The following is a 279,279-nucleotide window of genomic DNA, read 5'->3' as shown; positions in this document are numbered from 1 at the left end:
AACTCCACTATGGCCAAGACCAAAGAGCTGTCAAAGGACACCAGAAACAAAATTGTAGACCTGCACCAGGCTGGGAAGACTGAATCTGCAATAGGTAAGCAGCTTGGTTTGAAGAAATCAACTGTGGGAGCAATTATTAGGAAATGGAAGACAAACAAGACCACTGATAATCTCCCTCGATCTGGGGCTCCACGCAAGATCTTACCCCGTGGGGTCAAAATGATCACAAGAACGGTGAGCAAATATCCCAGAACCACACGTGGGGACCTAGTGAATGACCTGCAGAGAGCTGGGACCAAAGTAACAAAGCCTACCATCAGTAACACACTACGCCACCAGAGACTCAAATCCTGCAGTGCCAGACGTGTCCCCCTGCTTAAGCCAGTACATGTCCAGGCCCATCTGAAGATTGCTAGAGAGCATTTGGATGATCCAGAAGAAGATTGGGAGAATGTCATATGGTCAGATGAAACCAAAATATAACTTTTTGGTAAAAACTCAACTCGTCATGTTTGGAGGACAAAGAATGCTGAGTTGCATCCAAAGAACACCATACCTACTGTGAAGCATGGGGGTGGAAACAATATGCTTTGGGGCTGTTTTTCTACAAAGGGACCGACTGATCCGTGTAAAGGAAAGAATGAATGGGGCCGTGTATCGTGAGATTTTGAGTGAAAACCTTCCATCAGCAAGGACATTGAAGATGAAACATGGCTGGGTCTTTCAGCATGACAATGATCCCAAACACACGGCCCGGTCAACGAAGGAGTGGCTTCGTAAGAAGCATTTCAAGATCCTGGAGTGGCCTAGCCAGTCTCCAGATCTCAACCCCATAGAAAATCTTTGGAGGGAGTTGAAAGTCCGTGTTGCCCAGCAACAGCCCCAAAACATCACTGCTCTAGAGGAGATCAGCAACAGTGTGTGAAAACCTTGTGAAGACTTACAGTAAACGTTTGACCTCTGTCATTGCAAACAAAGGGTATATAACAAAGTATTGAGATAAACTTTTGTTATTGACCAAATACTTATTTTCCACCATACTTTGCAAATAAATTCATTAAAAAATCCTACAATGTGATTTTCTGGATTTTTTTTCTCATTTTGTCTGTCATAGTTGAAGTATACCTATGATGAACAGACCTCTCTCATCTTTTTAAGTGGGAGAACTTGCACAATTGGTGGCTGACTAAATACACTGCTCAAAAAAATAAAGGGAACACTAAAAATAACACATCCTAGATCTGAATGAATGAAATATTCGTATTAAATACTTTTTTATTTTCATAGTTGAATGTGCTGACAACAAAATCACACAAAAAGTATCAATGGAAATCAAATTTATCAACCCATGGAGGTCTGGATTTGGAGTCACACTCAAAATTAAAGTGGAAAACCACACTACAGGCTGATCCAACTTTGATGTAATGTCCTTAAAACAAGTCAAAATGAGGCTCAGTAGTGTGTGTGGCCTCCACGTGCCTGTATGACCTCCCTACAACGCCTGGGCATGCTCCTGATGAGGTGGCGGATGGTCTCCTGAGGGATCTCCTCCCAGACCTGGACTAAAGCATCCGCCAACTCCTGGACAGTCTGTGGTGCAACGTGGCGTTGGTGGATGGAGTGAGACATGATGTCCCAGATGTGCTCAATTGGATTCAGGTCTGGGGAACGGGCGGGCCAGTCCATAGCATCAATTCCTTCCTCTTGCAGGAACTGCTGACACACTCCAAACATATGAGGTCTAGCATTGTCATGCATTAGGAGGAACCCAGGGCCAACCGCACCAGCATATGGTCTCGCAAGGGGTCTGAGGATCTCCTCTCGGTACCTAATGGCAGTCAGGCTACCTCTGGCGAGCACATGGAGGGCTGTGCGGCCCCCCACAGAAATGCCACTCCACACCATGACTGACCCATCGCCAAACCGGTTATGCTGGAGGATGTTGCAGGCAGCAGAACGTTGTCCACGGCGCTGATCTGTGAAGAGCACAGGGCACCAGTGACGAATTTGCCAATCTTGGTGTTCTTTGGCAAATGCCAAACGTCCTGCACGGTGTTGGGCTGTAAGCAGAACCCCCACCTGTGGACGTCGGGCCCTCATACCACCCTGCTGGAGTCTGTTTCTGACCGTTTGAGCAGACACATGCACATTTGTGGCCTGCTGGAGGTCATTTTGCAGGGCTCTGGCAGTGCTCCTCCTGCTCCTCCTTGCACAAAGGCGGAGGTATCGGTCCTGCTGCTGGGTTGTTGCCCTCCTACGGCCTCCTCCACGTCTCCTGATGTACTGGCCTGTCTCCTGGTAGCGCCTCCATGCTCTGGACACTACGCTGACAGACACAGCAAACCTTCTTGCCACAGCTCGCAATGATGTGCCATCCTGGATGAGCTGCACTACCTGAGCCACTTGTGTGGGTTGTAGACTCCGTCTCATGCTACCACTAGAGTGAAAGCACCGCCAGCATTCAAAAGTGACAGGAACATCAGCCAGGAAGCATAGGAACTGAGAAGTGGTCTGTGGTCCCCACCTGCAGAACCACTCCTTTATTGGGGGTGTCTTGCTAATTGCCTATAATTTCCACCTGTTGCCTATTCCATTTGCACAACAGCATGTGACATTTATGGTCAATCAGTGTTGCTTCCTAAGTGAACAGTTTGATTTCACAGAAGTGTGATTGACTTGGAGTTACATTGTGTTGTTTAAGTGTTCCCTTTATTTTTTTGAGCAGTGTACTTTTTTGCCCCACTGTATAAATACACCAAGATGGTGCAGCAGTAAGACGTGTTTGTTTTTGTACCATGTAAATATTGTCTATCATTTTTTAAGTATACATTTCATTATATTTAAATTAATTTTTTCCATGTTCGAATTAAATATTCCTTCCTGCAACCCGCCTCACGGATATTCTATTTTTTTAGACCTTATAATTGGAATCTACATCGACAGCTGGCCAGCTAATTAGCTACTTGCTATTTAGTTATTGTTAGCCACTGCTAGCGGTCTTTACCTTTAGCTCAGACACCAGACGCTTTAGCCCGGATAGCCTGGATAACCTACTACCTACCTCATCGCCATATTTGTTTAGGTTTTTCTGCTCTTTTGCACATCGGTACTTCTACTTGCCCATCCTCATCTGTACATATATTACTCCAGTATAAATTGCTAAATTATAATTACTTTGCCACTATTGGCCTATTTATAGCCTTACCTCCTTACTATATTTGCACACACTGTATACAGATTTTTCTATTGTGTTATTGACTGTACGTTTGTTTATCCCATGTGTAACTCTGTTGTTTTTGTCGCACTGCCTTGCTTTATCTTAGCCAGGTCACAGTTGTAAATGAGAACTTGTTCTCAACTGGCCTACCTGATTAAATAAAGGTAAAATAAATAAAATAGCAAGCCACCCCGGGCGGCCTAAGCGGCACACAGCAATTTACCGCGTGCTAGTGAACACGAGCTGTAATCTTACATCTGATATCTAATCTTAAACATAAACATTAGCGACTAGTTAGGGGTTTTCTGGGACAAGCGACCACAAAAAATCTGCCTAGTATGTTGTGTCTCAAAATCTGCCACGTATGTTTTATGGCTACTTTTATGATACGATCTGTAAAACATTTGAGCAACAATATACATTTTGACCACACATTCATCCAGTCACAATTTACGACTTTGAGGAGGAAACGGCAACGGTGTTTGAATCCGAAAGTGTGGCAAGTGAAGTGTGTGATAATGAATGTAACATAGTGAAATCAAAGAACGGAACAAAACAAGCGAAAGTTGTAGTAGAAGACACGGACTAGTCCGAATAATGCATTTCTTCTTGGGCTGTGTTTTTTGTCAAGGAGATTAATTTGGGAAATCCATTTGTAATATCGAGGACTTGAAGAAAGCAGCGGGAAACTAGAAGAGGCGTTATTTTGGTTAAATATATTGATGAAGAACAGAAGAAGCGTGCACTGGATCTGGCAAAATTGTCCATGTCACAAGTAACATTTATTGATCTTTGGAACAGGCAAAGGAGTTAAAGCTTGAGTTTCGTTGGATATAGATGATGAGTAGCTTAGTCAGAAAATCTCAGGAGTGGTCCGTGTACGTTGTCTGACCTGTATGGTAAATGGAAGGAAGGTATTATATTATTGTTGAGGAGACTCTACCTGAATATGTGAAGCGTGGATGTGTGAGGCATGCGGTGAGAGCATGTGTCCAAAACATTACAGTAATGAAATGGTAAATTATATGGTCACTTGTCAAATGTTTGCAGATGGGAGAAGTATGATATTGAAGTATGTATGAATGGAAAATTCAGCTGATCTCCTATGTTGAGGTGGCGAAGAGAGTCGAAGGGGCAAGAGGCAACAATATTGAAGATATGGAAGTGGATGCATTGCAACCAGTTGCTAGTGTTTTAAGTCAATCGGGTGATCTGGATACACTCATGATGGATTTTGTTGCATTTATAGGCACATTGATTAATTTTACAGCACAAGTGTCTAAGAAGTCCAATAAGCTGGATATCATTATATCTGCTGGTGAGAAGTTTTTGGGAAAGACTTCATTCATGGCAAAAGCACTACAAAGCCTTTTGTTGCTAGGAAATGTCCCGCCCTCACAGGATACTTCTGAGCTTGTTTAGGGACCTGATTAGAATATGTTTTACAGAAAAGCAGGTTGATTTTGTTTAGTTAATTTATTTTTTGGTAGTTTATACAAATCTTTTATTTAGTTTTAGCCAAATGTTTTCCTTTTTTGGGATCCTTATATCCACCTGCACAGTTGGTGGTGGAATGCACATTTACATTTTGAGAATGGCATTATACCATAGAAGAAGAAGATTAGCAACTCCCAGAATGCATGTACTTTCCACCACATGCAGGTAGAGCAGAGCAGAGTCGTCATGGCGGGGGGGGGGGGGGGGGGGGGCAATGCGAATAGTCTGGGTAGCCATTTGACAAGATGTTCATGAGTTTTTTGGCTTGGGGGAAGAAGCTGCTTAGAAGCCTCTTGGTCCTAGACTTGGCGCGCCGGTACTGCTTGCCGTGTGGTAGCAGAGAGAACAGTTTATGATTAGGGTGGCTGAAGTCTTTGACAATTTGTAGGGCCTTTCTCTGACACTGCCTGGTATAAAGGCAGTGATGCAACCAGTCAGGATGCTCTCGATGGTGCAGCTGTAGAACCTTTTGAGGATCTGAGGACCCATGCCAAATCTTTTCAGTCTACTGAGGGGGAATAGGTTTTGTCATGCCCCATTCACGACTGTCACGGTGTGCTTCGACCATGTTAGTTTGTTGGTGATGTGGATACCAAGGAACTTGAGCGCTCAACCTGCTCCACTGCAGCCCCGTCGATGAGAATGGCGGTGTGCTCGGTCCTCTTTTTACTGTAGTCCACAATCATCTCCTTTGTCTTCATCACGTTGATGGAGAGGTTGTTGTCCTTGCACCACACGGCCAGGTCTCTGACCTCCTCCCTATAGGCTGTGTCGTTGTTGTCGTTGACCAGGCCTACCACTGTTGTGTCATAGGCAAATGTAATGATGGTGTTGGAGTCGTGCCTGGCAGTGCAGTCATGAGTGAACAGGGAGTACAGGAGAGGGCTGAGCACGCACCCGAGGGGCCCATGTTGAGGATCAGCGTGGCGTGTGTGTTGTTACCTACCCTTACCACCTGGAGGTGGCCCGTCAGGAGGTCCAGGATCCAGTTGCAGAGGGAGGTGTTAAGTCCCCGAGTCCTTAGCTTAGTGATGAGCTTTGAGGGCACTATGGTGTTGAACGCTGAGCTGTAGTCAATTAACAGCATTCTCACATTGGTGTTCCTTTTGTCCATGTGGGAAAGGGCAGTGTGGAGTGCAATAGAGACTGCATCGTCTGTGGATCTGTTGGGGCGGTATGCAAATTGGAGTGGGTCTAGGGTTTCTGGGATGATGGTGTTGATATGAGCCATGACCAGCCTTTCAAAGCACTTTATGGCTACAGACGTGAGTACTACAAGTCAGTAGTCATTTAGGAAAGTTAGCTTAGTGTTCTTGGTCACAGGCACTTTGGGGGTCTGCTTAAAACTTCTTTGGGATAGGGGGTGTGCCCAAAAGCATGCCCAAAATAAACTGCCTGTCACTCAGGCCCAGAAGCTAGGATATGCATATAATTGGTAGATTTAGATAGAAACTTTGGAATGTTTTCTAAAACTGTTAAAATTATGTCTGTGAGTATAACATAACTGATGTGGCAGGCAACACCCCGAGGACAAACCATCCCCCCCAAAAAACAATTTCACCTTACCACTGTTTTCAATGGCTAGTACTATAATTATAAGGCCAAGTTCTCCAAAATTGCAGTTCCTAGGGCTTCCACTAGATGTCAACAGTCTTTAGAAAGAGTTTCAGGCAGTTTTTTTGAAAAATTACCCATAAATTGTAGTTTTTGTAGGTGACTCCCATTTTGGCTGTAGTGTTTCCAAGCGAGTGGAGGAAAGAGCGTTCTTTCTTATTTTACTTCGGTGTCATGAAGTTGCCCTCTTTGGGTACAGCGAGTACCATCCCCCTCTCTCTGTCTCCTACAACTAGGCTGCTGTGGTCAGAGAGGTCGTAAATTCCGGGAGGAGATTATCTCCTCATGGCCACAGTATAGAGACATAGTGAATTTTCATAGAGAACAAAGGAATTTCTTCCACCTCACAGAACTTCAGGTCCGAATCACATTTATGTTCTGGAGAAGGTATAAAAGATCGGTGAAGAATCCAGCTACGAAATGGTCCGTTTGGTGTAATTTTGGGGGGCTCATGGAAGTAGGTGCGGCCACATTACCATAACGCTGTTTATATAATAGGCTCAGATATGAGGTTTACATCTAATTGTTGTATAAGATGAATGAGTGAGGATGATACTGTTTGTAAAATTGTGCAATGTGATTTTGGACTGTTTAATGAAGGAAACTCCAATTCCCTTTTGAGGTTAACTAAATCAGAGGACCACCAATGAGCCCAGTTAGGGCCGGGCATCCTGGGACAGGCCCTTTTCTGCAGCCCCCGAATAAAACCCCAACTTTGAGAATTTCTCAACAGACCACGTTTCCCTCAATTACGAGAGGACAAAGGTTGCAGACCAGACTGCTGAATCTTTGAACCATACCACATGGTTAAACTTTTAGTCTATCGATACCGACAGAATAAGAACAAGTCTTTGATATTAATTACTAGTCTGCAGCTAGGAATTCGGTATCATTGAACGCAAAGAACGACAACCGCCTAAACATCTATCCATAACGACATGAATGAATGTCACTCTGAACTATCTATTCTAACCAGAGAGAGAGATGGACAATTCTACAAAAGAAACAAACTTTTCAGCAGAGATCCCAATGACACACTGAGCGTAAATATATATATTGATTGCAATTGTTCCCAAATAAGTGAGCGTTCATGTGCAAAGGATTAGCATTTCAATGGTTATAATTATCAACTGTGTGTTGTCTTATCTCAGTCGACCCCCACTTCCCTTTTGTCTAACAAGCCGCCATGCCGGTTTAGCCCACTAGGGCACATTCTCCTACAATTTCTTGCAACCATATTTACTTTGTTTGTGTGTGCACTTCTGTGATTGTTTAGTTAGTTAATAAATAATTTAAGAAAATGGATGTATGGCTGACTCATAGTGAAGACTGGGTTTGTGCAGATAACCAACGATTGACGACGTTTGGAATGAGACTAATGTGAGGTAAAATAAATAAATCATTAATTCAGAAGACTATTGATCAGATATGAAAATATCTGAAAAGTTATATTAGGAAAATTATAACTTTGTAATCAGAATATTTTCCTTGGTGCCCCGACTTCCTAGTTAATTAGTTACATGATTAATCAGTTTAATGGTGTAATACTAATTACAGAGAATCTTTGATAAAAACTAAAAGTCTTCAGTTAATGATAGTAAAGACACGACACCGGTATAATTTGCGTATTAGGATACCTAAAGTTTGATGATAAACGTTGATGATAAACGACTTGTTTTTTTAAAGGTTTATTAGTAATGTTTGGGATTCATTTGGTATGCATTTTGAGGGAGGAAACTGGATGGAATATTGACTACAGAAGTAGAAGCTATTTATTCCCAAAGTTTTTCAATGTCTTTGAAATGGACATTTTTGAAATGCCTTCAATTGAAATTGACCCCAGCCCTGTTTCAAATGCTTACAGTAGGAAAGCTAGTATTTTCTTTGCCAAACATTCAGAGTGGGTTAGTAAGACAGACTCAAGCTGAGTAGAGAACAGATAAATAATCATTTCAAACAGAACCAATGAAGCAGGCAAAAACACAGGAAATGATATAGTGTTAATTTACATTATAATGCTAATTCAGTAATACATTCATCTAATCTAACATATGACAAGTCTACGCAGCAAAACACTATAGAAACTGTCAGCCATAAAGCTTAGTAGTGAGAGGGTAGTGTAGGGATTGCATGCTATCAGAGGACATAAGTGTTAGGAGTGTTTTAGGGGAGAGTTGAACTTACCGACTGAAGACAGTGAGTCAGCAGCGCCACATCAGTGGAGCCAAAGCAATATAGAAGCAAGAGGATACAGCACAGTAGCTTGGTTTGCTTACTGGGTTAGATAATACATGGCATGCAACATTGACATGTTGAACTTGCCAATAATGTAATAAAATATTAAATTCCAATGTTTTTAATCCATTAAAAATGATATTTTCAAAGGAAATATTGTAGTAACTAAGCGAAAGGTCCTTTGCCAATAGCTTTTCATAGACCTTGTCCTCATAGGATTGTATACCCACAGGTCATAAATGGTCAGTCCACACATAGTAGTCAGCCATAAAATAAAGGCCCTCCACACAGCCTTTTAGAGCTAATCACCTCTCTACTCTCAACAAGATAGCTTAAGATAGAGGCATCAAACTGATAGATTGAGTTGTAGTCTCAGGATGTGTTCCCATTGTAGGTTTCCGAGCACCGTAAGTCCACCTGCTGTTGCGTTGTGATCGCATAGCCTATAGACCAGGGGTATTCAAATCTTACCCTACGAGGTTTGGAGGCTGCAGGTTCTGTTCTACCGGATAATGAATTCCACCCACCCGGTGTCCCAAGTCAAAATAAGTCCCTGATTAGAGGGGAACAATGAACAAATGCAGTTGAACTTGGTTTGAGGTCCAGAGTGTAGTTTGTGAGCTCTGGACTATGGGCCTTCTGTGTACATGTATGTGTTGGTTTCTCTTTAATCGTGTCATCTTCAGCTTGACTGTCAGTGTATTTGATACAGGTCAAATAGTTGACAGAAAATAATTTTGGGTTACAGCATCAGCTCACCCAAACTCTCACTGATGATGAGAGTACTCTGTGCTTTTGCAGCCTTAACAGTAATTATGTTAACAGAGCGAGTCTCTCTGCACTGTCTCGTCTACTGAAACGCAATTGAGTTAAGATGAAGCAGCTGTACAGAGTCCATTACGAAAGAAACTCTGACTGTGTAAAAAAACGGAGATATGAAGCTATACTATCCTATCATTGGTACTGGATCTGGAAGTGTACGGTGCTACATTATATTGAATGATCCCTGTCTACTGTGCTACATAGTTTTGCCTGGTCTCTTTCAGAGAGTCATGGAGCTAGAAGCAAGATGCAGTGCATCATGAGCCAATATATGTTGACAAGGCAGGTTAGAAAAACAAGGTGCGGTGGCAAAAACATAATCTGACACCATGTTATCATCAATGTCCCGTGATAACATGGTGGCAACATAATGTGTGTGGCTATTAGTTAAAATGGCATTCTTCACCATCATGGAATCCTAAACCCTTACAATGGGTAATGAAGAAATATTTTCTGTATGGCGTTGGAAGGTGTACGATTGCCAGCCCCACCAGCGCATGCCCCTTCTACAGGCAATAGAGGAGGCTTGTGTAGATATCGATTAGGTGTAATGCCAGGGCTAGATACGACACTTCAGGTGATATTTTCCACAATGCATCGCTCCAGACATCGCATGTGAAGTGATGAAGTCTTCTTGTCGGACTGACAAAGGTGGCGAGATGTATGAAAAGATATGTAACTTATTTGTTTGATAGCACAAATGTTTTGGTTTTTTTCCTATTGCGGTTGTTGTTTTAGGATTGTTAGAACACTGGGGAAATTATTGGTATTGAGTGTGTTATGTTTGGAATTTACACATTTTGATACCTGTGTTTATTTCGGTTTGCAACATGTATTAGAAAACTCCCTTTCAAACTGCTATGCCCTGCACACAGGAAAAACCTGTGTTTGTAAATTTATATGATCAGTGCGTAGGTGGTGCTTTGTGTGCTGATTCAAATGATGGTTTGTGTTTACTGTATGGATGCAAAAACACTTTTTTGTGAAGAGGTTGAAGAGTTTAGCAAGAATGGATTGTTTTAGCAAGAGATGTATAATGTTTTGGTTGTTAGTGTGTAGAGATGAAAAAAGAAATAGCCTATAGTTTCAAAGATTGTGCCTGAGCAAGCCAGAAAAGAAACGGTAATATACTGTTTCGCAAGAGTGGTGGGGAAGCTAATTTGAAGTATACATTTGTTTATGTAATATACTTTTGCAACTACAATATGATTGATATTGACTGCATTAACGTGTCATTTATCCTTCATGTAGTATATTGACACTAGCATGTGACTGATTTTTGGGTAACACTCCACTTGCTACACCAAAGCCTACTGTGAACCTCTTGTACCCACATATCAATTGTTAGGCAGTTTGAAGACTGTTAAAGTGCCTTGTTGGCATGGTCAGTATTATGATCTATCATAAATTAGGCAACTGTGTTTTAAAGGCCATAATAGGCACAAGTTATAGTTCAGGCTACTTGAATACAAGCCATATCAAGCTTATATGAAGTAGTGAGTAAATAAGAATGATAAATACATGAAAGGTCACATTGGGCTCATGCTATTTCAAAAGCCTATAACTTACCATACTGGGATAAAGTTACCCAGTGAAGTGTGCTGGTTGTTGAGAAGGCATTTTATGAAGAAGTGCACTTGTGAAGTTACGTCCAGGTCTTTCAGGCAAATTACTTGCAGGTGTTCACACCACTGTGTGTAGTTGTGTGAATAGATTAGAAATGGTAATCTGGTTGGGTGAAAAAGGATGCTATCAGGTCTTCACTGACTGGACTGTAAAAGTAAAGGTGAAATCTTAACTGAGCTTTCAAGCATTTGCGCTCTAGAGCTGCATTTACACAGACAGGGTAAAATGTCCCCTCACCCCACTAATTGGTATTGTCTTCAATCAGCTCAGGTTTGTATTAATGCCATATTGAGGTTTTCAGGTGGTGTGGAAATAGACTTTCAAGCAAAAGAGGCAACTGTTTCAGGCTGGCAGGTGTTCACCATGTGGAGGTAATGAATGTGAAATGGTAGGTTAATCATGCTTAGAAAAGGTGTATATGTGATGGTGTGTAAACAGAAAAGTATTCCATCAAATGTGAAAGGAAAGTAAAGGAGTGTTAGCCCACTATTTACTAAGCATTTGTTCGGTTCCCCAGGTAGGATAGGATGGGAAATCTTCTATGAGAGTTTCATGGGGACGGTGAGAAGTAATTTAAGTTGGTATAGATACGGTGGTTATTTGTCATGGGAAATTATCTCAAGTGATTGAAGGCAGATCAGGCAAAGAGTAGTAAACTCTTCCATCCTGGGGATCTCCCTACTCTTGCTGTAACTATTATTGAAAAGTTAAAATAAATAGGGTATTGATGTCTCAATAATATTTGGTGGCATTGATCTGTAGCTTAGTAGTATAGAATCAATAAAATACTTTACGAAGCATCAAGGTATTCTCAAACAGACAAAGGGAGATGTAGCCATTTTATGTAGTATAATCAGACAGTACTACTTACAACAGCATCTAGGGTTAGATGTTAACCAGGCATTGGCAAAAGCGCTAGGACATGGGTGAAAAGTTAAACATTCAGTGTGTAAATAGCAAAAAAGCTAGGTTTTAATGCCCCCAAAACCAAAAAGTTAATAGTAAGAGAAAATATGTCAGGGGTAAGAAATGGTTAACCCAAGAGATTGGGAGGCAACAGAATGTTTAGCTCTACCTGATAATTAATTACACCCACCTGTTGTGTCACACCTAAACGATTCCATGATTAGAGAGGGATAATGAGCAAATGCAGGTGAAACGGGTTGGTGCTCCAGAGGTGAGTTACAGGGTAGGAGTTAGTGAAATGGTGAACTAATCCATGGGAGACATACGTGTTGAAAAAGGAAAAGACATAAAACCACTGCAAAGAAGTCTATACAGTCTAGTAGAGGTGTCTTTGGTGGATGGTGTAGCTCAGAAGTGGTTCCACCTGTAGTGGTGTTAAGTCATAGGCATAGAGGAGTTAGAAAAGCGGCACGTACTTTGACGTGAAGGGCCAAAGTAGTTGAGCTCACCTTGTCTCTGAGCAGGCAGAGAGAGAGAGAGAGAGAGATCGCAGTCCTTCCTCGCTTGACTCCGCAGCGTGACTCACTCGTGCCGGTCTTTGTGTCTGTGGGTCTTGGTGTCTGGCTGTGCGGCCGGCGCTATGGAGGCTAGCGCCCCATGTGCTTGTCCGCCCTGATATAGGCCTAGAGAGAGAGAGATTTGGAGCCTCTTCTTCTCTCTCCTCCTCCCTCTTGTACAGGTGTGTGTAAGGGATGTGAAACGGCTAGTTTCAATCGGTGACGTCACTTGCTCTGAGACTGTTGTTGATGATGTGTGCAGAGGGTCCCTGGTTCGGCCTAAAGTTATACTGTTACACAGGCTCCAGTCATCGGAGCACGAGTGGAATCCCACTCACTGCGTTATACTGCCATGCACACATTCCTACCCTGTTCATGTCAGCATCATTTATTCCCTCTCCCCCCTTTTTGACATGTCCTCCACACACACACACACACATATGGATTTGCTTTTTTCACTGACAGGTTGGGTGGCTCTTAAAAGAGCCTTTGGGTTACTACAGCACTCCAAATGGGCTGTTTACTTGGAGCTGGTGTACTTGGTCACGGCCTTGGTGCCCTCGGACACTGCGTGCTTGGCCAGCTCTCCGGGGAGCAGCAGGCGCACTGCGGTCTGGATCTCCCTGGAGGTGATGGTGGAACGCTTGTTGTAGTGGGCCAGGCGAGACGACTCTCCGGCGATACGCTCGAAGATGTCGTTCACGAACGAGTTCATGATTCCCATGGCCTTGGAGGAGATGCCGGTATCGGGGTGGACCTGCTTCAGGACTTTGTACACGTAAATGGCGTAGCTCTCCTTCCTCGACTTTCGGCGTTTCTTGCCGCCTTTCCCTGCGGTCTTGGTGACGGCTTTCTTGGAGCCCTTCTTGGGCGCGGACTTTGCTGGCTCGGGCATGATGCTGATGTCTCGCTGCTTCTCACAAACGAATGAGGGGGTGGAGAGCCCTTTCCCTCTTATGAAGACGAAGCTAAGCTAATTCGCCGGCCGTGGACACACCCCTGCTTTCTCATAGGCGCCCCTGCCATTTGCCCAGTGGAGCTGAGAGCGCATAAGAGCCTTCCACTCAGAGGCTTGCTTCCCTAACAAAGACCATAGCCTATGCTCTGTCACTGGTGGGGAATGGTGTGTTTCCAAAAAAGTCCTACAATGGCTAGAAATAAGGCCCCCCTTTTTGGTACTTGGTGGGGATTTCCCAGCCGTGGTGCCTCAGTAATACGACTGTACGCAAAGCCTGCACTGAACATAGCCTCCTGTCACGAATACTCCCTCCCTGTCCACTCAAGAGTGGCTCATGGTTTAATACGACTGTACGCAAAGCCTGCACTGAACATAGCCTCCTGTCACGAATACTCCCTCCCTGTCCACTCAAGAGTGGCTCATGGTTTCCTACGATAATGGATTTGACCCTTTTGAAGCGGATGTGGGTGGCTCTTAAAAGAGCCTTTGGGTTCAAGTCGGGATGTTGACGTTCCGAGAAGAGTGCGTTTAACCGCCGAAACCGTACAGGGTGCGTCCCTGGCGTTTCAGAGCGTAGACCACGTCCATGGCCGTAACGGTCTTCCTCTTGGCGTGCTCGGTGTAGGTGACGGCGTCACGGATCACGTTCTCAAGGAACACCTTCAGGACACCGCGGGTCTCCTCGTAGATCAGCCCGGAGATACGCTTCACGCCGCCACGGCGAGCCAGACGGCGAATGGCGGGCTTGGTGATTCCCTGGATGTTATCGCGGAGAACCTTACGGTGACGCTTGGCGCCTCCTTTTCCGAGTCCCTTGCCGCCTTTACCTCTTCCAGACATCGTGTGTTCACTAGCTGAGTTCAAGTGAATTAATGACGTAATTTTCGGTGCTCGGTGCTCTTATTATCTGCGTTTGGTGGACCTGATTGAAGCCAGTGGCACAGAAAGCGCGCGCTTTTGCCTGGCCTCTGCTGCAAAGGGGAGGGCGTTCGTTCTAGGGAACTATGGAGGAAGAAGAAATCAAAGCTACTTGCATGCGCGGGAAACACACTCAAATACTGAGCTATGTTGAACACAAGGCCCAACTGTGATGTCCCACTCTTCACATTGATTGGTGTTGTTCTTCTTGTTGTTGTTGTTGTTGCGCCTGATTCAACTCTTTCAATCAGCTGTGCCTCTCCAGGGCTTCAACAAAAATGCCTACTCTACCCCTGCCTGGAGTTGGGAAACACTGAACTAGTAGGATTCAACCCACTGCAGTTGCCAGTCACACCTAATAGAGATAGGCGTTAAAAACCTCAAATAGTGTCACAAGTACAAAGGAGAAACGAAGTGGCACAAACGGGAAACAAATACACAAGGAATGCCACAAATCCTAAGGGGTCCGTAATGTCACCTCAGCAGTCATGTAGCTCTTGAAGGCCATGTAATAACGTCATTCTTCTTTTTCTTCCCTAGACATGATCCAGGTGGCCATGGGACGGGTGGTGATACCTCTGCAAGCTGAAATGCAGTAAAACATTCCTCAGACACCCACCCAACACACACACAATAAAGGGATCATTTTCCTATGCGTACAGAGGTGATAGGGATGTGCAAATATTGTATGGTACTTTTTTCAAAAAACAATAACATAGCCTTATATTACGGAAATAGTGGTATGAGGTGGATCCTTTATAGGCCAGAGAGCCTCAGATGTTGCATTGAATGATCTCAACAGGTCATTTCAAAGGGGACAAATGAGGCCCAAGGGCACATACTGGCGATTGACCAATCGGTGCAGTTGATTCACATCTCAGATGTGACTAGGTATCATCTTACAACTTATTGTTGCCACAATTGTCTCTTACATGTACTTAGTGGCTGCCGGCCCTCGGTTTAGTACATCGAGCAACAGAGGTTGCCTTTTAGGAGAACGACTGACAAGCGTTCAACTAGCTGGGATGCAACTAGTGTCATCAAAGCACTTTGTCATAGCAAGTTAGAAGAAATAGGTTAAGGTTACGAAAAGGCTTAGGCTTACCCCAAATGCCACGTCCGTTCGTAGCTGTACTCCGTGTAGGCACAACAAGTCATCACACAGAGAGCACACTTGAAGCACAACTGCACTGCCTGGAAGGCCGCAACGGACTGAATTGGAATCCCTCAAACAGCACGCTAACTACATTCCGCTTTATGATGTCACAGTCAGCCCCTCGGAACACTGGTCCTCAACAATCTCAAACACCTTGGATACCCAAGCCAAACATTCTCGAATCACTCACATTCACAAATCAACCAGGGAGAAGAAGGCTGCCAGGAATTGAATGCTGAAAAGCTAACCTCCTTCACAGAGCAACATCATAGGACTGGGAGTTTGTGTTCAACAGCTTACGTTCCCCTATTATCAAGGGCTTAGTTCCTCTATAGGCTGCAGTGCAGATACTTCACATGCAGAGTACAACAACAAATAACAGAGGGCCTGTTACCACACCCTATAGGCTAGGAGTTGAACTTGGACCACAATGACATTGGTAGTAATTAGCCTGCAGCATAAATGACAGCTCCCTAACGGGGACATAAAGTGGAAATGGAAGTGCGACACATAGAGGAAAAGTCCTAATCCTAATCAAATAGACACATTTATTTGTTTATTCTTTTTTTTATTTCACCTTTATTTAACCAGGTAGGCAAGTTGAGAACAAGTTCTCATTTACAATTGCGACCTGGCCAAGATAAAGCAAAGCACTTCGACACATACAACGACACAGACTTACACATGGAGTAAAACAAACATACAGTCAATAATACAGTATAAACAAGTCTATATACGATGTGAGCAAATGAGGTGAGGTAAAGGCAAAAAAAGGCCATGGTGGCAAAGTAAATACAATATAGCAAGTAAAACACCGGAATGGTACATTTGCAATGGAAGAAATGTGCAAAGTAGAAATAAAAATAATGGGGTGCAAAGGAGCAAAATAAATAAATTCATTAAATACAGTAGGGAAAGAGGTAGTTGTTTGGCCTAAATTATAGGTGGGCTATGTACAGGTGCAGTAATCTGTGAGCTGCTCTGACAGTTGGTGCTTAAAGCTAGTGAGGGAGATAAGTGTTTCCAGTTTCAGAGATTTTTGTAGTTCGTTCCAGTCATTGGCAGCAGAGAACTGGAAGGAGAGGCGGCCAAAGAAAGAATTGGTTTTGGGGGTGACTAGAGAGATATACATACACCTGTTTAGCAGATGTCGGAAATGCTTGTGTTACTAGCTCCAACAGCACAGTCAAGTCTAACAAGTAATATCTAACCATGTTCCAACATTCCACACAATACACCCAAATGCAATTGGAATACATCAATATATGGACGAGCAATGTCAGACCGTCCGTAGACTAACATACCTTACAATACAATACTTTATATATCCACATGACATGAGCTATGCAAACCACCTCCACGTTAGGAATGTGCCCAGTGATATCTAACAAAAACACACACCTCCGTGGAACCCACATGGCAAGACAGGAAGGAAGACATGCAGGAGTGCTCATGAAGAAGACCGGAATCATCTCCAATCAAGTGAACAATGTCAAAGGAATAGGGCAAGTCATATAGATAGGGAGGCATTTCACCGCCACCCGCTGGACCACAAGTCATTTTGCCAACACTGGCTCATCATTCAAAGCCACATAGGGAGGGATCTTAACACCACCTGCTGGATCAGAAGTGCCACTCACAATGGCCACACAGACCATTTCTCCCTCAACCTGATGCAATTGTCACAACAAGTATGTGCTCAAAATCAAACATTAACTACAACAGATCATCAAATAGGCAAACACATGCTCATGTAGAGTACCTCAAATTATACAGTTACTTTGTCACCAAACCTAATCTGTCATTCATCTACAAATACATGCTCTTCTAAAGCCACAATGCAATGTTCACATGGTACATTTCATTTCTTACAATCTATGTCACTATTACTTCATTTGACTGCTCTTAAATCATATTCACTTAACCCTTTTCTTCACCTGCTGATTTTCTGCTGCTTTTGTCTCTTGCAGATTTGGACGTCATGTGAATCTATGTTTCTCAAGTATCAAAAGAGAGAAAATGAAAAACGGAATGCTACTTTTCTCTCTAGCCTAGTGCACTCTTTATCTGTAAGCTCCCCTACTGGTGTAGGTAGCTCCAAAAAAAGGTACAGATGCCATAGAACCTGATCTCGACGACCACATTTTACACCAATGCACCCCGACAATCGGTTGGTGGTCGGGAATCAAGTGGATGATTCTGGGACCAATTACAGGATAGGGGTGAGGGGTGTACTGAACTGTGCCTATAGCATGTCAAAAATCCCTCCAACGGGAAATAGGCCTTGGCAAATGGCCAGGGGCGCTGTCCTTTTCAGCACCACGGAGCTCCCCTATTACCTGTCTCATGAGTGAAGATGCAACAGCAGACAATTCCTGCTCTTTTGTCCTGCAATGACACACTTTAGCCGTGTCATTGCTGCATTTAACTGGCAGCCTGTATTTAGGGCCTTTACTTTGTCGTATCATTTGGTCAAGGGGTTTCGATTCGTCAGCAAATCTTCTTTGAAAAATGAACTAAATCCCACATCAGAAGTCGACTTCAAATCACGCCAAAGACACACGACTCTACTCAACCGGAGTCAATAGTATCAAATATTCTGCACTGTGAAGGTGTCATGTGCTGAGCCATTTAGTTCCTATGAAGCCTATTTACGAAGCCAATGCAGCAATCACCACGTACCTGCCTGCATTGGTGATTGCTATTCTGTAATTGGTCAACTACTAATAGGGCAATCATCCCGGCAGCTTCGTAACAGCTGTTTTGCAAGCCCTTGACGATTACATCTATTGATTCCTGCTGTCCTGATACCTTTTCTCTTAAGGGATCTCGGATCTAGTCTAAAGGCCTATCAATGGGTATGGCATTGGAATATTCAATCGCACACTGAATTCATCCCACTAAATACATTCCTTTCATTTCTCCATTTATTCCACCATATCGAAACAACTTACCTATGCACGCACACAAACAAGCACAGAAGGGCGACTTAATAATATCACGTCTAATTTGGTGGCCTACAACATTTCCTGTACCTTCAACCACAACGTTGGTAACAATTTTTTTCGACCACCTTTCACTTGCGCCGGACAGAGATATATCATTTTACTTTCAATAGCTTAGTCAGTCGCATGAATTATGGGGTGCACACAGCTAACGTTGTAATGATCGGATCAAAACATGGATTTTTGGGGCCATCGAGGAATGTCACATGGCCCAGAAATCATTGAATGGCCATTTTCACAAAGGAATAGACAGACTCTAGCATGTTACATTCCAAGAGCAATTGGAATCGAAAAAACACAACGTGCCCCACTTGGGGACCCGAGGACCGAGTTTGGGAAACGCTGGCCTGAAGATCAAATACCAATAGGGAGCCACTATGACGTGCTCACACGCTGACAGTACCCGCGTTTAACCACTAGATGGCCTCCGTGCTCCACGGTAAACTTTTCCCCTCTCATCAGCGGCACTGCAACATGGGACTTTCAAAGTCAGTTGTTCTTAGCTACATAGTGACCATTTTTGACACTTTTTGCCCTATATCATTACTATCACTCATTACTGCTAGTGTATTTTTCCCCTCTTCTACTCTAGGCATACATCTAATCACATATAGAGAGCGTTATTGAAACGACTCAAGTCAGTTAAGAACCAACTCTTATTTACAATCACGGCCGGTGGTGATACAGCCTGGAATCGAACCACGGTCTGTAGTGACTCGAGAACAGGGAACATACACGGTGGGAAAGGGGCGTGTACAAATGGAACAATTGTGCCTTTTTGACTGAAATATGGACGTGGCTCTTAAAAGAGCCTTTGGGGGATTTTGGAGATCAGGTCATCGTTTATGCGCGCTCTCCGCGAATACGACGGGCCAGCTGGATGTCCTTGGGCATGATGGTCACCCTCTTGGCGTGGATGGCGCACAGGTTGGTGTCCTCGAACAGGCCGACCAGGTAAGCCTCGCTTGCCTCCTGCAGGGCCATCACTGCGGAACTCTGGAAGCGCAGGTCGGTCTTAAAGTCCTGGGCAATTTCTCGCACCAGGCGCTGGAAAGGCAGTTTGCGGATCAGCAGCTCAGTGGACTTCTGGTAACGACGGATCTCTCTAAGAGCCACGGTGCCGGGCCTGTAACGGTGAGGCTTCTTCACGCCGCCGGTGGCCGGGGCGCTCTTGCGCGCAGCCTTGGTGGCGAGCTGCTTCCTGGGTGCTTTGCCACCGGTGGATTTGCGAGCGGTTTGCTTGGTTCTGGCCATGGCGCTAGCTAGCTAGCTTCCTTCTTTCACAGTCGGAGTATAGCCTCAAAATGCCTATGTGAAGTTTATAAAGCCGGCAGCGGCGTCTGCTCATTGGTCACCATCTCCGCACCGCCCTGATTGGCCCGTTGCGGAGGCCTCCTCCGCCGCCCATTGGACGGGAGGCTCGGCCTCTCCGTGCCGCCCCAAAATGCAACCCCCACCCTCGCCGAGGCGCGCTTGGGTCTTTTGTTAGGGCCGCGAGCAACGTTACACTTGACGCGCAATAATGCTCTCATTCTAGCCTACTAGTTGTTATCCTTCATTTAGGCCTCATGTGGGCACTTGATACGGTGCCGTCTATATGTGTGTGTATCTAACACGCCAAATAATTGGCCAGGCATAGAAAGGACACTTTGCGCTTTTGTTGAGCTAGGTGGTTGGCTCTTAAAAGAGCCTTTGGGGGTTGAGTAGTCAAGTTGCAGCCGCACCAGCGATTTTACTTGGCTTTGACGACCTTCTCAGTCTTCTTGGGGAGCAGCACTGCCTGGATGTTGGGCAGAACACCACCCTGCGCGATGGTCACGCCGCCAAGCAGTTTGTTCAGCTCCTCGTCGTTACGGACTGCCAGCTGCAGGTGACGGGGGATGATACGAGTCTTCTTGTTGTCACGGGCAGCGTTTCCGGCCAACTCCAGGATCTCAGCAGTCAGGTACTCGAGCACTGCGGCCAGGTACACTGGTGCGCCAGCGCCCACACGCTCGGCGTAGTTGCCTTTACGCAGCAGCCTGTGCACACGGCCCACGGGGAACTGGAGCCCGGCACGGGATGAACGTGTCTTTGCCTTCGCCCTGGCCTTGCCTCCGGTTTTGCCTCTTCCGCTCATATTGGTAGCTTCAGTATGTCACAGAAAGTCTGAATGAGCCGCTGGCCACCTCGAGAGTCTTACTTATACCTCGCCACAAAAGCCATCGATTGGCCACCGGACCGGTGTGGCCTTATCCAATTGGAGTGAGGGAGGGACAGACAGACAGGCAGTCAGCCCTAAGCCCGCCCCCACCCACCCGCCCGCAGGCAGGCAGGCAGCAGAGTGACGAGGGCTAGGCTACTCTGTTTCCCTCCGACTTTTGTTACTTTTTCACGTTGGCGGGAGCGCCAAAGTGACAACTCAAATCACTGAAACATGTATCAATCAATTCGAGAGTGGCTCATAATACAAATGGCTGCTGTCCAACCCACTATAGTATGTATGCTTATTATTATCAGGATCAATGTGACATGCCAATTCTAACACATCACAACAATGTTGACTGGTGAGGGTGCTGCACTCTTGAGTGACAAATGTAAAGCCATTTAGCCACTCCAAAATGTGGTGCGTAAAAGTCATTCATTTCATTTCTTTTGCACCACGGGTAGGTAGGTGGAATGGAATGACATGCGCTTTTATGGAAAGAGGTGGGTGGCTCTTAAAAGAGCCTTTTGTGGTAACAACATGTGTCGAGTAGAAAGAACACTGTTTGTAATAGGTTTACTTCTTCTTGGGGGCTGCCTTCTTGGCCTTGGCCGCCTTGGGCTTGGCGGCTTTGGGCTTCGCTGCCTTGGTAGCCTTCTTGGGGCTCTTGGCCGCTTTCTTGGCCGCTGCGGCGGGCTTCTTCACCTTCTTTGGGCTCTTGGCGGCCTTTTTGGGTGTAGCGGGCTTCTTGGCCTTCTTGGGGGACTTCTTTGCGGCCACGGCCTTCTTGGCTGCTACCTTCTTGGGCTTCTTGGCGGCCACCTTCTTAGCTTTGGGGGCTGCGGCTTTCTTGGCGGGCTTCTTTGCCTCGACGGCCTTCTTGTTGAGCTTGAAGGAGCCGGAAGCACCGGTGCCCTTGGTCTGGACCAGGGTGCCCTTGGTGACGAGGCTCTTGACGGCGATCTTGACACGGGAGTTGTTCTTCTCCACGTCGTAGCCGCCTGCCGCCAGAGACTTCTTGAGCGCGGCCAGGGACACGCCGCTCCTCTCCTTGGAGGCGGACACCGCCTTGACGATGACCTCGCCTACGCGGCCAGGGACACGCCGCTCCTCTCCTTGGAGGCGGACACCGCCTTGACGATGACCTCGCCTACGCTGGGTCCCGCTTTCTTGGGCTTGGCTGCTGCCTTCTTCTTGGGTGCCTTGGCCGGCGCGGCGGCGGCGGGTGCTGGTGCGACTTCTGCCATGTCTGTCGTTCGGTCCGGTAAACACACACACTTACAACACTACGGTAGTCTGTGAGGAGGAGTACTTTGCTGTAGACGCTGCTCTGCGCTATTGAAGCTCCACACCGTGCAGGGGGCTGGCCTTAAACGCGACATGAGAACCATGTAGACTCAAGCCACCCAGCTCGGCTTCTCCGGGCTGGCCAAATGCTCTTTCACTTGTGTTTTCTGGTCGCCAATATCGGGCCAAAAGTCACCGACGGAGCCGTGTTTTTGGCCCAAAAGCGAACGGCCCAGCGAGCAGACTTGTGTCCGTTCAGAATAAAGTCATGTGGGCTGCAGAAGCCCCGTGCATTTTGCTGCGACTCGCTCAAAACCTCACCGTTCGACTGTCGGGTGGAGCGGTGCGCACTGCTTTTCCTGTGCTATTTGTCTCCTAAATGGCCTAAAAGTGCATCCGATTGCGAGCACCATTGATTGTGGAGTGAGCCGAGATGTCTGGCAAGGGAATCAAATGGTTTGGCGTCCCCTGATGTGCTCCTTGGTGTTTTAAAGGAGAGCTCTTTTGGGGACCTTAAAACACATGCACTTGTGAGGCCTGGCTGAGACTAGTTTCACGTTGTATTCGTCATGTGTCCAGGAGGCAAACGAAATAATACACTGTCCAACGACATGCTTACTTGCACTGTGTGTGTGTGTGATGTTTTATTAGCATGAGTTTATTAGTTGGATTTGGAGCCTGTGTGTTTTCTTGTGCTAGGTAGTCTCTCTCTCTGTCTGTGTGTCTCTTTCAAAAGCGTGTCAGAGAGAGAGAGAGAGAGAGAGAGAGAGATAGGCTTGTGGCCTTCCTCGCTTGACTCCGCAGCGTGACTCACTCGTGCCGGTCTTTGTGTCTGTGGGTCTTGGTGTCTGGCTGTGCGGCCGGCGCTATGGAGGCTGGCGCCCCATGTGCTTGTCCGCCCTGATATAGGCCTAGAGAGAGAGAGATTTGGAGCCTCTTCTTCTCTAAGGGATGTGAAACGGCTAGTTTCAATCGGTGACGTCACTTGCTCTGAGACTGTTGTTGATGATGTGTGCAGAGGGTCCCTGGTTCGGCCTAAAGTTATACTGTTACACAGGCTCCAGACATCGGAGCACGAGTGGAATCCCACTCACTGTGTTATACTGCCATGCACACATTCCTACCCTGTTCATGTCAGCATCATTTATTCCCTCTCCCCCCTTTTTGACATGTCCTCCACACACACACACACATATGGATTTGCTTTTTTCACTGACAGGTTGGGTGGCTCTTAAAAGAGCCTTTGGGTTACTACAGCACTCCAGGAAGGAAGAAGGAAGAAGAAATCAAAGCTACTTACTTACATGCGCGGGAAACACACTCAAATACTGAGCTATGTTGAACACAAGGCCCAACTGTGATGTCCCACTCTTCACATTGATTGGTGTTGTTCTACTTGTTGTTGTTGTTGCACCTGATTCAACTCTTTCAATCAGCTGTGCCTCTCCAGGGCTACCACAAAAAATGGCTACTCTACCCCTGCCTGGAGTTGGGAAACACTGAACTAGTAGGATTTAACCCACTGCAGTTGCCAGTCACACCTAATAGAGATAGGCGTTAAAACCTCAAATAGTGTCACAAGTACAAAGGAGAAACGAAGTGCAACATACGGGAAACAAATACACAAGGAATGCCACAAACCCTATAAGGGGTCCGTAATGTCACCTCAGCAGTCATGTAGCTCTTGAAGGCCATGTAATAACGTCATTCTTCTTTTTCTTCCCTAGACAGGATCCAGGTGGCCATGGGAAGGGTGGTGATACCTCTGCAAGCTGAAACGCAGTAAAACATTCCTCAGACACCCACCCAACACACACACAATAAAGGGATCATTTTCCTATGCGTACAGAGAATATTGTATGGTACTTTTTTCAAAAAACAATAACATAGCCTTATATTACGGAAATAGTGGTATGAGGTGGATCCTTTATAGGCCTTAGAGCCTCAGATGTTGCATTGAATGATCTCAACAGGTCATTTCAAAGGGGACAAATGAGGCCCAAGGGCACATACTGGCGATTGACCAATCGGTGCAGTTGATTCACATCTCAGATGTGACTAGGTATCATCTTACAACTTATTGTTGCCATAATTGTCTCTTACGTGCACTTAGTGGCTGCCGGCCCTCGGTTTAGTACATCGAGCAACAGAGGTTGCCTTTTAGGAGAATGACTGACAAGCGTTCAACTAGCTGGGATGCAGCTAGTGTCATCAAAGCACTTTGTCATAGCAAGTTAGAAGAAATAGGTTAAGGTTACGAAAAGGCTTAGGCTTACCCCAAATGTCACGTCCGTTCGTAGCTGTACTCCGTGTAGACACAACAAGTCATCACACAGAGAGCACACTTGAAGCACAACTGCACTGCCTGGAAGGCCGCAACGGACTGAATTGGAATCCCTCAAACAGCACGCTAACTACATTCCGCTTTATGATGTCACAGTCAGCCCCTCGGAACACTGGTCCTCAACAATCTCAAACACCTTGGATACCCAAGCCAAACATTCTCGAATCACTCACATTCACAAATCAACCAGGGCGAAGAAGGCTGCCAGGAATTGAATGCTGAAAAGCTAACCTCCTTCACAGAGCAACATCATAGGACTGGGAGTTTGTGTTCAACAGCTTGCGTTCCCCTATTATCAAGGGCTTAGTTCCTCTATAGGCTACAGTGCAGATACTTCACATGCAGAGTACAACAACAAATAACAGAGGGCCTGTTACCACACCCTATAGGCTAGGAGTTGAACTTGGACCACAATGACATTGGTAGTAATTAGCCTGCAGCATAAATGACAGCTCCCTAACGGGGACATAAAGTGGAAATGGAAGTGCGACACATAGAGGAAAAGTCCTAATCCTAATCAAATAGACACATTTTTTAAATTTTTATTTTTATTTATTTCACCAGGTAGGCAAGTTGAGAACAAGTTCTCATTTACAATTGCGACCTGGCCAAGATTAAGCAAAGCAGTTCGACACATACAACGACACAGACTTACACATGGAGTAAAACAAACATACAGTCAATAATACAGTATAAACAAGTCTATATACGATGTGAGCAAATGAGGTGAGATAAGGGAGGTAAAGGCAAAAAAAGCCCATGGTGGCAAAGTAAATACAATATAGCAAGTAAAACACTGGAATGGTACATTTGCAATGGAAGACATGTGCAAAGTAGAAATAAAAATAATGGGGTGCAAAGGAGCAAAATAAATAAATTCATTAAATACAGTAGGGAAAGAGGTAGTTGTTTGGCCTAAATTATAAGTGGGCTATGTACAGGTGCAGTAATCTGTGAGCTGCTCTGACAGTTGGTGCTTAAAGCTAGTGAGGGAGATAAGTGTTTCCAGTTTCAGAGATTTTTGTAGTTCGTTCCAGTCATTGGCAGCAGAGAACTGGAAGGAGAGGCGGCCAAAGAAAGAATTGGTTTTGGGGGTGACTAGAGAGATATACATACACCTGTTTAGCAGATGTCGGGAAATGCTTGTGTTACTAGCTCCAACAGCACAGTAAGATCTAACCATGTTCCAACATTCCACACAATACACCCAAATGCAATTGGAATACATCAATATATGGACGAGCAATGTCAGACCGTCCGTAGACTAACATACCTTACAATACAATACTTTATATATCCACATGACATGAGCTATGCAAACCACCTCCACGTTAGGAATGTGCCCAGTGATATCTAACAAAAACACACACCTCCGTGGAACCCACATGGCAAGACAGGAAGGAAGACATGCAGGAGTGCTCATGAAGAAGACCGGAATCATCTCCAATCAAGTGAACAATGTCAAAGGAATAGGGCAAGTCATATAGATAGGGAGGCATTTCACCGCCACCCGCTGGACCACAAGTCATTTTGCCAACACTGGCTCATCATTCAAAGCCACATAGGGAGGGATCTTAACACCACCTGCTGGATCAGAAGTGCCACTCACAATGGCCACACAGACCATTTCTCCCTCAACCTGATGCAATTGTCACAACAAGTATGTGCTCAAAATCAAACATTAACTACAACAGATCATCAAATAGGCAAACACATGCTCATGTAGAGTACCTCAAATTATACAGTTACTTTGTCACCAAAGCTAATCTGTCATTCATCTACAAATACATGCTCTTCTAAAGCCACAATGCAATGTTCACATGGTACATTTCATTTCTTACAATCTATGTCACTATTACTTCATTTGACTGCTCTTAAATCATATTCACTTAACCCTTTTCTTCACCTGCTGATTTTCTGCTGCTTTTGTCTCTTGCAGATTTGGACGTCATGTGAATCTATGTTTCTCAAGTATCAAAAGAGAGTAAGTTACATTGACCTACTTTATGAAAAACGGAATGGTACTTTTCTCTCTAGCCTAGTGCACTCTTTATCTGTAAGCTCCCCTACTGGTGTAGGTAGCTCAAAAAAAAAAGGTACAGATGCCAGTACCCCATGTAGCCTATAGAACTTGATCTCGACGACCACATTTTACACCAATGCACCCCGACAATCGGTTGGTGGTCGGGAATCAAGTGGATGATTCTGGGACCAATTACAGGATGAGGGGTGTACTGAACTGTGCCTATAGCATGTCAAAAATCCCTCCAACGGGAAATAGGCCTTGGCAAATGGCCAGGGGCGCTGTCTTTTTCAGCACCACGGAGCTCCGCTATTACCTGTCTCATGAGTGAAGATGCAACAGCAGACAATTCCTGCTCTTTTGTCCTGAGATGACACACTTTAGCCGTGTCATTGCTGCATTTAACTGGCAGCCTGTATTTAGGGCCTTTACTTTGTCGTATCATTTGGTCAAGGGGTTTCGATTCCTCAGCAAATCTTCTTGGAAAAATGAACTAAATCCCACATCAGAAGTCGACTTCAAATCACGCCAAAGACACACGACTCTACTCTACTTTTTTTCGACCACCTTTCACTTGCGCCGGACAGAGATATATCATTTTACTTTCAATAGCTTAGTCAGTCGCATGAATTATGGGGTGCACACAGCTAACGTTGTAATGATCGGATCAAAACATGGATTTTTGGGGCCATCGAGGAATGTCACATGGGCCAGAAATCATTGAATGGCCATTTTCACAAAGGAATACAGACAGACTCTAGCATGTTACATTCCAAGAGCAATTGGAATCGAAAAAACACAACGTGCCCCACTTGGGGACCCGAGGACCGAGTTTGGGAAACGCTGGCCTGAAGATCAAATACCAATAGGGAGCCACTATGACGTGCTCACACGCTGACAGTACCAGCGTTTAACCACTAGATGGCCTCCGTGCTCCACGGTAAACTTTTCCCATCTCATCAGCGGCACTTTCAAAGTCAGTTGTTCTTAGCTACATAGTGACCATTTTTGACACTTTTTGCCCTATATCATTACTATCACTCATTACTGCTAGTGTATTTTTCCCCTCTTCTACTCTAGGCATACATCTAATCACATATAGAGAGCGTTATTGAAACGACTCAAGTCAGTTAAGAACCAACTCTTATTTACAATCACGGCCGGTGGTGATACAGCCTGGAATCGAACCACGGTCTGTAGTGACTCGAGAACAGGGAACATACACGGTGGGAAAGGGGCGTGTACAAATGGAACAATTGTGCCTTTTTGACTGAAATATGGAGGTGGCTCTTAAAAGAGCCTTTGGGGGATTTTGGAGATCAGGTCATCGTTTATGCGCGCTCTCCGCGAATACGACGGGCCAGCTGGATGTCCTTGGGCATGATGGTCACCCTCTTGGCGTGGATGGCGCACAGGTTGGTGTCCTCGAACAGGCCGACCAGGTAAGCCTCGCTTGCCTCCTGCAGGGCCATCACTGCGGAACTCTGGAAGCGCAGGTCGGTCTTAAAGTCCTGGGCAATTTCTCGCACCAGGTGCTGGAAAGGCAGTTTGCGGATCAGCAGCTCAGTGGACTTCTGGTAACGATGGCTCTCTCTAAGAGCCACGGTGCCGGGCCTGTAACGGTGAGGCTTCTTCACGCCGCCGGTGGCCGGAGCGCTCTTGCGCGCAGCCTTGGTGGCGAGCTGCTTCCTGGGTGCTTTGCCACCGGTGGATTTGCAAGCGGTTTGCTTGGTTCTGGCCATGGCGCTAGCTAGCTTCCTTCTTTCACAGTCGGAGTATAGCCTCAAAATGCCTAAGTTTATAAAGCCGGCAGCGGCGTCTGCTCATTGGTCACCATCTCCGCACCGCCCTGATTGGCCCGTTGCGGAGGCCTCCTCCGCCGCCCATTGGACGGGAGGCTCGGCCTCTCCGTGCCGCCCCAAAATGCAACCCCCACCCTCGCCGAGGCGCGCTTGGGTCTTTTGTTAGGGCCGCGAGCAACGTTACACTTTACGCGCAATAATGCTCTCATTCTAGCCTACTAGTTGTTATCCTTCATTTAGGCCTCATGTGGGCACTTGACACGGTGCCGTCTATATGTGTGTGTATCTAACACGCCAAATAATTGGCCAGGCATAGAAAGGACACTTTGCGCTTTTGTTGAGCTAGGTGGTTGGCTCTTAAAAGAGCCTTTGGGGGTTGAGTAGTCAAGTTGCAGCCGCACCAGCGATTTTACTTGGCTTTGACGGCCTTCTCAGTCTTCTTGGGGAGCAGCACTGCCTGGATGTTGGGCAGAACACCACCCTGAGCGATGGTCACGCCGCCAAGCAGTTTGTTCAGCTCCTCGTCGTTACGGACTGCCAGCTGCAGGTGACGGGGGATGGATGATACGAGTCTTCTTGTTGTCACGGGCAGCGTTTCCGGCCAACTCCAGGATCTCAGCAGTCAGGTACTCGAGCACTGCGGCCAGGTACACTGGTGCGCCAGCGCCCACACGCTCGGCGTAGTTGCCTTTACGCAGCAGCCTGTGCACACGGCCCACGGGGAACTGGAGCCCGGCACGGGATGAACGTGTCTTTGCCTTCGCCCTGGCCTTGCCTCCGGTTTTGCCTCTTCCGCTCATATTGGTAGCTTCAGTATGTCACAGAAAGTCTGAATGAGCCGCTGGCCACCTCGAGAGTCTTACTTATACCTCGCCACAAAAGCCATCGATTGGCCACCGGACCGGTGTGGCCTTATCCAATTGGAGTGAGGGAGGGACAGACAGACAGGCAGTCAGCCCTAAGCCCGCTCCCCCACCCACCCGCCCGCAGGCAGGCAGGCAGCAGAGTGATGAGGGCTAGGCTACTCTGTTTCCCTCCGACTTTTGTTACTTTTTCACGTTGGCGGGAGCGCCAAAGTGACAACTCAAATCACTGAAACATGTATCAATCAATTCGAGAGTGGCTCATAATACAAATGGCTGCTGTCCAACCCACTATAGTATGTATGCTTCTTATTATCAGGATCAATGTGACATGCGAATTCTAACACATCACAACAATGTTGACTGGTGAGGGTGCTGCACTCTTGAGTGACAAATGTAAAGCCATTTAGCCACTCCAAAATGTGGTGCGTAAAAGGCATTCATTTCATTTCTTTTGCACCACGGGTAGGGAGGTAGGACGTACATGGAATGACATGCGCTTTTATGGAAAGAGGTGGGTGGCTCTTAAAAGAGCCTTTTGTGGTAACAACATGTGTCGAGTAGAAAGAACACTGTTTGTAATCGCTTTACTTCTTCTTGGGGGCTGCCTTCTTGGCCTTGGCCGCCTTGGGCTTGGCGGCTTTGGGCTTCGCTGCCTTGGTAGCCTTCTTGGGGCTCTTGGCCGCTTTCTTGGCCGCTGCGGCGGGCTTCTTCACCTTCTTTGGGCTCTTGGCGGCCTTTTTGGGTGTAGCGGGCTTCTTGGCCTTCTTGGGGGACTTCTTTGCGGCCACGGCCTTCTTGGCTGCTACCTTCTTGGGCTTCTTGGCGGCGGCGGGCTTCTTGGCGGCCACCTTCTTAGCTTTGGGGGCTGCGGCTTTCTTGGCGGGCTTCTTTGCCTCGACGGCCTTCTTGTTGAGCTTGAAGGAGCCGGAGGCACCGGTGCCCTTGGTCTGGACCAGGGTGCCCTTGGTGACGAGGCGCTTGACGGCGATCTTGACACGGGAGTTGATCTTCTCCACGTCGTAGCCGCCTGCCGCCAGAGACTTCTTGTGAGCGGCCAGGGACACACCGCTCTTCTCCTTGGAGGCGGACACCGCCTTGACGATGAGCTCGCCTACGCTGGGTCCCGCTTTCTTGGGCTTGGCTGCTGCCTTCTTCTTGGGTGCCTTGGCCGGCGCGGCGGCGGCGGGTGCTGGTGAGACTTCTGCCATGTCTGTCGTTCGGTCCGGTAAACACACACACTTACAACACTACGGTAGTCTGTGAGGAGGAGTACTTTGCTGTAGACGCTGCTTTGCGCTATTGAAGCTCCACACCGTGCAGGGGGCTGGCCTTAAACGTGACATGAGAACCATGTAGACTCAAGCCACCCAGCTCGGCTTCTCCGGGCTGGCCAAATGCTCTTTCACTTGTGTTTTCTGGTCGCCAATTTCGGGCCAAAAGTCACCGACGGAGCCGTGTTTTTGGCCCAAAAGCGAACGGCCCAGCGAGCAGACTTGTGTCCGTTCAGAATAAAGTCATGTGGGCTGCAGGAGCCCCGTGCATTTTGCTGCGACTCGCTCAAAACCTCACCGTTCGACTGTCGGGTGGAGCGGTGCGCACTGCTTTTCCTGTGCTATTTGTCTCCTAAATGGCCTAAAAGTGCATCCGATTGCGAGCACCATTGATTGTGGAGTGAGCCGAGATGTCTGGCAAGGGAATCAAATGGTTTGGCGTCCCCTGATGTGCTCCTTGGTGTTTTAAAGGAGAGCTCTTTTGGGGACCTTAAAACACATGCACTTGTGAGGCCTGGCTGAGACTAGTTTCACGTTGTATTCGTCATGTGTCCAGGAGGCAAACAAAATAATACACTGTCCAACGACATGCTTACTTGCACTGTGTGTGTGTGTGATGTTTTATTAGTCCTTTAGTTGGATTTGGAGCCTGCTCTTTGTGCACAGTGTGTGTTTCCTTGTGTTTTTTCTTCTGCTAGGTAGTCTCTCTCTCTCTGTGTCTCTTTCAAAAGCGTGTCATCCAGATGAGGTGAGGGCCAAAGTAGTTGAGCAGGCAGAGAGAGATAGGCTTGTGCCCTTCTCGCAGTCCTTCCTCGCTTGACTCCGCAGCGTGACTCACTCGTGACGGTCTTTGTGTCTGTGGGTCTTGGTGTCTGGCTGTGCGGCCGGCGCTATCCACACACACACATGGATTAGCTTTTTTCAATGACAGGGTGGGTAGCTCTTAAAAGAGCCTTTGGGGCCTCCCGGGTGGCGCAGTGGTTAAGGGTGCTGTACTGCAGCTGTTCGCGCCCAGGCTCTGTCGTAACCGGCCGCGACCGGGAAGTCCATGGGGCGACGCACAATTGGCCTAGCGTCGCCCGGGTTAGGGAGGGCTTGGTCGGTAGGGGTGTCCTTGTCTCATCGCGCACCAGCGACTCCTGTGGCGGGCTGGGCGCAGTGTGCGCTAACCAAGGTGGCCAGGTGCACGGTGTTTCCTCCGGCGCATTAGTGCGGCTGGCTTCCGGGTTGGATGCGTGCTGTGTTAAGAAGCAGTGCGGCTTGGTTGTGGTTGTGTATCGGAGGACGCATGACTTTCAACCTTCGTCTCTCCCGAGCCCGTACGGGAGTTGTAGCGATGAGACAAGATAGTAGCTACTACAACAATTGGATACCACGAAATTGGGGAGAAAAAGGGCTAAAATAAAAAAAAAAAAAAAAAAAAAAAAAGAGCCTTTGGGTTACTACAGCACTCCAAATGGGCTGTTTACTTGGAGCTGATGTACTTAGTAACGGCCTTGGTGCCCTCGGACACTGCGTGCTTGGACAGCTCTCCGGGGAGCAGCAGGCGCACTGCGGTCTGGATCTCCCTGGAGGTGATGGTGGAACGCTTGTTGTAGTGGGCCAGGCGAGACGACTCTCCGGCGATACGCTCGAAGATGTCGTTCACGAACGAGTTCATGATTCCCATGGCCTTGGAGGAGATGCCGGTATCGGGGTGGACCTGCTTCAGGACTTTGTACACAGCGTTTCTTGCCGCCTTTCCCTGCGGTCTTGGTGACGGCTTTCTTGGAGCCCTTCTTGGGCGCGGACTTTGCTGTCTCGGGCATGATGCTGATGTCTCGTTGCTTCTCACAAACGAATGAGGGGGCGGAGAGCCCTTTCCCTCTTATGAAGACGAAGCTAAGCTAATTCTCCGGCCGTGGACACAGCCCTGCTTTCTCATAGGCGCCCCTGCCATTTGCCCAGTGGAGCTGAGCGCGCATAAGAGCCTTCCACTCAGAGGCTTGCTTCCCTAACAAAGACCTGTCCCCCTTTTTCCATAGCCTATGCTCTGTCACTGGTGGGGAATGGTGTGTTTCAAAAAAAGTCCTACAATGGCCAGACATAAGGCCCCCCTTTTTGGACTTGGTGGGGATTTCCCAGCCGTGGTGCCTTTATTTCGGGTGTCTCGTAATACGACTGTACGTTAGTGTTTAAATACTGGAGAGTTGAGACCAAATCACGGACGCTGGACAGAGTGGATTTCAGTTGTAACAAAAGACAGTTTTAATGAGTCAAAGATATCTTGTCCCGCAGTTTTACGTGCACGGATCTAGTTCATATAACTCAGCAAGGAGTCAGGTGAAAAAGAGGCCTTATACAACGGTTACATTCATTTTTATACATAAAATAAAGTAGGTGGAGTCTTGTCGTTTTGGTCTTCTGACTGGTCACAAAGGGTTGGAGGCGGGCCTTGCTCTAGCCAGAGCGGGCCCCATTGGTGCACAGCAAAGTCCTTTGCTCTTGGCACCCGACCAGTAGGGGGGGTGAGATGTGTTTATACTAGGAGATGTTTGTGTCAGGGGTTCGTGAGGTAGAGGGGCAGTTTTTATGGGTGGGTGTATGTGTTCATGCGATGGAGTGTCTTTGTTTCCTGGGGTCGGGAGGCAACAAAGCTGAGGGGATAGTGTTAGGGGGGTAGTTTTATTGCTGACTGTGTGAGCTAGTTCCTGTTTTAGCAAGGGTACGTAAGATGACTTGAGTCAGGCGGTTTAGCTTAGCGCTGTATAATATATGAGCTATGTGTATGAATATTTATATAACACTCTTAAAAGAGCCTTTGGGTTCAAGTCGGGATGTTGACGTTCCGAGAAGAGTGCGTTTAACCGCCGAAACCGTACAGGGACGCACCGTCCCTGGCGTTTCAGAGCGTCCATGGCCGTAACGGTCTTCCTCTTGGCGTGCTCGGTGTAGGTGAAGGAACACCTTCAGGACACCGCGGGTCTCCTCGTTGATCAGCCCGGAGATACGCTTCACGCCGCCACGGCGAGCCAGACTGCGAATGGCGGGCTTGGTGATTCCCTGGATGTTATCGCGGAGAACCTTACGGTGACGCTTGGCGCCTCCTTTTCCGAGTCCCTTGCCGCCTTTACCTCTTCCAGACATCGTGTGTTCGCTAGCTGAGTTCAAGTGAATTAATGACGTAATTTTCGGTGCTTGGTGCTCTTATTATCTGCGTTTGGTGGACCTGATTGAAGCCAGTGGCACAGAAAGCGCACACTTTTGCCTAACTTCTGCTGCAAAGGGGAGGGCGTTCGTTCTAGGGAACTATGGAGGAAGAAGAAATCAAAGCTACTTGCATGCGCGGGAAACACACTCAAATACTGAGCTATGTTGAACACAAGGCCCAACTGTGATGTCCCACTCTTCACATTGATTGGTGTTGTTCTTCTTGTTGTTGTTGTTGCACCTGATTCAACTCTTTCAATCAGCTGTGCCTCTCCAGGGCTACAACAAAAATGGCTACTCTACCCCTGCCTGGAGTTGGGAAACACTGAACTAGTAGGATTCAACCCACTGCAGTTGCCAGTCACACCTAATAGAGATAGGCGTTAAAACCTCAAATAGTGTCACAAGTACAAAGGAGAAACGAAGTGGCACAAACGGGAAACAAATACACAAGGAATGCCACAAATCCTAAGGGGTCCATAATGTCACCTCAGCAGTCATGTAGCTCTTGAAGGCCATGTAATAACATCATTCTTCTTTTTCTTCCCTAGACAGGATCCAGGTGGCCATGGGAAGAGTGGTGATACCTCTGCAAGCTGAAACGCAGTAAAACATTCCTCAGACACCCACCCAACACACACACACACACACACAATAAAGGGATCATTTTCCTATGCGTACAGAGGTGATAGGGATGTGCACATATTGTATGGTACTTTTTTCAAAAACCAATAACATAGCCTTATATTATGGAAATAGTGGTATGAGGTGGATCCTTTATAGGCCAGATAGCCTCAGATGTTGCATCGAATGATCTCAACAGGTAATTTCAAAGGGGACAAATGAGGCCCAAGGGCACATACTGGCGATTGACCAATCGGTGCAGTTGATTCACATCTCAGATGTGACTAGGTATCATCTTACAACTTATTGTTGCCATAATTGTCTCTTACGTGTACTTAGTGGCTGCCGGCCCTCGGTTTAGTACATCGAGCAACAGAGGTTGCCTTTTAGGAGAACGACTGACAAGCGTTCAACTAGCTGGGATGCAGCTAGTGTCATCAAAGCACTTTGTCATAGCAGGTTAGAAGAAATAGGTTAAGCTTACGAAAAGGCTTAGGCTTATACCAAATGTCACGTCCGTTCGTAGCTCACCTCACATTAAAGTCAGCTACCTGTATACAGTTCTTTAAGTTGTGAAACATTTCCCTCCTTTCAGATTCAATGTTCGAAGCATAAACATGAATTAAACGAAAAATAACATTTTGAACTTCAAATTCAATTACAATAAGTCTGCCATGATTATCAGCATGTATTTGTTTCACATTTTGAACCACATCGATTTTGGTTTAAATAGCCACACCACACATTTTGTCGCTTCCTTGACTACAAAAAATGTCATCAGACCATTTACTCTTGATCTCCTGTATTTTGGAGTCCGTCCAATTGATCTCTTGAAAACAAAACATGTCTTCTTTAACGGACACTAAAACTTGCTCAAATCTGTTTTTGTTTCTCAAACTGTTACCGTTTAGGGATGTGACTGTAATCCTTATTGTGTGCAGAAGTATAATCAGAGTATAAACAAGCTCACTTCAGTTTGATTGAACATTTTGTACAATATTGATCTCACAGGAGTTTATCATAGAGACTTCCTAGGTGTGGTAATGACTGGACAGCAAACAGTCTTAACTATTATCTGGGGATTGACTGACATGAGATAAAGTTATGATGACAAGTAATTTTGAAACCCACTTTTTATTTTTTCCAAATCCCATCATATCTCTAGCTTTCAACAACGACCTCTTATTCTTTGCATACAATTGAGGATCCTCACTATCTATTTAATCATCAGCCTCCGGATTTAGATTTTTTGGGGCGAGCAGCTGGAAAGCATTTAACAGTGACCCAGCTCTCTCTTTAGCGTACCTTTCACACACGCTTCAGACTGGCTCAGGCACCTAAGAAGTACCTTGCACCAGCTCTACCTATGTATCTAATTCACCCACCATGTGCTGCTGTTCCACCTTATCAGCAGCAGAGACTAACACTGCGTCTCGTCTTTTGCCAGAAAACATCACAGACTCTCCAAGCGTATCTGCCACTGTCTCTGGAGTCACCTGTAGCTGCAAAACAATCTCCATGTCACTCTAGTCTTCTCTCTCCATAGGCATACTCCCCTAATCGTCCTCAGAAGTGAGGTCCATTGTTTGCAAAAGTAAGTGATCACTTTCTTTTTCCTTATTAGAGCTTCATCTATATTTTGGTCTGCACACATTACCTACGTTCAAACATTCTCTGGCATAGTGCCCTTGTTCACTACATTTATGGCATGGGAATTCCGGACATTCCTTAAGAATGTGCCCCGGCTGAATACAAAGCCTACATTCCTTCACTTGATGTCATGTGTAACAGTATAATTTTAGACCATCCCCTCGCCCATACCCGGGCGCGAACCAGGGACCTTCTGCACACATCAACAACTGACACCCACGAAGCGTCGTTACCCATCGCTCCACAAAAGCCGCAGCTCTTGCAGAGCAAGGGGAACTACTACTTCAAGGTCTCAGAGCAAATGACGTCACTGATTGAAACGCTATCCGTTAGCCGTTTCACATCCGTTACACATGGACCACATGGACATATTAAAATCCCTCGACAGTGATACATTTTGTGGAATACAGCAATGATTGCACATTGTCCCATTACCTTCACATTGCAAAATCGCATCCCGTCTACAATGTCGGTTCTTGGCCACATCCTCCTCTTGATCGGAGTGGTCACCTTCACTTTTTAGCATTTTTTTATATATCTCACCATTCGTAATGCATGCGGTTAAGTTCAAAAAGGACACCACAAGTTTCCATTGCTCATTCATATATTTTTATGTACATATTCTTATTCATTCCTTTACACGTGTGTGTATAAGGTAGTTGTTGTGAAATTGTTAGGTTAGATTACTTGTTAGATATTACTGCATGGTCTGAACTAGAAGCATAAGCATTTTGCTACACTCGCATTAACATCTGCTAACCATATATGTATGTTACTATAGTAACGTATGTTACTATTAAAATTTGATTTGAAGTTCGTCGTTCCCCAGTTCTTTAGCGATGATTTGACAGTTTTTTAAATCTTTAGCCCATCACCTAGTCTTTCTTTTCCATTTACATGTGACATTTTCACTTCAAATTTCTTTTGATCTTTCGTTCTACATCCAAGTATCGTTCCACAAACTTCCTTTATTCCTCTCAGCAATTCCATCGTTGTTATTTTTTCTTCCCCAATCATTTCCACATTCACCGTCAGTACTTTCTCATATCTTATTTTTTTCAATTCTGTATTTTTTTTTAAATATATACGCAGGATCCCCCAAACAGCTGTTGAGGGATAATAACACAATTGTTTAAAAAAAAATAAACTACATTCACACACAAACTTTCAAACTTAAGAATCAAATAAACCTAAAGAAAGCGGTATCCTTCTCTCTCTTGAACGCTCAGCCACCTGCTGCTTATCCACTTCCTGAAACTCCAAAAAGGGGAGTATTCAGGCTGGTATGGCCATAAAGTGAGTATTTAAAGTTACTGTACACCGAAATAGTTGAAAGACTAATTGTAGTCATTTCAAAATGGCCTTAATATTATTAATGTTATAAATAAAATAGCTTTTAAAACAGTACACTCTACTGGACAAAAGCTTACAGCACTTGTTATTCCAAGGAGGTCTCTCATCCAAATACTAACCAGACGCAAGCCTGTTTAGCTTCCGAGATCAGACGATTGGTAGTTACAGTCTTGTCCCATCGCAGCAACTCCCGATTGGGAAGGTCGAGAGCCATGCGTCCTCTGAACCACAATCCTGCCAAGCCACACTGCTTCTTGAGACACTGCTCCCTTAACCCGGAAGCCAGCCCCACCAATGTGTTTGAGGAAACACTGTTTAACCTTTCTGATCTCCCCATCCCGGATCCGGGTTCGTGAATACAGACTCAAGCTCATTACCATAACGCAACGTTAACTATTCATGAAAATCGCAAATGAAATGAAATAAATATGCTAGCTCTCAAGCTTAGCCTTTTGTTAACAACACTGTCATCTCAGATTTTCAAAATATGCTTCTCAACCATAGGAAAACAATCATTTGTGTAAAAGTAGCTAGCTAGAGTTAGCATTTCGCGTTAGCATTTAGCGTTAGCATTAGCGTTAGCATCCAGCACGCAACATTAACAAAAACATAAAAGCCTTCAAATAAAATCATTTACCTTTGAAGAACTTCTGATGTTTTCAATGAGGATACTCTCAGTTAGATAGCAGATGCTCAGTTTTTCCAAAAAGATTCCTTGTGTATTAGAAATAGCTCCGTTTTATACATCACATTTGGCTACCAAAAAAAATCCATAAATTCAGTCCTCAAAACGCAAACTTTTTTCCAAATTAACTCCATAATATCGACTGAAAACATGGCAAACGTTGTTTAGAATCAATCCTCAAGGTGTTTTTCACATATCTCTTCATTGATACATCGTTCTTGGAAACATGCTTTCTCTCCTGAATCCCAGGAGAAAATGCCTGCACCTGAAGATTACGCACAAATTTAGACAAAGGACACCGGGCGGACCTCTGGAAAATGTAGTCTCTTATGGCCAATCTTCCAATGATATGCCTACAAATACGTCACAATGCTGCTAAGACCTTGGGCGAACGACAGAAAGTGTAGGCTCATTCCTTGCGCAATCACAGCCATATAAGGAGAGAATGGAAAACAGAGCTTCAGAAATTCTGCTAATTCCTGGGTGATGCATCATCTTGGTTTCGCCTGTAGAATGAGTTCTGGGGCACTTACAGACAAAATCTTTGCAGATTCTGAAACTTCAGAGTGTTTTCTTTCCAAAACTGTCAAGAATATGCATAGTCGAGCATCTTTTCGTGACAAAATATCGCGCTTAAAACGGGAACGTTTTTTATCCAAAAATGAAATAGCGCCCCTAGAGCTCTAAGAGGTTAACCGGCAACCGTGTCAGCGTGCATGCGCCCGACGCGCCATAGGAGTCACAAAAACGCAATGGGACAAGGACATCCCGGCTGGCCAGACCCTCCCCTAACCCAGAAAACGCTGGTTCAATTGTGCACCACCTCATGGGTCTCCCGGTCGCCTCACAGCACTGGTTATTCCCAGGCGGTCTCTCATCCAAGTACTAACAATATGCAAGCCTGCTCAGCTTCCGAGATCAGATTACATCAGGCGTATTCAGGCTGGTATGGCCGTAAGCTATAGAATGAGATTTGGATAGACTATTTAGAGTTAATGTACACCGAAATAGTCGAAAGACTAGAATAATAATTCCATTTTAAAATGGCCTTTATATTATTACTGTTATAAATAAAAGCGCATTCACAACAGTACTGGGCAAGAAGCTTACAGCACCTGGTGTTCCCAGGTGGTCTCCAATCCAAGTACTAACCAGGCCCGAGCCTGCTTAGCTTCAGAGATCAGACGATATCAGGCGAATTCCGGCTGGTATGGGTTGTGAATTCTAACCAGAAATGAAGAGAGAGTGTAGACTCTTCAAACAACAAGCATTTATTATAATAATTGCAATTCTGGAACAGTTAATAAATCACTCAAAAGGTGCAGTGTTAAGAGCCCAACGAACAAGAGTTGGGTCTCAGCTTTTATAACCTTTGTCTATGTTGCAGTTTAGCAGGTGTGTGAGATCATGATGGGAACTTAGTGTAAACAAGTGATAATGCCAGTTTTGTTACTCCTTTTTGTTGATAGAATTGTCATTGCTGCTCAAGTTAGCCTCTGTTCTCTTCATATCTCCACACAGCTGTGCGCTTGAAAGATACAAAAAGAACAGGATGGATTCAAAAACTGTGGTCACTCTCCGAGGCTATTTGTCTTTGGCCGCGTGACCAAGTGACACAGACAAGACAGGAAAAATACTAGATTATTTTTACATGAAACAAACATACAATGGAAATGTACCAGCTTAAGGCTTATACAGCACATGTGCATAACAGAGTTTGACATTGTTACCACCATGTAAGCTACAGAACAAGAGTTGGATAGACGATTTAAAGTTAAAAACTAGAATAGCCACTAAATTTGAAAATGCACTTTATATTATTACTGTTATAAATAAAAGAGTGTTTACAACGTACACTCTGCTGGCCAAAAGCTAACAGCACTTGTTATTCCCAGGTGGTCTCCTATCACAGCAGTGACCAGGGGTGGCAGGTAGCCTAGTGGTTAGTGTTGGGCCAGTAACTGAAAGGTTGCTGGATCAAATCCCTGAGCTGTCATTCTGCCCCTGAACAAGGCACTGTTCCCCGGTAGGCTGTCATTGTAAGTAAGAATTTGTTCTCAACTGACTTGCCTAGTTAAATAAAGGTATAAAAAAAAGACCAGGCAAAAGCTTCTGGGGTATTCAGCCTGGTAAGGTATGAAAATAGAGTTGGATAGACTATTTCAAGTTTGTGTACACCAAAATAGTCGGGAGGCTAGAATAGCCATTCCATTTTAAAATGGCCTTTATATTATTAATGTTATAAATAGAAGAGCGTTTACAACAGTAACTACTGGGCAAAAAAGTTTAAAGCACCTGGTATTCCCAGGTGTCCTCCCATCAAAGTACTAACCAGGCCCGATCCTGGCAAATATGGGCTGGTATGGGCCATAAGCTATTGACAGACTATTTAAAGTTTATGTATGTAACTCAAAAACGTAGATGGACTAGAATAGCTATTACATTTAAAATGCCCATTGAAACAGACTACAAACCACCATGTATTCCTTAATCTTTTGGTATATAGCCTGAAGATTATTTCCCTGGAATACTGAGAACTTCACATAAAGATTCCAGCTCTAAAAAATTAGAAGGAAAATGAATCTGACCAACACATTTATCAGAACCACCTTTAAAGACAGTGACCAAATTGACCATAAACGCTCTATTTAATAAAACCATATTCTCACCGTTCTAAATAATACAAAGTTTACAACAGTACTATCTACTGGGCAGAAAGTTTACAGCAGCTGGTATTCCCAGGAGTCTCCCATACAGCGCTCCACATTGGAGGTGTCATAATACCCATAGCATCAACGTCGACATTATGCAAAACTACAAATCCTTGCAAGCTCCTGCACGTCCTTTACTAACAGGCATTGTGTCAATTTAAAACTTGCACTAGTGTACATAATTGTCCATTTAAATACATATTTACGCCAATTCATTGATGACTATATTTAGCAAATATTAGATAATATATCCAGTGATTGGAAAGCTGCCGCAGTCATCCCCCTCTTCAAAGGGGGAGACACCCTGGACCCAAACTGTTACAGACCTATATCCATCCTGCCCTGCCTATCTAAGGTCTTCGAAAGCCAAGTCAACAAACAGGTCACTGACCATCTAGAATCCCACCGTACCTTCGCCGCTGTGCAATCTGGTTTCCGAGCCGGTCACGGGTGCACCTCAGCCACGCTCAAGGTACTAAACGATATCATAACCGCCATCGATAAAAGACAGTACTGTGCAGCCGTCTTCATCGACCTTGCCAAGGCTTTCGACTCTGTCAATCACCATATTCTTATCGGCAGACTCAGTAGCCTCAGTTTTTCTGATGACTGCCTTGCCTGGTTCACCAACTACTTTGCAGACAGAGTTCAGTGTGTCAAATCGGAGGGCATGCTGTCCGGTCCTCTGGCAGTCTCTATGGGGGTGCCACAGGGTTCAATTCTCAGGCTGACTCTTTTCTCTGTATATATCAATGATGTTGCTCTTGCTGCGGGCGATTCCCTGATCCACATCTACGCAGATGACACCATTCTGTATACTTCCGGCCCGTCCTTGGACACTGTGCTATCTAACCTCCAAACGAGCTTCAATGTCATACAACACTCCTTCCGTGGCCTCCAACTGCTCTTAAACGCTAGTAAAAGCAAATGCATGCTTTTCAACCGTTCGCTGCCTGCACCCGCACGCCCGACTAGCATCACCACCCTGGATGGTTCCGACCTAGAATATGTGGACATCTATAAGTACATAGGTGTCTGGCTAGACTGTAAACTCTCCTTCCAGACTCATATCAAACATCCCCAATCTAAAATCAAATCTAGAGTCGGCTTTCTATTCCGCAACAAAGCCTCCTTCACTCACGCCGCCAAACTTACCTTAGTAAAACTGACTATCCTACCGATCCTCGACTTCGGCGATGTCATCTACAAAATGGCTTCCAATACTCTACTCAGCAAACTGGATGCAGTTTATCACAGTGCCATTCGTTTTGTTACTAAAGCACCTTATACCACCCACCACTGTGACCTTTATGCTCTAGTCGGCTGGCCCTCGCTACATATTCGTCGCCAGACCCACTGGCTCCAGGTTATCTACAAGTCCATGCTAGGTAAAGCTCCGCCTTATCTCAGTTCACTGGTCACGATGGCAACACTCACCCATAGCACGCGCTCCAGCAGGTGTATCTCACTGATTATCCCTAAAGTCAACACCTCATTTGGCAGCCTTTCGTTCCAGTTCTCTGCTGCCTGTGACTGGAACGAATTGCAAAAATAGCTGAAGTTGGAGACTTATCTCCCTCACCAACTTCAAACATCTGCTATCTGAGCAGCTAACCAATCGCTGCAGCTGTACATAGTCTATCGGTAAATAGCCCACCCAATTTTACCTACCTCTTCCCCATACTGTTTATATTTATTTACTTTTCTGCTCTTTTGCACACCAATATCTCTACCTGTACATGACCATCTGATCATTTATCACTCCAGTGTTAATCTGCAAAATTGTAATTATTCGCCTACCTCCTCATGCCTTTTGCACACAATGTATATAGACTCTCTTTTTTTTCTACTGTGTTATTGACTTGTTAATTGTTTACTCCATGTGTAACTCTGTGTTGTTGTCTGTTCACACTGCTATGCTTTATCTTGGCCAGGTCGCAGTTGAAAATGAGAACGTGTTCTCTACTAGCCTACCTGGTTAAATAAAGGTGAAATAAAATAAAATAAAATAAAAATTCTTACCTTTGCCTCGGTTCGGCAGTCTCGTCCAGATCATAGCATTTGTAACTCTTTATGATAGCCACATTAGCAGCTAACTAGCGTTTCATTTTTCGGGAGTAAATACAGGCGAATATGTTGATAAAAGTCACCTTGTCCTACCTAGAGAGATTTACACGTTTATCAAAACGTCCCGCCAGGTAAACCTACGTGAAACACAGTTTGTATATGGCCTATTGTTCACACACGTATCTGCCCTCTCATTGGCTAGAATGGTGCCACCTGACCTCGCCTCCTCCCGCCTGCCTTCCATCTATGAGGACATGTATTTCCATTGTTAAAGTGGTCACTCGAATATCTTTTCATTAGAATAGACAATCTTTGAATATAGTGAGCCTGGAACGCGACCACGGATTCTTTACAGCATGCGCCATTAGATGAGCGCGGGGAACAAGACGCAGCAACAGTATTTTCGAACTCGCGTACATTTTTCTCAGCACATCAAGGTTATTTAAATTGTCTGTTTACACAGTTTCTACTGCTTTGGGGTATCAAAACCCACATTTGAAGTTACATGTAGCTATTGTTTGTTTGCTATTAGCAACGCGGAAGGAAAACAACTAGAGGCCTACTAGCTAACGTTAGCTATCCTGTTAGCTAGTTTGTGGCAACAAGACACCCTCAGGAGTCCGTCTTGTTTGAGAAGAAACAACACATTTTTCAGGTACATTTAATACCTGAACATTTTCTTTCTTAATACGTTGTATAGTAATTGCTAGCCAGCTAGTTTTCTTGCATAACATTATAGTTGCTTAGCTAGCTTGCTACTGCGTGTGTGGCCATAGCTAGCTAGGTAACGTTCGATAGCTAGCGTTAGTTGGCTCGCTACCTCCGGTGTTCATCTATGTGCTAGCTAACGTGGTCAAGTGAACATGTTACCTAACCAATCATCTAATATGGACAAGCCGGTACGGTAGACACACAGACCGCTCATATTTAGCGGGGGGAACTGAAGCTTACCTGTTAACTAACATTCCGTTAACAAGCATGTGTTGGCTAGTTAGCAGGTTGTGGTACAATTAATGCAAAAAAAACTCTTGCATCACCGGTGTGGATATACACGGTTCTCGTATGACGTGTTGTAGCTAACGTTAATGATGTGTTCACATTATGTCTATCTTCCCCTTTAGTGCTCCATCATGGCTGATGACTTTGATATAGAAGCAATGCTTGAGGCTCCGTATAGAAAGGTGGGTTTTGGCCTAAGGTATTGTTTGTGGTTTGTAATGCACTGTATTGTAAATACTGTGTCCATATCGCAACAAAACCATTCCTTTTAACTCCAGGGGCGTTTTCCAAATGACCCCACGATGAACGCTGGAATAAAATATTTTAGTATTTTGCTGTTTCAAAAAATATTTTTGTCAGTGTCAAATGTCAGACAGGCCCAGGCAATACGTTTGTGATTTTAATGCACCTTATTGTAAGTACTGTGGTGGCCTATGTCACCACTTTGCCCCAGACCCTATATTTCTAGTAGCTTATTCTGTGTTTCTGATGTGATGCTGCAGTTCCTTTTGAGACTATGAATAAACGCCCATCTATCTCTTTTTGTAGACTTGCCTAACGATATCTCACCTCTACTTCCATGAATTCCAGTGTGATCTGTCAAAAAATGAAGGTAGTAATTGCCCAATGTATTGCTGTACTGTGGTCCCCTTGGTAACATAATTGTGGTCATCGAATGGCCAGTCTACAAGGCGAATGCAGTGGATGCAAAATAACATTTAATTTAGGAACTGGGTTCTTGATCAGGCCCAATTGGCATTCTCCTATATTTTATCAACTGGGTTAACACTTTGTGCATGGGCTATGCGAAACCCATTGCTAATGCGCTATACCTTTCATTTGGGTGAATCTTATGCTCATGTGGGTGGTAACCCAAGAATTTGACAGCTGTCAAACCATTCTTGTCACATGTCTGAGGAGTTTGTCACAAAGTAGAATCCAGGGCGGTATGTGAGGTGTTCAGAATAGATTCCCTATTTTAGCCTAAATTACAGACAATTGTAATGTTAGTTCAACTCTTCTGACTGTTTCACCTCACATATAGCCATTATGCTGCTTTGTGACAGATTGCAGAACGTTAGTCCGGTTGATTAGGAAAAACACAAATGCTGACTGGGCCTGGTTGAGAAGACAGTTCCTTTAATTTAAAAGACATACCATGGGAGACGGTATTAAATTATTTGTATGCATGTTGTGGTTGTTCCACATGGTTGACTTGGTCTGCCTCTGTAATGATGAAGGTTTGGTAAGCTGACACATTATTGAAATACATGATTGTATGTCCTTCAGTAAATGAGGTGTGTGGTTAAGTAGAGGAAGCAGGTCCGTTCACAATGTTCACTCTTTCATTCTAGTGAGAGAGAATGTGTGGATTTTGTTATTATGCTGCTTTCACCAAGTTATTTTACATAACGCTATTTTGTGTTAAACAGGTTTTCTCCATGGTTGACCAGAATGTAATTATTTTTGCATGCTCATTCACAAATGTTTATTTCCCCATAAGTCCATTATATTTGTCACTGTTTTATGTAAAGGCTAAATTTGATAGAACTAAGTACAAACTGTAGGAAACATGGAACTCTTCTATGCTGCTGGCTACAGCACCAACTAAGGAATTTTGTGTACCTCATCTTATAATTTAATCATAGCTTTCCTTGGTAGTCAATATTGCTAAGCAGTGTGAATCCCTGTTTGCTTCAGGGCGAGCTCTTACAGTCCACAAAATTAAACTGGGTGGAGATCACTAGAATGGCATCCCCCCCACTGGAAATCGATCTGTCTCGCTGCTAGCATGGGCACATTGGTCTTACATGCTGACCAAACCGGACACATGCATGTGATTTTGTACCTCCACACCAAACACGATCAGGACACGCAGGTTGAAATATCAAAACAAACTGAACCAATCATATTCATTTTGGAACAGGTCAAAAAGCATTGAACATCTATGGCAATTTAGCTAGCTTGCTGTTGCTAGCTAATTTGTCCTGGGATATAAACATTGGGTTGTTTTACCTGAAATGCACAAGGTCCTCTACTCAGACAATTAATCCACAGATAAGATCTCTCCTTCCTCTGGCTTTTTATTTTATCTTTCGGCTTAATATGGCGTTTGCAACCAGCTTTACGGTGCATTATTACAACCGGCTGGCGTGTGGACGTTAGTTAATCTTTCAATCACCCATGTGGGTATATGCTCCTAAACACCAATGAGGACTTGGGACGTGGGTATATGCTCTTAAAAACCAATGAGGAGATGGGAGAAGCTGGACTTGCAGCGTGTTGAGCATCACAAATAGAACCTGTTTCTATTTTAGCACCTGGCCACAATGATTGAATATGTACATTTATTTTGCAACGCTCGTGCACGCAACCTGAGCGGTGTGGTCAGCATGTTAGGCAAAGAATAGCCTTGGTAATGATCCTGATGGGGCTGCTGAAGACAAATGCACCTGAGATGTAGGTTATGTATTAGTACTCATAGTACTCATTGATTTTTATGCAAAATGAGTAATCAACATTTATGATAGGGGGCTGATAGACACTCATTAAAATAACTTAACTGTAGATCTGTCCCTATGTTAACTTTTGTATGAATACTATTTTTAAACTATATTTTCTCTTGTTCCCACACACCTTGATCCTGACAACTTGAAATGTTGCCTCTTCGTCCTTATGCTGTTCTTCTGTTGGCCCTGCTTAGGATGAGATCAAGCCCAGTAGTCCCAATGGCCATGAGGAGCGCAGCAAGAAGTAAGTGAAACATGCATGCAAACTCACCCAAATGTATTTATTCTATGTATTTATTATTGTTTATTGGTCTCTCCTTAACTGCCTTACATTGAGTAATTCTCTTTCTGCAGGAAAAAGAAGAGCAGGAGCCGAAGCAAAGACCGGAAGAGAAGCAAGAGCCGTGATCGCAAGAAGAGCCATGACCACAAGAGGAGCCGCAGCCGCGAGCGAAAGCGGAGCCGCAGCAAGGAGAGGCGCCGGAGCCGCACCCGGAGCAGGGAGCGCAGCGGCCGCTACAGGGACCACAAGACTACCTTGTATGTATGCCTCATCTGGTGTCAGCATCTCCCTTGAGTCTGCATCACTCCAGTCTGTATAGGAAAATGTGAGCGTCTCTTTCGCATTCAGCTCCAGTTCAAATGGACAATTAAGGCATTGCTTTTTATCAGTAGTTGAGAAAAGATGAGGAACGTTTAGGCTTTCAGGTTAAAGGGTTTTGTTCAAGTGAAGTGTTTAGAAAGGCAAGTGCCATCACATGGACCCCAAAACCACTGTTTATTTTGGACCCCGGGAAGAGTAGTTTCTGCAAAAGCTAATGGGAATCCAAATAAACAAATAACAACCCTCCCACTCCTGCCTGCAGTGTCTTGACTGGCACAATTTAATTCCTGGAGTGCCTTATCCCCCTTATGAGATCAGTAGTAGTGGCCTTAGGTACTGAGATAAACCTTGTTTTCAATCGCAGCTCTGGGCCGAAATTTAACGGTGGTTCCAGAGGGAAGATTGGCCCTCCACCTGTCATCAAGCTAAGGTTTCTATTACACTATTTTCTGCTGTTTGTGTGGGTAGTTTTGTGCTGTGTGACCCTGCAATGAATCAACTCATATAGATTCTAATAGAGCCCTTTCTTTCAGCCGAAGGCGTTCCAGAAGCCGAAGCCCTTTCAAGAAAGAGAAGAGTCCTGTGAGGTAAGTGTTTAAACAACCTTACTGTTGCACTATACTCGCTTTGTCTAGGGGACTTACTCTTGCCTATTTCCTCTGCAACCTGACAGTGTGCATTAACATGAAAGTATAATTGTGTGGACAGTGTTTGGGGTGTGTGCCTGCGGACAGCAGGTTTGCATTCCAGGGGGACAGCTCTGATGTGACTCCGTGGTCAGCCAGCCCAAGCGCGTCATTTATGTTCAGTTGGTAACAAACTAATAACAATCAAACTCCAAAAGGGTGTCAAACAAAAGACACAATATCAAAAGCCCCGTGGGTCGGGAGATCACTTGTTCAGCTGATTAGCTTGTTAATCTCCCTTGCCTGTGCATCCCACAGAGCTTCTTTTCCTGTCCTTGGCAGCCATTTCCCTCTAGGTGTAGGATGTGTATCATGCTAGTGTGCGATCTGTGGCCCTACCACTCTTACCTACCTACTTTAGAGAAGACTCATCATAGCTCAATCAGGTTGACATTCCACTTTTAAAGCTTGTGTACCCTTGCTCGACAAAGTAGGCTTACCGTTTTAAATATACTTTGTGGACAGCGTTATGTAACATATGGTATCTTAACACATGTCGCCAGACTGCGATTCAAAAGGGGAGGGAACATTTGACCCATAGTGGACTTGCCGGAAACTTGCAGATTAGCTGGCACGTGATTTTTGTTCTGGATTGCCAAGATTACCATTTTGATGGCAAAATATAGTAAAATACAAGTGCTTTTCTCAAAGATTGAGGCCACTGTGAAAGACTAAAAAAGGGTTTACCTCATAAGAGTAATTCAATGTTTTGTTTCTACAGGCAGCCAATTGACAACCTGACTCCAGAGGAAAGGGATGCTCGCACTGTGTTTTGCATGCAGCTGGCAGCCAGAATCCGTCCACGAGACCTGGAAGAGTTCTTCTCTGCAGTGGGAAAAGTGAGTATCTCTGCTTGTAATGTCATTGTCATTCCTGCTGAAAAAAGTTTGGTGTGTGCGCCAGGTGTGGCGCGTGCAATATTTCACTTTATTTTGAGAAGATGGGTGCTGCACCTGTTGCAAATTCTTATTTTTCACTTATCACAGCCACCAAGACTGATGGGTTTAGCAATGACTTTTCCTCTTATGCCTAAACCATCCATTCGAAAAAATATTATTTTTGTTCTTTTTCAAGGTGAGAGATGTGCGCATGATCTCTGACAGAAATTCGAGGAGGTCGAAGGGAATAGCTTACATTGAGTTTGTGGAGGCCAACTCTGTGCCGCTGGCTATAGGATTGTCTGGTCAGCGACTTCTGGGGGTGCCAATCATTGTTCAGGCCTCGCAGGTAATGGTCAGTAATCATCTCACATGCATTTTACATTTTCTATTTATTTTAACTAGAGCTGTCAAACTGAATTCATGAAATGTAGTTAACTTTTGAAATGTTCATGCCTTAAAATGTTTATTTAATCGCGGCAAATTTTTCTATTCTTTTTTTTTTTTTCTCGATCACCCCCTTTTGAGCGCAACAAGCTCTCGGCAGCTGCAGTAGAGCTGTCAGTCTTTCTTGTGGTAGGATGTCCATTCAAAAACGCATCTTTTGACCAATGGGTAAAATAATGTTAATTGTGTAGATACTCCTTTAAGAAAACCAATGGTCCCAACAGTATGTCTCTATCATAATCCGTTCAAAAGTTATTGGAGTTCTTACCCTTGTAGGATGGTCAGAATTAGGGCTACTGAATTAATGGAGGCCAGAGACAAAATGTGGTCAAAATCTGATTAAAAATGTGGGAAAAAATAATCACGTCTTCAAGGCTGGATTCTGTGTAAGAATTAAGTTTGCAGTGTTTTCCACAAGCACGTGGAGTAGCCAGCCAGCGTCCTATGGGCTAAGATTGTTTGGCAAAAAAATATCTCTATTTTGGTCTCTGGTACATTCTAATGCATCGATTCCATCCGAAATACACCGTGAAATTGAATACTTTGAGTTTACCTTCCAGATTGAGAGATTGTTGTGCTGTTTACAATTTAAATGATAGAACACACTGAATTCATAAATTCTATTTTGGGTGGATATCGCCTATATATATGATCAGGACAATTTAATTAAGAACATTACCTTTTTTTAACCTTAACTTGTCTCTTAAAGCATTTTACTGCAATATATGAATTGTTAGTTTGTTCTTCAAATTATATATTTTATTAAAACAGAAATTAAGTTTAAAAAAAGCCCAAATATCTCAAAATAAATGGATGGTTAAATATAAAATCAAACACATTTTGTGATTTAGCACTTTTTTTTCACATGGAAAAATGTCTCTAAAATAAACAGAATAGGTGCTCAATTAAGTTCTGGGTCCATACATGTTAAGAGAAGAAATGGAACAACATCAGGTAAATTTGTTAAAGAATTAAGTGTTTGCAAATATGTGAATTGCAGTATGTCATTTATAAAAATGAAAAAATACTTCTTTAACAACTGACTTGTTTTTTAAATGTTTTTTTTTTACCCCCCTCTCCCCAAATTTGTGGTATCCAATTGGTAGTTAGTCTTGTCCCATTGCTGCAACTCCCGTACGGACTCGAGAGGCAAAGGTCAAGAGCTGTGCGTCCTCCGAGAAACAACCCGGCCAAGCCTGATTTGACACAATGCCCGCTTAACCCGGAAGCCAGCCGCACCAATGTGTCGGAGGAAACACTACATCTGGCGACTGTGTCAGCGTGCATTGCGCCCGGCACAGGACATCCCTGCCGGGTAAACCCTCCCCTAACCCAGTCGACACTGGGCCAATTGTGCGCCGCCCCATGGGTCTCCCCAGGCTGCGACAGAGCCTGTACTCGAACCAGTATCTGTAGGTTGCATCACTAGCACTTTGAAGCAGTGTCTTACACCACAGTGCCTCTTCGGGAGGCCCTAGATTTCTTCTTGTAATCTTGTAAGAGTCTGCTGATTTCCACAGGCACATATGCCACTGGGTGAGATAAATTATCATTATTTTGGGGCAGAATTTAGGTTTTTATGTGGTGTTGGTCAGTCATTTTAGCTAAAAATGCCATCCCTGCCTAATTGGCGGGCTGACCCTGAATCGACTCCTAAGATTCAGTATTTTTGGAACGAAGGAGACTGATTTAGTTGCCATACTTATGAGAACAAACACTTGCATCTTTCATAGCGAGCTAGCGAGGGACGGAGAGAGGGGCACCGTATAGGCAGGTCGGCCACCAGACTGCCGGAGTGAGAACACTTCACTCATCCTATTAGAAATCAAAAGCTCTATCTTGCAATGGAATGCTGTATTTAGCCATTTCTTGTCTTGCAACTTCAGCAAATCAGGGCATATCGTTAATGAATAGGCTAGGATATTCTACACGCAACCGACTGAACACACACTTGTATCATTAGCGATGAGAAAGAGCAGACAAACCAGCTGCACTGATTTTAATTTTGTGGGGGAAAACCCACCAAATATAATTTTTCCGTTAGGGATTTTTCTTATCGTCAGGATCCCAATTTTGTTTAAGTGCTCACATCCCTAATATAGAGGTGATATCAATTTTGAGACATGATGTAGTGTTTTCATATTTTAGTATACACTTTAGATACTGATTAGAAATGCTGGTTATTCCTCAAAGATTTCTCACAATAACAAGCGTACCTCTGAAATGTCAATGGACACAAGCCTTTTAATTTTCACCGCCTTCTACATTTAATTAGCTCGTGTTATGCTAAATATGACTTTTTGGATATAATGTTAACGTTTGAGAAAGGCCCCTCGAACGTTTCAGAACATGAATAATCATGTTTGTCTCGGTAAAATGTATTTTCTAACATAAGTGAAATTTCATAACTAACGTGAGTTTTCACCAACTCTGGGCAGAGTGGGTGGACACCCTACTTGTGGTGCTAAAACCATCCACTATGCGTGCACCTCAGCCACAAATTTGAAGGAAAACGTACAGAAAGTTCAACCATAAACACTTTCCCTGGCAGCAGAAACTTGATTTGCTCCGAAGTAGCTAGTCAGTTATGCTAACATTCGCTAGCGATCCAAATGAGAATGTTTAGAATGCCTTGGCTGAATGCCTCTAGATTCAACACTAATTTCCGACAATGATTTTAATCAAAACAGAACTTCTATTCCGTTTAGTTACAGTTTTTGTTGTAGTTCTCAGGTCAAAATATTTTGAAATGATCCCAGTTCTAATGCATTAGCAGCTTGTGGTTAGTTTATCTTGAACATGGATACGAAGTAGCCTAGGCTAGATCTAACTATGATATTTTACATGAACTTTTATATCAGACTTGGCTTAGATGTCTTAGAATAGGTTATGTTTTAAATTGCAACATTTTTGATTAGGGTCAAATTGGGAAAATGTAAATTATCCATAGTTAACTATAGAAATCCATGTGCTTAACTTTACCTAATTATTTAAATCATTCGACAGCCTTTATTTTAACAGCCTAAGGCGATTTGCACCATTTCCCTACGGTCACTTTGTGTGTGTTCTTTCTAGGCTGAAAAAAACAGGGCTGCTGCCATGGCCAACAACCTGCAGAAGGGCAACGCTGGACCGATGAGGCTCTACGTCGGATCCTTACACTTTAACATCACAGAGGAGATGCTGAGAGGAATTTTTGAGCCTTTTGGAAGGGTGAGAGCTGTTGTACAATGTACCCATAGGTGGCACATTTGTTTCAAGTTTGGGGAAGCTGGTTCTCCACACACTAATAAATCACCTTTTATAATAAATCATTCCATGCGTCTATCACATTTGCAGACTAACATAAGGTTAAAATCATAGTGTAATGAGTAGATTCAAACATGCCAACCTGCATGCATTTTGCGTACCATGCATGCAGTTTCAGGTCAAAGCACGCTGATATAAAAAAATACCCTAAAATACGCACAAATGGGCTTTTAGTTGGCACATTGTGGTTTTTGACTCAACCGTCTGAAGATGGTGCTGAGCCAATCAGTAGCGCTCTGCTTCGAACTGTAGTCATAGTATTACTTTCCTCCCTCAAGCTTGGATGGCAGCTCTCCACTTTGTCCGTTGATAACACTGTGACGAAAAATGTAGAACAAACTGTTTAAGTGTTAGTCAAGCACACAACCACTTTTGTAGTTAGCTCCTTAGCTACTAAGGCGTCGTTACGGACAAGGTAGTTAGCGACAGAGTTTAGTCAACTAAGCGAGAACACTTTCTTGCCCGCACATGCTTTGATTGCCACCGGTAGTAGGTGCAAGCGCATTGAAGAGCAAGGAAATATGCTGTATTGAGGTATAATCAGATATGTCTATGTATTTTCTTGTTACTTACAATTTGGAATATGAAACTGAACTAAGCCTATTTGAGCTTGTTTCAGAGAGCCACCCCTGACCTAATAATCCAAGTTGGGTCTGATTACTAGGCTACCATTCATTCATGTTTTGTTGTCATTGGTGATCTGACTATTATCATATAATTTGAAGCCTACTGTTGACATACAGCTAAACCAAGAGAGATCAAGAACTGATTCGTTAACAGACAAAGATTAGTAGGCCTAAAATAACTTTGAAGGACGCTATTAGCGGAACAGCTCCCGCGGCCACATCTGTTTCCATCCATGGATTCCAAATAGCCTACGGTAAATTAAAACCTCTTAAAGCTAGGGGGCAGAATTTTCACTTTTGGATAAATAGCGTGCCCAATTTCAACTTCCTGCTACTCATGCCAAGAATATAAGAGATGCATATTATTCATAGATTTGGATAGAAAACACTCACGTTTCTAAAACTGTTTGAATCATGTCTGTGAGTATAACATAACTTATGTAGCAGGCAAAACCCCGAGGACTATCTGTTCAGATTATTATTTTTTTTTTTCCCCATCTCTCTTCCCTATATTGTCTTTGCCATTGGAAATTTAATAGGAACCTACTTTCAGTTCCTGCCGCTTCCACACGATGTCGCCAGTGTTTGGAATATGGCTGAGGTTATTCCTTTGTCTTATCGGGAAGTAGGCCAACTCTGAACAGGGGACACTTTTGTGAGTTGCACAAGACGTGAAGAGCAGAACTTTTTTCTTTTCGTTCATGTATTGAATACAGATTGCCCCGTCTACAATTTGATCGATTATTAACGTTTAAAAATACCTAACGTTGTATTACAAAAGTAGTTTGGAATATTTTGGCAAAGTTTATAGGCAACCTTTGAAATATCTTGTAGTGACTTTGCGTTTCTAAGCTGTTTTTTTTATGGATCAAACGCGCTTTATAAATGGGCATTTTCGATATACACTGCTCAAAATAATAAAGGGAACACTTAAACAACACAATGTAACTCCAAGTCAATCACACTTCTGTGAAATCAAACTGTCCACTTAGGAAGCAACACTGATTGACAATAAATTTCACGTGCTGTTGTGCAAATGGAATAGACAACAGGTGGAAATTATAGGCAATTAGCAAGACACCCCCGATAAAGGAGTGGTTCTGCAGGTGGGGACCACAGACCACTTCTCAGTTCCTATGCTTCCTGGCTGATGTTTTGGTCACTTTTGAATGCTGGCGGTGCTTTCACTCTAGTGGTAGCATGAGACGGAGTCCATAACCCACACAAGTGGCTCAGGTAGTGCAGCTCATGCAGGATGGTACATCAATGCGAGCTGTGGCAAGAAAGTTTGCTGTGTCTGTCAGCGTAGTGTCCAGAGGATGGAGGCGCTACCAGGAGACAGGCCAGTACATCAGGAGATGTGGAGGAGGCCGTAGGAGGGCAACAACCCAGCAGCAGGACCGCTACCTCCGCCTTTGTGCAAGGAGGAGCACTGCCAGAGCCCTGCAAAATGACCTCCAGCAGGCCACAAATGTGCATGTGTCTGCTCAAATGGTCAGAAACAGACTCTGAGGGCCCGACGTCCACAGGTGGGGGTTGTGCTTTTACAGCCCAACACCGTGCAGGACGTTTGGCATTTGCCAGAGAACACCAAGATTGGCAAATTCGCCACTGGCACCCTGTGCTCTTCACAGATGAAAGCAGGTTCACACTGAGCACGTGACAGACGTGACAGAGTCTGGAGACGCCGTGGAGAAAGTTCTGCTGCCTGCAACGTCCTCCAGCATGACCGGTTTGGCGGTGGGTCAGACAAGGTGTTGGGTGGCATTTCTTTGGGGGGCCGCACAGCCCTCCATGTGCTCGCCAGAGGTAGCCTGACTGCCATTAGGTACCGAGATGAGATCCTCAGACGCCTTGTTAGACCATATGCTGGTGCGGTTGGCCCTGGGTTCCTCCTAATGCAAGACCATGCTAGACCTCATGTGGCTGGAGTGTGTCAGCAGTTCCTGCAAGAGGAAGGCATTGATGCTATGGACTGGCCCGCCCGTTCCCCAGACCTGAATCAAATTGAGCACATCTGGGACATCATGTCTCGCTCCATCCACCAACGCCACGTTGCACCACAGACTGTCCAGGAGTTGGCGGATGCTTTAGTCCAGGTCTGGGAGGAGATCCCTCAGGAGACCATCCGCCACCTCATCAGGAGCATGCTCAGGTGTTGTAGGGAGGTCATACAGGCGCGTGGAGGCCACACACACTACTGAGCCTCATTTTGACTTGTTTTAAGGACATTACATCAAAGTTGGATCAACCTATGGTGTGGTTTTCCACTTTTAATTTTGAGTGTGACTCCAAATCCAGACCTCCATGGGTTGATGAATTTGATTTCCTTTGATAATTTTTGTGATTTTGTTGTCAGCACATTCAACTATGTAAAGAAAAAAAGTATTTAATAAGAATATTTCATTCATTCAGATCTAGGATGTTATTTTAGTGTTCCCTTTATTTTTTGGAGCAGTGTATATGGATGGAATTAATCGTACAAAAGGACCAATTGTGATGTTTATGGGACATATTGGAGTGCCAACAAAAGAAGCTCGTCAAAGGTAATGCATATTTTATTTCAGCGTTTTGTGTAGCGCCTGCTATGCTAGCTCCTATGTTTACTGCTGGTGAGGATGGCTGCAGGCTATCAGATAATAATAGCTTCATATGCTTTCGCCGAAAAGCATTTTAAAAATCTTACATGTTGGCTGGATTCACAACGAGTGTAGCTTTAATTGAGTACCTTACATGTGTAATTTAATGAAAGTTTGAATTTTATTTGAATCTGGCGCTCTGCATATCCCCTGGCAATTGGCCAGTTGAGACGCTAGCATCTCCCCTATCCTCAAGAGGTTTTAAGGATCGGACCCTTTTTTAAATTGTTTATTTTTGCCTAAAATAACACCCAAATCTAACTGCCTGTAGCTCAGGACCTGAAGCAAGGATATGCATATTCTTGATACCATTTGAAAGGAAACACTTTGAAGTTTGTGGAAATGTGAAACTAATGTAGGAGGATATAACACGTTAGATCTAGTAAAAGATAATACAAAGAAAGAAACATGCGTCATTTATTTTCTTATCTTTGAAATGCAAGACAAAGATCGCAATGTATTCCAGTTTAGGCGCGATTTAGATTTTGCCAGTAGATGGCAGCAATGTATGCAAATTCTTAGACTGATCCAATGAACCATTGTGTTCTGTTCTTAACCTCTTGGATTTAAGGGGCGCTATTTTAATTTTTGGATGAAAAACTTTCCCGTTTTAAACAAGATATTTTGTCACGATGCTCGACTATGCATATAATTGACAGCTTTGTAAAGAAGACACTCTGACGTTTCCAAAACTGCAAAGATATTGTCTGTGAGTGCCACAGAACTGATGTTACAGGCGAAACCCAGATAACAATCCAACCAGAAAGTGCCGCATTTTTTGAAACCGCCTCATGCCAATGACTCCTTATATGGCTGTGAATGAGCTACTAATGAGCTTACGTTTTCCACGTATTCCCCAAGGTGTTGTGACGTCTTTTTAGGCATTTCCATTGAAGAATGGCTGTAAGGGACCATATATAGCATGTGGTCAAATGGTGTCTCCCGCAGAAAATCTTGCGTAAAATACTGAGGTAGCCATTTTTCCAATCGCTTCTTATGAGAAACCAATTGCCTCGACGGATATATTATCGAATATATATGTTAAAAACACCTTGAGGATGGATCCTAAACAACGTTTGCCGTGTTTCTGTCGATATTATGGAGCAAATTTTGAAAAAAGTTTGTCGTTATAGCATTTTCCGGTCTATTTCTCAGCCATGCATGATGAAGAAACGGGAGCTATTTCGCCTACAAAAAATAATGTTTTGGGAAAAAATGAACATTTGCTATCTAACTGGGAGTCTCCTGAGTGAAAGCATCTGAAGTTCTTCAAAGGTAAATAATTTAATTTGGTTGCTTTTCTTATTTTCGTGAAAATGTTGCCTGCTGCCAGCAGAGCATAGCATTATGCCATGATAAACTTACACAAATGCTTGTTTAGCGTTGGCTGTAACGCATATTTTGAAAATCTGAGATGACAGTGTTAACAAAAGGCTAAGCTTGTTTGAATATTTATTCCATTTCATTTGCGCTTTTCATTAATAGGAAAAGTTTCTAGGGGTATTTATGTCCGCTGCGTTATGCTAATGCATTTGAGGCTATGATTACGCTCCCGGATACGGGATTGCTCGTCGCAAGAGGTTAGTGTTGTATCATGTCTGCCCAAATGTTCCTAATTTGTTTATTAATACATTTTCAAGTTCATAACTGTGCACTCTCCTCAAACAATAGCATGGTATTTTTTCACTAATGTCTACTGTAAATTGGACAGTACAGTTAGCTAAAAATTCTTGTTAATCTTTCTGCTGAAATCAGATGTCTATGTCCTGGCAAATTTTCTTGTTCCTTACAACCTCATGCTAATCACATTAGTGCAAGTTAGCTAAACTGTCCCGTGGGGCCGGGGACACCGATCCTGTAGAGGCTGGACTACTCCATTGCATCTGGTAATTTAATTATTCAGTATTTTCTCCCCAAACATAGTTAAGAAGCCAATGTACAATTTTGCTTGACTTTCCACATAAAAACACCTATGTGTTGGAATGATTAACCGTAAATGTAACCTATAAAATGCAAAGTGTCATTAAGACCACCTCAATTTAATTTTTGATCAAACACGACTGTGTTCATTCGTTTGATATAATTTCAGACGGATTCAGGAAATGGCAGTTACAGGTTAAAAAAAAAAGTTAAATGTTAAACCTGGGGGGAAAGTTCACGGACCCTTTCCTGACCTCCCCTCTAACCTAACCGTAGGCCTACATCAGCACCATCTTGTCAGAAAATCCTAGGGAGAGCCCTGATTGTACATTTAACTTCTCTGGGATAGGTGGGATGGTCGCATCACAAGCTACACTTGTTAACTTCTCTGGGATAGGGGGACGCAAATGTCCCACTTGGCCAATTGCCAGGGAAAATGTAGAGCGCCAGATTAAAATAATATACTATAAAATTCCAACTTTCAATCACACATGCAAGATAGCAAATTAAAGCTACACTCGTGAATCCAGCCAACATGTCAGATTTCAAAAATGCTTTTCGGCGAAAGCATAACAAGCTATCTGATGATGGCACAGCAGTAAACAAAGATAAATAATATTTCAACCCTGCAGGCGCTACACAAAACGCAGAAATAAAATATAAAACATGCCTAACCTTTTGACAAGCGTCTTTTGTTGGCACTCCAATATGACCCATAATCATCACAAATGGTCCTTTTGTTCAATTAATTCTGTCCATATATATCCAAAATGTCAATTTATTTGGCGCGTTTGATCCAGAAAAAAGCAGCTTCCGATTTGTGCAAAGTCACTACAAAATTCTCAAGTTACCTGTAAACTTTGCCAAAACATTTCAAAATACTTTTGGAATACAACTTTAGGTAATTTTTAACGTTAATAATCGATAAAATTGAAGTCGGGTCTATCTGTTTTCAATAGAGGACGAGAGGAAACTAACGCTACTTTTCAAGTCTTGCCAACTCTCAACAGCGTTACCAATTTCCAGGATGGCCGTACTTCATTTGCACAAAGGAATAACCTCAACCAAATTCCAAAGACTGGTAACATCCAGTGGAAGCGGTAGGAACTGCAAACAAGTGCCTAAGAAATATCGGTTCCCCATGAGAACCCATTGAACAGAGACTGACCTCAAAAATAAATAATTCTGAATGGTTAGTCCTCTGGGTTTTGCCTGCTACATAAGTTCTGTTATACTCAGACGTGATTCAAACAATTTTAGAAACTTAAGTGTTTTCTATCCAAATCTACTAATAATATGCATGTCTTAGCTTCTGGGCCTGAGAAGCAGGTAGTTTACTTTGTACACGCTTTTCATCCGGATGTGAAAATACTGCCCCCTATCCCAAAGAAGTTTTAAACATATTTCTAGTTAGCTACTGAAGAGCAGCCAAGGACCCATAAGTCCCATAAGCCTACCATTCCTACTGGCCAACATGACATCAATAGGCAAAAAAAAAATGCATTTTCCTATGATTTGAGCAGTGTGGGTGTCGCATGTGTGCCGTCATGGCGTCCAGTGCTAAAGTGGTACTGATAAAAATTATTTAAGGTTGGCCGGTGTGTAGATTTGTTAACAGTAGGCCAAGTCATTGTTGTAAGTTAATATAACTCACGTACTGTTAGCAAAAATAACAGTTCTGAACAGAGAGCAGATGAGCAGGCCTAGAGCTGAGCATAAGCGTTTATTAGGGTATGCATTTTTTAAATTTTATTTAACTAGGCGTGAAAAAATATGGCCCTATATAAAACCATTTCATGTCATTATGTCATTTCATATGACTGGAGACATTAGCAGCATCTTTTTAATATCAAAATGACAGGCCACTCATACGCCAAAAAAGAGGTCAATAAAAACAACCTTGTCTTGAATGCAACCAAAAGCCTAAGCCTATGAAAAGAGTGGACACACAGATTGTAGGGCTACAGTATATCAAGTGCTATGCAGATTTTAATCTGTTATCCATTTCTTTCCACCAGATTGAGAGTATTCAGCTCATGATGGACAGTGAGACTGGAAGATCTAAAGGATATGGCTTCATCACTGTAAGTATCACACTAAATCCAGTCAATCTAATCTTTTCCTCTATTATGAACTTAAATCCCCTCGTTTACATGCACACCGGGTTTTCCGTTAGTCGGTAATATCTGGCTTTTGGACGATAAAATATATGTAAAGCAGATTAATCAAGTTGCCTATTGTTCCCAAAAAAGAAAAAATCCCATTGCGAAGTAATGTATTTTTGCATATTCATTGATATGAAATGTCAGTGATGTAGCGTGAGAGCTGCTGATAGTTCAAACTGCTGTTTGTTGCTGGTGGAGTGAAACGTGCTTTAATAAGCCCAATCATTGGGCAACAATTCTGAAGGCAATCGAGTGTAAAATAATAATGCTAAAAAAAATTCTCGGCTGGCAATTGAAGTGCGCTTCTCTTTCACTAGTCAAGTGCTTAGGCAGCTAGACAGGCTTCAGCACGTCACATTACTTTTAAATGAGCTGGAGGCAGTATGCATTTTTAACATATATTTAATTGTTTGAAACCTAAATGTTTTAAGACATGACTCATATGTAGTATCTTGCTTCAACGTAGCCTAGCCAAAATCCAACCAAATGTCTAGGCAATTATTTTGTATAGATTTCCATATACCATTAAGTCTTTCTCTCCTGTTCTATTGGTTTTCAAATCAACTTTCTTTTGTTGTCCAGTAGCCAAAGGCACAATCCTATTCATATTAGCAACCCATGCTAGTTGTTGCATATATTCATCTGTCACGTGAAACCTTTCACAATGGTGTTTCCCTGCTAATTGAATTATGGAACAAACAACCGCGTGTAGCCTAATGCCGTGTGCATTGCTGCGCATATAATGTGAAGAAATCGTTTATCAACGTGACCCCTCTTTTTTTCAGGCAGCTTTGACTAACTAGGCTAGAACTGATAGAACCCAGGTCTCAGGTGGGGGTGTGTGTGTTGTTATTTATTTATTTATTTATTTATTACACACACGGTACCTGTCAAAAGTTTGGACACCTCCTCAATCAAGGTTTTTTTCTACATTGTAGAATAATAGTGAAGACATCAAAACAATTACATAACACATGAATCATGTAGCAACCAAAGAAGTGTTAAACAAATCAATATATATATTTTCAGTTCTTCAAAGTAGCCACCCTTTGCCTTGTTGACAGCTTTGCACACTTGGCATTCTCTCAAACATTTTCATGAGGTAGTCACCTAGAATGTATTTAGATTAACAGCTGTGGAATTTCTTTAATGTTTTTGAGCCAATCCGTTGTTATGACATGGTAGGGGTGTTATACAGAAGATTTCCCTATTTGGTAAAAGACCAAGTCCATATTATGGCAAGAACAGCTCTACTAAGCAAATATAAAAGACGGTAAAATCTTAATTTAAATCAAATAAAATTGTTTGTCACGTGCTGAATACAACAAATTTCACTAAGGTAAAGTCCATGGAGAATAAGTGCACCACCTCCTAGCTGCCCACTGCACTGCGGCTAGGAAACAGTGTCACCACCGATAAATCCATGATCATTGAAAATTTCAATAAGCATTTTTCTACGGCTGGCCTTCCTTTCCACCTGGCTACCCCTACCCCGGTCAACAGCCCTGCGCCCCTTCAGCAACTTGCCCAGGACTCTCTTTCACCCAAATCCAGATAGCTGATCTGAAAGAGCTGCAAAATCTGGACCCTCTTTCTAAAATTAACTGCCAAATTCTGCCTGTTCAACCTCTCTTTCCTATGGTCTGAGATCCCCAAAGATTGGAAAGCTGCTGCGGTCATCCCCCTCTTCAAAGGGGGAGACACTCTAGACCCAAATTGCTACAGACCTATATCTTACCCTGCCTTTCTACGTTCTTCGAAAGCCTCAGTTTACAAACAGATCACCGACCATTTCGAATCCCACCGTACCTTCTCCGCTATGCAATCTGGTTTTCGAGCTGGTCGTGGGTGCACTTTAGCCCCGCTTAAGGTCCTAAACGATATCATAACCGCCATCGATAAGAGACATTACTGTGCAGCTGTATTCATCGACCTGGCCAAGGCTTTCGACTCTGTCAATCACTACATTCTTATCGGCAGACTTTTATTTCACCTTTATTTAACCAAGTAGGCTAGTTGAGAACAATACATACATGTAAAGTTTTAACATGGTCATACCATGGATCATTTAGCTGTTTGATTTTGGATTTTAGGTATATTAAAATAATAATTTGGCCTTTACTATAGCCCATAGAAACACATTGAATGACATTCATACATTCACAAGCCACCGGGGTCTGACAATCAGGATGGAAAATTACTGAGGATAACAGCAGACGATTTGCCACATCTTCAATCTAAGCCTACTAGAGAGTGTGTGCTCTCAGGCCTAGAGGGAAGCTAAAGTCATTTCTCTACCCAAGAATAGTAAAGCCCCCTTTACTGGCTCAGATAGCCAATCAATCAGCCTGTTACCAACCCTTAGTAAACTTCTGGAAAAAATGGTTTGAACAGATACAATGTTATTTTATAGTAAACAAATTGACAACAGAATTGCAGCATGCTTATATAGGGAAGGACACTCAACAAGCACAGCACTTACACAAATGTAATTGATTGGCTGAGAGAAATTGATGATGAAATGATTTTTGGAGCGGTTTTGTTATACTTCAGTGCAGCTTTTGACATTATTGATCATAGTCTGCTGCTTGAAAAACATATGTTATGGCTTTACACCCCCTGCTATAATGTGGATAAAGAGTTACTTGTCTAGCAGAACACTGAGGGTGTTCTTTAATGGAAGCCTCAAATATAATCCAATTAAAGTCAGGAATTCCCCAGTGTAGATGTTTAGGCCCTTTTTTTCAATTTTTACAAATGACATGCCACTGTCTTTGAGTAAAGCCAGAGTTTCTATGTATGCGGATGACTTAACACTATACACGTCAACTACTATACCGAATGAAATGAGTGCAACACTCAACGAAGAGCTGCAGTTAGTTTCAGAACAACCTCTGTCTGCAAGGAATAAGTTAGCCCTAAATATTTCAAACTTTAAGCTTTGTATTTGGAACAAAACACTCCCTAAACCCTAAACCTTAACCAAGTCTCTTAATAAATCATGTGGAAATTGAGCAAGTTGAGATGACTAAACTGCTTGGAGTAACACTAGATTGTAAACTGTCATGGTCGAAACATATTGATGCAGTAGTAGCTAAGATGGGGAGAAGTCTATCTAATAAAGCGATGCCCTGCCTTAACACTATCAACAAGGCAGGTCCTACAGGCCCTGGTTTTGTTGCACCTTGACTACTGTTCAGTCGTGTGGTCTGGTGCCACATAAAAGGACTTAAGAAAATTGCAATTTGCTCAGAAGAGGGCAGCACGGACACCCATGCATACCCCACAAGACATGCCACGAGGTCTCTTCAGTCTCCAAGTCCTGAACAGGCTATGGGAGGCACACAGTACTACATAGAGTCATGACTACATGGAACTCTATTCCACATCAAGTACCTGATGCAAGCAGTGAAATTAGATTTTTTTTTAAATTTAAAAAAACACCTTATGGAACAGTGGGGACTGTGAAGCAACACACACATTGGCACACACACACACATGGATTTAGTACTGTAGTGGTTGAGTAGGGTCCTGCGGACACACCGTGTGCTGTGTAATGTAATATTGTAATGTTTTAAAATGGTATAAACTGCCTTAATTTTGCTGGACCCCAGGAAGTGTAGCTGCTGCTTTGGCAAGATCCATGATAAATGCAATACTTGGCAAAAAAAACAGTCAAAATATAAATCAAAGGAATCAGGTTTTGAAGTCTAGGATATATAAGAATGCAAAAAAAAAAAGTTTTTTTTTGACACATCTTTATTATTTTGGTCATAAACTCCCCCCCATACTTCCATTTGTTTGTATGGGTTACCTTCAGACAAATCAGAAACAAAACGGAGAACGATGCAGGCTGTGTATTTTCAGTGACAACTTTATTTTGACTTTTTTAGAATGTTATAATTTAAAATGTCAATGCATAATGCTTTATTCTTAGCAGTTTAGTTGGACTTTTCTCTTACACAACCATTTTCAAGGACCTCAATTTTATAATTAAGTGCTTGAGAAAGTCCTTCAATTTGTCTGTCTATTTGTGAAAAAATCACCCTGATTAACTCTTTAGTTATGTCAGTTTCCCTATTTTCTTATGGTTTGTCCTACACCTAGTGACCTGCTTTTCAAATGATATGAACAAAAAACCCTCCATTTTATTTGGAATGGCAAGCCAGACAAAATTAAAAGGCCCTATTTATAAAACGAATATTAATTCAGAGGCCAGAAATGATTACATATTAAAGCATTTAGACCTCTCACTAAAGGCATCAGTCATACAAAAGTCATACTTAAATCCAAACTGGTTCTCTAGTAAATAGTGTTCAAGAATGGCTTTTTTCCCTTTATTCAGATTACACCTGCTCACTTTCCGTTGTTTGAAAAGGAAATGATCTCTAATATCGTAATTTTTTTAAACAAACCTTAAAGTTGGTTGCAATTTCAGTTTAATCCACCTGAAAAGAGAACAAATAATACAACAAATATTGTGATTAAACTCAAATATATTAGTTGCTAAAAAAATAATGTATTTTTCTGAAGAAATGTTACAAAAAAAATAACACTCAAAGATTCCTCAAACAAAAAATCTTTCACTTTTTCACTTTCACTTTAGACTGACTCTGCTTTTCCTGATTTCTTCCATGATATCTTCAATGAAATCGTGGAAAATACAACTTTCCGAAATACTGCTGCGCGTAACAAGCGTCACAGCAAGTCCTCTGATAGTCAAGGCGAGAATGGAGTTTCTTAAGCGTGCATTTACAAACAAGGAATGGTGTTCCAACCCAAAACCATTACATACTGGAGTTTACCTCAGCTCATTGGCTATCTACCCAGCTCGATTTCAAGAAGATCAGTGGTCATTGGGCAGAAATACAGTCAATCAATGAAGCTTCGCTAAAATTATTGGTGCGCAAGGAAGTAGGCTATAAAAATGGATTTTATCAAAGAAAACGGCTCTTAATTTGATCACTGGGACCCTCAAGAGAAATAAGGGCAAGATATCAGAATGTAAGTCATAATTTTACCTTCAGATGTGAATGTGTAAAAACTGTCATGGCGGAAAATGTTTCTGTTGATTGCTCCTTCTCAAACAAAAGCATAGCATTTGTTCTCTGAAATTTCTATTTTAAATTGGAAAACGTAGTTTGACTATCAAGATTCTAATCTTTTGAATTTATTTTTTTATTTTTTTTATTTCACCTTTATTTAACCAGGTAGGCTAGTTGAGAACAAGTTCTCATTTGCAACTGCGACCTGGCCAAGATAAAGCATAGCAGTATGAGCAGACAACACAGAGTTACACATGGAGTAAACAATTAACAAGTCAATAACACAGTAGAAAAACAAAGGGGGGAGTCTATATACAATGTGTGCAAAAGGCATGAGGTAGGCGAATAATTACAATTTTGCAGATTAACACTGGAGTGATAAATGATCAGATGGTCATGTACAGGTAGAGATATTGGTGTGCAAAAGAGCAGAAAAATAAATAAATAAAAACAGTATGGGGATGAGGTAGGTGAAAATGGGTGGGCTATTTACCAATAGACTATGTACAGCTGCAGCGATCGGTTAGCTGCTCAGATAGCTGATGTTTGAAGTTGGTGAGGGAGATAAAAGTCTCCAACTTCAGCGATTTTTGCAATTCGTTCCAGTCACAGGCAGCAGAGTACTGGAACGAAAGGCGGCCAAATGAGGTGTTGGCTTTAGGGATGATCAGTGAGATACACCTGCTGGAGCGCGTGCTACGGATGGGTGTTGCCATCGTGACCAGTGAGCTGAGATAAGGCGGAGCTTTACCTAGCATGGACTTGTAGATGACCTGGAGCCAGTGGGTCTGGCGACGAATATGTAGCGAGGGCCAGCCGACTAGAGCATACAAGTCGCAGTGGTGGGTGGTATAAGGTGCTTTAGTGACAAAACGGATGGCACTGTGATAGACTGCATCCAGTTTGCTGAGTAGAGTGTTGGAAGCCATTTTGTAGATGACATCGCCGAAGTCGAGGATCGGTAGGATAGTCAGTTTTACTAGGGTAAGCTTGGCGGCGTGAGTGAAGGAGGCTTTGTTGCGGAATAGAAAGCCGACTCTTGATTTGATTTTCGATTGGAGATGTTTGATATGAGTCTGGAAGGAGAGTTTGCAGTCTAGCCAGACACCTAGGTACTTATAGATGTCCACATATTCTAGGTCGGAACCATCCAGGGTGGTGATGCTAGGCGGGGATGCGGGTGCAGGCAGCGATCGGTTGAAAAGCATGCATTTGGTTTTACTAGCGTTTAAGAGCAGTCGGAGGCCACGGAAGGAGTGTTGTATGGCATTGAAGCTTGTTTGGAGGTTAGATAGCACAGTGTCCAATGACGGGCCGAAAGTATATAGAATGGTGTCGTCTGCGTAGAGGTGGATCAGGGAATCGCCCGCAGCAAGAGCAACATCATTGATGTATACAGAGAAAAGAGTCGGCCCGAGAATTGAACCCTGTGGCACCCCCATAGAGACTGCCAGAGGACCGGACAGCATGCCCTCCGATTTGACACACTGAACTCTGTCTGCAAAGTAATTGGTGAACCAGGCAAGGCAGTCATCCGAAAAACCGAGGCTACTGAGTCTGCCGATAAGAATATGGTGATTGACAGAGTCGAAAGCCTTGGCAAGGTCGATGAAGACGGCTGCACAGTACTGTCTTTTATCAATGGCGGTTATGATATCGTTTAGTACCTTGAGTGTGGCTGAGGTGCACCCGTGACCGGCTCGGAAACCAGATTGCACAGCGGAGAAGGTACAGTGGGATTCGAGATGGTCAGTGACCTGTTTGTTGACTTGGCTTTCGAAGACCTTAGATAGGCAGGGCAGGATGGATATAGGTCTGTAACAGTTTGGGTCCAGGGTGTCTCCCCCTTTGAAGAGGGGGATAACTGCGGCAGCTTTCCAATCCTTGGGGATCTCAGACGATATGAAAGAGAGGTTGAACAGGCTGGTAATAGGGGTTGCGACAATGGTGGCGGATAGTTTCAGAAATAGAGGGTCCAGATTGTCAAGCCCAGCTGATTTGTACGGGTCCAGGTTTTGCAGCTCTTTCAGAACATCTGCTATCTGGATTTGGGTAAAGGAGAACCTGGAGAGGCTTGGGCGAGGAGCAGCGGGGGGGGCGGGGCTGTTGGCCGAGGTTGAAGTAGCCAGGCGGAAGGCATGGCCAGCTGTTGAGAAATGCTCATTGAAGTTTTCGATAATCATGGATTTATCGGTGGTGACCGTGTTACCTAGCCTCAGTGCAGTGGGCAGCTGGGAGGAGGTGCTCTTGTTCTCCATTGACTTCACAGTGTCCCAGAACTTTTTGGAGTTGGAGCTACAGGATGCAAACTTCTGCCTGAAGAAGCTGGCCTTAGCTTTCCTGACTGACTGCGTGTATTGGTTCCGGACTTCCCTGAACAGTTGCAGATCACGGGGACTATTCGATGCTATTGCAGTCCGCCACAGGATGTTTTTGTGCTGGTCGAGGGCAGTCAGGTCTGGGGTGAACCAAGGGCTGTATCTGTTCTTAGTTCTGCATTTTTTGAACGGAGCATGCTTATCTAAAATGGTAAGGAAGTTACTTTTAAAGAATGACCAGGCATCCTCAACTGACGGGATGAGGTCAATGTCCTTCCAGGATACCCGGGCCAGGTCGATTAGGAAGGCCTGCTCACAGAAGTGTTTTAGGGAGCGTTTGACAGTGATGAGGGGTGGTCGTTTGACTGCGGCTCCGTAGCGGATACAGGCAATGAGGCAGTGATCGCTGAGATCCTGGTTGAAGACAGCGGAGGTGTATTTGAAGGGCCAGTTGGTCAGGATGACGTCTATGAGGGTGCCCTTGTTTACAGAGTTAGGGTTGTACCTGGTGGGTTCCTTGATGATTTGTGTGAGATTGAGGGCATCTAGCTTAGATTGTAGGACTGCCGGGGTGTTAAGCATATCCCAGTTTAGGTCACCTAACAGAACAAACTCTGAAGCTAGATGGGGGGCGATCAATTCACAAATGGTGTCCAGGGCACAGCTGGGAGCTGAGGGAGGTCGGTAGCAGGCGGCAACAGTGAGAGACTTATTTCTGGAGAGAGTAATTTTCAAAATTAGTAGTTCGAACTGTTTGGGTATGGACCTGGAAAGTATGACATTACTTTGCAGGCTAGACACTTGCATTTTCAAGAATGTTTAATGTTACGACGTTGTATTTTTAGTTGTCACTCTGAAATTTCCCCTGATGTTGATTCCTGTACAGGCTCCTCTGTCCTCCACTCGTTACCTGTATTAATGGCACCTGTTTGAACTTGTTATCAGTATAAAAGACACCTGTCCACAACCTCAGTCACACTCCAAACTCCACTATGGCCAAGACCAAAGGACACCAGAAACAAAATTGTAGACCTGCACCAGGCTGGGAAGACTGCAATAGGTAAGCGGCTTGGTTTGAAGAAATCGACTGTGGGAGCAATTATTAGGAAATGGAAGACATACAAGACCACTGATAATCTCCCTCGATCTGGGGCTCCACGCAAGATCTCACCCCGTGGGGTCAAAATGATCACAAGAACGGTGAGCAAAAATCCCAGAACCACACGGGAGGACCTAGTGAATGACCTGCAGAGAGCTGGGACCAAAGTAACAAAGCCTACCATCAGTGACACACTACGCCGCCAGGGACTCAAATCCTGCAGTGCCAGACGTGTCCCCCTGCTTAAGCCAGTACATGTCTAGGCCTGTCTGAAGTTTGCTAGAGAGCATTTGGATGATCCAGAAGAGGGGCGGCAGGTGGTTAGAGCGTTGGACTAGTAACCGGAAGGTTGCAAGTTCAAATCCCCGAGCTGACAAGGTACAAATCTGTCATTCTGCCCCTGAACAAGGCAGTTAACCCACTGTTCCTAGGCCGTCATTGAAAATAAGAATTTGTTCTTAACTGACTTGCCTAGTTAAATAAAGGTAAAAAAAAGATTGGGAGAATGTCATATGGTCAGATGAAACCAAAATATAACTTTTTGGTAACTCAACTCATCGTGTTTGGAGGACATAGAGTTGCATCCAAAGAACACCATGGGGGTGGAAACATCATGCTTTGGGGCTGTTTTTCTGCAAAGGGACCAGGACGACTGATCCGTGTAAAGGAAAGAATTAATGGGGCCATGAGCTTTTGAGTGAAAACGTCCATCCATCAGCAAGGGCATTGAATATGAAACGTGGCTGGGTCTTTCAGCATGACAATGATCCCAAACACACCGCCCTGGCAACGAAGGAGTGGCTTCGTAAGGAGTGGCTTCGTAAGAAGCATTTCAAGGTCCTGGAGTGGCCTAGCCAGTCTCCAGATCTCAACCCCATAGAAAATCTTTGGAGGGAGTTGAAAGTCCGTGTTGCCCAGCAACAGCCCCAAAACATCACTGCTCTAGAGGAGATCTGCATGGAGGAATGGGCCAAAATACCAGCAACAGTGTGTGAAAACCTTGTGAAGACTTACAGAAAACGTTTGACCTCTGTCATTACCAACGAAGAGTATATAACAAAGAGAAACTTTTGTTTTTGACCAAATACTTATTTTCCACCATAATTTGCAAATAAATTCATTAAAAATCCTACAATGTGATTTTCTGGATTTTTTTTCTTCTCATTTTGTCTGTCATAGTTGAAGTGTACCTATGATAAATTACAGGCCTCATCTTTTTAAGTGGGAGAACTTGCATAATTGGTGGCTGACTAAATACCTTTTTGCCCCACTGTATATATCATTATTTATTTACCCCCCAAAATATATGGGGGGGATTGACAATTACATTGATGGAAGCAACAATCGTTCCGCAATATTAAGCCGATCCACCCCTAAAAAAAAAAAATTGTCTGTACAAACCCTGATTTGGTGTTTATGTAAGTCATTTAAGTGGCATTTGTGTCCTAGTTCTCGGACGCAGAGTGTGCCAAGAAGGCCCTGGAGCAGTTGAACGGGTTTGAGCTGGCCGGCCGGCCCATGAAGGTGGGCCATGTCACGGAGCGCACAGATGCCTCCACCGCCAGTTCATTCCTGGACAGTGACGAGCTGGAGAGGACGGGCATTGACCTAGGCACCACCGGGCGCCTGCAGCTCATGGCCAGACTGGCTGAAGGTAAAGCCTGAGAGCCCAGGCCCTGTATTCACAGAATCTTGAAATAATACTTAAATCATGTACTATACATGATTCTATAGTTTCACTTCAGAACAGATTTATAAAGTGTGAACAAGTACAAATGTCGAGCCCAATATCTTTCAGGCACGGGACTGCAAATTCCTCCAGCCGCACAGCAAGCCCTACAGATGAGTGGGGCCATTGCTATTGGTGCCATGGCTGCTGTATCAGGTAATAAAAGGATGTACAAGCCCATCTGACTGCCATGGCTCTTTTTCTCTGAGCTATTTGGAAATGGCATGTTTTATCCGGCATTGATTGAATCTGTTGATTTTGCCAGTGAGACGCTATGATTGGTTGATATGATGCGAGGAGCTGGTCTGTGAGAATCGCTTCAGAACTGGGCTGGCTTGACATGCACATTAAACACGAATAAAGTTCAGTTAGTTTAGTGTGATATGATGTATTTTTACTTTTTTTTTTTAGCTGCCATGAATCCTGCTATGAACATGAACATGAATATGAACATGAATACAGCTATGAACTTGCCATCCCAGCCACTTGCTACACACTGTTTCCAGCTGTCTAACATGTTCAACCCTCAGTCGTAAGTATTGAACTATTAATCTAGTTGTTCAATGCAGCATCTTTGTAACCCAAGTGGGGCCAGCTGCTGAAAGTACACAAACCATACACTTCTTTGACCGTAAGATGATATTTGTTCCCAAATACTGGTCCCAATCACTAGTCCCTTGTGGGTGATGAATTCCCATCTGGTTTTACAGTGAAGATGACCCAGGCTGGGATGTTGACATTCAGCATGATGTCATTGAGGAATGCAACAAACATGGAGGAGTTGTGCACATATACGTCGATAAGAATTCCACTGAAGTAAGACTTAAGTGTAGTTGAATGGTTTCGAAATGGTTGCAATCTTAAATAGAAATTAAAGTTATTGTTTTTATTTTTAGGGCAACGTGTATGTGAAATGTCCAACCATTCCTGCTGCCATGGCTGCAGTAAACGCATTACATGGTCGATATTTTGCAGGTAAGAGAACTGACTGACTGGTACTCGTTATACACTCACCGGACAGTTTTTTTTTGGTACACCCATCTAGTATTGTGTCGCATCTCCCTTTGTCTCCAGAACAGCCAGAATTTTGGGGGGCATTGTACAAGGTGTCGGAAACCTTCCACATGGATGTTTGTCTATGCTGCCGCGATGGCATCAGTTTCTGCAGATTGGATGGTGGTACATTCATGCTGCAAACAGTCTGTTCTATCTCATTCCAAAGAGGCTCTATTGGGTTGAGGTCTGGGAACTGTGCAGGCCACTGAAGTAAACTGAACTTGCTGTCATATTCCAAGCAGTGTTTTCCCGCCCAATTGTCCAGTTTTTGTGAACGTGTGCATTTTAGCTGATAGGAGGGGAACCCGGTGTGGTCTTCTGCTGCAATAGCCCAAGCAAGGATCGACGAGTTGTGTGTATCGAGATGCCTTTCTGCACACCACTGTTGTACTGCGCTGTTATTTGTCCAATTGTGGCCCGCCTGTTAGCTCACACGGTTCTTGCCATTCTCCTTCGTCCTCTCATCGAGCTGTTTTCACCCACAGGACTGCCGTCGACAATGTCTTTTGTCGTGTGTGAAAATCCCAGGAGGCTGGTCGTTTCTGAGATATTGGGTCCGGTACGCCTGGCACCGACGATACCACACGCTCAGTCTCTTAGGCCCTCGTTTTATCCATTTCTAACTTTCAAACAAAAGTAACTGGATGCCTGTCTGATTGCCACGGCAATGTGACTCACTGTAGGAGCGATCAGTTTTTGGGACCGACGTGGTGTACTTAATGAACTGGCTGGTGACTGTAAATTGTCAGTGATGCAGTCATTGTTTATGAAGATGTTTTGTCTGAACTGTAATTTTCTTCACAGGTAAAATGATCACAGCGGCATACGTCCCTCTCCCGACATATCACAACCTTTTTCCTGATTCTGTGACGGCTACCCAGCTCCTGATCCCTCCTGCTCGCCGATGATCTCACAGCGAGACACAAACTGATTTGTTGGACACTGTATAATTGATTATTTTCTCTTTTTAAAAGTTTGACATTTTATTGTCGATGGTCTGTTTTTCATTCCTGCAAGTTATGGCAGTTAGTTTTTCTTTTGTTAGTAGATGAAGTAAGATTTTATTTTTTTCAGTGCATTTCTTTTTTGTCGAGACTTTCCTTACGTTGGTGGCGAAAAGAATCAAAGCTTTATTTGCGTAGCCACATCCAACAGTGTTGGTGGAGTTTCAGCCAGTCTAATAAAGGGATTATAGTCCCTGAAGAGTTTGTTGGTGGAGTTTCAGCCAGTCTAATAAAGGGATTATAGTCCCTGAAGAGTTTATTGGTGGATCTGGACAATTTACCATTTTATCTTTTGTAAAATGTATTCTTGTTCATACAATGTCTTGTGTTTGATCGCTTTGATGGGCATGTTTTCCCTGAAGTGTACAATTTAAGACACCCAGACACAAGAAAAGAGGATATTGATTATTTTTGGAGAAAAAATACAATTCGAACATTGCAGTTTCAATTATACATCAGAATATTATTCAATGTTTTAAGCTCCATGAGCTCTGAAAACGTAATGACTGATTTCAGTTGTGCTCATTTAGAGACATTTGGTTTTTCAGTATCTGTTTTCTAATCAAGATTTGATTTTGTAAAGACCTTGATTAAAATGTATTTTAAAGTCATCCAGTTTCTTTACTTGCTCAATACTGTTCGTAGCACACTTCTATTCTCCTCCCATTTGGTATACACACAAATATTTAAGAATATTAAACTGAGTAATATTTGTTCTTGCTGGAATATCCACTTGCCTCCTTGCAGAGGCAACCAGGTTCTGGGCAAAAATGTCATGGTGCCTCAATTATAACCATTCAATTTCTGAATGTCTGCTTGTTCCATTTCTGAAGTCTACGCATGTACAAAATTATTGAGATTTATTTACTTGGCGCATGGTATGTTTCCTGTTATCAGACCTTTCATAAAACTGCACGGGTGTGAAAGTCTGCCTGGGATAAGCCCTCCATTCACCTTTTTATGGTGACGACAACCCCTTTTTATTTGCTGTATAATTTGGAAGTATTGGCTTCAGGCCACGGCAGGCAAACATTTACTTTATTAATAGATTATTTGGTTTACCGTGCATTCTGAAAGTATTCAGACCCCTTGACCTTTTCCACTAACGCCTTTTTCTAAAATTGATAAAATGGTTTATTTCCCTCCAATCTACACTAAAAAGGAAAGGGCCTGCCCAAGCTGTTGCCACAAAGTTGGAAGCACAGAATCGTCTAGAATGTCATTACTGTTAAGATTTCCCTTAACTGGAACTAAGGGGCCTAGCCCGAAACATGAAAAGCAGCCCCAGACCATTATTTATCCTCCACCAAACCCTACAGTTGGCACTATGCATTCGGGCAGGTAGAGTTCTGGCATCCGCCAAACCCAGATTTGTCCGTTGGACTGCCAGATGGTGTTGAAGCATGATTCATTACTCCAGAGAACACATTTCCACTGCTCCGGAGTCCAATGGCGGCGAGCTTTTACACCGTGATGCGCATGGTGATCTTAAGCTTTTGTGTGGCTGCTCGGCCATGGAAACCCATTTCATCAACCTCCCGACGAACAGTTCTTCTGACTTTGCTTCCAGAGGCAGTTTGGAACTCAATAGTGAGTGTCGCAACTGAGGACAGATGCTCTTCGCACTTCAGCCCTCTGCGGTCCCATTCTGTGAGCTTGTGTGGCCTACCACTTTGTGGCTGAGCCTTTGTTGCTCCTAGATGTTTTCCATGTCACAATAACAACACTTACAGTTGACCGGGACAGCTCTAGTAATGCAGAAATTTGACGAACTGACTTGTTGGAAAGGTGGCATCCTATGACAGTGCCATGTTAAAAGTCACAGCTCTTCAGTAAGGCTATTCTACTGCCAATGTTTTTCTTTGGAGATTGCATGACTGTGTGCTCAATTTTTATACACCTGTCAGCAACGGGTGTGGCTGAAATAGCCGAATCCACTAATTCGAAGGGGTGTTCACATACATTTGAAGTCATTAAAACCTTGTTTTTCAACCACTCCATACATTTATTTTTAACAAACTATAGTTTTGGCAAGTTGGTTAGGAGATCTGCTTTGTGCATGACACAAGTAATATTTCCAACAATTATTTACAGACAGATTATTTCACTTATTTCACTGTATCACAATTCCAGTGGGTCAGAAGTTCACATACACTAAGTTGACTGTGCCTTTAAACAGCTTGGAAAATTCCAGAAAATGATGTCATGGCTTTAGAAGCTTCTGATAGGCTAATTTACATAATTTGAGTCAATTAGAGATGTACCTGTGGATGTATTTCTAGGCCTACCTTCAAACTCAGTGCCTTGCTTGACATTGGAAAATCAAAAGAAATCAGCCAAGACTTCAGAAAAAAAATTGTAGACCTCCACAAGTCTGGTTCATCCTTGGGAGCAACTTAGAAACGCCTGAAGGTACCACGTTCATCTGTACAAATAATAGTACATAAGTATAAACACCATGGGACCAAGCAGCCATCATACTGCTCAGGAAGGAGACGCGTTCTGTCTCCTAGAGATGAATGTACTTTGGTGCAAAAAGTGCAAATCTATCCCAGAACAACAGCAAAGGACCTTGTGAAGATGCTGGAGGAAACAGGCACAAAAGTATCTATATCCACAGTAAAACGAGTTCCATATCGACATAACCTGAAAGGCTGTTGAGCAAGGAAGAAGCCACTGCTACAAAACCGCCATAAAAAGCGAGACTACAGTTTGCACATGGGGACAAAGATCGTACTTTTTGGAGAAATGTCCTCTGGTCTGATGAAACAAAAATAGAACTGTTTGGCCATAATGACCATCGTTATGCTTGGAGGAAAAAGGGGGAGGCTTGCAAGCCGAAGAACACTATCCCAACCGTGAAGCACAGGGGTGGCAGCATCATGTTTTGGGGGTGCTTTGCTGCAGGAGTGACTGGTGCACTTCACAAAATAGATGGCATCATGAGGTAGGAAAATTATGTGGCTATATTGACGCAACATCTCAAGACATCAGTCTTGAAGTTAAAGCTTGGTCGCAAAATGGGTCTTCCAAATGGACAAGCATACTTCCAAAGTTGTGGCAAAATGGCTTAAGGACAACAAAGTCAAGGTGGAGTGGCCATCACAAAGCCCTGAGCTTAATTCCATAGAAAATTTGTGGGCAGATCTGAAAAAGTATGTGAAAGCAAGGAGGCCTATACAAACCTGACTCAGTTACACCAGCTCTGTCAGGAGGAATGGGCCAAAATTCACCCAACTTATTGTGGGAAGTTTGTGGAAGGCTCACCAAAACGTTTGACCCAAGTTCAACAATTTAAAGGCAATGCTACCAAATACTAATTGAGTGTATGTAAACTTCTGACCCACTGGGAATGTGATTAAAGAAATAAAATATTAAATAAATCATTCTCTCTACTATTGTTCTGACATTTTACATTTTTAAAGTAAAGTGGTGATCCTAACTGATCTAAGACGGAATTTTTACTAGGATTAAATGTCAGGAATTGTGAAATTGGCTAAGGTATATGTAAACTTCTGACTTCAACTGTACTTTTGGCCATGTAGTGTATGTAGCTGATCTGTGTATGGTATAAAAAAAATTGGTATAAATATTAGTTCAGAACCTAGCTATGAACCTCAGCTATCATAGTCGGTTGTTTCAACTTAAAAACAGTCTGAATGGCACCAATGAAGCCATGTTTTAAAAGTGTATAAGCTGCCTTTATTTTGATGGACCCCAGGAAGAGTAGCTTCTGCTTTGGTAGCAGCTAATGGGGATCCATAATAAATACAAAAATAGAAAAACTGGTAAGTCCGAACCACACATGAACAAGGGAATCTAGATTTGGAGAGCCTGTTTCTATCCTGCTCTTGACTTTGGTGCAGAGCATGTGATGTCCATAGCCTTTCGTCGCAAAACTCCCTGATCTTCTAGCTGTGTCAAGTCCAGGTGGTGCTTTTACAGGCAGACTGTCTATGGAAGGTAGGATGTCAGCGTTGCGCAGCAACAACACCAGGCTTCAGAGCATCGAAGCTGTAAAACAGTGAATAACAACAACAAAAATCAGAAGACATTACAACCCTGAACAACATCAACTGACCTCCCGAGTTTAGATAAGAAGAATAACCTCATGCAATGAAAATGATTTTCACCTAAAGTGCTTGCACTGCTTGATCTGTGGCAGCACCGTACCATCCTCCAGTCCAACCAGCTGTGGGATGTTGCCCCCTGTCACAGTGCTGTCCTAAACAACACCAGCAATCTCAGACAAAGTGTTCACTCTGGTCTTTCTGAAGCGCTGCTTGGTGTTGCCTGTGATCCTGAAGTGAAGGTCCAGACTGTGGTGCAGCTTGTGCATGGTCCCCCAGGCAAATACCAGAGCACAAACTTGTTCTTGTTTTGGCCACTGCAGTTATCACAATTCAGGTCAACACGTGTTTCCCCAATTCCGTAGTTGGTGAAGAAATGGTCCATGTAGTTGATGACTGCACTGCTGCCTTTGCTTTCTTGGGCCAGCTCTCTTTTTGATGGGAGCCATTAGACCATTCTCCTTGTATGACCAGTGCAGGAGAATCAGGCGTGTTCTACTGATGCTGAAAGACAAATTCCAGATACAAATATTTTAGCATTATTATACAATAGATGTGAAATGGCATTCTGACATAACATCACTACACACACTTCATACATGTAATGTTAGCTAGCCAGCCATCTAACGTCAGCAACAAGCTTTAAATAGCAATACAAACCGATTGTCATACTGACCTAAAGTTAACCAAATAGGTTCAATGTTAGTTAGCTAACATTAGGCTATGACTAGCAATGCGAAATGACAGTCTTAGACAACATCATTAACGTTACACATAATTCGTACACTTAAATTAATGTTAGCTAGCAAGCCAGCCATCTAACCTCATCTAACATTAGCTATCTAACAGCAAGCTTTAAATTGGGGTATTGTGTTTAGACATGTCACATTAACATTAGCTATCTAAAAAATGAACTATAATCCCAAGCCATATAGTAACACTACTAGCAATACAAACCTATTGTCATGGCTAAAGTTAACCAAATAAATTAGGTTCAATGTTAATGTTAGCTAGCAAGCCAGCCATCGAACTCCAGCTGGCTAGCTAACAGCAAGCCTTAACATGCAATGAAAACAACTTTCTGACTAAATTTGAAACGTATAATATCTGAAACTGTAGCTAGATTCTTACCATTTACATGAATGAAAGCTTCACGGCAGACTGCAACCCCTTTCATTAAATAAGACGTCCTGTGTTGTTTCCGTTAAGTTTGCACAGCTTGTTTGGCCCGGTGTGTTCCACTAATTTCAAAACTCGGTCAACTTCTTCCTTGACAACAACACTGTTGATTGTCGTTTCTTCCCCACCACCATCATCACAGAAGAGCATACAATGTCTTTTTTTTTTTTACCTACATCAGGGATTTCCTCATCGTCTGATTCATTTTCAGAGTCAGAGAGAGTCAGCATGGCACGATCATCCTCCAGAAAGTAGTCCACCACAACTTATTCACACTGACCTTTGTCGATAGCGCCTGATAAATTCAGGGCAGCAATTTTATTGAGAAGCAACATATTTGCAGTTCTCTATGGTGTTGGATTCAACATTTTGAACATTTAGATATTAAATAAATGATAGGAAAGAAGCATAGAATCAAAGGAGAAAGAGGCTCGGCCTCTGTAGAAAGACAGATAGCTGTGGAATGTGTTGGAATGTGTTGGGGACGGGAGCAGAGAACTGTCTTGATACAGGAAAGACAGATGGACATCTGTGGATTAGGTGAAGGAGGGGTTGAGGTCAGGAGGTGAGGACAGGTCACCTGAAGGGAGTAATAAGGGTTTGGGATTTGTTACTATTTTCCTGTTAAACCATAAGATGTAAGGATTGGAGAGAAGAAGGAGTGTTTTAAGTGGGATATATATCTGAGTGGGACAAATGTTGAAGTGTCTGAATTACAGCTGTACAGAACCTTTGGAAATAATTAAACTTGGTTAAAGCTTGTCGTGGTAGAATTAGAATTAGTTGGGTAACATAGATAATATGTTTAATTTTCATAATATGCTTGTGAGATATTTGTCATTTAGAATGTATTTTGTTGTACTATAGTGTTGGCCGTTTGCAGTTATCTGTTCTCTGTCAGGGTTCAGTTACTTGGGCCACAGAAACGTATCTTTTAAACCATGTGAATGGATGATTGAGGGGGAACCAATTATCTCTTGGCTCCACAATGTCTGTGTGCCAGTCACTGTCTCTCTGTGATCTTGTCCAGGAGGGGGTGTATTTGATATATGCCATTGGGTGAGGTAATGGTGTTGGTCCTGAGTGGTACCAAGAGCGAGATAAGAACATAGTTTAGGAGACAAAGCTGAACTATAATTTATGGCCAATGCTGTCTGGCTATGTGTGTCTTTGCTATAAAGGATCTCAGTTGCAATGTGTAAGCACTCTCAGAGAATTCATTTATAGACACTGAATTGATCTGAGAGTCACAGGGTTGTGATGGAGGTCATATAAAATTAAAGATGGACTTTATGATAACTCTGTCTGGTGTGTGGTTTGCTTCTCATGATTTGGTAATACAGGAAATTTCCACTACAAGCTTCTCTAGTGTCCATGGGTTATTTTCTCAGAAAAATAAGAACCAAACAATGGCTAACGTTATATCTTAAAACAAACTGTAGTAGAAGGATTATCTATGCATAACGAGCAGCTCATTTTAGAGACACAAGGTGCTACACCACAGAACAATCTGAAACTCGTCTCTCAGCATGTCCAGCCCACTCATTATCTCAGCCAATCATGGCCAGCGGGAAGGTTCCTGACTTTTTCTTTGGCTAAACCAAATAGGCTCTTAATTTAAAGTAGTTTGCAATATCAGTGGGCTTTGTGATGAATGAGCTATCTGATTCAATAAATGAAGGAGCCTAGTTGGCTTTTTTTCCCCAAATTTCATTTAACTTCTCATGACTCTCAAACCCGCATGCGGGAGCGTAACCATAGCCTCAAACTAATTAGCATAACGCAGCGGACATAAATCTTCCTAGAAAATCTTCCTATTCATTAAAATCACAAATGAAATATATTGAGACACAGCTTGGCCTTTTGTTAATCACACTGTCATCTCAGATTTTCAAAATATACTTTACAGCCAACGCTAGACAAGCATTTGTGTAAGTTTATCATGGCATAATGCTATGGCTAGGCTTTGCTACCAGCAGGCAACATTTTCACGAAAATAAGAAAAGCAATCAAATTAAATCATTTACCTTTGAAGAACTTCGAACGTTTTCACTCAGGAGACTCCCAGTTAGATAGCAAATGTTCCTTTTTTTCCAAAAATATTATTTTTGTAGCTGAAATAGCTCCGTTTGTTCTTCACGTTTGGCTGAGAAATCGACCGGAAAATGCAGTCACTACAACGCCAAACTTTTTTCCAAATTAGCTCCATAATATCGACAGAAACATGGCAAACGTTGTTTAGAATCAATCCTCAAGGTGTTTTTCACATAACAATTCGATAATATATCCGTCGGGACAATTGGTTTCTCATAAGAAGTGATTGGAAAAATGGCTACTTGTGTACTTTACACAAGATTTTCTGCGGGAGCCATCATGCTAAATGTGCTAAATGTGATCACTTACAGGGCTATTCTTCAACATAAATGCGTAAAAAGACGTCACAATGCTGTAGACACCTTGGGGAATACGCAGAAAACGTAAGCTCATTCGTAGCTCATTCACAGCCATATAAGGAGTCATTGGCATGAGGCGGTTTCAAAAAATGCGGCACTTCCTGATTGGATTTTTATCTGGGTTTCGCCTGTAACATCAGTTCTGTTGCACTCACAGACAATATCTTTGCAGTTTTGGAAACGTCAGACTGTTTTCTATCCAAAGCTGTCAATTATATGCATCTTGTCGTGACAAAATATCCTGTTTAAAACGGGAACATTTTTTATCCAAAAATGAAAATACTGCCCCCTAGTTATAAAAGGTTAAGGTGCCCTAAAGCTTTTTACTGTCATTCTTTATATAAGTTATCTTTGTTTCATAGTGTAGTTTATTTTTATTTCGTTTAGTCACACGATTTCTTAATTTGCAGTACGTTTGCCAATCAGTTTGGCTGCCAGACTTAATTGCCATACCTTTTGCCTCATCCCTCTCAACCATACCATTTTTCAATTCCTCATCAATCCAAGGAGATTTACAAGTTTTTACAGTAATTTTCTTAAAGGGTGCGTGCTTTCTAGTAACTTGAATATGTAGTTTCATAAACGTGTCAAGTGCAGCGTCTGGTTGCTCCTTATTACACACCACAGACCAGAAAATATTCTTACATCATCAACATATGAATCACTACTAAACTTCTTGTGTGACCTCTTCTACACTGTATTAGGCCCAGCCTTTGGAACTTTGGCTTTCCTAGATATGGCTATTATATTGTGATCACTACATCCTATGGATTTGGATACTGCTTTAAAGCAAATATTTGCAGCCTTGGTAAAAATGTGATTAATACATGTTGATGATTTCATTCCTGTGCTGTTTGTAACTATCCTAGTAGGTTGACTGACAGCCTGATCCAAGGTTGCAGGCACTGTTTAAAGTTTAAAACTTTTTTTTGAGTGGGCAGCTTGATGAAAGCCAGTCAATATTTAAATCACCCAGAAAATATACTTCTCTGTTGATATCACATACATTATCAAGCATTGTTGAATTTTTTTTATTTCACCTTTATTTAATCAGGTTGGCTAGTTGAGAACAAGTTCTCATTTGCAACTGCGACCTGGCCAAGATAAAGCGTAGCAATTCGACACATACAACAACACAAGAGTTGCACATGGAATAACAAAACATACAGTCAATAATGCAGTAGAACAAAAGAAAACAAAAAGTCTATATACAGTGAGTGCAAATGAGGTAAGATAAGGAAATAAATAGGCCATGGTTGCGAAGTAATTACAATATAGCAATTAAACACTGTAATGGTAGATCGGCAGAAGATGAACGTGCAGGTAGAGATACTGGGGTGCAAAGGAGCAAAATAAATAAATAAATGCCAGTATGGGGATGAGGTAGGTAGATAGCTGTTTACAGATGGGCTATGTACAGGTGCAGTGATCTGTAAGCTGCTCTGACAGCTGGTGCTTAAAGCTAGTGAGGGAGATGTGAGTCTCCAGCTTCAGAGATTTTTGCAATTCGTTCCAGTCATGTGCAGCAGAGAACTGGAAGGAAAGACGACCAAAGGAGGAATTGGCTTTGGGGGTGACCAGTGAGAAATACCTGCTGGAGCGCGTGCTACGAGTGGGTGCTGCTATGCTGACCAGTGAGCTGAGATAAGGCGGGGCTTACCTAGCAGAGACTTGTAGATAACCTGTAGCCAGTGGGTTTGGCGACGAGTATGAAGCGAGGGCCAACCAACGAGAGCATACAGGTCGCAATGGTGGGTAGTGTATGGGGCTTTGGTGACAAAACGGATGGCACTGTGATAGACTGCATCCAGTTTGTTGAGTAGAGTGTTGGAGGCTATTTAATAGATGACATCACAGAAGTCGAGGATCGGTAGATGGTCAGTTTTACGAGGGTATGTTTGGCAGCATGAGTGAAGGATGTTTTGTTGCGATATAGGAAGCCGATTCTAGATTTAATTTTGGTTTGGAGATGCTTAATGTGAGTCGAAGGAGAGCTTACAGTCTAACCAGACACTCAGGTACAGTGGGGCAAAAAATTATTTAGTCAGCCACCAATTGTGCAAGTTCTCCCACTTAAAAAGATGAGAGGCCAGTAACTTTCATCATAGGTACACTTCATCTATGACAGACAAAATGAGAGAAAAAAATCACTAAATCACACACAAAAAAAAAATCACATTGTAGGATTTTTTATAAATTTATTGCAAATTATGGTGGAAAATAAGTATTTGGTCAATAACAAAAGTTTATCTCAATACTTTGTTATATACCCTTTGTTGGCAATGACAGAGGTCAAACGTTTTCTGTAAGTCTTCACAAGGTTTTCACACACTGTTGCTGGTATTTTGGCCTGGCGAAGGCTCCATGCAGATCTCCTCTAGAGCAGTGATGTTTTGGGGCTGTTGCTGGGCAACACGGACTTTCAACTCGAGTGTCCCTGGTCACACTCGCAACAATGCACCCAACCATGCAGTGTTATTCCATGTGCAACTCTGTGTTGTAACTGTAGGCAATCGTTTTGAAAGAATCTCAAGGTATCTGTAGGAATATGGAAGATAATGTCATCATTACATTTTTATCATCACCAGGTCATTGTGGATTACTAAAATAATCATATATCGTATAACATTGGATAGATAGATGCACATGACAACAGCAGGGTCATATCACGGATAGCATCACAAATGAATGCATAGATACCAGTTGAAGCTTGATGAGTTGATAATTTGATTCAGCTGTGTTTTTTATAATGTTTTATATTATTTCACCTTTATTTAACCAGGTAGGCTAGTTGAGAACAAGTTTCATTTACAACTGCGACCTGGCCAAGATAAAGCATAGCAATGTGAACAGACAGCAACACAGAGTTACACATGGAGTAAACAATAAACAAGTCAATAACACAGTAGAAAAAAAAACATTTAAAAAAGAGAGTCTATATACATTGTGTGCAAAAGGCATGAGGAGGTAGGCGAATAAGTACAATTTTGCAGATTAACGCTGGAGTGATAAATTATCAGATGGTCATGTGCAGGTAGAGATACTGGTGTGTAAAAGAGCAGAAAAGTAAATAAATAAAAACAGTATGGGGATGCGGTAGTTCCAGGTTTTGCAGCTCTTTCAGAACATCTGCTATCTGGATATGGGTAAAGGAGAAGCTGGGGAGGCTCGGGCGATTAGCTGCGGAGGGAGGGGGGGGGGGGGGGGGGGGGGGGGTGGAGCTGTTGGCCGAGGTTGGAGTAGCCAGGAGGAAGGCATGGCCAGCCGTTGAGAAATGCTTGTTGAAGTTTTCGATAATCATGGATTTATCGGTGGTGACCGTGTTACCTAGCCTTTGTGCAGTGGGCAGCTGGGAGGAGGTGCTCTTGTTCTCCATGGACTTTACAGTGTCCCAGATCTTTTTGGAGTTAGAGCTACAGAATGCAAATTCCTGCTTGAAAAAGCTGGCCTTTGCTTTCCTGACTGACTTTGTGTATTGGTTCCTGACTTCCCTGAACAGTTGCATATCGCGGGGACTATTAGTGTAGTGCTAAGGCAAAAACAAAAATGTGCACCCCTTTGAGACCCCAGGACCAGGACTGAGAACCACTGCTCTTCATTGGGACCTCTTCATCTGCAGGCAGGCTTTCTGTAATCTGATGAAAGAAAACATCACAAGAAACAAGCTTCAGTATTCTCGTATTAGACAGCACTGAATATTATGTTGCTATTATCTCTGTCCTCAGTTTTTTTTCTAGGGACTGGAACTACACAAAAGTACCTGTCCTATCCAGAAAAGCCTTCTCTCCCTTCTTTGACAGTTGGAGCTGCTATCCTTTCACCCTCTTCCATGGCTGTTAGGTAACTACCTACAAATGCATTTGGAGTTTGTGTTTTTAATTTACAATAATAAATACATCAAGATAGCTAGCTAATATGAAGTTAGGTAGCTGGTGATATTTAATTCACTTAGCTAGCTATCTATATAGTATGTAACATTGCCTAGCTAGCTACGTTAGCAGCTCATTCGATTTGGCCTGCACTGTACCGAGCTAGCTAATAATGTATACGTTTTTTTACATTTTCAAAATGTATTTGCTTTCTTGAATAGGTTCTCCCATCCACACGGATGATTGGAGACAGGACAACAAAGTCTGTTTGTCGACAGAGCAGTTTAGAGTGTACTACTATTTACCTGTGAATAAATTAATTAAACGGAGAATGGATTAAACTATTTGCCCCGTTTAATAACCAGACACTTGCTAAGCTGAATTCTTGACGCACAATCGAACGTGCTGCTATATGCTGTCAGCACACCCACAAGCGAGCCACTCATGGCGGCCGGAGCGGCACGCAGAAATGTACTTCTGGTTTTATTTTGTTGGCTATTTTATGGAGCCATCCAAAGTATTATATTACTGCTGCTTTTGATTAAAAAGATTAACAAAAGAAAACAACATTTTAATACATCTTGGAGCCTACTACTGAACACTACTAATATTTCTCTGTCTCATCATTTCACCCTGTTAATTCAGGCGTATTATCTGCTGACCATGTTCCAGTCCGAGGTGTGTAAACACAGGCTACAAACAACGCAATTACAATACTTAGTAGCATACATAGGACTACTTCAATGTAAAATATCAACTGTTCACCTGTTAAATGTGTCAGTATAACGGTATTATAAACCGCGCTGCCTATGATATTGCAAAACTTGAAATACATATAGACTATCCATTTACTCGGCTACTAGGTCAAATTAAATGAGAGATGCACATGCTAATTTTTTGTAGGCTATGACTCCTTTGGGAATAGGAACCCATCAAGGCCAGAAAAGGTAAGGAATTTATTCTGCAATAGTTATGCAAGAAAAATATGTTTAATTATTTAATTATTAATTATTTTTCTAAAAATAAAACACAGATTTTCACTCTCTGGCAAATGGCTGCATTCTTAATGTGTTTTCCTGTTTTTAGTTTTTTATTAATAAGCTTTTGCACACAATAGGACTATTTACTTGCCAGCTTGCAAATGCAATACAATATTTAAACTAGCAGCAGATGTACATTCTCATGTCAATTCTCATTTTATAAATGGCAACTTTTGCATGAAAACTGGCACAAGCACATTTTGTACAGTAGGCTACAATACTGTAAAGTAGGCCTAATAATGCTAAAAATAATGTTTAAATAAATCGACTGCTGGTATTTACTGTATGCTTTACATTTTTACATGGTATTCCGTTTCCAGCAAGACTATTTAAGTGATCGACTCACTAATGGATGAAGATGATGAGCGCTCAGCAAAGGCCATCTGTAATCTGCTGGCAATAACAGCACATCGACATCGCTCTGACCACAGTCAGAAGACAGTTGAAGAAACTTGTGTGGACTTATGGAAAGGTTTGGGAAGATATTTTATGTATATATACACTACTGTTCAAAAGTTTGGGGTCACTTAGAAATGTCCTTGTTTTTGAAAGAAAAGCACATTTTCTTGTCCATTAAAATAACATTGAATTGATCATAAATACAGTGTAGACATTGTTAATGTTGTAAATGACTATTGTTGCTAGAAACGACAGATTTTTAATGGAATATCTACATATGCGTACAGACATATGCGTAGAAATACATCTATAACATGTTCTGTTCCATCCTGTATTTCTATCTGATATGACACCTAATGGCCATTCAGATTATCACAGGTCTCTGCAATTATCTCTGCCTCGCAATGTGGCCTTATCTGTCCCACTGTTGGTTGTGGAGATATGCCCTGTTGAAGGTCGACTGACCGAAAGCGCAGCTATATTAAAATTAATTTGCATCTGACTGGAAGTGTGTGGAGACTTTTTTCTGTCTTGACACACTAAAATCAGTGCGCCTGGCACCTGCTCCCATACCCTGTTCAAAGGCACTTAAATATTTTGTCTTTCCCATTCACCCTCTGAATAGCACACATACACAATCCATGTCTCAATTGAATCAAGGCTTAAAAAGAAATCCTTCTTTAACCTGTCTCATCCTCACTGATTACAGTGGATTTAACAAGTGACATCACTTTCACCTGGATTCATCTGTTTAGTATATGTCGTGTAAAGAACAGGTGTTCCTAATGTTTTGTATACTCAGTGTATACTTATAAAAAAAAAGTACAAAGTGCTATCCACCCAGATTTTGAGAGGAGTAAGAAGGTATTTTCCCTGCCTTTGAGAGGAGTAAGCTAGATGTTCCTGGAGACTTCCAGTCATTTATCAATGGCTTAGACGTGCACTTTGGGACATACAAAGGGCATCCATGAGTTAATCTGGTTCTGGGTTAGTAAAAAAAAGGGCTTAGTTGCCAAAATGTTGCACTATTTCTTTGATGTATTTTAACTTAGTGAAACAGTTAACAAATTCAGAAATTCAAAAACTTTTAGGTCTCATTTTGTAAGTGGTTACTGGTGGTAAGGTTATACATGTGTTTTTTTCTGGGTTAATTGGGAGGTTTCAAAAAATGCTAACAGGTAACCATTTTCATATTCTTTACTTTGTACTCTCATTGTAAAAAATTATGTAGAAGCATGGTTCCTTCATTATTCCTTTCTAAGATGCCTTTGCTCACATTTTGGCTCTCCCATCAATCGGGTTCCTGCCTATAAATATCTGTCTGGGATTTTGGATTGACAAGGATTTAACATTTGAAAAACGTTATAAATTGGCCTTCCCTGAACAGCAGGAATCAGATTGTACAGTCAACTTTCCTGCCAGTTAGGGTTAGCCCTTACCCTAACCAAATGAAGGAAAATCACTTTTAGTTGTACTGCTCCTCACTGCTGAAACAATTTGCAGAACAATTGGATGTTTGGGTGCCGCTTGGGCAGTTTAGGAAAGTAACTGTTTTTCTTAAATGCTGTGTTTTGTATTGATTGCGGTTTTGTTTTACATTGTATTGGTTGTTGTGTTGCTGTGATCCGGGCACACTTAGGAATGAGACCCTGGTCTCAATGGATTTCCCCCCTGAATAAATAAAGAATAATAAAATATAAAAGGGCCAATCCTCAGTTGAAACAATAACAAAGTGACACCCTGCCTCTGTTTTGGTAAAAAGCTGTGATGGGCCAAGACCTATGCTATGGATGCAAGGACTGACCATCCATGATATCAAAAATATAGTTTTTACCATGTTTTGAGGCTGTACAGTGTTTGTTTACATTTGCAATGTTTACAAACATTTGAGTAAAACAAGCTTATATTTGGGGTTCTGATGGGGTACGACAGTTGAACAAAGCTCATGAGGCATTTGTAAGTTATATTATTCAAGAATCAATGTGTGCATATCATTAATTAATAAATCTAAAAATGGTATATAGTAACTGCACATTACCCCTTTAAGAGTCCAAATAGTAGAGGAAACATGGCTTCATTGGGCTTCTGTATACCCTCTTGGTAATATAATGGAGTTTCTTCATATTTTCACCAACAAAAAAAAACAGACATAAAAACAATTACGTTAAGACTTCAACAAAAGATAGTCAGGTGCGTCAAAGCAATTGGTTATTTTGTCCTTGACTTCTGGGGGAAGACACTAGTACAGCTGGGATTGAGCATTTTCAAATGGAGCAAATCCACCAGAAAGATGATTACATTTTCCATGCAACAAGTTCCAAAATAATACAAATGAAATTAAAACACAGGGCAGCGTGCACACAAAAGCCCTCATTGTTGTGCGGGAAAGGAATGTCTCTGACTGTGTCAGAGGTTGTATGGAATTTGGTTTTTGAATGGAGACAAAAGGCTGCCAATGACTGTGGGAGAACTGCAGTCAGTACCCAGGCAACCTGCCCCCAACACTGGGAGGAAAGGATAGCTATAGCTCACACATTTTAGCCATGTGGATCCCATTTGTTTAATTGCCATTAGACCAGCTGATGCACTGCTTACCTGCTGCCCAATGTTTTTTGGAGCTCTAGTAAATAAAAAAGGACTATTGGTGTATCATCCCCTTCGCCCCACTACAGTTGGTTGTTGTCATGGAAACTAAACCACCCTAAATCCAAAATAGCTCTGGCAGCATATGGGAACTGGAGGCAAACCAGAACTCAAATGTATGCTGTGATACCCCATGGCATGAGCTCACTATAGATAGTTAATGCAGTCAGTGAGTGACTACATTGAAACTAATCGTGTTTAGTTCAATGAGCGACTGTGGCGACCCTAGATTACGAATCCGTTGAACTTCATTTGAGAATGCAATCCCCACAAAGAGCTCCAACTTCAGTGTAATTTCCTGGAATCCATCTTCATTTGCCCTTTGACTCTGGGGGGGGGGGAGCTCTCATCTTTTATCCCGGACTTCCTGTTCATATATCAGACAGCACCAGCTTACAGAATAAATTCTGGCCTGGGTGAGAAAAATCAAGAACAGCTTGTGAAACGTAATAAGAACGAAGCTGTACTTGAGTCAAGACAAAGCCTGTCTACCTCAATGTTTCAAGTTCAACACTTTGGGAAAGATGTTGAAACACTCTTATACAATTATATTCTAATATAATGGTTCAGTGAGTAGACCTGATTGATTTGGTCAAAGTGTGCCTGGCAGTATTGCGTTTTCCCCGCCCAAAAATATCCACGTCGAATGCAGTGCGTCCCCAAAACTCTCAAAACAAATCTAAAACGAGAAATCCAGACAGGTTGAATGAGGCAATGACCAAATTAGAGGGACACGATCCAAGAAACGCAGCATGATAATTTTTTAGATGAACGATCCTGAATTATTTGCCAAAACATCCCACAATAAGGATTTTCATTAAATGGTCTTACTATTTGAAAGGGTGATTACATGAAACATCTTCAACCAGCGCTTTCCCCCGCAGCACAGCATCAGAAACAGGTACCAGCATGCTTCCCCATTCTGTCTGGGTGTCAATAACACAGCTACTCACAGTCAGCTGTGCTGGGAGTGTCATACAAAACCATCCCAGCAGCAAGGTAAGAACATGTGCTGTTTCAGAGGTTAGGTCTATCTATAGACTAACCGTAAAACAGCTACTGTCCTGTGGTGGAAGTACATCAGGTTCACAACACCTGTCCTACTCTCAAAGATTGTGACAAAAAAAAATATCAAGTCGTATCACAGGGATGGGCAACTGGCCCTCGTATCAATTCCCCCAAACTCAGTCGGGTCTCAACTGACTGTTAGAATAATAGAATACACAAGGTGCAATTTCAACATTTGGTTGTGGTTCAGCAGTTTCTCTTATGTCAGTTACATGTTCGTAGATTGCAAATGAGTCTAGCGGCCAGCCATCTAAACGTAGTAATCATGGTCGAAATACCATCTGTGAGGCCTCCCTCCCATTGATCTTGTTAATCAGTCTCACTCCGATAAACATTTCTCTCCATCGTATTGCAAAATGTGTAGAATTACACAAACAAAAATAATTTTCTGCTGTCAAGAGGCGAGTCAAGGACATAGTGTTTTTGGTTATTGAAATGGTTCACTATGTACTATGCATTAAGTCCACTCTTGATGAGATCAGTCTCGCCCCCAAATTGGCACATGCTCTTTCCAGCAGCATAGTCTGTAAAGAGACCTCACTACCCAGAGACCCGTGAGCAACTGCAGCCCCTCCCCACCTTCATAGTTGCCCAGAGGTCTCTTTACAGACTATGCTGATGGAAAGAGCATGTGCCAATTTGGGGGCGAGACTGATCTCATCAAGAGTGGACTCAAAACAGCTAGTGTTCTACAGTACACCAGTCCTGTACTCAAACATTAGGACAAGTACAGGGAATAATCATGTTGGGGATGTCTTATGTCAGGGTACAGGCCATCCCAGGGTGCTCAGTCGTTCCAGTAGGGTGCTTGCAACACCGGTGTTGTGGGTATGTCGCTCTGGATAAGAGAATCTGCTAAATGACGTACCTTGTGTACACCATAAGCTCCGGTGTTATAGCTCCTATTAAGTTGTTGGGTTAATAAACAGGTGAACTGCCCTGGCAACAACAAGAGTAATGTATACAGGAAAACTCACAAATCTTTGTGCAGCATTGAGAATTGAAAACCTCTGGAATACTGAGAGACTGAGCCAACCATTCATGTGCATAAAAATAGCTTTATTTCCAAATATAATCAGAACCTGCGTGCAGAAATCAATGATTTATTGACTTCTACACTCAATTGAGCGTCACATCTCGTTGTGACAAAGCAGCATATTTTTTTCCCCCATGCAAATGACATGGCTCAATTCAGTTCCCCTGAACAATTACATAGCAATCCTTCTACAAAACATAAACGGCTTAAAATTGTTTACAAGAAATCAAACCCTTACAAAATAAAAAAACCTGCTTCTAGTGTACATAAAAATGTTAACACATACAACAACTTAGAAAGGGGAAGTGCCAACCTGAAAGACAAAATATTTTGACAGTTAAATACCAATTGTTTTTAACAAGTAATCTACTAAAGACATAGTTAGTACTAGCATTGGTAATTAAAAAAAAACATTTCCCACTATAGGCTTCTTAGGCATGAAGAAACCAATTATTCCAAACATTTACAGTAATGTTAACCTGAAAGTATTGGGAAGATGATTTTTTCATTTGGCATTTTAAAATATTTGGTAAATAAACATCTGACAAGAAATGGCTAAGTACCAAGTTTAACATTTATTCAAAATGGCTATATTACAGATCCCCGGAAGCGTATAGTCCATGTGCAGTGACAAGTCTTGTTGTTTTCTGTCAACAGCGATAAACCATAACCTGTTCAAATAGCTTAGTTTACAAGCATGGTCATCACTGAGATAAGGCCTGACATAAAAAAATGAGATCACCAGTCATGCATGTATGATATAATTGAGTGGGTGGAATGCGGGTGTTATCACACAGCGAGTTGTCCGAGAGGAATAACATCATGCCGATTTGTGCACCGTCCAAATTAAATCATAAAACACCTTGGAGGATCAAGCTTGGCCACTGCTAGTGACATGGTAGCATGTATCAAGGTATTTTCATCAATGTGGGATTCACTTCAGACAATCTGTTCTTGACAAAATACATTTGAATCAAAACGTAACCAATCATGATACCACACAAACACGGAAAGTATTCAGACGCCTTTCCCTCTACAGCCTTATTCTCAATTGGGTAAAATAACCCCCCCCCCCCATCTAAAAATATAAAAACCTTGAGTATTCAGACTCTTTGCTATGAGACTTGAAATTGAGCTCAGGTGCATCCTGTTTCCATTGATTCTCCTTAAGATGTTCCTACAACTTGATTAGAGTCCACTTGTGGTAAATTCAATTGACTGGACAGGATTTGAAAACACACCCCACACAGTGCACATCAGAGCAAAAACCAAGCCATGAGGTCGAAGGAATTGTCCGCAGAGCTCCGAGATAGGATTGTGTCACAGAACTGGTGAAGGGTACCAAAAAAATATTCTGCAGCATTGAAGGTCCTCAAGAACACCATTTTTAAATGGAAGAAGTTTGGAACCATCAAGACTCTTCCTATAACTGGCGGCCCGGCCAAACTGAGCAATCGGAGGAGAAGGGCAGTGGGTACGGCCCAGTACATCACTGGGGCTAAGCTGCCTGCCATCAAAGACCTCTACACCAGGCTGTCCTAAAAAAATTTAAAGATCCCAGCCACCCCAGTCATAGACTGTTCTCTCTACTACCGCATGGCAAGTGATACCGGAGTGCCAAGTCTAGGAGAAAAAGGCTTCAACAGTTTTTACCCCCAAGCCATAAGACTCCTGAACAGGTAACCAAATGGCTACCCGGACTATTTACATTGTGTGTGTGTGTCCCCCTTCTACGCTGCTGCTACTCTGTTTATCATATATGCATAGGCACTTTAACTATACATTCATGTACATACTACCTCAATTGGCCCGACCAACCAGTGTCCCCACACTGGCTAACCGGGCTATCACCCACCAGCCACTCTTTTACACTGCTGCTACTCTGTTCATCATATACATAGTCACTTTAACCATATCTACATACTACCTCAATGTTTTTATTTCTTTACATACCCATTGTTCACCCTAATACCTTTTTTGCACTGTTGGCCTGTAAGTAAGCATTTCACTACACCTGTTGTATTCAGCGCATGTGACAAATAAACGTTGATTTGATCATGCTGTGGGAATGTTCAGCTGCAGGGACTGGGAGACTAGTCAGGATCAAGGGAAAGATCCTTGAAGTCCTGAGCGCTCTGGAACAGGTTCTCAGACTGGGAGGTTCACCAAGGTAACGCAGGAGTGGCTTCGTGACCTCTGAATGTCCTTGACTGGCCTAGCCAGAGCCCGGACTTGAACCCAATCGAACATCTCTAGAGAGACCTGAAAATAGCTGTGCAGTCAATCTGAGAGCTCGAGAGGATCTGCAGAGAAGAATGTGAGAAACTTCAAATACAAGTTTACCAAGCTTGCAGCGTCATACCCAAGAAGATTCAAGGCTATAGTCGCGGCCAAAAGGTACTTCAACAAAGTACTGAGTAAAGGTGCTGATTACTTATGCAAATGTGGTATTTCAGTATTATTTTTGGTTTGTCATTATGGTGTGGGTATTAGGTGTAGTAGATTGAGGAGAACCCTCCCCCCAATTCAATACATTTTAGAATAAGGCTGTATAACAAAATGTGGAAAATGCGGTCTGAATACTTTACGAATGCACTGCAAATATAAAATGCAATAGTGACAGACTTCTGTAATAGCAGTATTAACACAAGAATGGGTCCAAGGTTAGAGGGGGAGGAAAATAAATAGCTGTACCAATATTTGTACCATGTCACCTCACTGAGTGTGAAGTTCTCATTCACCTTGTTAGTGTCATTAAAGAGAAGGTGGGAGGGAAATGTCAAGATTTTGCTGCAGTGACGCTGCAGAATGTACACTTTTGTTTTTACATGGGCAAGAAAAAACATCAAAATATCTTGCACTGCATTGTTTGGCAGCTGAAATGGTCCTCTTCCTATTAACGGACAGTTAATAAAGTGTTGTTTCCGATTTTTTATTTATTTAAATGAACCATTGTAGAACTCATGGTAGAAGAGAAGCAGTTTTTTGATTGTGATCGTTTCTCCCTCTGGGACTTCCCGGCTGTACAGACAAGAGGAGAGGTTTGCTTTCAAGAGGCAAGCGGCCCCGGCGAAGGTGGGCTTTATGCGTAGACCTCTGTGGTGGGAGCCTTCTTGTAGATGGGATTCTTTCCCAGGTCGTAGCTGCCTTCATCCTTCTTCTTCATGTGGTAGACAAGCAGGAGGATGAGGAGGACAGCAAAGAACAGCCCCACTGCTCCACCAGCAATAAGAGCTGAAACAAAACACAGTGGAATTACAATTAACGTTCTTGCATTGCTTTAATTTGACATGCTGCAAATCAAGCCACATTTCTGACGAAGCGAAATTTAACTTCCATACCTTTTTTCAAAGTTACATAAACTCAGATTTAACTTCTACAAATGAACTAGCACAAATAAAAAAATAAAAAAGTGCCATTGCCTCACCTGCTAGGATCTCAGTCTTGTTGAAGATGCTCTCCTCCCCTGCATGGGCCATCAGTACGTTCGATGGGTGCTCCTCAGGCTTGGGAGAAACCCATACTGACACTTCATTGTTCTTCTGGACCAATTGAATCTCGTTCACTGTGGGTTTGAGCCTCAGGTCTGGAATCTTGTTGTTCATAGAAGGCTATGGACAAAAAGCAGTGAGAATTATGCCTATAAGTCATTAAACTAAAAAGAGGAAACAAAACATTAGCAATTTGTGGGCTCCCATTTGGAACATGATAGTCAATTATGAGAAACTTTACCTTTGATTTCATGGTATTGTCATTTTTGATTGTAATAGTTGGTACTGTAGAGAAAAGAATTCACAATTATATTCTATCAGCTAGCAAAAGCAAAGTAATTTTTTGCTAAATCCAACCTCCGTCGCCAGAGCCAGAGAAGTTGTCATAATCCTCATTGTCCTCGTTGTCAATTGTGTCATGCTCCTCATCGGGGAAGCCAAAGTCTGAGCCATTGGCGGAGTCTCCAGACGAGATGAGCTCGTCATGAGAAATAGCTTGGGTCGTCTTCATGGGCATCCATGTCTCAGTCTCCCATACCTGCTGGCACAAACACAGCACTTAAGAGGCAGAATGCTAATCCAAGATCAGCAAGTAGAAACAAATCCTAGCTGGCATATGGCTTTCTCCCCAAAACCACTTTAACAGTGGAGAACTACATCAAGTCGAAGCCGACATCTAGTAGCCTGTGAAATGTTGCCCCACTTCTTCAAAATGGAAGTGGGAAGTTGCAAGATATTGGCGGGAACTGGAACACTTGTATTTGTCGATCTAGAGCAACCCGAAAATGCTCAATGGGTGACAGGTCTGAGTATGCAGGCCATGGAAGAACTGGGACATTTTCAGCTTCCAGGAATTGTGTACAGAACCTTGTGACATTGTTATGCTGAAACATGGGCCTCAGGATCTTGTCACGGTATCTTTGTGCATTCAAATTGCCATCGATAAAAAACAATTGTGTTCATTGTCCGTAGCGTATGCCCGTCCATACCAGAACCCCACCATGGGAACTCTGTTCACAACATTGACATCAGCAAACCAGTCGCCCACATGACGCCATGTGGTTTGCCATCTGCCCAGTACAGTTGAAGAACAATTTGCAGAAATTGTCTGGGTGACTGATCTCTGATAAACCCACAGTTAAAGAAGATGGGTGTGGCGGTCCTGTGGTGGAGTGGTTACACAGTCTGCAGTTGGACACACTGCCAAATACTCTAAAACATCATTGGGAGGTAACTTCTGTTAAAGAAATTAACATTCAATTCTCTAGCAACCTTGTGGACATTCCTGCAGTCAGCATGCCAATTGCAAACTCCCTCAAAACGTGGGACATCTGTGGCAATGTGTTGTGACAAAACAGCACATTTTAGCGTGGCTCTAAAAACTACATTGAAAGGTGTGTTTCATCCAATGCCACATCCAACGTTGCCTCCAAGCTGCACATGGGCGCGCACCTCCCCCAGGACTGCCGTGCAAAATAATTATTAGCACACACAGAGAAGCACGAGATTGAACGTCAACTTTCTACAGATTTACCCATTAGTTAAAACTATAAACTTTAATTTTACTGTTGGAATTGTGATTGAAGCAACACAATTAGCCACTTTCAATACAACATCCTGAAACAAAAACTATGCAAGACTTTTAGTAAGCAGAACTATAGACTTTATTGTAGCCAGAGCGCGTTGGAGTAGGATTCTACTGCATGGACAGGCACGTACTCTAGACAAACCGGTGCACCATAACCAAGCAAAGACTCACTAGACCTATATGCAAATCTGTGCCATTCACTTTGAACTGTGTTTACAGCATGTAGCCAGCCACATGTGCACATTTGTTCATATTCTTCACTAGTTAGTGCCACCCTCAGGAGAGCCCTGCGGTTGTGGACGGTGCAGTTGCCATACCAGGCTGTGAGCCAGGATGCTATCGATAGTGCATCTGTAAAAGTTTCAGGGTTTTGGGTGACAAGCCAAATTTCTTTAGCCTCCTGAGCATTACTTCACCTGTTTCCATACATTTCATTTTAAAAACATTTATATCTTACAAAATGAGTTGCTTAATCTAACTTGCAGCGTGTATGCTTGAAGGTCATACACGCCACAGCATACATGTTGGACCCCAAGTATGCTGGCAAGAGCATTCTGTCTGGTGCAGAGATCAACAAGGCCTATGGTGTCATCACTCCCGTGTCTCGCCACCTTGGCCTGGATGAGGGCAAGGTTCTTGGCAGTCTGGCGAAGTACACTTCCAAGCAAGGGCTTTGGGATGGAGATGCAATATGGCAGTTGTGCCAACATCTCATCAGCCACCTGGTGGAAGGGACTTTGAATCTGAGGCTCTTTCCCCCTGTTGCCTCCATCATCCTCCAAACTTTTTGAGCCTGACAACGAGCCATCCTCAACAAGGTTGGAAGGTTTGAATCATTTGCAATTATGTCTACTTATGATAAAGTAAAAAGTTGTGTTTGTCGTATATGATGTGGTAAATATATCAATGCAAAAAATATCTACATTTAAAATGGTATTAATATTAATTCCCATTGAAAATTTCCACCTCAATATTCCCCAAAATGTGCAACCCTCATCTGAAGTAAACTGCCTCCATTTTATATTTCCTACTAGCAAAGAGTTACTGAAGCCCCAACATGCCTCCCCCTCCTCACTAGACCAAAGGCAGTCCTCAGTCTTTCAAACCCAACAATGCTGCTGGGTGCCTGAAGAGCATATACATTAACATGGTCGCTAAGCATGGCTTTACCAAGGGCTGACTGGCCAGGGGAACAAAATCCCTCCATCTGCTAACAAAATGCAGAGCATCTGTTCCATTGAAACAAGTATCTATAATGTGTGTGGGGCTACTTTTCTAGAACCAATTTTACAAATTGGGAAGTATTTGAATCTCCCATCTTCTCAGCCATTTGATGGACTCATTTAAAACCATAAGCCAATTACTCAGAAGGGCATATTAGGAATGTTAGCTGCACAGTGGTCAATGCAGTAGCCTAATCCTTAACCAAGCAGCATATTAACCTAGATTGCGGCATGTGTCCAGCAATTTAACTGTCCTCATCAAGAAGACAATGTAAATGCCATATTCAGGGACCCTTACAATTCTGATGTCCTCAAAGAGGGGAGGAAAAAAAACAATGTGGTGTCCTTTTGGGTCACAGCAAATTACATCTTAACCTCCCTTGTCCCCCTGCTGCTGCCACTTGAACCAAAACTGATTTCAGATGCGTATTGCGGCTGGCTGATCTCACGAGAATCTCTGCCGAGGGACACACCTTGTGCATGTGACAGAGCACCTTTTCCAAACCAACTGTGTGAACCGTACTCTACAACGGTCATAGAGGCACTCAGAAACAACACATCTATTTGTGTGTGTGTGTGTGTTTGTGTGTGTGTGGGGGGGGGGGGGGCTGAAACAAGCATAAAAAAATAAAAAAAATGGGAGTAGTGTCAGTGCAGTTAAAGCCAGGCTTCAAACTAATATAAATGGTGTGCTGCTCTTAGCATTGCTGAAGATTTAGCTCACTTCCTTGGTAAATGCAGTGTATCGTAAGGGGCTGAATGGTCACATTTGGGGGAAGTGACCAATGTTGATGCAATGAATGGATGATTCAAGGCATTACAATTCCTTGACAGATTGTGCGCAAGACCCTTGTTATGTCTGTTCTGAGCGCACTTCTCCAGAGACATTGATTAGGCCAAAAGGAAGTAACCTATTAAACTCGAGTCTAAAGATAAGGAATTTTACAACCCAACGTAAGATATCCCTTCTAATGTAATGGCTACTGAACCACTGTTGCATGGTACAATATTTATCTTACATTGTGGGGTTAAGGCTTAACCTCTCTGGGATACGCTAGCGTCCCACCTGGCCAATAGCCAGGGAAAATGCAGAGCTCCAAATTCAAATAAATTACTATAAAAATCTAACTTTCATTAAATCACATGCAAGATAGCAAATTAAAGCTACACTTGTGAATCCAGCCAACAGGTCAGATTTCAAAAAGGCTTTTCGGCAAAAGCAAAAGATGCCATTATCTGATGATAGCACAACAGTAAACAAAGAGAGAGTAGCATATTTCAACCCTGCAGGCATGACACAAAACGCAGAAATAAAAATATAATTAATGCCTCACCTTTGACAAGCTTCTTTTGTTGGCACTCCAATATGTCCCATAAACATCACAAATGGTCCTTTTGTTCGATTAACTCAGTTGATATATATCCAAAAATGTCAGTTTATTTGGCGCGTTTGATCCAGAAAAACACTGGTTCCAACTTGTGACTACAAAATCTCTAAAGTTACCTGTACTTTGCCAAAACATTTCAAACTACTTTTGTAATACAACTTTAGGTATTTAACGTAAATAATCTATAAAATTGAAGACGGATGATCTGTGTTCAATACAGGAGGAAAACAAACCGTAGCCTCTAACAGTACACTACAAGTGACCCTCGTTCTGAACAGGGATACTTCATTACAAAAAATGAAAAACCTCAACCAATTTCTAAAGACTGTTGACATCCAGTGGAAGCGGTAGGAACTGCAAGAAGGTCCCTTAGAAATCTGGATTCCCAATGAAAACCCATTGAAAAGAGTGACCAAAATCTTAATGGTTTGTCCTCAGGGTTTCGCCTGCTAAATAAGTTATGTTATACTCACAGACATGATTCAAACAGTTTGAAACTTCAGAGTGTTTTCTATCAAAATCTACTAATAATATGCATATCTTATCTTCTGGGGATGAGTAGCAAGCAGTTGAATTTGGGCATGCATTTCATCCGGATGTGAAAATACTGCCTTCTGTTACCAAGTTAAACATTGACCACACTTACTGAGGTTAATCCATTCAATTTAAAACAATCCCCGAATCTAGTATTGACTTAATCTAGGTACCATAGACCAGCATAGGGTCATTCAGTTTGATTTCAATCACTTTGGCTGCACCCGATGATTTGAACTAAACCATTCATACGTTTGCCCATGGTGGAACTGATGAGAAAGTGACTTAGGGACCTGAATGGCAAAACATTGAAAAGGAGATCAAAGTTCACAGATTTTGTATACCCCACCCTAGCATGAGACTCATGTAGAGATCTTCATGGCTCCACCTGTACCCAAATCAAATTGAATGAAACGTGCGCCAAATACAGGCCTTAGTGAAACGCTTACTTAGAAGCCCTTAACCAACAATGCAGTTAAGAAAAATAGTTAATTAATGAGAAGCAGTAAAATAACAATAGTGAGGCTATATACAGGCGGTACAGATACAGAGTCAATGTGCAGGGGCACCGGTTAGTCAAGGTACATGTAGGTAGAGTTAACTTCTTCGGGCTAGGGGGCAGTATTCAGAAGTTTGGATGAATGAGGTGCCCAAAGTAAACTGCCTGTTACTCAGGCCCAGAAGCTAGGATATGCATAGAATTGGTAGTATTGGATAGAAAAACACAAACGTTTCTAAAACTGTTCAAATAATGTCTGTGTATAACAGAACTGATATGGCAGACGAAAACCTGAGACAAATCCAACCAGGAAGTGGGAAATCTGAGGTTTATAGTTTCATTTAAGTGATTGGCTATCCAATATACTGTGTCTATGGGGCCAGATTGCACTTCAAGGCTTCCAGCAGATGTCAACGGTCCTTAGAAAGTTGTTTGAGGCATCTATTGTGGAAGGGTGTCGAATAAGAGCTGTTTCAACAAGTGGACTAGGCTAAGGCCAATCAGTTGTTTACTGCACGGTCACGCCATTCCTTCTTTTTCCTCTAATGAATACGCTATTGTCCGGTTTAAATATTATTGAAGATTGATTATAAAAAGACCCTAAGGATTGTAAACATTGTTTGACATGTTTCTACAAACTGTAATGGAACTCTTGACTTTGGATTTTGCGCTCACGCATTGTGCCTATGGAATAGTGAACTAAACGCGCAAACAAGAAAGGTATTTGGACATAATCGAACAAAATTAACATTTCTTGTGGAAGTAGGAGTCCTGGGAGTGCATTCCGACAAAGATCAGCAAAGTAAAGTGAAGAGTCATAATGTTATTTATGACTTCTGTTGACTCCATAATTTTGCAGGTAACTATGGCTTACTTTTGTGGCTGAAAGCTGTTCTCAGAATATTGAATATTGTGCTTTTGCCATAAAGCTTTTTTGAAATCTGACACAGCGTTTGCATTAAGAAACAGTTTCTTTAATTCTATGCAAAACATATCTTTCATCAACGTTTATGAGTATTTATGATATTTGATGTGGCTCTCTGCAATTTCTCTGGATGTTGGGAGGCATTTCTGAACATGGCGCCAATGTAAACTGAGGTTTTTGGCTATAAATATGAACTTGATCGAACAAAACATACATGTATTGTGTAACATTGAGTCCTGGGAGTGTCATCTGATGATCGTTAAAGTTGAATGATTTTATCTATACGTCTGCTTTTTGTGACACCTCTCTTGGAAAATGGCTGAATGCTTTATGTGACTAGTTGCTGACCTAACAATGATATGTTCTGCTTTCGCCGAAAAGCCTTTTTGAAATCGGACACTGTGGTTGGATTAACGAGAAGTGCATCTTTAAAAATGGTGTAAAATACTTGTATGGTTGAGGAATTCTCATTATGAGATTCCTGTTTTGGCACCCTGCAATTTCACTGGCTGTTGGCGAGGTGGGACGCTAGCGACTCCAACGATCCCAGAGAGGTTAATCAGCTTCTTGATATGACACACTTGTCAGGTGGATGGATTATCTTGGCAAATGAGAAATGCTGACTAACTGGGATGGAAGCAATATGAACAAAATTGAGAAATCTGCATGTGCGACACGTTTCAGGAAACTACGCATTTGTCACAAGTCACGACTTCACAGGAAAGCCATTTCAACTGTGTTTTTTTTTTACAAAATGTGTTTGTTTTTTTGGCAGAAATGCCTTGGGGAACATCTGCGCTTTCATGTGCCTCAACTTGTATGCCATCTGTTAATATGACAAATTGTTCAATTACGAGCCTTGTTGGTTAAGCCACAGAAGACGGCAACCTTCCCACGATTGGCTGAGAATGTGTGGGCTGGACATGACAAGAGCATGGCAGTTGTGCCAACATCTCATCAGCCACCTGGTGGAAGGGACTTTGAATCGGAGGCTCTTTCCCCCGGTTGCCTCCATCATCCTCCAAATCCCACCAACATCAGCCGTCTCAGAGCGCAACTGGTCCTTGTTTGGGAACACAAACCAAAGAACACAACAGGATGACCAATACAAGGGTTGAAAAATTGGTTGCCATCTGGGCAAATTTGAAGCTTTTTGAGCCTGATGTAACAGTATAACTTTAGAACGTCCCCTCGCCCATACCCAGGCGCGAACCAGGGACCCTCTGCACATATCAACAACTGACACTCACGAAGCATCGTTACCCATCGCTCCACAAAAGCCACGGCCCTTGCAGAGCAAGGGGAACTACTACTTCAAGGTCTCAGAGCAAGTGACGTCACCGATTGAAACGCTATTTAGCGCGCACCGCTAACTAAGCTAGCCGTTTCACATCCGTTACACTGACAGCGAGCCATCCTCAACAAAGTTGGAAAGTCACAGTGAAGACGAGGCTTCAGTCTGATGTTCAAGAGGTGGACATTGAGGAGTTCCAGGGAGAAGACATGGAAGCCCGGGTCTAGAAAGTTCAAGTTTTGGTTGTCTTCCTCTATCATTTTACAGATGTATGTTGAAAACGTTTTTTGGGAGATGCGATGGATCATTGAATATTCCCTTTTGTTCAGTGAAATCATCCCATGTGAAGAGTCAACTCAATTAAAGTTCAAATCATAACTAAAATGTTATTTTATCTATTTGGAAGGATTTAATAATTTGCAATTATGTCTACTTATGATAAAGTAAAATGTATGTTTGTCCCGCCTATGATAAATATCAATGCAAAAAACATCTACATTTAAAGTATTAATTTGCATATATTCCCATTAATTCCCACCTTCAAATGTCTACACTTCCTGATCAATGTGTTATTTTAATGCTAAAAAAAAGTGTTTCTTTCAAACAAGGAAATCTCTAAGTGGAGCCAAACTTTTGAACAGTAGTTAGGTATGGACAATGAGGTGGAGAGTGAGTCACACCAGACCAAGGTCAGTAGCAATCTCTGTATTCAGAAGACAAGGATCTGGGGACCATCTGCAATGAGCACCTATCCTCAGGGTGCAGAGCACTGCATTAGCATATTGCCAAGCGGGTCTCTCTCTGGGTGGCATTTAGATAGCCTATTACCATTCCATTTTAGCCCACTTCCCACTGCATGGACATCTGCACATGGCAATTATTTCCAAATAAGATGGCATAACAGTATGCAGTCATGCCATTCAGGTGTTTTGTCAACAGATTACATAAAATAGCACATTGAGGTATTCCTAAATCCTGGCATGTGCAGGTTTGATTTATATCCATTTCCAAACCAACTGCACGAAACTGCATTAGGCATACTGAATTGAGAACTAGGCTAAACAATAGAAAATGTTGTGCCATGTTAAACAAGAGCAGTTAAATGTCAGTGTCCCGAGATAGAATATTTTAACCGGTCAAAGTATTTAGGCTAACTATTTCAAAAATCTAATTTCACTTGCATGAAAAACACTCCACCTCCCAAACAATTTAATCTAGCTAGAACAAGTTATTGCTAGTTACCACAATTAAAACGCCATTGCTTTCTCTTATCGGGTGGGAGGCCAGGGGCCTCAAACCGTATGCCTAAACTAATTTTAGAAAAGTATTTTGCATTTTTAAAATTTGATTCCACTGGCCAAGCTAACGTCGTGTTGACAAATACAATAGGTAGCTAACTGGCTAGCTAAACAAACACTGCTAAATGTGTAGTTTGTTAACGTTAGACAAAAAGTACTTTGTAAACATTCAGGTTTAGTAAATCTGTACCCCAATAGCCATTACATTAGCCATGTCTTAAACACTGGTCAAGATGAAGTGCTGCCAGCTAACTAATGTTCCAGTGGCTAACAGTAGGCTAGCTAGTTAACAGATTAGCAATCACAGCAACGTCCTGGTTTAAACCAACAGAAGTAGTAAAGCTAACTGCCCCCCCCAAAAAAGTGGTAACGGTAGCTAGCTGCTCAGTAAATTGAAAGGAACACAAAAATATTTCAGTTAGTGAGTATTGCGCAAGCTAATTAATGTCTACGGTAAAAGTTACATTATTAACCAGTGAATATTACTTACCGACTCAGAGTAGACGGAAGCAAATAAAAACAAAACGAGGCACACTTTGTGCATGTTTCTATTGACCGTTTCTTCAACAAAGTGTATTGTTAACTGGCATACAATAGTGAGTTCTTTTGAAGGTCCTATTTCCACAAAATCCACGTTGCCAACTTGATCGCCTTGATAGTGCTCAACTTGTATTGCTGGCCACTTATTTCACTCCAGTCACTGACCAAATACAAACAACGTGTCCGATCAATCTACCTTTACCGCACGTTACACTCCACCCCCTCTGTAACCAACCACTAAAACCTACGCAAGGTCCTCTCCCGTCGTCATAATTCACTGTAAACTCGTTCAGACCCCCCTCCACCAAGACTCAACATATTTTTTAATAGAAAATCTTTGCTTATTCGATTTACACATTCTTGAATGGTTAAAATGTAGAATCATATAGCTAGGATATCATTAATGTGCTTGCAATAATTCATCTTGAGTGGGGACACTTAAAAAAAAATCCACTAGCGGGAATAAAGAAAATTCAATATTTAATAGTATTATTATTCATTTGAGAAGTCGATTTCATTCGACACTCAATTGAAAACGGTTTCATGACTGAAAAGTGAAATTGAAATGCATGGTTTACAGTCTTCCCCTCACGCATTTTCTCCATAATGACAAAAATAAAACAAAAATAACATGTACTGTAATATGTGCGCCACTCATGGAAAGTCAGTTAATGGAATTGCTTTTCTGACGTAATCTCCTGGTAAACTCTTTATGTGGTTTCAGGCCAACTGGGAACTCGGAAAACACGAGGCCTTATCATAACCTCGGTAAATCTTCAATTCGGAAAGTCGAAGCTCTGTAAGGGAATACCCCCCTGATTTGGACAAAAATTAATGGCGGAATATTGGCATTGGACAAACCATATACACGATGGCCAATACCACCCAATTTGGCGTTGATTCATGCAAAGTATATTGCAAATGCCATATGGCAATTGCCAATTGTAACACTTCAAAATTCCATTTTGTGCGTTCCACCGGGGCTTTTCATAGAATTTAAAAAAAACAACTTAAAAACCCTTTAAAAAAGTGCTTTCTGGACCTTTTTTCGAAATTCTTTCGATTTTTTTGTCAATTACACATGTGTAAGAACTGTATGAGTATACTTTTGTCATCATATATATATATTTTTTTAAGTACATGTGCATAAGGCATATGTTTTGTCCATTTGCAATATGATTTCATAGGAAGTCAAAAGTCAAAAGTCAAAAATGTCAAAATTTGGTAAAAAACTTCACACATCCTTAAAAAAGTGCTTTCTGGACCGTTTTTCAAAATTATTTCAAATTTTGTGTCAATTACACATGTATAAGAACTTTATCAACATACTTTAGTCATACTTTATTATCATATTTTTTATTTTTTTTTACTTGTACTTTACTTTACTTTTGTACTTGTACTTTACTTTTACTTCCTCCGTGCAACTGATGATCTAAAATGTGCAACAAAAATTGTTTGATTTTTTTTGTTTATGTTTCCTTACTTTTTCAAAGTCACTGTGCATTTGCAATATGTTTTAATGGGCAGGTACCATCACGAATTTGTCATGCTCAAAATTCAAACTTTACTTTGCTCAAACTATACCTTTGTCATCTTGTGATCTAAAATATGCAACTGGTTACCCAAAAAAATTGTTGATGTTTTTTTGTTTATGTTTCCTTACTTTTTCAAAGTCACTGTGCATTTGCAATATGTTTTAATGGGCAGGTACCATCACGAATTTGTCATGCTCAAAATTCAAGTTTGTGATCTAAAATATGCAACTGGTTACCCAAAAATGTTTTGGATGTTTTTTTGTTTATGTTTCCTTACTTTTTCAAAGTCACTGTGCATTTGCAATATGTTTTAATGGGCAGGTACCATCACGAATTTGTCATGCTCAAATTTTTTTAGATGTATTTTTGTTTGTTTCCTTACTTTTTCAAAGTCACTGTGCATTTGCAATATGTTTTAATGGGCAGGTACCATCACGAATTTGTCATGCTCAAAATTCAAGCTTTACTTTGCTCAAACTATACCTTTGTCATCTTGTGATCTAAAATATGCAACTGGTTACCCAAAAAATTTGTTGATGTTTTTTTGTTTATGTTTCCTTACTTTTTCAAAGTCACTGTGCATTTGCAATATGTTTCAATGGGCAGGTACCATCACGAATTTGTCATGCTCAAAATTTTTTAGATGTATTTTTTTTTGTTTCCTTACTTTTTCAAAGTCACTGTGCATTTGCAATATGTTTTAATGGGCAGGTACCATCACAAATTTGTCATGCTCAAAATTCAAGCTTTACTTTGCTGAAACTATACCTTTGTCATCTTGTGATCTAAAATATGCAACTGGTTACCCAAAAAATTTGTTGATGTTTTTTTGTTTATGTTTCCTTACTTTTTCAAAGTCACTGTGCATTTGCAATATGTTTCAATGGGCAGGTACCATCACGAATTTGTCATGCTCAAAATTTTTTAGATGTATTTTTGTTTGTTTCCTTACTTTTTCAAAGTCACTGTGCATTTGCAATATGTTTTAATGGGCAGGTACCATCACAAATTTGTCATGCTCAAAATTCAAGCTTTACTTTGCTCAAACTATATCTTTGTCATCTTGTGATCTAAAATATGCAACTGGTTACCCAAAAAATTTGTTGATGTTTTTTTGTTTATGTTTCCTTACTTTTTCAAAGTCACTGTGCATTTGCAATATGTTTCAATGGGCAGGTACCATCACGAATTTGTCATGCTCAAAATTTTTTAGATGTATTTTTGTTTGTTTCCTTACTTTTTCAAAGTCACTGTGCATTTGCAATATGTTTTAATGGGCAGGTACCATCACGAATTTGTCATGCTCAAAATTCAAGCTTTACTTTGCTCAAACTATACCTTTGTCATCTTGTGATCTAAAATATGCAACTGGTTACCCCAAAAATTAGTTGATGTTTTTTTGTTTATGTTTCCTTACTTTTTCAAAGTCACTGTGCATTTGCAATATGTTTCAATGGGCAGGTACCATCACGAATTTGTCATGCTCAAAATTTTTTAGATGTATTTTTGTTTGTTTCCTTACTTTTTCAAAGTCACTGTGCATTTGCAATATGTTTTAATGGGCAGGTACCATCACGAATTTGTCATGCTCAAAATTCAAGCTTTACTTTGCTCAAACTATACCTTTGTCATCTTGTGATCTAAAATATGCAACTGGTTACCCAAAAAATTTGTTGATGTTTTTTTGTTTATGTTTCCTTACTTTTTCAAAGTCACTGTGCATTTGCAATATGTTTCAATGGGCAGGTACCATCACGAATTTGTCATGCTCAAAATTTTTTAGATGTATTTTTGTTTGTTTCCTTACTTTTTCAAAGTCACTGTGCATTTGCAATATGTTTTAATGGGCAGGTACCATCACGAATTTGTCATGCTATAAAAATCCTGCAGGAATGTGAAATTGACTGGCCCGATGAACTCGGGATGGCTTTGCAGTGATTCTGGGTCATCTCAATCGCTCGTTTGGGTTGATTTCAGAATGTCGCTTTTGGTGATGTTTTTTCACTATAGAATCATATTGCAAATGTACAAGAGTCAAGTGGACAAGAGTCCATCAGTCAATTAAATATCATTCTGACCACCAAACTGATACAAACTGACACCAAACCCACTTTTTCCAACTCGTTTAGTAGCCAACTATTACATACTTCAGAGCTGGCCCAAAATTCACAACGCCTTCGGTTCAAACCATAAAAAAAACATAAAACACGTAGTTACGTTCTAGCTGCGGGTCCATTTCTTATGTTATGTGTTGGCCTAGCTGAGGCGACCCCGAATCCCAAGTTTCGGCTCGATAGGTCATTTGGTGTCCGAGAAAAACCCTAATTGGTGCTGAAAATCCACTATTTTCCATGACTTGCTACGGGGTCCTTGAATGAGCTATCGGACAGAAACGTTGGGGTCTGTCTATATGGGCCGAGACGTTCGCAATGCACCTAGTCTTGCGACTCTGGGACATTTCTAAATGTCGTCATTTTCGTGATGCAAAAATGAATTGAAGTTATTGCAAATGTACGAGGCTGTTTCTCGGTCCGAGAACCTTCTAGAGCCACGTAACTCACCACGCACCATCGACGGGAGGTCTAGAACAGGTTTCTAAAGTTTCGGAACTCTAGGTCCGACCGTTCTTTTTTAGCTCCAACAAAGCTAACTATTGCAGCCACTGTCTGTCTCTACGCACCCCAATACGTCCCTCCTTCCAAGTTGTGTTTTAGTGCAATTTTTTTTTCCTTAGATTTTTTTGGGGAAAAATGACTGATTTACAGTTCATGGGGGTTGCCTAATCACACATATGAAGTTTTGGAAAGATCAGACTTTTTTAACCCTTCGAAACAGCCCCTGAGACACCAATTATGGCACTTCCGGTTGGCACAGGAAGTTATAAATCAACACATATCCTCATTGGGGTATGCTGTTACAGAATCCTGAGTTTTAAGTCCTTACGTTAAGAATTGACTGATCTACACAGGGTTGAATGCACTATGTCTATCAAACTGCATGCAGTGTATGGGTAAACACTTTTAGGGGCATTTTAACCACTTCCGGTTGCTCCAGGAAGCTTAGATTAGACACAGGTAGACCTCATAGTGGCCTGATGGACTGGTACCGAAGACAGGTTCATACGGCATTCATAACCCATATAGGCTTCAGGTTGAATTTTGTGGTGCAGGCTATGTATTCCTATGGGGAGAGATGTCACTGTAATCTGTGAGATCAAAAAAACCCTGTTTTACTGTGAAGGGTTAATGCCACACGGTCAAAGTTAGGCTTGTTCAGATCGGGAGGACCTTAGGAACATTCATGTGGTGGAATTGTGCTTCTCACCCTAACGGTTCTCTCACTGCCACCCAAAATCAAATGACATTGTGGTGCAGGCTTCATTTTGGGCCTTCTTTTTTTCAAGTTTGCTGCACTCAGAACGAGCTACGGTCAAGCGGGGCGTCTCATTGAACTCGGCACAGTCTGGAGACTATGGTGATGCCATTTTTTGTGTTGATTTCAGAATGCCATTTTGGTGATGGTCCCTCTCCGTTTAAACATATTGCAAATGTACAAAAGTCAACTAGCAAGTCAGTGTCCATCAGTCAATTAGATGTCATTATGACACCAAATGCATATCAATTGACACCAAACCCACTTTTTCCTACTCATTTAGTAGCCAACTATCACATATGTCAGAGCAGGCCCATAATTCACAGCGCCTTCAGTTGAAAACATAATAAAAAGGTAAAACACATAGTTACGTTCTAGCTGCGGGTCCAGTTCAGACATTATGCAAAGGCCTATGTGAGGCGACCCCGAATCCCGAGTTTCGGCTCGATAGGTCATTTGGTGTCAGAGAAAAACCCTAATTGGTGCTGAAAATCCACTTATTTCCATGCCTTGCTACGGGGTCCTTGAACAAGCTATCGGACAGAAACGTTGGGGTCCGTCTCTATGGGCCGAGCCGGTTTCAACGCACCTAGCCTTGCGTCTCTGAGACTTTTCTAAACGTCGTCATTTTCGTGATGCAAAAATGAATTGAAATTATTGCAAATGTACGAGGCTGTTTCTCGGTCCGAGAACCGTCTAGAGCCACGTAACTCACCACACACCATCGACCGGAGGTCTAGAACAGGTTTCTAAAGTTTCGGAACTCTAGGTCCGACCGTTCTTTTTTAGCTCCAACAAAGCTAACTATTGCAGCCACTGTCTGTCTCTACGCACCCCAATACGTCCCTCCATCCAAGTTGTGTTTTAGTGCAATTTTTTTTTCCTTTGATTTTTTGGGGGAAAAATGACTGATTTACAGTTCATGGGGGTTTCCTAATCACATATATGAAGTTTTGGACAGATCTGACTTTTTTAACCCTTCGAAACAGCCCCTGAGACACCAATTATGGCACTTCCGTTTGGCACAGGAAGCTATAAATCACCACATGTCTTGATTGACATGGCCACTTACAGAATCCTGAGTTTTAAGTCTTTACGTTAAGAATTGACTGATCTACACAGAGTTGAATGCACTATGTCTATCAAACTGCAGGCAGTGTATGGGTAAACACTTTTAGGGTGATTTGAACCACTTCCGGTTGGTCCAGGAAGCTTAGAATCAACACAGGTAGACCTCATAGTGGCCTGATGGACTGGTGCCGAAGACAGGTTCATACGGCATTCATAACCCACATAGGCCTCAGGTTGAATTTTGTGGTGCAGGCTATGTATTCCTATGGGGAGAGATGACACTGTAATCTGTGAGATCAAAAAACACTGTTTTACTGTTAAGGGTTAATGCCACACGGTCAAGGTTAGGCTTGTTCAGATCGGGAGGACCTTAGGAACATTCCTATGGTGGAATTTTTCTTCTCACCCTAACGGTTCTCTCACTGTCACTCAAAAGCAAATGACATTGTGGTGCAGGCTTCATTTTGGGCCTACTATTCTAATGGTTGCTGCGCCTAGACCGAGCGAGCTACGGTCAAGCGGGATAGCTCGTTGAACTCAGCACAGTCTGGAGACTATGGTGATGCCATTTTTTTGTTGATTTCAGAATGCCATTTTGGTGATGGTCCCTCTCTGTTTAAACATATTGCAAATGTACAAAAGTCAACTAGCAAGTCAGTGTCCATCAGTCAATTAGATGTCATTATGACACCAAACCCACTTTTTCCTACTCATTTAGATGCCAACTATCATATATGTCAGAGCAGTCCCATAATTCACAACGCCTCTAGTTTAAAACATAATAAAAAGGTAAAACACATAGTTACGTTCTAGCTGCGGGTCCAGTTCGGACATTATGTGAAGTCCTATGTGAGGCGACCCCGAATCCCGAGTTTCGGCTCGATAGGTCATTTGGTGTCAGAGAAAAACCCTAATTGGTGCTGAAAATCCACTTATTTCCATGCCTTGCTACGGGGTCCTTGAACGAGCTATCGGACAGAAACGCTGGGGTCCGTCTCTATGGGCCGAGCCGGTTTCAACGCACCTAGCCTTGTGTCTCTGAGACTTTTCTAAACGTCGTCATTTTCGTGATGCAAAAATGAATTGAAGTTATTGCAAATGTACGAGGCTGTTTCTCGGTCCGAGAACCGTCTAGAGCCACGTAACTCACCACGCACCATCGACCGGAGGTCTAGAACAGGTTTCTAAAGTTTCGGAACTCTAGGTCCGACCGTTCTTTTTTAGCTCCAACAAAGCTAACTATTGCAGCCACTGTCTGTCTCTACGCACCCCAATACGTCCCTCCATCCAAGTTGTGTTTTAGTGCAATTTTTTTTTCCTTTGATTTTTTGGGGGAAAAATGACTGATTTACAGTTCATGGGGGTTTCCTAATCACATATATGAAGTTTTGGACAGATCTGACTTTTTTAACCCTTCGAAACAGCCCCTGAGACACCAATTATGGCACTTCCGTTTGGCACAGGAAGCTATAAATCACCACATGTCTTGATTGACATGGCCACTTACAGAATCCTGAGTTTTAAGTCTTTACGTTAAGAATTGACTGATCTACACAGGGTTGAATGCACTATGTCTATCAAACTGCAGGCAGTGTATGGGTAAACACTTTTAGGGTGATTTGAACCACTTCCGGTTGGTCCAGGAAGCTTAGAATCAACACAGGTAGACCTCATAGTGGCCTGATGGACTGGTGCCGAAGACAGGTTCATACGGCATTCATAACCCACATAGGCCTCAGGTTGAATTTTGTGGTGCAGGCTATGTATTCCTATGGGGAGAGATGACACTGTAATCTGTGAGATCAAAAAACACTGTTTTACTGTTAAGGGTTAATGCCACACGGTCAAGGTTAGGCTTGTTCAGATCGGGAGGACCTTAGGAACATTCCTATGGTGGAATTTTTCTTCTCACCCTAACGGTTCTCTCACTGTCACTCAAAAGCAAATGACATTGTGGTGCAGGCTTCATTTTGGGCCTACTATTCTAATGGTTGCTGCGCCTAGACCGAGCGAGCTACGGTCAAGCGGGATAGCTCGTTGAACTCAGCACAGTCTGGAGACTATGGTGATGCCATTTTTTTGTTGATTTCAGAATGCCATTTTGGTGATGGTCCCTCTCTGTTTAAACATATTGCAAATGTACAAAAGTCAACTAGCAAGTCAGTGTCCATCAGTCAATTAGATGTCATTATGACACCAAACCCACTTTTTCCTACTCATTTAGATGCCAACTATCATATATGTCAGAGCAGTCCCATAATTCACAACGCCTCTAGTTTAAAACATAATAAAAAGGTAAAACACATAGTTACGTTCTAGCTGCGGGTCCAGTTCGGACATTATGTGAAGTCCTATGTGAGGCGACCCCGAATCCCGAGTTTCGGCTCGATAGGTCATTTGGTGTCAGAGAAAAACCCTAATTGGTGCTGAAAATCCACTTATTTCCATGCCTTGCTACGGGGTCCTTGAACGAGCTATCGGACAGAAACGCTGGGGTCCGTCTCTATGGGCCGAGCCGGTTTCAACGCACCTAGCCTTGTGTCTCTGAGACTTTTCTAAACGTCGTCATTTTCGTGATGCAAAAATGAATTGAAGTTATTGCAAATGTACGAGGCTGTTTCTCGGTCCGAGAACCGTCTAGAGCCACGTAACTCACCACGCACCATCGACCGGAGGTCTAGAACAGGTTTCTAAAGTTTCGGAACTCTAGGTCCGACCGTTCTTTTTTAGCTCCAACAAAGCTAACTATTGCAGCCACTGTCTGTCTCTACGCACCCCAATACGTCCCTCCATCCAAGTTGTGTTTTAGTGCAATTTTTTTTTCCTTTGATTTTTTGGGGGAAAAATGACTGATTTACAGTTCATGGGGGTTTCCTAATCACATATATGAAGTTTTGGACAGATCTGACTTTTTTAACCCTTCGAAACAGCCCCTGAGACACCAATTATGGCACTTCCGTTTGGCACAGGAAGCTATAAATCACCACATGTCTTGATTGACATGGCCACTTACAGAATCCTGAGTTTTAAGTCTTTACGTTAAGAATTGACTGATCTACACAGGGTTGAATGCACTATGTCTATCAAACTGCAGGCAGTGTATGGGTAAACACTTTTAGGGTGATTTGAACCACTTCCGGTTGGTCCAGGAAGCTTAGAATCAACACAGGTAGACCTCATAGTGGCCTGATGGACTGGTGCCGAAGACAGGTTCATACGGCATTCATAACCCACATAGGCCTCAGGTTGAATTTTGTGGTGCAGGCTATGTATTCCTATGGGGAGAGATGACACTGTAATCTGTGAGATCAAAAAACACTGTTTTACTGTTAAGGGTTAATGCCACACGGTCAAGGTTAGGCTTGTTCAGATCGGGAGGACCTTAGGAACATTCCTATGGTGGAATTTTTCTTCTCACCCTAACGGTTCTCTCACTGTCACTCAAAAGCAAATGACATTGTGGTGCAGGCTTCATTTTGGGCCTACTATTCTAATGGTTGCTGCGCCTAGACCGAGCGAGCTACGGTCAAGCGGGATAGCTCGTTGAACTCAGCACAGTCTGGAGACTATGGTGATGCCATTTTTTTGTTGATTTCAGAATGCCATTTTGGTGATGGTCCCTCTCTGTTTAAACATATTGCAAATGTACAAAAGTCAACTAGCAAGTCAGTGTCCATCAGTCAATTAGATGTCATTATGACACCAAACCCACTTTTTCCTACTCATTTAGATGCCAACTATCATATATGTCAGAGCAGTCCCATAATTCACAACGCCTCTAGTTTAAAACATAATAAAAAGGTAAAACACATAGTTACGTTCTAGCTGCGGGTCCAGTTCGGACATTATGTGAAGTCCTATGTGAGGCGACCCCGAATCCCGAGTTTCGGCTCGATAGGTCATTTGGTGTCAGAGAAAAACCCTAATTGGTGCTGAAAATCCACTTATTTCCATGCCTTGCTACGGGGTCCTTGAACGAGCTATCGGACAGAAACGTTGGGGTCCGTCTCTATGGGCCGAGCCGGTTTCAACGCACCTAGCCTTGTGTCTCTGAGACTTTTCTAAACGTCGTCATTTTCGTGATGCAAAAATGAATTGAAGTTATTGCAAATGTACGAGGCTGTTTCTCGGTCCGAGAACCGTCTAGAGCCACGTAACTCACCACGCACCATCGACCGGAGGTCTAGAACAGGTTTCTAAAGTTTCGGAACTCTAGGTCCGACCGTTCTTTTTTAGCTCCAACAAAGCTAACTATTGCAGCCACTGTCTGTCTCTACGCACCCCAATACGTCCCTCCATCCAAGTTGTGTTTTAGTGCGATTTTTTTTTCCTTTGATTTTTTTTGGGAAAAATGACTGATTTACAGTTCATGGGGGTTGCCTAATCACATATATGAAGTTTTGGACAGATCTGAATTTTTTAACCCTTCGAAACAGCCCCTGAGACACCAATTATGGCACTTCCGGTTGGCACAGGAAGCTATAAGTCACCACATATCCTCATTGGGGTATGCTTTTACAGAATCCTGAGTCTTAAGTCTTTACGTTAAGAATTGACTGATTTACACAGGCCTGAATGCACTATGTCTGTCAAACTGCAGGCAGGGTATGGATATATATGTAATATATATATAATGTAATAATGTAATGTAATATATATGTAATCTGTGAGATCAAAAAACACTGTTTTACTGTTAAGGGTTAATGCCACACGGTCAAGGTTAGGCTTGTTCAGATCGGGAGGACCTTAGGAACATTCATGTGGTGGAATTGTGCTTCTCACCCTAACGGTTCTCTCACTGTCACTCAAAAGCAAATTACATTGTGGGGCAGGCTTCATTTTGGGCCTACTATTCTAATGGTCGCTGCGCCTAGACCGAGCGAGCTACGGTCAAGCGGGATATCTCATTGAACTCGGCACGGCCTAGGGATTATGGTAATGCATTGCATTGCCTGCTCTCTGTGTCTTTAAGCACCGCACTTTGTCACTCCATCCTTGCTGTGTGTGTGTGTGTGTGAGAGCTTTTCTTTGACATCTGTTGGGAGAAATGACTGACTTACAGTTTATGGGGGTTGCCTAATCACACATATGAAGTTTTGAAAAGATCTGACCTTTTTAACCCTTGGAAACAGCCACTATGACACCATTTAAGGCACTTCTGGTTGGCACAGGAAGCTATAAATAAACTCATATCCTGATTGGGGTATGCCTTTACATAATCCTGAGTTTTAAGTCTTTACGTTAAGAACTGAGTTATTGTGTTATTTCAGAAAATCATAGAAAATCACAGAAATGTCGCAGAGCTCCGCAGCACACTTTAAAAAGATTCGTATGAACACCCTGCAACTGGATCTGTAATCGTTGAAAAAAAAAAAACCCTATTTGTGACCATCACCAATTTGTCATTGTTCCGTTTCTCTTAAATGACGATAGATAAATGGCTGGTTCTTTTTTTATTGACACCGGAGGCTCCTTGGCTTTGACCTGAAGTGGAAAAATAATTTCTCTACTTCCATTTTAAGCCTTTAATCCCAGAAAAATGGCCGTAACTCAAAAACCGTCGAGGCCTAGACGCCATCCCGTTCGGGGCCAACTGCCCGTTACGCCAAACCTACGCTCACCAAGTTTCGGCTTCGAAATATTTTCAGTTTTTGAGATAAGGCCCCGTCGTGATTCGTGATGTTTTGCCAAATTGCCATAAGATTCGGTATGCCATCTGGTGGGAATTTCCGGGACGGCGGAAAAAACGGTCCAAAACTTGTTTTTTTTTTTAAACGGAAACCGAACGTCCGACAAAGTTCATTCGATGACTTCCCGGTAGGTCCGGCCCTACCGCACGGCCCGACGCCGACCGCGAATTTTACAAACGATTTCGGACGTCTGGTAAGGGACCGTACATTTGCAATATGGACTTTCTCACTGATCATACACAAAATGCCGAAATGTTCCCTTAAGGTATGGAAAGATGTCAGAGGTTCCGACTTGGAATTCCGAGTTGGGTGACCATTCAAAGGATATGTTTTTTCCCCGAGTTACACCAGTTGTCGTGAACGCACTGAATAGGGAGTTGGATATTTCCTAGATCAGAGTTCTGAGTTCCCAGTTGTTATGAACGCGGGATTAAAACCCTCCTCTTGCCAGCATAAAAGCACAAATAGAACGAGACAGAGATTTTACCGGAGGTATAAATATGAAGCATCCGGTTAGCGTTTTCTCTCACGACCAAATAAAATATGCCCAGTGACCGGCAGTGAGAGAAGATGGAGCTAGCTGGATTTTGGCCGACATGATGCACATTTTTTCATCAAATGGAACATTGCTCTCCATACAGTTTTCTGTTTCCAAAACTAGAATCTGTAACAAACAGAGTGCACTACGTTTGGAAGACTTGATTTACCTAATTGTTTATAGAGATTCGTTTTTTTTTTAGGACGAGTGCATTAGATAGTGGACATTTTCCTAATGAATTTTATGCACTTTCAGTAAGGCACAAATGGTCTTCATCCTCTGCTTGGCAGCTTGTCCTAAGTAGATATCTAGCTGGCTAGCTAATTCGTTGTCTGTATAATCAGTAGTGTGCTGTATCCATGACTTGTCATCGAATCAATCACCAAAGCAATGATCACTGATAGATAAAACATGCTACAGTAGCTACCAGTAATGGAACAAAACTATAGCTGGGTTTAACACAACTAGCACGATGCAGCATGGCTAGTTAACGTTAGTTTACCAATGTGTCCAGCTATACTACAGCCAAGGCTATCCCAGGGTATGCTGCACAATTAATAGAAGCCATCATTTGTGACACTGGGTCATTGCAAAGTAATTTATCGAGTTGTAGAACACCGTTAATTACCTCTTAACTTATGGTAGAGGTCTGTAAAACATTGTATAGGCAACTACTTATGTTCTGTTGCCCTATAATCAGATTACCATAAAATATAGTCTACTATAATTATATACATCTTCAGAAAATAGACAATTCACAGGTTGTACATTTATTAAATGCCCGTTAACTTGGTGAAAAATATAGAACATATAGAAACCATGATCACAACCTGGAAGACATTGCACATGCAATACTAAATTAAACTACTAAATTAACATTAAAACAGGAGACCTTAAGCATAGACCAACATCCAGCAGATGATGCCAAATGTAGTTCAGGTGGTCTGGTCTGCAGGAGCTTCAGGTGACAGGTGTCCTCAGACTCACGAGCATCTAAAGGACTATTAAAGACTTCAGTGTAGTGCGTATAGGTATACGAGAATAAGGATGGAGAACACAACCATGAACTTACTTTGATTTATTAGAATCCCCATTAGACGATGCCAATTTGTAATTGTATTCATTATGGATCCCCATTAGCGTCTGCCAAAGCAGCAGCTACTCTTCCTGGGGTCCAGCAAAATTAAGGCAGTTTAAACAATTTAAAAAACATTACAATACATTCACAGATTACACAACACACTGTGTGCCCTCAGCCCCCTACCACTACCACATATCTACAGTACTAAATCCATGTGTATGTGTGTGGATAGTGAGTATGTTATGTGTGTATGCATCAAATCAAATGTTATTGGTCACATACACATGATTAGCAGATGTTAATGCGAGTGTAGCGAAACGCTTGTGCTTCTAGTTCCGACCGTACAGTAATATCTAACAATTATACACAAGTAAAGGAATAAAGAAGAATATGTACATATAAATGTATGGATTAGCAATGGCCGAACTGCATAGGCAAGATGCAGTAGATGGTATAGAGTACAGTATATACATATGAGATGAGTAATGTAGGGTATGTAAACATTATATAAAGTGGCATTGTTTAAAGTGGCAAGTGATACATTTATTACCTACATTTTTCATTATTAAAGTGGCTAGAGATGAGTCAGTATGTTGGCAGCAGCCACTCAATGTTAGTGATGGCTGTTTAACAGTCTGATGGCCTTGAGATAGAAGCTGTTTTTTAGTCTCTCGGTCCCAGCTTTGATGCACCTGTGCTGACCTCGCCTTCTGGATGATAATGGGGTGGTTGTAAGGCAGTTGCTCGGGTGGTTGTTGTCCTTGATGATCTTTTTTGACCTTCCTGTGACATCGGGTGGTGTAAGTGTCTTGGAGGGCAGGTAGTTTTCCCCCGGTGATGCGTTGTGCAGACCTCACTACCCTCTGGAGAGCCTTGCGGTTGTGGGCGGAGCAGTTGCCATACCAGGCGGTGATACAGCCCGACAGGATGCTCTCGATTGTGCATCTGTAAAAGTTTGAGTGTTTTTGGTGACAAGCCACATTTCTTCAGCCTCCTGAGGTTGAGGAGGCGCTGCTGCGCCTTCTTCACCACGCTGTCTGTGTGGGTGGACCATTTCAGTTTATCCGTGATGTGTACGCCGAGGAACTTAAAACTTTCCACCTTCTCCACTACTGTCCCGTCGATGTGGATAGGGGGGTGCTCCCTCTGCTGTTTCCTGAAGTCCACGATCATCTCCTTTGTTTTGTTGACGTTGAGTGTGGGGTTGTTTTCCTGACATCACACTCCGAGGACCCTCACCTCCTCCCTGTAGGAGGCGTGCATGGGTGAACAGGAAGTACAGGAGAGGGCTGAGAACGCACCCATGTCACCACAAGGGTGCGTTCTCAGCCCTCTCCTGTACTCCCTGTTCACCCATGCACGCCTCCTACGGGGAGGAGATGAGGGCCCTGGTCAGATTTGCCTCAGTGTTGAGGATCAGCGGGTGGAGAGGTTGTTTCCTACTCTCACCACCTGGGGGCGCCCCGTCAGAAAGTCCAGGACCCAGTTGCACAGGGCGGGGTTGAGACCTAGGGTATCGAGCTTAACTTCTTGGATATAGGGGGCGCTATTTTCATTTTTGGATGAAATACGTTCCTGTTTTAAACAAGATATTTTGTCATGAAAAGATGCTCGACTATGCATATAATTGACAGCTTTGGAAAGAAAACACTCTGACGTTTCCAAAACTGCAAAGATATTGTCTGAGTGCCACAGAACTGATGTTACAGGCGAAACCCAGATAAAAATCCAATCAGGAAGTGCCGCATTTTTTGAAACCGCCTCATGCCAATGACTCCTTATATGGCTGTGAATGGGCCACGAATGAGCTTAGGCTTTCTGTCGCTTCCCCAAGGTGTCGACAGCATTGTGACGTATTTGTAGGCATATCATTGGAAGATTGACCATAAGAGACTACATCTACCAGGTGGTCGCTTGGTGTCCTCCGTTGCAATTATTGCGTAATCTCCAGCTGCAGAATTTTTCCGTTTGCTTCTGATGAGAAACCAACTGTCACGACTGATATATTATCGAATAGATATGTGAAAAACACCTTGAGTATTGATTCTAAACAACGTTTGCCATGTTTCTGTCGATATTATGGAGCTAATTTGGAAAAAAGTTTGCCGTTGTAGTGACTGTATTTTCCGGTCTTTTTCTGAGCCAAACGTGATGAACAAAACAGAGCTATTTCGCCAACACAAATAATATTTTAGGAAAAAATGAACATTTGCTATCTAACTGAGAGTCTCGTCATTGAAATCATCCGAAGTTCTTCAAAGGTAAATTATTTTATTTGAATGCTTCTTGTTTTTGTGAAAATGTTGCCTGCTGAATGCTAGGCTTAATGCTATGCTAGGCTATCAATACTCTTACACAAATGCTTGTGTAGCTTTGGTTGAAAAGCTTATTTTGAAAATCTGAGATGACAGTGTTGTTAACAAAAGGCTAAGCTTGTGTTTGAATATATTTATTTCATTTCATTTGCGATTTTCATGAATAGGAAACGTTGCGTTATGGTAATGCACTTGAGGCTATGATTACGCTCCCGGATACGGGATTGCTCGTCGCTAGAGGTTAATGACGAATTTGGAGGGTACAATGGTGTTAAATGCTGAGCTGTAGTCGATGAACAGCATTCTTACATCGGTATTCTTCTTGTCCAGATGGGTTAGGGCAGTGTGCAGTGTGAGTGCGTCATCTGTGGACTTCCGGCGCCGACAGAGATGGCCGCCTCGCTTCGCGTTCCTAGGAAACTATGCAGTTTTTTGTTTTTTTACGTGTTATTTCTTACATTGGTACCCCAGGTCATCTTATGTTTCATTACATACAGTCGAGAAGAACTACTGAATATAAGAGCAGCGTCAACTCACCATCAGTACGGCCAAGAATATGACTTTCGCGAAGCGGATCCTGTGTTCTGCCTTTAATCCAGGACAACGGAATGGATCCCAGCCGGCGACCCCAAAAAACGACTTCGTAAAAGGGGGAAACGAAGCAGTCTTCTGGTCAGACTCCGGAGACGGGCACATCGTGCACCACTCCCTAGCATTCTTCTCGCCAATGTCCAGTCTCTTGACAACAAGGTTGATGAAATCCGAGCAAGGGTAGCATTCCAGAGGGACATCAGAGACTGTAACGTTCTTTGCGGAAACATGGCTCACTGGAGAGACGCTATCGGAGTCGGTGCAGCCAGCTGGTTTCTCCACGCATCGCGCCGACAGAAACAAACATCTTTCTGGTAAGAACAGGGGCGGGGGCTTCATGGTTAACGAGACGTGGTGTGGCCACAACAACATACAGGAACTCAAGTCCTTCTGTTCACCTGATTTAGAATTCCTCACAATCAAATGTCGACCGCATTATCTACCAAGGGAATTCTCTTCGATTATAATCACAGCCGTATATATTCCCCCCCAAACATCGATGGCTCTGAACAAACTTTATTTGACTATTTGCAAACTGGAATCCATATATCCTGATGCTGCATTCATTGTAGCTGGGGATTTTAACAAGGCTAATCTGAAAACAAGACTCCCTAAATTGTATCAGCACATCGATTGTGCAACCAGGGCTGGAAAAACCTTGGATCATTGCTATTTTAACTTCCGCGACGCATATAAGGCCCTGCCCCGCTCTCCTTTCGGAAAAGCTGACCACGACTCCATTTTGTTGATCCCTGCCTACAGACAGAAACTAAAACAAGAAGCTCCCGCGCTGAGGTCTGTTCAACGCTGGTCCGACCAATCTGATTCCACACTCCAAGACTGTTTCCATCACGTGGACTGGGTTATGTTTCGTATTGCATCAAACAACAACATTGACGAATACGCTGATTCGGTGAGCGAGTTCATTAGAACGTGCATTGAAGATGTCGTTCCCATAGCAACGATTAAAACATTCCCAAACCAGAAACCGTGGATTGATGGCAGCAAACGCGTGAAACTGAAAGCGCGAACCACTGCTTTTAATCAGGGCAAGGTGACCGGAAACATGACCGAATACAAACAGTGTAGCTATTCCCTCCGCAAGGCAATCAAACAAGCTAAGCGTCAGTATAGAGACAAAGTAGAATCTCAATTCAACGGCTCAGACACAAGAGGTATGTGGCAGGGTCTACAGTCAATCACGGATTACAAAAAGAAAACCAGCCCCGTCACGGACCAGGATGTCTTTCTCCCAGGCAGACTAAATAACTTTTTTGCCCGCTTTGAGGACAATACAGTGCCACTGACACGGCCCGCAACCAAAACATGCGGATTCTCCTTCACTGCAGCCGACATGAGGAAAACATTTAAACGTGTCAACCCTCGCAAGGCTGCAGGCCCAGACGGCATCCCCAGCCGCGCCCTTAGAGCATGCGCAGACCAGCTGGCTGGTGTGTTTACGGACATATTCAATCAATCCCTATCCCAGTCTGTTGTTCCCACATGCTTCAAGAGGGCCACCATTGTACCTGTTCCCAAGAAAGCTAAGGTAACTGAGCTAATGAAGTGCTTTGAGAGACTAGTCAAGGACCATATCACCTCCACCCTACCTGACACCCTAGACCCACTCCAATTTGCTTACTGCCCAAATAGGTCCACAGACGATGCAATCTCAACCACACTGCACACTGCCCTAACCCATCTGGACAAGAGGAATACCTATGTGAGAATGCTGTTCATCGACTACAGCTCGGCATTTAACACCATAGTGCCCTCCAAGCTCGAGACCCTGGGTCTCGACCCCCGCCCTGTGCAACTGGGTACTGGACTTCCTGACGGGCCGCCCCCAGGTGGTGAGGGTAGGCAACAACATCTCCACCCCGCTGATCCTCAACACTGGGGCCCCACAAGGGTGCGTTCTGAGCCCTCTCCTGTACTCCCTGTTCACCCACGACTGCGTGGCCACGCACGCCTCCAACTCAATCATCAAGTTTGCGGGCGACACAACAGTGGTAGGCTTGATTACCAACGACGACGAGACGGCCTACAGGGAGGAGGTGAGGGCCCTCGGAGTGTGGTGTCAGGAAAATAACCTCACACTCAACGTCAACAAAACTAAGGAGATGATTGTGGACTTCAGGAAACAGCAGAGGGAACACCCCCCTATCCACATCGATGGAACAGTAGTGGAGAGGGTAGTAAGTTTTAAGTTCCTCGGCGTACACATCACAGACAAACTGAATTGGTCCACCCACACAGACAGCATCGTGAAGAAGGCGCAGCAGCGCCTCTTCAACCTCAGGAGGCTGAAGAAATTCGGCTTGTCACCAAAAGCACTCACAAACTTCTACAGATGCACAATCGAGAGCATCCTGTCGGGCTGTATCACCGTCTGGTACGGCAACAGCTCTGCCCACAACCGTAAGGCTCTCCAGAGGGTAGTGAGGTCTGCACAACGCATCACCGGGGGCAAACTACCTGCCCTCCAGGACACCTACACCACCCGATGTCACAGGAAGGCCATAAAGATCATCAAGGACAACAACCACCCGAGCCACTGCCTGTTCACCCCGCTATCATCCAGAAGGGGAGGTCAGTACAGGTGCATCAAAGCTGGGACCGAGAGACTGAAAAACAGCTTCTATCTCAAGGCCATGAGACTGTTAAACAGCCACCACTAACATTGAGTGGCTGCTGCCAACACACTGACTCAACTCCAGCCACTTTAATAATGGGAATTGATGGGAAATGATGTAAAATATATCACTAGCCACTTTAAACAATGCTACCTAATATAATGTTTACATACCCTACATTATTAATCTCATATGTATACGTATATACACTGTACTCTATATCATCTACTGCATCTTTATGTAATACATGTATCACTAGCCACTTTAACAATGCCACTTTGTTTACATACTCATCTCATATGTATATACTGTACTCAATACCATCTACTGTATCTTGCCTATGCCGCTCTGTACCATCACTCATATATCTTTATGTACATATTCTTTATCCCCTTACACTTGTGTCTATAAGGTAGTAGTTTTGGAATTGTTAGCTAGATTACTTGTTGGTTATTACTGCATTGTCGGAACTAGAAGCACAAGCATTTTGCTACACTCGCATTAACATCTGCTAACCATGTGTATGTGACAAATAAAATTTGATTTGATATGAAATACAGGCTGCCAGTTAAATGCAGCAATGACACGGCTAAAGTGTGTCATTGCAGGACCAAAGAGCAGGAATTGTATGCTGTTGCATCTTCACTCATGAGACAGGTAATAGTGGAGCTCCGTGGTACTGAAAAGGACAGCGCCCCTGGCCATTTGCCAAGGCCTATTTCCCATTGGAGGAATTCTTGACATGCTATAGGCACAGTTCAGTACACCCCTCATCCAACAGACCCCCTCCTGTAATTGGTCCCAGAATCATCCACTTGATTCCCGACCACCAACCGATTGTCGGGGTGCATTGGTGTAAAATGTGGTCGTCGAGATAAAGTTCTATAGGCTACATGGGGTAATGGCATCTGGACCTTTTTTTGGAGCTACCTACACCAGTAGGGGAGCTTACAGATAAAGAGTGCACTAGGCTAGAGAGAAAAGTAGCATTCCGTTTTTCATAAAGTAGGTCAATGTAACTTACCCTCTTTTGATACTTGAGAAACATAGATTCACATGACGTCCAAATCTGCAAGAGACAAAATCAGCAGAAAATCAGCAGGTGAACAAAGGGTTAAGTGAATATGATTTAAGAGCAGTCAAATGAAGTAATAGTGACATAGATTGTAAGAAATGAAATCTACCATCTGAACATTGCATTGTGGCTTTAGAAGAGCATGTATTTGTAGATGAATGACAGATTAGGTTTGGTGACAAAGTAACTGTATAATTTGAGGTACTCTACATGAGCATATGTTTGCCTATTTGATGATCTGTTGTAGTTAATGTTTGATTTTGACCACATACTTGTTGTGACAATTGCATCAGGTTGAGAGAGAAATGGTCTGTGTGGCCATTGTGAGTGGCACTTCTGATCCAGCTGGTGGTGTTAAGATCCCTCCCTATGTGGCTTTGAATGATGAGCCAGTGTTGGCAAAATGACTTGTGGTCCAGCGGGTGGTGGTGAAATGCCTCCCTATCTATATGACTTGACCTATTCCTTTGACATTGTTCACTTGATTGGAGATGATTCCGGTCTTCTTCATGTCCTCTTCATGAGCACTTCTGCATGTCTTCCTTCCTGTCTTGCCATGTGGGTTCCACGGAGGTGTGTGTTTTTGTTAGATATCCCTGGGCACATTCCTAACTTGGAGGTGGTTTGCATAGCTCATGTCATGTGGATATATAAAGTATTGTATTGTAAGGTATGTTAGTCTACGGACGGTCTGACATTGCTCGTCCATATATTGATGTATTTCAAATCCATTTGGGTGTATTGTGTGGAATGTTGGAACATGGTTAGATCTTACTTGTTTGACTTGACTGTGCTGTTGGAGCTAGTAACACAAGCATTTCCCGGCATCTGCTAAACAGGTGTATGTATATCTCTCTAGTCACCCCCAAAACCAATTATTTCTTTGGCCGCCTCTCCTTCCAGTTCTCTGCTGCCAATGACTGGAACGAACTACAAAAAAATCTCTGAAACTGGAAACACTTATCTCCCTCACTAGCTTTAAACACCAACTGTCAGAGCAGCTCACATATTACTGCACCTGTACATAGCCCACCTATAATTTAGCCCAAACAACTACCTCTTTCCCTACTGTATTTTATTCATTTATTTATTTTGCTCCTTTGCACCCCATTATTTTGATTTCTACTTTGCACATTTCTTCCATTGCAAATCTACCATTCCAGTGTTTTACTTGCTATATTGTATTTACTTTGCCACCATGGCCTTTTTTTGCCTTTACCTCCCTTATCTCACCTCATTTGCTCACATCGTATATATACTTGTTTATAGTGTATTATTGACTGTATGTTTGTTTTACTCCATGTGTAAGTCTGTGTCGTTGTATGTGTTGAAGTGCTTTGCTTTATCTTGGCCAGGTTGCAATTGTAAATGAGAACTTGTTCTCAACTTGCCTACCTGGTTAAATAAAGGTGAAATAAAAAAATTAAATAAAAATGTGGCTATTTGATTAGGACTTTTCCTCTGTGTCGTACTTCCATTTCCACTATACAGTGCCTTGCGAAAGTATTCGGCCCCCTTGAACTTTGCGACCTATTGCCACATTTCAGGCTTCAAACATAAAGATATAAAACTGTATTTTTTTGTGAAGAATCAACAACAAGTGGGACACAATCATGAAGTGGAACGACATTTATTGGATTTTTCAAACTTTTTTAACAAATCAAAAACTGAAAAATTGGGCGTGCAAAATTATTCAGCCCCTTTACTTTCAGTGCAGCAAACTCTCTCCAGAAGTTCAGTAAGGATCTCTGAATGATCCATTGTTGACCTAAATGACTAATGATGATAAATACAATCCACCTGTGTGTAATCAAGTCTCCGTATAAATGCACCTGCACTGTGATAGTCTCAGAGGTCCGTTAAAAGCGCAGAGAGGATCAGGAAGAACAAGGAACACACCAGGCAGGTCCGAGATACTGTTGTGAAGAAGTGTAAAGCCGGATTTGTATACAAAAATATTTCCCAAGCTTTAAACATCCCAAGGAGCACTGTGCAAGCGATAATATTGAACTGGAAGGAGTATCAGACCACTGCAAATCTACCAAGACCTGGCCGCTCCTCTAAACTTTCAGCTCATACAAGGAGAAGACTGATCAGAGATGCAGCCAAGAGGCCCATGATCACTCTGGATGAACTGCAGAGATCTACAGCTGAGGTGGGAGACTCTGTCCATAGGACAACAATCAGTTGTATATTGCACAAATCTGGCCTTTATGGAAGAGTGGCAAGAAGAAAGCCATTTCTTAAAGATATCCATAAAAAGTGTTGTTTAAAGTTTGCCAAAAGCCACCTGGGAGACACACCAAACATGTGGAAGAAGGTGCTCTGGTCAGATGAAACCAAAATTGAACTTTTTGGCAACAATGCAAAACGTTATGTTTGGCGTAAAAGCAACACAGCTCATCACCGTGAACACACCATCCCCACTGTCAAACATGGTGGTGGCAGCATCATGGTTTGGGCCTGCTTTTCTTCAGCAGGGACAGGGAAGATAGTTAAAATTGATGGGAAGATGGATGGAGCCAAATACAGGACCATTCTGGAAGAAAACCTGATGGAGTCTGCAAAAGACCTGAGACTGGGACGGAGATTTGTCTTCCAACAAGACAATGATCCAAAACATAAAGCAAAATCTACAATGGAATGGTTCAAAAATAAACATATCCAGGTGTTAGAATGGCCAAGTCAAAGTCCAGACCAGAATCCAATCGAGAATCTATGGAAAGAACTGAAAACTGCTGTTCACAAATGCTCTCCATCCAACCTCACTGAGCTCGAGCTGTTTTGCAAGGAGGAATGGGAAAAAAATTCAGTCTCTCGATGTGCAAAACTGATAGAGACATACCCCAAGCGACTTACAGCTGTAATCGCAGCAAAAGGTGGCGCTACAAAGTATTAACTTAAGGGGGCTGAATAATTTTGCACGCCCAATTTTTCCGTTTTTGATTTGTTAAAAAAGTTTGAAATATCCAATAAATGTCGTTCCACTTCATGATTGTGTCCCACTTGTTGTTGATTCTTTACAAAAAAATACAGTTTTATAACTTTATGTTTGAAGCCTGAAATGTGGCAAAAGGTCGCAAAGTTCAAGGGGGCCGAATACACTGTATGTCCCCGTTAGGGAGCTGTCATTTATGCTGCAGGCTAATTACTACCAATGTCATTGTGGTCCAAGTTCAACTCCTAGCCTATAGGGTGTGGTAACAGGCCCTCTGTTATTTGTTGTTGTACTCTGCATGTGAAGTATCTGCACTGCAGCCTATAGAGGAACTAAGCCCTTGATAATAGGGGAACGTAAGCTGTTGAACACAAACTCCCAGTCCTATGATGTTGCTCTGTGAAGGAGGTTAGCTTTTCAGCATTCAATTCCTGGCAGCCTTCTTCTCCCTGGTTGATTTGTGAATGTGAGTGATTCGAGAATGTTTGGCTTGGGTATCCAAGGTGTTTGAGATTGTTGAGGACCAGTGTTCCGAGGGGCTGACTGTGACATCATAAAGCGGAATGTAGTTAGCGTGCTGTTTGAGGGATTCCAATTCAGTCCGTTGCGGCCTTCCAGGCAGTGCAGTTGTGCTTCAAGTGTGCTCTCTGTGTGATGACTTGTTGTGCCTACACGGAGTACAGCTACGAACGGACGTGGCATTTGGGGTAAGCCTAAGCCTTTTCGTAACCTTAACCTATTTCTTCTAACTTGCTATGACAAAGTGCTTTGATGACACTAGTTGCATCCCAGCTAGTTGAACGCTTGTCAGTCGTTCTCCTAAAAGGCAACCTCTGTTGCTCGATGTACTAAACCGAGGGCCGGCAGCCACTAAGTACATGTAAGAGACAATTGTGGCAACAATAAGTTGTAAGATGATACCTAGTCACATCTGAGATGTGAATCAACTGCACCGATTGGTCAATCGCCAGTATGTGCCCTTGGGCCTCATTTGTCCCCTTTGAAATGACCTGTTGAGATCATTCAATGCAACATCTGAGGCTCTCTGGCCTATAAAGGATCCACCTCATACCACTATTTCCGTAATATAAGGCTATGTTATTGTTTTTTGAAAAAAGTACCATACAATATTTGCACATCCCTATCACCTCTGTACGCATAGGAAAATGATCCCTTTATTGTGTGTGTGTTGGGTGGGTGTCTGAGGAATGTTTTACTGCATTTCAGCTTGCAGAGGTATCACCACCCGTCCCATGGCCACCTGGATCATGTCTAGTGAAGAAAAAGAAGAATGACGTTATTACATGGCCTTCAAGAGCTACATGACTGCTGAGGTGACATTACGGACCCCTTAGGATTTGTGGCATTCCTTGTGTATTTGTTTCCCGTTTGTGCCACTTCGTTTCTCCTTTGTACTTGTGACACTATTTGAGGTTTTTAACGCCTATCTCTATTAGGTGTGACTGGCAACTGCAGTGGGTTGAATCCTACTAGTTCAGTGTTTCCCAACTCCAGGCAGGGGTAGAGTAGGCATTTTTGTTGAAGCCCTGGAGAGGCACAGCTGATTGAAAGAGTTGAATCAGGCGCAACAACAACAACAACAACAAGAAGAACAACACCAATCAATGTGAAGAGTGGGACATCACAGTTGGGCCTTGTGTTCAACATAGCTCAGTATTTGAGTGTGTTTCCCGCGCATGCAAGTAGCTTTGATTTCTTCTTCCTCCATAGTTCCCTAGAACGAACGCCCTCCCCTTTGCAGCAGAGGCCAGGCAAAAGCGCGCGCTTTCTGTGCCAATGGCTTCAATCAGGTCCACCAAACGCAGATAATAAGAGCACCGAGCACCGAAAATTACGTTCTCTCTCCAACTCCAACAAGCACCTGAAAAGCAAAGATACAACTACAAGAAAGCAGACTGGGAAAAATACAGAAATTGCATTACAGACAAGATAACAAATATTGCAGCAACAACGCAGAACCCCAAAGATCTGGACCAGCTGGCGGAGAGAATAGGGAGTATCCTCATCCAGGCCCGGGAAGAGACCATCCCACTTACCACCACCAGACCACCACAACAACTCCCACCACATATCCTCAGTCTCATCAAGCAGAAAAGAAAGATCCGGAGAGACTTTATTAGAACAAGAGCACCCAACCTGAAAACAGAAGTTAATCGGTTGCAAAATCACATCAGACACCAACTCACCCTCCACAAACAGAAACAGTGGACTGCCTTCTATCACCAGCTAGATACAGACACCAACCCCCGGACCTTCTGGCAAAAAATCAAAACAATCAACGGAGACAAAACCAATAACATCATACCTGTGCTAAAGTCTCAAAACCAACTCATCGAAGACAACAAAACAAAAGCAACATTATTCAGAAACCACCTACAAAATGTTCATTCTTGTCCCGACGACCCTCTCTTTGACAAAGACTGGAAAACCATCGTCGACAGAGAAATGCAGAAAACAGTGTACACCTCAAATCCGACACCAGTAGACCATCCCCTCACCCGCTCTGTGAGCATTGAAGAAATCAAGACCCACCTGAAAAAAACAAAAAACAAAGCACCAGGGGAAGACAACATTGACAGCACACTCATCAAACAAGCACCTGACGAATACCTGCACCTTCTTTCCAACCTCTTCACAGCATGTCTCACGGAAGGCTACTTTCCCCTACCCTGGAAATCTGCAGTTGTCACGATGATCCACAAACCTGACAAAGACCCATACAACGTCACAAGCTACAGACCAATCAGCCTCCTCAGTCATGTCGGGAAGCTGTTTGAGCGAGTACTCACCCAAAGACTGAGCGGCCACACCGAGGAAATGGGCCTCCTTGGAATCCACCAAGCTGGCTTCAGGAAAGCAAGATCAACCACCGATAACATTCTAAGACTGTCAGAGGACATCCTTCGGAACTTCAAGAAAAAAGAACTTACCCTGGCGGTTTTCTTTGACATAGAGAAAGCATTTGACAAGATGTGGCACAATGGACTGTGTTACCGGCTCGCAGATTCCAATCTCAAACTACCGCTCTCCATCAGAAACATCATCACCAGCTTTCTCCACAACCGTACAATTAAAGTGAAGGTCTCCACAGCAATATCCTCACCTTTCACCCCGGAGGCAGGTGTCCCACAGGGGGCAGTTCTAAGCCCGCTACTTTTTCTACTCTACATATCAGATATCTACTACCCTCCACCCACCGTAGGTCAAGTCTCACAGTTTGCCGATGACCTCTGCTACTGGTCCAGCTCCAAATGTCCTCAACTTGCTGCAAAAAAACTCCAGAAGTCTATTGAAATGATCGAGTCGTGGTCCAACATGTGGCGAGTAAAATTGAACCCACAAAAGACCCAATGTGTCCTCTTCACAAAAAGCACAGGGAAAAGAACCAGGAAACCCATAGATCTCAAACTCTACGGTGAAACAATAAAAGTAGAAAAAGAAGCAAAATTCCTTGGAGTCACCTTCCAGAAGAACATGCGCTGGACAACCCATATAGCGAACATAGAGAGAGAGGGACGAAAAAGACTAAACCACCTAAAAACGCTGTGCGGAAGAAAATATGGAGCCTCACCTCAGACAGTGCTGAAAGTCTACATCAGCTACATCCGACCCCTCTTTGAATACGCCCTGCCAGCCTGGATAACAGCTTCACCGCAGCAGATGAATCGGCTACAGATAGTCCAAAACATGGCAGCAAAAATGGCTTACAGACTACCAAGATACATCAGCAACCACTACGTTAACAGCATATCTGGACTGACATCAATCAACAACAGACAGTCAGTCATTGGCCAGAAGTTCATCAACAGAGCCACTCACAACCCATCATTGAAGGAAGCCGTAGGACAGGCCAAATGGACCACAGATACACCCATGTCCATAATGCTGAAGCTGACCTAGAAGAGAGGAAGAAAAAAAAGAAAGAAAAGAAAAAAGAAAGGAAAAAAAATATAAAAAAAAATAAGTGTGTATGAAAATGTGTAGATATTTGTGAAAATGTGTAGATACATGTGAATGCACTCCTTAGCACCCTGACCCCTCTCCCCATGCACAGCTGTGAGCTACAATTTTAATGAAGTCCTTTTATCCCTCTTTTATTCCTCCTTTTTCTCCTCTTATTTTTTATATTTTTTTTATTTTTATTTTTTTATTTTTATTAATTTTTTACCTCTATTTTTAAAACAAAACACCACGAATTAATGTCGGGAAAAGCAAAAAGGCGAAACTAACCGTTCTGATAAAAACCTTAGGGCATTCAGCCTCGGGTGATGCCATGCTGACCACACCCTTCTTCCTTGTTCCTGGCCTGCCCTGCCTCTTCCACTAATCCAATTGTTTCTTATGGACAGAAAAGAGCAGAGGCTCTGAGCTGTCCGATCAGGTCCATTGTCTACTACTAAAATTACGTCATTAATTCACTTGAACTCAGCTAGCGAACACACGATGTCTGGAAGAGGTAAAGGCGGCAAGGGACTCGGAAAAGGAGGCGCCAAGCGTCACCGTAAGGTTCTCCGCGATAACATCCAGGGAATCACCAAGCCCGCCATTCGCCGTCTGGCTCGCCGTGGCGGCGTGAAGCGTATCTCCGGGCTGATCTACGAGGAGACCCGCGGTGTCCTGAAGGTGTTCCTTGAGAACGTGATCCGTGACGCCGTCACCTACACCGAGCACGCCAAGAGGAAGACCGTTACGGCCATGGACGTGGTCTACGCTCTGAAACGCCAGGGACGCACCCTGTACGGTTTCGGCGGTTAAACGCACTCTTCTCGGAACGTCAACATCCCGACTTGAACCCAAAGGCTCTTTTAAGAGCCACCCACATCCGCTTCAAAAGGGTCAAATCCATTATCGTAGGAAACCATGAGCCACTCTTGAGTGGACAGGGAGGGAGTATTCGTGACAGGAGGCTATGTTCAGTGCAGGCTTTGCGTACAGTCGTATTAAACCATGAGCCACTCTTGAGTGGACAGGGAGGGAGTATTCGTGACAGGAGGCTATGTTCAGTGCAGGCTTTGCGTACAGTCGTATTACTGAGGCACCACGGCTGGGAAATCCCCACCAAGTACCAAAAAGGGGGGCCTTATTTCTGGCCATTGTAGGACTTTTTTGGAAACACACCATTCCCCACCAGTGACAGAGCATAGGCTATGGTCTTTGTTAGGGAAGCAAGCCTCTGAGTGGAAGGCTCTTATGCGCGCTCAGCTCCACTGGGCAAATGGCAGGGGCGCCTATGAGAAAGCAGGGGTGTGTCCACGGCCGGCGAATTAGCTTAGCTTCGTCTTCATAAGAGGGAAAGGGCTCTCCACCCCCTCATTCGTTTGTGAGAAGCAGCGAGACATCAGCATCATGCCCGAGCCAGCAAAGTCCGCGCCCAAGAAGGGCTCCAAGAAAGCCGTCACCAAGACCGCAGGGAAAGGCGGCAAGAAACGCCGAAAGTCGAGGAAGGAGAGCTACGCCATTTACGTGTACAAAGTCCTGAAGCAGGTCCACCCCGATACCGGCATCTCCTCCAAGGCCATGGGAATCATGAACTCGTTCGTGAACGACATCTTCGAGCGTATCGCCGGAGAGTCGTCTCGCCTGGCCCACTACAACAAGCGTTCCACCATCACCTCCAGGGAGATCCAGACCGCAGTGCGCCTGCTGCTCCCCGGAGAGCTGGCCAAGCACGCAGTGTCCGAGGGCACCAAGGCCGTGACCAAGTACACCAGCTCCAAGTAAACAGCCCATTTGGAGTGCTGTAGTAACCCAAAGGCTCTTTTAAGAGCCACCCAACCTGTCAGTGAAAAAAGCAAATCCATATGTGTGTGTGTGTGTGTGGAGGACATGTCAAAAAGGGGGGAGAGGGAATAAATGATGCTGACATGAACAGGGTAGGAATGTGTGCATGGCAGTATAACACAGTGAGTGGGATTCCACTCGTGCTCCGATGACTGGAGCCTGTGTAACAGTATAACTTTAGGCCGAACCAGGGACCCTCTGCACACATCATCAACAACAGTCTCAGAGCAAGTGACGTCACCGATTGAAACTAGCCGTTTCACATCCCTTACACACACCTGTACAAGAGGGAGGAGGAAAGAGAAGAAGAGGCTCCAAATCTCTCTCTCTCTAGGCCTATATCAGGGCGGACAAGCACATGGGGCGCCAGCCTCCATAGCGCCGGCCGCACAGCCAGACACCAAGACCCAAAGACACAAAGACCGGCACGAGTGAGTCACGCTGCGGAGTCAAGCGAGGAAGGACTGCGAGAAGGCCACAAGCCTATCTCTCTCTCTCTCTCTCTGACACGCTTTTGAAAGAGACACACAGACAGAGAGAGAGACTACCTAGCACAAGAAAACACACAGGCTCCAAATCCAACTAATAAACTCATACTAATAAAACATCACACACACAGTGCAAGTAAGCATGTCGTTGGACAGTGTATTATTTCGTTTGCCTCCTGGACACATGACGAATACAACGTGAAACTAGTCTCAGCCAGGCCTCACAAGTGCATGTGTTTTAAGGTCCCCAAAAGAGCTCTCCTTTAAAACACCAAGGAGCACATCAGGGGACGCCAAACCATTTGATTCCCTTGCCAGACATCTCGGCTCACTCCACAATCAATGGTGCTCGCAATCGGATGCACTTTTAGGCCATTTAGGAGACAAATAGCACAGGAAAAGCAGTGCGCACCGCTCCACCCGACAGTCGAACTGTGAGGTTTTGAGCGAGTCGCAGCAAAATGCACAGGGCTTCTGCAGCCCACATGACTTTATTCTGAACGGACACAAGTCTGCTCGCTGGGCCGTTCGCTTTTGGGCCAAAAACACGGCTCCGTCGGTGACTTTTGGCCCGATATTGGCGACCAGAAAACACAAGTGAAAGAGCATTTGGCCAGCCCGGAGAAGCCGAGCTGGGTGGCTTGAGTCTACATGGTTCTCATGTCGCGTTTAAGGCCAGCCCCCTGCACGGTGTGGAGCTTCAATAGCGCAGAGCAGCGTCTACAGCAAAGTACTCCTCCTCACAGACTACCGTAGTGTTGTAAGTGTGTGTGTTTACCGGACCGAACGACAGACATGGCAGAAGTCGCACCAGCACCCGCCGCCGCCGCGCCGGCCAAGGCACCCAAGAAGAAGGCAGCAGCCAAGCCCAAGAAAGCGGGACCCAGCGTAGGCGAGCTCATCGTCAAGGCGGTGTCCGCCTCCAAGGAGAGGAGCGGCGTGTCCCTGGCCGCGCTCAAGAAGTCTCTGGCGGCAGGCGGCTACGACGTGGAGAAGAACAACTCCTGTGTCAAGATCGCCGTCAAGAGCCTCGTCACTAAGGGCACCCTGGTCCAGACCAAGGGCACCGGTGCTTCCGGCTCCTTCAAGCTCAACAAGAAGGCCGTCGAGGCAAAGAAGCCCGCCAAGAAAGCCGCAGCCCCCAAAGCTAAGAAGGTGGCCGCCAAGAAGCCCGCCGCCGCCAAGAAGCCCAAGAAGGTAGCAGCCAAGAAGGCCGTGGCCGCAAAGAAGTCCCCCAAGAAGGCCAAGAAGCCCGCTACACCCAAAAAGGCCGCCAAGAGCCCAAAGAAGGTGAAGAAGCCCGCCGCAGCGGCCAAGAGCCCCAAGAAGGCTACCAAGGCAGCGAAGCCCAAAGCCGCCAAGCCCAAGGCGGCCAAGGCCAAGAAGGCAGCCCCCAAGAAGAAGTAAACCTATTACAAACAGTGTTCTTTCTACTCGACACATGTTGTTACCACAAAAGGCTCTTTTAAGAGCCACCCACCTCTTTCCATAAAAGCGCATGTCATTCCATTCCACCTACCTACCCGTGGTGCAAAAGAAATGAAATGAATGACTTTTACGCACCACATTTTCGAGTGGCTAAATGACTTTACATTTGTCACTCAAGAGTGCAGCACCCTCACCAGTCAACATTGTTGTGATGTGTTAGAATTGGCATGTCACATTGATCCTGATAATAAGAAGCATACATACTATAGTGGGTTGGACAGCAGCCATTGGTATTATGAGCCACTCTCGAATTGATTGATACATGTTTCAGTGATTTGAGTAGTCACTTTGGCGCTCCCGCCAACGTGAAAAAGTCACAAAAGTCGGAGGGAAACAGAGTAGCCTAGCCCTCGTCACTCTGCTGCCTGCCTGCCTGCCTGCGGGCGGGTGGGTGGGGGCGGGCTTAGGGCTGACTGCCTGTCTGTCTGTCCCTCCCTCACTCCAATTGGATAAGGCCACACCGGTCCGGTGGCCAATCGATGGCTTTTGTGGCGAGGTATAAGTAAGGCTCTCGAGGTGGCCAGCGGCTCATTCAGACTTTCTGTGACATACTGAAGCTACCAATATGAGCGGAAGAGGCAAAACCGGAGGCAAGGCCAGGGCGAAGGCAAAGACACGTTCATCCCGTGCCGGGCTCCAGTTCCCCGTGGGCCGTGTGCACAGGCTGCTGCGTAAAGGCAACTACGCCGAGCGTGTGGGCGCTGGCGCACCAGTGTACCTGGCCGCAGTGCTCGAGTACCTGACTGCTGAGATCCTGGAGTTGGCCGGAAACGCTGCGCGTGACAACAAGAAGACTCGTATCATCCCCCGTCACCTGCAGCTGGCAGTCCGTAACGACGAGGAGCTGAACAAACTGCTTGGCGGCGTGACCATCGCTCAGGGTGGTGTTCTGCCCAACATCCAGGCAGTGCTGCTCCCCAAGAAGACTGAGAAGGCCGTCAAAGCCAAGTAAAATCGCTGGTGCGGCTGCAACTTGACTACTCAACCCCCAAAGGCTCTTTTAAGAGCCAACCACCTAGCTCAACAAAAGCGCAAAGTGTCCTTTCTATGCCTGGCCAATTATTTGGCGTGTTAGATACACACACATATAGACGGCACCGTATCAAGTGCCCACATGAGGCCTAAATGAAGGATAACAACTAGTAGGCTAGAATGAGAGCATTATTGCGCGTCAAGTGTAACGTTGCTCGCGGCCCTAACAAAAGACCCAAGCGCGCCTCGGCGAGGGTGGGGGTTGCATTTTGGGGCGGCACGGAGAGGCCGAGCCTCCCGTCCAATGGGCGGCGGAGGAGGCCTCCGCAACGGGCCAATCAGGGCGGTGCGGAGATGGTGACCAATGAGCAGACGCCGCTGCCGGCTTTATAAACTTCACATAGGCATTTTGAGGCTATACTCCGACTGTGAAAGAAGGAAGCTAGCTAGCTAGCGCCATGGCCAGAACCAAGCAAACCGCTCGCAAATCCACCGGTGGCAAAGCACCCAGGAAGCAGCTCGCCACCAAGGCTGCGCGCAAGAGCGCCCCGGCCACCGGCGGCGTGAAGAAGCCTCACCGTTACAGGCCCGGCACCGTGGCTCTTAGAGAGATCCGTCGTTACCAGAAGTCCACTGAGCTGCTGATCCGCAAACTGCCTTTCCAGCGCCTGGTGCGAGAAATTGCCCAGGACTTTAAGACCGACCTGCGCTTCCAGAGTTCCGCAGTGATGGCCCTGCAGGAGGCAAGCGAGGCTTACCTGGTCGGCCTGTTCGAGGACACCAACCTGTGCGCCATCCACGCCAAGAGGGTGACCATCATGCCCAAGGACATCCAGCTGGCCCGTCGTATTCGCGGAGAGCGCGCATAAACGATGACCTGATCTCCAAAATCCCCCAAAGGCTCTTTTAAGAGCCACCTCCATATTTCAGTCAAAAAGGCACAATTGTTCCATTTGTACACGCCCCTTTCCCACCGTGTATGTTCCCTGTTCTCGAGTCACTACAGACCGTGGTTCGATTCCAGGCTGTATCACCACCGGCCGTGATTGTAAATAAGAGTTGGTTCTTAACTGACTTGAGTCGTTTCAATAACGCTCTCTATATGTGATTAGATGTATGCCTAGAGTAGAAGAGGGGAAAAATACACTAGCAGTAATGAGTGATAGTAATGATATTGGGGCAAAAAGTGTCAAATGGTCACTATGTAGCTAAGAACAACTGACTTTGAAAGTCCCATGTTGCAGTGCCGCTGATGAGAGGGGAAAAGTTTACCGTGGAGCACGGAGGCCATCTAGTGGTTAAACGCGGGTACTGTCAGCGTGTGAGCACGTCATAGTGGCTCCCTATTGGTATTTGATCTTCAGGCCAGCGTTTCCCAAACTCGGTCCTCGGGTCCCCAAGTGGGGCACGTTGTGTTTTTTCGATTCCAATTGCTCTTGGAATGAGTCTGTCTATTCCTTTGTGAAAATGGCCATTCAATGATTTCTGGGCCATGTGACATTCCTCGATGGCCCCAAAAATCCATGTTTTGATCCGATCATTACAACGTTAGCTGTGTGCACCCCATAATTCATGCGACTGACTAAGCTATTGAAAGTAAAATGATATATCTCTGTCCGGCGCAAGTGAAAGGTGGTCGAAAAAAATTGTTACCAACGTTGTGGTTGAAGGTACAGGAAATGTTGTAGGCCACCAAATTAGACGTGATATTATTAAGTCGCCCTTCTGTGCTTGTTTGTGTGCGTGCATAGGTAAGTTGTTTCGATATGGTGGAATAAATGGAGAAATGAAAGGAATGTATTTAGTGGGATGAATTCAGTGTGCGATTGAATATTCCAATGCCATACCCATTGATAGGCCTTTAGACTAGATCCGAGATCCCTTAAGAGAAAAGGTATCAGGACAGCAGGAATCAATAGATGTAATCGTCAAGGGCTTGCAAAACAGCTGTTACGAAGCTGCCGGGATGATTGCCCTATTAGTAGTTGACCAATTACAGAATAGCAATCACCAATGCAGGCAGGTACGTGGTGATTGCTGCATTGGCTTCGTAAATAGGCTTCATAGGAACTAAATGGCTCAGCACATGACACCTTCACAGTGCAGAATATTTGATACTATTGACTCCGGTTGAGTAGAGTCGTGTGTCTTTGGCGTGATTTGAAGTCGACTTCTGATGTGGGATTTAGTTCATTTTTCAAAGAAGATTTGCTGACGAATCGAAACCCCTTGACCAAATGATACGACAAAGTAAAGGCCCTAAATACAGGCTGCCAGTTAAATGCAGCAATGACACGGCTAAAGTGTGTCATTGCAGGACAAAAGAGCAGGAATTGTCTGCTGTTGCATCTTCACTCATGAGACAGGTAATAGGGGAGCTCCGTGGTGCTGAAAAGGACAGCGCCCCTGGCCATTTGCCAAGGCCTATTTCCCGTTGGAGGGATTTTTGACATGCTATAGGCACAGTTCAGTACACCCCTCACCCCTATCCTGTAATTGGTCCCAGAATCATCCACTTGATTCCCGACCACCAACCGATTGTCGTGGGTGCATTGGTGTAAAATGTGGTCGTCGAGATCAGGTTCTATGGCATCTGTACCTTTTTTTGGAGCTACCTACACCAGTAGGGGAGCTTACAGATAAAGAGTGCACTAGGCTAGAGAGAAAAGTAGCATTCCGTTTTTCATTTTCTCTCTTTTGATACTTGAGAAACATAGATTCACATGACGTCCAAATCTGCAAGAGACAAAAGCAGCAGAAAATCAGCAGGTGAAGAAAAGGGTTAAGTGAATATGATTTAAGAGCAGTCAAATGAAGTAATAGTGACATAGATTGTAAGAAATGAAATGTACCATGTGAACATTGCATTGTGGCTTTAGAAGAGCATGTATTTGTAGATGAATGACAGATTAGGTTTGGTGACAAAGTAACTGTATAATTTGAGGTACTCTACATGAGCATGTGTTTGCCTATTTGATGATCTGTTGTAGTTAATGTTTGATTTTGAGCACATACTTGTTGTGACAATTGCATCAGGTTGAGGGAGAAATGGTCTGTGTGGCCATTGTGAGTGGCACTTCTGATCCAGCAGGTGGTGTTAAGATCCCTCCCTATGTGGCTTTGAATGATGAGCCAGTGTTGGCAAAATGACTTGTGGTCCAGCGGGTGGCGGTGAAATGCCTCCCTATCTATATGACTTGCCCTATTCCTTTGACATTGTTCACTTGATTGGAGATGATTCCGGTCTTCTTCATGAGCACTCCTGCATGTCTTCCTTCCTGTCTTGCCATGTGGGTTCCACGGAGGTGTGTGTTTTTGTTAGATATCACTGGGCACATTCCTAACGTGGAGGTGGTTTGCATAGCTCATGTCATGTGGATATATAAAGTATTGTATTGTAAGGTATGTTAGTCTACGGACGGTCTGACATTGCTCGTCCATATATTGATGTATTCCAATTGCATTTGGGTGTATTGTGTGGAATGTTGGAACATGGTTAGATATTACTTGTTAGACTTGACTGTGCTGTTGGAGCTAGTAACACAAGCATTTCCGACATCTGCTAAACAGGTGTATGTATATCTCTCTAGTCACCCCCAAAACCAATTCTTTCTTTGGCCGCCTCTCCTTCCAGTTCTCTGCTGCCAATGACTGGAACGAACTACAAAAATCTCTGAAACTGGAAACACTTATCTCCCTCACTAGCTTTAAGCACCAACTGTCAGAGCAGCTCACAGATTACTGCACCTGTACATAGCCCACCTATAATTTAGGCCAAACAACTACCTCTTTCCCTACTGTATTTAATGAATTTATTTATTTTGCTCCTTTGCACCCCATTATTTTTATTTCTACTTTGCACATTTCTTCCATTGCAAATGTACCATTCCGGTGTTTTACTTGCTATATTGTATTTACTTTGCCACCATGGCCTTTTTTTGCCTTTACCTCCCTTATCTCACCTCATTTGCTCACATCGTATATAGACTTGTTTATACTGTATTATTGACTGTATGTTTGTTTTACTCCATGTGTAAGTCTGTGTCGTTGTATGTGTCGAAGTGCTTTGCTTTATCTTGGCCAGGTCGCAATTGTAAATGAGAACTTGTTCTCAACTTGCCTACCTGGTTAAATAAAGGTGAAATAAAAAAAAGAATAAACAAATAAATGTGTCTATTTGATTAGGATTAGGACTTTTCCTCTATGTGTCGCACTTCCATTTCCACTTTATGTCCCCGTTAGGGAGCTGTCATTTATGCTGCAGGCTAATTACTACCAATGTCATTGTGGTCCAAGTTCAACTCCTAGCCTATAGGGTGTGGTAACAGGCCCTCTTTTATTTGTTGTTGTACTCTGCATGTGAAGTATCTGCACTGCAGCCTATAGAGGAACTAAGCCCTTGATAATAGGGGAACGTAAGCTGTTGAACACAAACTCCCAGTCCTATGATGTTGCTCTGTGAAGGAGGTTAGCTTTTCAGCATTCAATTCCTGGCAGCCTTCTTCTCCCTGGTTGATTTGTGAATGTGAGTGATTCGAGAATGTTTGGCTTGGGTATCCAAGGTGTTTGAGATTGTTGAGGACCAGTGTTCCGAGGGGCTGACTGTGACATCATAAAGCGGAATGTAGTTAGCGTGCTGTTTGAGGGATTCCAATTCAGTCCGTTGCGGCCTTCCAGGCAGTGCAGTTGTGCTTCAAGTGTGCTCTCTGTGTGATGACTTGTTGTGCCTACACGGAGTACAGCTACGAACGGACGTGGCATTTGGGGTAAGCCTAAGCCTTTTCGTAACCTTAACCTATTTCTTCTAACTTGCTATGACAAAGTGCTTTGATGACACTAGTTGCATCCCAGCTAGTTGAACGCTTGTCAGTCGTTCTCCTAAAAGGCAACCTCTGTTGCTCGATGTACTAAACCGAGGGCCGGCAGCCACTAAGTACATGTAAGAGACAATTGTGGCAACAATAAGTTGTAAGATGATACCTAGTCACATCTGAGATGTGAATCAACTGCACCGATTGGTCAATCGCCAGTATGTGCCCTTGGGCCTCATTTGTCCCCTTTAAAATGACCTGTTGAGATCATTCAATGCAACATCTGAGGCTCTCTGGCCTATAAAGGATCCACCTCATACCACTATTTCCGTAATATAAGGCTATGTTATTGTTTTTTGAAAAAAGTACCATACAATATTTGCACATCCCTATCACCTCTGTACGCATAGGAAAATGATCCCTTTATTGTGTGTGTGTTGGGTGGGTGTCTGAGGAATGTTTTACTGCATTTCAGCTTGCAGAGGTATCACCACCCGTCCCATGGCCACCTGGATCATGTCTAGGGAAGAAAAAGAAGAATGACGTTATTACATGGCCTTCAAGAGCTACATGACTGCTGAGGTGACATTACGGACCCCTTAGGATTTGTGGCATTCCTTGTGTATTTGTTTCCCGTTTGTGCCACTTCGTTTCTCCTTTGTACTTGTGACACTATTTGAGGTTTTTAACGCCTATCTCTATTAGGTGTGACTGGCAACTGCAGTGGGTTGAATCCTACTAGTTCAGTGTTTCCCAACTCCAGGCAGGGGTAGAGTAGGCATTTTTGTTGAAGCCCTGGAGAGGCACAGCTGATTGAAAGAGTTGAATCAGGCGCAACAACAACAACAACAACAAGAAGAACAACACCAATCAATGTGAAGAGTGGGACATCACAGTTGGGCCTTGTGTTCAACATAGCTCAGTATTTGAGTGTGTTTCCCGCGCATGCAAGTAGCTTTGATTTCTTCTTCCTCCATAGTTCCCTAGAACGAACGCCCTCCCCTTTGCAGCAGAGGCCAGGCAAAAGCGCGCGCTTTCTGTGCCACTGGCTTCAATCAGGTCCACCAAACGCAGATAATAAGAGCACCGAGCACCGAAAATTACGTCAATACCTCAAATCCGACACCAGTAGACCATCCCCTCACCCGCTCTGTGAGCATTGAAGAAATCAAGACCCACCTGAAAAAAACAAAAAACAAAGCACCAGGGGAAGACAACATTGACAGCACACTCATCAAACAAGCACCTGACGAATACCTGCACCTTCTTTCCAACCTCTTCACAGCATGTCTCACGGAAGGCTACTTTCCCCTACCCTGGAAATCTGCAGTTGTCACGATGATCCACAAACCTGGCAAAGACCCATACAACGTCACAAGCTACAGACCAATCAGCCTCCTCAGTCATGTCGGGAAGCTGTTTGAGCGAGTACTCACCCAAAGACTGAGCGGCCACACCGAGGAAATGGGCCTCCTTGGAATCCACCAAGCTGGCTTCAGGAAAGCAAGATCAACCACCGATAACATTCTAAGACTGTCAGAGGACATCCTTCGGAACTTCAAGAAAAAAGAACTTACCCTGGCGGTTTTCTTTGACATAGAGAAAGCATTTGACAAGATGTGGCACAATGGACTGTGTTACCGGCTCGCAGATTCCAATCTCAAACTACCGCTCTCCATCAGAAACATCATCACCAGCTTTCTCCACAACCGTACAATTAAAGTGAAGGTCTCCACAGCAATATCCTCACCTTTCACCCCGGAGGCAGGTGTCCCACAGGGGGCAGTTCTAAGCCCGCTACTTTTTCTACTCTACATATCAGATATCTACTACCCTCCACCCACCGTAGGTCAAGTCTCACAGTTTGCCGATGACCTCTGCTACTGGTCCAGCTCCAAATGTCCTCAACTTGCTGCAAAAAAACTCCAGAAGTCTATTGAAATGATCGAGTCGTGGTCCAACATGTGGCGAGTAAAATTGAACCCACAAAAGACCCAATGTGTCCTCTTCACAAAAAGCACAGGGAAAAGAACCAGGAAACCCATAGATCTCAAACTCTACGGTGAAACAATAAAAGTAGAAAAAGAAGCAAAATTCCTTGGAGTCACCTTCCAGAAGAACATGCGCTGGACAACCCATATAGCGAACATAGAGAGAGAGGGACGAAAAAGACTAAACCACCTAAAAACGCTGTGCGGAAGAAAATATGGAGCCTCACCTCAGACAGTGCTGAAAGTCTACATCAGCTACATCCGACCCCTCTTTGAATACGCCCTGCCAGCCTGGATAACAGCTTCACCGCAGCAGATGAATCGGCTACAGATAGTCCAAAACATGGCAGCAAAAATGGCTTACAGACTACCAAGATACATCAGCAACCACTACGTTAACAGCATATCTGGACTGACATCAATCAACAACAGACAGTCAGTCATTGGCCAGAAGTTCATCAACAGAGCCACTCACAACCCATCATTGAAGGAAGCCGTAGGACAGGCCAAATGGACCACAGATACACCCATGTCCATAATGCTGAAGCTGACCTAGAAGAGAGGAAGAAAAAAAAGAAAGAAAAGAAAAAAGAAAGGAAAAAAATACAAAAAAAAATAAAATAAATAAAAATACAAAAAATAAGTGTGTATGAAAATGTGTAGATATTTGTGAAAATGTGTAGATACATGTGAATGCACTCCTTAGCACCCTGACCCCTCTCCCCATGCACAGCTGTGAGCTACAATTTTAATGAAGTCCTTTTATCCCTCTTTTATTCCTCCTTTTTCTCCTCTTATTTTTAAAAAAAAATTTTTTATTTTTATTTATTTATTTTTATTTATTTATTTTTATTTATTTTTTACCTCTATTTTTAAAACAAAACACCACGAATTAATGTCGGGAAAAGCAAAAAGGCGAAACTAACCGTTCTGATAAAAACCTTAGGGCATTCAGCCTCGGGTGATGCCATGCTGACCACACCCTTCTTCCTTGTTCCTGGCCTGCCCTGCCTCTTCCACTAATCCAATTGTTTTTTATGGACAGAAAAGAGCAGAGGCTCTGAGCTGTCCGATCAGGTCCATTGTCTACTACTAAAAAAAAAATTAAAAAAAATTACGTCATTAATTCACTTGAACTCAGCTAGCGAACACACGATGTCTGGAAGAGGTAAAGGCGGCAAGGGACTCGGAAAAGGAGGCGCCAAGCGTCACCGTAAGGTTCTCCGCGATAACATCCAGGGAATCACCAAGCCCGCCATTCGCCGTCTGGCTCGCCGTGGCGGCGTGAAGCGTATCTCCGGGCTGATCTACGAGGAGACCCGCGGTGTCCTGAAGGTGTTCCTTGAGAACGTGATCCGTGACGCCGTCACCTACACCGAGCACGCCAAGAGGAAGACCGTTACGGCCATGGACGTGGTCTACGCTCTGAAACGCCAGGGACGCACCCTGTACGGTTTCGGCGGTTAAACGCACTCTTCTCGGAACGTCAACATCCCGACTTGAACCCAAAGGCTCTTTTAAGAGCCACCCACATCCGCTTCAAAAGGGTCAAATCCATTATCGTAGGAAACCATGAGCCACTCTTGAGTGGACAGGGAGGGAGTATTCGTGACAGGAGGCTATGTTCAGTGCAGGCTTTGCGTACAGTCGTATTAAACCATGAGCCACTCTTGAGTGGACAGGGAGGGAGTATTCGTGACAGGAGGCTATGTTCAGTGCAGGCTTTGCGTACAGTCGTATTACTGAGGCACCACGGCTGGGAAATCCCCACCAAGTACCAAAAAGGGGGGCCTTATTTCTGGCCATTGTAGGACTTTTTTGGAAACACACCATTCCCCACCAGTGACAGAGCATAGGCTATGGTCTTTGTTAGGGAAGCAAGCCTCTGAGTGGAAGGCTCTTATGCGCGCTCAGCTCCACTGGGCAAATGGCAGGGGCGCCTATGAGAAAGCAGGGGTGTGTCCACGGCCGGCGAATTAGCTTAGCTTCGTCTTCATAAGAGGGAAAGGGCTCTCCACCCCCTCATTCGTTTGTGAGAAGCAGCGAGACATCAGCATCATGCCCGAGCCAGCAAAGTCCGCGCCCAAGAAGGGCTCCAAGAAAGCCGTCACCAAGACCGCAGGGAAAGGCGGCAAGAAACGCCGAAAGTCGAGGAAGGAGAGCTACGCCATTTACGTGTACAAAGTCCTGAAGCAGGTCCACCCCGATACCGGCATCTCCTCCAAGGCCATGGGAATCATGAACTCGTTCGTGAACGACATCTTCGAGCGTATCGCCGGAGAGTCGTCTCGCCTGGCCCACTACAACAAGCGTTCCACCATCACCTCCAGGGAGATCCAGACCGCAGTGCGCCTGCTGCTCCCCGGGGAGCTGGCCAAGCACGCAGTGTCCGAGGGCACCAAGGCCGTGACCAAGTACACCAGCTCCAAGTAAACAGCCCATTTGGAGTGCTGTAGTAACCCAAAGGCTCTTTTAAGAGCCACCCAACCTGTCAGTGAAAAAAGCAAATCCATATGTGTGTGTGGAGGACATGTCAAAAAGGGGGGAGAGGGAATAAATGATGCTGACATGAACAGGGTAGGAATGTGTGCATGGTAGTATAACACAGTGAGTGGGATTCCACTCGTGCTCCGATGACTGGAGCCTGTGTAACAGTATAACTTTAGGCCGAACCAGGGACCCTCTGCACACATCATCAACAACAGTCTCAGAGCAAGTGACGTCACCGATTGAAACTAGCCGTTTCACACACCTGTACAAGAGGGAGGAGGAGAGAGAAGAAGAGGCTCCAAATCTCTCTCTCTCTAGGCCTATATCAGGGCGGACAAGCACATGGGGCGCCAGCCTCCATAGCGCCGGCCGCACAGCCAGACACCAAGACCCACAGACACAAAGACCGGCACGAGTGAGTCACGCTGCGGAGTCAAGCGAGGAAGGACTGCGAGAAGGCCACAAGCCTATCTCTCTCTCTCTCTCTCTCTCTCTCTGACACGCTTTTGAAAGAGACACACAGACAGAGAGAGAGACTACCTAGCACAAGAAAACACACAGGCTCCAAATCCAACTAATAAACTCATACTAATAAAACATCACACACACACACACACACAGTGCAAGTAAGCATGTCGTTGGACAGTGTATTATTTCGTTTGCCTCCTGGACACATGACGAATACAACGTGAAACTAGTCTCAGCCAGGCCTCACAAGTGCATGTGTTTTAAGGTCCCCAAAAGAGCTCTCCTTTAAAACACCAAGGAGCACATCAGGGGACGCCAAACCATTTGATTCCCTTGCCAGACATCTCGGCTCACTCCACAATCAATGGTGCTCGCAATCGGATGCACTTTTAGGCCATTTAGGAGACAAATAGCACAGGAAAAGCAGTGCGCACCGCTCCACCCGACAGTCGAACGGTGAGGTTTTGAGCGAGTCGCAGCAAAATGCACGGGGCTTCTGCAGCCCACATGACTTTATTCTGAACGGACACAAGTCTGCTCGCTGGGCCGTTCGCTTTTGGGCCAAAAACACGGCTCCGTCGGTGACTTTTGGCCCGATATTGGCGACCAGAAAACACAAGTGAAAGAGCATTTGGCCAGCCCGGAGAAGCCGAGCTGGGTGGCTTGAGTCTACATGGTTCTCATGTCGCGTTTAAGGCCAGCCCCCTGCACGGTGTGGAGCTTCAATAGCGCAGAGCAGCGTCTACAGCAAAGTACTCCTCCTCACAGACTACCGTAGTGTTGTAAGTGTGTGTGTTTACCGGACCGAACGACAGACATGGCAGAAGTCGCACCAGCACCCGCCGCCGCCGCGCCGGCCAAGGCACCCAAGAAGAAGGCAGCAGCCAAGCCCAAGAAAGCAGGACCCAGCGTAGGCGAGCTCATCGTCAAGGCGGTGTCCGCCTCCAAGGAGAGGAGCGGCGTGTCCCTGGCCGCGCTCAAGAAGTCTCTGGCGGCAGGCGGCTACGACGTGGAGAAGAACAACTCCCGTGTCAAGATCGCCGTCAAGAGCCTCGTCACCAAGGGCACCCTGGTCCAGACCAAGGGCACCGGTGCTTCCGGCTCCTTCAAGCTCAACAAGAAGGCCGTCGAGGCAAAGAAGCCCGCCAAGAAAGCCGCAGCCCCCAAAGCTAAGAAGGTGGCCGCCAAGAAGCCCGCCGCCGCCAAGAAGCCCAAGAAGGTAGCAGCCAAGAAGGCCGTGGCCGCAAAGAAGTCCCCCAAGAAGGCCAAGAAGCCCGCTACACCCAAAAAGGCCGCCAAGAGCCCAAAGAAGGTGAAGAAGCCCGCCGCAGCGGCCAAGAAAGCGGCCAAGAGCCCCAAGAAGGCTACCAAGGCAGCGAAGCCCAAAGCCGCCAAGCCCAAGGCGGCCAAGGCCAAGAAGGCAGCCCCCAAGAAGAAGTAAACCTATTACAAACAGTGTTCTTTCTACTCGACACATGTTGTTACCACAAAAGGCTCTTTTAAGAGCCACCCACCTCTTTCCATAAAAGCGCATGTCATTCCATTCCACCTACCTACCCGTGGTGCAAAAGAAATGAAATGAATGACTTTTACGCACCACATTTTCGAGTGGCTAAATGGCTTTACATTTGTCACTCAAGAGTGCAGCACCCTCACCAGTCAACATTGTTGTGATGTGTTAGAATTGGCATGTCACATTGATCCTGATAATAAGAAGCATACATACTATAGTGGGTTGGACAGCAGCCATTGGTATTATGAGCCACTCTCGAATTGATTGATACATGTTTCAGTGATTTGAGTAGTCACTTTGGCGCTCCCGCCAACGTGAAAAAGTCACAAAAGTCGGAGGGAAACAGAGTAGCCTAGCCCTCGTCACTCTGCTGCCTGCCTGCCTGCCTGCGGGCGGGTGGGTGGGGGCGGGCTTAGGGCTGACTGCCTGTCTGTCTGTCCCTCCCTCACTCCAATTGGATAAGGCCACACCGGTCCGGTGGCCAATCGATGGCTTTTGTGGCGAGGTATAAGTAAGGCTCTCGAGGTGGCCAGCGGCTCATTCAGACTTTCTGTGACATACTGAAGCTACCAATATGAGCGGAAGAGGCAAAACCGGAGGCAAGGCCAGGGCGAAGGCAAAGACACGTTCATCCCGTGCCGGGCTCCAGTTCCCCGTGGGCCGTGTGCACAGGCTGCTGCGTAAAGGCAACTACGCCGAGCGTGTGGGCGCTGGCGCACCAGTGTACCTGGCCGCAGTGCTCGAGTACCTGACTGCTGAGATCCTGGAGTTGGCCGGAAACGCTGCGCGTGACAACAAGAAGACTCGTATCATCCCCCGTCACCTGCAGCTGGCAGTCCGTAACGACGAGGAGCTGAACAAACTGCTTGGCGGCGTGACCATCGCTCAGGGTGGTGTTCTGCCCAACATCCAGGCAGTGCTGCTCCCCAAGAAGACTGAGAAGGCCGTCAAAGCCAAGTAAAATCGCTGGTGCGGCTGCAACTTGACTACTCAACCCCCAAAGGCTCTTTTAAGAGCCAACCACCTAGCTCAACAAAAGCGCAAAGTGTCCTTTCTATGCCTGGCCAATTATTTGGCGTGTTAGATACACACACACATATACACGGCACCGTATCAAGTGCCCACATGAGGCCTAAATGAAGGATAACAACTAGTAGGCTAGAATGAGAGCATTATTGCGCGTAAAGTGTAACGTTGCTCGCGGCCCTAACAAAAGACCCAAGCGCGCCTCGGCGAGGGTGGGGGTTGCATTTTGGGGCGGCACGGAGAGGCCGAGCCTCCCGTCCAATGGGCGGCGGAGGAGGCCTCCGCAACGGGCCAATCAGGGCGGTGCGGAGATGGTGACCAATGAGCAGACGCCGCTGCCGGCTTTATAAACTTCACATAGGCATTTTGAGGCTATACTCCGACTGTGAAAGAAGGAAGCTAGCTAGCGCCATGGCCAGAACCAAGCAAACCGCTCGCAAATCCACCGGTGGCAAAGCACCCAGGAAGCAGCTCGCCACCAAGGCTGCGCGCAAGAGCGCCCCGGCCACCGGCGGCGTGAAGAAGCCTCACCGTTACAGGCCCGGCACCGTGGCTCTTAGAGAGATCCGTCGTTACCAGAAGTCCACTGAGCTGCTGATCCGCAAACTGCCTTTCCAGCGCCTGGTGCGAGAAATTGCCCAGGACTTTAAGACCGACCTGCGCTTCCAGAGTTCCGCAGTGATGGCCCTGCAGGAGGCAAGCGAGGCTTACCTGGTCGGCCTGTTCGAGGACACCAACCTGTGCGCCATCCACGCCAAGAGGGTGACCATCATGCCCAAGGACATCCAGCTGGCCCGTCGTATTCGCGGAGAGCGCGCATAAACGATGACCTGATCTCCAAAATCCCCCAAAGGCTCTTTTAAGAGCCACCTCCATATTTCAGTCAAAAAGGCACAATTGTTCCATTTGTACACGCCCCTTTCCCACCGTGTATGTTCCCTGTTCTCGAGTCACTACAGACCGTGGTTCGATTCCAGGCTGTATCACCACCGGCCGTGATTGTAAATAAGAGTTGGTTCTTAACTGACTTGAGTCGTTTCAATAACGCTCTCTATATGTGATTAGATGTATGCCTAGAGTAGAAGAGGGGAAAAATACACTAGCAGTAATGAGTGATAGTAATGATATAGGGCAAAAAGTGTCAAAAATGGTCACTATGTAGCTAAGAACAACTGACTTTGAAAGTCCCATGTTGCAGTGCCGCTGATGAGAGGGGAAAAGTTTACCGTGGAGCACGGAGGCCATCTAGTGGTTAAACGCGGGTACTGTCAGCGTGTGAGCACGTCATAGTGGCTCCCTATTGGTATTTGATCTTCAGGCCAGCGTTTCCCAAACTCGGTCCTCGGGTCCCCAAGTGGGGCACGTTGTGTTTTTTCGATTCCAATTGCTCTTGGAATGAGTCTGTCTATTCCTTTGTGAAAATGGCCATTCAATGATTTCTGGGCCATGTGACATTCCTCGATGGCCCCAAAAATCCATGTTTTGATCCGATCATTACAACGTTAGCTGTGTGCACCCCATAATTCATGCGACTGACTAAGCTATTGAAAGTAAAATGATATATCTCTGTCCGGCGCAAGTGAAAGGTGGTCGAAAAAAATTGTTACCAACGTTGTGGTTGAAGGTACAGGAAATGTTGTAGGCCACCAAATTAGACGTGATATTATTAAGTCGCCCTTCTGTGCTTGTTTGTGTGCGTGCATAGGTAAGTTGTTTCGATATGGTGGAATAAATGGAGAAATGAAAGGAATGTATTTAGTGGGATGAATTCAGTGTGCGATTGAATATTCCAATGCCATACCCATTGATAGGCCTTTAGACTAGATCCGAGATCCCTTAAGAGAAAAGGTATCAGGACAGCAGGAATCAATAGATGTAATCGTCAAGGGCTTGCAAAACAGCTGTTACGAAGCTGCCGGGATGATTGCCCTATTAGTAGTTGACCAATTACAGAATAGCAATCACCAATGCAGGCAGGTACGTGGTGATTGCTGCATTGGCTTCGTAAATAGGCTTCATAGGAACTAAATGGCTCAGCACATGACACCTTCACAGTGCAGAATATTTGATACTATTGACTCCGGTTGAGTAGAGTCGTGTGTCTTTGGCGTGATTTGAAGTCGACTTCTGATGTGGGATTTAGTTCATTTTTCAAAGAAGATTTGCTGACGAATCGAAACCCCTTGACCAAATGATACGACAAAGTAAAGGCCCTAAATACAGGCTGCCAGTTAAATGCAGCAATGACACGGCTAAAGTGTGTCATTGCAGGACAAAAGAGCAGGAATTGTCTGCTGTTGCATCTTCACTCATGAGACAGGTAATAGGGGAGCTCCGTGGTGCTGAAAAGGACAGCGCCCCTGGCCATTTGCCAAGGCCTATTTCCCGTTGGAGGGATTTTTGACATGCTATAGGCACAGTTCAGTACACTCCTCACCCCTATCCTGTAATTGGTCCCAGAATCATCCACTTGATTCCCGACCACCAACCGATTGTCGGGGTGCATTGGTGTAAAATGTGGTCGTCGAGATCAGGTTCTATGGCATCTGTACCTTTTTTTGGAGCTACCTACACCAGTAGGGGAGCTTACAGATAAAGAGTGCACTAGGCTAGAGAGAAAAGTAGCATTCCGTTTTTCATTTTCTCTCTTTTGATACTTGAGAAACATAGATTCACATGACGTCCAAATCTGCAAGAGACAAAAGCAGCAGAAAATCAGCAGGTGAAGAAAAGGGTTAAGTGAATATGATTTAAGAGCAGTCAAATGAAGTAATAGTGACATAGATTGTAAGAAATGAAATGTACCATGTGAACATTGCATTGTGGCTTTAGAAGAGCATGTATTTGTAGATGAATGACAGATTAGGTTTGGTGACAAAGTAACTGTATAATTTGAGGTACTCTACGTGAGCATGTGTTTGCCTATTTGATGATCTGTTGTAGTTAATGTTTGATTTTGAGCACATACTTGTTGTGACAATTGCATCAGGTTGAGGGAGAAATGGTCTGTGTGGCCATTGTGAGTGGCACTTCTGATCCAGCAGGTGGTGTTAAGATCCCTCCCTATGTGGCTTTGAATGATGAGCCAGTGTTGGCAAAATGACTTGTGGTCCAGCGGGTGGCGGTGAAATGCCTCCCTATCTATATGACTTGCCCTATTCCTTTGACATTGTTCACTTGATTGGAGATGATTCCGGTCTTCTTCATGAGCACTCCTGCATGTCTTCCTTCCTGTCTTGCCATGTGGGTTCCACGGAGGTGTGTGTTTTTGTTAGATATCACTGGGCACATTCCTAACGTGGAGGTGGTTTGCATAGCTCATGTCATGTGGATATATAAAGTATTGTATTGTAAGGTATGTTAGTCTACGGACGGTCTGACATTGCTCGTCCATATATTGATGTATTCCAATTGCATTTGGGTGTATTGTGTGGAATGTTGGAACATGGTTAGATATTACTTGTTAGACTTGACTGTGCTGTTGGAGCTAGTAACACAAGCATTTCCGACATCTGCTAAACAGGTGTATGTATATCTCTCTAGTCACCCCCAAAACCAATTCTTTCTTTGGCCGCCTCTCCTTCCAGTTCTCTGCTGCCAATGACTGGAACGAACTACAAAAATCTCTGAAACTGGAAACACTTATCTCCCTCACTAGCTTTAAGCACCAACTGTCAGAGCAGCTCACAGATTACTGCACCTGTACATAGCCCACCTATAATTTAGGCCAAACAACTACCTCTTTCCCTACTGTATTTCATGAATTTATTTATTTTGCTCCTTTGCACCCCATTATTTTTATTTCTACTTTGCACATTTCTTCCATTGCAAATGTACCATTCCGGTGTTTTACTTGCTATATTGTATTTACTTTGCCACCATGGCCTTTTTTTGCCTTTACCTCCCTTATCTCACCTCATTTGCTCACATCGTATATAGACTTGTTTATACTGTATTATTGACTGTATGTTTGTTTTACTCCATGTGTAAGTCTGTGTCGTTGTATGTGTCGAAGTGCTTTGCTTTATCTTGGCCAGGTCGCAATTGTAAATGAGAACTTGTTCTCAACTTGCCTACCTGGTTAAATAAAGGTGAAATAAAAAAAAGAATAAACAAATAAATGTGTCTATTTGATTAGGATTAGGACTTTTCCTCTATGTGTCGCACTTCCATTTCCACTTTATGTCCCCGTTAGGGAGCTGTCATTTATGCTGCAGGCTAATTACTACCAATGTCATTGTGGTCCAAGTTCAACTCCTAGCCTATAGGGTGTGGTAACAGGCCCTCTGTTATTTGTTGTTGTACTCTGCATGTGAAGTATCTGCACTGCAGCCTATAGAGGAACTAAGCCCTTGATAATAGTAAGCTTAGTAAGCTGTTGAACACAAACTCCCAGTCCTATGATGTTGCTCTGTGAAGGAGGTTAGCTTTTCAGCATTCAATTCCTGGCAGCCTTCTTCTCCCTGGTTGATTTGTGAATGTGAGTGATTCGAGAATGTTTGGCTTGGGTATCCAAGGTGTTTGAGATTGTTGAGGACCAGTGTTCCGAGGGGCTGACTGTGACATCATAAAGCGGAATGTAGTTAGCGTGCTGTTTGAGGGATTCCAATTCAGTCCGTTGCGGCCTTCCAGGCAGTGCAGTTGTGCTTCAAGTGTGCTCTCTGTGTGATGACTTGTTGTGCCTACACGGAGTACAGCTACGAACGGACGTGGCATTTGGGGTAAGCCTAAGCCTTTTCGTAACCTTAACCTATTTCTTCTAACTTGCTATGACAAAGTGCTTTGATGACACTAGTTGCATCCCAGCTAGTTGAACGCTTGTCAGTCGTTCTCCTAAAAGGCAACCTCTGTTGCTCGATGTACTAAACCGAGGGCCGGCAGCCACTAAGTACATGTAAGAGACAATTGTGGCAACAATAAGTTGTAAGATGATACCTAGTCACATCTGAGATGTGAATCAACTGCACCGATTGGTCAATCGCCAGTATGTGCCCTTGGGCCTCATTTGTCCCCTTTGAAATGACCTGTTGAGATCATTCAATGCAACATCTGAGGCTCTCTGGCCTATAAAGGATCCACCTCATACCACTATTTCCGTAATATAAGGCTATGTTATTGTTTTTTGAAAAAAGTACCATACAATATTTGCACATCCCTATCACCTCTGTACGCATAGGAAAATGATCCCTTTATTGTGTGTGTGTTGGGTGGGTGTCTGAGGAATGTTTTACTGCATTTCAGCTTGCAGAGGTATCACCACCCGTCCCATGGCCACCTGGATCATGTCTAGGGAAGAAAAAGAAGAATGACGTTATTACATGGCCTTCAAGAGCTACATGACTGCTGAGGTGACATTACGGACCCCTTAGGATTTGTGGCATTCCTTGTGTATTTGTTTCCCGTTTGTGCCACTTCGTTTCTCCTTTGTACTTGTGACACTATTTGAGGTTTTTAACGCCTATCTCTATTAGGTGTGACTGGCAACTGCAGTGGGTTGAATCCTACTAGTTCAGTGTTTCCCAACTCCAGGCAGGGGTAGAGTAGGCATTTTTGTTGAAGCCCTGGAGAGGCACAGCTGATTGAAAGAGTTGAATCAGGCGCAACAACAACAACAACAAGAAGAACAACACCAATCAATGTGAAGAGTGGGACATCACAGTTGGGCCTTGTGTTCAACATAGCTCAGTATTTGAGTGTGTTTCCCGCGCATGCAAGTAGCTTTGATTTCTTCTTCCTCCATAGTTCCCTAGAACGAACGCCCTCCCCTTTGCAGCAGAGGCCAGGCAAAAGCGCGCGCTTTCTGTGCCAATGGCTTCAATCAGGTCCACCAAACGCAGATAATAAGAGCACCGAGCACCGAAAATTACGTTCTCTCTCCAACTCCAACAAGCACCTGAAAAGCAAAGATACAACTACAAGAAAGCAGACTGGGAAAAATACAGAAATTGCATTACAGACAAGATAACAAATATTGCAGCAACAACGCAGAACCCCAAAGATCTGGACCAGCTGGCGGAGAGAATAGGGAGTATCCTCATCCAGGCCCGGGAAGAGACCATCCCACTTACCACCACCAGACCACCACAACAACTCCCACCACATATCCTCAGTCTCATCAAGCAGAAAAGAAAGATCCGGAGAGACTTTATTAGAACAAGAGCACCCAACCTGAAAACAGAAGTTAATCGGTTGCAAAATCACATCAGACACCAACTCACCCTCCACAAACAGAAACAGTGGACTGCCTTCTATCACCAGCTAGATACAGACACCAACCCCCGGACCTTCTGGCAAAAAATCAAAACAATCAACGGAGACAAAACCAATAACATCATACCTGTGCTAAAGTCTCAAAACCAACTCATCGAAGACAACAAAACAAAAGCAACATTATTCAGAAACCACCTACAAAATGTTCATTCTTGTCCCGACGACCCTCTCTTTGACAAAGACTGGAAAACCATCGTCGACAGAGAAATGCAGAAAACAGTGTACACCTCAAATCCGACACCAGTAGACCATCCCCTCACCCGCTCTGTGAGCATTGAAGAAATCAAGACCCACCTGAAAAAAACAAAAAACAAAGCACCAGGGGAAGACAACATTGACAGCACACTCATCAAACAAGCACCTGACGAATACCTGCACCTTCTTTCCAACCTCTTCACAGCATGTCTCACGGAAGGCTACTTTCCCCTACCCTGGAAATCTGCAGTTGTCACGATGATCCACAAACCTGACAAAGACCCATACAACGTCACAAGCTACAGACCAATCAGCCTCCTCAGTCATGTCGGGAAGCTGTTTGAGCGAGTACTCACCCAAAGACTGAGCGGCCACACCGAGGAAATGGGCCTCCTTGGAATCCACCAAGCTGGCTTCAGGAAAGCAAGATCAACCACCGATAACATTCTAAGACTGTCAGAGGACATCCTTCGGAACTTCAAGAAAAAAGAACTTACCCTGGCGGTTTTCTTTGACATAGAGAAAGCATTTGACAAGATGTGGCACAATGGACTGTGTTACCGGCTCGCAGATTCCAATCTCAAACTACCGCTCTCCATCAGAAACATCATCACCAGCTTTCTCCACAACCGTACAATTAAAGTGAAGGTCTCCACAGCAATATCCTCACCTTTCACCCCGGAGGCAGGTGTCCCACAGGGGGCAGTTCTAAGCCCGCTACTTTTTCTACTCTACATATCAGATATCTACTACCCTCCACCCACCGTAGGTCAAGTCTCACAGTTTGCCGATGACCTCTGCTACTGGTCCAGCTCCAAATGTCCTCAACTTGCTGCAAAAAAACTCCAGAAGTCTATTGAAATGATCGAGTCGTGGTCCAACATGTGGCGAGTAAAATTGAACCCACAAAAGACCCAATGTGTCCTCTTCACAAAAAGCACAGGGAAAAGAACCAGGAAACCCATAGATCTCAAACTCTACGGTGAAACAATAAAAGTAGAAAAAGAAGCAAAATTCCTTGGAGTCACCTTCCAGAAGAACATGCGCTGGACAACCCATATAGCGAACATAGAGAGAGAGGGACGAAAAAGACTAAACCACCTAAAAACGCTGTGCGGAAGAAAATATGGAGCCTCACCTCAGACAGTGCTGAAAGTCTACATCAGCTACATCCGACCCCTCTTTGAATACGCCCTGCCAGCCTGGATAACAGCTTCACCGCAGCAGATGAATCGGCTACAGATAGTCCAAAACATGGCAGCAAAAATGGCTTACAGACTACCAAGATACATCAGCAACCACTACGTTAACAGCATATCTGGACTGACATCAATCAACAACAGACAGTCAGTCATTGGCCAGAAGTTCATCAACAGAGCCACTCACAACCCATCATTGAAGGAAGCCGTAGGACAGGCCAAATGGACCACAGATACACCCATGTCCATAATGCTGAAGCTGACCTAGAAGAGAGGAAGAAAAAAAAGAAAGAAAAGAAAAAAGAAAGGAAAAAAAAAATAAAAAAAATAAGTGTGTATGAAAATGTGTAGATATTTGTGAAAATGTGTAGATACATGTGAATGCACTCCTTAGCACCCTGACCCCTCTCCCCATGCACAGCTGTGAGCTACAATTTTAATGAAGTCCTTTTATCCCTCTTTTATTCCTCCTTTTTCTCCTCTTATTTTTTTTATTTTTTTTTTATTTTTTTTTTTATTTTATTTATTTTTTACCTCTATTTTTAAAACAAAACACCACGAATTAATGTCGGGAAAAGCAAAAAGGCGAAACTAACCGTTCTGATAAAAACCTTAGGGCATTCAGCCTCGGGTGATGCCATGCTGACCACACCCTTCTTCCTTGTTCCTGGCCTGCCCTGCCTCTTCCACTAATCCAATTGTTTCTTATGGACAGAAAAGAGCAGAGGCTCTGAGCTGTCCGATCAGGTCCATTGTCTAATACTAAAATTACGTCATTAATTCACTTGAACTCAGCTAGCGAACACACGATGTCTGGAAGAGGTAAAGGCGGCAAGGGACTCGGAAAAGGAGGCGCCAAGCGTCACCGTAAGGTTCTCCGCGATAACATCCAGGGAATCACCAAGCCCGCCATTCGCCGTCTGGCTCGCCGTGGCGGCGTGAAGCGTATCTCCGGGCTGATCTACGAGGAGACCCGCGGTGTCCTGAAGGTGTTCCTTGAGAACGTGATCCGTGACGCCGTCACCTACACCGAGCACGCCAAGAGGAAGACCGTTACGGCCATGGACGTGGTCTACGCTCTGAAACGCCAGGGACGCACCCTGTACGGTTTCGGCGGTTAAACGCACTCTTCTCGGAACGTCAACATCCCGACTTGAACCCAAAGGCTCTTTTAAGAGCCACCCACATCCGCTTCAAAAGGGTCAAATCCATTATCGTAGGAAACCATGAGCCACTCTTGAGTGGACAGGGAGGGAGTATTCGTGACAGGAGGCTATGTTCAGTGCAGGCTTTGCGTACAGTCGTATTAAACCATGAGCCACTCTTGAGTGGACAGGGAGGGAGTATTCGTGACAGGAGGCTATGTTCAGTGCAGGCTTTGCGTACAGTCGTATTACTGAGGCACCACGGCTGGGAAATCCCCACCAAGTACCAAAAAGGGGGGCCTTATTTCTGGCCATTGTAGGACTTTTTTGGAAACACACCATTCCCCACCAGTGACAGAGCATAGGCTATGGTCTTTGTTAGGGAAGCAAGCCTCTGAGTGGAAGGCTCTTATGCGCGCTCAGCTCCACTGGGCAAATGGCAGGGGCGCCTATGAGAAAGCAGGGGTGTGTCCACGGCCGGCGAATTAGCTTAGCTTCGTCTTCATAAGAGGGAAAGGGCTCTCCACCCCCTCATTCGTTTGTGAGAAGCAGCGAGACATCAGCATCATGCCCGAGCCAGCAAAGTCCGCGCCCAAGAAGGGCTCCAAGAAAGCCGTCACCAAGACCGCAGGGAAAGGCGGCAAGAAACGCCGAAAGTCGAGGAAGGAGAGCTACGCCATTTACGTGTACAAAGTCCTGAAGCAGGTCCACCCCGATACCGGCATCTCCTCCAAGGCCATGGGAATCATGAACTCGTTCGTGAACGACATCTTCGAGCGTATCGCCGGAGAGTCGTCTCGCCTGGCCCACTACAACAAGCGTTCCACCATCACCTCCAGGGAGATCCAGACCGCAGTGCGCCTGCTGCTCCCCGGAGAGCTGGCCAAGCACGCAGTGTCCGAGGGCACCAAGGCCGTGACCAAGTACACCAGCTCCAAGTAAACAGCCCATTTGGAGTGCTGTAGTAACCCAAAGGCTCTTTTAAGAGCCACCCAACCTGTCAGTGAAAAAAGCAAATCCATATGTGTGTGTGTGTGTGTGGAGGACATGTCAAAAAGGGGGGAGAGGGAATAAATGATGCTGACATGAACAGGGTAGGAATGTGTGCATGGCAGTATAACACAGTGAGTGGGATTCCACTCGTGCTCCGATGACTGGAGCCTGTGTAACAGTATAACTTTAGGCCGAACCAGGGACCCTCTGCACACATCATCAACAACAGTCTCAGAGCAAGTGACGTCACCGATTGAAACTAGCCGTTTCACATCCCTTACACACACCTGTACAAGAGGGAGGAGGAGAGAGAAGAAGAGGCTCCAAATCTCTCTCTCTCTAGGCCTATATCAGGGCGGACAAGCACATGGGGCGCCAGCCTCCATAGCGCCGGCCGCACAGCCAGACACCAAGACCCAAAGACACAAAGACCGGCACGAGTGAGTCACGCTGCGGAGTCAAGCGAGGAAGGACTGCGAGAAGGCCACAAGCCTATCTCTCTCTCTCTCTCTCTGACACGCTTTTGAAAGAGACACACAGACAGAGAGAGAGACTACCTAGCACAAGAAAACACACAGGCTCCAAATCCAACTAATAAACTCATACTAATAAAACATCACACACACAGTGCAAGTAAGCATGTCGTTGGACAGTGTATTATTTCATTTGCCTCCTGGACACATGACGAATACAACGTGAAACTAGTCTCAGCCAGGCCTCACAAGTGCATGTGTTTTAAGGTCCCCAAAAGAGCTCTCCTTTAAAACACCAAGGAGCACATCAGGGGACGCCAAACCATTTGATTCCCTTGCCAGACATCTCGGCTCACTCCACAATCAATGGTGCTCGCAATCGGATGCACGTTTAGGCCATTTAGGAGACAAATAGCACAGGAAAAGCAGTGCGCACCGCTCCACCCGACAGTCGAACTGTGAGGTTTTGAGCGAGTCGCAGCAAAATGCACGGGGCTTCTGCAGCCCACATGACTTTATTCTGAACGGACACAAGTCTGCTCGCTGGGCCGTTCGCTTTTGGGCCAAAAACACGGCTCCGTCGGTGACTTTTGGCCCGATATTGGCGACCAGAAAACACAAGTGAAAGAGCATTTGGCCAGCCCGGAGAAGCCGAGCTGGGTGGCTTGAGTCTACATGGTTCTCATGTCGCGTTTAAGGCCAGCCCCCTGCACGGTGTGGAGCTTCAATAGCGCAGAGCAGCGTCTACAGCAAAGTACTCCTCCTCACAGACTACCGTAGTGTTGTAAGTGTGTGTGTTTACCGGACCGAACGACAGACATGGCAGAAGTCGCACCAGCACCCGCCGCCGCCGCGCCGGCCAAGGCACCCAAGAAGAAGGCAGCAGCCAAGCCCAAGAAAGCGGGACCCAGCGTAGGCGAGCTCATCGTCAAGGCGGTGTCCGCCTCCAAGGAGAGGAGCGGCGTGTCCCTGGCCGCGCTCAAGAAGTCTCTGGCGGCAGGCGGCTACGACGTGGAGAAGAACAACTCCTGTGTCAAGATCGCCGTCAAGAGCCTCGTCACTAAGGGCACCCTGGTCCAGACCAAGGGCACCGGTGCTTCCGGCTCCTTCAAGCTCAACAAGAAGGCCGTCGAGGCAAAGAAGCCCGCCAAGAAAGCCGCAGCCCCCAAAGCTAAGAAGGTGGCCGCCAAGAAGCCCGCCGCCGCCAAGAAGCCCAAGAAGGTAGCAGCCAAGAAGGCCGTGGCCGCAAAGAAGTCCCCCAAGAAGGCCAAGAAGCCCGCTACACCCAAAAAGGCCGCCAAGAGCCCAAAGAAGGTGAAGAAGCCCGCCGCAGCGGCCAAGAAAGCGGCCAAGAGCCCCAAGAAGGCTACCAAGGCAGCGAAGCCCAAAGCCGCCAAGCCCAAGGCGGCCAAGGCCAAGAAGGCAGCCCCCAAGAAGAAGTAAACCTATTACAAACAGTGTTCTTTCTACTCGACACATGTTGTTACCACAAAAGGCTCTTTTAACCTTTCTGATCTCCCCATCCCGGATCCGGGTTCGTGAATACAGACTCAAGCTCATTACCATAACGCAACGTTAACTATTCATGAAAATCGCAAATGAAATGAAATAAATATGCTAGCTCTCAAGCTTAGCCTTTTGTTAACAACACTGTCATCTCAGATTTTCAAAATATGCTTCTCAACCATTGCAAAACAAGCATTTGTGTAACAGTATTGATGGCTAACGTAGCATTTAGCATTAACATTCAGCTGGCAACATTTACACAAAAAAACAGAAAAGCATTCAAAAAAATCATTTACCTTTGAAGAACTTCAGATGTTTTCAATGAGGAGACTCTCAGATAGCAAATGTTCAGTTTTTCCTGAAAGATTATTTGTTTAGGACAAATCGCTCCGTTTTCTGCGTCACGTTTAGCTATGAAAAAAACCCTGTATCCAGGATTGTGTAAATCTATCAGCAAGCTCATTAGCATAACACAACGTTAACTATTTATGAAAATCGCAAATGAAATGAAATAAATATGCCATCTCTCAAGCTTAGCCTTTTGTAAACAACACTGTCATCTCAGATTTTCAAAATATGCTTCTCAACCATAGGAAAACAATAATTTGTGTAAAAGTAGCTAGCTAGAGTTAGCATTTCGCGTTAGCATTTAGCGTTAGCATTAGCGTTAGCATCCAGCACGCAACATTAACAAAAACATAAAAGCCTTCAAATAAAATCATTTACCTTTGAAGAACTTCTGATGTTTTCAATGAGGATACTCTCAGTTAGATAGCAGATGCTCAGTTTTTCCAAAAAGATTCCTTGTGTATTAGAAATAGCTCCGTTTTATACATCACATTTGGCCACCAAAAAAAATCCATAAATTCAGTCCTCAAAACGCAAACTTTTTTCCAAATTAACTCCATAATATCGACTGAAAACATGGCAAACGTTGTTTAGAATCAATCATCAAGGTGTTTTTCACATATCTCTTCATTGATACATCGTTCTTGGACACATGCTTTCTCCCCTGAATCAAATGGTAAAGTGGAAGCAGCTGGCAATTGCGCACCGAATTCGACGCAGGACACCAGGCGGACACCTGGGAAATGTAGTCTCTTATGGTCAATCTTCCAATGATATGCCTACAAATACGTCACAATGCTGCTAAGACCTTGGGCGAACGACAGAAAGTGTAGGCTCATTCGTTGCGCAATCACAGCCATATAAGGAGAGAATGGAAAACAGAGCTTCAGAAATTCTGCTAATTCCTGGGTGATGCATCATCTTGGTTTCGCCTGTAGAATGAGTTCTGGGGCACTTACAGACAAAATCTTTGCAGATTCTGAAACTTCAGAGTGTTTTCTTTCCAAAACTGTCAAGAATATGCATAGTCGAGCATCTTTTCGTGACAAAATATCGCGCTTAAAACGGGAACGTTTTTTATCCAAAAATGAAATAGCGCCCCTAGAGCTCTAACAGGTTATTAAGAGCCACCCACCTCTTTCCATAAAAGCGCATGTCATTCCATTCCACCTACCTACCCGTGGTGCAAAAGAAATGAAATGAATGACTTTTACGCACCACATTTTCGAGTGGCTAAATGACTTTACATTTGTCACTCAAGAGTGCAGCACCCTCACCAGTCAACATTGTTGTGATGTGTTAGAATTGGCATGTCACATTGATCCTGATAATAAAAAGCATACATACTATAGTGGGTTGGACAGCAGCCATTGGTATTATGAGCCACTCTCGAATTGATTGATACATGTTTCAGTGATTTGAGTAGTCACTTTGGCGCTCCCGCCAACGTGAAAAAGTCACAAAAGTCGGAGGGAAACAGAGTAGCCTAGCCCTCGTCACTCTGCTGCCTGCCTGCCTGCCTGCGGGCGGGTGGGTGGGGGCGGGCTTAGGGCTGACTGCCTGTCTGTCTGTCCCTCCCTCACTCCAATTGGATAAGGCCACACCGGTCCGGTGGCCAATCGATGGCTTTTGTGGCGAGGTATAAGTAAGGCTCTCGAGGTGGCCAGCGGCTCATTCAGACTTTCTGTGACATACTGAAGCTACCAATATGAGCGGAAGAGGCAAAACCGGAGGCAAGGCCAGGGCGAAGGCAAAGACACGTTCATCCCGTGCCGGGCTCCAGTTCCCCGTGGGCCGTGTGCACAGGCTGCTGCGTAAAGGCAACTACGCCGAGCGTGTGGGCGCTGGCGCACCAGTGTACCTGGCCGCAGTGCTCGAGTACCTGACTGCTGAGATCCTGGAGTTGGCCGGAAACGCTGCCCGTGACAACAAGAAGACTCGTATCATCCCCCGTCACCTGCAGCTGGCAGTCCGTAACGACGAGGAGCTGAACAAACTGCTTGGCGGCGTGACCATCGCTCAGGGTGGTGTTCTGCCCAACATCCAGGCAGTGCTGCTCCCCAAGAAGACTGAGAAGGCCGTCAAAGCCAAGTAAAATCGCTGGTGCGGCTGCAACTTGACTACTCAACCCCCAAAGGCTCTTTTAAGAGCCAACCACCTAGCTCAACAAAAGCGCAAAGTGTCCTTTCTATGCCTGGCCAATTATTTGGCGTGTTAGATACACACACACATACACGGCACCGTATCAAGTGCCCACATGAGGCCTAAATGAAGGATAACAACTAGTAGGCTAGAATGAGAGCATTATTGCGCGTCAAGTGTAACGTTGCTCGCGGCCCTAACAAAAGACCCAAGCGCGCCTCGGCGAGGGTGGGGGTTGCATTTTGGGGCGGCACGGAGAGGCCGAGCCTCCCGTCCAATGGGCGGCGGAGGAGGCCTCCGCAACGGGCCAATCAGGGCGGTGCGGAGATGGTGACCAATGAGCAGACGCCGCTGCCGGCTTTATAAACTTCACATAGGCATTTTGAGGCTATACTCCGACTGTGAAAGAAGGAAGCTAGCTAGCGCCATGGCCAGAACCAAGCAAACCGCTCGCAAATCCACCGGTGGCAAAGCACCCAGGAAGCAGCTCGCCACCAAGGCTGCGCGCAAGAGCGCCCCGGCCACCGGCGGCGTGAAGAAGCCTCACCGTTACAGGCCCGGCACCGTGGCTCTTAGAGAGATCCGTCGTTACCAGAAGTCCACTGAGCTGCTGATCCGCAAACTGCCTTTCCAGCGCCTGGTGCGAGAAATTGCCCAGGACTTTAAGACCGACCTGCGCTTCCAGAGTTCCGCAGTGATGGCCCTGCAGGAGGCAAGCGAGGCTTACCTGGTCGGCCTGTTCGAGGACACCAACCTGTGCGCCATCCACGCCAAGAGGGTGACCATCATGCCCAAGGACATCCAGCTGGCCCGTCGTATTCGCGGAGAGCGCGCATAAACGATGACCTGATCTCCAAAATCCCCCAAAGGCTCTTTTAAGAGCCACCTCCATATTTCAGTCAAAAAGGCACAATTGTTCCATTTGTACACGCCCCTTTCCCACCGTGTATGTTCCCTGTTCTCGAGTCACTACAGACCGTGGTTCGATTCCAGGCTGTATCACCACCGGCCGTGATTGTAAATAAGAGTTGGTTCTTAACTGACTTGAGTCGTTTCAATAACGCTCTCTATATGTGATTAGATGTATGCCTAGAGTAGAAGAGGGGAAAAATACACTAGCAGTAATGAGTGATAGTAATGATATAGGGCAAAAAGTGTTAAAAATGGTCACTATGTAGCTAAGAACAACTGACTTTGAAAGTCCCATGTTGCAGTGCCGCTGATGAGAGGGGAAAAGTTTACCGTGGAGCACGGAGGCCATCTAGTGGTTAAACGCGGGTACTGTCAGCGTGTGAGCACGTCATAGTGGCTCCCTATTGGTATTTGATCTTCAGGCCAGCGTTTCCCAAACTCGGTCCTCGGGTCCCCAAGTGGGGCACGTTGTGTTTTTTCGATTCCAATTGCTCTTGGAATGAGTCTGTCTATTCCTTTGTGAAAATGGCCATTCAATGATTTCTGGGCCATGTGACATTCCTCGATGGCCCCAAAAATCCATGTTTTGATCCGATCATTACAACGTTAGCTGTGTGCACCCCATAATTCATGCGACTGACTAAGCTATTGAAAGTAAAATGATATATCTCTGTCCGGCGCAAGTGAAAGGTGGTCGAAAAAAATTGTTACCAACGTTGTGGTTGAAGGTACAGGAAATGTTGTAGGCCACCAAATTAGACGTGATATTATTAAGTCGCCCTTCTGTGCTTGTTTGTGTGCGTGCATAGGTAAGTTGTTTCGATATGGTGGAATAAATGGAGAAATGAAAGGAATGTATTTAGTGGGATGAATTCAGTGTGCGATTGAATATTCCAATGCCATACCCATTGATAGGCCTTTAGACTAGATCCGAGATCCCTTAAGAGAAAAGGTATCAGGACAGCAGGAATCAATAGATGTAATCGTCAAGGGCTTGCAAAACAGCTGTTACGAAGCTGCCGGGATGATTGCCCTATTAGTAGTTGACCAATTACAGAATAGCAATCACCAATGCAGGCAGGTACGTGGTGATTGCTGCATTGGCTTCGTAAATAGGCTTCATAGGAACTAAATGGCTCAGCACATGACACCTTCACAGTGCAGAATATTTGATACTATTGACTCCGGTTGAGTAGAGTCGTGTGTCTTTGGCGTGATTTGAAGTCGACTTCTGATGTGGGATTTAGTTCATTTTTCAAAGAAGATTTGCTGACGAATCGAAACCCCTTGACCAAATGATACGACAAAGTAAAGGCCCTAAATACAGGCTGCCAGTTAAATGCAGCAATGACACGGCTAAAGTGTGTCATTGCAGGACAAAAGAGCAGGAATTGTCTGCTGTTGCATCTTCACTCATGAGACAGGTAATAGGGGAGCTCCGTGGTGCTGAAAAGGACAGCGCCCCTGGCCATTTGCCAAGGCCTATTTCCCGTTGGAGGGATTTTTGACATGCTATAGGCACAGTTCAGTACACCCCTCACCCCTATCCTGTAATTGGTCCCAGAATCATCCACTTGATTCCCGACCACCAACCGATTGTCGTGGGTGCATTGGTGTAAAATGTGGTCGTCGAGATCAGGTTCTATGGCATCTGTACCTTTTTTTGGAGCTACCTACACCAGTAGGGGAGCTTACAGATAAAGAGTGCACTAGGCTAGAGAGAAAAGTAGCATTCCGTTTTTCATTTTCTCTCTTTTGATACTTGAGAAACATAGATTCACATGACGTCCAAATCTGCAAGAGACAAAAGCAGCAGAAAATCAGCAGGTGAAGAAAAGGGTTAAGTGAATATGATTTAAGAGCAGTCAAATGAAGTAATAGTGACATAGATTGTAAGAAATGAAATGTACCATGTGAACATTGCATTGTGGCTTTAGAAGAGCATGTATTTGTAGATGAATGACAGATTAGGTTTGGTGACAAAGTAACTGTATAATTTGAGGTACTCTACATGAGCATGTGTTTGCCTATTTGATGATCTGTTGTAGTTAATGTTTGATTTTGAGCACATACTTGTTGTGACAATTGCATCAGGTTGAGGGAGAAATGGTCTGTGTGGCCATTGTGAGTGGCACTTCTGATCCAGCAGGTGGTGTTAAGATCCCTCCCTATGTGGCTTTGAATGATGAGCCAGTGTTGGCAAAATGACTTGTGGTCCAGCGGGTGGCGGTGAAATGCCTCCCTATCTATATGACTTGCCCTATTCCTTTGACATTGTTCACTTGATTGGAGATGATTCCGGTCTTCTTCATGAGCACTCCTGCATGTCTTCCTTCCTGTCTTGCCATGTGGGTTCCACGGAGGTGTGTGTTTTTGTTAGATATCACTGGGCACATTCCTAACGTGGAGGTGGTTTGCATAGCTCATGTCATGTGGATATATAAAGTATTGTATTGTAAGGTATGTTAGTCTACGGACGGTCTGACATTGCTCGTCCATATATTGATGTATTCCAATTGCATTTGGGTGTATTGTGTGGAATGTTGGAACATGGTTAGATATTACTTGTTAGACTTGACTGTGCTGTTGGAGCTAGTAACACAAGCATTTCCGACATCTGCTAAACAGGTGTATGTATATCTCTCTAGTCACCCCCAAAACCAATTCTTTCTTTGGCCGCCTCTCCTTCCAGTTCTCTGCTGCCAATGACTGGAACGAACTACAAAAATCTCTGAAACTGGAAACACTTATCTCCCTCACTAGCTTTAAGCACCAACTGTCAGAGCAGCTCACAGATTACTGCACCTGTACATAGCCCACCTATAATTTAGGCCAAACAACTACCTCTTTCCCTACTGTATTTAATGAATTTATTTATTTTGCTCCTTTGCACCCCATTATTTTTATTTCTACTTTGCACATTTCTTCCATTGCAAATGTACCATTCCGGTGTTTTACTTGCTATATTGTATTTACTTTGCCACCATGGCCTTTTTTTGCCTTTACCTCCCTTATCTCACCTCATTTGCTCACATCGTATATAGACTTGTTTATACTGTATTATTGACTGTATGTTTGTTTTACTCCATGTGTAAGTCTGTGTCGTTGTATGTGTCGAAGTGCTTTGCTTTATCTTGGCCAGGTCGCAATTGTAAATGAGAACTTGTTCTCAACTTGCCTACCTGGTTAAATAAAGGTGAAATAAAAAAAAGAATAAACAAATAAATGTGTCTATTTGATTAGGATTAGGACTTTTCCTCTATGTGTCGCACTTCCATTTCCACTTTATGTCCCCGTTAGGGAGCTGTCATTTATGCTGCAGGCTAATTACTACCAATGTCATTGTGGTCCAAGTTCAACTCCTAGCCTATAGGGTGTGGTAACAGGCCCTCTTTTATTTGTTGTTGTACTCTGCATGTGAAGTATCTGCACTGCAGCCTATAGAGGAACTAAGCCCTTGATAATAGGGGAACGTAAGCTGTTGAACACAAACTCCCAGTCCTATGATGTTGCTCTGTGAAGGAGGTTAGCTTTTCAGCATTCAATTCCTGGCAGCCTTCTTCTCCCTGGTTGATTTGTGAATGTGAGTGATTCGAGAATGTTTGGCTTGGGTATCCAAGGTGTTTGAGATTGTTGAGGACCAGTGTTCCGAGGGGCTGACTGTGACATCATAAAGCGGAATGTAGTTAGCGTGCTGTTTGAGGGATTCCAATTCAGTCCGTTGCGGCCTTCCAGGCAGTGCAGTTGTGCTTCAAGTGTGCTCTCTGTGTGATGACTTGTTGTGCCTACACGGAGTACAGCTACGAACGGACGTGGCATTTGGGGTAAGCCTAAGCCTTTTCGTAACCTTAACCTATTTCTTCTAACTTGCTATGACAAAGTGCTTTGATGACACTAGTTGCATCCCAGCTAGTTGAACGCTTGTCAGTCGTTCTCCTAAAAGGCAACCTCTGTTGCTCGATGTACTAAACCGAGGGCCGGCAGCCACTAAGTACATGTAAGAGACAATTGTGGCAACAATAAGTTGTAAGATGATACCTAGTCACATCTGAGATGTGAATCAACTGCACCGATTGGTCAATCGCCAGTATGTGCCCTTGGGCCTCATTTGTCCCCTTTAAAATGACCTGTTGAGATCATTCAATGCAACATCTGAGGCTCTCTGGCCTATAAAGGATCCACCTCATACCACTATTTCCGTAATATAAGGCTATGTTATTGTTTTTTGAAAAAAGTACCATACAATATTTGCACATCCCTATCACCTCTGTACGCATAGGAAAATGATCCCTTTATTGTGTGTGTGTTGGGTGGGTGTCTGAGGAATGTTTTACTGCATTTCAGCTTGCAGAGGTATCACCACCCGTCCCATGGCCACCTGGATCATGTCTAGGGAAGAAAAAGAAGAATGACGTTATTACATGGCCTTCAAGAGCTACATGACTGCTGAGGTGACATTACGGACCCCTTAGGATTTGTGGCATTCCTTGTGTATTTGTTTCCCGTTTGTGCCACTTCGTTTCTCCTTTGTACTTGTGACACTATTTGAGGTTTTTAACGCCTATCTCTATTAGGTGTGACTGGCAACTGCAGTGGGTTGAATCCTACTAGTTCAGTGTTTCCCAACTCCAGGCAGGGGTAGAGTAGGCATTTTTGTTGAAGCCCTGGAGAGGCACAGCTGATTGAAAGAGTTGAATCAGGCGCAACAACAACAACAACAACAAGAAGAACAACACCAATCAATGTGAAGAGTGGGACATCACAGTTGGGCCTTGTGTTCAACATAGCTCAGTATTTGAGTGTGTTTCCCGCGCATGCAAGTAGCTTTGATTTCTTCTTCCTCCATAGTTCCCTAGAACGAACGCCCTCCCCTTTGCAGCAGAGGCCAGGCAAAAGCGCGCGCTTTCTGTGCCACTGGCTTCAATCAGGTCCACCAAACGCAGATAATAAGAGCACCGAGCACCGAAAATTACGTCAATACCTCAAATCCGACACCAGTAGACCATCCCCTCACCCGCTCTGTGAGCATTGAAGAAATCAAGACCCACCTGAAAAAAACAAAAAACAAAGCACCAGGGGAAGACAACATTGACAGCACACTCATCAAACAAGCACCTGACGAATACCTGCACCTTCTTTCCAACCTCTTCACAGCATGTCTCACGGAAGGCTACTTTCCCCTACCCTGGAAATCTGCAGTTGTCACGATGATCCACAAACCTGGCAAAGACCCATACAACGTCACAAGCTACAGACCAATCAGCCTCCTCAGTCATGTCGGGAAGCTGTTTGAGCGAGTACTCACCCAAAGACTGAGCGGCCACACCGAGGAAATGGGCCTCCTTGGAATCCACCAAGCTGGCTTCAGGAAAGCAAGATCAACCACCGATAACATTCTAAGACTGTCAGAGGACATCCTTCGGAACTTCAAGAAAAAAGAACTTACCCTGGCGGTTTTCTTTGACATAGAGAAAGCATTTGACAAGATGTGGCACAATGGACTGTGTTACCGGCTCGCAGATTCCAATCTCAAACTACCGCTCTCCATCAGAAACATCATCACCAGCTTTCTCCACAACCGTACAATTAAAGTGAAGGTCTCCACAGCAATATCCTCACCTTTCACCCCGGAGGCAGGTGTCCCACAGGGGGCAGTTCTAAGCCCGCTACTTTTTCTACTCTACATATCAGATATCTACTACCCTCCACCCACCGTAGGTCAAGTCTCACAGTTTGCCGATGACCTCTGCTACTGGTCCAGCTCCAAATGTCCTCAACTTGCTGCAAAAAAACTCCAGAAGTCTATTGAAATGATCGAGTCGTGGTCCAACATGTGGCGAGTAAAATTGAACCCACAAAAGACCCAATGTGTCCTCTTCACAAAAAGCACAGGGAAAAGAACCAGGAAACCCATAGATCTCAAACTCTACGGTGAAACAATAAAAGTAGAAAAAGAAGCAAAATTCCTTGGAGTCACCTTCCAGAAGAACATGCGCTGGACAACCCATATAGCGAACATAGAGAGAGAGGGACGAAAAAGACTAAACCACCTAAAAACGCTGTGCGGAAGAAAATATGGAGCCTCACCTCAGACAGTGCTGAAAGTCTACATCAGCTACATCCGACCCCTCTTTGAATACGCCCTGCCAGCCTGGATAACAGCTTCACCGCAGCAGATGAATCGGCTACAGATAGTCCAAAACATGGCAGCAAAAATGGCTTACAGACTACCAAGATACATCAGCAACCACTACGTTAACAGCATATCTGGACTGACATCAATCAACAACAGACAGTCAGTCATTGGCCAGAAGTTCATCAACAGAGCCACTCACAACCCATCATTGAAGGAAGCCGTAGGACAGGCCAAATGGACCACAGATACACCCATGTCCATAATGCTGAAGCTGACCTAGAAGAGAGGAAGAAAAAAAAGAAAGAAAAGAAAAAAGAAAGGAAAAAAATACAAAAAAATACAAAAAAATAAAATAAAAATAAAAATACAAAAAATAAGTGTGTATGAAAATGTGTAGATATTTGTGAAAATGTGTAGATACATGTGAATGCACTCCTTAGCACCCTGACCCCTCTCCCCATGCACAGCTGTGAGCTACAATTTTAATGAAGTCCTTTTATCCCTCTTTTATTCCTCCTTTTTCTCCTCTTATTTTTAAAAAAAAAAAAATTATTTTTATTTATTTATTTTTATTTATTTATTTTTATTTATTTTTTACCTCTATTTTTAAAACAAAACACCACGAATTAATGTCGGGAAAAGCAAAAAGGCGAAACTAACCGTTCTGATAAAAACCTTAGGGCATTCAGCCTCGGGTGATGCCATGCTGACCACACCCTTCTTCCTTGTTCCTGGCCTGCCCTGCCTCTTCCACTAATCCAATTGTTTTTTATGGACAGAAAAGAGCAGAGGCTCTGAGCTGTCCGATCAGGTCCATTGTCTACTACTAAAAAAAAATTTTAAAAAAATTACGTCATTAATTCACTTGAACTCAGCTAGCGAACACACGATGTCTGGAAGAGGTAAAGGCGGCAAGGGACTCGGAAAAGGAGGCGCCAAGCGTCACCGTAAGGTTCTCCGCGATAACATCCAGGGAATCACCAAGCCCGCCATTCGCCGTCTGGCTCGCCGTGGCGGCGTGAAGCGTATCTCCGGGCTGATCTACGAGGAGACCCGCGGTGTCCTGAAGGTGTTCCTTGAGAACGTGATCCGTGACGCCGTCACCTACACCGAGCACGCCAAGAGGAAGACCGTTACGGCCATGGACGTGGTCTACGCTCTGAAACGCCAGGGACGCACCCTGTACGGTTTCGGCGGTTAAACGCACTCTTCTCGGAACGTCAACATCCCGACTTGAACCCAAAGGCTCTTTTAAGAGCCACCCACATCCGCTTCAAAAGGGTCAAATCCATTATCGTAGGAAACCATGAGCCACTCTTGAGTGGACAGGGAGGGAGTATTCGTGACAGGAGGCTATGTTCAGTGCAGGCTTTGCGTACAGTCGTATTACTGAGGCACCACGGCTGGGAAATCCCCACCAAGTACCAAAAAGGGGGGCCTTATTTCTGGCCATTGTAGGACTTTTTTGGAAACACACCATTCCCCACCAGTGACAGAGCATAGGCTATGGTCTTTGTTAGGGAAGCAAGCCTCTGAGTGGAAGGCTCTTATGCGCGCTCAGCTCCACTGGGCAAATGGCAGGGGCGCCTATGAGAAAGCAGGGGTGTGTCCACGGCCGGCGAATTAGCTTAGCTTCGTCTTCATAAGAGGGAAAGGGCTCTCCACCCCCTCATTCGTTTGTGAGAAGCAGCGAGACATCAGCATCATGCCCGAGCCAGCAAAGTCCGCGCCCAAGAAGGGCTCCAAGAAAGCCGTCACCAAGACCGCAGGGAAAGGCGGCAAGAAACGCCGAAAGTCGAGGAAGGAGAGCTACGCCATTTACGTGTACAAAGTCCTGAAGCAGGTCCACCCCGATACCGGCATCTCCTCCAAGGCCATGGGAATCATGAACTCGTTCGTGAACGACATCTTCGAGCGTATCGCCGGAGAGTCGTCTCGCCTGGCCCACTACAACAAGCGTTCCACCATCACCTCCAGGGAGATCCAGACCGCAGTGCGCCTGCTGCTCCCCGGAGAGCTGGCCAAGCACGCAGTGTCCGAGGGCACCAAGGCCGTGACCAAGTACACCAGCTCCAAGTAAACAGCCCATTTGGAGTGCTGTAGTAACCCAAAGGCTCTTTTAAGAGCCACCCAACCTGTCAGTGAAAAAAGCAAATCCATATGTGTGTGTGTGGAGGACATGTCAAAAAGGGGGGAGAGGGAATAAATGATGCTGACATGAGTAGGAATGTGTGCATGGCAGTATAACACAGTGAGTGGGATTCCGTTCATCCCGTGCCGGGCTCCAGTTCCCCGTGGGCCGTGTGCACAGGCTGCTGCGTAAAGGCAACTACGCCGAGCGTGTGGGCGCTGGCGCACCAGTGTACCTGGCCGCAGTGCTCGAGTACCTGACTGCTGAGATCCTGGAGTTGGCCGGAAACGCTGCCCGTGACAACAAGAAGACTCGTATCATCCCCCGTCACCTGCAGCTGGCAGTCCGTAACGACGAGGAGCTGAACAAACTGCTTGGCGGCGTGACCATCGCTCAGGGTGGTGTTCTGCCCAACATCCAGGCAGTGCTGCTCCCCAAGAAGACTGAGAAGGCCGTCAAAGCCAAGTAAAATCGCTGGTGCGGCTGCAACTTGACTACTCAACCCCCAAAGGCTCTTTTAAGAGCCAACCACCTAGCTCAACAAAAGCGCAAAGTGTCCTTTCTATGCCTGGCCAATTATTTGGCGTGTTAGATACACACACACATACACGGCACCGTATCAAGTGCCCACATGAGGCCTAAATGAAGGATAACAACTAGTAGGCTAGAATGAGAGCATTATTGCGCGTCAAGTGTAACGTTGCTCGCGGCCCTAACAAAAGACCCAAGCGCGCCTCGGCGAGGGTGGGGGTTGCATTTTGGGGCGGCACGGAGAGGCCGAGCCTCCCGTCCAATGGGCGGCGGAGGAGGCCTCCGCAACGGGCCAATCAGGGCGGTGCGGAGATGGTGACCAATGAGCAGACGCCGCTGCCGGCTTTATAAACTTCACATAGGCATTTTGAGGCTATACTCCGACTGTGAAAGAAGGAAGCTAGCTAGCGCCATGGCCAGAACCAAGCAAACCGCTCGCAAATCCACCGGTGGCAAAGCACCCAGGAAGCAGCTCGCCACCAAGGCTGCGCGCAAGAGCGCCCCGGCCACCGGCGGCGTGAAGAAGCCTCACCGTTACAGGCCCGGCACCGTGGCTCTTAGAGAGATCCGTCGTTACCAGAAGTCCACTGAGCTGCTGATCCGCAAACTGCCTTTCCAGCGCCTGGTGCGAGAAATTGCCCAGGACTTTAAGACCGACCTGCGCTTCCAGAGTTCCGCAGTGATGGCCCTGCAGGAGGCAAGCGAGGCTTACCTGGTCGGCCTGTTCGAGGACACCAACCTGTGCGCCATCCACGCCAAGAGGGTGACCATCATGCCCAAGGACATCCAGCTGGCCCGTCGTATTCGCGGAGAGCGCGCATAAACGATGACCTGATCTCCAAAATCCCCCAAAGGCTCTTTTAAGAGCCACCTCCATATTTCAGTCAAAAAGGCACAATTGTTCCATTTGTACACGCCCCTTTCCCACCGTGTATGTTCCCTGTTCTCGAGTCACTACAGACCGTGGTTCGATTCCAGGCTGTATCACCACCGGCCGTGATTGTAAATAAGAGTTGGTTCTTAACTGACTTGAGTCGTTTCAATAACGCTCTCTATATGTGATTAGATGTATGCCTAGAGTAGAAGAGGGGAAAAATACACTAGCAGTAATGAGTGATAGTAATGATATAGGGCAAAAAGTGTCAAAAATGGTCACTATGTAGCTAAGAACAACTGACTTTGAAAGTCCCATGTTGCAGTGCCGCTGATGAGAGGGGAAAAGTTTACCGTGGAGCACGGAGGCCATCTAGTGGTTAAACGCGGGTACTGTCAGCGTGTGAGCACGTCATAGTGGCTCCCTATTGGTATTTGATCTTCAGGCCAGCGTTTCCCAAACTCGGTCCTCGGGTCCCCAAGTGGGGCACGTTGTGTTTTTTCGATTCCAATTGCTCTTGGAATGTAACATGCTAGAGTCTGTCTATTCCTTTGTGAAAATGGCCATTCAATGATTTCTGGGCCATGTGACATTCCTCGATGGCCCCAAAAATCCATGTTTTGATCCGATCATTACAACGTTAGCTGTGTGCACCCCATAATTCATGCGACTGACTAAGCTATTGAAAGTAAAATGATATATCTCTGTCCGGCGCAAGTGAAAGGTGGTCGAAAAAAATTGTTACCAACGTTGTGGTTGAAGGTACAGGAAATGTTGTAGGCCACCAAATTAGACGTGATATTATTAAGTCGCCCTTCTGTGCTTGTTTGTGTGCGTGCATAGGTAAGTTGTTTCGATATGGTGGAATAAATGGAGAAATGAAAGGAATGTATTTAGTGGGATGAATTCAGTGTGCGATTGAATATTCCAATGCCATACCCATTGATAGGCCTTTAGACTAGATCCGAGATCCCTTAAGAGAAAAGGCATCAGGACAGCAGGAATCAATAGATGTAATCGTCAAGGGCTTGCAAAACAGCTGTTACGAAGCTGCCGGGATGATTGCCCTATTAGTAGTTGACCAATTACAGAATAGCAATCACCAATGCAGGCAGGTACGTGGTGATTGCTGCATTGGCTTCGTAAATAGGCTTCATAGGAACTAAATGGCTCAGCACATGACACCTTCACAGTGCAGAATATTTGATACTATTGACTCCGGTTGAGTAGAGTCGTGTGTCTTTGGCGTGATTTGAAGTCGACTTCTGATGTGGGATTTAGTTCATTTTTCAAAGAAGATTTGCTGACGAATCGAAACCCCTTGACCAAATGATACGACAAAGTAAAGGCCCTAAATACAGGCTGCCAGTTAAATGCAGCAATGACACGGCTAAAGTGTGTCATTGCAGGACAAAAGAGCAGGAATTGTCTGCTGTTGCATCTTCACTCATGAGACAGGTAATAGGGGAGCTCCGTGGTGCTGAAAAGGACAGCGCCCCTGGCCATTTGCCAAGGCCTATTTCCCGTTGGAGGGATTTTTGACATGCTATAGGCACAGTTCAGTACACTCCTCACCCCTATCCTGTAATTGGTCCCAGAATCATCCACTTGATTCCCGACCACCAACCGATTGTCGGGGTGCATTGGTGTAAAATGTGGTCGTCGAGATCAGGTTCTATGGCATCTGTACCTTTTTTTGGAGCTACCTACACCAGTAGGGGAGCTTACAGATAAAGAGTGCACTAGGCTAGAGAGAAAAGTAGCATTCCGTTTTTCATTTTCTCTCTTTTGATACTTGAGAAACATAGATTCACATGACGTCCAAATCTGCAAGAGACAAAAGCAGCAGAAAATCAGCAGGTGAAGAAAAGGGTTAAGTGAATATGATTTAAGAGCAGTCAAATGAAGTAATAGTGACATAGATTGTAAGAAATGAAATGTACCATGTGAACATTGCATTGTGGCTTTAGAAGAGCATGTATTTGTAGATGAATGACAGATTAGGTTTGGTGACAAAGTAACTGTATAATTTGAGGTACTCTACATGAGCATGTGTTTGCCTATTTGATGATCTGTTGTAGTTAATGTTTGATTTTGAGCACATACTTGTTGTGACAATTGCATCAGGTTGAGGGAGAAATGGTCTGTGTGGCCATTGTGAGTGGCACTTCTGATCCAGCAGGTGGTGTTAAGATCCTTCCCTATGTGGCTTTGAATGATGAGCCAGTGTTGGCAAAATGACTTGTGGTCCAGCGGGTGGCGGTGAAATGCCTCCCTATCTATATGACTTGCCCTATTCCTTTGACATTGTTCACTTGATTGGAGATGATTCCGGTCTTCTTCATGAGCACTCCTGCATGTCTTCCTTCCTGTCTTGCCATGTGGGTTCCACGGAGGTGTGTGTTTTTGTTAGATATCACTGGGCACATTCCTAACGTGGAGGTGGTTTGCATAGCTCATGTCATGTGGATATATAAAGTATTGTATTGTAAGGTATGTTAGTCTACGGACGGTCTGACATTGCTCGTCCATATATTGATGTATTCCAATTGCATTTGGGTGTATTGTGTGGAATGTTGGAACATGGTTAGATATTACTTGTTAGACTTGACTGTGCTGTTGGAGCTAGTAACACAAGCATTTCCGACATCTGCTAAACAGGTGTATGTATATCTCTCTAGTCACCCCCAAAACCAATTCTTTCTTTGGCCGCCTCTCCTTCCAGTTCTCTGCTGCCAATGACTGGAACGAACTACAAAAATCTCTGAAACTGGAAACACTTATCTCCCTCACTAGCTTTAAGCACCAACTGTCAGAGCAGCTCACAGATTACTGCACCTGTACATAGCCCACCTATAATTTAGGCCAAACAACTACCTCTTTCCCTACTGTATTTCATGAATTTATTTATTTTGCTCCTTTGCACCCCATTATTTTTATTTCTACTTTGCACATTTCTTCCATTGCAAATGTACCATTCCGGTGTTTTACTTGCTATATTGTATTTACTTTGCCACCATGGCCTTTTTTTGCCTTTACCTCCCTTATCTCACCTCATTTGCTCACATCGTATATAGACTTGTTTATACTGTATTATTGACTGTATGTTTGTTTTACTCCATGTGTAAGTCTGTGTCGTTGTATGTGTCGAAGTGCTTTGCTTTATCTTGGCCAGGTCGCAATTGTAAATGAGAACTTGTTCTCAACTTGCCTACCTGGTTAAATAAAGGTGAAATAAAAAAAAGAATAAACAAATAAATGTGTCTATTTGATTAGGATTAGGACTTTTCCTCTATGTGTCGCACTTCCATTTCCACTTTATGTCCCCGTTAGGGAGCTGTCATTTATGCTGCAGGCTAATTACTACCAATGTCATTGTGGTCCAAGTTCAACTCCTAGCCTATAGGGTGTGGTAACAGGCCCTCTGTTATTTGTTGTTGTACTCTGCATGTGAAGTATCTGCACTGCAGCCTATAGAGGAACTAAGCCCTTGATAATAGGGGAACGTAAGCTGTTGAACACAAACTCCCAGTCCTATGATGTTGCTCTGTGAAGGAGGTTAGCTTTTCAGCATTCAATTCCTGGCAGCCTTCTTCTCCCTGGTTGATTTGTGAATGTGAGTGATTCGAGAATGTTTGGCTTGGGTATCCAAGGTGTTTGAGATTGTTGAGGACCAGTGTTCCGAGGGGCTGACTGTGACATCATAAAGCGGAATGTAGTTAGCGTGCTGTTTGAGGGATTCCAATTCAGTCCGTTGCGGCCTTCCAGGCAGTGCAGTTGTGCTTCAAGTGTGCTCTCTGTGTGATGACTTGTTGTGCCTACACGGAGTACAGCTACGAACGGACGTGGCATTTGGGGTAAGCCTAAGCCTTTTCGTAACCTTAACCTATTTCTTCTAACTTGCTATGACAAAGTGCTTTGATGACACTAGTTGCATCCCAGCTAGTTGAACGCTTGTCAGTCGTTCTCCTAAAAGGCAACCTCTGTTGCTCGATGTACTAAACCGAGGGCCGGCAGCCACTAAGTACATGTAAGAGACAATTGTGGCAACAATAAGTTGTAAGATGATACCTAGTCACATCTGAGATGTGAATCAACTGCACCGATTGGTCAATCGCCAGTATGTGCCCTTGGGCCTCATTTGTCCCCTTTGAAATGACCTGTTGAGATCATTCAATGCAACATCTGAGGCTCTCTGGCCTATAAAGGATCCACCTCATACCACTATTTCCGTAATATAAGGCTATGTTATTGTTTTTTGAAAAAAGTACCATACAATATTTGCACATCCCTATCACCTCTGTACGCATAGGAAAATTATCCCTTTATTGTGTGTGTGTTGGGTGGGTGTCTGAGGAATGTTTTACTGCATTTCAGCTTGCAGAGGTATCACCACCCGTCCCATGGCCACCTGGATCATGTCTAGGGAAGAAAAAGAAGAATGACTTTATTACATGGCCTTCAAGAGCTACATGACTGCTGAGGTGACATTACGGACCCCTTAGGATTTGTGGCATTCCTTGTGTATTTGTTTCCCGTTTGTGCCACTTCGTTTCTCCTTTGTACTTGTGACACTATTTGAGGTTTTTAACGCCTATCTCTATTAGGTGTGACTGGCAACTGCAGTGGGTTGAATCCTACTAGTTCAGTGTTTCCCAACTCCAGGCAGGGGTAGAGTAGGCATTTTTGTTGAAGCCCTGGAGAGGCACAGCTGATTGAAAGAGTTGAATCAGGCGCAACAACAACAACAACAACAAGAAGAACAACACCAATCAATGTGAAGAGTGGGACATCACAGTTGGGCCTTGTGTTCAACATAGCTCAGTATTTGAGTGTGTTTCCCGCGCATGCAAGTAGCTTTGATTTCTTCTTCCTCCATAGTTCCCTAGAACGAACGCCCTCCCCTTTGCAGCAGAGGCCAGGCAAAAGCGCGCGCTTTCTGTGCCATTGGCTTCAATCAGGTCCACCAAACGCAGATAATAAGAGCACCGAGCACCGAAAATTACGTCATTAATTCACTTGAACTCAGCTAGCGAACACACGATGTCTGGAAGAGGTAAAGGCGGCAAGGGACTCGGAAAAGGAGGCGCCAAGCGTCACCGTAAGGTTCTCCGCGATAACATCCAGGGAATCACCAAGCCCGCCATTCGCCGTCTGGCTCGCCGTGGCGGCGTGAAGCGTATCTCCGGGCTGATCTACGAGGAGACCCGCGGTGTCCTGAAGGTGTTCCTTGAGAACGTGATCCGTGACGCCGTCACCTACACCGAGCACGCCAAGAGGAAGACCGTTACGGCCATGGACGTGGTCTACGCTCTGAAACGCCAGGGACGCACCCTGTACGGTTTCGGCGGTTAAACGCACTCTTCTCGGAACGTCAACATCCCGACTTGAACCCAAAGGCTCTTTTAAGAGCCACCCACATCCGCTTCAAAAGGGTCAAATCCATTATCGTAGGAAACCATGAGCCACTCTTGAGTGGACAGGGAGGGAGTATTCGTGACAGGAGGCTATGTTCAGTGCAGGCTTTGCGTACAGTCGTATTACTGAGGCACCACGGCTGGGAAATCCCCACCAAGTACCAAAAAGGGGGGCCTTATTTCTGGCCATTGTAGGACTTTTTTGGAAACACACCATTCCCCACCAGTGACAGAGCATAGGCTATGGTCTTTGTTAGGGAAGCAAGCCTCTGAGTGGAAGGCTCTTATGCGCGCTCAGCTCCACTGGGCAAATGGCAGGGGCGCCTATGAGAAAGCAGGGGTGTGTCCACGGCCGGCGAATTAGCTTAGCTTCGTCTTCATAAGAGGGAAAGGGCTCTCCACCCCCTCATTCGTTTGTGAGAAGCAGCGAGACATCAGCATCATGCCCGAGCCAGCAAAGTCCGCGCCCAAGAAGGGCTCCAAGAAAGCCGTCACCAAGACCGCAGGGAAAGGCGGCAAGAAACGCCGAAAGTCGAGGAAGGAGAGCTACGCCATTTACGTGTACAAAGTCCTGAAGCAGGTCCACCCCGATACCGGCATCTCCTCCAAGGCCATGGGAATCATGAACTCGTTCGTGAACGACATCTTCGAGCGTATCGCCGGAGAGTCGTCTCGCCTGGCCCACTACAACAAGCGTTCCACCATCACCTCCAGGGAGATCCAGACCGCAGTGCGCCTGCTGCTCCCCGGAGAGCTGGCCAAGCACGCAGTGTCCGAGGGCACCAAGGCCGTGACCAAGTACACCAGCTCCAAGTAAACAGCCCATTTGGAGTGCTGTAGTAACCCAAAGGCTATTTTAAGAGCCACCCAACCTGTCAGTGAAAAAAGCAAATCCATATGTGTGTGTGGAGGACATGTCAAAAAGGGGGGAGAGGGAATAAATGATGCTGACATGAACAGGGTAGGAATGTGTGCATGGTAGTATAACACAGTGAGTGGGATTCCACTCGTGCTCCGATGACTGGAGCCTGTGTAACAGTATAACTTTAGGCCGAACCAGGGACCCTCTGCACACATCATCAACAACAGTCTCAGAGCAAGTGACGTCACCGATTGAAACTAGCCGTTTCACATCCCTTACACACACCTGTACAAGAGGGAGGAGGAGAGAGAAGAAGAGGCTCCAAATCTCTCTCTCTCTAGGCCTATATCAGGGCGGACAAGCACATGGGGCGCCAGCCTCCATAGCGCCGGCCGCACAGCCAGACACCAAGACCCACAGACACAAAGACCGGCACGAGTGAGTCACGCTGCGGAGTCAAGCGAGGAAGGCCACAAGCCTATCTCTCTCTCTCTCTCTCTCTCTCTCTCTCTCTGACACGCTTTTGAAAGAGACACACAGACAGAGAGAGAGACTACCTAGCACAAGAAAACACACAGGCTCCAAATCCAACTAATAAACTCATACTAATAAAACATCACACACACACACACACACAGTGCAAGTAAGCATGTCGTTGGACAGTGTATTATTTCGTTTGCCTCCTGGACACATGACGAATACAACGTGAAACTAGTCTCAGCCAGGCCTCACAAGTGCATGTGTTTTAAGGTCCCCAAAAGAGCTCTCCTTTAAAACACCAAGGAGCACATCAGGGGACGCCAAACCATTTGATTCCCTTGCCAGACATCTCGGCTCACTCCACAATCAATGGTGCTCGCAATCGGATGCACTTTTAGGCCATTTAGGAGACAAATAGCACAGGAAAAGCAGTGCGCACCGCTCCACCCGACAGTCGAACGGTGAGGTTTTGAGCGAGTCGCAGCAAAATGCACGGGGCTTCTGCAGCCCACATGACTTTATTCTGAACGGACACAAGTCTGCTCGCTGGGCCGTTCGCTTTTGGGCCAAAAACACGGCTCCGTCGGTGACTTTTGGCCCGATATTGGCGACCAGAAAACACAAGTGAAAGAGCATTTGGCCAGCCCGGAGAAGCCGAGCTGGGTGGCTTGAGTCTACATGGTTCTCATGTCGCGTTTAAGGCCAGCCCCCTGCACGGTGTGGAGCTTCAATAGCGCAGAGCAGCGTCTACAGCAAAGTACTCCTCCTCACAGACTACCGTAGTGTTGTAAGTGTGTGTGTTTACCGGACCGAACGACAGACATGGCAGAAGTCGCACCAGCACCCGCCGCCGCCGCGCCGGCCAAGGCACCCAAGAAGAAGGCAGCAGCCAAGCCCAAGAAAGCGGGACCCAGCGTAGGCGAGCTCATCGTCAAGGCGGTGTCCGCCTCCAAGGAGAGGAGCGGCGTGTCCCTGGCCGCGCTCAAGAAGTCTCTGGCGGCAGGCGGCTACGACGTGGAGAAGAACAACTCCCGTGTCAAGATCGCCGTCAAGAGCCTCGTCACCAAGGGCACCCTGGTCCAGACCAAGGGCACCGGTGCTTCCGGCTCCTTCAAGCTCAACAAGAAGGCCGTCGAGGCAAAGAAGCCCGCCAAGAAAGCCGCAGCCCCCAAAGCTAAGAAGGTGGCCGCCAAGAAGCCCGCCGCCGCCAAGAAGCCCAAGAAGGTAGCAGCCAAGAAGGCCGTGGCCGCAAAGAAGTCCCCCAAGAAGGCCAAGAAGCCCGCTACACCCAAAAAGGCCGCCAAGAGCCCAAAGAAGGTGAAGAAGCCCGCCGCAGCGGCCAAGAAAGCGGCCAAGAGCCCCAAGAAGGCTACCAAGGCAGCGAAGCCCAAAGCCGCCAAGCCCAAGGCGGCCAAGGCCAAGAAGGCAGCCCCCAAGAAGAAGTAAACCTATTACAAACAGTGTTCTTTCTACTCGACACATGTTGTTACCACAAAAGGCTCTTTTAAGAGCCACCCACCTCTTTCCATAAAAGCGCATGTCATTCCATTCCACCTACCTACCCGTGGTGCAAAAGAAATGAAATGAATGACTTTTACGCACCACATTTTCGAGTGGCTAAATGGCTTTACATTTGTCACTCAAGAGTGCAGCACCCTCACCAGTCAACATTGTTGTGATGTGTTAGAATTGGCATGTCACATTGATCCTGATAATAAGAAGCATACATACTATAGTGGGTTGGACAGCAGCCATTGGTATTATGAGCCACTCTCGAATTGATTGATACATGTTTCAGTGATTTGAGTAGTCACTTTGGCGCTCCCGCCAACGTGAAAAAGTCACAAAAGTCGGAGGGAAACAGAGTAGCCTAGCCCTCGTCACTCTGCTGCCTGCCTGCGGGTGGGTGGGGGCGGGCTTAGGGCTGACTGCCTGTCTGTCTGTCCCTCCCTCACTCCAATTGGATAAGGCCACACCGGTCCGGTGGCCAATCGATGGCTTTTGTGGCGAGGTATAAGTAAGGCTCTCGAGGTGGCCAGCGGCTCATTCAGACTTTCTGTGACATACTGAAGCTACCAATATGAGCGGAAGAGGCAAAACCGGAGGCAAGGCCAGGGCGAAGGCAAAGACACGTTCATCCCGTGCCGGGCTCCAGTTCCCCGTGGGCCGTGTGCACAGGCTGCTGCGTAAAGGCAACTACGCCGAGCGTGTGGGCGCTGGCGCACCAGTGTACCTGGCCGCAGTGCTCGAGTACCTGACTGCTGAGATCCTGGAGTTGGCCGGAAACGCTGCCCGTGACAACAAGAAGACTCGTATCATCCCCCGTCACCTGCAGCTGGCAGTCCGTAACGACGAGGAGCTGAACAAACTGCTTGGCGGCGTGACCATCGCTCAGGGTGGTGTTCTGCCCAACATCCAGGCAGTGCTGCTCCCCAAGAAGACTGAGAAGGCCGTCAAAGCCAAGTAAAATCGCTGGTGCGGCTGCAACTTGACTACTCAACCCCCAAAGGCTCTTTTAAGAGCCAACCACCTAGCTCAACAAAAGCGCAAAGTGTCCTTTCTATGCCTGGCCAACTATTTGGCGTGTTTGTTAGATACACACACACACATATACACGGCACCGTATCAAGTGCCCACATGAGGCCTAAATGAAGGATAACAACTAGTAGGCTAGAATGAGAGCATTATTGCGCGTAAAGTGTAACGTTGCTCGCGGCCCTAACAAAAGACCCAAGCGCGCCTCGGCGAGGGTGGGGGTTGCATTTTGGGGCGGCACGGAGAGGCCGAGCCTCCCGTCCAATGGGCGGCGGAGGAGGCCTCCGCAACGGGCCAATCAGGGCGGTGCGGAGATGGTGACCAATGAGCAGACGCCGCTGCCGGCTTTATAAACTTCACATAGGCATTTTGAGGCTATACTCCGACTGTGAAAGAAGGAAGCTAGCTAGCGCCATGGCCAGAACCAAGCAAACCGCTCGCAAATCCACCGGTGGCAAAGCACCCAGGAAGCAGCTCGCCACCAAGGCTGCGCGCAAGAGCGCCCCGGCCACCGGCGGCGTGAAGAAGCCTCACCGTTACAGGCCCGGCACCGTGGCTCTTAGAGAGATCCGTCGTTACCAGAAGTCCACTGAGCTGCTGATCCGCAAACTGCCTTTCCAGCGCCTGGTGCGAGAAATTGCCCAGGACTTTAAGACCGACCTGCGCTTCCAGAGTTCCGCAGTGATGGCCCTGCAGGAGGCAAGCGAGGCTTACCTGGTCGGCCTGTTCGAGGACACCAACCTGTGCGCCATCCACGCCAAGAGGGTGACCATCATGCCCAAGGACATCCAGCTGGCCCGTCGTATTCGCGGAGAGCGCGCATAAACGATGACCTGATCTCCAAAATCCCCCAAAGGCTCTTTTAAGAGCCACCTCCATATTTCAGTCAAAAAGGCACAATTGTTCCATTTGTACACGCCCCTTTCCCACCGTGTATGTTCCCTGTTCTCGAGTCACTACAGACCGTGGTTCGATTCCAGGCTGTATCACCACCGGCCGTGATTGTAAATAAGAGTTGGTTCTTAACTGACTTGAGTCGTTTCAATAACGCTCTCTATATGTGATTAGATGTATGCCTAGAGTAGAAGAGGGGAAAAATACACTAGCAGTAATGAGTGATAGTAATGACATAGGGCAAAAAGTGTCAAAAATGGTCACTATGTAGCTAAGAACAACTGACTTTGAAAGTCCCATGTTGCAGTGCCGCTGATGAGAGGGGAAAAGTTTACCGTGGAGCACGGAGGCCATCTAGTGGTTAAACGCGGGTACTGTCAGCGTGTGAGCACGTCATAGTGGCTCCCTATTGGTATTTGATCTTCAGGCCAGCGTTTCCCAAACTCGGTCCTCGGGTCCCCAAGTGGGGCACGTTGTGTTTTTTCGATTCCAATTGCTCTTGGAATGTAAACATGCTAGAGTCTGTCTATTCCTTTGTGAAAATGGCCATTCAATGATTTCTGGGCCATGTGACATTCCTCGATGGCCCCAAAAATCCATGTTTTGATCCGATCATTACAACGTTAGCTGTGTGCACCCCATAATTCATGCGACTGACTAAGCTATTGAAAGTAAAATGATATATCTCTGTCCGGCGCAAGTGAAAGGTGGTCGAAAAAAATTGTTACCAACGTTGTGGTTGAAGGTACAGGAAATGTTGTAGGCCACCAAATTAGACGTGATATTATTAAGTCGCCCTTCTGTGCTTGTTTGTGTGCGTGCATAGGTAAGTTGTTTCGATATGGTGGAATAAATGGAGAAATGAAAGGAATGTATTTAGTGGGATGAATTCAGTGTGCGATTGAATATTCCAATGCCATACCCATTGATAGGCCTTTAGACTAGATCCGAGATCCCTTAAGAGAAAAGGTATCAGGACAGCAGGAATCAATAGATGTAATCGTCAAGGGCTTGCAAAACAGCTGTTACGAAGCTGCCGGGATGATTGCCCTATTAGTAGTTGACCAATTACAGAATAGCAATCACCAATGCAGGCAGGTACGTGGTGATTGCTGCATTGGCTTCGTAAATAGGCTTCATAGGAACTAAATGGCTCAGCACATGACACCTTCACAGTGCAGAATATTTGATACTATTGACTCCGGTTGAGTAGAGTCGTGTGTCTTTGGCGTGATTTGAAGTCGACTTCTGATGTGGGATTTAGTTCATTTTTCAAAGAAGATTTGCTGACGAATCGAAACCCCTTGACCAAATGATACGACAAAGTAAAGGCCCTAAATACAGGCTGCCAGTTAAATGCAGCAATGACACGGCTAAAGTGTGTCATTGCAGGACAAAAGAGCAGGAATTGTCTGCTGTTGCATCTTCACTCATGAGACAGGTAATAGGGGAGCTCCGTGGTGCTGAAAAGGACAGCGCCCCTGGCCATTTGCCAAGGCCTATTTCCCGTTGGAGGGATTTTTGACATGCTATAGGCACAGTTCAGTACACCCCTCACCCCTATCCTGTAATTGGTCCCAGAATCATCCACTTGATTCCCGACCACCAACCGATTGTCGGGGTGCATTGGTGTAAAATGTGGTCGTCGAGATCAGGTTCTATGGCATCTGTACCTTTTTTTGGAGCTACCTACACCAGTAGGGGAGCTTACAGATAAAGAGTGCACTAGGCTAGAGAGAAAAGTAGCATTCCGTTTTTCATTTTCTCTCTTTTGATACTTGAGAAACATAGATTCACATGACGTCCAAATCTGCAAGAGACAAAAGCAGCAGAAAATCAGCAGGTGAAGAAAAGGGTTAAGTGAATATGATTTAAGAGCAGTCAAATGAAGTAATAGTGACATAGATTGTAAGAAATGAAATGTACCATGTGAACATTGCATTGTGGCTTTAGAAGAGCATGTATTTGTAGATGAATGACAGATTAGGTTTGGTGACAAAGTAACTGTATAATTTGAGGTACTCTACATGAGCATGTGTTTGCCTATTTGATGATCTGTTGTAGTTAATGTTTGATTTTGAGCACATACTTGTTGTGACAATTGCATCAGGTTGAGGGAGAAATGGTCTGTGTGGCCATTGTGAGTGGCACTTCTGATCCAGCAGGTGGTGTTAAGATCCCTCCCTATGTGGCTTTGAATGATGAGCCAGTGTTGGCAAAATGACTTGTGGTCCAGCGGGTGGCGGTGAAATGCCTCCCTATCTATATGACTTGCCCTATTCCTTTGACATTGTTCACTTGATTGGAGATGATTCCGGTCTTCTTCATGAGCACTCCTGCATGTCTTCCTTCCTGTCTTGCCATGTGGGTTCCACGGAGGTGTGTGTTTTTGTTAGATATCACTGGGCACATTCCTAACGTGGAGGTGGTTTGCATAGCTCATGTCATGTGGATATATAAAGTATTGTATTGTAAGGTATGTTAGTCTACGGACGGTCTGACATTGCTCGTCCATATATTGATGTATTCCAATTGCATTTGGGTGTATTGTGTGGAATGTTGGAACATGGTTAGATATTACTTGTTAGACTTGACTGTGCTGTTGGAGCTAGTAACACAAGCATTTCCGACATCTGCTAAACAGGTGTATGTATATCTCTCTAGTCACCCCCAAAACCAATTCTTTCTTTGGCCGCCTCTCCTTCCAGTTCTCTGCTACCAATGACTGGAACGAACTACAAAAATCTCTGAAACTGGAAACACTTAACTCCCTCACTAGCTTTAAGCACCAACTGTCAGAGCAGCTCACAGATTACTGCACCTGTACATAGCCCACCTATAATTTAGGCCAAACAACTACCTCTTTCCCTACTGTATTTAATGAATTTATTTATTTTGCTCCTTTGCACCCCATTATTTTTATTTCTACTTTGCACATTTCTTCCATTGCAAATGTACCATTCCGGTGTTTTACTTGCTATATTGTATTTACTTTGCCACCATGGCCTTTTTTTGCCTTTACCTCCCTTATCTCACCTCATTTGCTCACATCGTATATAGACTTGTTTATACTGTATTATTGACTGTATGTTTGTTTTACTCCATGTGTAAGTCTGTGTCGTTGTATGTGTCGAAGTGCTTTGCTTTATCTTGGCCAGGTCGCAATTGTAAATGAGAACTTGTTCTCAACTTGCCTACCTGGTTAAATAAAGGTGAAATAAAAAAAAGAATAAACAAATAAATGTGTCTATTTGATTAGGATTAGGACTTTTCCTCTATGTGTCGCACTTCCATTTCCACTTTATGTCCCCGTTAGGGAGCTGTCATTTATGCTGCAGGCTAATTACTACCAATGTCATTGTGGTCCAAGTTCAACTCCTAGCCTATAGGGTGTGGTAACAGGCCCTCTGTTATTTGTTGTTGTACTCTGCATGTGAAGTATCTGCACTGCAGCCTATAGAGGAACTAAGCCCTTGATAATAGGGGAACGTAAGCTGTTGAACACAAACTCCCAGTCCTATGATGTTGCTCTGTGAAGGAGGTTAGCTTTTCAGCATTCAATTCCTGGCAGCCTTCTTCTCCCTGGTTGATTTGTGAATGTGAGTGATTCGAGAATGTTTGGCTTGGGTATCCAAGGTGTTTGAGATTGTTGAGGACCAGTGTTCCGAGGGGCTGACTGTGACATCATAAAGCGGAATGTAGTTAGCGTGCTGTTTGAGGGATTCCAATTCAGTCCGTTGCGGCCTTCCAGGCAGTGCAGTTGTGCTTCAAGTGTGCTCTCTGTGTGATGACTTGTTGTGCCTACACGGAGTACAGCTACGAACGGACGTGGCATTTGGGGTAAGCCTAAGCCTTTTCGTAACCTTAACCTATTTCTTCTAACTTGCTATGACAAAGTGCTTTGATGACACTAGTTGCATCCCAGCTAGTTGAACGCTTGTCAGTCGTTCTCCTAAAAGGCAACCTCTGTTGCTCGATGTACTAAACCGAGGGCCGGCAGCCACTAAGTACATGTAAGAGACAATTGTGGCAACAATAAGTTGTAAGATGATACCTAGTCACATCTGAGATGTGAATCAACTGCACCGATTGGTCAATCGCCAGTATGTGCCCTTGGGCCTCATTTGTCCCCTTTGAAATGACCTGTTGAGATCATTCAATGCAACATCTGAGGCTCTCTGGCCTATAAAGGATCCACCTCATACCACTATTTCCGTAATATAAGGCTATGTTATTGTTTTTTGAAAAAAGTACCATACAATATTTGCACATCCCTATCACCTCTGTACGCATAGGAAAATTATCCCTTTATTGTGTGTGTGTTGGGTGGGTGTCTGAGGAATGTTTTACTGCATTTCAGCTTGCAGAGGTATCACCACCCGTCCCATGGCCACCTGGATCATGTCTAGGGAAGAAAAAGAAGAATGACTTTATTACATGGCCTTCAAGAGCTACATGACTGCTGAGGTGACATTACGGACCCCTTAGGATTTGTGGCATTCCTTGTGTATTTGTTTCCCGTTTGTGCCACTTCGTTTCTCCTTTGTACTTGTGACACTATTTGAGGTTTTTAACGCCTATCTCTATTAGGTGTGACTGGCAACTGCAGTGGGTTGAATCCTACTAGTTCAGTGTTTCCCAACTCCAGGCAGGGGTAGAGTAGGCATTTTTGTTGAAGCCCTGGAGAGGCACAGCTGATTGAAAGAGTTGAATCAGGCGCAACAACAACAACAACAACAACAAGAAGAACAACACCAATCAATGTGAAGAGTGGGACATCACAGTTGGGCCTTGTGTTCAACATAGCTCAGTATTTGAGTGTGTTTCCCGCGCATGCAAGTAGCTTTGATTTCTTCTTCCTCCATAGTTCCCTAGAACGAACGCCCTCCCCTTTGCAGCAGAGGCCAGGCAAAAGCGCGCACTTTCTGTGCCATTGGCTTCAATCAGGTCCACCAAACGCAGATAATAAGAGCACCGAGCACCGAAAATTACGTCATTAATTCACTTGAACTCAGCTAGCGAACACACGATGTCTGGAAGAGGTAAAGGCGGCAAGGGACTCGGAAAAGGAGGCGCCAAGCGTCACCGTAAGGTTCTCCGCGATAACATCCAGGGAATCACCAAGCCCGCCATTCGCCGTCTGGCTCGCCGTGGCGGCGTGAAGCGTATCTCCGGGCTGATCTACGAGGAGACCCGCGGTGTCCTGAAGGTGTTCCTTGAGAACGTGATCCGTGACGCCGTCACCTACACCGAGCACGCCAAGAGGAAGACCGTTACGGCCATGGACGTGGTCTACGCTCTGAAACGCCAGGGACGCACCCTGTACGGTTTCGGCGGTTAAACGCACTCTTCTCGGAACGTCAACATCCCGACTTGAACCCAAAGGCTCTTTTAAGAGCCACCCACATCCGCTTCAAAAGGGTCAAATCCATTATCGTAGGAAACCATGAGCCACTCTTGAGTGGACAGGGAGGGAGTATTCGTGACAGGAGGCTATGTTCAGTGCAGGCTTTGCGTACAGTCGTATTACTGAGGCACCACGGCTGGGAAATCCCCACCAAGTACCAAAAAGGGGGGCCTTATTTCTGGCCATTGTAGGACTTTTTTGGAAACACACCATTCCCCACCAGTGACAGAGCATAGGCTATGGTCTTTGTTAGGGAAGCAAGCCTCTGAGTGGAAGGCTCTTATGCGCGCTCAGCTCCACTGGGCAAATGGCAGGGGCGCCTATGAGAAAGCAGGGGTGTGTCCACGGCCGGCGAATTAGCTTAGCTTCGTCTTCATAAGAGGGAAAGGGCTCTCCACCCCCTCATTCGTTTGTGAGAAGCAGCGAGACATCAGCATCATGCCCGAGCCAGCAAAGTCCGCGCCCAAGAAGGGCTCCAAGAAAGCCGTCACCAAGACCGCAGGGAAAGGCGGCAAGAAACGCCGAAAGTCGAGGAAGGAGAGCTACGCCATTTACGTGTACAAAGTCCTGAAGCAGGTCCACCCCGATACCGGCATCTCCTCCAAGGCCATGGGAATCATGAACTCGTTCGTGAACGACATCTTCGAGCGTATCGCCGGAGAGTCGTCTCGCCTGGCCCACTACAACAAGCGTTCCACCATCACCTCCAGGGAGATCCAGACCGCAGTGCGCCTGCTGCTCCCCGGAGAGCTGGCCAAGCACGCAGTGTCCGAGGGCACCAAGGCCGTGACCAAGTACACCAGCTCCAAGTAAACAGCCCATTTGGAGTGCTGTAGTAACCCAAAGGCTCTTTTAAGAGCCACCCAACCTGTCAGTGAAAAAAGCAAATCCATATGTGTGTGTGGAGGACATGTCAAAAAGGGGGGAGAGGGAATAAATGATGCTGACATGAACAGGGTAGGAATGTGTGCATGGTAGTATAACACAGTGAGTGGGATTCCACTCGTGCTCCGATGACTGGAGCCTGTGTAACAGTATAACTTTAGGCCGAACCAGGGACCCTCTGCACACATCATCAACAACAGTCTCAGAGCAAGTGACGTCACCGATTGAAACTAGCCGTTTCACATCCCTTACACACACCTGTACAAGAGGGAGGAGGAGAGAGAAGAAGAGGCTCCAAATCTCTCTCTCTCTAGGCCTATATCAGGGCGGACAAGCACATGGGGCGCCAGCCTCCATAGCGCCGGCCGCACAGCCAGACACCAAGACCCACAGACACAAAGACCGGCACGAGTGAGTCACGCTGCGGAGTCAAGCGAGGAAGGACTGCGAGAAGGCCACAAGCCTATCTCTCTCTCTCTCTCTCTCTCTGACACGCTTTTGAAAGAGACACACAGACAGAGAGAGAGACTACCTAGCACAAGAAAACACACAGGCTCCAAATCCAACTAATAAACTCATACTAATAAAACATCACACACACACACACACACAGTGCAAGTAAGCATGTCGTTGGACAGTGTATTATTTCGTTTGCCTCCTGGACACATGACGAATACAACGTGAAACTAGTCTCAGCCAGGCCTCACAAGTGCATGTGTTTTAAGGTCCCCAAAAGAGCTCTCCTTTAAAACACCAAGGAGCACATCAGGGGACGCCAAACCATTTGATTCCCTTGCCAGACATCTCGGCTCACTCCACAATCAATGGTGCTCGCAATCGGATGCACTTTTAGGCCATTTAGGAGACAAATAGCACAGGAAAAGCAGTGCGCACCGCTCCACCCGACAGTCGAACGGTGAGGTTTTGAGCGAGTCGCAGCAAAATGCACGGGGCTTCTGCAGCCCACATGACTTTATTCTGAACGGACACAAGTCTGCTCGCTGGGCCGTTCGCTTTTGGGCCAAAAACACGGCTCCGTCGGTGACTTTTGGCCCGATATTGGCGACCAGAAAACACAAGTGAAAGAGCATTTGGCCAGCCCGGAGAAGCCGAGCTGGGTGGCTTGAGTCTACATGGTTCTCATGTCGCGTTTAAGGCCAGCCCCCTGCACGGTGTGGAGCTTCAATAGCGCAGAGCAGCGTCTACAGCAAAGTACTCCTCCTCACAGACTACCGTAGTGTTGTAAGTGTGTGTGTTTACCGGACCGAACGACAGACATGGCAGAAGTCGCACCAGCACCCGCCGCCGCCGCGCCGGCCAAGGCACCCAAGAAGAAGGCAGCAGCCAAGCCCAAGAAAGCGGGACCCAGCGTAGGCGAGCTCATCGTCAAGGCGGTGTCCGCCTCCAAGGAGAGGAGCGGCGTGTCCCTGGCCGCGCTCAAGAAGTCTCTGGCGGCAGGCGGCTACGACGTGGAGAAGAACAACTCCCGTGTCAAGATCGCCGTCAAGAGCCTCGTCACCAAGGGCACCCTGGTCCAGACCAAGGGCACCGGTGCTTCCGGCTCCTTCAAGCTCAACAAGAAGGCCGTCGAGGCAAAGAAGCCCGCCAAGAAAGCCGCAGCCCCCAAAGCTAAGAAGGTGGCCGCCAAGAAGCCCGCCGCCGCCAAGAAGCCCAAGAAGGTAGCAGCCAAGAAGGCCGTGGCCGCAAAGAAGTCCCCCAAGAAGGCCAAGAAGCCCGCTACACCCAAAAAGGCCGCCAAGAGCCCAAAGAAGGTGAAGAAGCCCGCCGCAGCGGCCAAGAAAGCGGCCAAGAGCCCCAAGAAGGCTACCAAGGCAGCGAAGCCCAAAGCCGCCAAGCCCAAGGCGGCCAAGGCCAAGAAGGCAGCCCCCAAGAAGAAGTAAACCTATTACAAACAGTGTTCTTTCTACTCGACACATGTTGTTACCACAAAAGGCTCTTTTAAGAGCCACCCACCTCTTTCCATAAAAGCGCATGTCATTCCATTCCACCTACCTACCCGTGGTGCAAAAGAAATGAAATGAATGACTTTTACGCACCACATTTTCGAGTGGCTAAATGGCTTTACATTTGTCACTCAAGAGTGCAGCACCCTCACCAGTCAACATTGTTGTGATGTGTTAGAATTGGCATGTCACATTGATCCTGATAATAAGAAGCATACATACTATAGTGGGTTGGACAGCAGCCATTGGTATTATGAGCCACTCTCGAATTGATTGATACATGTTTCAGTGATTTGAGTAGTCACTTTGGCGCTCCCGCCAACGTGAAAAAGTCACAAAAGTCGGAGGGAAACAGAGTAGCCTAGCCCTCGTCACTCTGCTGCCTGCCTGCGGGTGGGTGGGGGCGGGCTTAGGGCTGACTGCCTGTCTGTCTGTCCCTCCCTCACTCCAATTGGATAAGGCCACACCGGTCCGGTGGCCAATCGATGGCTTTTGTGGCGAGGTATAAGTAAGGCTCTCGAGGTGGCCAGCGGCTCATTCAGACTTTCTGTGACATACTGAAGCTACCAATATGAGCGGAAGAGGCAAAACCGGAGGCAAGGCCAGGGCGAAGGCAAAGACACGTTCATCCCGTGCCGGGCTCCAGTTCCCCGTGGGCCGTGTGCACAGGCTGCTGCGTAAAGGCAACTACGCCGAGCGTGTGGGCGCTGGCGCACCAGTGTACCTGGCCGCAGTGCTCGAGTACCTGACTGCTGAGATCCTGGAGTTGGCCGGAAACGCTGCCCGTGACAACAAGAAGACTCGTATCATCCCCCGTCACCTGCAGCTGGCAGTCCGTAACGACGAGGAGCTGAACAAACTGCTTGGCGGCGTGACCATCGCTCAGGGTGGTGTTCTGCCCAACATCCAGGCAGTGCTGCTCCCCAAGAAGACTGAGAAGGCCGTCAAAGCCAAGTAAAATCGCTGGTGCGGCTGCAACTTGACTACTCAACCCCCAAAGGCTCTTTTAAGAGCCAACCACCTAGCTCAACAAAAGCGCAAAGTGTCCTTTCTATGCCTGGCCAACTATTTGGCGTGTTTGTTAGATACACACACACACATATACACGGCACCGTATCAAGTGCCCACATGAGGCCTAAATGAAGGATAACAACTAGTAGGCTAGAATGAGAGCATTATTGCGCGTAAAGTGTAACGTTGCTCGCGGCCCTAACAAAAGACCCAAGCGCGCCTCGGCGAGGGTGGGGGTTGCATTTTGGGGCGGCACGGAGAGGCCGAGCCTCCCGTCCAATGGGCGGCGGAGGAGGCCTCCGCAACGGGCCAATCAGGGCGGTGCGGAGATGGTGACCAATGAGCAGACGCCGCTGCCGGCTTTATAAACTTCACATAGGCATTTTGAGGCTATACTCCGACTGTGAAAGAAGGAAGCTAGCTAGCGCCATGGCCAGAACCAAGCAAACCGCTCGCAAATCCACCGGTGGCAAAGCACCCAGGAAGCAGCTCGCCACCAAGGCTGCGCGCAAGAGCGCCCCGGCCACCGGCGGCGTGAAGAAGCCTCACCGTTACAGGCCCGGCACCGTGGCTCTTAGAGAGATCCGTCGTTACCAGAAGTCCACTGAGCTGCTGATCCGCAAACTGCCTTTCCAGCGCCTGGTGCGAGAAATTGCCCAGGACTTTAAGACCGACCTGCGCTTCCAGAGTTCCGCAGTGATGGCCCTGCAGGAGGCAAGCGAGGCTTACCTGGTCGGCCTGTTCGAGGACACCAACCTGTGCGCCATCCACGCCAAGAGGGTGACCATCATGCCCAAGGACATCCAGCTGGCCCGTCGTATTCGCGGAGAGCGCGCATAAACGATGACCTGATCTCCAAAATCCCCCAAAGGCTCTTTTAAGAGCCACCTCCATATTTCAGTCAAAAAGGCACAATTGTTCCATTTGTACACGCCCCTTTCCCACCGTGTATGTTCCCTGTTCTCGAGTCACTACAGACCGTGGTTCGATTCCAGGCTGTATCACCACCGGCCGTGATTGTAAATAAGAGTTGGTTCTTAACTGACTTGAGTCGTTTCAATAACGCTCTCTATATGTGATTAGATGTATGCCTAGAGTAGAAGAGGGGAAAAATACACTAGCAGTAATGAGTGATAGTAATGACATAGGGCAAAAAGTGTCAAAAATGGTCACTATGTAGCTAAGAACAACTGACTTTGAAAGTCCCATGTTGCAGTGCCGCTGATGAGAGGGGAAAAGTTTACCGTGGAGCACGGAGGCCATCTAGTGGTTAAACGCGGGTACTGTCAGCGTGTGAGCACGTCATAGTGGCTCCCTATTGGTATTTGATCTTCAGGCCAGCGTTTCCCAAACTCGGTCCTCGGGTCCCCAAGTGGGGCACGTTGTGTTTTTTCGATTCCAATTGCTCTTGGAATGTAAACATGCTAGAGTCTGTCTATTCCTTTGTGAAAATGGCCATTCAATGATTTCTGGGCCATGTGACATTCCTCGATGGCCCCAAAAATCCATGTTTTGATCCGATCATTACAACGTTAGCTGTGTGCACCCCATAATTCATGCGACTGACTAAGCTATTGAAAGTAAAATGATATATCTCTGTCCGGCGCAAGTGAAAGGTGGTCGAAAAAAATTGTTACCAACGTTGTGGTTGAAGGTACAGGAAATGTTGTAGGCCACCAAATTAGACGTGATATTATTAAGTCGCCCTTCTGTGCTTGTTTGTGTGCGTGCATAGGTAAGTTGTTTCGATATGGTGGAATAAATGGAGAAATGAAAGGAATGTATTTAGTGGGATGAATTCAGTGTGCGATTGAATATTCCAATGCCATACCCATTGATAGGCCTTTAGACTAGATCCGAGATCCCTTAAGAGAAAAGGTATCAGGACAGCAGGAATCAATAGATGTAATCGTCAAGGGCTTGCAAAACAGCTGTTACGAAGCTGCCGGGATGATTGCCCTATTAGTAGTTGACCAATTACAGAATAGCAATCACCAATGCAGGCAGGTACGTGGTGATTGCTGCATTGGCTTCGTAAATAGGCTTCATAGGAACTAAATGGCTCAGCACATGACACCTTCACAGTGCAGAATATTTGATACTATTGACTCCGGTTGAGTAGAGTCGTGTGTCTTTGGCGTGATTTGAAGTCGACTTCTGATGTGGGATTTAGTTCATTTTTCAAAGAAGATTTGCTGACGAATCGAAACCCCTTGACCAAATGATACGACAAAGTAAAGGCCCTAAATACAGGCTGCCAGTTAAATGCAGCAATGACACGGCTAAAGTGTGTCATTGCAGGACAAAAGAGCAGGAATTGTCTGCTGTTGCATCTTCACTCATGAGACAGGTAATAGGGGAGCTCCGTGGTGCTGAAAAGGACAGCGCCCCTGGCCATTTGCCAAGGCCTATTTCCCGTTGGAGGGATTTTTGACATGCTATAGGCACAGTTCAGTACACCCCTCACCCCTATCCTGTAATTGGTCCCAGAATCATCCACTTGATTCCCGACCACCAACCGATTGTCGGGGTGCATTGGTGTAAAATGTGGTCGTCGAGATCAGGTTCTATGGCATCTGTACCTTTTTTTGGAGCTACCTACACCAGTAGGGGAGCTTACAGATAAAGAGTGCACTAGGCTAGAGAGAAAAGTAGCATTCCGTTTTTCATTTTCTCTCTTTTGATACTTGAGAAACATAGATTCACATGACGTCCAAATCTGCAAGAGACAAAAGCAGCAGAAAATCAGCAGGTGAAGAAAAGGGTTAAGTGAATATGATTTAAGAGCAGTCAAATGAAGTAATAGTGACATAGATTGTAAGAAATGAAATGTACCATGTGAACATTGCATTGTGGCTTTAGAAGAGCATGTATTTGTAGATGAATGACAGATTAGGTTTGGTGACAAAGTAACTGTATAATTTGAGGTACTCTACATGAGCATGTGTTTGCCTATTTGATGATCTGTTGTAGTTAATGTTTGATTTTGAGCACATACTTGTTGTGACAATTGCATCAGGTTGAGGGAGAAATGGTCTGTGTGGCCATTGTGAGTGGCACTTCTGATCCAGCAGGTGGTGTTAAGATCCCTCCCTATGTGGCTTTGAATGATGAGCCAGTGTTGGCAAAATGACTTGTGGTCCAGCGGGTGGCGGTGAAATGCCTCCCTATCTATATGACTTGCCCTATTCCTTTGACATTGTTCACTTGATTGGAGATGATTCCGGTCTTCTTCATGAGCACTCCTGCATGTCTTCCTTCCTGTCTTGCCATGTGGGTTCCACGGAGGTGTGTGTTTTTGTTAGATATCACTGGGCACATTCCTAACGTGGAGGTGGTTTGCATAGCTCATGTCATGTGGATATATAAAGTATTGTATTGTAAGGTATGTTAGTCTACGGACGGTCTGACATTGCTCGTCCATATATTGATGTATTCCAATTGCATTTGGGTGTATTGTGTGGAATGTTGGAACATGGTTAGATATTACTTGTTAGACTTGACTGTGCTGTTGGAGCTAGTAACACAAGCATTTCCGACATCTGCTAAACAGGTGTATGTATATCTCTCTAGTCACCCCCAAAACCAATTCTTTCTTTGGCCGCCTCTCCTTCCAGTTCTCTGCTACCAATGACTGGAACGAACTACAAAAATCTCTGAAACTGGAAACACTTAACTCCCTCACTAGCTTTAAGCACCAACTGTCAGAGCAGCTCACAGATTACTGCACCTGTACATAGCCCACCTATAATTTAGGCCAAACAACTACCTCTTTCCCTACTGTATTTAATGAATTTATTTATTTTGCTCCTTTGCACCCCATTATTTTTATTTCTACTTTGCACATTTCTTCCATTGCAAATGTACCATTCCGGTGTTTTACTTGCTATATTGTATTTACTTTGCCACCATGGCCTTTTTTTGCCTTTACCTCCCTTATCTCACCTCATTTGCTCACATCGTATATAGACTTGTTTATACTGTATTATTGACTGTATGTTTGTTTTACTCCATGTGTAAGTCTGTGTCGTTGTATGTGTCGAAGTGCTTTGCTTTATCTTGGCCAGGTCGCAATTGTAAATGAGAACTTGTTCTCAACTTGCCTACCTGGTTAAATAAAGGTGAAATAAAAAAAAGAATAAACAAATAAATGTGTCTATTTGATTAGGATTAGGACTTTTCCTCTATGTGTCGCACTTCCATTTCCACTTTATGTCCCCGTTAGGGAGCTGTCATTTATGCTGCAGGCTAATTACTACCAATGTCATTGTGGTCCAAGTTCAACTCCTAGCCTATAGGGTGTGGTAACAGGCCCTCTGTTATTTGTTGTTGTACTCTGCATGTGAAGTATCTGCACTGCAGCCTATAGAGGAACTAAGCCCTTGATAATAGGGGAACGTAAGCTGTTGAACACAAACTCCCAGTCCTATGATGTTGCTCTGTGAAGGAGGTTAGCTTTTCAGCATTCAATTCCTGGCAGCCTTCTTCTCCCTGGTTGATTTGTGAATGTGAGTGATTCGAGAATGTTTGGCTTGGGTATCCAAGGTGTTTGAGATTGTTGAGGACCAGTGTTCCGAGGGGCTGACTGTGACATCATAAAGCGGAATGTAGTTAGCGTGCTGTTTGAGGGATTCCAATTCAGTCCGTTGCGGCCTTCCAGGCAGTGCAGTTGTGCTTCAAGTGTGCTCTCTGTGTGATGACTTGTTGTGCCTACACGGAGTACAGCTACGAACGGACGTGGCATTTGGGGTAAGCCTAAGCCTTTTCGTAACCTTAACCTATTTCTTCTAACTTGCTATGACAAAGTGCTTTGATGACACTAGTTGCATCCCAGCTAGTTGAACGCTTGTCAGTCGTTCTCCTAAAAGGCAACCTCTGTTGCTCGATGTACTAAACCGAGGGCCGGCAGCCACTAAGTACATGTAAGAGACAATTGTGGCAACAATAAGTTGTAAGATGATACCTAGTCACATCTGAGATGTGAATCAACTGCACCGATTGGTCAATCGCCAGTATGTGCCCTTGGGCCTCATTTGTCCCCTTTAAAATGACCTGTTGAGATCATTCAATGCAACATCTGAGGCTCTCTGGCCTATAAAGGATCCACCTCATACCACTATTTCCGTAATATAAGGCTATGTTATTGTTTTTTGAAAAAAGTACCATACAATATTTGCACATCCCTATCACCTCTGTACGCATAGGAAAATGATCCCTTTATTGTGTGTGTGTTGGGTGGGTGTCTGAGGAATGTTTTACTGCATTTCAGCTTGCAGAGGTATCACCACCCGTCCCATGGCCACCTGGATCATGTCTAGGGAAGAAAAAGAAGAATGACGTTATTACATGGCCTTCAAGAGCTACATGACTGCTGAGGTGACATTACGGACCCCTTAGGATTTGTGGCATTCCTTGTGTATTTGTTTCCCGTTTGTGCCACTTCGTTTCTCCTTTGTACTTGTGACACTATTTGAGGTTTTTAACGCCTATCTCTATTAGGTGTGACTGGCAACTGCAGTGGGTTGAATCCTACTAGTTCAGTGTTTCCCAACTCCAGGCAGGGGTAGAGTAGGCATTTTTGTTGAAGCCCTGGAGAGGCACAGCTGATTGAAAGAGTTGAATCAGGCGCAACAACAACAACAACAAGAAGAACAACACCAATCAATGTGAAGAGTGGGACATCACAGTTGGGCCTTGTGTTCAACATAGCTCAGTATTTGAGTGTGTTTCCCGCGCATGCAAGTAGCTTTGATTTCTTCTTCCTCCATAGTTCCCTAGAACGAACGCCCTCCCCTTTGCAGCAGAGGCCAGGCAAAAGCGCGCGCTTTCTGTGCCACTGGCTTCAATCAGGTCCACCAAACGCAGATAATAAGAGCACCGAGCACCGAAAATTACGTCTAAGCCCGCTACTTTTTCTACTCTACATATCAGATATCTACTACCCTCCACCCACCGTAGGTCAAGTCTCACAGTTTGCCGATGACCTCTGCTACTGGTCCAGCTCCAAATGTCCTCAACTTGCTGCAAAAAAACTCCAGAAGTCTATTGAAATGATCGAGTCGTGGTCCAACATGTGGCGAGTAAAATTGAACCCACAAAAGACCCAATGTGTCCTCTTCACAAAAAGCACAGGGAAAAGAACCAGGAAACCCATAGATCTCAAACTCTACGGTGAAACAATAAAAGTAGAAAAAGAAGCAAAATTCCTTGGAGTCACCTTCCAGAAGAACATGCGCTGGACAACCCATATAGCGAACATAGAGAGAGAGGGACGAAAAAGACTAAACCACCTAAAAACGCTGTGCGGAAGAAAATATGGAGCCTCACCTCAGACAGTGCTGAAAGTCTACATCAGCTACATCCGACCCCTCTTTGAATACGCCCTGCCAGCCTGGATAACAGCTTCACCGCAGCAGATGAATCGGCTACAGATAGTCCAAAACATGGCAGCAAAAATGGCTTACAGACTACCAAGATACATCAGCAACCACTACGTTAACAGCATATCTGGACTGACATCAATCAACAACAGACAGTCAGTCATTGGCCAGAAGTTCATCAACAGAGCCACTCACAACCCATCATTGAAGGAAGCCGTAGGACAGGCCAAATGGACCACAGATACACCCATGTCCATAATGCTGAAGCTGACCTAGAAGAGAGGAAGAAAAAAAAGAAAGAAAAGAAAAAAGAAAGGAAAAAAATACAAAAAAATACAAAAAAATACAAAAAAATAAAAATAAAAATACAAAAAATAAGTGTGTATGAAAATGTGTAGATATTTGTGAAAATGTGTAGATACATGTGAATGCACTCCTTAGCACCCTGACCCCTCTCCCCATGCACAGCTGTGAGCTACATTTTTAATGAAGTCCTTTTATCCCTCTTTTATTCCTCCTTTTTCTCCTCTTATTTTTTTATTTTATTTATTTATTTATTTATTTTTTTATTTTTTTATTTTTTTATTTTTTACCTCTATTTTTAAAACAAAACACCACGAATTAATGTCGGGAAAAGCAAAAAGGCGAAACTAACCGTTCTGATAAAAACCTTAGGGCATTCAGCCTCGGGTGATGCCATGCTGACCACACCCTTCTTCCTTGTTCCTGGCCTGCCCTGCCTCTTCCACTAATCCAATTGTTTCTTATGGACAGAAAAGAGCAGAGGCTCTGAGCTGTCCGATCAGGTCCATTGTCTACTACTAAAAATTACGTCATTAATTCACTTGAACTCAGCTAGTGAACACACGATGTCTGGAAGAGGTAAAGGCGGCAAGGGACTCGGAAAAGGAGGCGCCAAGCGTCACCGTAAGGTTCTCCGCGATAACATCCAGGGAATCACCAAGCCCGCCATTCGCCGTCTGGCTCGCCGTGGCGGCGTGAAGCGTATCTCCGGGCTGATCTACGAGGAGACCCGCGGTGTCCTGAAGGTGTTCCTTGAGAACGTGATCCGTGACGCCGTCACCTACACCGAGCACGCCAAGAGGAAGACCGTTACGGCCATGGACGTGGTCTACGCTCTGAAACGCCAGGGACGCACCCTGTACGGTTTCGGCGGTTAAACGCACTCTTCTCGGAACGTCAACATCCCGACTTGAACCCAAAGGCTCTTTTAAGAGCCACCCACATCCGCTTCAAAAGGGTCAAATCCATTATCGTAGGAAACCATGAGCCACTCTTGAGTGGACAGGGAGGGAGTATTCGTGACAGGAGGCTATGTTCAGTGCAGGCTTTGCGTACAGTCGTATTACTGAGGCACCACGGCTGGGAAATCCCCACCAAGTACCAAAAAGGGGGGCCTTATTTCTGGCCATTGTAGGACTTTTTTGGAAACACACCATTCCCCACCAGTGACAGAGCATAGGCTATGGTCTTTGTTAGGGAAGCAAGCCTCTGAGTGGAAGGCTCTTATGCGCGCTCAGCTCCACTGGGCAAATGGCAGGGGCGCCTATGAGAAAGCAGGGGTGTGTCCACGGCCGGCGAATTAGCTTAGCTTCGTCTTCATAAGAGGGAAAGGGCTCTCCACCCCCTCATTCGTTTGTGAGAAGCAGCGAGACATCAGCATCATGCCCGAGCCAGCAAAGTCCGCGCCCAAGAAGGGCTCCAAGAAAGCCGTCACCAAGACCGCAGGGAAAGGCGGCAAGAAACGCCGAAAGTCGAGGAAGGAGAGCTACGCCATTTACGTGTACAAAGTCCTGAAGCAGGTCCACCCCGATACCGGCATCTCCTCCAAGGCCATGGGAATCATGAACTCGTTCGTGAACGACATCTTCGAGCGTATCGCCGGAGAGTCGTCTCGCCTGGCCCACTACAACAAGCGTTCCACCATCACCTCCAGGGAGATCCAGACCGCAGTGCGCCTGCTGCTCCCCGGAGAGCTGGCCAAGCACGCAGTGTCCGAGGGCACCAAGGCCGTGACCAAGTACACCAGCTCCAAGTAAACAGCCCATTTGGAGTGCTGTAGTAACCCAAAGGCTCTTTTAAGAGCCACCCAACCTGTCAGTGAAAAAAGCAAATCCATATGTGTGTGTGGAGGACATGTCAAAAAGGGGGGAGAGGGAATAAATGATGCTGACATGAACAGGGTAGGAATGTGTGCATGGTAGTATAACACAGTGAGTGGGATTCCACTCGTGCTCCGATGACTGGAGCCTGTGTAACAGTATAACTTTAGGCCGAACCAGGGACCCTCTGCACACATCATCAACAACAGTCTCAGAGCAAGTGACGTCACCGATTGAAACTAGCCGTTTCACATCCCTTACACACACCTGTACAAGAGGGAGGAGGAGAGAGAAGAAGAGGCTCCAAATCTCTCTCTCTCTAGGCCTATATCAGGGCGGACAAGCACATGGGGCGCCAGCCTCCATAGCGCCGGCCGCACAGCCAGACACCAAGACCCACAGACACAAAGACCGGCACGAGTGAGTCACGCTGCGGAGTCAAGCGAGGAAGGACTGCGAGAAGGCCACAAGCCTATCTCTCTCTCTCTCTCTCTCTGACACGCTTTTGAAAGAGACACACAGACAGAGAGAGAGACTACCTAGCACAAGAAAACACACAGGCTCCAAATCCAACTAATAAACTCATACTAATAAAACATCACACACACACACACACACAGTGCAAGTAAGCATGTCGTTGGACAGTGTATTATTTCGTTTGCCTCCTGGACACATGACGAATACAACGTGAAACTAGTCTCAGCCAGGCCTCACAAGTGCATGTGTTTTAAGGTCCCCAAAAGAGCTCTCCTTTAAAACACCAAGGAGCACATCAGGGGACGCCAAACCATTTGATTCCCTTGCCAGACATCTCGGCTCACTCCACAATCAATGGTGCTCGCAATCGGATGCACTTTTAGGCCATTTAGGAGACAAATAGCACAGGAAAAGCAGTGCGCACCGCTCCACCCGACAGTCGAACGGTGAGGTTTTGAGCGAGTCGCAGCAAAATGCACGGGGCTTCTGCAGCCCACATGACTTTATTCTGAACGGACACAAGTCTGCTCGCTGGGCCGTTCGCTTTTGGGCCAAAAACACGGCTCCGTCGGTGACTTTTGGCCCGATATTGGCGACCAGAAAACACAAGTGAAAGAGCATTTGGCCAGCCCGGAGAAGCCGAGCTGGGTGGCTTGAGTCTACATGGTTCTCATGTCGCGTTTAAGGCCAGCCCCCTGCACGGTGTGGAGCTTCAATAGCGCAGAGCAGCGTCTACAGCAAAGTACTCCTCCTCACAGACTACCGTAGTGTTGTAAGTGTGTGTGTTTACCGGACCGAACGACAGACATGGCAGAAGTCGCACCAGCACCCGCCGCCGCCGCGCCGGCCAAGGCACCCAAGAAGAAGGCAGCAGCCAAGCCCAAGAAAGCGGGACCCAGCGTAGGCGAGCTCATCGTCAAGGCGGTGTCCGCCTCCAAGGAGAGGAGCGGCGTGTCCCTGGCCGCGCTCAAGAAGTCTCTGGCGGCAGGCGGCTACGACGTGGAGAAGAACAACTCCCGTGTCAAGATCGCCGTCAAGAGCCTCGTCACCAAGGGCACCCTGGTCCAGACCAAGGGCACCGGTGCTTCCGGCTCCTTCAAGCTCAACAAGAAGGCCGTCGAGGCAAAGAAGCCCGCCAAGAAAGCCGCAGCCCCCAAAGCTAAGAAGGTGGCCGCCAAGAAGCCCGCCGCCGCCAAGAAGCCCAAGAAGGTAGCAGCCAAGAAGGCCGTGGCCGCAAAGAAGTCCCCCAAGAAGGCCAAGAAGCCCGCTACACCCAAAAAGGCCGCCAAGAGCCCAAAGAAGGTGAAGAAGCCCGCCGCAGCGGCCAAGAAAGCGGCCAAGAGCCCCAAGAAGGCTACCAAGGCAGCGAAGCCCAAAGCCGCCAAGCCCAAGGCGGCCAAGGCCAAGAAGGCAGCCCCCAAGAAGAAGTAAACCTATTACAAACAGTGTTCTTTCTACTCGACACATGTTGTTACCACAAAAGGCTCTTTTAAGAGCCACCCACCTCTTTCCATAAAAGCGCATGTCATTCCATTCCACCTACCTACCCGTGGTGCAAAAGAAATGAAATGAATGACTTTTACGCACCACATTTTCGAGTGGCTAAATGGCTTTACATTTGTCACTCAAGAGTGCAGCACCCTCACCAGTCAACATTGTTGTGATGTGTTAGAATTGGCATGTCACATTGATCCTGATAATAAGAAGCATACATACTATAGTGGGTTGGACAGCAGCCATTGGTATTATGAGCCACTCTCGAATTGATTGATACATGTTTCAGTGATTTGAGTAGTCACTTTGGCGCTCCCGCCAACGTGAAAAAGTCACAAAAGTCGGAGGGAAACAGAGTAGCCTAGCCCTCGTCACTCTGCTGCCTGCCTGCGGGTGGGTGGGGGCGGGCTTAGGGCTGACTGCCTGTCTGTCTGTCCCTCCCTCACTCCAATTGGATAAGGCCACACCGGTCCGGTGGCCAATCGATGGCTTTTGTGGCGAGGTATAAGTAAGGCTCTCGAGGTGGCCAGCGGCTCATTCAGACTTTCTGTGACATACTGAAGCTACCAATATGAGCGGAAGAGGCAAAACCGGAGGCAAGGCCAGGGCGAAGGCAAAGACACGTTCATCCCGTGCCGGGCTCCAGTTCCCCGTGGGCCGTGTGCACAGGCTGCTGCGTAAAGGCAACTACGCCGAGCGTGTGGGCGCTGGCGCACCAGTGTACCTGGCCGCAGTGCTCGAGTACCTGACTGCTGAGATCCTGGAGTTGGCCGGAAACGCTGCCCGTGACAACAAGAAGACTCGTATCATCCCCCGTCACCTGCAGCTGGCAGTCCGTAACGACGAGGAGCTGAACAAACTGCTTGGCGGCGTGACCATCGCTCAGGGTGGTGTTCTGCCCAACATCCAGGCAGTGCTGCTCCCCAAGAAGACTGAGAAGGCCGTCAAAGCCAAGTAAAATCGCTGGTGCGGCTGCAACTTGACTACTCAACCCCCAAAGGCTCTTTTAAGAGCCAACCACCTAGCTCAACAAAAGCGCAAAGTGTCCTTTCTATGCCTGGCCAACTATTTGGCGTGTTTGTTAGATACACACACACACATATACACGGCACCGTATCAAGTGCCCACATGAGGCCTAAATGAAGGATAACAACTAGTAGGCTAGAATGAGAGCATTATTGCGCGTAAAGTGTAACGTTGCTCGCGGCCCTAACAAAAGACCCAAGCGCGCCTCGGCGAGGGTGGGGGTTGCATTTTGGGGCGGCACGGAGAGGCCGAGCCTCCCGTCCAATGGGCGGCGGAGGAGGCCTCCGCAACGGGCCAATCAGGGCGGTGCGGAGATGGTGACCAATGAGCAGACGCCGCTGCCGGCTTTATAAACTTCACATAGGCATTTTGAGGCTATACTCCGACTGTGAAAGAAGGAAGCTAGCTAGCGCCATGGCCAGAACCAAGCAAACCGCTCGCAAATCCACCGGTGGCAAAGCACCCAGGAAGCAGCTCGCCACCAAGGCTGCGCGCAAGAGCGCCCCGGCCACCGGCGGCGTGAAGAAGCCTCACCGTTACAGGCCCGGCACCGTGGCTCTTAGAGAGATCCGTCGTTACCAGAAGTCCACTGAGCTGCTGATCCGCAAACTGCCTTTCCAGCGCCTGGTGCGAGAAATTGCCCAGGACTTTAAGACCGACCTGCGCTTCCAGAGTTCCGCAGTGATGGCCCTGCAGGAGGCAAGCGAGGCTTACCTGGTCGGCCTGTTCGAGGACACCAACCTGTGCGCCATCCACGCCAAGAGGGTGACCATCATGCCCAAGGACATCCAGCTGGCCCGTCGTATTCGCGGAGAGCGCGCATAAACGATGACCTGATCTCCAAAATCCCCCAAAGGCTCTTTTAAGAGCCACCTCCATATTTCAGTCAAAAAGGCACAATTGTTCCATTTGTACACGCCCCTTTCCCACCGTGTATGTTCCCTGTTCTCGAGTCACTACAGACCGTGGTTCGATTCCAGGCTGTATCACCACCGGCCGTGATTGTAAATAAGAGTTGGTTCTTAACTGACTTGAGTCGTTTCAATAACGCTCTCTATATGTGATTAGATGTATGCCTAGAGTAGAAGAGGGGAAAAATACACTAGCAGTAATGAGTGATAGTAATGACATAGGGCAAAAAGTGTCAAAAATGGTCACTATGTAGCTAAGAACAACTGACTTTGAAAGTCCCATGTTGCAGTGCCGCTGATGAGAGGGGAAAAGTTTACCGTGGAGCACGGAGGCCATCTAGTGGTTAAACGCGGGTACTGTCAGCGTGTGAGCACGTCATAGTGGCTCCCTATTGGTATTTGATCTTCAGGCCAGCGTTTCCCAAACTCGGTCCTCGGGTCCCCAAGTGGGGCACGTTGTGTTTTTTCGATTCCAATTGCTCTTGGAATGTAAACATGCTAGAGTCTGTCTATTCCTTTGTGAAAATGGCCATTCAATGATTTCTGGGCCATGTGACATTCCTCGATGGCCCCAAAAATCCATGTTTTGATCCGATCATTACAACGTTAGCTGTGTGCACCCCATAATTCATGCGACTGACTAAGCTATTGAAAGTAAAATGATATATCTCTGTCCGGCGCAAGTGAAAGGTGGTCGAAAAAAATTGTTACCAACGTTGTGGTTGAAGGTACAGGAAATGTTGTAGGCCACCAAATTAGACGTGATATTATTAAGTCGCCCTTCTGTGCTTGTTTGTGTGCGTGCATAGGTAAGTTGTTTCGATATGGTGGAATAAATGGAGAAATGAAAGGAATGTATTTAGTGGGATGAATTCAGTGTGCGATTGAATATTCCAATGCCATACCCATTGATAGGCCTTTAGACTAGATCCGAGATCCCTTAAGAGAAAAGGTATCAGGACAGCAGGAATCAATAGATGTAATCGTCAAGGGCTTGCAAAACAGCTGTTACGAAGCTGCCGGGATGATTGCCCTATTAGTAGTTGACCAATTACAGAATAGCAATCACCAATGCAGGCAGGTACGTGGTGATTGCTGCATTGGCTTCGTAAATAGGCTTCATAGGAACTAAATGGCTCAGCACATGACACCTTCACAGTGCAGAATATTTGATACTATTGACTCCGGTTGAGTAGAGTCGTGTGTCTTTGGCGTGATTTGAAGTCGACTTCTGATGTGGGATTTAGTTCATTTTTCAAAGAAGATTTGCTGACGAATCGAAACCCCTTGACCAAATGATACGACAAAGTAAAGGCCCTAAATACAGGCTGCCAGTTAAATGCAGCAATGACACGGCTAAAGTGTGTCATTGCAGGACAAAAGAGCAGGAATTGTCTGCTGTTGCATCTTCACTCATGAGACAGGTAATAGGGGAGCTCCGTGGTGCTGAAAAGGACAGCGCCCCTGGCCATTTGCCAAGGCCTATTTCCCGTTGGAGGGATTTTTGACATGCTATAGGCACAGTTCAGTACACCCCTCACCCCTATCCTGTAATTGGTCCCAGAATCATCCACTTGATTCCCGACCACCAACCGATTGTCGGGGTGCATTGGTGTAAAATGTGGTCGTCGAGATCAGGTTCTATGGCATCTGTACCTTTTTTTGGAGCTACCTACACCAGTAGGGGAGCTTACAGATAAAGAGTGCACTAGGCTAGAGAGAAAAGTAGCATTCCGTTTTTCATTTTCTCTCTTTTGATACTTGAGAAACATAGATTCACATGACGTCCAAATCTGCAAGAGACAAAAGCAGCAGAAAATCAGCAGGTGAAGAAAAGGGTTAAGTGAATATGATTTAAGAGCAGTCAAATGAAGTAATAGTGACATAGATTGTAAGAAATGAAATGTACCATGTGAACATTGCATTGTGGCTTTAGAAGAGCATGTATTTGTAGATGAATGACAGATTAGGTTTGGTGACAAAGTAACTGTATAATTTGAGGTACTCTACATGAGCATGTGTTTGCCTATTTGATGATCTGTTGTAGTTAATGTTTGATTTTGAGCACATACTTGTTGTGACAATTGCATCAGGTTGAGGGAGAAATGGTCTGTGTGGCCATTGTGAGTGGCACTTCTGATCCAGCAGGTGGTGTTAAGATCCCTCCCTATGTGGCTTTGAATGATGAGCCAGTGTTGGCAAAATGACTTGTGGTCCAGCGGGTGGCGGTGAAATGCCTCCCTATCTATATGACTTGCCCTATTCCTTTGACATTGTTCACTTGATTGGAGATGATTCCGGTCTTCTTCATGAGCACTCCTGCATGTCTTCCTTCCTGTCTTGCCATGTGGGTTCCACGGAGGTGTGTGTTTTTGTTAGATATCACTGGGCACATTCCTAACGTGGAGGTGGTTTGCATAGCTCATGTCATGTGGATATATAAAGTATTGTATTGTAAGGTATGTTAGTCTACGGACGGTCTGACATTGCTCGTCCATATATTGATGTATTCCAATTGCATTTGGGTGTATTGTGTGGAATGTTGGAACATGGTTAGATATTACTTGTTAGACTTGACTGTGCTGTTGGAGCTAGTAACACAAGCATTTCCGACATCTGCTAAACAGGTGTATGTATATCTCTCTAGTCACCCCCAAAACCAATTCTTTCTTTGGCCGCCTCTCCTTCCAGTTCTCTGCTACCAATGACTGGAACGAACTACAAAAATCTCTGAAACTGGAAACACTTAACTCCCTCACTAGCTTTAAGCACCAACTGTCAGAGCAGCTCACAGATTACTGCACCTGTACATAGCCCACCTATAATTTAGGCCAAACAACTACCTCTTTCCCTACTGTATTTAATGAATTTATTTATTTTGCTCCTTTGCACCCCATTATTTTTATTTCTACTTTGCACATTTCTTCCATTGCAAATGTACCATTCCGGTGTTTTACTTGCTATATTGTATTTACTTTGCCACCATGGCCTTTTTTTGCCTTTACCTCCCTTATCTCACCTCATTTGCTCACATCGTATATAGACTTGTTTATACTGTATTATTGACTGTATGTTTGTTTTACTCCATGTGTAAGTCTGTGTCGTTGTATGTGTCGAAGTGCTTTGCTTTATCTTGGCCAGGTCGCAATTGTAAATGAGAACTTGTTCTCAACTTGCCTACCTGGTTAAATAAAGGTGAAATAAAAAAAAGAATAAACAAATAAATGTGTCTATTTGATTAGGATTAGGACTTTTCCTCTATGTGTCGCACTTCCATTTCCACTTTATGTCCCCGTTAGGGAGCTGTCATTTATGCTGCAGGCTAATTACTACCAATGTCATTGTGGTCCAAGTTCAACTCCTAGCCTATAGGGTGTGGTAACAGGCCCTCTGTTATTTGTTGTTGTACTCTGCATGTGAAGTATCTGCACTGCAGCCTATAGAGGAACTAAGCCCTTGATAATAGGGGAACGTAAGCTGTTGAACACAAACTCCCAGTCCTATGATGTTGCTCTGTGAAGGAGGTTAGCTTTTCAGCATTCAATTCCTGGCAGCCTTCTTCTCCCTGGTTGATTTGTGAATGTGAGTGATTCGAGAATGTTTGGCTTGGGTATCCAAGGTGTTTGAGATTGTTGAGGACCAGTGTTCCGAGGGGCTGACTGTGACATCATAAAGCGGAATGTAGTTAGCGTGCTGTTTGAGGGATTCCAATTCAGTCCGTTGCGGCCTTCCAGGCAGTGCAGTTGTGCTTCAAGTGTGCTCTCTGTGTGATGACTTGTTGTGCCTACACGGAGTACAGCTACGAACGGACGTGGCATTTGGGGTAAGCCTAAGCCTTTTCGTAACCTTAACCTATTTCTTCTAACTTGCTATGACAAAGTGCTTTGATGACACTAGTTGCATCCCAGCTAGTTGAACGCTTGTCAGTCGTTCTCCTAAAAGGCAACCTCTGTTGCTCGATGTACTAAACCGAGGGCCGGCAGCCACTAAGTACATGTAAGAGACAATTGTGGCAACAATAAGTTGTAAGATGATACCTAGTCACATCTGAGATGTGAATCAACTGCACCGATTGGTCAATCGCCAGTATGTGCCCTTGGGCCTCATTTGTCCCCTTTAAAATGACCTGTTGAGATCATTCAATGCAACATCTGAGGCTCTCTGGCCTATAAAGGATCCACCTCATACCACTATTTCCGTAATATAAGGCTATGTTATTGTTTTTTGAAAAAAGTACCATACAATATTTGCACATCCCTATCACCTCTGTACGCATAGGAAAATGATCCCTTTATTGTGTGTGTGTTGGGTGGGTGTCTGAGGAATGTTTTACTGCATTTCAGCTTGCAGAGGTATCACCACCCGTCCCATGGCCACCTGGATCATGTCTAGGGAAGAAAAAGAAGAATGACGTTATTACATGGCCTTCAAGAGCTACATGACTGCTGAGGTGACATTACGGACCCCTTAGGATTTGTGGCATTCCTTGTGTATTTGTTTCCCGTTTGTGCCACTTCGTTTCTCCTTTGTACTTGTGACACTATTTGAGGTTTTTAACGCCTATCTCTATTAGGTGTGACTGGCAACTGCAGTGGGTTGAATCCTACTAGTTCAGTGTTTCCCAACTCCAGGCAGGGGTAGAGTAGGCATTTTTGTTGAAGCCCTGGAGAGGCACAGCTGATTGAAAGAGTTGAATCAGGCGCAACAACAACAACAACAAGAAGAACAACACCAATCAATGTGAAGAGTGGGACATCACAGTTGGGCCTTGTGTTCAACATAGCTCAGTATTTGAGTGTGTTTCCCGCGCATGCAAGTAGCTTTGATTTCTTCTTCCTCCATAGTTCCCTAGAACGAACGCCCTCCCCTTTGCAGCAGAGGCCAGGCAAAAGCGCGCGCTTTCTGTGCCACTGGCTTCAATCAGGTCCACCAAACGCAGATAATAAGAGCACCGAGCACCGAAAATTACGTCTAAGCCCGCTACTTTTTCTACTCTACATATCAGATATCTACTACCCTCCACCCACCGTAGGTCAAGTCTCACAGTTTGCCGATGACCTCTGCTACTGGTCCAGCTCCAAATGTCCTCAACTTGCTGCAAAAAAACTCCAGAAGTCTATTGAAATGATCGAGTCGTGGTCCAACATGTGGCGAGTAAAATTGAACCCACAAAAGACCCAATGTGTCCTCTTCACAAAAAGCACAGGGAAAAGAACCAGGAAACCCATAGATCTCAAACTCTACGGTGAAACAATAAAAGTAGAAAAAGAAGCAAAATTCCTTGGAGTCACCTTCCAGAAGAACATGCGCTGGACAACCCATATAGCGAACATAGAGAGAGAGGGACGAAAAAGACTAAACCACCTAAAAACGCTGTGCGGAAGAAAATATGGAGCCTCACCTCAGACAGTGCTGAAAGTCTACATCAGCTACATCCGACCCCTCTTTGAATACGCCCTGCCAGCCTGGATAACAGCTTCACCGCAGCAGATGAATCGGCTACAGATAGTCCAAAACATGGCAGCAAAAATGGCTTACAGACTACCAAGATACATCAGCAACCACTACGTTAACAGCATATCTGGACTGACATCAATCAACAACAGACAGTCAGTCATTGGCCAGAAGTTCATCAACAGAGCCACTCACAACCCATCATTGAAGGAAGCCGTAGGACAGGCCAAATGGACCACAGATACACCCATGTCCATAATGCTGAAGCTGACCTAGAAGAGAGGAAGAAAAAAAAGAAAGAAAAGAAAAAAGAAAGGAAAAAAATACAAAAAAATACAAAAAAATACAAAAAAATAAAAATAAAAATACAAAAAATAAGTGTGTATGAAAATGTGTAGATATTTGTGAAAATGTGTAGATACATGTGAATGCACTCCTTAGCACCCTGACCCCTCTCCCCATGCACAGCTGTGAGCTACATTTTTAATGAAGTCCTTTTATCCCTCTTTTATTCCTCCTTTTTCTCCTCTTATTTTTTTATTTTATTTATTTATTTATTTATTTTTTTATTTTTTTATTTTTTTATTTTTTACCTCTATTTTTAAAACAAAACACCACGAATTAATGTCGGGAAAAGCAAAAAGGCGAAACTAACCGTTCTGATAAAAACCTTAGGGCATTCAGCCTCGGGTGATGCCATGCTGACCACACCCTTCTTCCTTGTTCCTGGCCTGCCCTGCCTCTTCCACTAATCCAATTGTTTCTTATGGACAGAAAAGAGCAGAGGCTCTGAGCTGTCCGATCAGGTCCATTGTCTACTACTAAAAATTACGTCATTAATTCACTTGAACTCAGCTAGTGAACACACGATGTCTGGAAGAGGTAAAGGCGGCAAGGGACTCGGAAAAGGAGGCGCCAAGCGTCACCGTAAGGTTCTCCGCGATAACATCCAGGGAATCACCAAGCCCGCCATTCGCCGTCTGGCTCGCCGTGGCGGCGTGAAGCGTATCTCCGGGCTGATCTACGAGGAGACCCGCGGTGTCCTGAAGGTGTTCCTTGAGAACGTGATCCGTGACGCCGTCACCTACACCGAGCACGCCAAGAGGAAGACCGTTACGGCCATGGACGTGGTCTACGCTCTGAAACGCCAGGGACGCACCCTGTACGGTTTCGGCGGTTAAACGCACTCTTCTCGGAACGTCAACATCCCGACTTGAACCCAAAGGCTCTTTTAAGAGCCACCCACATCCGCTTCAAAAGGGTCAAATCCATTATCGTAGGAAACCATGAGCCACTCTTGAGTGGACAGGGAGGGAGTATTCGTGACAGGAGGCTATGTTCAGTGCAGGCTTTGCGTACAGTCGTATTAAACCATGAGCCACTCTTGAGTGGACAGGGAGGGAGTATTCGTGACAGGAGGCTATGTTCAGTGCAGGCTTTGCGTACAGTCGTATTACTGAGGCACCACGGCTGGGAAATCCCCACCAAGTACCAAAAAGGGGGGCCTTATTTCTAGCCATTGTAGGACTTTTTTGGAAACACACCATTCCCCACCAGTGACAGAGCATAGGCTATGGTCTTTGTTAGGGAAGCAAGCCTCTGAGTGGAAGGCTCTTATGCGCGCTCAGCTCCACTGGGCAAATGGCAGGGGCGCCTATGAGAAAGCAGGGGTGTGTCCACGGCCGGCGAATTAGCTTAGCTTCGTCTTCATAAGAGGGAAAGGGCTCTCCACCCCCTCATTCGTTTGTGAGAAGCAGCGAGACATCAGCATCATGCCCGAGCCAGCAAAGTCCGCGCCCAAGAAGGGCTCCAAGAAAGACCGCAGGGAAAGGCGGCAAGAAACGCCGAAAGTCGAGGAAGGAGAGCTACGCCATTTACGTGTACAAAGTCCTGAAGCAGGTCCACCCCGATACCGGCATCTCCTCCAAGGCCATGGGAATCATGAACTCGTTCGTGAACGACATCTTCGAGCGTATCGCCGGAGAGTCGTCTCGCCTGGCCCACTACAACAAGCGTTCCACCATCACCTCCAGGGAGATCCAGACCGCAGTGCGCCTGCTGCTCCCCGGAGAGCTGGCCAAGCACGCAGTGTCCGAGGGCACCAAGGCCGTGACCAAGTACACCAGCTCCAAGTAAACAGCCCATTTGGAGTGCTGTAGTAACCCAAAGGCTCTTTTAAGAGCCACCCAACCTGTCAGTGAAAAAAGCAAATCCATATGTGTGTGGAGGACATGTCAAAAAGGGGGGAGAGGGAATAAATGATGCTGACATGAACAGGGTAGGAATGTGTGCATGGTAGTATAACACAGTGAGTGGGATTCCACTCGTGCTCCGATGACTGGAGCCTGTGTAACAGTATAACTTTAGGCCGAACCAGGGACCCTCTGCACACATCATCAACAACAGTCTCAGAGCAAGTGACGTCACCGATTGAAACTAGCCGTTTCACATCCCTTACACACACCTGTACAAGAGGGAGGAGGAGAGAGAAGAAGAGGCTCCAAATCTCTCTCTCTCTAGGCCTATATCAGGGCGGACAAGCACATGGGGCGCCAGCCTCCATAGCGCCGGCCGCACAGCCAGACACCAAGACCCACAGACACAAAGACCGGCACGAGTGAGTCACGCTGCGGAGTCAAGCGAGGAAGGCCACAAGCCTATCTCTCTCTCTCTCTCTCTCTCTCTCTCTGACACGCTTTTGAAAGAGACACACAGACAGAGAGAGAGACTACCTAGCACAAGAAAACACACAGGCTCCAAATCCAACTAATAAACTCATACTAATAAAACATCACACACACACACACACACAGTGCAAGTAAGCATGTCGTTGGACAGTGTATTATTTCGTTTGCCTCCTGGACACATGACGAATACAACGTGAAACTAGTCTCAGCCAGGCCTCACAAGTGCATGTGTTTTAAGGTCCCCAAAAGAGCTCTCCTTTAAAACACCAAGGAGCACATCAGGGGACGCCAAACCATTTGATTCCCTTGCCAGACATCTCGGCTCACTCCACAATCAATGGTGCTCGCAATCGGATGCACTTTTAGGCCATTTAGGAGACAAATAGCACAGGAAAAGCAGTGCGCACCGCTCCACCCGACAGTCGAACGGTGAGGTTTTGAGCGAGTCGCAGCAAAATGCACGGGGCTTCTGCAGCCCACATGACTTTATTCTGAACGGACACAAGTCTGCTCGCTGGGCCGTTCGCTTTTGGGCCAAAAACACGGCTCCGTCGGTGACTTTTGGCCCGATATTGGCGACCAGAAAACACAAGTGAAAGAGCATTTGGCCAGCCCGGAGAAGCCGAGCTGGGTGGCTTGAGTCTACATGGTTCTCATGTCGCGTTTAAGGCCAGCCCCCTGCACGGTGTGGAGCTTCAATAGCGCAGAGCAGCGTCTACAGCAAAGTACTCCTCCTCACAGACTACCGTAGTGTTGTAAGTGTGTGTGTTTACCGGACCGAACGACAGACATGGCAGAAGTCGCACCAGCACCCGCCGCCGCCGCGCCGGCCAAGGCACCCAAGAAGAAGGCAGCAGCCAAGCCCAAGAAAGCGGGACCCAGCGTAGGCGAGCTCATCGTCAAGGCGGTGTCCGCCTCCAAGGAGAGGAGCGGCGTGTCCCTGGCCGCGCTCAAGAAGTCTCTGGCGGCAGGCGGCTACGACGTGGAGAAGAACAACTCCCGTGTCAAGATCGCCGTCAAGAGCCTCGTCACCAAGGGCACCCTGGTCCAGACCAAGGGCACCGGTGCTTCCGGCTCCTTCAAGCTCAACAAGAAGGCCGTCGAGGCAAAGAAGCCCGCCAAGAAAGCCGCAGCCCCCAAAGCTAAGAAGGTGGCCGCCAAGAAGCCCGCCGCCGCCAAGAAGCCCAAGAAGGTAGCAGCCAAGAAGGCCGTGGCCGCAAAGAAGTCCCCCAAGAAGGCCAAGAAGCCCGCTACACCCAAAAAGGCCGCCAAGAGCCCAAAGAAGGTGAAGAAGCCCGCCGCAGCGGCCAAGAAAGCGGCCAAGAGCCCCAAGAAGGCTACCAAGGCAGCGAAGCCCAAAGCCGCCAAGCCCAAGGCGGCCAAGGCCAAGAAGGCAGCCCCCAAGAAGAAGTAAACCTATTACAAACAGTGTTCTTTCTACTCGACACATGTTGTTACCACAAAAGGCTCTTTTAAGAGCCACCCACCTCTTTCCATAAAAGCGCATGTCATTCCATTCCACCTACCTACCCGTGGTGCAAAAGAAATGAAATGAATGACTTTTACGCACCACATTTTCGAGTGGCTAAATGGCTTTACATTTGTCACTCAAGAGTGCAGCACCCTCACCAGTCAACATTGTTGTGATGTGTTAGAATTGGCATGTCACATTGATCCTGATAATAAGAAGCATACATACTATAGTGGGTTGGACAGCAGCCATTGGTATTATGAGCCACTCTCGAATTGATTGATACATGTTTCAGTGATTTGAGTAGTCACTTTGGCGCTCCCGCCAACGTGAAAAAGTCACAAAAGTCGGAGGGAAACAGAGTAGCCTAGCCCTCGTCACTCTGCTGCCTGCCTGCGGGTGGGTGGGGGCGGGCTTAGGGCTGACTGCCTGTCTGTCTGTCCCTCCCTCACTCCAATTGGATAAGGCCACACCGGTCCGGTGGCCAATCGATGGCTTTTGTGGCGAGGTATAAGTAAGGCTCTCGAGGTGGCCAGCGGCTCATTCAGACTTTCTGTGACATACTGAAGCTACCAATATGAGCGGAAGAGGCAAAACCGGAGGCAAGGCCAGGGCGAAGGCAAAGACACGTTCATCCCGTGCCGGGCTCCAGTTCCCCGTGGGCCGTGTGCACAGGCTGCTGCGTAAAGGCAACTACGCCGAGCGTGTGGGCGCTGGCGCACCAGTGTACCTGGCCGCAGTGCTCGAGTACCTGACTGCTGAGATCCTGGAGTTGGCCGGAAACGCTGCCCGTGACAACAAGAAGACTCGTATCATCCCCCGTCACCTGCAGCTGGCAGTCCGTAACGACGAGGAGCTGAACAAACTGCTTGGCGGCGTGACCATCGCTCAGGGTGGTGTTCTGCCCAACATCCAGGCAGTGCTGCTCCCCAAGAAGACTGAGAAGGCCGTCAAAGCCAAGTAAAATCGCTGGTGCGGCTGCAACTTGACTACTCAACCCCCAAAGGCTCTTTTAAGAGCCAACCACCTAGCTCAACAAAAGCGCAAAGTGTCCTTTCTATGCCTGGCCAACTATTTGGCGTGTTTGTTAGATACACACACACACATATACACGGCACCGTATCAAGTGCCCACATGAGGCCTAAATGAAGGATAACAACTAGTAGGCTAGAATGAGAGCATTATTGCGCGTAAAGTGTAACGTTGCTCGCGGCCCTAACAAAAGACCCAAGCGCGCCTCGGCGAGGGTGGGGGTTGCATTTTGGGGCGGCACGGAGAGGCCGAGCCTCCCGTCCAATGGGCGGCGGAGGAGGCCTCCGCAACGGGCCAATCAGGGCGGTGCGGAGATGGTGACCAATGAGCAGACGCCGCTGCCGGCTTTATAAACTTCACATAGGCATTTTGAGGCTATACTCCGACTGTGAAAGAAGGAAGCTAGCTAGCGCCATGGCCAGAACCAAGCAAACCGCTCGCAAATCCACCGGTGGCAAAGCACCCAGGAAGCAGCTCGCCACCAAGGCTGCGCGCAAGAGCGCCCCGGCCACCGGCGGCGTGAAGAAGCCTCACCGTTACAGGCCCGGCACCGTGGCTCTTAGAGAGATCCGTCGTTACCAGAAGTCCACTGAGCTGCTGATCCGCAAACTGCCTTTCCAGCGCCTGGTGCGAGAAATTGCCCAGGACTTTAAGACCGACCTGCGCTTCCAGAGTTCCGCAGTGATGGCCCTGCAGGAGGCAAGCGAGGCTTACCTGGTCGGCCTGTTCGAGGACACCAACCTGTGCGCCATCCACGCCAAGAGGGTGACCATCATGCCCAAGGACATCCAGCTGGCCCGTCGTATTCGCGGAGAGCGCGCATAAACGATGACCTGATCTCCAAAATCCCCCAAAGGCTCTTTTAAGAGCCACCTCCATATTTCAGTCAAAAAGGCACAATTGTTCCATTTGTACACGCCCCTTTCCCACCGTGTATGTTCCCTGTTCTCGAGTCACTACAGACCGTGGTTCGATTCCAGGCTGTATCACCACCGGCCGTGATTGTAAATAAGAGTTGGTTCTTAACTGACTTGAGTCGTTTCAATAACGCTCTCTATATGTGATTAGATGTATGCCTAGAGTAGAAGAGGGGAAAAATACACTAGCAGTAATGAGTGATAGTAATGACATAGGGCAAAAAGTGTCAAAAATGGTCACTATGTAGCTAAGAACAACTGACTTTGAAAGTCCCATGTTGCAGTGCCGCTGATGAGAGGGGAAAAGTTTACCGTGGAGCACGGAGGCCATCTAGTGGTTAAACGCGGGTACTGTCAGCGTGTGAGCACGTCATAGTGGCTCCCTATTGGTATTTGATCTTCAGGCCAGCGTTTCCCAAACTCGGTCCTCGGGTCCCCAAGTGGGGCACGTTGTGTTTTTTCGATTCCAATTGCTCTTGGAATGTAAACATGCTAGAGTCTGTCTATTCCTTTGTGAAAATGGCCATTCAATGATTTCTGGGCCATGTGACATTCCTCGATGGCCCCAAAAATCCATGTTTTGATCCGATCATTACAACGTTAGCTGTGTGCACCCCATAATTCATGCGACTGACTAAGCTATTGAAAGTAAAATGATATATCTCTGTCCGGCGCAAGTGAAAGGTGGTCGAAAAAAATTGTTACCAACGTTGTGGTTGAAGGTACAGGAAATGTTGTAGGCCACCAAATTAGACGTGATATTATTAAGTCGCCCTTCTGTGCTTGTTTGTGTGCGTGCATAGGTAAGTTGTTTCGATATGGTGGAATAAATGGAGAAATGAAAGGAATGTATTTAGTGGGATGAATTCAGTGTGCGATTGAATATTCCAATGCCATACCCATTGATAGGCCTTTAGACTAGATCCGAGATCCCTTAAGAGAAAAGGTATCAGGACAGCAGGAATCAATAGATGTAATCGTCAAGGGCTTGCAAAACAGCTGTTACGAAGCTGCCGGGATGATTGCCCTATTAGTAGTTGACCAATTACAGAATAGCAATCACCAATGCAGGCAGGTACGTGGTGATTGCTGCATTGGCTTCGTAAATAGGCTTCATAGGAACTAAATGGCTCAGCACATGACACCTTCACAGTGCAGAATATTTGATACTATTGACTCCGGTTGAGTAGAGTCGTGTGTCTTTGGCGTGATTTGAAGTCGACTTCTGATGTGGGATTTAGTTCATTTTTCAAAGAAGATTTGCTGACGAATCGAAACCCCTTGACCAAATGATACGACAAAGTAAAGGCCCTAAATACAGGCTGCCAGTTAAATGCAGCAATGACACGGCTAAAGTGTGTCATTGCAGGACAAAAGAGCAGGAATTGTCTGCTGTTGCATCTTCACTCATGAGACAGGTAATAGGGGAGCTCCGTGGTGCTGAAAAGGACAGCGCCCCTGGCCATTTGCCAAGGCCTATTTCCCGTTGGAGGGATTTTTGACATGCTATAGGCACAGTTCAGTACACCCCTCACCCCTATCCTGTAATTGGTCCCAGAATCATCCACTTGATTCCCGACCACCAACCGATTGTCGGGGTGCATTGGTGTAAAATGTGGTCGTCGAGATCAGGTTCTATGGCATCTGTACCTTTTTTTGGAGCTACCTACACCAGTAGGGGAGCTTACAGATAAAGAGTGCACTAGGCTAGAGAGAAAAGTAGCATTCCGTTTTTCATTTTCTCTCTTTTGATACTTGAGAAACATAGATTCACATGACGTCCAAATCTGCAAGAGACAAAAGCAGCAGAAAATCAGCAGGTGAAGAAAAGGGTTAAGTGAATATGATTTAAGAGCAGTCAAATGAAGTAATAGTGACATAGATTGTAAGAAATTAAATGTACCATGTGAACATTGCATTGTGGCTTTAGAAGAGCATGTATTTGTAGATGAATGACAGATTAGGTTTGGTGACAAAGTAACTGTATAATTTGAGGTACTCTACATGAGCATGTGTTTGCCTATTTGATGATCTGTTGTAGTTAATGTTTGATTTTGAGCACATACTTGTTGTGACAATTGCATCAGGTTGAGGGAGAAATGGTCTGTGTGGCCATTGTGAGTGGCACTTCTGATCCAGCAGGTGGTGTTAAGATCCCTCCCTATGTGGCTTTGAATGATGAGCCAGTGTTGGCAAAATGACTTGTGGTCCAGCGGGTGGCGGTGAAATGCCTCCCTATCTATATGACTTGCCCTATTCCTTTGACATTGTTCACTTGATTGGAGATGATTCCGGTCTTCTTCATGAGCACTCCTGCATGTCTTCCTTCCTGTCTTGCCATGTGGGTTCCACGGAGGTGTGTGTTTTTGTTAGATATCACTGGGCACATTCCTAACGTGGAGGTGGTTTGCATAGCTCATGTCATGTGGATATATAAAGTATTGTATTGTAAGGTATGTTAGTCTACGGACGGTCTGACATTGCTCGTCCATATATTGATGTATTCCAATTGCATTTGGGTGTATTGTGTGGAATGTTGGAACATGGTTAGATATTACTTGTTAGACTTGACTGTGCTGTTGGAGCTAGTAACACAAGCATTTCCGACATCTGCTAAACAGGTGTATGTATATCTCTCTAGTCACCCCCAAAACCAATTCTTTCTTTGGCCGCCTCTCCTTCCAGTTCTCTGCTACCAATGACTGGAACGAACTACAAAAATCTCTGAAACTGGAAACACTTAACTCCCTCACTAGCTTTAAGCACCAACTGTCAGAGCAGCTCACAGATTACTGCACCTGTACATAGCCCACCTATAATTTAGGCCAAACAACTACCTCTTTCCCTACTGTATTTAATGAATTTATTTATTTTGCTCCTTTGCACCCCATTATTTTTATTTCTACTTTGCACATTTCTTCCATTGCAAATGTACCATTCCGGTGTTTTACTTGCTATATTGTATTTACTTTGCCACCATGGCCTTTTTTTGCCTTTACCTCCCTTATCTCACCTCATTTGCTCACATCGTATATAGACTTGTTTATACTGTATTATTGACTGTATGTTTGTTTTACTCCATGTGTAAGTCTGTGTCGTTGTATGTGTCGAAGTGCTTTGCTTTATCTTGGCCAGGTCGCAATTGTAAATGAGAACTTGTTCTCAACTTGCCTACCTGGTTAAATAAAGGTGAAATAAAAAAAAGAATAAACAAATAAATGTGTCTATTTGATTAGGATTAGGACTTTTCCTCTATGTGTCGCACTTCCATTTCCACTTTATGTCCCCGTTAGGGAGCTGTCATTTATGCTGCAGGCTAATTACTACCAATGTCATTGTGGTCCAAGTTCAACTCCTAGCCTATAGGGTGTGGTAACAGGCCCTCTGTTATTTGTTGTTGTACTCTGCATGTGAAGTATCTGCACTGCAGCCTATAGAGGAACTAAGCCCTTGATAATAGGGGAACGTAAGCTGTTGAACACAAACTCCCAGTCCTATGATGTTGCTCTGTGAAGGAGGTTAGCTTTTCAGCATTCAATTCCTGGCAGCCTTCTTCTCCCTGGTTGATTTGTGAATGTGAGTGATTCGAGAATGTTTGGCTTGGGTATCCAAGGTGTTTGAGATTGTTGAGGACCAGTGTTCCGAGGGGCTGACTGTGACATCATAAAGCGGAATGTAGTTAGCGTGCTGTTTGAGGGATTCCAATTCAGTCCGTTGCGGCCTTCCAGGCAGTGCAGTTGTGCTTCAAGTGTGCTCTCTGTGTGATGACTTGTTGTGCCTACACGGAGTACAGCTACGAACGGACGTGGCATTTGGGGTAAGCCTAAGCCTTTTCGTAACCTTAACCTATTTCTTCTAACTTGCTATGACAAAGTGCTTTGATGACACTAGTTGCATCCCAGCTAGTTGAACGCTTGTCAGTCGTTCTCCTAAAAGGCAACCTCTGTTGCTCGATGTACTAAACCGAGGGCCGGCAGCCACTAAGTACATGTAAGAGACAATTGTGGCAACAATAAGTTGTAAGATGATACCTAGTCACATCTGAGATGTGAATCAACTGCACCGATTGGTCAATCGCCAGTATGTGCCCTTGGGCCTCATTTGTCCCCTTTAAAATGACCTGTTGAGATCATTCAATGCAACATCTGAGGCTCTCTGGCCTATAAAGGATCCACCTCATACCACTATTTCCGTAATATAAGGCTATGTTATTGTTTTTTGAAAAAAGTACCATACAATATTTGCACATCCCTATCACCTCTGTACGCATAGGAAAATGATCCCTTTATTGTGTGTGTGTTGGGTGGGTGTCTGAGGAATGTTTTACTGCATTTCAGCTTGCAGAGGTATCACCACCCGTCCCATGGCCACCTGGATCATGTCTAGGGAAGAAAAAGAAGAATGACGTTATTACATGGCCTTCAAGAGCTACATGACTGCTGAGGTGACATTACGGACCCCTTAGGATTTGTGGCATTCCTTGTGTATTTGTTTCCCGTTTGTGCCACTTCGTTTCTCCTTTGTACTTGTGACACTATTTGAGGTTTTTAACGCCTATCTCTATTAGGTGTGACTGGCAACTGCAGTGGGTTGAATCCTACTAGTTCAGTGTTTCCCAACTCCAGGCAGGGGTAGAGTAGGCATTTTTGTTGAAGCCCTGGAGAGGCACAGCTGATTGAAAGAGTTGAATCAGGCGCAACAACAACAACAACAAGAAGAACAACACCAATCAATGTGAAGAGTGGGACATCACAGTTGGGCCTTGTGTTCAACATAGCTCAGTATTTGAGTGTGTTTCCCGCGCATGCAAGTAGCTTTGATTTCTTCTTCCTCCATAGTTCCCTAGAACGAACGCCCTCCCCTTTGCAGCAGAGGCCAGGCAAAAGCGCGCGCTTTCTGTGCCACTGGCTTCAATCAGGTCCACCAAACGCAGATAATAAGAGCACCGAGCACCGAAAATTACGTCTAAGCCCGCTACTTTTTCTACTCTACATATCAGATATCTACTACCCTCCACCCACCGTAGGTCAAGTCTCACAGTTTGCCGATGACCTCTGCTACTGGTCCAGCTCCAAATGTCCTCAACTTGCTGCAAAAAAACTCCAGAAGTCTATTGAAATGATCGAGTCGTGGTCCAACATGTGGCGAGTAAAATTGAACCCACAAAAGACCCAATGTGTCCTCTTCACAAAAAGCACAGGGAAAAGAACCAGGAAACCCATAGATCTCAAACTCTACGGTGAAACAATAAAAGTAGAAAAAGAAGCAAAATTCCTTGGAGTCACCTTCCAGAAGAACATGCGCTGGACAACCCATATAGCGAACATAGAGAGAGAGGGACGAAAAAGACTAAACCACCTAAAAACGCTGTGCGGAAGAAAATATGGAGCCTCACCTCAGACAGTGCTGAAAGTCTACATCAGCTACATCCGACCCCTCTTTGAATACGCCCTGCCAGCCTGGATAACAGCTTCACCGCAGCAGATGAATCGGCTACAGATAGTCCAAAACATGGCAGCAAAAATGGCTTACAGACTACCAAGATACATCAGCAACCACTACGTTAACAGCATATCTGGACTGACATCAATCAACAACAGACAGTCAGTCATTGGCCAGAAGTTCATCAACAGAGCCACTCACAACCCATCATTGAAGGAAGCCGTAGGACAGGCCAAATGGACCACAGATACACCCATGTCCATAATGCTGAAGCTGACCTAGAAGAGAGGAAGAAAAAAAAGAAAGAAAAGAAAAAAGAAAGGAAAAAAATACAAAAAAATACAAAAAAATACAAAAAAATAAAAATAAAAATACAAAAAATAAGTGTGTATGAAAATGTGTAGATATTTGTGAAAATGTGTAGATACATGTGAATGCACTCCTTAGCACCCTGACCCCTCTCCCCATGCACAGCTGTGAGCTACATTTTTAATGAAGTCCTTTTATCCCTCTTTTATTCCTCCTTTTTCTCCTCTTATTTTTTTATTTTATTTATTTATTTATTTATTTTTTTATTTTTTTATTTTTTTATTTTTTACCTCTATTTTTAAAACAAAACACCACGAATTAATGTCGGGAAAAGCAAAAAGGCGAAACTAACCGTTCTGATAAAAACCTTAGGGCATTCAGCCTCGGGTGATGCCATGCTGACCACACCCTTCTTCCTTGTTCCTGGCCTGCCCTGCCTCTTCCACTAATCCAATTGTTTCTTATGGACAGAAAAGAGCAGAGGCTCTGAGCTGTCCGATCAGGTCCATTGTCTACTACTAAAAATTACGTCATTAATTCACTTGAACTCAGCTAGTGAACACACGATGTCTGGAAGAGGTAAAGGCGGCAAGGGACTCGGAAAAGGAGGCGCCAAGCGTCACCGTAAGGTTCTCCGCGATAACATCCAGGGAATCACCAAGCCCGCCATTCGCCGTCTGGCTCGCCGTGGCGGCGTGAAGCGTATCTCCGGGCTGATCTACGAGGAGACCCGCGGTGTCCTGAAGGTGTTCCTTGAGAACGTGATCCGTGACGCCGTCACCTACACCGAGCACGCCAAGAGGAAGACCGTTACGGCCATGGACGTGGTCTACGCTCTGAAACGCCAGGGACGCACCCTGTACGGTTTCGGCGGTTAAACGCACTCTTCTCGGAACGTCAACATCCCGACTTGAACCCAAAGGCTCTTTTAAGAGCCACCCACATCCGCTTCAAAAGGGTCAAATCCATTATCGTAGGAAACCATGAGCCACTCTTGAGTGGACAGGGAGGGAGTATTCGTGACAGGAGGCTATGTTCAGTGCAGGCTTTGCGTACAGTCGTATTAAACCATGAGCCACTCTTGAGTGGACAGGGAGGGAGTATTCGTGACAGGAGGCTATGTTCAGTGCAGGCTTTGCGTACAGTCGTATTACTGAGGCACCACGGCTGGGAAATCCCCACCAAGTACCAAAAAGGGGGGCCTTATTTCTAGCCATTGTAGGACTTTTTTGGAAACACACCATTCCCCACCAGTGACAGAGCATAGGCTATGGTCTTTGTTAGGGAAGCAAGCCTCTGAGTGGAAGGCTCTTATGCGCGCTCAGCTCCACTGGGCAAATGGCAGGGGCGCCTATGAGAAAGCAGGGGTGTGTCCACGGCCGGCGAATTAGCTTAGCTTCGTCTTCATAAGAGGGAAAGGGCTCTCCACCCCCTCATTCGTTTGTGAGAAGCAGCGAGACATCAGCATCATGCCCGAGCCAGCAAAGTCCGCGCCCAAGAAGGGCTCCAAGAAAGACCGCAGGGAAAGGCGGCAAGAAACGCCGAAAGTCAAGGAAGGAGAGCTACGCCATTTACGTGTACAAAGTCCTGAAGCAGGTCCACCCCGATACCGGCATCTCCTCCAAGGCCATGGGAATCATGAACTCGTTCGTGAACGACATCTTCGAGCGTATCGCCGGAGAGTCGTCTCGCCTGGCCCACTACAACAAGCGTTCCACCATCACCTCCAGGGAGATCCAGACCGCAGTGCGCCTGCTGCTCCCCGGAGAGCTGGCCAAGCACGCAGTGTCCGAGGGCACCAAGGCCGTGACCAAGTACACCAGCTCCAAGTAAACAGCCCATTTGGAGTGCTGTAGTAACCCAAAGGCTCTTTTAAGAGCCACCCAACCTGTCAGTGAAAAAAGCAAATCCATATGTGTGTGGAGGACATGTCAAAAAGGGGGGAGAGGGAATAAATGATGCTGACATGAACAGGGTAGGAATGTGTGCATGGTAGTATAACACAGTGAGTGGGATTCCACTCGTGCTCCGATGACTGGAGCCTGTGTAACAGTATAACTTTAGGCCGAACCAGGGACCCTCTGCACACATCATCAACAACAGTCTCAGAGCAAGTGACGTCACCGATTGAAACTAGCCGTTTCACATCCCTTACACACACCTGTACAAGAGGGAGGAGGAGAGAGAAGAAGAGGCTCCAAATCTCTCTCTCTCTAGGCCTATATCAGGGCGGACAAGCACATGGGGCGCCAGCCTCCATAGCGCCGGCCGCACAGCCAGACACCAAGACCCACAGACACAAAGACCGGCACGAGTGAGTCACGCTGCGGAGTCAAGCGAGGAAGGCCACAAGCCTATCTCTCTCTCTCTCTCTCTCTCTCTCTCTGACACGCTTTTGAAAGAGACACACAGACAGAGAGAGAGACTACCTAGCACAAGAAAACACACAGGCTCCAAATCCAACTAATAAACTCATACTAATAAAACATCACACACACACACACACACAGTGCAAGTAAGCATGTCGTTGGACAGTGTATTATTTCGTTTGCCTCCTGGACACATGACGAATACAACGTGAAACTAGTCTCAGCCAGGCCTCACAAGTGCATGTGTTTTAAGGTCCCCAAAAGAGCTCTCCTTTAAAACACCAAGGAGCACATCAGGGGACGCCAAACCATTTGATTCCCTTGCCAGACATCTCGGCTCACTCCACAATCAATGGTGCTCGCAATCGGATGCACTTTTAGGCCATTTAGGAGACAAATAGCACAGGAAAAGCAGTGCGCACCGCTCCACCCGACAGTCGAACGGTGAGGTTTTGAGCGAGTCGCAGCAAAATGCACGGGGCTTCTGCAGCCCACATGACTTTATTCTGAACGGACACAAGTCTGCTCGCTGGGCCGTTCGCTTTTGGGCCAAAAACACGGCTCCGTCGGTGACTTTTGGCCCGATATTGGCGACCAGAAAACACAAGTGAAAGAGCATTTGGCCAGCCCGGAGAAGCCGAGCTGGGTGGCTTGAGTCTACATGGTTCTCATGTCGCGTTTAAGGCCAGCCCCCTGCACGGTGTGGAGCTTCAATAGCGCAGAGCAGCGTCTACAGCAAAGTACTCCTCCTCACAGACTACCGTAGTGTTGTAAGTGTGTGTGTTTACCGGACCGAACGACAGACATGGCAGAAGTCGCACCAGCACCCGCCGCCGCCGCGCCGGCCAAGGCACCCAAGAAGAAGGCAGCAGCCAAGCCCAAGAAAGCGGGACCCAGCGTAGGCGAGCTCATCGTCAAGGCGGTGTCCGCCTCCAAGGAGAGGAGCGGCGTGTCCCTGGCCGCGCTCAAGAAGTCTCTGGCGGCAGGCGGCTACGACGTGGAGAAGAACAACTCCCGTGTCAAGATCGCCGTCAAGAGCCTCGTCACCAAGGGCACCCTGGTCCAGACCAAGGGCACCGGTGCTTCCGGCTCCTTCAAGCTCAACAAGAAGGCCGTCGAGGCAAAGAAGCCCGCCAAGAAAGCCGCAGCCCCCAAAGCTAAGAAGGTGGCCGCCAAGAAGCCCGCCGCCGCCAAGAAGCCCAAGAAGGTAGCAGCCAAGAAGGCCGTGGCCGCAAAGAAGTCCCCCAAGAAGGCCAAGAAGCCCGCTACACCCAAAAAGGCCGCCAAGAGCCCAAAGAAGGTGAAGAAGCCCGCCGCAGCGGCCAAGAAAGCGGCCAAGAGCCCCAAGAAGGCTACCAAGGCAGCGAAGCCCAAAGCCGCCAAGCCCAAGGCGGCCAAGGCCAAGAAGGCAGCCCCCAAGAAGAAGTAAACCTATTACAAACAGTGTTCTTTCTACTCGACACATGTTGTTACCACAAAAGGCTCTTTTAAGAGCCACCCACCTCTTTCCATAAAAGCGCATGTCATTCCATTCCACCTACCTACCCGTGGTGCAAAAGAAATGAAATGAATGACTTTTACGCACCACATTTTCGAGTGGCTAAATGGCTTTACATTTGTCACTCAAGAGTGCAGCACCCTCACCAGTCAACATTGTTGTGATGTGTTAGAATTGGCATGTCACATTGATCCTGATAATAAGAAGCATACATACTATAGTGGGTTGGACAGCAGCCATTGGTATTATGAGCCACTCTCGAATTGATTGATACATGTTTCAGTGATTTGAGTAGTCACTTTGGCGCTCCCGCCAACGTGAAAAAGTCACAAAAGTCGGAGGGAAACAGAGTAGCCTAGCCCTCGTCACTCTGCTGCCTGCCTGCCTGCGGGTGGGTGGGGGCGGGCTTAGGGCTGACTGCCTGTCTGTCTGTCCCTCCCTCACTCCAATTGGATAAGGCCACACCGGTCCGGTGGCCAATCGATGGCTTTTGTGGCGAGGTATAAGTAAGGCTCTCGAGGTGGCCAGCGGCTCATTCAGACTTTCTGTGACATACTGAAGCTACCAATATGAGCGGAAGAGGCAAAACCGGAGGCAAGGCCAGGGCGAAGGCAAAGACACGTTCATCCCGTGCCGGGCTCCAGTTCCCCGTGGGCCGTGTGCACAGGCTGCTGCGTAAAGGCAACTACGCCGAGCGTGTGGGCGCTGGCGCACCAGTGTACCTGGCCGCAGTGCTCGAGTACCTGACTGCTGAGATCCTGGAGTTGGCCGGAAACGCTGCCCGTGACAACAAGAAGACTCGTATCATCCCCCGTCACCTGCAGCTGGCAGTCCGTAACGACGAGGAGCTGAACAAACTGCTTGGCGGCGTGACCATCGCTCAGGGTGGTGTTCTGCCCAACATCCAGGCAGTGCTGCTCCCCAAGAAGACTGAGAAGGCCGTCAAAGCCAAGTAAAATCGCTGGTGCGGCTGCAACTTGACTACTCAACCCCCAAAGGCTCTTTTAAGAGCCAACCACCTAGCTCAACAAAAGCGCAAAGTGTCCTTTCTATGCCTGGCCAACTATTTGGCGTGTTTGTTAGATACACACACACATGGCACCGTATCAAGTGCCCACATGAGGCCTAAATGAAGGATAACAACTAGTAGGCTAGAATGAGAGCATTATTGCGCGTAAAGTGTAACGTTGCTCGCGGCCCTAACAAAAGACCCAAGCGCGCCTCGGCGAGGGTGGGGGTTGCATTTTGGGGCGGCACGGAGAGGCCGAGCCTCCCGTCCAATGGGCGGCGGAGGAGGCCTCCGCAACGGGCCAATCAGGGCGGTGCGGAGATGGTGACCAATGAGCAGACTGCCGGCTTTATAAACTTCACATAGGCATTTTGAGGCTATACTCCGACTGTGAAAGAAGGAAGCTAGCTAGCGCCATGGCCAGAACCAAGCAAACCGCTCGCAAATCCACCGGTGGCAAAGCACCCAGGAAGCAGCTCGCCACCAAGGCTGCGCGCAAGAGCGCCCCGGCCACCGGCGGCGTGAAGAAGCCTCACCGTTACAGGCCCGGCACCGTGGCTCTTAGAGAGATCCGTCGTTACCAGAAGTCCACTGAGCTGCTGATCCGCAAACTGCCTTTCCAGCGCCTGGTGCGAGAAATTGCCCAGGACTTTAAGACCGACCTGCGCTTCCAGAGTTCCGCAGTGATGGCCCTGCAGGAGGCAAGCGAGGCTTACCTGGTCGGCCTGTTCGAGGACACCAACCTGTGCGCCATCCACGCCAAGAGGGTGACCATCATGCCCAAGGACATCCAGCTGGCCCGTCGTATTCGCGGAGAGCGCGCATAAACGATGACCTGATCTCCAAAATCCCCCAAAGGCTCTTTTAAGAGCCACCTCCATATTTCAGTCAAAAAGGCACAATTGTTCCATTTGTACACGCCCCTTTCCCACCGTGTATGTTCCCTGTTCTCGAGTCACTACAGACCGTGGTTCGATTCCAGGCTGTATCACCACCGGCCGTGATTGTAAATAAGAGTTGGTTCTTAACTGACTTGAGTCGTTTCAATAACGCTCTCTATATGTGATTAGATGTATGCCTAGAGTAGAAGAGGGGAAAAATACACTAGCAGTAATGAGTGATAGTAATGATATAGGGCAAAAAGTGTCAAAAATGGTCACTATGTAGCTAAGAACAACTGACTTTGAAAGTCCCATGTTGCAGTGCCGCTGATGAGAGGGGAAAAGTTTACCGTGGAGCACGGAGGCCATCTAGTGGTTAAACGCGGGTACTGTCAGCGTGTGAGCACGTCATAGTGGCTCCCTATTGGTATTTGATCTTCAGGCCAGCGTTTCCCAAACTCGGTCCTCGGGTCCCCAAGTGGGGCACGTTGTGTTTTTTCGATTCCAATTGCTCTTGGAATGTAACATGCTAGAGTCTGTCTATTCCTTTGTGAAAATGGCCATTCAATGATTTCTGGGCCATGTGACATTCCTCGATGGCCCCAAAAATCCATGTTTTGATCCGATCATTACAACGTTAGCTGTGTGCACCCCATAATTCATGCGACTGACTAAGCTATTGAAAGTAAAATGATATATCTCTGTCCGGCGCAAGTGAAAGGTGGTCGAAAAAAATTGTTACCAACGTTGTGGTTGAAGGTACAGGAAATGTTGTAGGCCACCAAATTAGACGTGATATTATTAAGTCGCCCTTCTGTGCTTGTTTGTGTGCGTGCATAGGTAAGTTGTTTCGATATGGTGGAATAAATGGAGAAATGAAAGGAATGTATTTAGTGGGATGAATTCAGTGTGCGATTGAATATTCCAATGCCATACCCATTGATAGGCCTTTAGACTAGATCCGAGATCCCTTAAGAGAAAAGGTATCAGGACAGCAGGAATCAATAGATGTAATCGTCAAGGGCTTGCAAAACAGCTGTTACGAAGCTGCCGGGATGATTGCCCTATTAGTAGTTGACCAATTACAGAATAGCAATCACCAATGCAGGCAGGTACGTGGTGATTGCTGCATTGGCTTCGTAAATAGGCTTCATAGGAACTAAATGGCTCAGCACATGACACCTTCACAGTGCAGAATATTTGATACTATTGACTCCGGTTGAGTAGAGTCGTGTGTCTTTGGCGTGATTTGAAGTCGACTTCTGATGTGGGATTTAGTTCATTTTTCAAAGAAGATTTGCTGACGAATCGAAACCCCTTGACCAAATGATACGACAAAGTAAAGGCCCTAAATACAGGCTGCCAGTTAAATGCAGCAATGACACGGCTAAAGTGTGTCATTGCAGGACAAAAGAGCAGGAATTGTCTGCTGTTGCATCTTCACTCATGAGACAGGTAATAGGGGAGCTCCGTGGTGCTGAAAAGGACAGCGCCCCTGGCCATTTGCCAAGGCCTATTTCCCGTTGGAGGGATTTTTGACATGCTATAGGCACAGTTCAGTACACCCCTCACCCCTATCCTGTAATTGGTCCCAGAATCATCCACTTGATTCCCGACCACCAACCGATTGTCGGGGTGCATTGGTGTAAAATGTGGTCGTCGAGATCAGGTTCTATGGCATCTGTACCTTTTTTTGGAGCTACCTACACCAGTAGGGGAGCTTACAGATAAAGAGTGCACTAGGCTAGAGAGAAAAGTAGCATTCCGTTTTTCATTTTCTCTCTTTTGATACTTGAGAAACATAGATTCACATGACGTCCAAATCTGCAAGAGACAAAAGCAGCAGAAAATCAGCAGGTGAAGAAAAGGGTTAAGTGAATATGATTTAAGAGCAGTCAAATGAAGTAATAGTGACATAGATTGTAAGAAATGAAATGTACCATGTGAACATTGCATTGTGGCTTTAGAAGAGCATGTATTTGTAGATGAATGACAGATTAGGTTTGGTGACAAAGTAACTGTATAATTTGAGGTACTCTACATGAGCATGTGTTTGCCTATTTGATGATCTGTTGTAGTTAATGTTTGATTTTGAGCACATACTTGTTGTGACAATTGCATCAGGTTGAGGGAGAAATGGTCTGTGTGGCCATTGTGAGTGGCACTTCTGATCCAGCAGGTGGTGTTAAGATCCCTCCCTATGTGGCTTTGAATGATGAGCCAGTGTTGGCAAAATGACTTGTGGTCCAGCGGGTGGCGGTGAAATGCCTCCCTATCTATATGACTTGCCCTATTCCTTTGACATTGTTCACTTGATTGGAGATGATTCCGGTCTTCTTCATGAGCACTCCTGCATGTCTTCCTTCCTGTCTTGCCATGTGGGTTCCACGGAGGTGTGTGTTTTTGTTAGATATCACTGGGCACATTCCTAACGTGGAGGTGGTTTGCATAGCTCATGTCATGTGGATATATAAAGTATTGTATTGTAAGGTATGTTAGTCTACGGACGGTCTGACATTGCTCGTCCATATATTGATGTATTCCAATTGCATTTGGGTGTATTGTGTGGAATGTTGGAACATGGTTAGATATTACTTGTTAGACTTGACTGTGCTGTTGGAGCTAGTAACACAAGCATTTCCGACATCTGCTAAACAGGTGTATGTATATCTCTCTAGTCACCCCCAAAACCAATTCTTTCTTTGGCCGCCTCTCCTTCCAGTTCTCTGCTGCCAATGACTGGAACGAACTACAAAAATCTCTGAAACTGGAAACACTTATCTCCCTCACTAGCTTTAAGCACCAACTGTCAGAGCAGCTCACAGATTACTGCACCTGTACATAGCCCACCTATAATTTAGGCCAAACAACTACCTCTTTCCCTACTGTATTTAATGAATTTATTTATTTTGCTCCTTTGCACCCCATTATTTTTATTTCTACTTTGCACATTTCTTCCATTGCAAATGTACCATTCCGGTGTTTTACTTGCTATATTGTATTTACTTTGCCACCATGGCCTTTTTTTGCCTTTACCTCCCTTATCTCACCTCATTTGCTCACATCGTATATAGACTTGTTTATACTGTATTATTGACTGTATGTTTGTTTTACTCCATGTGTAAGTCTGTGTCGTTGTATGTGTCGAAGTGCTTTGCTTTATCTTGGCCAGGTCGCAATTGTAAATGAGAACTTGTTCTCAACTTGCCTACCTGGTTAAATAAAGGTGAAATAAAAAAAAGAATAAACAAATAAATGTGTCTATTTGATTAGGATTAGGACTTTTCCTCTATGTGTCGCACTTCCATTTCCACTTTATGTCCCGGTTAGGGAGCTGTCATTTATGCTGCAGGCTAATTACTACCAATGTCATTGTGGTCCAAGTTCAACTCCTAGCCTATAGGGTGTGGTAACAGGCCCTCTGTTATTTGTTGTTGTACTCTGCATGTGAAGTATCTGCACTGCAGCCTATAGAGGAACTAAGCCCTTGATAATAGGGGAACGTAAGCTGTTGAACACAAACTCCCAGTCCTATGATGTTGCTCTGTGAAGGAGGTTAGCTTTTCAGCATTCAATTCCTGGCAGCCTTCTTCTCCCTGGTTGATTTGTGAATGTGAGTGATTCGAGAATGTTTGGCTTGGGTATCCAAGGTGTTTGAGATTGTTGAGGACCAGTGTTCCGAGGGGCTGACTGTGACATCATAAAGCGGAATGTAGTTAGCGTGCTGTTTGAGGGATTCCAATTCAGTCCGTTGCGGCCTTCCAGGCAGTGCAGTTGTGCTTCAAGTGTGCTCTCTGTGTGATGACTTGTTGTGCCTACACGGAGTACAGCTACGAACGGACGTGGCATTTGGGGTAAGCCTAAGCCTTTTCGTAACCTTAACCTATTTCTTCTAACTTGCTATGACAAAGTGCTTTGATGACACTAGTTGCATCCCAGCTAGTTGAACGCTTGTCAGTCGTTCTCCTAAAAGGCAACCTCTGTTGCTCGATGTACTAAACCGAGGGCCGGCAGCCACTAAGTACATGTAAGAGACAATTGTGGCAACAATAAGTTGTAAGATGATACCTAGTCACATCTGAGATGTGAATCAACTGCACCGATTGGTCAATCGCCAGTATGTGCCCTTGGGCCTCATTTGTCCCCTTTGAAATGACCTGTTGAGATCATTCAATGCAACATCTGAGGCTCTCTGGCCTATAAAGGATCCACCTCATACCACTATTTCCGTAATATAAGGCTATGTTATTGTTTTTTGAAAAAAGTACCATACAATATTTGCACATCCCTATCACCTCTGTACGCATAGGAAAATGATCCCTTTATTGTGTGTGTGTTGGGTGGGTGTCTGAGGAATGTTTTACTGCATTTCAGCTTGCAGAGGTATCACCACCCGTCCCATGGCCACCTGGATCATGTCTAGGGAAGAAAAAGAAGAATGACGTTATTACATGGCCTTCAAGAGCTACATGACTGCTGAGGTGACATTACGGACCCCTTAGGATTTGTGGCATTCCTTGTGTATTTGTTTCCCGTTTGTGCCACTTCGTTTCTCCTTTGTACTTGTGACACTATTTGAGGTTTTTAACGCCTATCTCTATTAGGTGTGACTGGCAACTGCAGTGGGTTGAATCCTACTAGTTCAGTGTTTCCCAACTCCAGGCAGGGGTAGAGTAGGCATTTTTGTTGAAGCCCTGGAGAGGCACAGCTGATTGAAAGAGTTGAATCAGGCGCAACAACAACAACAACAACAAGAACAACACCAATCAATGTGAAGAGTGGGACATCACAGTTGGGCCTTGTGTTCAACATAGCTCAGTATTTGAGTGTGTTTCCCGCGCATGCAAGTAGCTTTGATTTCTTCTTCCTCCATAGTTCCCTAGAACGAACGCCCTCCCCTTTGCAGCAGAGGCCAGGCAAAAGCGCGCGCGCGCTTTCTGTGCCACTGGCTTCAATCAGGTCCACCAAACGCAGATAATAAGAGCACCGAGCACCGAAAATTACGTCATTAATTCACTTGAACTCAGCTAGTGAACACACGATGTCTGGAAGAGGTAAAGGCGGCAAGGGACTCGGAAAAGGAGGCGCCAAGCGTCACCGTAAGGTTCTCCGCGATAACATCCAGGGAATCACCAAGCCCGCCATTCGCCGTCTGGCTCGCCGTGGCGGCGTGAAGCGTATCTCCGGGCTGATCTACGAGGAGACCCGCGGTGTCCTGAAGGTGTTCCTTGAGAACGTGATCCGTGACGCCGTCACCTACACCGAGCACGCCAAGAGGAAGACCGTTACGGCCATGGACGTGGTCTACGCTCTGAAACGCCAGGGACGCACCCTGTACGGTTTCGGCGGTTAAACGCACTCTTCTCGGAACGTCAACATCCCGACTTGAACCCAAAGGCTCTTTTAAGAGCCACCCACATCCGCTTCAAAAGGGTCAAATCCATTATCGTAGGAAACCATGAGCCACTCTTGAGTGGACAGGGAGGGAGTATTCGTGACAGGAGGCTATGTTCAGTGCAGGCTTTGCGTACAGTCGTATTAAACCATGAGCCACTCTTGAGTGGACAGGGAGGGAGTATTCGTGACAGGAGGCTATGTTCAGTGCAGGCTTTGCGTACAGTCGTATTAAACCATGAGCCACTCTTGAGTGGACAGGGAGGGAGTATTCGTGACAGGAGGCTATGTTCAGTGCAGGCTTTGCGTACAGTCGTATTAAACCATGAGCCACTCTTGAGTGGACAGGGAGGGAGTATTCGTGACAGGAGGCTATGTTCAGTGCAGGCTTTGCGTACAGTCGTATTACTGAGGCACCACGGCTGGGAAATCCCCACCAAGTACCAAAAAGGGGGGCCTTATTTCTAGCCATTGTAGGACTTTTTTGGAAACACACCATTCCCCACCAGTGACAGAGCATAGGCTATGGTCTTTGTTAGGGAAGCAAGCCTCTGAGTGGAAGGCTCTTATGCGCGCTCAGCTCCACTGGGCAAATGGCAGGGGCGCCTATGAGAAAGCAGGGGTGTGTCCACGGCCGGCGAATTAGCTTAGCTTCGTCTTCATAAGAGGGAAAGGGCTCTCCACCCCCTCATTCGTTTGTGAGAAGCAGCGAGACATCAGCATCATGCCCGAGCCAGCAAAGTCCGCGCCCAAGAAGGGCTCCAAGAAAGCCGTCACCAAGACCGCAGGGAAAGGCGGCAAGAAACGCCGAAAGTCGAGGAAGGAGAGCTACGCCATTTACGTGTACAAAGTCCTGAAGCAGGTCCACCCCGATACCGGCATCTCCTCCAAGGCCATGGGAATCATGAACTCGTTCGTGAACGACATCTTCGAGCGTATCGCCGGAGAGTCGTCTCGCCTGGCCCACTACAACAAGCGTTCCACCATCACCTCCAGGGAGATCCAGACCGCAGTGCGCCTGCTGCTCCCCGGAGAGCTGGCCAAGCACGCAGTGTCCGAGGGCACCAAGGCCGTGACCAAGTACACCAGCTCCAAGTAAACAGCCCATTTGGAGTGCTGTAGTAACCCAAAGGCTCTTTTAAGAGCCACCCAACCTGTCAGTGAAAAAAGCAAATCCATATGTGTGTGTGTGGAGGACATGTCAAAAAGGGGGGAGAGGGAATAAATGATGCTGACATGAACAGGGTAGGAATGTGTGCATGGTAGTATAACACAGTGAGTGGGATTCCACTCGTGCTCCGATGACTGGAGCCTGTGTAACAGTATAACTTTAGGCCGAACCAGGGACCCTCTGCACACATCATCAACAACAGTCTCAGAGCAAGTGACGTCACCGATTGAAACTAGCCGTTTCACATCCCTTACACACACCTGTACAAGAGGGAGGAGGAGAGAGAAGAAGAGGCTCCAAATCTCTCTCTCTCTAGGCCTATATCAGGGCGGACAAGCACATGGGGCGCCAGCCTCCATAGCGCCGGCCGCACAGCCAGACACCAAGACCCACAGACACAAAGACCGGCACGAGTGAGTCACGCTGCGGAGTCAAGCGAGGAAGGACTGCGAGAAGGCCACAAGCCTATCTCTCTCTCTCTCTCTCTCTCTCTCTCTCTCTGACACGCTTTTGAAAGAGACACACAGACAGAGAGAGAGACTACCTAGCACAAGAAAACACACAGGCTCCAAATCCAACTAATAAACTCATACTAATAAAACATCACACACACACACAGTGCAAGTAAGCATGTCGTTGGACAGTGTATTATTTCGTTTGCCTCCTGGACACATGACGAATACAACGTGAAACTAGTCTCAGCCAGGCCTCACAAGTGCATGTGTTTTAAGGTCCCCAAAAGAGCTCTCCTTTAAAACACCAAGGAGCACATCAGGGGACGCCAAACCATTTGATTCCCTTGCCAGACATCTCGGCTCACTCCACAATCAATGGTGCTCGCAATCGGATGCACTTTTAGGCCATTTAGGAGACAAATAGCACAGGAAAAGCAGTGCGCACCGCTCCACCCGACAGTCGAACGGTGAGGTTTTGAGCGAGTCGCAGCAAAATGCACGGGGCTTCTGCAGCCCACATGACTTTATTCTGAACGGACACAAGTCTGCTCGCTGGGCCGTTCGCTTTTGGGCCAAAAACACGGCTCCGTCGGTGACTTTTGGCCCGATATTGGCGACCAGAAAACACAAGTGAAAGAGCATTTGGCCAGCCCGGAGAAGCCGAGCTGGGTGGCTTGAGTCTACATGGTTCTCATGTCGCGTTTAAGGCCAGCCCCCTGCACGGTGTGGAGCTTCAATAGCGCAGAGCAGCGTCTACAGCAAAGTACTCCTCCTCACAGACTACCGTAGTGTTGTAAGTGTGTGTGTTTACCGGACCGAACGACAGACATGGCAGAAGTCGCACCAGCACCCGCCGCCGCCGCGCCGGCCAAGGCACCCAAGAAGAAGGCAGCAGCCAAGCCCAAGAAAGCGGGACCCAGCGTAGGCGAGCTCATCGTCAAGGCGGTGTCCGCCTCCAAGGAGAGGAGCGGCGTGTCCCTGGCCGCGCTCAAGAAGTCTCTGGCGGCAGGCGGCTACGACGTGGAGAAGAACAACTCCCGTGTCAAGATCGCCGTCAAGAGCCTCGTCACCAAGGGCACCCTGGTCCAGACCAAGGGCACCGGTGCTTCCGGCTCCTTCAAGCTCAACAAGAAGGCCGTCGAGGCAAAGAAGCCCGCCAAGAAAGCCGCAGCCCCCAAAGCTAAGAAGGTGGCCGCCAAGAAGCCCGCCGCCGCCAAGAAGCCCAAGAAGGTAGCAGCCAAGAAGGCCGTGGCCGCAAAGAAGTCCCCCAAGAAGGCCAAGAAGCCCGCTACACCCAAAAAGGCCGCCAAGAGCCCAAAGAAGGTGAAGAAGCCCGCCGCAGCGGCCAAGAAAGCGGCCAAGAGCCCCAAGAAGGCTACCAAGGCAGCGAAGCCCAAAGCCGCCAAGCCCAAGGCGGCCAAGGCCAAGAAGGCAGCCCCCAAGAAGAAGTAAACCTATTACAAACAGTGTTCTTTCTACTCGACACATGTTGTTACCACAAAAGGCTCTTTTAAGAGCCACCCACCTCTTTCCATAAAAGCGCATGTCATTCCATTCCACCTACCTACCCGTGGTGCAAAAGAAATGAAATGAATGACTTTTACGCACCACATTTTCGAGTGGCTAAATGGCTTTACATTTGTCACTCAAGAGTGCAGCACCCTCACCAGTCAACATTGTTGTGATGTGTTAGAATTGGCATGTCACATTGATCCTGATAATAAGAAGCATACATACTATAGTGGGTTGGACAGCAGCCATTGGTATTATGAGCCACTCTCGAATTGATTGATACATGTTTCAGTGATTTGAGTAGTCACTTTGGCGCTCCCGCCAACGTGAAAAAGTCACAAAAGTCGGAGGGAAACAGAGTAGCCTAGCCCTCGTCACTCTGCTGCCTGCCTGCCTGCGGGTGGGTGGGGGCGGGCTTAGGGCTGACTGCCTGTCTGTCTGTCCCTCCCTCACTCCAATTGGATAAGGCCACACCGGTCCGGTGGCCAATCGATGGCTTTTGTGGCGAGGTATAAGTAAGGCTCTCGAGGTGGCCAGCGGCTCATTCAGACTTTCTGTGACATACTGAAGCTACCAATATGAGCGGAAGAGGCAAAACCGGAGGCAAGGCCAGGGCGAAGGCAAAGACACGTTCATCCCGTGCCGGGCTCCAGTTCCCCGTGGGCCGTGTGCACAGGCTGCTGCGTAAAGGCAACTACGCCGAGCGTGTGGGCGCTGGCGCACCAGTGTACCTGGCCGCAGTGCTCGAGTACCTGACTGCTGAGATCCTGGAGTTGGCCGGAAACGCTGCCCGTGACAACAAGAAGACTCGTATCATCCCCCGTCACCTGCAGCTGGCAGTCCGTAACGACGAGGAGCTGAACAAACTGCTTGGCGGCGTGACCATCGCTCAGGGTGGTGTTCTGCCCAACATCCAGGCAGTGCTGCTCCCCAAGAAGACTGAGAAGGCCGTCAAAGCCAAGTAAAATCGCTGGTGCGGCTGCAACTTGACTACTCAACCCCCAAAGGCTCTTTTAAGAGCCAACCACCTAGCTCAACAAAAGCGCAAAGTGTCCTTTCTATGCCTGGCCAACTATTTGGCGTGTTTGTTAGATACACACACACATATACACGGCACCGTATCAAGTGCCCACATGAGGCCTAAATGAAGGATAACAACTAGTAGGCTAGAATGAGAGCATTATTGCGCGTAAAGTGTAACGTTGCTCGCGGCCCTAACAAAAGACCCAAGCGCGCCTCGGCGAGGGTGGGGGTTGCATTTTGGGGCGGCACGGAGAGGCCGAGCCTCCCGTCCAATGGGCGGCGGAGGAGGCCTCCGCAACGGGCCAATCAGGGGCGGGATGGCGGAGACGCCGCTGCCGGCTTTATAAACTTCACATAGGCATTTTGAGGCTATACTCCGACTGTGAAAGAAGGAAGCTAGCTAGCGCCATGGCCAGAACCAAGCAAACCGCTCGCAAATCCACCGGTGGCAAAGCACCCAGGAAGCAGCTCGCCACCAAGGCTGCGCGCAAGAGCGCCCCGGCCACCGGCGGCGTGAAGAAGCCTCACCGTTACAGGCCCGGCACCGTGGCTCTTAGAGAGATCCGTCGTTACCAGAAGTCCACTGAGCTGCTGATCCGCAAACTGCCTTTCCAGCGCCTGGTGCGAGAAATTGCCCAGGACTTTAAGACCGACCTGCGCTTCCAGAGTTCCGCAGTGATGGCCCTGCAGGAGGCAAGCGAGGCTTACCTGGTCGGCCTGTTCGAGGACACCAACCTGTGCGCCATCCACGCCAAGAGGGTGACCATCATGCCCAAGGACATCCAGCTGGCCCGTCGTATTCGCGGAGAGCGCGCATAAACGATGACCTGATCTCCAAAATCCCCCAAAGGCTCTTTTAAGAGCCACCTCCATATTTCAGTCAAAAAGGCACAATTGTTCCATTTGTACACGCCCCTTTCCCACCGTGTATGTTCCCTGTTCTCGAGTCACTACAGACCGTGGTTCGATTCCAGGCTGTATCACCACCGGCCGTGATTGTAAATAAGAGTTGGTTCTTAACTGACTTGAGTCGTTTCAATAACGCTCTCTATATGTGATTAGATGTATGCCTAGAGTAGAAGAGGGGAAAAATACACTAGCAGTAATGAGTGATAGTAATGATATAGGGCAAAAAGTGTCAAAAATGGTCACTATGTAGCTAAGAACAACTGACTTTGAAAGTCCCATGTTGCAGTGCCGCTGATGAGAGGGGAAAAGTTTACCGTGGAGCACGGAGGCCATCTAGTGGTTAAACGCGGGTACTGTCAGCGTGTGAGCACGTCATAGTGGCTCCCTATTGGTATTTGATCTTCAGGCCAGCGTTTCCCAAACTCGGTCCTCGGGTCCCCAAGTGGGGCACGTTGTGTTTTTTCGATTCCAATTGCTCTTGGAATGTAACATGCTAGAGTCTGTCTATTCCTTTGTGAAAATGGCCATTCAATGATTTCTGGGCCATGTGACATTCCTCGATGGCCCCAAAAATCCATGTTTTGATCCGATCATTACAACGTTAGCTGTGTGCACCCCATAATTCATGCGACTGACTAAGCTATTGAAAGTAAAATGATATATCTCTGTCCGGCGCAAGTGAAAGGTGGTCGAAAAAAATTGTTACCAACGTTGTGGTTGAAGGTACAGGAAATGTTGTAGGCCACCAAATTAGACGTGATATTATTAAGTCGCCCTTCTGTGCTTGTTTGTGTGCGTGCATAGGTAAGTTGTTTCGATATGGTGGAATAAATGGAGAAATGAAAGGAATGTATTTAGTGGGATGAATTCAGTGTGCGATTGAATATTCCAATGCCATACCCATTGATAGGCCTTTAGACTAGATCCGAGATCCCTTAAGAGAAAAGGTATCAGGACAGCAGGAATCAATAGATGTAATCGTCAAGGGCTTGCAAAACAGCTGTTACGAAGCTGCCGGGATGATTGCCCTATTAGTAGTTGACCAATTACAGAATAGCAATCACCAATGCAGGCAGGTACGTGGTGATTGCTGCATTGGCTTCGTAAATAGGCTTCATAGGAACTAAATGGCTCAGCACATGACACCTTCACAGTGCAGAATATTTGATACTATTGACTCCGGTTGAGTAGAGTCGTGTGTCTTTGGCGTGATTTGAAGTCGACTTCTGATGTGGGATTTAGTTCATTTTTCAAAGAAGATTTGCTGACGAATCGAAACCCCTTGACCAAATGATACGACAAAGTAAAGGCCCTAAATACAGGCTGCCAGTTAAATGCAGCAATGACACGGCTAAAGTGTGTCATTGCAGGACAAAAGAGCAGGAATTGTCTGCTGTTGCATCTTCACTCATGAGACAGGTAATAGGGGAGCTCCGTGGTGCTGAAAAGGACAGCGCCCCTGGCCATTTGCCAAGGCCTATTTCCCGTTGGAGGGATTTTTGACATGCTATAGGCACAGTTCAGTACACCCCTCACCCCTATCCTGTAATTGGTCCCAGAATCATCCACTTGATTCCCGACCACCAACCGATTGTCGGGGTGCATTGGTGTAAAATGTGGTCGTCGAGATCAGGTTCTATGGCATCTGTACCTTTTTTTGGAGCTACCTACACCAGTAGGGGAGCTTACAGATAAAGAGTGCACTAGGCTAGAGAGAAAAGTAGCATTCCGTTTTTCATTTTCTCTCTTTTGATACTTGAGAAACATAGATTCACATGACGTCCAAATCTGCAAGAGACAAAAGCAGCAGAAAATCAGCAGGTGAAGAAAAGGGTTAAGTGAATATGATTTAAGAGCAGTCAAATGAAGTAATAGTGACATAGATTGTAAGAAATGAAATGTACCATGTGAACATTGCATTGTGGCTTTAGAAGAGCATGTATTTGTAGATGAATGACAGATTAGGTTTGGTGACAAAGTAACTGTATAATTTGAGGTACTCTACATGAGCATGTGTTTGCCTATTTGATGATCTGTTGTAGTTAATGTTTGATTTTGAGCACATACTTGTTGTGACAATTGCATCAGGTTGAGGGAGAAATGGTCTGTGTGGCCATTGTGAGTGGCACTTCTGATCCAGCAGGTGGTGTTAAGATCCCTCCCTATGTGGCTTTGAATGATGAGCCAGTGTTGGCAAAATGACTTGTGGTCCAGCGGGTGGCGGTGAAATGCCTCCCTATCTATATGACTTGCCCTATTCCTTTGACATTGTTCACTTGATTGGAGATGATTCCGGTCTTCTTCATGAGCACTCCTGCATGTCTTCCTTCCTGTCTTGCCATGTGGGTTCCACGGAGGTGTGTGTTTTTGTTAGATATCACTGGGCACATTCCTAACGTGGAGGTGGTTTGCATAGCTCATGTCATGTGGATATATAAAGTATTGTATTGTAAGGTATGTTAGTCTACGGACGGTCTGACATTGCTCGTCCATATATTGATGTATTCCAATTGCATTTGGGTGTATTGTGTGGAATGTTGGAACATGGTTAGATATTACTTGTTAGACTTGACTGTGCTGTTGGAGCTAGTAACACAAGCATTTCCGACATCTGCTAAACAGGTGTATGTATATCTCTCTAGTCACCCCCAAAACCAATTCTTTCTTTGGCCGCCTCTCCTTCCAGTTCTCTGCTGCCAATGACTGGAACGAACTACAAAAATCTCTGAAACTGGAAACACTTATCTCCCTCACTAGCTTTAAGCACCAACTGTCAGAGCAGCTCACAGATTACTGCACCTGTACATAGCCCACCTATAATTTAGGCCAAACAACTACCTCTTTCCCTACTGTATTTAATGAATTTATTTATTTTGCTCCTTTGCACCCCATTATTTTTATTTCTACTTTGCACATTTCTTCCATTGCAAATGTACCATTCCGGTGTTTTACTTGCTATATTGTATTTACTTTGCCACCATGGCCTTTTTTTGCCTTTACCTCCCTTATCTCACCTCATTTGCTCACATCGTATATAGACTTGTTTATACTGTATTATTGACTGTATGTTTGTTTTACTCCATGTGTAAGTCTGTGTCGTTGTATGTGTCGAAGTGCTTTGCTTTATCTTGGCCAGGTCGCAATTGTAAATGAGAACTTGTTCTCAACTTGCCTACCTGGTTAAATAAAGGTGAAATAAAAAAAGAATAAACAAATAAATGTGTCTATTTGATTAGGATTAGGACTTTTCCTCTATGTGTCGCACTTCCATTTCCACTTTATGTCCCCGTTAGGGAGCTGTCATTTATGCTGCAGGCTAATTACTACCAATGTCATTGTGGTCCAAGTTCAACTCCTAGCCTATAGGGTGTGGTAACAGGCCCTCTGTTATTTGTTGTTGTACTCTGCATGTGAAGTATCTGCACTGCAGCCTATAGAGGAACTAAGCCCTTGATAATAGGGGAACGTAAGCTGTTGAACACAAACTCCCAGTCCTATGATGTTGCTCTGTGAAGGAGGTTAGCTTTTCAGCATTCAATTCCTGGCAGCCTTCTTCTCCCTGGTTGATTTGTGAATGTGAGTGATTCGAGAATGTTTGGCTTGGGTATCCAAGGTGTTTGAGATTGTTGAGGACCAGTGTTCCGAGGGGCTGACTGTGACATCATAAAGCGGAATGTAGTTAGCGTGCTGTTTGAGGGATTCCAATTCAGTCCGTTGCGGCCTTCCAGGCAGTGCAGTTGTGCTTCAAGTGTGCTCTCTGTGTGATGACTTGTTGTGCCTACACGGAGTACAGCTACGAACGGACGTGGCATTTGGGGTAAGCCTAAGCCTTTTCGTAACCTTAACCTATTTCTTCTAACTTGCTATGACAAAGTGCTTTGATGACACTAGTTGCATCCCAGCTAGTTGAACGCTTGTCAGTCGTTCTCCTAAAAGGCAACCTCTGTTGCTCGATGTACTAAACCGAGGGCCGGCAGCCACTAAGTACATGTAAGAGACAATTGTGGCAACAATAAGTTGTAAGATGATACCTAGTCACATCTGAGATGTGAATCAACTGCACCGATTGGTCAATCGCCAGTATGTGCCCTTGGGCCTCATTTGTCCCCTTTGAAATGACCTGTTGAGATCATTCAATGCAACATCTGAGGCTCTCTGGCCTATAAAGGATCCACCTCATACCACTATTTCCGTAATATAAGGCTATGTTATTGTTTTTTGAAAAAAGTACCATACAATATTTGCACATCCCTATCACCTCTGTACGCATAGGAAAATGATCCCTTTATTGTGTGTGTGTTGGGTGGGTGTCTGAGGAATGTTTTACTGCATTTCAGCTTGCAGAGGTATCACCACCCGTCCCATGGCCACCTGGATCATGTCTAGGGAAGAAAAAGAAGAATGACGTTATTACATGGCCTTCAAGAGCTACATGACTGCTGAGGTGACATTACGGACCCCTTAGGATTTGTGGCATTCCTTGTGTATTTGTTTCCCGTTTGTGCCACTTCGTTTCTCCTTTGTACTTGTGACACTATTTGAGGTTTTTAACGCCTATCTCTATTAGGTGTGACTGGCAACTGCAGTGGGTTGAATCCTACTAGTTCAGTGTTTCCCAACTCCAGGCAGGGGTAGAGTAGGCATTTTTGTTGAAGCCCTGGAGAGGCACAGCTGATTGAAAGAGTTGAATCAGGCGCAACAACAACAACAACAACAAGAACAACACCAATCAATGTGAAGAGTGGGACATCACAGTTGGGCCTTGTGTTCAACATAGCTCAGTATTTGAGTGTGTTTCCCGCGCATGCAAGTAGCTTTGATTTCTTCTTCCTCCATAGTTCCCTAGAACGAACGCCCTCCCCTTTGCAGCAGAGGCCAGGCAAAAGCGCGCGCTTTCTGTGCCACTGGCTTCAATCAGGTCCACCAAACGCAGATAATAAGAGCACCGAGCACCGAAAATTACGTCATTAATTCACTTGAACTCAGCTAGTGAACACACGATGTCTGGAAGAGGTAAAGGCGGCAAGGGACTCGGAAAAGGAGGCGCCAAGCGTCACCGTAAGGTTCTCCGCGATAACATCCAGGGAATCACCAAGCCCGCCATTCGCCGTCTGGCTCGCCGTGGCGGCGTGAAGCGTATCTCCGGGCTGATCTACGAGGAGACCCGCGGTGTCCTGAAGGTGTTCCTTGAGAACGTGATCCGTGACGCCGTCACCTACACCGAGCACGCCAAGAGGAAGACCGTTACGGCCATGGACGTGGTCTACGCTCTGAAACGCCAGGGACGCACCCTGTACGGTTTCGGCGGTTAAACGCACTCTTCTCGGAACGTCAACATCCCGACTTGAACCCAAAGGCTCTTTTAAGAGCCACCCACATCCGCTTCAAAAGGGTCAAATCCATTATCGTAGGAAACCATGAGCCACTCTTGAGTGGACAGGGAGGGAGTATTCGTGACAGGAGGCTATGTTCAGTGCAGGCTTTGCCTACAGTCGTATTAAACCATGAGCCACTCTTGAGTGGACAGGGAGGGAGTGTTCATGACAGGAGGGAGGCTATGTTCAGTGCAGGCTTTGCGTACAGTCGTATTACGAGACACCCGAAATAAAGGCACCACGGCTGGGAAATCCCCACCAAGTACCAAAAAGGGGAGCCTTATTTTTGGCCATTGTAGGACTTTTTTGGAAACACACCATTCCCCACCAGTGACAGAGCATAGGCTATGGTCTTTGTTAGGGAAGCAAGCCTCTGAGTGGAAGGCTCTTATGCGCGCTCAGCTCCACTGGGCAAATGGCAGGGGCGCCTATGAGAAAGCAGGGGTGTGTCCACGGCCGGCGAATTAGCTTAGCTTCGTCTTCATAAGAGGGAAAGGGCTCTCCACCCCCTCATTCGTTTGTGAGAAGCAGCGAGACATCAGCATCATGCCCGAGCCAGCAAAGTCCGCGCCCAAGAAGGGCTCCAAGAAAGCCGTCACCAAGACCGCAGGGAAAGGCGGCAAGAAACGCCGAAAGTCGAGGAAGGAGAGCTACGCCATTTACGTGTACAAAGTCCTGAAGCAGGTCCACCCCGATACCGGCATCTCCTCCAAGGCCATGGGAATCATGAACTCGTTCGTGAACGACATCTTCGAGCGTATCGCCGGAGAGTCGTCTCGCCTGGCCCACTACAACAAGCGTTCCACCATCACCTCCAGGGAGATCCAGACCGCAGTGCGCCTGCTGCTCCCCGGAGAGCTGGCCAAGCACGCAGTGTCCGAGGGCACCAAGGCCGTGACCAAGTACACCAGCTCCAAGTAAACAGCCCATTTGGAGTGCTGTAGTAACCCAAAGGCTCTTTTAAGAGCCACCCAACCTGTCAGTGAAAAAAGCAAATCCATATGTGTGTGTGTGGAGGACATGTCAAAAAGGGGGGAGAGGGAATAAATGATGCTGACATGAACAGGGTAGGAATGTGTGCATGGTAGTATAACACAGTGAGTGGGATTCCACTCGTGCTCCGATGACTGGAGCCTGTGTAACAGTATAACTTTAGGCCGAACCAGGGACCCTCTGCACACATCATCAACAACAGTCTCAGAGCAAGTGACGTCACCGATTGAAACTAGCCGTTTCACATCCCTTACACACACCTGTACAAGAGGGAGGAGGAGAGAGAAGAAGAGGCTCCAAATCTCTCTCTCTCTAGGCCTATATCAGGGCGGACAAGCACATGGGGCGCCAGCCTCCATAGCGCCGGCCGCACAGCCAGACACCAAGACCCACAGACACAAAGACCGGCACGAGTGAGTCACGCTGCGGAGTCAAGCGAGGAAGGACTGCGAGAAGGCCACAAGCCTATCTCTCTCTCTCTCTCTCTCTCTCTCTCTCTCTGACACGCTTTTGAAAGAGACACACAGACAGAGAGAGAGACTACCTAGCACAAGAAAACACACAGGCTCCAAATCCAACTAATAAACTCATACTAATAAAACATCACACACACACACACACACACACACAGTGCAAGTAAGCATGTCGTTGGACAGTGTATTATTTCGTTTGCCTCCTGGACACATGACGAATACAACGTGAAACTAGTCTCAGCCAGGCCTCACAAGTGCATGTGTTTTAAGGTCCCCAAAAGAGCTCTCCTTTAAAACACCAAGGAGCACATCAGGGGACGCCAAACCATTTGATTCCCTTGCCAGACATCTCGGCTCACTCCACAATCAATGGTGCTCGCAATCGGATGCACTTTTAGGCCATTTAGGAGACAAATAGCACAGGAAAAGCAGTGCGCACCGCTCCACCCGACAGTCGAACGGTGAGGTTTTGAGCGAGTCGCAGCAAAATGCACGGGGCTTCTGCAGCCCACATGACTTTATTCTGAACGGACACAAGTCTGCTCGCTGGGCCGTTCGCTTTTGGGCCAAAAACACGGCTCCGTCGGTGACTTTTGGCCCGATATTGGCGACCAGAAAACACAAGTGAAAGAGCATTTGGCCAGCCCGGAGAAGCCGAGCTGGGTGGCTTGAGTCTACATGGTTCTCATGTCGCGTTTAAGGCCAGCCCCCTGCACGGTGTGGAGCTTCAATAGCGCAGAGCAGCGTCTACAGCAAAGTACTCCTCCTCACAGACTACCGTAGTGTTGTAAGTGTGTGTGTTTACCGGACCGAACGACAGACATGGCAGAAGTCGCACCAGCACCCGCCGCCGCCGCGCCGGCCAAGGCACCCAAGAAGAAGGCAGCAGCCAAGCCCAAGAAAGCGGGACCCAGCGTAGGCGAGCTCATCGTCAAGGCGGTGTCCGCCTCCAAGGAGAGGAGCGGCGTGTCCCTGGCCGCGCTCAAGAAGTCTCTGGCGGCAGGCGGCTACGACGTGGAGAAGAACAACTCCCGTGTCAAGATCGCCGTCAAGAGCCTCGTCACCAAGGGCACCCTGGTCCAGACCAAGGGCACCGGTGCTTCCGGCTCCTTCAAGCTCAACAAGAAGGCCGTCGAGGCAAAGAAGCCCGCCAAGAAAGCCGCAGCCCCCAAAGCTAAGAAGGTGGCCGCCAAGAAGCCCGCCGCCGCCAAGAAGCCCAAGAAGGTAGCAGCCAAGAAGGCCGTGGCCGCAAAGAAGTCCCCCAAGAAGGCCAAGAAGCCCGCTACACCCAAAAAGGCCGCCAAGAGCCCAAAGAAGGTGAAGAAGCCCGCCGCAGCGGCCAAGAAAGCGGCCAAGAGCCCCAAGAAGGCTACCAAGGCAGCGAAGCCCAAAGCCGCCAAGCCCAAGGCGGCCAAGGCCAAGAAGGCAGCCCCCAAGAAGAAGTAAACCTATTACAAACAGTGTTCTTTCTACTCGACACATGTTGTTACCACAAAAGGCTCTTTTAAGAGCCACCCACCTCTTTCCATAAAAGCGCATGTCATTCCATTCCACCTACCTACCCGTGGTGCAAAAGAAATGAAATGAATGACTTTTACGCACCACATTTTCGAGTGGCTAAATGGCTTTACATTTGTCACTCAAGAGTGCAGCACCCTCACCAGTCAACATTGTTGTGATGTGTTAGAATTGGCATGTCACATTGATCCTGATAATAAGAAGCATACATACTATAGTGGGTTGGACAGCAGCCATTGGTATTATGAGCCACTCTCGAATTGATTGATACATGTTTCAGTGATTTGAGTAGTCACTTTGGCGCTCCCGCCAACGTGAAAAAGTCACAAAAGTCGGAGGGAAACAGAGTAGCCTAGCCCTCGTCACTCTGCTGCCTGCCTGCCTGCGGGTGGGTGGGGGCGGGCTTAGGGCTGACTGCCTGTCTGTCTGTCCCTCCCTCACTCCAATTGGATAAGGCCACACCGGTCCGGTGGCCAATCGATGGCTTTTGTGGCGAGGTATAAGTAAGGCTCTCGAGGTGGCCAGCGGCTCATTCAGACTTTCTGTGACATACTGAAGCTACCAATATGAGCGGAAGAGGCAAAACCGGAGGCAAGGCCAGGGCGAAGGCAAAGACACGTTCATCCCGTGCCGGGCTCCAGTTCCCCGTGGGCCGTGTGCACAGGCTGCTGCGTAAAGGCAACTACGCCGAGCGTGTGGGCGCTGGCGCACCAGTGTACCTGGCCGCAGTGCTCGAGTACCTGACTGCTGAGATCCTGGAGTTGGCCGGAAACGCTGCCCGTGACAACAAGAAGACTCGTATCATCCCCCGTCACCTGCAGCTGGCAGTCCGTAACGACGAGGAGCTGAACAAACTGCTTGGCGGCGTGACCATCGCTCAGGGTGGTGTTCTGCCCAACATCCAGGCAGTGCTGCTCCCCAAGAAGACTGAGAAGGCCGTCAAAGCCAAGTAAAATCGCTGGTGCGGCTGCAACTTGACTACTCAACCCCCAAAGGCTCTTTTAAGAGCCAACCACCTAGCTCAACAAAAGCGCAAAGTGTCCTTTCTATGCCTGGCCAACTATTTGGCGTGTTTGTTAGATACACACACACATATACACGGCACCGTATCAAGTGCCCACATGAGGCCTAAATGAAGGATAACAACTAGTAGGCTAGAATGAGAGCATTATTGCGCGTAAAGTGTAACGTTGCTCGCGGCCCTAACAAAAGACCCAAGCGCGCCTCGGCGAGGGTGGGGGTTGCATTTTGGGGCGGCACGGAGAGGCCGAGCCTCCCGTCCAATGGGCGGCGGAGGAGGCCTCCGCAACGGGCCAATCAGGGCGGTGCGGAGATGGTGACCAATGAGCAGACGCCGCTGCCGGCTTTATAAACTTCACATAGGCATTTTGAGGCTATACTCCGACTGTGAAAGAAGGAAGCTAGCTAGCGCCATGGCCAGAACCAAGCAAACCGCTCGCAAATCCACCGGTGGCAAAGCACCCAGGAAGCAGCTCGCCACCAAGGCTGCGCGCAAGAGCGCCCCGGCCACCGGCGGCGTGAAGAAGCCTCACCGTTACAGGCCCGGCACCGTGGCTCTTAGAGAGATCCGTCGTTACCAGAAGTCCACTGAGCTGCTGATCCGCAAACTGCCTTTCCAGCGCCTGGTGCGAGAAATTGCCCAGGACTTTAAGACCGACCTGCGCTTCCAGAGTTCCGCAGTGATGGCCCTGCAGGAGGCAAGCGAGGCTTACCTGGTCGGCCTGTTCGAGGACACCAACCTGTGCGCCATCCACGCCAAGAGGGTGACCATCATGCCCAAGGACATCCAGCTGGCCCGTCGTATTCGCGGAGAGCGCGCATAAACGATGACCTGATCTCCAAAATCCCCCAAAGGCTCTTTTAAGAGCCACCTCCATATTTCAGTCAAAAAGGCACAATTGTTCCATTTGTACACGCCCCTTTCCCACCGTGTATGTTCCCTGTTCTCGAGTCACTACAGACCGTGGTTCGATTCCAGGCTGTATCACCACCGGCCGTGATTGTAAATAAGAGTTGGTTCTTAACTGACTTGAGTCGTTTCAATAACGCTCTCTATATGTGATTAGATGTATGCCTAGAGTAGAAGAGGGGAAAAATACACTAGCAGTAATGAGTGATAGTAATGATATAGGGCAAAAAGTGTCAAAAATGGTCACTATGTAGCTAAGAACAACTGACTTTGAAAGTCCCATGTTGCAGTGCCGCTGATGAGAGGGGAAAAGTTTACCGTGGAGCACGGAGGCCATCTAGTGGTTAAACGCGGGTACTGTCAGCGTGTGAGCACGTCATAGTGGCTCCCTATTGGTATTTGATCTTCAGGCCAGCGTTTCCCAAACTCGGTCCTCGGGTCCCCAAGTGGGGCACGTTGTGTTTTTTCGATTCCAATTGCTCTTGGAATGTAACATGCTAGAGTCTGTCTATTCCTTTGTGAAAATGGCCATTCAATGATTTCTGGGCCATGTGACATTCCTCGATGGCCCCAAAAATCCATGTTTTGATCCGATCATTACAACGTTAGCTGTGTGCACCCCATAATTCATGCGACTGACTAAGCTATTGAAAGTAAAATGATATATCTCTGTCCGGCGCAAGTGAAAGGTGGTCGAAAAAAATTGTTACCAACGTTGTGGTTGAAGGTACAGGAAATGTTGTAGGCCACCAAATTAGACGTGATATTATTAAGTCGCCCTTCTGTGCTTGTTTGTGTGCGTGCATAGGTAAGTTGTTTCGATATGGTGGAATAAATGGAGAAATGAAAGGAATGTATTTAGTGGGATGAATTCAGTGTGCGATTGAATATTCCAATGCCATACCCATTGATAGGCCTTTAGACTAGATCCGAGATCCCTTAAGAGAAAAGGTATCAGGACAGCAGGAATCAATAGATGTAATCGTCAAGGGCTTGCAAAACAGCTGTTACGAAGCTGCCGGGATGATTGCCCTATTAGTAGTTGACCAATTACAGAATAGCAATCACCAATGCAGGCAGGTACGTGGTGATTGCTGCATTGGCTTCGTAAATAGGCTTCATAGGAACTAAATGGCTCAGCACATGACACCTTCACAGTGCAGAATATTTGATACTATTGACTCCGGTTGAGTAGAGTCGTGTGTCTTTGGCGTGATTTGAAGTCGACTTCTGATGTGGGATTTAGTTCATTTTTCAAAGAAGATTTGCTGACGAATCGAAACCCCTTGACCAAATGATACGACAAAGTAAAGGCCCTAAATACAGGCTGCCAGTTAAATGCAGCAATGACACGGCTAAAGTGTGTCATTGCAGGACAAAAGAGCAGGAATTGTCTGCTGTTGCATCTTCACTCATGAGACAGGTAATAGGGGAGCTCCGTGGTGCTGAAAAGGACAGCGCCCCTGGCCATTTGCCAAGGCCTATTTCCCGTTGGAGGGATTTTTGACATGCTATAGGCACAGTTCAGTACACCCCTCACCCCTATCCTGTAATTGGTCCCAGAATCATCCACTTGATTCCCGACCACCAACCGATTGTCGGGGTGCATTGGTGTAAAATGTGGTCGTCGAGATCAGGTTCTATGGCATCTGTACCTTTTTTTGGAGCTACCTACACCAGTAGGGGAGCTTACAGATAAAGAGTGCACTAGGCTAGAGAGAAAAGTAGCATTCCGTTTTTCATTTTCTCTCTTTTGATACTTGAGAAACATAGATTCACATGACGTCCAAATCTGCAAGAGACAAAAGCAGCAGAAAATCAGCAGGTGAAGAAAAGGGTTAAGTGAATATGATTTAAGAGCAGTCAAATGAAGTAATAGTGACATAGATTGTAAGAAATGAAATGTACCATGTGAACATTGCATTGTGGCTTTAGAAGAGCATGTATTTGTAGATGAATGACAGATTAGGTTTGGTGACAAAGTAACTGTATAATTTGAGGTACTCTACATGAGCATGTGTTTGCCTATTTGATGATCTGTTGTAGTTAATGTTTGATTTTGAGCACATACTTGTTGTGACAATTGCATCAGGTTGAGGGAGAAATGGTCTGTGTGGCCATTGTGAGTGGCACTTCTGATCCAGCAGGTGGTGTTAAGATCCCTCCCTATGTGGCTTTGAATGATGAGCCAGTGTTGGCAAAATGACTTGTGGTCCAGCGGGTGGCGGTGAAATGCCTCCCTATCTATATGACTTGCCCTATTCCTTTGACATTGTTCACTTGATTGGAGATGATTCCGGTCTTCTTCATGAGCACTCCTGCATGTCTTCCTTCCTGTCTTGCCATGTGGGTTCCACGGAGGTGTGTGTTTTTGTTAGATATCACTGGGCACATTCCTAACGTGGAGGTGGTTTGCATAGCTCATGTCATGTGGATATATAAAGTATTGTATTGTAAGGTATGTTAGTCTACGGACGGTCTGACATTGCTCGTCCATATATTGATGTATTCCAATTGCATTTGGGTGTATTGTGTGGAATGTTGGAACATGGTTAGATATTACTTGTTAGACTTGACTGTGCTGTTGGAGCTAGTAACACAAGCATTTCCGACATCTGCTAAACAGGTGTATGTATATCTCTCTAGTCACCCCCAAAACCAATTCTTTCTTTGGCCGCCTCTCCTTCCAGTTCTCTGCTGCCAATGACTGGAACGAACTACAAAAATCTCTGAAACTGGAAACACTTATCTCCCTCACTAGCTTTAAGCACCAACTGTCAGAGCAGCTCACAGATTACTGCACCTGTACATAGCCCACCTATAATTTAGGCCAAACAACTACCTCTTTCCCTACTGTATTTAATGAATTTATTTATTTTGCTCCTTTGCACCCCATTATTTTTATTTCTACTTTGCACATTTCTTCCATTGCAAATGTACCATTCCGGTGTTTTACTTGCTATATTGTATTTACTTTGCCACCATGGCCTTTTTTTGCCTTTACCTCCCTTATCTCACCTCATTTGCTCACATCGTATATAGACTTGTTTATACTGTATTATTGACTGTATGTTTGTTTTACTCCATGTGTAAGTCTGTGTCGTTGTATGTGTCGAAGTGCTTTGCTTTATCTTGGCCAGGTCGCAATTGTAAATGAGAACTTGTTCTCAACTTGCCTACCTGGTTAAATAAAGGTGAAATAAAAAAAGAATAAACAAATAAATGTGTCTATTTGATTAGGATTAGGACTTTTCCTCTATGTGTCGCACTTCCATTTCCACTTTATGTCCCCGTTAGGGAGCTGTCATTTATGCTGCAGGCTAATTACTACCAATGTCATTGTGGTCCAAGTTCAACTCCTAGCCTATAGGGTGTGGTAACAGGCCCTCTGTTATTTGTTGTTGTACTCTGCATGTGAAGTATCTGCACTGCAGCCTATAGAGGAACTAAGCCCTTGATAATAGGGGAACGTAAGCTGTTGAACACAAACTCCCAGTCCTATGATGTTGCTCTGTGAAGGAGGTTAGCTTTTCAGCATTCAATTCCTGGCAGCCTTCTTCTCCCTGGTTGATTTGTGAATGTGAGTGATTCGAGAATGTTTGGCTTGGGTATCCAAGGTGTTTGAGATTGTTGAGGACCAGTGTTCCGAGGGGCTGACTGTGACATCATAAAGCGGAATGTAGTTAGCGTGCTGTTTGAGGGATTCCAATTCAGTCCGTTGCGGCCTTCCAGGCAGTGCAGTTGTGCTTCAAGTGTGCTCTCTGTGTGATGACTTGTTGTGCCTACACGGAGTACAGCTACGAACGGACGTGGCATTTGGGGTAAGCCTAAGCCTTTTCGTAACCTTAACCTATTTCTTCTAACTTGCTATGACAAAGTGCTTTGATGACACTAGTTGCATCCCAGCTAGTTGAACGCTTGTCAGTCGTTCTCCTAAAAGGCAACCTCTGTTGCTCGATGTACTAAACCGAGGGCCGGCAGCCACTAAGTACATGTAAGAGACAATTGTGGCAACAATAAGTTGTAAGATGATACCTAGTCACATCTGAGATGTGAATCAACTGCACCGATTGGTCAATCGCCAGTATGTGCCCTTGGGCCTCATTTGTCCCCTTTGAAATGACCTGTTGAGATCATTCAATGCAACATCTGAGGCTCTCTGGCCTATAAAGGATCCACCTCATACCACTATTTCCGTAATATAAGGCTATGTTATTGTTTTTTGAAAAAAGTACCATACAATATTTGCACATCCCTATCACCTCTGTACGCATAGGAAAATGATCCCTTTATTGTGTGTGTGTTGGGTGGGTGTCTGAGGAATGTTTTACTGCATTTCAGCTTGCAGAGGTATCACCACCCGTCCCATGGCCACCTGGATCATGTCTAGGGAAGAAAAAGAAGAATGACGTTATTACATGGCCTTCAAGAGCTACATGACTGCTGAGGTGACATTACGGACCCCTTAGGATTTGTGGCATTCCTTGTGTATTTGTTTCCCGTTTGTGCCACTTCGTTTCTCCTTTGTACTTGTGACACTATTTGAGGTTTTTAACGCCTATCTCTATTAGGTGTGACTGGCAACTGCAGTGGGTTGAATCCTACTAGTTCAGTGTTTCCCAACTCCAGGCAGGGGTAGAGTAGGCATTTTTGTTGAAGCCCTGGAGAGGCACAGCTGATTGAAAGAGTTGAATCAGGCGCAACAACAACAACAACAACAAGAACAACACCAATCAATGTGAAGAGTGGGACATCACAGTTGGGCCTTGTGTTCAACATAGCTCAGTATTTGAGTGTGTTTCCCGCGCATGCAAGTAGCTTTGATTTCTTCTTCCTCCATAGTTCCCTAGAACGAACGCCCTCCCCCTTTGCAGCAGAGGCCAGGCAAAAGCGCGCGCTTTCTGTGCCACTGGCTTCAATCAGGTCCACCAAACGCAGATAATAAGAGCACCGAGCACCGAAAATTACGTCATTAATTCACTTGAACTCAGCTAGTGAACACACGATGTCTGGAAGAGGTAAAGGCGGCAAGGGACTCGGAAAAGGAGGCGCCTAAGCGTCACCGTAAGGTTCTCCGCGATAACATCCAGGGAATCACCAAGCCCGCCATTCGCCGTCTGGCTCGCCGTGGCGGCGTGAAGCGTATCTCCGGGCTGATCTACGAGGAGACCCGCGGTGTCCTGAAGGTGTTCCTTGAGAACGTGATCCGTGACGCCGTCACCTACACCGAGCACGCCAAGAGGAAGACCGTTACGGCCATGGACGTGGTCTACGCTCTGAAACGCCAGGGACGCACCCTGTACGGTTTCGGCGGTTAAACGCACTCTTCTCGGAACGTCAACATCCCGACTTGAACCCAAAGGCTCTTTTAAGAGCCACCCACATCCGCTTCAAAAGGGTCAAATCCATTATCGTAGGAAACCATGAGCCACTCTTGAGTGGACAGGGAGGGAGTATTCGTGACAGGAGGCTATGTTCAGTGCAGGCTTTGCGTACAGTCGTATTAAACCATGAGCCACTCTTGAGTGGACAGGGAGGGAGTGTTCATGACAGGAGGGAGGCTATGTTCAGTGCAGGCTTTGCGTACAGTCGTATTACGAGACACCCGAAATAAAGGCACCACGGCTGGGAAATCCCCACCAAGTACCAAAAAGGGGAGCCTTATTTTGGCCATTGTAGGACTTTTTTGGAAACACACCATTCCCCACCAGTGACAGAGCATAGGCTATGGTCTTTGTTAGGGAAGCAAGCCTCTGAGTGGAAGGCTCTTATGCGCGCTCAGCTCCACTGGGCAAATGGCAGGGGCGCCTATGAGAAAGCAGGGGTGTGTCCACGGCCGGCGAATTAGCTTAGCTTCGTCTTCATAAGAGGGAAAGGGCTCTCCACCCCCTCATTCGTTTGTGAGAAGCAGCGAGACATCAGCATCATGCCCGAGCCAGCAAAGTCCGCGCCCAAGAAGGGCTCCAAGAAAGCCGTCACCAAGACCGCAGGGAAAGGCGGCAAGAAACGCCGAAAGTCGAGGAAGGAGAGCTACGCCATTTACGTGTACAAAGTCCTGAAGCAGGTCCACCCCGATACCGGCATCTCCTCCAAGGCCATGGGAATCATGAACTCGTTCGTGAACGACATCTTCGAGCGTATCGCCGGAGAGTCGTCTCGCCTGGCCCACTACAACAAGCGTTCCACCATCACCTCCAGGGAGATCCAGACCGCAGTGCGCCTGCTGCTCCCCGGAGAGCTGGCCAAGCACGCAGTGTCCGAGGGCACCAAGGCCGTGACCAAGTACACCAGCTCCAAGTAAACAGCCCATTTGGAGTGCTGTAGTAACCCAAAGGCTCTTTTAAGAGCCACCCAACCTGTCAGTGAAAAAAGCAAATCCATATGTGTGTGTGTGTGTGGAGGACATGTCAAAAAGGGGGGAGAGGGAATAAATGATGCTGACATGAACAGGGTAGGAATGTGTGCATGGTAGTATAACACAGTGAGTGGGATTCCACTCGTGCTCCGATGACTGGAGCCTGTGTAACAGTATAACTTTAGGCCGAACCAGGGACCCTCTGCACACATCATCAACAACAGTCTCAGAGCAAGTGACGTCACCGATTGAAACTAGCCGTTTCACATCCCTTACACACACCTGTACAAGAGGGAGGAGGAGAGAGAAGAAGAGGCTCCAAATCTCTCTCTCTCTAGGCCTATATCAGGGCGGACAAGCACATGGGGCGCCAGCCTCCATAGCGCCGGCCGCACAGCCAGACACCAAGACCCACAGACACAAAGACCGGCACGAGTGAGTCACGCTGCGGAGTCAAGCGAGGAAGGACTGCGAGAAGGCCACAAGCCTATCTCTCTCTCTCTCTCTCTCTCTCTCTCTCTGACACGCTTTTGAAAGAGACACACAGACAGAGAGAGAGACTACCTAGCACAAGAAAACACACAGGCTCCAAATCCAACTAATAAACTCATACTAATAAAACATCACACACACACACACACAGTGCAAGTAAGCATGTCGTTGGACAGTGTATTATTTCGTTTGCCTCCTGGACACATGACGAATACAACGTGAAACTAGTCTCAGCCAGGCCTCACAAGTGCATGTGTTTTAAGGTCCCCAAAAGAGCTCTCCTTTAAAACACCAAGGAGCACATCAGGGGACGCCAAACCATTTGATTCCCTTGCCAGACATCTCGGCTCACTCCACAATCAATGGTGCTCGCAATCGGATGCACTTTTAGGCCATTTAGGAGACAAATAGCACAGGAAAAGCAGTGCGCACCGCTCCACCCGACAGTCGAACGGTGAGGTTTTGAGCGAGTCGCAGCAAAATGCACGGGGCTTCTGCAGCCCACATGACTTTATTCTGAACGGACACAAGTCTGCTCGCTGGGCCGTTCGCTTTTGGGCCAAAAACACGGCTCCGTCGGTGACTTTTGGCCCGATATTGGCGACCAGAAAACACAAGTGAAAGAGCATTTGGCCAGCCCGGAGAAGCCGAGCTGGGTGGCTTGAGTCTACATGGTTCTCATGTCGCGTTTAAGGCCAGCCCCCTGCACGGTGTGGAGCTTCAATAGCGCAGAGCAGCGTCTACAGCAAAGTACTCCTCCTCACAGACTACCGTAGTGTTGTAAGTGTGTGTGTTTACCGGACCGAACGACAGACATGGCAGAAGTCGCACCAGCACCCGCCGCCGCCGCGCCGGCCAAGGCACCCAAGAAGAAGGCAGCAGCCAAGCCCAAGAAAGCGGGACCCAGCGTAGGCGAGCTCATCGTCAAGGCGGTGTCCGCCTCCAAGGAGAGGAGCGGCGTGTCCCTGGCCGCGCTCAAGAAGTCTCTGGCGGCAGGCGGCTACGACGTGGAGAAGAACAACTCCCGTGTCAAGATCGCCGTCAAGAGCCTCGTCACCAAGGGCACCCTGGTCCAGACCAAGGGCACCGGTGCTTCCGGCTCCTTCAAGCTCAACAAGAAGGCCGTCGAGGCAAAGAAGCCCGCCAAGAAAGCCGCAGCCCCCAAAGCTAAGAAGGTGGCCGCCAAGAAGCCCGCCGCCGCCAAGAAGCCCAAGAAGGTAGCAGCCAAGAAGGCCGTGGCCGCAAAGAAGTCCCCCAAGAAGGCCAAGAAGCCCGCTACACCCAAAAAGGCCGCCAAGAGCCCAAAGAAGGTGAAGAAGCCCGCCGCAGCGGCCAAGAAAGCGGCCAAGAGCCCCAAGAAGGCTACCAAGGCAGCGAAGCCCAAAGCCGCCAAGCCCAAGGCGGCCAAGGCCAAGAAGGCAGCCCCCAAGAAGAAGTAAACCTATTACAAACAGTGTTCTTTCTACTCGACACATGTTGTTACCACAAAAGGCTCTTTTAAGAGCCACCCACCTCTTTCCATAAAAGCGCATGTCATTCCATTCCACCTACCTACCCGTGGTGCAAAAGAAATGAAATGAATGACTTTTACGCACCACATTTTCGAGTGGCTAAATGGCTTTACATTTGTCACTCAAGAGTGCAGCACCCTCACCAGTCAACATTGTTGTGATGTGTTAGAATTGGCATGTCACATTGATCCTGATAATAAGAAGCATACATACTATAGTGGGTTGGACAGCAGCCATTGGTATTATGAGCCACTCTCGAATTGATTGATACATGTTTCAGTGATTTGAGTAGTCACTTTGGCGCTCCCGCCAACGTGAAAAAGTCACAAAAGTCGGAGGGAAACAGAGTAGCCTAGCCCTCGTCACTCTGCTGCCTGCCTGCCTGCGGGTGGGTGGGGGCGGGCTTAGGGCTGACTGCCTGTCTGTCTGTCCCTCCCTCACTCCAATTGGATAAGGCCACACCGGTCCGGTGGCCAATCGATGGCTTTTGTGGCGAGGTATAAGTAAGGCTCTCGAGGTGGCCAGCGGCTCATTCAGACTTTCTGTGACATACTGAAGCTACCAATATGAGCGGAAGAGGCAAAACCGGAGGCAAGGCCAGGGCGAAGGCAAAGACACGTTCATCCCGTGCCGGGCTCCAGTTCCCCGTGGGCCGTGTGCACAGGCTGCTGCGTAAAGGCAACTACGCCGAGCGTGTGGGCGCTGGCGCACCAGTGTACCTGGCCGCAGTGCTCGAGTACCTGACTGCTGAGATCCTGGAGTTGGCCGGAAACGCTGCCCGTGACAACAAGAAGACTCGTATCATCCCCCGTCACCTGCAGCTGGCAGTCCGTAACGACGAGGAGCTGAACAAACTGCTTGGCGGCGTGACCATCGCTCAGGGTGGTGTTCTGCCCAACATCCAGGCAGTGCTGCTCCCCAAGAAGACTGAGAAGGCCGTCAAAGCCAAGTAAAATCGCTGGTGCGGCTGCAACTTGACTACTCAACCCCCAAAGGCTCTTTTAAGAGCCAACCACCTAGCTCAACAAAAGCGCAAAGTGTCCTTTCTATGCCTGGCCAACTATTTGGCGTGTTTGTTAGATACACACACACATATACACGGCACCGTATCAAGTGCCCACATGAGGCCTAAATGAAGGATAACAACTAGTAGGCTAGAATGAGAGCATTATTGCGCGTAAAGTGTAACGTTGCTCGCGGCCCTAACAAAAGACCCAAGCGCGCCTCGGCGAGGGTGGGGGTTGCATTTTGGGGCGGCACGGAGAGGCCGAGCCTCCCGTCCAATGGGCGGCGGAGGAGGCCTCCGCAACGGGCCAATCAGGGCGGTGCGGAGATGGTGACCAATGAGCAGACGCCGCTGCCGGCTTTATAAACTTCACATAGGCATTTTGAGGCTATACTCCGACTGTGAAAGAAGGAAGCTAGCTAGCGCCATGGCCAGAACCAAGCAAACCGCTCGCAAATCCACCGGTGGCAAAGCACCCAGGAAGCAGCTCGCCACCAAGGCTGCGCGCAAGAGCGCCCCGGCCACCGGCGGCGTGAAGAAGCCTCACCGTTACAGGCCCGGCACCGTGGCTCTTAGAGAGATCCGTCGTTACCAGAAGTCCACTGAGCTGCTGATCCGCAAACTGCCTTTCCAGCGCCTGGTGCGAGAAATTGCCCAGGACTTTAAGACCGACCTGCGCTTCCAGAGTTCCGCAGTGATGGCCCTGCAGGAGGCAAGCGAGGCTTACCTGGTCGGCCTGTTCGAGGACACCAACCTGTGCGCCATCCACGCCAAGAGGGTGACCATCATGCCCAAGGACATCCAGCTGGCCCGTCGTATTCGCGGAGAGCGCGCATAAACGATGACCTGATCTCCAAAATCCCCCAAAGGCTCTTTTAAGAGCCACCTCCATATTTCAGTCAAAAAGGCACAATTGTTCCATTTGTACACGCCCCTTTCCCACCGTGTATGTTCCCTGTTCTCGAGTCACTACAGACCGTGGTTCGATTCCAGGCTGTATCACCACCGGCCGTGATTGTAAATAAGAGTTGGTTCTTAACTGACTTGAGTCGTTTCAATAACGCTCTCTATATGTGATTAGATGTATGCCTAGAGTAGAAGAGGGGAAAAATACACTAGCAGTAATGAGTGATAGTAATGATATAGGGCAAAAAGTGTCAAAAATGGTCACTATGTAGCTAAGAACAACTGACTTTGAAAGTCCCATGTTGCAGTGCCGCTGATGAGAGGGGAAAAGTTTACCGTGGAGCACGGAGGCCATCTAGTGGTTAAACGCGGGTACTGTCAGCGTGTGAGCACGTCATAGTGGCTCCCTATTGGTATTTGATCTTCAGGCCAGCGTTTCCCAAACTCGGTCCTCGGGTCCCCAAGTGGGGCACGTTGTGTTTTTTCGATTCCAATTGCTCTTGGAATGTAACATGCTAGAGTCTGTCTATTCCTTTGTGAAAATGGCCATTCAATGATTTCTGGGCCATGTGACATTCCTCGATGGCCCCAAAAATCCATGTTTTGATCCGATCATTACAACGTTAGCTGTGTGCACCCCATAATTCATGCGACTGACTAAGCTATTGAAAGTAAAATGATATATCTCTGTCCGGCGCAAGTGAAAGGTGGTCGAAAAAAATTGTTACCAACGTTGTGGTTGAAGGTACAGGAAATGTTGTAGGCCACCAAATTAGACGTGATATTATTAAGTCGCCCTTCTGTGCTTGTTTGTGTGCGTGCATAGGTAAGTTGTTTCGATATGGTGGAATAAATGGAGAAATGAAAGGAATGTATTTAGTGGGATGAATTCAGTGTGCGATTGAATATTCCAATGCCATACCCATTGATAGGCCTTTAGACTAGATCCGAGATCCCTTAAGAGAAAAGGTATCAGGACAGCAGGAATCAATAGATGTAATCGTCAAGGGCTTGCAAAACAGCTGTTACGAAGCTGCCGGGATGATTGCCCTATTAGTAGTTGACCAATTACAGAATAGCAATCACCAATGCAGGCAGGTACGTGGTGATTGCTGCATTGGCTTCGTAAATAGGCTTCATAGGAACTAAATGGCTCAGCACATGACACCTTCACAGTGCAGAATATTTGATACTATTGACTCCGGTTGAGTAGAGTCGTGTGTCTTTGGCGTGATTTGAAGTCGACTTCTGATGTGGGATTTAGTTCATTTTTCAAAGAAGATTTGCTGACGAATCGAAACCCCTTGACCAAATGATACGACAAAGTAAAGGCCCTAAATACAGGCTGCCAGTTAAATGCAGCAATGACACGGCTAAAGTGTGTCATTGCAGGACAAAAGAGCAGGAATTGTCTGCTGTTGCATCTTCACTCATGAGACAGGTAATAGGGGAGCTCCGTGGTGCTGAAAAGGACAGCGCCCCTGGCCATTTGCCAAGGCCTATTTCCCGTTGGAGGGATTTTTGACATGCTATAGGCACAGTTCAGTACACCCCTCACCCCTATCCTGTAATTGGTCCCAGAATCATCCACTTGATTCCCGACCACCAACCGATTGTCGGGGTGCATTGGTGTAAAATGTGGTCGTCGAGATCAGGTTCTATGGCATCTGTACCTTTTTTTGGAGCTACCTACACCAGTAGGGGAGCTTACAGATAAAGAGTGCACTAGGCTAGAGAGAAAAGTAGCATTCCGTTTTTCATTTTCTCTCTTTTGATACTTGAGAAACATAGATTCACATGACGTCCAAATCTGCAAGAGACAAAAGCAGCAGAAAATCAGCAGGTGAAGAAAAGGGTTAAGTGAATATGATTTAAGAGCAGTCAAATGAAGTAATAGTGACATAGATTGTAAGAAATGAAATGTACCATGTGAACATTGCATTGTGGCTTTAGAAGAGCATGTATTTGTAGATGAATGACAGATTAGGTTTGGTGACAAAGTAACTGTATAATTTGAGGTACTCTACATGAGCATGTGTTTGCCTATTTGATGATCTGTTGTAGTTAATGTTTGATTTTGAGCACATACTTGTTGTGACAATTGCATCAGGTTGAGGGAGAAATGGTCTGTGTGGCCATTGTGAGTGGCACTTCTGATCCAGCAGGTGGTGTTAAGATCCCTCCCTATGTGGCTTTGAATGATGAGCCAGTGTTGGCAAAATGACTTGTGGTCCAGCGGGTGGCGGTGAAATGCCTCCCTATCTATATGACTTGCCCTATTCCTTTGACATTGTTCACTTGATTGGAGATGATTCCGGTCTTCTTCATGAGCACTCCTGCATGTCTTCCTTCCTGTCTTGCCATGTGGGTTCCACGGAGGTGTGTGTTTTTGTTAGATATCACTGGGCACATTCCTAACGTGGAGGTGGTTTGCATAGCTCATGTCATGTGGATATATAAAGTATTGTATTGTAAGGTATGTTAGTCTACGGACGGTCTGACATTGCTCGTCCATATATTGATGTATTCCAATTGCATTTGGGTGTATTGTGTGGAATGTTGGAACATGGTTAGATATTACTTGTTAGACTTGACTGTGCTGTTGGAGCTAGTAACACAAGCATTTCCGACATCTGCTAAACAGGTGTATGTATATCTCTCTAGTCACCCCCAAAACCAATTCTTTCTTTGGCCGCCTCTCCTTCCAGTTCTCTGCTGCCAATGACTGGAACGAACTACAAAAATCTCTGAAACTGGAAACACTTATCTCCCTCACTAGCTTTAAGCACCAACTGTCAGAGCAGCTCACAGATTACTGCACCTGTACATAGCCCACCTATAATTTAGGCCAAACAACTACCTCTTTCCCTACTGTATTTAATGAATTTATTTATTTTGCTCCTTTGCACCCCATTATTTTTATTTCTACTTTGCACATTTCTTCCATTGCAAATGTACCATTCCGGTGTTTTACTTGCTATATTGTATTTACTTTGCCACCATGGCCTTTTTTTGCCTTTACCTCCCTTATCTCACCTCATTTGCTCACATCGTATATAGACTTGTTTATACTGTATTATTGACTGTATGTTTGTTTTACTCCATGTGTAAGTCTGTGTCGTTGTATGTGTCGAAGTGCTTTGCTTTATCTTGGCCAGGTCGCAATTGTAAATGAGAACTTGTTCTCAACTTGCCTACCTGGTTAAATAAAGGTGAAATAAAAAAAAGAATAAACAAATAAATGTGTCTATTTGATTAGGATTAGGACTTTTCCTCTATGTGTCGCACTTCCATTTCCACTTTATGTCCCCGTTAGGGAGCTGTCATTTATGCTGCAGGCTAATTACTACCAATGTCATTGTGGTCCAAGTTCAACTCCTAGCCTATAGGGTGTGGTAACAGGCCCTCTGTTATTTGTTGTTGTACTCTGCATGTGAAGTATCTGCACTGCAGCCTATAGAGGAACTAAGCCCTTGATAATAGGGGAACGTAAGCTGTTGAACACAAACTCCCAGTCCTATGATGTTGCTCTGTGAAGGAGGTTAGCTTTTCAGCATTCAATTCCTGGCAGCCTTCTTCTCCCTGGTTGATTTGTGAATGTGAGTGATTCGAGAATGTTTGGCTTGGGTATCCAAGGTGTTTGAGATTGTTGAGGACCAGTGTTCCGAGGGGCTGACTGTGACATCATAAAGCGGAATGTAGTTAGCGTGCTGTTTGAGGGATTCCAATTCAGTCCGTTGCGGCCTTCCAGGCAGTGCAGTTGTGCTTCAAGTGTGCTCTCTGTGTGATGACTTGTTGTGCCTACACGGAGTACAGCTACGAACGGACGTGGCATTTGGGGTAAGCCTAAGCCTTTTCGTAACCTTAACCTATTTCTTCTAACTTGCTATGACAAAGTGCTTTGATGACACTAGTTGCATCCCAGCTAGTTGAACGCTTGTCAGTCGTTCTCCTAAAAGGCAACCTCTGTTGCTCGATGTACTAAACCGAGGGCCGGCAGCCACTAAGTACATGTAAGAGACAATTGTGGCAACAATAAGTTGTAAGATGATACCTAGTCACATCTGAGATGTGAATCAACTGCACCGATTGGTCAATCGCCAGTATGTGCCCTTGGGCCTCATTTGTCCCCTTTGAAATGACCTGTTGAGATCATTCAATGCAACATCTGAGGCTCTCTGGCCTATAAAGGATCCACCTCATACCACTATTTCCGTAATATAAGGCTATGTTATTGTTTTTTGAAAAAAGTACCATACAATATTTGCACATCCCTATCACCTCTGTACGCATAGGAAAATGATCCCTTTATTGTGTGTGTGTTGGGTGGGTGTCTGAGGAATGTTTTACTGCATTTCAGCTTGCAGAGGTATCACCACCCGTCCCATGGCCACCTGGATCATGTCTAGGGAAGAAAAAGAAGAATGACGTTATTACATGGCCTTCAAGAGCTACATGACTGCTGAGGTGACATTACGGACCCCTTAGGATTTGTGGCATTCCTTGTGTATTTGTTTCCCGTTTGTGCCACTTCGTTTCTCCTTTGTACTTGTGACACTATTTGAGGTTTTTAACGCCTATCTCTATTAGGTGTGACTGGCAACTGCAGTGGGTTGAATCCTACTAGTTCAGTGTTTCCCAACTCCAGGCAGGGGTAGAGTAGGCATTTTTGTTGAAGCCCTGGAGAGGCACAGCTGATTGAAAGAGTTGAATCAGGCGCAACAACAACAACAACAACAAGAACAACACCAATCAATGTGAAGAGTGGGACATCACAGTTGGGCCTTGTGTTCAACATAGCTCAGTATTTGAGTGTGTTTCCCGCGCATGCAAGTAGCTTTGATTTCTTCTTCCTCCATAGTTCCCTAGAACGAACGCCCTCCCCTTTGCAGCAGAGGCCAGGCAAAAGCGCGCGCTTTCTGTGCCACTGGCTTCAATCAGGTCCACCAAACGCAGATAATAAGAGCACCGAGCACCGAAAATTACGTCATTAATTCACTTGAACTCAGCTAGTGAACACACGATGTCTGGAAGAGGTAAAGGCGGCAAGGGACTCGGAAAAGGAGGCGCCAAGCGTCACCGTAAGGTTCTCCGCGATAACATCCAGGGAATCACCAAGCCCGCCATTCGCCGTCTGGCTCGCCGTGGCGGCGTGAAGCGTATCTCCGGGCTGATCTACGAGGAGACCCGCGGTGTCCTGAAGGTGTTCCTTGAGAACGTGATCCGTGACGCCGTCACCTACACCGAGCACGCCAAGAGGAAGACCGTTACGGCCATGGACGTGGTCTACGCTCTGAAACGCCAGGGACGCACCCTGTACGGTTTCGGCGGTTAAACGCACTCTTCTCGGAACGTCAACATCCCGACTTGAACCCAAAGGCTCTTTTAAGAGCCACCCACATCCGCTTCAAAAGGGTCAAATCCATTATCGTAGGAAACCATGAGCCACTCTTGAGTGGACAGGGAGGGAGTATTCGTGACAGGAGGCTATGTTCAGTGCAGGCTTTGCGTACAGTCGTATTAAACCATGAGCCACTCTTGAGTGGACAGGGAGGGAGTATTCGTGACAGGAGGCTATGTTCAGTGCAGGCTTTGCGTACAGTCGTATTAAACCATGAGCCACTCTTGAGTGGACAGGGAGGGAGTATTCGTGACAGGAGGCTATGTTCAGTGCAGGCTTTGCGTACAGTCGTATTACTGAGGCACCACGGCTGGGAAATCCCCACCAAGTACCAAAAAGGGGGGCCTTATTTCTAGCCATTGTAGGACTTTTTTGGAAACACACCATTCCCCACCAGTGACAGAGCATAGGCTATGGTCTTTGTTAGGGAAGCAAGCCTCTGAGTGGAAGGCTCTTATGCGCGCTCAGCTCCACTGGGCAAATGGCAGGGGCGCCTATGAGAAAGCAGGGGTGTGTCCACGGCCGGCGAATTAGCTTAGCTTCGTCTTCATAAGAGGGAAAGGGCTCTCCACCCCCTCATTCGTTTGTGAGAAGCAGCGAGACATCAGCATCATGCCCGAGCCAGCAAAGTCCGCGCCCAAGAAGGGCTCCAAGAAAGCCGTCACCAAGACCGCAGGGAAAGGCGGCAAGAAACGCCGAAAGTCGAGGAAGGAGAGCTACGCCATTTACGTGTACAAAGTCCTGAAGCAGGTCCACCCCGATACCGGCATCTCCTCCAAGGCCATGGGAATCATGAACTCGTTCGTGAACGACATCTTCGAGCGTATCGCCGGAGAGTCGTCTCGCCTGGCCCACTACAACAAGCGTTCCACCATCACCTCCAGGGAGATCCAGACCGCAGTGCGCCTGCTGCTCCCCGGAGAGCTGGCCAAGCACGCAGTGTCCGAGGGCACCAAGGCCGTGACCAAGTACACCAGCTCCAAGTAAACAGCCCATTTGGAGTGCTGTAGTAACCCAAAGGCTCTTTTAAGAGCCACCCAACCTGTCAGTGAAAAAAGCAAATCCATATGTGTGTGTGTGTGGAGGACATGTCAAAAAGGGGGGAGAGGGAATAAATGATGCTGACATGAACAGGGTAGGAATGTGTGCATGGTAGTATAACACAGTGAGTGGGATTCCACTCGTGCTCCGATGACTGGAGCCTGTGTAACAGTATAACTTTAGGCCGAACCAGGGACCCTCTGCACACATCATCAACAACAGTCTCAGAGCAAGTGACGTCACCGATTGAAACTAGCCGTTTCACATCCCTTACACACACCTGTACAAGAGGGAGGAGGAGAGAGAAGAAGAGGCTCCAAATCTCTCTCTCTCTAGGCCTATATCAGGGCGGACAAGCACATGGGGCGCCAGCCTCCATAGCGCCGGCCGCACAGCCAGACACCAAGACCCACAGACACAAAGACCGGCACGAGTGAGTCACGCTGCGGAGTCAAGCGAGGAAGGACTGCGAGAAGGCCACAAGCCTATCTCTCTCTCTCTCTCTCTCTCTCTCTCTCTCTGACACGCTTTTGAAAGAGACACACAGACAGAGAGAGAGACTACCTAGCACAAGAAAACACACAGGCTCCAAATCCAACTAATAAACTCATACTAATAAAACATCACACACACACACACACACACAGTGCAAGTAAGCATGTCGTTGGACAGTGTATTATTTCGTTTGCCTCCTGGACACATGACGAATACAACGTGAAACTAGTCTCAGCCAGGCCTCACAAGTGCATGTGTTTTAAGGTCCCCAAAAGAGCTCTCCTTTAAAACACCAAGGAGCACATCAGGGGACGCCAAACCATTTGATTCCCTTGCCAGACATCTCGGCTCACTCCACAATCAATGGTGCTCGCAATCGGATGCACTTTTAGGCCATTTAGGAGACAAATAGCACAGGAAAAGCAGTGCGCACCGCTCCACCCGACAGTCGAACGGTGAGGTTTTGAGCGAGTCGCAGCAAAATGCACGGGGCTTCTGCAGCCCACATGACTTTATTCTGAACGGACACAAGTCTGCTCGCTGGGCCGTTCGCTTTTGGGCCAAAAACACGGCTCCGTCGGTGACTTTTGGCCCGATATTGGCGACCAGAAAACACAAGTGAAAGAGCATTTGGCCAGCCCGGAGAAGCCGAGCTGGGTGGCTTGAGTCTACATGGTTCTCATGTCGCGTTTAAGGCCAGCCCCCTGCACGGTGTGGAGCTTCAATAGCGCAGAGCAGCGTCTACAGCAAAGTACTCCTCCTCACAGACTACCGTAGTGTTGTAAGTGTGTGTGTTTACCGGACCGAACGACAGACATGGCAGAAGTCGCACCAGCACCCGCCGCCGCCGCGCCGGCCAAGGCACCCAAGAAGAAGGCAGCAGCCAAGCCCAAGAAAGCGGGACCCAGCGTAGGCGAGCTCATCGTCAAGGCGGTGTCCGCCTCCAAGGAGAGGAGCGGCGTGTCCCTGGCCGCGCTCAAGAAGTCTCTGGCGGCAGGCGGCTACGACGTGGAGAAGAACAACTCCCGTGTCAAGATCGCCGTCAAGAGCCTCGTCACCAAGGGCACCCTGGTCCAGACCAAGGGCACCGGTGCTTCCGGCTCCTTCAAGCTCAACAAGAAGGCCGTCGAGGCAAAGAAGCCCGCCAAGAAAGCCGCAGCCCCCAAAGCTAAGAAGGTGGCCGCCAAGAAGCCCGCCGCCGCCAAGAAGCCCAAGAAGGTAGCAGCCAAGAAGGCCGTGGCCGCAAAGAAGTCCCCCAAGAAGGCCAAGAAGCCCGCTACACCCAAAAAGGCCGCCAAGAGCCCAAAGAAGGTGAAGAAGCCCGCCGCAGCGGCCAAGAAAGCGGCCAAGAGCCCCAAGAAGGCTACCAAGGCAGCGAAGCCCAAAGCCGCCAAGCCCAAGGCGGCCAAGGCCAAGAAGGCAGCCCCCAAGAAGAAGTAAACCTATTACAAACAGTGTTCTTTCTACTCGACACATGTTGTTACCACAAAAGGCTCTTTTAAGAGCCACCCACCTCTTTCCATAAAAGCGCATGTCATTCCATTCCACCTACCTACCCGTGGTGCAAAAGAAATGAAATGAATGACTTTTACGCACCACATTTTCGAGTGGCTAAATGGCTTTACATTTGTCACTCAAGAGTGCAGCACCCTCACCAGTCAACATTGTTGTGATGTGTTAGAATTGGCATGTCACATTGATCCTGATAATAAGAAGCATACATACTATAGTGGGTTGGACAGCAGCCATTGGTATTATGAGCCACTCTCGAATTGATTGATACATGTTTCAGTGATTTGAGTAGTCACTTTGGCGCTCCCGCCAACGTGAAAAAGTCACAAAAGTCGGAGGGAAACAGAGTAGCCTAGCCCTCGTCACTCTGCTGCCTGCCTGCCTGCGGGTGGGTGGGGGCGGGCTTAGGGCTGACTGCCTGTCTGTCTGTCCCTCCCTCACTCCAATTGGATAAGGCCACACCGGTCCGGTGGCCAATCGATGGCTTTTGTGGCGAGGTATAAGTAAGGCTCTCGAGGTGGCCAGCGGCTCATTCAGACTTTCTGTGACATACTGAAGCTACCAATATGAGCGGAAGAGGCAAAACCGGAGGCAAGGCCAGGGCGAAGGCAAAGACACGTTCATCCCGTGCCGGGCTCCAGTTCCCCGTGGGCCGTGTGCACAGGCTGCTGCGTAAAGGCAACTACGCCGAGCGTGTGGGCGCTGGCGCACCAGTGTACCTGGCCGCAGTGCTCGAGTACCTGACTGCTGAGATCCTGGAGTTGGCCGGAAACGCTGCCCGTGACAACAAGAAGACTCGTATCATCCCCCGTCACCTGCAGCTGGCAGTCCGTAACGACGAGGAGCTGAACAAACTGCTTGGCGGCGTGACCATCGCTCAGGGTGGTGTTCTGCCCAACATCCAGGCAGTGCTGCTCCCCAAGAAGACTGAGAAGGCCGTCAAAGCCAAGTAAAATCGCTGGTGCGGCTGCAACTTGACTACTCAACCCCCAAAGGCTCTTTTAAGAGCCAACCACCTAGCTCAACAAAAGCGCAAAGTGTCCTTTCTATGCCTGGCCAACTATTTGGCGTGTTTGTTAGATACACACACACATATACACGGCACCGTATCAAGTGCCCACATGAGGCCTAAATGAAGGATAACAACTAGTAGGCTAGAATGAGAGCATTATTGCGCGTAAAGTGTAACGTTGCTCGCGGCCCTAACAAAAGACCCAAGCGCGCCTCGGCGAGGGTGGGGGTTGCATTTTGGGGCGGCACGGAGAGGCCGAGCCTCCCGTCCAATGGGCGGCGGAGGAGGCCTCCGCAACGGGCCAATCAGGGCGGTGCGGAGATGGTGACCAATGAGCAGACGCCGCTGCCGGCTTTATAAACTTCACATAGGCATTTTGAGGCTATACTCCGACTGTGAAAGAAGGAAGCTAGCTAGCGCCATGGCCAGAACCAAGCAAACCGCTCGCAAATCCACCGGTGGCAAAGCACCCAGGAAGCAGCTCGCCACCAAGGCTGCGCGCAAGAGCGCCCCGGCCACCGGCGGCGTGAAGAAGCCTCACCGTTACAGGCCCGGCACCGTGGCTCTTAGAGAGATCCGTCGTTACCAGAAGTCCACTGAGCTGCTGATCCGCAAACTGCCTTTCCAGCGCCTGGTGCGAGAAATTGCCCAGGACTTTAAGACCGACCTGCGCTTCCAGAGTTCCGCAGTGATGGCCCTGCAGGAGGCAAGCGAGGCTTACCTGGTCGGCCTGTTCGAGGACACCAACCTGTGCGCCATCCACGCCAAGAGGGTGACCATCATGCCCAAGGACATCCAGCTGGCCCGTCGTATTCGCGGAGAGCGCGCATAAACGATGACCTGATCTCCAAAATCCCCCAAAGGCTCTTTTAAGAGCCACCTCCATATTTCAGTCAAAAAGGCACAATTGTTCCATTTGTACACGCCCCTTTCCCACCGTGTATGTTCCCTGTTCTCGAGTCACTACAGACCGTGGTTCGATTCCAGGCTGTATCACCACCGGCCGTGATTGTAAATAAGAGTTGGTTCTTAACTGACTTGAGTCGTTTCAATAACGCTCTCTATATGTGATTAGATGTATGCCTAGAGTAGAAGAGGGGAAAAATACACTAGCAGTAATGAGTGATAGTAATGATATAGGGCAAAAAGTGTCAAAAATGGTCACTATGTAGCTAAGAACAACTGACTTTGAAAGTCCCATGTTGCAGTGCCGCTGATGAGAGGGGAAAAGTTTACCGTGGAGCACGGAGGCCATCTAGTGGTTAAACGCGGGTACTGTCAGCGTGTGAGCACGTCATAGTGGCTCCCTATTGGTATTTGATCTTCAGGCCAGCGTTTCCCAAACTCGGTCCTCGGGTCCCCAAGTGGGGCACGTTGTGTTTTTTCGATTCCAATTGCTCTTGGAATGTAACATGCTAGAGTCTGTCTATTCCTTTGTGAAAATGGCCATTCAATGATTTCTGGGCCATGTGACATTCCTCGATGGCCCCAAAAATCCATGTTTTGATCCGATCATTACAACGTTAGCTGTGTGCACCCCATAATTCATGCGACTGACTAAGCTATTGAAAGTAAAATGATATATCTCTGTCCGGCGCAAGTGAAAGGTGGTCGAAAAAAATTGTTACCAACGTTGTGGTTGAAGGTACAGGAAATGTTGTAGGCCACCAAATTAGACGTGATATTATTAAGTCGCCCTTCTGTGCTTGTTTGTGTGCGTGCATAGGTAAGTTGTTTCGATATGGTGGAATAAATGGAGAAATGAAAGGAATGTATTTAGTGGGATGAATTCAGTGTGCGATTGAATATTCCAATGCCATACCCATTGATAGGCCTTTAGACTAGATCCGAGATCCCTTAAGAGAAAAGGTATCAGGACAGCAGGAATCAATAGATGTAATCGTCAAGGGCTTGCAAAACAGCTGTTACGAAGCTGCCGGGATGATTGCCCTATTAGTAGTTGACCAATTACAGAATAGCAATCACCAATGCAGGCAGGTACGTGGTGATTGCTGCATTGGCTTCGTAAATAGGCTTCATAGGAACTAAATGGCTCAGCACATGACACCTTCACAGTGCAGAATATTTGATACTATTGACTCCGGTTGAGTAGAGTCGTGTGTCTTTGGCGTGATTTGAAGTCGACTTCTGATGTGGGATTTAGTTCATTTTTCAAAGAAGATTTGCTGACGAATCGAAACCCCTTGACCAAATGATACGACAAAGTAAAGGCCCTAAATACAGGCTGCCAGTTAAATGCAGCAATGACACGGCTAAAGTGTGTCATTGCAGGACAAAAGAGCAGGAATTGTCTGCTGTTGCATCTTCACTCATGAGACAGGTAATAGGGGAGCTCCGTGGTGCTGAAAAGGACAGCGCCCCTGGCCATTTGCCAAGGCCTATTTCCCGTTGGAGGGATTTTTGACATGCTATAGGCACAGTTCAGTACACCCCTCACCCCTATCCTGTAATTGGTCCCAGAATCATCCACTTGATTCCCGACCACCAACCGATTGTCGGGGTGCATTGGTGTAAAATGTGGTCGTCGAGATCAGGTTCTATGGCATCTGTACCTTTTTTTGGAGCTACCTACACCAGTAGGGGAGCTTACAGATAAAGAGTGCACTAGGCTAGAGAGAAAAGTAGCATTCCGTTTTTCATTTTCTCTCTTTTGATACTTGAGAAACATAGATTCACATGACGTCCAAATCTGCAAGAGACAAAAGCAGCAGAAAATCAGCAGGTGAAGAAAAGGGTTAAGTGAATATGATTTAAGAGCAGTCAAATGAAGTAATAGTGACATAGATTGTAAGAAATGAAATGTACCATGTGAACATTGCATTGTGGCTTTAGAAGAGCATGTATTTGTAGATGAATGACAGATTAGGTTTGGTGACAAAGTAACTGTATAATTTGAGGTACTCTACATGAGCATGTGTTTGCCTATTTGATGATCTGTTGTAGTTAATGTTTGATTTTGAGCACATACTTGTTGTGACAATTGCATCAGGTTGAGGGAGAAATGGTCTGTGTGGCCATTGTGAGTGGCACTTCTGATCCAGCAGGTGGTGTTAAGATCCCTCCCTATGTGGCTTTGAATGATGAGCCAGTGTTGGCAAAATGACTTGTGGTCCAGCGGGTGGCGGTGAAATGCCTCCCTATCTATATGACTTGCCCTATTCCTTTGACATTGTTCACTTGATTGGAGATGATTCCGGTCTTCTTCATGAGCACTCCTGCATGTCTTCCTTCCTGTCTTGCCATGTGGGTTCCACGGAGGTGTGTGTTTTTGTTAGATATCACTGGGCACATTCCTAACGTGGAGGTGGTTTGCATAGCTCATGTCATGTGGATATATAAAGTATTGTATTGTAAGGTATGTTAGTCTACGGACGGTCTGACATTGCTCGTCCATATATTGATGTATTCCAATTGCATTTGGGTGTATTGTGTGGAATGTTGGAACATGGTTAGATATTACTTGTTAGACTTGACTGTGCTGTTGGAGCTAGTAACACAAGCATTTCCGACATCTGCTAAACAGGTGTATGTATATCTCTCTAGTCACCCCCAAAACCAATTCTTTCTTTGGCCGCCTCTCCTTCCAGTTCTCTGCTGCCAATGACTGGAACGAACTACAAAAATCTCTGAAACTGGAAACACTTATCTCCCTCACTAGCTTTAAGCACCAACTGTCAGAGCAGCTCACAGATTACTGCACCTGTACATAGCCCACCTATAATTTAGGCCAAACAACTACCTCTTTCCCTACTGTATTTAATGAATTTATTTATTTTGCTCCTTTGCACCCCATTATTTTTATTTCTACTTTGCACATTTCTTCCATTGCAAATGTACCATTCCGGTGTTTTACTTGCTATATTGTATTTACTTTGCCACCATGGCCTTTTTTTGCCTTTACCTCCCTTATCTCACCTCATTTGCTCACATCGTATATAGACTTGTTTATACTGTATTATTGACTGTATGTTTGTTTTACTCCATGTGTAAGTCTGTGTCGTTGTATGTGTCGAAGTGCTTTGCTTTATCTTGGCCAGGTCGCAATTGTAAATGAGAACTTGTTCTCAACTTGCCTACCTGGTTAAATAAAGGTGAAATAAAAAAAAGAATAAACAAATAAATGTGTCTATTTGATTAGGATTAGGACTTTTCCTCTATGTGTCGCACTTCCATTTCCACTTTATGTCCCCGTTAGGGAGCTGTCATTTATGCTGCAGGCTAATTACTACCAATGTCATTGTGGTCCAAGTTCAACTCCTAGCCTATAGGGTGTGGTAACAGGCCCTCTGTTATTTGTTGTTGTACTCTGCATGTGAAGTATCTGCACTGCAGCCTATAGAGGAACTAAGCCCTTGATAATAGGGGAACGTAAGCTGTTGAACACAAACTCCCAGTCCTATGATGTTGCTCTGTGAAGGAGGTTAGCTTTTCAGCATTCAATTCCTGGCAGCCTTCTTCTCCCTGGTTGATTTGTGAATGTGAGTGATTCGAGAATGTTTGGCTTGGGTATCCAAGGTGTTTGAGATTGTTGAGGACCAGTGTTCCGAGGGGCTGACTGTGACATCATAAAGCGGAATGTAGTTAGCGTGCTGTTTGAGGGATTCCAATTCAGTCCGTTGCGGCCTTCCAGGCAGTGCAGTTGTGCTTCAAGTGTGCTCTCTGTGTGATGACTTGTTGTGCCTACACGGAGTACAGCTACGAACGGACGTGGCATTTGGGGTAAGCCTAAGCCTTTTCGTAACCTTAACCTATTTCTTCTAACTTGCTATGACAAAGTGCTTTGATGACACTAGTTGCATCCCAGCTAGTTGAACGCTTGTCAGTCGTTCTCCTAAAAGGCAACCTCTGTTGCTCGATGTACTAAACCGAGGGCCGGCAGCCACTAAGTACATGTAAGAGACAATTGTGGCAACAATAAGTTGTAAGATGATACCTAGTCACATCTGAGATGTGAATCAACTGCACCGATTGGTCAATCGCCAGTATGTGCCCTTGGGCCTCATTTGTCCCCTTTGAAATGACCTGTTGAGATCATTCAATGCAACATCTGAGGCTCTCTGGCCTATAAAGGATCCACCTCATACCACTATTTCCGTAATATAAGGCTATGTTATTGTTTTTTGAAAAAAGTACCATACAATATTTGCACATCCCTATCACCTCTGTACGCATAGGAAAATGATCCCTTTATTGTGTGTGTGTTGGGTGGGTGTCTGAGGAATGTTTTACTGCATTTCAGCTTGCAGAGGTATCACCACCCGTCCCATGGCCACCTGGATCATGTCTAGGGAAGAAAAAGAAGAATGACGTTATTACATGGCCTTCAAGAGCTACATGACTGCTGAGGTGACATTACGGACCCCTTAGGATTTGTGGCATTCCTTGTGTATTTGTTTCCCGTTTGTGCCACTTCGTTTCTCCTTTGTACTTGTGACACTATTTGAGGTTTTTAACGCCTATCTCTATTAGGTGTGACTGGCAACTGCAGTGGGTTGAATCCTACTAGTTCAGTGTTTCCCAACTCCAGGCAGGGGTAGAGTAGGCATTTTTGTTGAAGCCCTGGAGAGGCACAGCTGATTGAAAGAGTTGAATCAGGCGCAACAACAACAACAACAACAAGAACAACACCAATCAATGTGAAGAGTGGGACATCACAGTTGGGCCTTGTGTTCAACATAGCTCAGTATTTGAGTGTGTTTCCCGCGCATGCAAGTAGCTTTGATTTCTTCTTCCTCCATAGTTCCCTAGAACGAACGCCCTCCCCTTTGCAGCAGAGGCCAGGCAAAAGCGCGCGCTTTCTGTGCCACTGGCTTCAATCAGGTCCACCAAACGCAGATAATAAGAGCACCGAGCACCGAAAATTACGTCATTAATTCACTTGAACTCAGCTAGTGAACACACGATGTCTGGAAGAGGTAAAGGCGGCAAGGGACTCGGAAAAGGAGGCGCCAAGCGTCACCGTAAGGTTCTCCGCGATAACATCCAGGGAATCACCAAGCCCGCCATTCGCCGTCTGGCTCGCCGTGGCGGCGTGAAGCGTATCTCCGGGCTGATCTACGAGGAGACCCGCGGTGTCCTGAAGGTGTTCCTTGAGAACGTGATCCGTGACGCCGTCACCTACACCGAGCACGCCAAGAGGAAGACCGTTACGGCCATGGACGTGGTCTACGCTCTGAAACGCCAGGGACGCACCCTGTACGGTTTCGGCGGTTAAACGCACTCTTCTCGGAACGTCAACATCCCGACTTGAACCCAAAGGCTCTTTTAAGAGCCACCCACATCCGCTTCAAAAGGGTCAAATCCATTATCGTAGGAAACCATGAGCCACTCTTGAGTGGACAGGGAGGGAGTATTCGTGACAGGAGGCTATGTTCAGTGCAGGCTTTGCGTACAGTCGTATTAAACCATGAGCCACTCTTGAGTGGACAGGGAGGGAGTATTCGTGACAGGAGGCTATGTTCAGTGCAGGCTTTGCGTACAGTCGTATTAAACCATGAGCCACTCTTGAGTGGACAGGGAGGGAGTATTCGTGACAGGAGGCTATGTTCAGTGCAGGCTTTGCGTACAGTCGTATTACTGAGGCACCACGGCTGGGAAATCCCCACCAAGTACCAAAAAGGGGGGCCTTATTTCTAGCCATTGTAGGACTTTTTTGGAAACACACCATTCCCCACCAGTGACAGAGCATAGGCTATGGTCTTTGTTAGGGAAGCAAGCCTCTGAGTGGAAGGCTCTTATGCGCGCTCAGCTCCACTGGGCAAATGGCAGGGGCGCCTATGAGAAAGCAGGGGTGTGTCCACGGCCGGCGAATTAGCTTAGCTTCGTCTTCATAAGAGGGAAAGGGCTCTCCACCCCCTCATTCGTTTGTGAGAAGCAGCGAGACATCAGCATCATGCCCGAGCCAGCAAAGTCCGCGCCCAAGAAGGGCTCCAAGAAAGCCGTCACCAAGACCGCAGGGAAAGGCGGCAAGAAACGCCGAAAGTCGAGGAAGGAGAGCTACGCCATTTACGTGTACAAAGTCCTGAAGCAGGTCCACCCCGATACCGGCATCTCCTCCAAGGCCATGGGAATCATGAACTCGTTCGTGAACGACATCTTCGAGCGTATCGCCGGAGAGTCGTCTCGCCTGGCCCACTACAACAAGCGTTCCACCATCACCTCCAGGGAGATCCAGACCGCAGTGCGCCTGCTGCTCCCCGGAGAGCTGGCCAAGCACGCAGTGTCCGAGGGCACCAAGGCCGTGACCAAGTACACCAGCTCCAAGTAAACAGCCCATTTGGAGTGCTGTAGTAACCCAAAGGCTCTTTTAAGAGCCACCCAACCTGTCAGTGAAAAAAGCAAATCCATATGTGTGTGTGTGGAGGACATGTCAAAAAGGGGGGAGAGGGAATAAATGATGCTGACATGAACAGGGTAGGAATGTGTGCATGGTAGTATAACACAGTGAGTGGGATTCCACTCGTGCTCCGATGACTGGAGCCTGTGTAACAGTATAACTTTAGGCCGAACCAGGGACCCTCTGCACACATCATCAACAACAGTCTCAGAGCAAGTGACGTCACCGATTGAAACTAGCCGTTTCACATCCCTTACACACACCTGTACAAGAGGGAGGAGGAGAGAGAAGAAGAGGCTCCAAATCTCTCTCTCTCTAGGCCTATATCAGGGCGGACAAGCACATGGGGCGCCAGCCTCCATAGCGCCGGCCGCACAGCCAGACACCAAGACCCACAGACACAAAGACCGGCACGAGTGAGTCACGCTGCGGAGTCAAGCGAGGAAGGACTGCGAGAAGGCCACAAGCCTATCTCTCTCTCTCTCTCTCTCTCTCTCTCTCTGACACGCTTTTGAAAGAGACACACAGACAGAGAGAGAGACTACCTAGCACAAGAAAACACACAGGCTCCAAATCCAACTAATAAACTCATACTAATAAAACATCACACACACACACACACACACACAGTGCAAGTAAGCATGTCGTTGGACAGTGTATTATTTCGTTTGCCTCCTGGACACATGACGAATACAACGTGAAACTAGTCTCAGCCAGGCCTCACAAGTGCATGTGTTTTAAGGTCCCCAAAAGAGCTCTCCTTTAAAACACCAAGGAGCACATCAGGGGACGCCAAACCATTTGATTCCCTTGCCAGACATCTCGGCTCACTCCACAATCAATGGTGCTCGCAATCGGATGCACTTTTAGGCCATTTAGGAGACAAATAGCACAGGAAAAGCAGTGCGCACCGCTCCACCCGACAGTCGAACGGTGAGGTTTTGAGCGAGTCGCAGCAAAATGCACGGGGCTTCTGCAGCCCACATGACTTTATTCTGAACGGACACAAGTCTGCTCGCTGGGCCGTTCGCTTTTGGGCCAAAAACACGGCTCCGTCGGTGACTTTTGGCCCGATATTGGCGACCAGAAAACACAAGTGAAAGAGCATTTGGCCAGCCCGGAGAAGCCGAGCTGGGTGGCTTGAGTCTACATGGTTCTCATGTCGCGTTTAAGGCCAGCCCCCTGCACGGTGTGGAGCTTCAATAGCGCAGAGCAGCGTCTACAGCAAAGTACTCCTCCTCACAGACTACCGTAGTGTTGTAAGTGTGTGTGTTTACCGGACCGAACGACAGACATGGCAGAAGTCGCACCAGCACCCGCCGCCGCCGCGCCGGCCAAGGCACCCAAGAAGAAGGCAGCAGCCAAGCCCAAGAAAGCGGGACCCAGCGTAGGCGAGCTCATCGTCAAGGCGGTGTCCGCCTCCAAGGAGAGGAGCGGCGTGTCCCTGGCCGCGCTCAAGAAGTCTCTGGCGGCAGGCGGCTACGACGTGGAGAAGAACAACTCCCGTGTCAAGATCGCCGTCAAGAGCCTCGTCACCAAGGGCACCCTGGTCCAGACCAAGGGCACCGGTGCTTCCGGCTCCTTCAAGCTCAACAAGAAGGCCGTCGAGGCAAAGAAGCCCGCCAAGAAAGCCGCAGCCCCCAAAGCTAAGAAGGTGGCCGCCAAGAAGCCCGCCGCCGCCAAGAAGCCCAAGAAGGTAGCAGCCAAGAAGGCCGTGGCCGCAAAGAAGTCCCCCAAGAAGGCCAAGAAGCCCGCTACACCCAAAAAGGCCGCCAAGAGCCCAAAGAAGGTGAAGAAGCCCGCCGCAGCGGCCAAGAAAGCGGCCAAGAGCCCCAAGAAGGCTACCAAGGCAGCGAAGCCCAAAGCCGCCAAGCCCAAGGCGGCCAAGGCCAAGAAGGCAGCCCCCAAGAAGAAGTAAACCTATTACAAACAGTGTTCTTTCTACTCGACACATGTTGTTACCACAAAAGGCTCTTTTAAGAGCCACCCACCTCTTTCCATAAAAGCGCATGTCATTCCATTCCACCTACCTACCCGTGGTGCAAAAGAAATGAAATGAATGACTTTTACGCACCACATTTTCGAGTGGCTAAATGGCTTTACATTTGTCACTCAAGAGTGCAGCACCCTCACCAGTCAACATTGTTGTGATGTGTTAGAATTGGCATGTCACATTGATCCTGATAATAAGAAGCATACATACTATAGTGGGTTGGACAGCAGCCATTGGTATTATGAGCCACTCTCGAATTGATTGATACATGTTTCAGTGATTTGAGTAGTCACTTTGGCGCTCCCGCCAACGTGAAAAAGTCACAAAAGTCGGAGGGAAACAGAGTAGCCTAGCCCTCGTCACTCTGCTGCCTGCCTGCCTGCGGGTGGGTGGGGGCGGGCTTAGGGCTGACTGCCTGTCTGTCTGTCCCTCCCTCACTCCAATTGGATAAGGCCACACCGGTCCGGTGGCCAATCGATGGCTTTTGTGGCGAGGTATAAGTAAGGCTCTCGAGGTGGCCAGCGGCTCATTCAGACTTTCTGTGACATACTGAAGCTACCAATATGAGCGGAAGAGGCAAAACCGGAGGCAAGGCCAGGGCGAAGGCAAAGACACGTTCATCCCGTGCCGGGCTCCAGTTCCCCGTGGGCCGTGTGCACAGGCTGCTGCGTAAAGGCAACTACGCCGAGCGTGTGGGCGCTGGCGCACCAGTGTACCTGGCCGCAGTGCTCGAGTACCTGACTGCTGAGATCCTGGAGTTGGCCGGAAACGCTGCCCGTGACAACAAGAAGACTCGTATCATCCCCCGTCACCTGCAGCTGGCAGTCCGTAACGACGAGGAGCTGAACAAACTGCTTGGCGGCGTGACCATCGCTCAGGGTGGTGTTCTGCCCAACATCCAGGCAGTGCTGCTCCCCAAGAAGACTGAGAAGGCCGTCAAAGCCAAGTAAAATCGCTGGTGCGGCTGCAACTTGACTACTCAACCCCCAAAGGCTCTTTTAAGAGCCAACCACCTAGCTCAACAAAAGCGCAAAGTGTCCTTTCTATGCCTGGCCAACTATTTGGCGTGTTTGTTAGATACACACACACATATACACGGCACCGTATCAAGTGCCCACATGAGGCCTAAATGAAGGATAACAACTAGTAGGCTCGAATGAGAGCATTATTGCGCGTAAAGTGTAACGTTGCTCGCGGCCCTAACAAAAGACCCAAGCGCGCCTCGGCGAGGGTGGGGGTTGCATTTTGGGGCGGCACGGAGAGGCCGAGCCTCCCGTCCAATGGGCGGCGGAGGAGGCCTCCGCAACGGGCCAATCAGGGCGGTGCGGAGATGGTGACCAATGAGCAGACGCCGCTGCCGGCTTTATAAACTTCACATAGGCATTTTGAGGCTATACTCCGACTGTGAAAGAAGGAAGCTAGCTAGCGCCATGGCCAGAACCAAGCAAACCGCTCGCAAATCCACCGGTGGCAAAGCACCCAGGAAGCAGCTCGCCACCAAGGCTGCGCGCAAGAGCGCCCCGGCCACCGGCGGCGTGAAGAAGCCTCACCGTTACAGGCCCGGCACCGTGGCTCTTAGAGAGATCCGTCGTTACCAGAAGTCCACTGAGCTGCTGATCCGCAAACTGCCTTTCCAGCGCCTGGTGCGAGAAATTGCCCAGGACTTTAAGACCGACCTGCGCTTCCAGAGTTCCGCAGTGATGGCCCTGCAGGAGGCAAGCGAGGCTTACCTGGTCGGCCTGTTCGAGGACACCAACCTGTGCGCCATCCACGCCAAGAGGGTGACCATCATGCCCAAGGACATCCAGCTGGCCCGTCGTATTCGCGGAGAGCGCGCATAAACGATGACCTGATCTCCAAAATCCCCCAAAGGCTCTTTTAAGAGCCACCTCCATATTTCAGTCAAAAAGGCACAATTGTTCCATTTGTACACGCCCCTTTCCCACCGTGTATGTTCCCTGTTCTCGAGTCACTACAGACCGTGGTTCGATTCCAGGCTGTATCACCACCGGCCGTGATTGTAAATAAGAGTTGGTTCTTAACTGACTTGAGTCGTTTCAATAACGCTCTCTATATGTGATTAGATGTATGCCTAGAGTAGAAGAGGGGAAAAATACACTAGCAGTAATGAGTGATAGTAATGATATAGGGCAAAAAGTGTCAAAAATGGTCACTATGTAGCTAAGAACAACTGACTTTGAAAGTCCCATGTTGCAGTGCCGCTGATGAGAGGGGAAAAGTTTACCGTGGAGCACGGAGGCCATCTAGTGGTTAAACGCGGGTACTGTCAGCGTGTGAGCACGTCATAGTGGCTCCCTATTGGTATTTGATCTTCAGGCCAGCGTTTCCCAAACTCGGTCCTCGGGTCCCCAAGTGGGGCACGTTGTGTTTTTTCGATTCCAATTGCTCTTGGAATGTAACATGCTAGAGTCTGTCTATTCCTTTGTGAAAATGGCCATTCAATGATTTCTGGGCCATGTGACATTCCTCGATGGCCCCAAAAATCCATGTTTTGATCCGATCATTACAACGTTAGCTGTGTGCACCCCATAATTCATGCGACTGACTAAGCTATTGAAAGTAAAATGATATATCTCTGTCCGGCGCAAGTGAAAGGTGGTCGAAAAAAATTGTTACCAACGTTGTGGTTGAAGGTACAGGAAATGTTGTAGGCCACCAAATTAGACGTGATATTATTAAGTCGCCCTTCTGTGCTTGTTTGTGTGCGTGCATAGGTAAGTTGTTTCGATATGGTGGAATAAATGGAGAAATGAAAGGAATGTATTTAGTGGGATGAATTCAGTGTGCGATTGAATATTCCAATGCCATACCCATTGATAGGCCTTTAGACTAGATCCGAGATCCCTTAAGAGAAAAGGTATCAGGACAGCAGGAATCAATAGATGTAATCGTCAAGGGCTTGCAAAACAGCTGTTACGAAGCTGCCGGGATGATTGCCCTATTAGTAGTTGACCAATTACAGAATAGCAATCACCAATGCAGGCAGGTACGTGGTGATTGCTGCATTGGCTTCGTAAATAGGCTTCATAGGAACTAAATGGCTCAGCACATGACACCTTCACAGTGCAGAATATTTGATACTATTGACTCCGGTTGAGTAGAGTCGTGTGTCTTTGGCGTGATTTGAAGTCGACTTCTGATGTGGGATTTAGTTCATTTTTCAAAGAAGATTTGCTGACGAATCGAAACCCCTTGACCAAATGATACGACAAAGTAAAGGCCCTAAATACAGGCTGCCAGTTAAATGCAGCAATGACACGGCTAAAGTGTGTCATTGCAGGACAAAAGAGCAGGAATTGTCTGCTGTTGCATCTTCACTCATGAGACAGGTAATAGGGGAGCTCCGTGGTGCTGAAAAGGACAGCGCCCCTGGCCATTTGCCAAGGCCTATTTCCCGTTGGAGGGATTTTTGACATGCTATAGGCACAGTTCAGTACACCCCTCACCCCTATCCTGTAATTGGTCCCAGAATCATCCACTTGATTCCCGACCACCAACCGATTGTCGGGGTGCATTGGTGTAAAATGTGGTCGTCGAGATCAGGTTCTATGGCATCTGTACCTTTTTTTGGAGCTACCTACACCAGTAGGGGAGCTTACAGATA

The 279,279-nt window shown here is 46.1% G+C and overlaps 42 protein-coding genes and 6 pseudogenes across 49 annotated transcripts; 38 read left to right on the top strand and 10 right to left on the bottom strand.

Moving 5' to 3' along the window:
- Positions 1–12,808: 12,808 nt before the first annotated feature.
- LOC118940453 (histone H2B) lies at positions 12,809–13,478 on the bottom strand. The gene has a single exon (XM_036949937.1). It carries the CDS (start codon positions 13,367–13,369, stop codon positions 12,995–12,997), a length of 375 nt encoding a protein of 124 aa, XP_036805832.1. The 5' UTR covers positions 13,370–13,478; the 3' UTR covers positions 12,809–12,994.
- Positions 13,479–13,899: 421 nt separating this feature from the next.
- On the bottom strand, positions 13,900–15,151 carry LOC118940456 (histone H4). Its single transcript, XM_036949940.1, has one exon. It carries the CDS (start codon positions 14,270–14,272, stop codon positions 13,961–13,963), a length of 312 nt encoding a protein of 103 aa, XP_036805835.1. The 5' UTR covers positions 14,273–15,151; the 3' UTR covers positions 13,900–13,960.
- A 4,166-nt stretch (positions 15,152–19,317) lies between these two features.
- On the bottom strand, positions 19,318–19,787 carry LOC118940450 (histone H3). The gene has a single exon (XM_036949935.1). The coding sequence runs from the start codon at positions 19,763–19,765 to the stop codon at positions 19,355–19,357; it is 411 nt and encodes a 136-aa protein (XP_036805830.1). The 5' UTR covers positions 19,766–19,787; the 3' UTR covers positions 19,318–19,354.
- An 80-nt stretch (positions 19,788–19,867) lies between these two features.
- LOC118940452 (histone H2A-like) lies at positions 19,868–21,145 on the bottom strand. The gene has a single exon (XM_036949936.1). It carries the CDS (start codon positions 20,628–20,630, stop codon positions 20,244–20,246), a length of 387 nt encoding a protein of 128 aa, XP_036805831.1. The 5' UTR covers positions 20,631–21,145; the 3' UTR covers positions 19,868–20,243.
- Positions 21,146–28,499: 7,354 nt separating this feature from the next.
- LOC118940451 lies at positions 28,500–29,111 on the bottom strand (annotated as a pseudogene).
- Positions 29,112–29,578: 467 nt separating this feature from the next.
- On the bottom strand, positions 29,579–30,226 carry LOC118940144 (histone H1-like). Its single transcript, XM_036948407.1, has one exon. The coding sequence runs from the start codon at positions 30,224–30,226 to the stop codon at positions 29,603–29,605; it is 624 nt and encodes a 207-aa protein (XP_036804302.1). The 3' UTR covers positions 29,579–29,602.
- Positions 30,227–31,737: 1,511 nt separating this feature from the next.
- On the bottom strand, positions 31,738–32,112 carry LOC110493832 (annotated as a pseudogene).
- A 409-nt stretch (positions 32,113–32,521) lies between these two features.
- Positions 32,522–42,744, bottom strand: LOC118940459 (annotated as a pseudogene).
- On the bottom strand, positions 38,894–39,013 carry LOC118940518 (annotated as a pseudogene).
- Positions 42,745–42,827: 83 nt separating the features above from the next.
- LOC110493834 (RNA-binding protein 39) lies at positions 42,828–72,213 on the top strand. Of its 8 annotated transcripts, none has more exons than XR_002469195.2 (17): positions 42,831–43,223; positions 43,690–43,749; positions 46,272–46,321; positions 46,432–46,617; positions 47,046–47,111; positions 47,215–47,268; positions 48,089–48,206; positions 48,442–48,600; positions 51,768–51,905; positions 59,205–59,270; positions 69,263–69,467; positions 69,612–69,698; positions 69,954–70,074; positions 70,253–70,358; positions 70,439–70,517; positions 71,403–71,758; positions 71,812–72,213. XR_002469195.2 is itself a non-coding variant. In XM_021568337.2 (17 exons), exons 3-17 carry the CDS (start codon positions 43,699–43,701, stop codon positions 71,504–71,506), a joined length of 1,590 nt encoding a protein of 529 aa, XP_021424012.1. In that variant the 5' UTR covers positions 42,833–43,005; positions 43,101–43,223; positions 43,690–43,698; the 3' UTR covers positions 71,507–72,213. The 8 variants fall into 8 exon arrangements, 7 of the variants coding, with proteins under 7 accessions (XP_021424013.1, XP_021424017.1, XP_021424011.1 ...); XM_021568337.2 differs by having other exon boundaries at positions 42,833–43,005; positions 43,101–43,223; positions 71,403–72,213; XM_021568339.2 differs by adding an exon at positions 44,117–44,180 and having other exon boundaries at positions 42,838–43,223; positions 71,403–72,213.
- Positions 72,214–92,280: 20,067 nt separating this feature from the next.
- Positions 92,281–102,375, bottom strand: LOC110493836 (syndecan-4). Its single transcript, XM_021568344.2, has 5 exons — positions 102,090–102,375; positions 93,208–93,388; positions 93,092–93,135; positions 92,787–92,970; positions 92,281–92,593 (listed from the first exon to the last, which is right to left on the bottom strand). Exons 1-5 carry the CDS (start codon positions 102,141–102,143, stop codon positions 92,442–92,444), a joined length of 615 nt encoding a protein of 204 aa, XP_021424019.1. The 5' UTR covers positions 102,144–102,375; the 3' UTR covers positions 92,281–92,441.
- Positions 102,376–129,414: 27,039 nt separating this feature from the next.
- Positions 129,415–129,818, top strand: LOC118940458 (histone H4). The gene has a single exon (XM_036949942.1). It carries the CDS (start codon positions 129,446–129,448, stop codon positions 129,755–129,757), a length of 312 nt encoding a protein of 103 aa, XP_036805837.1. The 5' UTR covers positions 129,415–129,445; the 3' UTR covers positions 129,758–129,818.
- A 476-nt stretch (positions 129,819–130,294) lies between these two features.
- LOC118940454 (histone H2B) lies at positions 130,295–130,777 on the top strand. Its single transcript, XM_036949938.1, has one exon. It carries the CDS (start codon positions 130,349–130,351, stop codon positions 130,721–130,723), a length of 375 nt encoding a protein of 124 aa, XP_036805833.1. The 5' UTR covers positions 130,295–130,348; the 3' UTR covers positions 130,724–130,777.
- A 1,069-nt stretch (positions 130,778–131,846) lies between these two features.
- LOC118940447 (histone H1-like) lies at positions 131,847–146,025 on the top strand. The gene is made up of 2 exons (XM_036949932.1): positions 131,847–132,561; positions 144,804–146,025. The coding sequence occupies exons 1-2, from the start codon at positions 132,067–132,069 to the stop codon at positions 144,930–144,932; spliced, it is 624 nt and encodes a 207-aa protein (XP_036805827.1). The 5' UTR covers positions 131,847–132,066; the 3' UTR covers positions 144,933–146,025.
- LOC118940449 (histone H3) lies at positions 134,152–134,716 on the top strand. The gene has a single exon (XM_036949934.1). The coding sequence runs from the start codon at positions 134,190–134,192 to the stop codon at positions 134,598–134,600; it is 411 nt and encodes a 136-aa protein (XP_036805829.1). The 5' UTR covers positions 134,152–134,189; the 3' UTR covers positions 134,601–134,716.
- On the top strand, positions 141,658–142,061 carry LOC118940457 (histone H4). The gene has a single exon (XM_036949941.1). It carries the CDS (start codon positions 141,689–141,691, stop codon positions 141,998–142,000), a length of 312 nt encoding a protein of 103 aa, XP_036805836.1. The 5' UTR covers positions 141,658–141,688; the 3' UTR covers positions 142,001–142,061.
- LOC118940455 (histone H2B) lies at positions 142,529–143,016 on the top strand. The gene has a single exon (XM_036949939.1). It carries the CDS (start codon positions 142,592–142,594, stop codon positions 142,964–142,966), a length of 375 nt encoding a protein of 124 aa, XP_036805834.1. The 5' UTR covers positions 142,529–142,591; the 3' UTR covers positions 142,967–143,016.
- LOC118940143 (histone H2A) lies at positions 145,579–145,965 on the top strand. Its single transcript, XM_036948406.1, has one exon. The coding sequence runs from the start codon at positions 145,579–145,581 to the stop codon at positions 145,963–145,965; it is 387 nt and encodes a 128-aa protein (XP_036804301.1).
- A 106-nt stretch (positions 146,026–146,131) lies between the features above and the next one.
- LOC118940448 (histone H3-like) lies at positions 146,132–146,873 on the top strand. The gene has a single exon (XM_036949933.1). It carries the CDS (start codon positions 146,352–146,354, stop codon positions 146,850–146,852), a length of 501 nt encoding a protein of 166 aa, XP_036805828.1. The 5' UTR covers positions 146,132–146,351; the 3' UTR covers positions 146,853–146,873.
- A 7,599-nt stretch (positions 146,874–154,472) lies between these two features.
- LOC118940446 lies at positions 154,473–168,611 on the top strand. Its single transcript, XM_036949930.1, has 5 exons — positions 154,473–154,796; positions 155,534–155,544; positions 156,558–156,564; positions 160,710–161,059; positions 168,225–168,611. The coding sequence occupies exons 1-5, from the start codon at positions 154,504–154,506 to the stop codon at positions 168,548–168,550; spliced, it is 987 nt and encodes a 328-aa protein (XP_036805825.1). The 5' UTR covers positions 154,473–154,503; the 3' UTR covers positions 168,551–168,611.
- A 389-nt stretch (positions 168,612–169,000) lies between these two features.
- Positions 169,001–169,570, top strand: LOC118940445 (histone H2B). Its single transcript, XM_036949929.1, has one exon. The coding sequence runs from the start codon at positions 169,055–169,057 to the stop codon at positions 169,427–169,429; it is 375 nt and encodes a 124-aa protein (XP_036805824.1). The 5' UTR covers positions 169,001–169,054; the 3' UTR covers positions 169,430–169,570.
- A 314-nt stretch (positions 169,571–169,884) lies between these two features.
- On the top strand, positions 169,885–170,950 carry LOC118940444 (histone H3-like). The gene has a single exon (XM_036949928.1). It carries the CDS (start codon positions 170,334–170,336, stop codon positions 170,832–170,834), a length of 501 nt encoding a protein of 166 aa, XP_036805823.1. The 5' UTR covers positions 169,885–170,333; the 3' UTR covers positions 170,835–170,950.
- A 4,926-nt stretch (positions 170,951–175,876) lies between these two features.
- Positions 175,877–186,475, top strand: LOC118940443. The gene is made up of 5 exons (XM_036949927.1): positions 175,877–176,221; positions 176,872–176,882; positions 177,900–177,906; positions 180,575–180,924; positions 186,089–186,475. The coding sequence occupies exons 1-5, from the start codon at positions 175,929–175,931 to the stop codon at positions 186,412–186,414; spliced, it is 987 nt and encodes a 328-aa protein (XP_036805822.1). The 5' UTR covers positions 175,877–175,928; the 3' UTR covers positions 186,415–186,475.
- A 389-nt stretch (positions 186,476–186,864) lies between these two features.
- On the top strand, positions 186,865–187,347 carry LOC118940442 (histone H2B). Its single transcript, XM_036949926.1, has one exon. It carries the CDS (start codon positions 186,919–186,921, stop codon positions 187,291–187,293), a length of 375 nt encoding a protein of 124 aa, XP_036805821.1. The 5' UTR covers positions 186,865–186,918; the 3' UTR covers positions 187,294–187,347.
- Positions 187,348–188,642: 1,295 nt separating this feature from the next.
- Positions 188,643–189,266, top strand: LOC118940142 (histone H1). Its single transcript, XM_036948405.1, has one exon. The coding sequence runs from the start codon at positions 188,643–188,645 to the stop codon at positions 189,264–189,266; it is 624 nt and encodes a 207-aa protein (XP_036804300.1).
- Positions 189,267–189,900: 634 nt separating this feature from the next.
- Positions 189,901–190,287, top strand: LOC118940141 (histone H2A). The gene has a single exon (XM_036948404.1). The coding sequence runs from the start codon at positions 189,901–189,903 to the stop codon at positions 190,285–190,287; it is 387 nt and encodes a 128-aa protein (XP_036804299.1).
- Positions 190,288–190,418: 131 nt separating this feature from the next.
- Positions 190,419–191,201, top strand: LOC118940441 (histone H3-like). The gene has a single exon (XM_036949925.1). It carries the CDS (start codon positions 190,680–190,682, stop codon positions 191,178–191,180), a length of 501 nt encoding a protein of 166 aa, XP_036805820.1. The 5' UTR covers positions 190,419–190,679; the 3' UTR covers positions 191,181–191,201.
- A 6,345-nt stretch (positions 191,202–197,546) lies between these two features.
- Positions 197,547–209,447, top strand: LOC118940440. The gene is made up of 5 exons (XM_036949924.1): positions 197,547–197,882; positions 198,533–198,543; positions 199,561–199,567; positions 202,236–202,585; positions 209,061–209,447. The coding sequence occupies exons 1-5, from the start codon at positions 197,590–197,592 to the stop codon at positions 209,384–209,386; spliced, it is 987 nt and encodes a 328-aa protein (XP_036805819.1). The 5' UTR covers positions 197,547–197,589; the 3' UTR covers positions 209,387–209,447.
- A 450-nt stretch (positions 209,448–209,897) lies between these two features.
- Positions 209,898–210,395, top strand: LOC118940439 (annotated as a pseudogene).
- A 1,287-nt stretch (positions 210,396–211,682) lies between these two features.
- LOC118940140 (histone H1) lies at positions 211,683–212,306 on the top strand. Its single transcript, XM_036948403.1, has one exon. The coding sequence runs from the start codon at positions 211,683–211,685 to the stop codon at positions 212,304–212,306; it is 624 nt and encodes a 207-aa protein (XP_036804298.1).
- Positions 212,307–212,940: 634 nt separating this feature from the next.
- LOC118940139 (histone H2A) lies at positions 212,941–213,327 on the top strand. Its single transcript, XM_036948402.1, has one exon. The coding sequence runs from the start codon at positions 212,941–212,943 to the stop codon at positions 213,325–213,327; it is 387 nt and encodes a 128-aa protein (XP_036804297.1).
- Positions 213,328–213,458: 131 nt separating this feature from the next.
- LOC118940438 (histone H3-like) lies at positions 213,459–214,241 on the top strand. The gene has a single exon (XM_036949923.1). It carries the CDS (start codon positions 213,720–213,722, stop codon positions 214,218–214,220), a length of 501 nt encoding a protein of 166 aa, XP_036805818.1. The 5' UTR covers positions 213,459–213,719; the 3' UTR covers positions 214,221–214,241.
- Positions 214,242–220,586: 6,345 nt separating this feature from the next.
- Positions 220,587–231,234, top strand: LOC118940437. The gene is made up of 5 exons (XM_036949922.1): positions 220,587–220,922; positions 221,649–221,659; positions 222,671–222,677; positions 225,337–225,686; positions 230,848–231,234. Exons 1-5 carry the CDS (start codon positions 220,630–220,632, stop codon positions 231,171–231,173), a joined length of 987 nt encoding a protein of 328 aa, XP_036805817.1. The 5' UTR covers positions 220,587–220,629; the 3' UTR covers positions 231,174–231,234.
- Positions 231,235–231,884: 650 nt separating this feature from the next.
- Positions 231,885–232,455, top strand: LOC118940436 (histone H2B). The gene has a single exon (XM_036949920.1). It carries the CDS (start codon positions 231,939–231,941, stop codon positions 232,311–232,313), a length of 375 nt encoding a protein of 124 aa, XP_036805815.1. The 5' UTR covers positions 231,885–231,938; the 3' UTR covers positions 232,314–232,455.
- Positions 232,456–233,668: 1,213 nt separating this feature from the next.
- On the top strand, positions 233,669–234,292 carry LOC118940138 (histone H1). The gene has a single exon (XM_036948401.1). It carries the CDS (start codon positions 233,669–233,671, stop codon positions 234,290–234,292), a length of 624 nt encoding a protein of 207 aa, XP_036804296.1.
- Positions 234,293–234,930: 638 nt separating this feature from the next.
- On the top strand, positions 234,931–235,317 carry LOC118940137 (histone H2A). Its single transcript, XM_036948400.1, has one exon. The coding sequence runs from the start codon at positions 234,931–234,933 to the stop codon at positions 235,315–235,317; it is 387 nt and encodes a 128-aa protein (XP_036804295.1).
- Positions 235,318–235,707: 390 nt separating this feature from the next.
- Positions 235,708–236,215, top strand: LOC118940435 (histone H3). Its single transcript, XM_036949919.1, has one exon. The coding sequence runs from the start codon at positions 235,784–235,786 to the stop codon at positions 236,192–236,194; it is 411 nt and encodes a 136-aa protein (XP_036805814.1). The 5' UTR covers positions 235,708–235,783; the 3' UTR covers positions 236,195–236,215.
- Positions 236,216–241,013: 4,798 nt separating this feature from the next.
- Positions 241,014–241,657, top strand: LOC118940434 (histone H4). The gene has a single exon (XM_036949918.1). It carries the CDS (start codon positions 241,285–241,287, stop codon positions 241,594–241,596), a length of 312 nt encoding a protein of 103 aa, XP_036805813.1. The 5' UTR covers positions 241,014–241,284; the 3' UTR covers positions 241,597–241,657.
- Positions 241,658–242,151: 494 nt separating this feature from the next.
- On the top strand, positions 242,152–242,722 carry LOC118940433 (histone H2B). Its single transcript, XM_036949917.1, has one exon. It carries the CDS (start codon positions 242,206–242,208, stop codon positions 242,578–242,580), a length of 375 nt encoding a protein of 124 aa, XP_036805812.1. The 5' UTR covers positions 242,152–242,205; the 3' UTR covers positions 242,581–242,722.
- A 1,225-nt stretch (positions 242,723–243,947) lies between these two features.
- LOC118940136 (histone H1) lies at positions 243,948–244,571 on the top strand. Its single transcript, XM_036948399.1, has one exon. It carries the CDS (start codon positions 243,948–243,950, stop codon positions 244,569–244,571), a length of 624 nt encoding a protein of 207 aa, XP_036804294.1.
- Positions 244,572–245,209: 638 nt separating this feature from the next.
- Positions 245,210–245,596, top strand: LOC118940135 (histone H2A). The gene has a single exon (XM_036948398.1). The coding sequence runs from the start codon at positions 245,210–245,212 to the stop codon at positions 245,594–245,596; it is 387 nt and encodes a 128-aa protein (XP_036804293.1).
- Positions 245,597–251,445: 5,849 nt separating this feature from the next.
- Positions 251,446–251,952, top strand: LOC118940432 (annotated as a pseudogene).
- Positions 251,953–252,430: 478 nt separating this feature from the next.
- LOC110516292 (histone H2B) lies at positions 252,431–252,928 on the top strand. The gene has a single exon (XM_021594800.2). It carries the CDS (start codon positions 252,500–252,502, stop codon positions 252,872–252,874), a length of 375 nt encoding a protein of 124 aa, XP_021450475.2. The 5' UTR covers positions 252,431–252,499; the 3' UTR covers positions 252,875–252,928.
- Positions 252,929–261,588: 8,660 nt separating this feature from the next.
- Positions 261,589–272,600, top strand: LOC110513946. Its single transcript, XM_036949916.1, has 5 exons — positions 261,589–262,159; positions 262,984–262,994; positions 264,030–264,036; positions 266,707–267,056; positions 272,214–272,600. The coding sequence occupies exons 1-5, from the start codon at positions 261,867–261,869 to the stop codon at positions 272,537–272,539; spliced, it is 987 nt and encodes a 328-aa protein (XP_036805811.1). The 5' UTR covers positions 261,589–261,866; the 3' UTR covers positions 272,540–272,600.
- A 563-nt stretch (positions 272,601–273,163) lies between these two features.
- LOC118940431 (histone H2B) lies at positions 273,164–273,734 on the top strand. The gene has a single exon (XM_036949914.1). It carries the CDS (start codon positions 273,218–273,220, stop codon positions 273,590–273,592), a length of 375 nt encoding a protein of 124 aa, XP_036805809.1. The 5' UTR covers positions 273,164–273,217; the 3' UTR covers positions 273,593–273,734.
- A 1,221-nt stretch (positions 273,735–274,955) lies between these two features.
- On the top strand, positions 274,956–275,579 carry LOC118940134 (histone H1). The gene has a single exon (XM_036948397.1). The coding sequence runs from the start codon at positions 274,956–274,958 to the stop codon at positions 275,577–275,579; it is 624 nt and encodes a 207-aa protein (XP_036804292.1).
- A 638-nt stretch (positions 275,580–276,217) lies between these two features.
- Positions 276,218–276,604, top strand: LOC118940133 (histone H2A). Its single transcript, XM_036948396.1, has one exon. The coding sequence runs from the start codon at positions 276,218–276,220 to the stop codon at positions 276,602–276,604; it is 387 nt and encodes a 128-aa protein (XP_036804291.1).
- Positions 276,605–276,845: 241 nt separating this feature from the next.
- On the top strand, positions 276,846–277,516 carry LOC118940430 (histone H3-like). The gene has a single exon (XM_036949913.1). The coding sequence runs from the start codon at positions 276,995–276,997 to the stop codon at positions 277,493–277,495; it is 501 nt and encodes a 166-aa protein (XP_036805808.1). The 5' UTR covers positions 276,846–276,994; the 3' UTR covers positions 277,496–277,516.
- Positions 277,517–279,279: the final 1,763 nt, after the last annotated feature.

The sequence above is a fragment of the Oncorhynchus mykiss genome, chromosome 17, assembly GCF_013265735.2.
Source record: "Oncorhynchus mykiss isolate Arlee chromosome 17, USDA_OmykA_1.1, whole genome shotgun sequence".
Lineage (NCBI taxonomy): Eukaryota > Metazoa > Chordata > Actinopteri > Salmoniformes > Salmonidae > Oncorhynchus > Oncorhynchus mykiss.
The sequence above is the reverse complement of the archived record's forward strand: the minus strand, read 5'-3'. Positions and strand labels throughout refer to the sequence as shown.

Excerpts from the sequence above, each read along its gene's own strand:
- LOC118940448 (XM_036949933.1), top strand. The coding sequence starts at position 146,352 with ATGAGCAGACGCCGCTGCCGGCTTTATAAACTTCACATAGGCATTTTG.
- LOC118940440 (XM_036949924.1), top strand. The coding sequence starts at position 197,590 with ATGTCTGGAAGAGGTAAAGGCGGCAAGGGACTCGGAAAAGGAGGCGCC. Across the intron at positions 202,586-209,060 it reads GTTCGAGGACACCAACCTGT|CTAGTGAACACACGATGTCT; the intron begins GCGCCATCCACG and ends ACTTGAACTCAG.
- LOC118940136 (XM_036948399.1), top strand. The coding sequence starts at position 243,948 with ATGGCAGAAGTCGCACCAGCACCCGCCGCCGCCGCGCCGGCCAAGGCA.
- LOC118940433 (XM_036949917.1), top strand. The coding sequence starts at position 242,206 with ATGCCCGAGCCAGCAAAGTCCGCGCCCAAGAAGGGCTCCAAGAAAGCC.
- LOC118940143 (XM_036948406.1), top strand. The coding sequence starts at position 145,579 with ATGAGCGGAAGAGGCAAAACCGGAGGCAAGGCCAGGGCGAAGGCAAAG.
- LOC118940437 (XM_036949922.1), top strand. The coding sequence starts at position 220,630 with ATGTCTGGAAGAGGTAAAGGCGGCAAGGGACTCGGAAAAGGAGGCGCC. Across the intron at positions 225,687-230,847 it reads GTTCGAGGACACCAACCTGT|CTAGTGAACACACGATGTCT; the intron begins GCGCCATCCACG and ends ACTTGAACTCAG.
- LOC118940135 (XM_036948398.1), top strand. The coding sequence starts at position 245,210 with ATGAGCGGAAGAGGCAAAACCGGAGGCAAGGCCAGGGCGAAGGCAAAG.
- LOC118940457 (XM_036949941.1), top strand. The coding sequence starts at position 141,689 with ATGTCTGGAAGAGGTAAAGGCGGCAAGGGACTCGGAAAAGGAGGCGCC.
- LOC118940133 (XM_036948396.1), top strand. The coding sequence starts at position 276,218 with ATGAGCGGAAGAGGCAAAACCGGAGGCAAGGCCAGGGCGAAGGCAAAG.
- LOC110516292 (XM_021594800.2), top strand. The coding sequence starts at position 252,500 with ATGCCCGAGCCAGCAAAGTCCGCGCCCAAGAAGGGCTCCAAGAAAGCC.
- LOC118940139 (XM_036948402.1), top strand. The coding sequence starts at position 212,941 with ATGAGCGGAAGAGGCAAAACCGGAGGCAAGGCCAGGGCGAAGGCAAAG.
- LOC118940443 (XM_036949927.1), top strand. The coding sequence starts at position 175,929 with ATGTCTGGAAGAGGTAAAGGCGGCAAGGGACTCGGAAAAGGAGGCGCC. Across the intron at positions 180,925-186,088 it reads GTTCGAGGACACCAACCTGT|CTAGCGAACACACGATGTCT; the intron begins GCGCCATCCACG and ends ACTTGAACTCAG.
- LOC118940442 (XM_036949926.1), top strand. The coding sequence starts at position 186,919 with ATGCCCGAGCCAGCAAAGTCCGCGCCCAAGAAGGGCTCCAAGAAAGCC.
- LOC118940138 (XM_036948401.1), top strand. The coding sequence starts at position 233,669 with ATGGCAGAAGTCGCACCAGCACCCGCCGCCGCCGCGCCGGCCAAGGCA.
- LOC118940455 (XM_036949939.1), top strand. The coding sequence starts at position 142,592 with ATGCCCGAGCCAGCAAAGTCCGCGCCCAAGAAGGGCTCCAAGAAAGCC.
- LOC118940144 (XM_036948407.1), bottom strand. The coding sequence starts at position 30,226 with ATGGCAGAAGTCTCACCAGCACCCGCCGCCGCCGCGCCGGCCAAGGCA.
- LOC118940430 (XM_036949913.1), top strand. The coding sequence starts at position 276,995 with ATGAGCAGACGCCGCTGCCGGCTTTATAAACTTCACATAGGCATTTTG.
- LOC118940450 (XM_036949935.1), bottom strand. The coding sequence starts at position 19,765 with ATGGCCAGAACCAAGCAAACCGCTCGCAAATCCACCGGTGGCAAAGCA.
- LOC118940445 (XM_036949929.1), top strand. The coding sequence starts at position 169,055 with ATGCCCGAGCCAGCAAAGTCCGCGCCCAAGAAGGGCTCCAAGAAAGCC.
- LOC118940137 (XM_036948400.1), top strand. The coding sequence starts at position 234,931 with ATGAGCGGAAGAGGCAAAACCGGAGGCAAGGCCAGGGCGAAGGCAAAG.
- LOC118940431 (XM_036949914.1), top strand. The coding sequence starts at position 273,218 with ATGCCCGAGCCAGCAAAGTCCGCGCCCAAGAAGGGCTCCAAGAAAGCC.
- LOC118940438 (XM_036949923.1), top strand. The coding sequence starts at position 213,720 with ATGAGCAGACGCCGCTGCCGGCTTTATAAACTTCACATAGGCATTTTG.
- LOC118940444 (XM_036949928.1), top strand. The coding sequence starts at position 170,334 with ATGAGCAGACGCCGCTGCCGGCTTTATAAACTTCACATAGGCATTTTG.
- LOC118940454 (XM_036949938.1), top strand. The coding sequence starts at position 130,349 with ATGCCCGAGCCAGCAAAGTCCGCGCCCAAGAAGGGCTCCAAGAAAGCC.
- LOC118940434 (XM_036949918.1), top strand. The coding sequence starts at position 241,285 with ATGTCTGGAAGAGGTAAAGGCGGCAAGGGACTCGGAAAAGGAGGCGCC.
- LOC118940449 (XM_036949934.1), top strand. The coding sequence starts at position 134,190 with ATGGCCAGAACCAAGCAAACCGCTCGCAAATCCACCGGTGGCAAAGCA.
- LOC118940435 (XM_036949919.1), top strand. The coding sequence starts at position 235,784 with ATGGCCAGAACCAAGCAAACCGCTCGCAAATCCACCGGTGGCAAAGCA.
- LOC118940452 (XM_036949936.1), bottom strand. The coding sequence starts at position 20,630 with ATGAGCGGAAGAGGCAAAACCGGAGGCAAGGCCAGGGCGAAGGCAAAG.
- LOC118940458 (XM_036949942.1), top strand. The coding sequence starts at position 129,446 with ATGTCTGGAAGAGGTAAAGGCGGCAAGGGACTCGGAAAAGGAGGCGCC.
- LOC118940447 (XM_036949932.1), top strand. The coding sequence starts at position 132,067 with ATGGCAGAAGTCGCACCAGCACCCGCCGCCGCCGCGCCGGCCAAGGCA. Across the intron at positions 132,562-144,803 it reads CCGCCAAGAGCCCAAAGAAG|GTGAAGAAGCCCGCCGCAGC; the intron begins GTGAAGAAGCCC and ends AGCCCAAAGAAG.
- LOC118940453 (XM_036949937.1), bottom strand. The coding sequence starts at position 13,369 with ATGCCCGAGCCAGCAAAGTCCGCGCCCAAGAAGGGCTCCAAGAAAGCC.
- LOC118940436 (XM_036949920.1), top strand. The coding sequence starts at position 231,939 with ATGCCCGAGCCAGCAAAGTCCGCGCCCAAGAAGGGCTCCAAGAAAGCC.
- LOC118940456 (XM_036949940.1), bottom strand. The coding sequence starts at position 14,272 with ATGTCTGGAAGAGGTAAAGGCGGCAAGGGACTCGGAAAAGGAGGCGCC.
- LOC110493834 (XM_021568336.2), top strand. The coding sequence starts at position 43,699 with ATGGCTGATGACTTTGATATAGAAGCAATGCTTGAGGCTCCGTATAGA. Across the intron at positions 48,207-48,441 it reads TCTTCTCTGCAGTGGGAAAA|GTGAGAGATGTGCGCATGAT; the intron begins GTGAGTATCTCT and ends TTCTTTTTCAAG. Across the intron at positions 59,271-69,262 it reads AAGGATATGGCTTCATCACT|TTCTCGGACGCAGAGTGTGC; the intron begins GTAAGTATCACA and ends TTTGTGTCCTAG.
- LOC110513946 (XM_036949916.1), top strand. The coding sequence starts at position 261,867 with ATGTCTGGAAGAGGTAAAGGCGGCAAGGGACTCGGAAAAGGAGGCGCC. Across the intron at positions 267,057-272,213 it reads GTTCGAGGACACCAACCTGT|CTAGTGAACACACGATGTCT; the intron begins GCGCCATCCACG and ends ACTTGAACTCAG.
- LOC118940441 (XM_036949925.1), top strand. The coding sequence starts at position 190,680 with ATGAGCAGACGCCGCTGCCGGCTTTATAAACTTCACATAGGCATTTTG.
- LOC118940142 (XM_036948405.1), top strand. The coding sequence starts at position 188,643 with ATGGCAGAAGTCGCACCAGCACCCGCCGCCGCCGCGCCGGCCAAGGCA.
- LOC118940134 (XM_036948397.1), top strand. The coding sequence starts at position 274,956 with ATGGCAGAAGTCGCACCAGCACCCGCCGCCGCCGCGCCGGCCAAGGCA.
- LOC118940141 (XM_036948404.1), top strand. The coding sequence starts at position 189,901 with ATGAGCGGAAGAGGCAAAACCGGAGGCAAGGCCAGGGCGAAGGCAAAG.
- LOC118940446 (XM_036949930.1), top strand. The coding sequence starts at position 154,504 with ATGTCTGGAAGAGGTAAAGGCGGCAAGGGACTCGGAAAAGGAGGCGCC. Across the intron at positions 161,060-168,224 it reads GTTCGAGGACACCAACCTGT|CTAGCGAACACACGATGTCT; the intron begins GCGCCATCCACG and ends ACTTGAACTCAG.
- LOC118940140 (XM_036948403.1), top strand. The coding sequence starts at position 211,683 with ATGGCAGAAGTCGCACCAGCACCCGCCGCCGCCGCGCCGGCCAAGGCA.
- LOC110493836 (XM_021568344.2), bottom strand. The coding sequence starts at position 102,143 with ATGCACAAAGTGTGCCTCGTTTTGTTTTTATTTGCTTCCGTCTACTCT. Across the intron at positions 93,389-102,089 it reads CTTCCGTCTACTCTGAGTCG|GTATGGGAGACTGAGACATG; the intron begins GTAAGTAATATT and ends TTGTGCCAGCAG. Across the intron at positions 93,136-93,207 it reads CTCTGGCTCTGGCGACGGAG|TACCAACTATTACAATCAAA; the intron begins GTTGGATTTAGC and ends TTTTCTCTACAG.